The sequence below is a fragment of the Bubalus kerabau genome, chromosome 6 (genome assembly GCF_029407905.1).
Source record: "Bubalus kerabau isolate K-KA32 ecotype Philippines breed swamp buffalo chromosome 6, PCC_UOA_SB_1v2, whole genome shotgun sequence".
Lineage (NCBI taxonomy): Eukaryota > Metazoa > Chordata > Mammalia > Artiodactyla > Bovidae > Bubalus > Bubalus kerabau.
The window spans coordinates 106,860,896-107,098,834 of NC_073629.1; the positions used below are offsets into that span (position 1 = coordinate 106,860,896).

The 237,939-nt window shown below is 48.2% G+C and overlaps 6 protein-coding genes and 1 non-coding gene across 17 annotated transcripts; 6 read left to right on the forward strand and 1 right to left on the reverse strand.

The window, feature by feature from the left end:
* The first annotated feature begins 39,436 nt into the window (after nt 1-39,436).
* On the forward strand, nt 39,437-67,592 carry LOC129655637 (bone morphogenetic protein 8A). The gene is made up of 7 exons (XM_055586296.1): nt 39,437-39,773; nt 55,151-55,340; nt 55,767-55,915; nt 63,783-63,983; nt 64,700-64,779; nt 65,274-65,384; nt 67,327-67,592. Exons 1-7 carry the CDS (start codon nt 39,437-39,439, stop codon nt 67,474-67,476), a joined length of 1,218 nt encoding a protein of 405 aa, XP_055442271.1. The 3' UTR covers nt 67,477-67,592.
* On the forward strand, nt 57,897-60,065 carry LOC129655636 (succinyl-CoA:3-ketoacid coenzyme A transferase 2, mitochondrial-like). The gene is given in 1 exon segment (XM_055586295.1): nt 57,897-60,065. A coding segment is annotated over 1 exon segment (1,554 nt). The 3' UTR covers nt 59,451-60,065.
* A 5,095-nt stretch (nt 67,593-72,687) lies between the features above and the next one.
* On the reverse strand, nt 72,688-184,480 carry PPIE (peptidylprolyl isomerase E). 6 transcript variants are annotated; one of them, XM_055586300.1, is made up of 11 exons: nt 184,477-184,480; nt 87,176-87,215; nt 86,065-86,163; nt 83,805-83,848; nt 83,094-83,120; nt 81,407-81,488; nt 80,655-80,755; nt 79,263-79,386; nt 74,371-74,556; nt 73,234-73,376; nt 72,688-73,086 (listed from the first exon to the last, which is right to left on the reverse strand). In XM_055586300.1, the coding sequence occupies exons 2-11, from the start codon at nt 87,204-87,206 to the stop codon at nt 72,976-72,978; spliced, it is 948 nt and encodes a 315-aa protein (XP_055442275.1). In that variant the 5' UTR covers nt 87,207-87,215; nt 184,477-184,480; the 3' UTR covers nt 72,688-72,975. The 6 variants fall into 6 exon arrangements, with proteins under 6 accessions (XP_055442275.1, XP_055442276.1, XP_055442277.1 ...); XM_055586301.1 differs by lacking the exon at nt 184,477-184,480 and having other exon boundaries at nt 72,688-73,044; nt 87,176-87,302; XM_055586302.1 differs by lacking the exons at nt 87,176-87,215; nt 184,477-184,480 and adding an exon at nt 87,051-87,083.
* Nucleotides 132,873-144,274, forward strand: HPCAL4 (hippocalcin like 4). The gene is made up of 4 exons (XM_055586304.1): nt 132,873-133,002; nt 138,800-138,969; nt 139,113-139,328; nt 140,892-144,274. Exons 2-4 carry the CDS (start codon nt 138,808-138,810, stop codon nt 141,087-141,089), a joined length of 576 nt encoding a protein of 191 aa, XP_055442279.1. The 5' UTR covers nt 132,873-133,002; nt 138,800-138,807; the 3' UTR covers nt 141,090-144,274.
* On the forward strand, nt 150,454-175,458 carry NT5C1A (5'-nucleotidase, cytosolic IA). Its single transcript, XM_055586297.1, has 6 exons — nt 150,454-150,713; nt 158,384-158,551; nt 159,583-159,712; nt 161,162-161,284; nt 163,672-163,856; nt 165,407-175,458. The coding sequence occupies exons 1-6, from the start codon at nt 150,588-150,590 to the stop codon at nt 165,770-165,772; spliced, it is 1,098 nt and encodes a 365-aa protein (XP_055442272.1). The 5' UTR covers nt 150,454-150,587; the 3' UTR covers nt 165,773-175,458.
* Nucleotides 184,481-187,213: 2,733 nt separating the features above from the next.
* TRNAG-CCC (transfer RNA glycine (anticodon CCC)) lies at nt 187,214-187,286 on the forward strand. Its single transcript has one exon. It is a non-coding gene; the product is annotated as a tRNA-Gly (tRNA).
* Nucleotides 187,287-189,087: 1,801 nt separating this feature from the next.
* Nucleotides 189,088-204,750, forward strand: HEYL (hes related family bHLH transcription factor with YRPW motif like). 6 transcript variants are annotated; one of them, XM_055586314.1, is made up of 8 exons: nt 189,088-189,292; nt 196,764-196,830; nt 197,850-197,933; nt 199,148-199,229; nt 201,792-201,867; nt 202,507-202,565; nt 202,998-203,103; nt 203,192-204,750. In XM_055586314.1, the coding sequence occupies exons 1-8, from the start codon at nt 189,210-189,212 to the stop codon at nt 203,592-203,594; spliced, it is 960 nt and encodes a 319-aa protein (XP_055442289.1). In that variant the 5' UTR covers nt 189,088-189,209; the 3' UTR covers nt 203,595-204,750. The 6 variants fall into 6 exon arrangements, 5 of the variants coding, with proteins under 5 accessions (XP_055442289.1, XP_055442288.1, XP_055442290.1 ...); XR_008716068.1 differs by lacking the exon at nt 203,192-204,750 and having other exon boundaries at nt 189,106-189,292; nt 201,792-202,565; nt 202,998-203,086; XM_055586315.1 differs by lacking the exons at nt 202,998-203,103; nt 203,192-204,750 and adding an exon at nt 190,916-191,045 and having other exon boundaries at nt 189,202-189,292; nt 196,768-196,830; nt 201,792-202,640.
* The last annotated feature ends 33,189 nt before the right edge of the window (nt 204,751-237,939 follow it).

Sequence of the window (237,939 nt, forward strand, 5' to 3'; positions counted from 1 at the left end):
TCCCCTTCTCCTCTTATAGATAATCACTTATTCATTTTTTTATGTGTATCTCATGAGTCTTTTTAAGTAAATAAGAACAAATGCAAATGTGTATTCTTGTTCCTTCCCCTTACCCAAAAGATAACAAGTAGTGCACACTGGCTTCATTTGCTTCCTTCCTTGTTGGCAATACCTGAGCGTGCGTGGCTTTCTCCTGCCTCCTCAGGCAGGTCTCCTGTTTCTTTTCTTTACCACCCTCCTGAAGGTCACCAGTTGACACCAGGCGTTAAGCAGGGTTCACTCATGTTTGCTAAACTTCATTCAGATGCCAGGGTGAGGCCAAAACTAGCCTCTGAGGAATTCTCAGGCTGTGGCCAGCTTTTTCATTCAGCCAGCACATATTTTAGAACTGAGCCAGGTGCTGTGCTAGACTCGGGGGGTTCAGTGATTAAAAAAGCCCACATCAGTCAAATAGTTACAGAATTACAGCTGTGATAAGGGCTGTAAAGAAGGGACCCTAGCCGTGAGTACAGGTAATCCGCAGCCCTGCCCCTCCTTGGTGTGTGTGTGTGTGTGTGTTGGTGTGTATGTGTGTGTGTGTTGGTGTGTGTGTGCGTGCGTGCGTGTGTGTGTGTGCGCGCGCATGCATAGGTGTGTATTGAGGTGCATGTGGCACAGCACGAGTCTGGAGCAAAGACTGCACACAGTAGCACGTGATCTGGAAGCCAGATTTCACAACTTCACTGCCTTCCCCCGACCCCTCACCCCCAGTCTGTGGGGTGTCCTGGGTCCCTTGAGTTTTATTGATCCTTACCCACATTACCTGATTTGAATCTCAAGAATAAGTGTATTTTTTGGTCAAAGAAGAAATTGTCATTGAATCCACATCATCTTATTTTCTATATTAGATGTGGTGTAATTTTCCCAATCCGTGTATTAACTGCTTCAGGAGCTGATGGGGTGGGAGGTGGCACCTTCCCTCTGGAAGTGGAGATGAATCCTTGCTGTGAGCCAGGCAGCACCACCAGCGTATATACATTAGCTTCTCATACAGCCCTGGGAGAGAGAGACTGCTTTTGTGTATGTTTCCCAGTGGGGAGACGGGCTCAGCAAAGGTACCTAAGCCAGTACATGGCAAAGCTGGAATTGAAGCGAGGCCACAGAACTCAGGGTTCAAGCTGCTGAGCCCTGTGTTAAGCTGGCAGAATTTAAAGAGGAACCTTAGTCTCTGAAATGCTCTTCACTCAAGTTGCTAAGTATGTTTTAAACCTTAAAAAAATTTAAATGGAGAAGCAGGAAAAACTAGTTTTAATAATCCTTCCTTAAAAAGCCTTTAATGCATTCATCTGAAATACCTGGAGCTACAATTTCTCGTTGAACTAACCATCCCAATTATCTCTGTGGCAGCTGGCAATCAGGGATTTCTTGAAAGACAAGAATTCAAGCACCCAGTACTTACGAAACACTTCAGTCTGAAGCACTGTGGTTGTGCCCACTGTCCCTATTCTTGTTTGGTCGTTTCAGTCGTGTCCGACTCTGTATGACCCCATCGTCTGTGGCCCACCAGACTCCTCTGTCCATGGGATTCTCCAGGCAAGAATACTGGAGTGGGTTGCCATTTCCTTCTCCAAGGGATCTTCCCAACCCAGGGATTGAACCTGCATCTCTTGCGTCAGCAGGCAGATTCTTTGCCGGGTTCTTAGAAACTGTCAATTCAGCAAGATAACATTTCCTGTACCCGCAGCAGAGGGCCTTGGGGAAGGCAGAATCCTCACTAGCTAGTCTCTCCTCACTAGGATTCCACGTGGTGTCCTGGTCTGAGGCCCTGCCTTGAGGTCGATTGCCCCTTTCGGCCTGCTGCCCCGTGAATGACTTTGCTGCTGTGTGTAGGGAAGGAATTGGAGAAGGAAATGGCAACCCACTCCAGTATTCTTGCCTGGAGAATCCCAGGGACGGGGAGCCTGGTGGGCTGCCGTCTGTGGGGTCGCACAGAGTCGGACATGACTGAAGCGACTTAGCAGCAGCAGCAGTAGGGAAGGAAACAGTTCTGCCTAGTGACTGTCATAAATGTAGAGGTGAGAGGGTCTTTAGCACCTTCTTGTACAGGTGGGGAAACTGAGGCCCCAAACACGGATGTTTCATAGTTACAGAGCAAGTTGTGACAAAGCCAGCACAAAGCTCAGGTCTCCTCACTCAGCTGCCAGCCTCATACCAGATCTCATTTGAGAGCAGGAGAGGACCCCCTGTGCGCATTTTGTTCCGCCTAGAGTGAGGACAAGAAGTGCCCCGGTTAATCCCTAGACAAGCAGAGCCTTTCAGCGCAGGTACCTAGAGTCTCTAGTCTGTGGCAGTGCTGTCTAAATGGCTTTGGGAGCTCCAACTCTCAGCAAGCTATTTAGGGCATCTACCCCTGTTAGTAAAAACCTTTCCCCTCAGGTTATTCTTAATTTTTGGAGGATAATTGCTTGACAGTATTGTGGTGGCCTCTGCCATACATCAACATGAATTGGCCTCCCCTCAGTTTCGAGAGAGAATTGACAGATAAAGTAGAAATCTTGATGAGGCTTTAGACACTTCTTGTAGTTCAGACAATGCTGTTTGAAGTAGACAGGAAATATTTTGACTCTGGAAAGAGGTGGATTTTTAGTCTTGAAAATATTTTGAGTTTAGCAAGAGAGCATTTCATCTATAGCCTAGGTTTGTGGTTTGAACCTTTGTATTGACAATTCTCAGTAATTATTTATAGTCTTAGCCTCAGTTCCACATTCTACAAAGATTTTTCTGCTTAAAACACTTAGCATGACATTTAAAAAAGAAAAAACTAGAAAGAAGGCTTTTACAAATTCAGCAACCTGTCTGTATATCCCCAGCATCTAGGAAGTTCAGTGTTTGTTGAATTAATTGTGTGAAAGCCTCGAAGTTGGTAGGTTTCTACATAAGTAATCTGTTTTTTAATTGTTAAATAGCCTTTAAGTGGGATGAAGAAATCTTGGGATAGTAGGCACAGAAAGGAATTTCATTATTTGATTATCACCTACTTGGGTGGTTAGGACTGTTTTCTGAAAAGCTGGCTAACAGGTCATTTGTAAAGCTGTTTTGAATACATACAAAGGCCTCTGCATGGTTGTATTAGTTAGGGTAAAAGGCTAAGCTGCTGTGACAAAGAGACTCAACAATGCAGTGGCTTAAAGAACAAAGAAGTTTGTTTCCTTCTCACGTAACAACTCTGAGGGGAGTTAGCATTTCCGAAGTGAGCGGTCCAGGTCAGTGGGGCAGCTCCGCTGAGCTGTCATCCAGGGACACTGATTCCATCCATATCACGTTGCCTCTCCATCGTCTGGGGGGCGTTGTCAGCACTGCCTGGTTAAAGCTGGGTCATCTCTGGTTCCAGTCAGTGGGAAGGGGACAAAGCGTAGAGGAAGGCTGGGACCCTGCAACGGCACACATAATTTTGCTCACTTTGCCTTGGCAAGAACTTAGTCATGTGGCCATATCTACCTGCAAAGAAGGCTGAGAAATGAGTCAAGCCATGTGCCAAAAAAGAATGGGAGAACAGATTTTGGTGGGCAACTTGCAGTCTACACTAAATTAGTCTCGTGGAAAGAGTGCTGGCTTATCTAATTAGCTCTGATAGCTTGCTAGGGGCACGTCTCTTATCCCCATCTGTGAAATCAGCGAGTGATAGGAGCTGACCTTTGAAACATTTCGAAAAGTAAAGCTTGAGAAGTTCTTGGCTGCTGAGATTTTTAAATGAGTATTAAAGTGTTACAGTTAACATGAAACTGAGTGAGCCTTAGGGCCAATGGCTAATGCCCTAAAGGTGGTGGAGAGGGAAGTCAGAAGGCATTTTGATAGCACTGTCAGGGCTGTAACCATCTACCTCCAGACTGATGTGAAAAAAAAAAAAGAAACTGCTATTTGTACCTGCAGCTGAAGGCCCGCCTGTCTAATATGCTGTTGGTGTGACCCAGGGAAAGCTCTGCTCAAGTAGCCTGAGTTGCCTTGTTTATAAAATCGTGTTACTACCTCCATTGCAAGGGACATTGTAAGAATTAAATGAGGTCCTTTTGAAAGCAGCATAGTGTTTGGTGCTGCAATGCCCAGTAAGTGGTAGGCATAACTTGGATTTATTTGCTTTGTTGGGGAAAAAATAGTTAGTGCTACTTAAGTGGTGATTTATGGTATGTTGTCAGTTTCCAGAAGTTATCAGGGCAAGATTATATTTGAAACTGACTGGCTTGATGTTCCATTGTACTAATGGCCAGGAACGGTGCCTCAGGCTTTATCTGTCACCCAACTAGGCTTCAGCTGTTAGTCGTTGTTGTTGCTGTTTTTAAAGCATATGATTTCTTCATATGCTTTATGCTTGCATGAGCAGTCTCATTTACCTGAAATGCCGTTTCCCCTGCTCTTCACTTTGTAAACTGCACATACTTCCAGGCCCAGATGTGATGCCCTCTCCTTAGACAAAGCTTCCTTGGCTCCTCAAGGGAGGCTTAGTTTTCCCTTCCTTCATGTTCCCATAGCAGTTTATACATGATATTAGCATGTGCTTTTATACAGTACTACACAGCAGCCATGTTCTAAGTAGTTTGCACATAATAACTCATTAAGTCCTTCAACAGCCCTCTGAGGTGGTATCATCATTGTTGTTATTAGCTCTGTTTTTCAGTTGAGGAAACCAAGTAGAAAAGTAATTTTCTGGAGGCCAAACTGGGATGTGAAACCAGGCGGGTGGCTCCAAAGTCTTGTGTTCTCCACCATGTTCTTTGACCTCCTCATTATTCTGCTACCGCACTTGTCGCCTATAACTGTCTGTTGCTCTCATTGGAGAGTAAGTCCTGCCACGGTGTGAGTCCTGTCTTAAGGCGAATGTGAGAGACACAGTGGGTCAGTGGGAACCCAATAGATATAAGGCTGGTTTAGACAAGACACAACTGCATATCTAAATGTAAACATGGCTACTCTTTTTTTTTTTTTTTTTAATTGTACTGGGTCTTCGTTGCTGCGCAAAGGGGCTACTCTTTAGTTTCGGTGCAAGAGCTGCTCATTGCGGTGACTTGTCTTGTTGCTGAGCATGGGCTCTAGGGTGCACAGACTCAATAACTAACAGCTCATGAGCTTAGTTGCCCCTTGATAGCTTAGTTCCTAGACCAGGGATCAAACCTGTGTACACTGCATTGCAAGGCGGATTCTTAATCACTGGACCACCAGGGAAGTCCCTAAACATGGCTACTCTTCCTTAAGTGCTTCGCCATGTGCCAGGTTTTTGTGTTAAGTACGTGTATACTTTGGGGCTTCCTAGGTGGCTCAGCAGGTAAAGAATCCACTTGCAATACAGAAAACATAGGAGATGTGGGTTTGATCCTTGGGTTGGGAACCTACTCCAATATTCTTGCCTGGAGGATCCCATGGATGGAGGAGACCCACAGGCTACGGTCCACAGGGCCTCAAAGAGTTGGACACCACTGAAGTGGCTAAGCACCCACGCAAGTGCATACCTCATAATGATTTCTTTAAACAAATGAACAGGGTAGTGTATTATTCCCATTTTATAACCAGGCATACATGTACAGAGAGCTTCATGATGGCCAGCAGAGTAGACATGCAAATACTTGCTGAGGACTAGAGAGAAAGTTCTGTGAGGATGGGGATTTTTGTCCACTGTTAACTGCTTCATCCCTGGCACCTACAAGGGGCCTGCTCCTTGAAAGGCACTCAGTAAACGTTTCTTGAGCTAGGATATGAAATCAGTTTGGGCTGACTTAAAACTTATGCTCTAGCCATTGTGTTGTACTTCTTCAAAGACATTCCTTTAGGGCTTTATAAATGTACAAATTATTTATATTCCATCTATATAAATAAGTAAGGTGATGGAGGTGGATGGAATTCCAGCTGAGCTATTTCAAATCCTAAAAGATGATGCTGTGAAAGTGCTGCACTCAATATGCCAGTAAATTTGGAAAACTCAGCAGTGGTCACAGGACTGGAAAAGGTCAGCTTTTATTCCAATCCCAAAGAAAGGCAATGCCAAAGAATGTTCAAACTACCACACAATTGCAGTCATCTCACATGCTAGCAAAGTAATGCTCAAAATTCTCCTTGTGAGGCTTCAACTGTACATGAACCCAGAACTTCCAGGTGTTCAAGCTGGATTTAGAAAAGGCAGAAAAACCAGAGATCAAATTGCCAACATCTGTTGAATCATAGAAAAAGTGAGAGAGTTCCAGAAAAACATCTGTTTCATTGACTACACTAAATCCTTTGTGTGGATCACAACAAACTGTGGAAGATTCTTTAAAGAGATGGGAATACCAGACCACCTGACCTGCCTCCTGAGAAATCTGAATGCATGACAAGAAGCAACAGCTAGTACTGGACATGGAACAATGGACTAGTTCTAAATTGGGAAAGGAGTACGTCAAGGCTGTATATTTTCACCCTGCTATTTTAACTTATATGCAGAGTATTTTATGCAAAATGCTGGACTGGATGAAGCACAAGCTGGAATCAAGATTGCTGGGAGAAATATCAACAACTTCAGATATGCAGATGACACTACCCTTATGGCAGAAAGTGAAGAGGAACTGAAGAGCCTCTTGATGGAAGCGAAAGAGGAGAGTGAAAAAGTTGGCTTAAAACTCAAGATACAAAATACGAAGATCATGGCATCTGGTGCCATCATTTCATGACAAACAGATGGAGAAACAATGGAAACAGTGAGAGACTTTATTTTCTTGGGCTCCAAAATCACTGCAGATGGTGACTGCAGCCATGAAATTAAAAGATGCTTGCTCCTTGGAAGAAAAGCTATGACCAACCTAGATAGCATATTAAAAACCAGAGACATTACTTTGCCAACGAAGGTCCGTCTAGTCAAGGCTGTGGTTTTTCCAGTAGTCATGTATGGATGTGAGAGTTGGACCATAAAGAAAGCTGAACGCTGAAGAATTGATGCTTTTGAACTGTGGTGTTGGAGGAGATTCTTGAGAGTCCCTTGGACAGCAAGGAGATCAACCAGTCCATCCTAAAGGAAATCAGTCCTGCATATTCATTGAAGTACTAATGCTGAAGTTGAAGTTCCAATACTTTGTCCACGTGATGCGAAGAACTGACTCCTTGGAAAAAACCCTGAGATTGAAGATTGAGAAAGATTGAAGGTTGGAGGAGAAGGGGATGACAGAGAATGGGATAGTTGGGTGGCATCACTGACTCCATGGACATAAGTTTGAGCAAGCTCCAGGAGTTGGTGATGGACAGGGAAGCCTGGCGTGCTGCAGTCCATGGGATCTCAAAGAGTCAGACATGACTGAATTGAACTGAACTGATACATATGAAGGAATCAAGACAAGAAAAGGCAAAAAAAAAAAAAAAAAAAAAAAAGATTCCTGAAGAAGTAACCCTTCTACTAAGATGTTTGTGTTAGTTAAGACTTAACAGTTACAAATGAAACAGGCCAGACTCAAACTACCTTTAGCAAGAAAGTGAGTTTTAGGATAGAATTACTGAGGTGTTTCATCAAATTCAAGCACAGATAAGCATCAAGGCCCCAGGTACCACCAGCGCCGCTGCTCTGGTGCTGCGAGTTCCCCTTGCTTCAGTCACTGCAAACAGGCTTTCTCTGTGGAGGGAGACAGGACTGCCATCGCAGCTAAACTTTCCATCTTGCAGCTTTTACATCTGAGAGACTCTGCTGATGCTTTCTCTGGTTCTAAGTTCAAAAGTGCTGAAACATCTACACTCATCAGGATGGATTCTATTAAAAAAAGGAAATCGTTTTAAGTGTTGAGGAGGATGTAGAGGATTGAAACCCTTGTGCGCTGTTTGTGGGAATATCAGATGGTACAGCTGCTATAGATAACAATTTGGTGTTCCTAAAAATTTAAAAAGAGAATTGCCATCTGATCCAGTAATTTCATTTCTGGATATATACCCAAAAGAACTAAAAGGAGGATCTTGAGGTTTTTGTACACTCGTGCTCATAGCATTATTCACAGTAGCCAAAAGGTTGAAATAATCCCTACTGTTCATCAATAGATGAACAGATAACCAAAATGTGGTATATACATACAGTGGAATATTATTGAGCCTTAAGGAAGGGAATTCTGACACATTCTGCAGCCTGGATGAACCTTAAGGATATTATGGTAAATGAAATAAACCAGTCAAAAAAAAACTTGTACAACTCCACTTACATGAGGTATCTGAAGTAGTCAAATTCATAGAGACAAAATAAAAAGGAAGTTGCCAGGGCCTGGGGCAAGGAGGAAATGGGGAGTTGCTTAATGGGTATAGTTTCAATTCTGCAAGATGGAAAAAAGCTTTGGAGATTGGCTGCACAAAACTATGAAATGCTTAATAGTACTGAACTGTACACTTAAAATGGTTAAGATTGTAAATTTTATGTTATGTATATTTTACCACAATTAAAAAAAAAAAAAAGGTCCCAGGAAAGGGGTTCATTAACTCAGCTTGGATCTGGTGCTTACCTTGCGGCCCATCAGCCAGGGTAGGATGGAATCTTGAAAGAACAGGGCAGTTCCCATGGAAACTAAGTAGGTAGAAGTGGAGTGATTTTCAGAGGTAGGAGCATGGGGATTGCTGTGAGGGAGGGTAATTGGACGTGCGAGCAGTGAATGCACTGGAGAAACTGCCCCCTAGTCAGCAAGATGCTTGTTTTTCTAAGCAGCAGGGGTGATTATGCAATGTCCAAACCACTGGGGTATCATTTGCATTTATCTTCACCATCAGTCATCCGTCACAGTCACTCCTTACAGAGATATATAGCTCACTATGGTTTAACAGAGTTCAGTTCAGTCGCTCAGTTGTGTCCGACTCTGCGACCCCATGAATCGCAGCACGCCAGGCCTCCCTGTCCATCACCAACTCCCGGAGTTCACTCAGACTCACGTCCATCAAGTCAGTGATGCCCTCTGGCCATCTCATCCTCTGTCATCCCCTTCTCCTCCTGCCCACAATCCCTCCCAGCATCAGAGTCTTTTCCAATGAGTCAACTCTTCACATGAGGTGGCCAAAGTACTGGAGTTTCAGCTTTAGCATCATTTCTTCCAAAGAAATCCCAGGGCTGATCTCCTTCAGAATGGACTGGTTGGATCTCCTTGCAGTCCGAGGGACTCTCAAGAGTCTTCTCCAACACCACAGTTCAAAAGCATCAATTCTTCGGTGCTCATTCTTCTTCACAGTCCAACTCTCACATCCATACATGACCACAGGAAAAACCATAGCCTTGACTAGACAAACCTTTGTTGGCAAAGTAATGTCTCTGCTTTTCAATATGCTATCTAGGTTGGTCATAACTTTCCTTCCAAGGAGTAAGTGTCCTTTAATTTCATGGCTGCAGTCACCATCTGTAGTGATTTTGGAGCCCCCAAAAATAAAGTCAGCCACTGTTTCCACTGTTTCCCCATCTATTTCCCATGAAGTGATGGGACCAGATGCCATGATCTTCGTTTTCTGAACGTTGAGCTTTAAACCAACTTTTTCACTCTCCACTTTCACTTTCATCAAGAGGCTTTTGAGTTCCTCTTCACTTTCTGCCATAAGGGTGGTGTCATCTGCATATCTGAGGTTATTGATATTTCTCCCAGCAATCTTGATTCCAGCTTGTGCTTCTTCCAGTCCAGTGTTTCTCATAATGTACTCTGCATATAAGTTAAATAAGCAGGGTGACAATATACAGCCTTGATGAACTCCTTTTCCTATTTGGAACCAGTTTGTTGTTCCATGTCCAGTTCTAACTGTTGCTTTCTGACCTGCATACAAATTTCTCAAGAGGCAGATCAGGTGGTCTGGTATTCCCATCCCTTTCAGAATTTTCCACAGTTTGTTGTGATCCACATGGTCAAAGGCTTTGGCATAGTCAATAAAGCAGAAATAGATGTTTTCTGAAACTCTCTTGCGGATGTTGGCAATTTGATCTCTGGTTCCTCTGCCTTTTCTAAAACCAGCTTGAACATCAGGAAGTTCACGGTTCACATATTGCTGAAGCCTGGCTTGGAGAATTTTGAGCATTACTTTACTAGCATGTGAGATGAGAGCAATTGTGCGGTAGTTTGAGCATTCTTTGGCATTGCCTTTCTTTGGGATTGGAATGAAAACTGATCTTTTCCAGGCCTGTGGCCACTGCTGAGTTTTCCAAATCTGCTGGCATATTGAGTGCAGCACTTTCACAGCATCATCTTTCAGGATTTGAAATAGCTCCACTGGAATTCCATCACCTCCACTAGCTTTGTTCGTAGTGATGCTTTCTTAGGCCCACTTGAGTTCACATTCCAGGATGTCTGGCTCTAGGTGAGTGATCACACCATCATGATTATCTTGGTCGTGAAGATCTTTTTTGTACAGTTCTTCTGTGTATTCTTGCCATCTCTTCTTAATATCTTCTGCTTCTGTTCGGTCCATACCATTTCTGTCCTTTATCGAGCCCATCTTTGCATGAAATGTTCCCTTGGTATCTCTAATTTTCTTAAAGAGATCCCTAGTCTTTCCCATTCTGTTGTTTTCCTCTATTTCTTTGCATTGATCGCTGAAAAAGGCTTTCTTATCTCTTCTTGCTATTCTTTGGAACTCTGCATTCAGATGCTTATATCTTTCCTTTTCTCCTTTGCTTTTCGCTTCTCTTCTTTTCACAGCTATTTGTAAGGCCTCCCCAGACAGCCATTTTGCTTTTTTCCCTTTCTTTTCCATGGGGATGGTCTTGATCCCTGTCTCCTGTACAATGTCATGAACCTCATTCCATAGTTCATCAGGCACTCTATCTATCATATCTAGTCCCTTAAATCTATTTCTCACTTCTACTGTATAATCATAAGGGATTTGATTTAGATCTGCATAATGAGGTAGCTGCTGCTGCTGCTGCTGCTAAGTTGCTTCAGTCGTGTCCGACTCTGTGTGACCCCATGGTCAGCAGCCCACCAGGCTCCCCCGTCCCTGGGATTCTCCAGGCAAGAACACTGGAGTGGGTTGCCATTTCCTTCTCCAATGCATGAAAGTGAAAAGTGAAAGTGAAGTTGCTCAGTCGTGTCCGACTCCTAGCGACCCCATGGACTGCAGCCTACCAGGCTCCTCTGTCCATGGGATTTTCCAGGCAAGAGTACTGGAGTGGGGTTGCGTGCAAACCGCTGGGTTCTTGATGGCAGATAGTAGTGCCAGTCCACCTCCTCAGACGTTCACAATCAGAACCCTCACGTGCTTCTTAGACACTGCCTTCTTGATAATGACACTTGTGCCTTTCAGGTGTTCTAACTGTGAGCGCATAAAGACAGCAGAGAATTTCGTGAGCATCTGGTTCAGTTTTCAAACTTGCTTTGAATGTGAATCCTTTTTTTTTTTCCTTTCTCTAAAGAAAACATCACCTGAACTCCAATCTATGTAATATAGATAGGAGCAGAGTGACTGGAAGCCTGGTCTCCCGGCTTCAGAGTTGTGTTCTTTCTACTATTTGATGCTGCTTCTAGCTATTTGGAATGAGCACTCCAGCAAAGTAGTTGTATTTTCCTTCAGGCACACGATAACTTGAATTGGACTAACATGAAGGCAAGTAGAGAACTTTGGGAGCCTAATCCAATAAACAGATAAAAGCTTTATGGTTAGCAACATATGTTTAAATTGTCCGACCGACTTAATGGATGCTTACTATTCCCCATTTAGGTGCTATAGATGTATCAGTGAACAGGACAATTCCTGTCTTCAAAGAAGTTCAAGTCTTGCAGGCTGTTTCAGTGAATGTGATAAATGCTGTCTGTAATAGAGATGACTGTACCTGACCCAGATCAGAGGAGCCTGGGGAGACTTTCTGAAGAAATGACATCTAAGCAAACACCAGAAAAAGTGTCAGGACTGAGTCAGGGGAATGTTAGGAGAAAGGCTGGCGAGGTCTGTAGGCTTTAGTTCATAGAGGGCCCTGTAAACCATTAACCCCAAGATAACCTCAATGGGTTTACCGGAGAAATCACTCTGAATTGGTTGGAGGCAGCTAGAGGCAATAGAGGTGGGGGGATGGTTCTAGCGTCAGTATTTACCAGGTAGAATTGACAGGACTTGATGACTGGTTACATGCTGGTGGTGAGGCAGTAAAAAGGGGCCTTTGGCCAATATGGAGAGCACTGGAGGGGGAGAATGCCTGAGGATTGGCTGCAGGCATCGGACGAGTTCCCTTTGGAGCTTGTTGAGATTGACCTGTCTGCAGAGAATCCTAATGGGAGGTACAGTATGAAACTGGACATTCAGGTTGGGCCTGGAGAGAATTTGTGTTGAGGCAGGTGTGACTAGCTCAGGTGGGACAGTCAGGGAAGACCCTCTGAGGGGTGACAACACCTGAGTGCGGAATGCTGCGGGCCATGCCTAATTCTAATTGCCACTGGAAAGGGTTGAAGAGGACTTTGTGGTTTGTCTTTTGTTGTTTCGTCTGTTTGATTTTAGCAGTGGAAGAATATAATCTGATTTGCAAGTTAAAAGATCAATTTGGCTGCTGTGTGGAACATGGACTCTAAGGATAGGGAATGTGGAAGCAGGAAGAAGATGTTCTGGCTGGAAGCCTGCAGTTCAGAAGTTCTGGGTGGGTTGATGGTTAATGTTACCTGCTTCCCTGCCTTGGGACATCCCCTCTCCAGTTTATCTAATCCCATTCATGATTAGATGTGATCATGTAAATTAGAGATCACTTTTACATAGACATCTTTCTGTGGAAAAAGGAATCAGAGAGTCCAGCCCACTGTGAGATAAGAAACCCTGCCTAGCTGATTGCACAAGTGTAGGACCCAAGGCTGAGCCAATCAGACTCCTCCTCCCGAGGATTTCAAATTACAACTCAATCTTTGCTGAGTATATCAAACACGGAAATGTAATGTTTGAGCACATACCCAAAATAAATATTGGTTGTATGAATGGGTGCATGGCAAAAAAGATCTGCAGAGAAAGAGGGAAAAAAGCAGATGTGCCAGGGAGGCCCAGAGGGGAGAGAGCTTATTGCAGGCTTCCCACCCACTTCCTGGTTTCTGACCCTCCCCAGGGCCTCAGGCGCTTCCTGGGGTTCCTGGACACCTCCATTTCCTTTTGAAAACTCCCAGTTTTGCTTATGTGAATTTCTTTAAAGTGCAGTTTAAGGAGCCCTGCTCCAGGATGTGCACCCTATTGCTGCTGTCCAGATGGCCATGATGCTCTTCTCACCTGCAGCTCATGGGGCCCTTGTTCCCCACGGCCTCACCAACTTCGTGCTTCCTTACCTCTTTTTTTCCCCCCTAGTTTTATAGTCCTATAATGTTGTCTTAAGGCAATTGAATTTGCACTCACTTCATTCACTAGTGAAAGTAAGTGAAAGTGTCACTCGCTCAGTCATGTCCGAATCTTTGTGACCCCATGGACTGTAGTCCGCCAGGCTCCTCTGTCCATGGGATTCTCCAGGTAAGAATACTGGAGTGGGTTGCCATGCCCTCCTCCAGGGATCTTCCCGACCCAGGGATCAAACCTGGGTCTCCTGCAGCACAGGCAAATTCTTTACAGTCTGGCATTATTCTGAGATAACTTTGTATTCATCTTGTTTACAGTTTAACCCCTCTCTGAGTGAAATCCAGTTTCACAAATACTTTATTTAGTTATCTGAAAAATAAGTATGTATTTGGTTTCATGTTGTTTTTTTTATTGGTACATGTATTTCCCCACATGCTCTTTTTATATTCTACAGAAGATAAAACACAAATCAAGCCAGTCATCAAGCATCTGTGGACTTCCCACTGATGTCAGCCCTGGGGATATAAGCTGAGGCTGTCAGGGCTCCCCCGCCCCCCCCCCCCCGCTTTTGCACCCCCTGTGGAAGCTGGTTTCGAGGGCCCTCCTTTCTTCCAGGGCCACAAGCCCTCCCTGAATGATCTCAATGATCTCATCAGCTCCCAGGCCTCGGCTCCCACTTGTTTCGCAGGAAGAGCAGGCTTTGGTGTTTGCTGTGTTTTTATGACGTGACTTTCACCCTATTCACTTTGTATTCAGAGTTTGAGTGTTTGGTTTAACTCATGGGAAACTCTATCGAGTTATTTTTGTCCCTGTCAGAAACACTTTGGTTCTGTCCCCAGGTGCCCCAAGGTGAACCGGCTCGGGCATCACACTGCGTCTTCAATGGGCCAGTGCATCCGACGGAGCTCACGCAGGTGTGGCGCCACGGAGCTCACCTACTTGGACTTTTGCCCTGTGGGCTGCCCTGCAAGGCCCTGGCAGCTGTGAGGCTGCCTGTGCCACCAGAGCTGACACACTGGGCACCTCTTGGGAGGAGTCAAGTTTGCCTCTGCCATCTGGACTAAGTCTGCCACCCAGTCCAAAGAGGGATATGAGGAGTTTGGGGGAAAATGGATACATGTATATGCATGGCTGAGTCCCTTGGCTGTCCACCTGAAACCATCACAACGTTGTTAATCGGCAGGTGTTGTTGTTTAGTCACTGAACTCTTTGGCAGCCCCTTGGAGAGGAGCACAGTCAGTGTCAAGAGACTGCCCAGCGGCTGGGTCAGGCTGTGCTAGGACAGTCAAGCCAGCGCCAGTCACCATCCATGGCGCTCTGCATCCGCGCTGCCATCACCGTGCTGAGGAACACGATCCCCGTTCTGCTCCTCACTTGCTGGTGAAGTCCTTCTCTTAACAGCTGCCTGCTGTTGCCCTGGAATCAGTCACGCAGCAGGAGGTTGGGGCCCACCCATGCCATGCCCCCACCGAGCCATTTCCTGTGGACACTCATTTTCCACAACCGCTTGGGAACCTTATAAGCCTCATAAAATGAAAAGGGTGGGATCCTGTCACTGAGTATCAGAGGTGCAGGACAGTCTTCAGAACAGACACTGAGGCTGTGACCTATTTCCCATGGCTACACCCCAAGCCAGACTGAGCCCCTGGGAAGGAGCGAGCACTGAGCTGGAGTCATCACTGTACTCCTAACACACGGGTGGTGCTTGGCAGACATTTATTATGTTGAAAGAATGAATGAAAATCACAGCTTAGCGAGGAAGGCAGATCCACAAGCACATCATTATAATACAACCCAAGCGCTGAGATAAAAGACGATGGAAGAGGAAAGGGGTCCAGAGACATGGTGATTTCCCGAGGCTGTACCAGGACTGGTGCCCAGGTTTCTCATGCTCCGTGCTCCGGAGCACCAGGGGGGCAGGTGGATGCTCTGGGGGACGTCAGCCTGCTTGTGCTGCCGTCTCTGGGCACTAGCTGCAGCTGATGGGCTCTGGGTGCATGACCCAGACTAGGGAATGGGTTCTCCCTGCCCTGCTTTTGCTGTTGGGCTTCAGATACGCCAGTCCATTTCTGAGCTCATCTGCCCCGAGAACCGAGAGCTGGTCACGTTTGGCCATGTGTTTAAGGAAGTAGAAAGTGAGGCCCAGAGAGGGAGACAAGCTTGCTCACCTGTCCTCTCCATGTTTTCCCCACCACACACACACACCAGTATTTATTTATTTATTTGGCTCCATTGGGTCTTAATTGTGGCACGCGGGATCTTCGTTCAGTCATGCAGGATCTTTCACGGAAGTGCACAGACTCAGTAGTTGTGACGTGCGGGATTAGTTGCCCCACTGCATGTGAGATCTTAGTTCCTCAACCAGGGATCAAACCCACATCACCTGCATTGCAAGGTGATTCCTAACCACTGGACCACTAGGGAAGTCCCCTGCCCCATGGCTTTAAAGATCCTGACCTTGTTCCCTTGAGGCCTGGCTGCCCCCTACCCTTGGGGTAGACTTGTATTAAATTCTTCTCTTTTATTCAGCTTGGCTGAGCGGTTTTTGTTCCGTGCAGCCAAGAGTCTGGGCTGACATTTACCTCATTGATGTCACCATCACGCTCTCAGTAAACACTTCCACGCCTCGCACCCTGCCCCACACTTTGGCCTGAGAGCTTTACATGTAATAACTTGTTAAATCCTCATAACATTTCTCTGAGGTAGAGCACTGTCATCTCTCATTCTCAGATGTGGAGACTGAGGCACAGAGGGGAAGTAACTTGCCATGCTCACACAGCTAGGAGGTGGTGGAGCTGGGATTCACTCACATCCAGACAGAGCCCACGCTCAACACTGCACTTTTACCATATTTTGTTGAGCTGAAGTTTGTATTTTTAGACATCTTTAACGCATTCTCTTGGAAGAATTTCGTTCTAAATGCTAAACACCACCAGGAGCCCTGAGCGAGTCCTCAATGAAACTGGGTGGGCCCGAGAGCCCAGACCGCTCTGTCTGCCCCCCAGGTCCTGCCTCTCCCTTTGCCGGGCCTGGCAGAGGAAGCGCGGGAAGGAGCTGCCAGGCCAGGGCTTGGCGGCAAAGCTGCTTGTGCGCGGGAGGCCAGAGCCGCGCCCTGGCACCTGGCAGGCAGCCCGGCCCCACCGTTGAGAAAATACCTGGAACAAAAGAGTCCTCCCGCCACGACCGGCCGCCTCTCCTGTGCCTGCAGCGCCCAGGCTGAGGAATCTGACCTCCGGGCAAGCCCAGGCCAGGTCCTTACGTGGCCTCAGGAGGCCCGGCCGGGCACACCACCTGGCTCTCTGCGGTGGGCATCCCAGGGGGAGCTCTTCTTCTCACCCCATTTCCACCCAGGGACTCTTTGGGGCTGCCTGGACTTCCGGTTACTGCCACTCTCCCCCCAGATGTCTTCACAGGGGCCCAGGAGAGTGAAAGGTAGAAGACTCTGGACACCCCCCTCAGGGCAGTGGCGTGGCTCTTGGTGGACATGTCTTGAGCAAAGCTGGAAGCTCCTCAGAGGGGAGGTCCAGCCTCCTGAGGGGATAGCCCGCCGATGGCCCATTCCTTCTCCTTTCTCCCCTCCTTCCTGTGAAAAGATTTCAGGAGCATGAATCTGGGCACGAGACCACCTCACCACAGCTCTTTCATTCAAAAAACCCCAGAGCCCCAGGTCCAACTCCCAGCCCCAGCCAGCAGCACACCTTTCCCCACCCCTGTGCCCTAGTGACCGCTATCATCCGGGGCACTTAACCCCAAGTGGTGCTTCTGATGGTTCAGAAAAGGAAGCTGCTTTCTCCAGGTGGACCCAGCCTTCCTCCAGGGCCCCTAGCTGTGCCAAGTGGAGCAGGGCATGGAACTGAACTTCAACCCCCACTTACTTCTCGTTTCTGTGTGTGCAGATCCAAGGTGAGGTGGCTTATGCAGAGCAACAAGGCCTGGGATGAAAATCCCTGACCATGACCCTTGGCCCCTGATTCCCAGGCCAAACCCTGTTCCCCTGACCTGGATATTCCCTGGGCTGGATGAAGGAAGGCCATTCCAGAGGCGGTCCCTCTTCACGGCCTGAACTAGCTCTAGACTGCAGAGCAAGAACTCAGGAGGGGTTCCCTAGAAAAAGCTCCCAACACCACTGAGAGAAGCCTTCTCCCCAGGCAGCGCCTGGTTCTCGTCCCCCTTGTGCTCCTAACTGGCTCTGCCACCTGGGTCGGTCACTATCCCTCCCTCACCCGGTTTATCCTATTGTAACATGAGAAACGGGGGTCAGATCCCTGATACCAAGATCTCTCACCAGAAAGAAAGGCTGGAAGTTCAGGCAAACATGGAGCCCGTGTCTGGACATCTGGCTTCTCTCTGCCCCCTGGTGGACACAAGTAGCCTAGCACCCAGGGGGAAACGCTACGTGCCAAATCACTTCAGTCCTGTTCCACTCTTTGCGACCCCATGAACAGGCATAACCTAAATCAAATGCCTTATGATTATATAGTGGAAGTGAAAAATAGATTCAAGGGATTAGATCTGATAGAGCGCCTGAAGAGCTATGGACGGAGGTTCGTGACATTGTACAGGAAACAGGGATCAAGACCATCCCCAAGGAAAAGAAATGCAAAAAAGCAAAATGGCTGTCTGAGGAGGCCTTACAAATAGCTGAGAAAAGAAGAGAAGCGAAAAGCAAAGGAGAAAAGGAAAGATAAACTCATTTGAATGCAGAGTTCCAAAGAATAGTAAGGAGATAAGAAAGCCTTCCTCAGCGATCAATGAACAAAGAAATGAACAAAATCAATGAACAAAGAGGAAAACAATAGAATGGGAAAGACTAGAGATCTCTTTAAGAAAATTAGAGATACCAAAGGAACATTTCCTGCAAAGATGGGCACAATAAAGGACAGAAATGGTATGGACCTAACAGAAGCAGAAGATATTAAGAAGAGGTGGCAATAACACACAGAAAATCTATACAAAAAAGATCTTCACGACCCAGCTAATCATGATGGTGTGATCACTCACCTAAAGCCAGACATCTTGGAATGTGAAGTCAAGTGGGCCTTAGAAAGCATCACTACGAACAAAGCTAGTGGAGGTGATGGAATTCCAGTGGAGCTATTTCAAATCCTGAAAGGTGATGCTGTGAAAGTGCTGCACTCAATATGCCAGCAAATTTGGAAAGCGCAGCAGTGGCCACAGAACTGGAAAAGGTCAGTTTTCATTCCAATCCCAAAGAAAGGCAATGCCAAAGAATGCTCAAACTACCGCACAATTGCACTCATCTCACACACTAGTAAAGCTCAAAATTCTCCAAGCGAGTCTTCAATAGTATGTGAACTGCGAACTTCCAGATGTTCAAGCTGGTTTTAGAAAAGGCAGAGGAACCAGAGATCAAATTGCCAACATTTTTTGGATCATCGGAAAAGCAAGAGAGTTCCAGAAAACATCTGTTTTTGCTTTATTGATTACACCAAAGCCTTTGTGTGGATCACAACAAACTGTGGAAAATTCTGAAAGAGATGGGAATACCAGACCACCTCACCTGTCTCCTGAGAAATCTCTATGCAGGTCAAGAAGCAATAGTTAGAACTGGACATGGAACAACAGACTGGTTCCAAATCGGGAAAGGAGTACATCAAGGCTGTATATTGTCACCCTGCTTATTTAACTTATATGCAGAGTACATCATGAGAAATGCTGGGCTGGATGAAGCACAAGTTGGAATCAAGATTGCCAGGAGAAATATCAATAACCTCAGATATGCAGATGACACCACCCTTATGGAAGAAAACGAAGAACTAAAGAGCCTCTTGATAAAAGTGAAAGAGGAGAGTGAAAAAGTTGGCTTAAAACTCAACATTTAGAAAACGAAGATCATGGCATCTGGTCCCATCACTTCATGGCAAATAGATGGGGAAACAGTGGAAACTGTGTCAGGCTTTATTTTGGGGGGCTCCAAAATCACTGCAGATAATGATTGCAGCCATGAAATTAAAAGACGCTTACTCCTTGGAAGAAAAGTTATGACCAACCTAGACAGCATATGCAGAGACATATGACTTTGTCAACAAAGGTCCGTCCAGTCAAAGCTATGGTTTTTCCAGTAGTCATATATGGATGTGAGAGCTGGATTGTAAAGAAAGCTGAGTGCCGAAGAGTTGATGTTTTTGAACTGTGGTGTTGGAGAAGACTCTTGAGAGTCCCTTGGATTGCAAGGAGATCCAACCTGTCAATCCTAAAGGAAATCAGTCTTAAATATTCATGGGAAGGACTGATGCTGAAGCTAAAACTCCAATACTGTGGCCACCTGATGTGAAGAACTGACTCATTGGAAACGACCCTGATGCTGGGAAAGATTGAAGGTGGGAGAAGGGGACGACAGAGGATGAGATGGTTGGATGGCATCACCGACTCGATGGACATGAGTTTGAGTAAACTCTGGGAGTTGGTGATGGACAGGGAGGCCTGGTGTGCTGCAGTCCATGGGGTTGCAAAGAGTCGGACATGACTGAGTGACTGAACTGAACTGAACTGAATGTAGGAGATGTAAGAGACGCCAGTTCTATCCTTTGGTTGGGAAGATCCCCTGGAGAAGGAAATGGCAACCCACTCCAGTATTCATGCCTGGAAAATCCCATGTACAGGGGAGCCTGACAGGCTACAGTCCATGGGGTCGCAAAGAGTCAGACACGACTGAAGTGTCTTAGCACATGCCCTACAAGTAATCCACTTTATTAGCTTTTTATGTATCCTTTTCAGGTGAGTAAATACAATCAAATATGGATATGCATTCTTATTCATTCACACCCCTCTTTTACTAAAAGAGGACATACTATACTCTGCATCTTACCTTTTTCACTTAAAAAAGTGTTTTGGGGACTTCTCTGGTGGCCCAGTGGCTAAGACTCTGTGCTCCCACTGCAGGGGCCCTGGGTTTGATCCCTGGTGAGGAAACTAGATTCTGCATGCTGCAACTAAGATCTGGTATGGCCAATAAATAAATAAATAATTTAAAAATATAGATTATATTTTAAAAGGTGCTCTGTCATTTAATCAGTCCATAGAGAGCTTTCTTCTGTGAGCTTTCTAGGACATGATGGGGTGTAGCAGAGTTCATCAGCCAGTCCCTTCCTTATTACACTTGGGCTGTTTCCAGACTCTGGCTATCACAAACAAGACTGTAATGAATGATCTTACCAACCCAGGGCTGATGATTAGGCAAGAATGTGAAGGGCACAGCAAGAGTGTCAAGAGCACAGCAAGGGCAGGGCTGAACCAATTGTTAGAATATTGAAATGCTTGTGTGCTGCTGCTGCTAAGTCGCTTCAGTCGTGTCCGACTCTGTGCGACCCCATAGACGGCAGCCCACCAGGCACCCCCGTCCCTGGGATTCTCCAGGCAAGAACACTGGAGTGGGTTGCCATTTCCTTCTCCAATGCATGAAAGTGAAAAGTGAAAGTGAAGTCGCTCAGTCGTGTCCGACCCTCAGCGACCCCGTGGACTGCAGCCTTCCAGGCTCCTCCGTCCATGGGATTTTCCAGGCAAGAGTACTGGAGTGGGGTGCCATTGCTTTCTCCGAAATGCTTGTGTGGTGCCTGGTAAATCTCGAATTCTTCCATTCAAGCTGTGGTTGTAGGCTGACAGGATCTCCTGGTTGATTAGCGATGTCAGGACCAGCTAGGAGGATGGCCCATGCTGCAGGGGGACTCTAGCTGCATTGAGCCTTCTTTACAGAACATTTTGTATTTTAGAACATTTGCCAGTTTATCATTCTCATCTAATTATCTAGCTTCTACTGCTTGTATATATTTTAGTTTCCACTGAGCTTTTATTGGTTCATTTTCATTCTTGTTCAGTCAGATGCATGCAGTGCTTTGATATCTGTAAATTTAAGACTTAGAGTAAAATGTTAAAAACAAACACCAAAATGAAGAAACAAGAAATGTTGGATGGTTCTGAACATTTCTTTTAAATAGTTTAAATGTGAATCTTCCTTTCCCGGGAGGAAGAAGAAACAACAACCATAATCCATCACAGCTTGGGGTAGCTTTTTATTACTGTGTCCAAATCTACCGAGACTGGAGAATTTATTGATATGCAAGAATCACTATAAAATCAGACAAATAACTTGCATTTCTAGAATAAAAATATTGATAGTTTTGTGCTTCAGATTATTATGGACTGGGTGCACGTGCTAAGTCGCTTCAGTCATGTCCAACTCTTTGCGACCCCATGGACTGTAGCCTACCAGGCTCCTCTGTCCATGGGATTCTCCAGGCATGAATACTGGAATGGGTTGACATTTCCTTCTCCAGGGCATCTTCCCATCCCAGGGATCCAACCAGCATCTCTTACATTTCCTGCATTGGCAGCCGGGTTCTTTACCACTAGCGCCACCTGGGAAGCCTGGGTAATTCAGATCAATCTTATTTTTGAGGAAAAGTTGGACATAATCACTTAAAAATCATTCTACCTAACACCTGAATGGGTTTAAATAAATCCATTGGGAATTCCATGGTGGTCTGATGATTAGAGATCCATACTACCATTGCAAAGGGCATGGGTTTGATCCCTGGTTTGGGAACTAAGATCCCACAAGCAGCTTGGCCACAAAAAAAAAAAGAAAAAGAAAAAGAAAGAAAGCACCTCAACTCCATACCATCACAATCCCTGAAATTGTACTAAGGGCATCCTAGATTGCAAATTTCTCCAGGTGTTTGGCAAAAGCAAAACAGTAAGTCCCTTCTGGACTTAGTCTCTGGAGGAAGATAAAACTACTCTCAGCCTGAAATTGTTTCTATAAGGAATGTTCCAAATACAGTGACAACCCAGTTCATGCACAATAGTAAACTCAAACACACAACAAGCACATGAGGAGTTAACATGAACAAAATCAGTAGAACAATAGATTAAAAAAAAACAGACTTCAAAGGTTTCAGATACTGGATCTATAGACATATCTTTATTGTATTTTTCAAGTGTTTTTCTTTTGGGTTATCTTTTTTTTGGCTGCACTGTGAGGCATGAAGGATTTTAGTTTCCCAACCTGGGACCGGGGCTTCCCAGGTGGCACCATGGTGAAGACCCCACTTTATCATGCAGAAGACTTAAGAGATGTGGGTTTGATCCCTGGGTCAGGATCCCCTGACCTGCAATTTCCAGGAGTAGGAAATTGCAATCCACTCCGGTATTCTTGCCTGGAGAATCCCACAGACGGAGGAGTCTGGTGGGCTCCAGTCCATTGGGTCACACAGAGTCAGACATGACTGAAGCGACTTAGCACACAGCATGCAACCAGGGATTGAATCCCTGCCCCCTGCAATGGAAGCACAGAGCCCTAACCACTGGACCGCCAGGGAAGTTGCCCAGTATTTGTCTTTCTCTGTGTGACTTATTTCACTTAGCATAATGCCCTCCAAATCCATCCATGTTGTTGCAAATGGCAAAATTTTGTTCTTTTTCATGCCCCAATAGTATTCCATTGTATATATGTACCACATCTTTATCCATTCATCTGTTGATGATCTTTTCAATTGCTTCCATACCTAAGCAATTATAAATAAAGCTATTATGAAAATTGGGCTGCATGTGTGTTTTCGAATTAGTGTTTTTGTTTTTTTTCAAATATGTACCCAGCATAGAACTGCTATTTTTAGTTTTTTGAGAAACCTCCATACTGTTTCCCACCCCGGCTGCAAGGGCCCAGCACTTTCTGAAACGAGCAGCAAGCCAGTCTCATCCCTTGGAGAATGAATGGGCGCATCAGCCTCCTGTGGTCTCCTTGACCTGCCCTGTCATCTTCGTGATAAGCTGCAGAGACTGCTCAGTTCCAGGTAGTTTGATTGAGTCCAGCAAGGATAGACAGGGGCTCTCAGGGCCCAGGGTGGCTGCCTTTCCCAACAATCCAACCCCTCAACGCTCCACATTTGTAAATGAATTTGAATTTTCACTTGAATAGACCATCCTATCAGAAACTCAGATTAGACCCCATCAGAAGCCCAATCAGCCATATGAGGCCAGGCTGCAGGAGTGACCTCATTCACGAACCCCAGGCTCCTGGACTCAGCCAAATGAGTAAGTCCCAGAGGGATAGATAGGGGTTGTTTCAGATAACCTGAGCTTCCTTCTTTGTGCTGTAGGTGGACTGTTCTGCTTAAAGAAAGAAAGTGAAGTCGCCTAGTCGTGTCCAACTCTTTGCGACCCCATGGACTATAATAGCCCTCCAGGCTCCTGCATCCATGGAATATTCCAGGCAAGAGTACTGGAGTGGGTTGCCATTTCACTTAGACTATGGCATTAATTCAAATTTACATGCATACAACCATACATCCATGAGAGAGTATAAAGCTAGATTCCTAGCCATTGTAACCACACAGGAGAGCTTAGACTGGCCTGTTGACCTCGGACTTGTGCCGTCTCTGTGGCTTGGTGGATAAAGTAAAAGGTGGGTCTCCGTTTTTTTTTTTTTTGGCCACACCATGCAGCTCATGGTATCCTAGTTCCCTGATCAGGGATCGTGCCCCTGCAGAGGAAGTGCAGAGTCCTAACCACTGGACCTTCAGGGAATTCTAGGTGGGTCACTGATTATGGTCTTGGGATCGTGGTCTCTGTTGACAAGGTATGACTCGTACTGCTATACAGAACCGGGGGTCAGTGTATGCTCCTGGTCCCTAGAACTACCCTTTATCTGGGAACCCAACAAAGAAAATGTGACCCAAGGGGCAGGGCAATTGTCACTAATTACAGAGGGTGATAGGTAAGTCAGAAAGCACCCCCATTCGAGTGGGGAAGCATTCATGCCTCACTCTCCCCCACATACAAACATGTGTCTCCAAGACTTTGGGAGTAACAGAGTGGGGCCAGGTTGGAAGCTATACATGCAGTGGGTTTCACCATTCCTGCTCCAGTACTCTTGCCTGGAAAATCCCATGGGCGGAGGAGCCTGGTAGGCTGCAGTCCATGGGGTTGCAAAGAGTTGGCGAGCGACTTCGCTTTCACTTTTCACTTTCATGCATTGGAGAAGGAAATGGCAACCTACTCCAGTATTCTTGCCTGGAGAATCCCAGGGACATGGGAGCCTGGTGGGCTGCCGTCTGTAGGGTCGCACAGAGTTGGACACAACTGAAGCGACTTAGCAGCAGCAGCAAGGGACTTAGGGCCAAGGACCAGCACATTTTGTTGGAGCAAGTCAAAGAGCTTATTTGAACAAAAACAAAACATATAATGGACTTCAACTTTGGGACTTCCCTGGTGGTCCAGTGGTTAAGGCTCTGAGCTTTCACTACCAAGGGCAAGGGTTCAATCCCTGGTTGGGAAACTAAGATCCCACATTCAGCATGGCCAAAAATAAAATAAAATAATAATAAAGGAAACAAACCCCCAGACTCAGCCTTCGATGTTTTCAGATGACAGAATAAACTCTTGTAAAAAATGCTATTAAAAAAAAATTCTTCTGGCTTATTGAATCCTGAAACTTGGTCAAAGGATGCTTACAAAGCTATGTGAGTTGAAGGCCAAAAAAAAAAAAAATCAATAACATTAAGCCAATTAATCAAATATGACATTTAAATGAATGCTCTTCATGACTTGGTTGATAATAGAGATATTCTATAATATATAAAAATCTCACACAGCTACTAAACTGGAGAATATCAGCGGTAAATTTTCTAAAGAAATACTCAATTTCATTCACTGCGTATTTTTTCTATTCAATTTAAATGATTTTATATAAAAATGTAGGACCTTTCTTGTTACTTAGTCCAATAAACAACCGAAATAATAAAAAAAACTTATACAGTATTATAAGGGTTAGAAGAACTTTGAATATAAACAGTTAGTTCAGAACAAACTAAGAAAAGTTTTAACACCATGAACAATATCACTGCTTTTGAGGAAAAATTCTCTATTGAGAGGACACAGCACCTAATAATGATCAATTTTTTTTAATGATGATCAATTTAATGGAGAAAGTATAAGAAGACTTTAATGTCAAATCATGGCTCAGTTGACAGTATCATTTAGCTAGTGACAGCTGCGTTATACAAGCAACATGCTTACATTTCTAAAAACCAATATATGATTTGGAAATTATTGGAATAATTTGATGAATAGGTTGCATACGTGCTCAGTCGTATCTGATTCTTTGTGACCCCACTGGGCTGTTGACCACCAGGCTCCTCTGTCCAAGGAAATTTTCCAGGCAAGAATACTGGCGTGGGTTGCCATTTCTTCCTCCAGGGAATCTTCCAGAGCCAGGGATAGAACTCGCATCTCCTGCATTGGCAGATGGATTCTTTACCACTGAGCCACCTTAGAAGCCCATAATGAATAGATTATCACCTACAATTTGTATCACTTGTTAGTCATAGAAGATATAGTGTAGATAAAAGGGAATATTTTAAAATTATTGCTATACAAGCATATAGACACATCACATACATTTTAAGGATCATATCCACTTGCTATAGAGTTTTAATATTTCCCTTTTATATATGTCATTTCTCAGTGCAGAGACATGTCTATACAGTAAATTCTCACAAGAAGGATTGCTGAATCTAAGTGCAAATGCATTTAAAATTTTGATAGATACTGTCAAATTGTGGGCTTCCCTTGTGGCTCAGACGGTAAAACGTCTCCCTACAATGCGGGAGACCCTGGTTCGATCCCTGGGTCGGGAAGTTCCCCTGGAGAAGGCAGTGGCAACCCACTCCAGTACTCTTGCCTGGAAAATCCCATGGACGGAGGAGTCCAGTAGGCTACAGTCCATGAGATCGAAAAGAATCGGACACGACTGAGCGACTTCACTTCACTTTACTGTCAAATTGCCCTTGGTAGAGATGGTACTATTTTTGTACTCCCATCAGGAATTTACCAGTACCTGTTCCCTCAGAGTCCCATCACAGCTGTATTGACAAAATTTTTGATTTTTTTTTGTTCTTTTGATAGGTGTGAAATTTTAGTTCAATGTAATTAAAATTTGTACTTTTCTTATTATGAATGAAGTTGGCATATTTTGATATATTTAAAGATTGCTTGCATCTCTTTTCTTGTGAACTGTATATTGATGAAGGTCATGTCAAGCATATTAAATTTTATTTATTTTATTTTTTTAATTCTAAGAGCAATAGGAAGGTGCTATAGGGTTACTTGTTGGGAATGAATATACCCAGATCTGCACTTTAAAAAAGCACCTCTTGGACTTCTCTAGCTATCCAGTGGTTAAGACTCCATGCTTCCAACGCAGGGGGTATGGGTTTCATCCCTGGTCAGGGAACTAAGATCCTGCATGTTGTATGGTGCGGCCAAATTAAATAAATAAATAAAATAGAGCAAGCACCTCTGCAGCTATATCCTAAATCTTCTCCCTTCCCAGTATCTTGTTTCCCTGCAAAGAACAGTGCAAAATTCCCAGAAGCCTGGAGAGATGGAATTCTGAGCACAGAAGAAGTGTCCTTGGATAGGAGGGAATTAAGGGAGGAGAAGGCAGTTGTGTGACAGCTTCTATTTTCTCTGTCAAGTAGAACATTCCATCATTTGCTGAGTGTGAACAGGCTGGAAGGGAAGATAGAAGTCTGAGAACAGTGTATCTAAACAAAACATAATACAAGTGAATAGCAGCTTGAAGTTGGTGACTATGAATTTATAGTGTCACATACCATATAGTTCATGTTCTTCAGCAACTGGGCAGCATGGATGTAGGCACAAAGGGGATGGGTAGTTGGGTTCACCTAGAGTTTGGAGTTTTGATATGTAAGTGGTGAAGGCGATGGAGTTCAGGATGTTTGCAGGAAGTGATGACCACAACGGAACAGGGACTTCCCTGCTAGTCCAGTGGTTGAAAATCCGCCTGCCAATGCAGGGAACATGGGTTTGGTCCCTGGTCTGGGAAGATCCCACATGCCACAGGGCAACTCGCGCTTCAGTAGCCACAAATACTGAAGCCTGAGAGCCCTAGAGCCAGTGCTCACCAGCAACAAGAGAAGCCACCGCAATGAGAAGACCATGCCCGGCTACAAAGTGTAGCCCCTGTGCAGCAATGAAGACCCAGCACAGCCCAAAACAAATAAATACATGAAATAAAACAATAGAACATGAAATTTAAGCTGGTTAAAGAGTAAAGCTAAAGCTGATGCTGAAGCTGAAACTCCAATACTTTGGCCATCTGATGCGAAGAGCTGACTCATTTGAAAAGACCCTGATGCTGGGAAAGACTGAAGGTGGGAGGAGAAGGGACGACAGAGGATGAGATGGTTGGATGGCATCACTGGCTCAGTGAACATGAATTTGAGTAAGCTCTGGGAGTTGGTGATGGACAGGGAGGTCTGGTGTGCTGCAGTCCATGGGGTCGCAAAGAGTCAGATATGACTGAGTGACTGAACTGAACTGAACTGAAAGAGCAAAATGAAGTCAGAAAAGAGTTGATGGATAGGGAGACATTGGATGGTTCATTGGACTGGATGTCTTGAGGAGGTTCAAGAAGAAAAGAGTGTGATAGGTTGAGAGAACAAGTTGGAAAGACACAAAACTGTGAGCTTACAGTGATTCTGCTCTTTGACAAGGTACAGGGGGGTTGTCACAGACCTTAGGGGTACAGGGAAGTTCAGAAGATAGTGAGAAGGTAAGGAATAAGGAGTCAGGGAGGGCAGAGTCATGGGCCACAGTCCTGTGCCTTTCTTTGCAGGTAGAAGCTTTTCAGAGGATCTTGGCCACACTTGTGTGGGGAGTGTGTGGAAGCACAAGAGTTTGCATTGTGTTTAGGTTAGAATTTATTTATTTATTTATTTTTGCCACACTACACAGCTGGTGGGATCTCAGTTCCCTGACCAGAGATTGAACTCAGGCCATAGCTGTGAAAGCCTGGAATCCTAACCATTAGGCTACCCATAGGGTTAGAATATTTTAGAGAAATCATTTACTTCAAGCAGTTTCCAACAAACGCAAATGGAGCAATCACAAAAATAAAGCATGTATGTTAAGAATTATAAAGAAAGCCTCAACAAATCCTAAAGCATTAACGTCATACAGTCTAAGTTCCCCAATCATGAGTCAGTAAAATTGTATATTATAATGGACTTACATGTTTGGGAACCATCCTATTGATAATTACATTTTGTTGAAAAAAGAAATAAAAAAGAAATTTGAAAAATGTTTAGTTCTGAATGGTAATGACAAAAGTACAGGTCAAAGTTTGTGGGACACAGCTAAAGCAGTACTAGAGGCAAATTTATATATAAAATTTATATATTAAAGTACATTTAGTGGAAACAGTGAATGTATAAAAATAAACAAGCCCTCAAGAGAATTGAAAACATACATTCACACAGACAAGTGTAAGCAGATGTTCAGAGCAGCAACTGTTTAAAATAGCCTCATAATAATGCAAATGTTTTATATATTATATGCCTATAGTACAAACAATACAGATGTCCATTAACTGCTGAATGGATAAACAAAATGTGGCATGTCCATACAATGGAATGTTTTCCACCATAAAATGGAATGAAGTACTGCTACATGCTACAACAAAGATGAACCTCAAAAACATATTAACTAAAAGAAGACACATATATTGCATGATTCCATTTTTGTGACATGTCCAGAAAAGGCAAATCTTTAAAGAAAGAAAGTAGATTGGTGGTTGCTTAGGGCTGGGGATGGGAATGGGAATAAACTGCAAGTGGGTATGTTTCTTTCTTTTGAGGGTAATGGAAAACAGTTTAAAATTATACTGTGGTGATGGTTGAACAACTCTGTAACTATACTAAGGATTGTTCAATTTTATACTTAAAACAGGTAAATTTTATGGTGTGTAAATTATGCCTCAATGAAATGTTGGAAGTAGATTAATGAGGCAAGCATTCTATTTAAGATGGTGAAGAAGAGCAATAAAACAAACCCCTACAACAGGAGCAAAGGAAATGATTTGAGCAAAAAAAGATGGAAAAATATTTTAAACGTATTTTCTTGAAAAAAATACATATAGTTGGTAATTGTCCAGAGATGGGGTAATTATCATAGAGACTGAATCCATTTGGAACTTAAGTAAACAGCTGCCAGTAACAAGCAGTCCTAAAGCTTGTAGTCATTACATTCTTCACTGATGATAGGATTTGCCATTTCAGTTGTAGGATCTGGCTTCTGTTGATTGACTAGTCTGTGCTCACTTCTAAAGTCCAAGCACTTCTCATGCATTTCTCATGTATTATCTCTTTGCATTCTCAATAATAGCCCCAAGAGGTAGGTATTATTATTATCCACATTTAATAGATGGGGATTGGATCTCAGAGAAGGGGAGCCTTGGCATAGCTCTGGAGTCTCTAGTCTATTTCCCCCAGGTGCTAGGCCGCTGGTGTCCACCAGGGGGCAAAGAGAAGTCAGACATCCAGACACAGGCTCCACGTTTGTCTGAACTTCCAGCCTTTCTTTGTGGTGAGAGATCTTGGTATCAGGGATCTGACCCCCGTTTCTCACGTTACAACAGGATAAACCTGGGGAGGGAGGTATAGTACCCACCCAGGAGGCAGAGCCAGTTCGAAGCACAAGTGGGACCAGAACCCAGGACTCCAGCCTCCTGGCAGCTTTGACGTTGGCCCTAGACTTAGGTGACCCTCAGCACCTGGGAGAGACAGGATGGGCATGGATTCTGGACCGTAGTGGGGGCCCCTTCCCCAGCTGTGAACTCGACAGACACCAGGGGCCCCACACAACCCACACTGCCCTGCACACAGAAGGGATTCAGCTGCATTTCATCACAGTCATTACTAAGTTCTTTATAAAATGGGGAGAGCAACTGCCTCATAGCACTATTGTGCAGATTCATGCAAAGCTCTAACACAGAGGAAGTACTTGAGAAGTAGTGGCTATATCATTGTGGTTGTTGCATGCTATGCTAAGTTGCTTCAGTTGTGTCCGACTCTGTGCAACCCTATGGACAGCAGCACCCAGGCTCCTCTGTCCACAGGATTCTCTAGGCAAGAATACTGGAGTGGGTTGCCATTTCTTTCTCCAAAAGAAAAGGATGAGCAGTATCTTATTAAAGATGGTATTCTTATACAAATCAAGTTCCCAAATGTGTTTCATACCAGTGTCATGAATACTGGGGGAATAAAAGAAAGACCTCACATGTAGATGAAAACAAATGATCTGGAATTGGTTGCTAGCATGTTACCAAACAAAAACTAGTTACCTCATTAGAATTATTCTCTAACAAGAGAACCAAAGGCAGAGAAAATATGCTAACATTGCAAAGAATCCTGAATTTAGGTTAAATATGAGGATGATGGAGGAGCCTGGTAGGCTACAGTCCACGGGATCGCAGAGTCGTACATGACTGAGCGACTTCACTTTCACTTTTCACTTTCACTATGAGGATAAGTGGCTTGAATGAGAAGGTTGATTAATTTGGGATTAGATGTTGTGAGATCTTTCTATCTGACATCTCTAGACATAGGCTGGATTATAAACTGTATATTTTGCTGTGAACAGGGATGAGACAAGATTACTGAAGATCCTGTCAAGCCTGATGCTGTTTGAAAATGAAAGCCTAATTAAGGGCCTCCCTAGAGAGGAAGCCTCCCTAGGGGGCTTCCCTGGTGGCTCAGAGGTTAAAGCGTCTGCCTCCAGTGAGAAAGACCGGGGTTTGATCCCTGGGTTGGGAAGATCCCCTAGAGAAGGAAATGGTAATCCACTCCAGTATTCTTGCCTGGAGAATCCCATGGACGGAGAAGCCTGGTAGGCTGCAGTCCATGGTCTCGCAAAGAGTCGGACACAACTGAGCGACTTCACTTTCACTTTCACTTTCAGGGAGAGGTCAAAGGCTCTTTTTAAGTTCCTATTGCTCTTAATCCCAGTTTCTTGGTGCCTTATTCCTTTGCTTTCATTCAGACTACTCTAAAACTGAAGAATACACTTTGTGCAAGTTTCCACCTCTGCTTCTTCTAAAGCCATTAGATTACTAGAACATTAAATCCTTCCTCCCTTATCTCTAAACTGACAATGTTTATTGTTCAAGTGTTTATGAACAGATTTTAATACTAAAAACTTTCTAAACATTTTTATTCAATTGCATAGGACAGACTTTTCAATGTTAGACTCTGTAATACTACAAACTAAGCATCTTTTAACAAAGTTATCTGATAAGTAATATTTTGTCAATTTTCAGTTCGGATTTGTATATTCTTATTTCAGAGATTGTGTTGCATGCGATTGCTCACTCGGATTAAATTCCTGTTGGGATCATCTTGACAGTGTTTCCCTTTATTGAAACAGTTTTAGGATGAGAGTCTCTATCCTATTACCCAGAGAAAAACAACTGATTCATCAGTTTTAAAACTTGACAGAATTATTTTGCTGATCTAATAACATTCCCTTGATAGTAAATGAGGCATAAACATTTTTTGTTTTATATCTTCTTCCTCTAGTGAAAAATTAGTGATGTTAATTTGAATATGGGTGAAAATATTCTATCCAGTTATGACAAATCTGTGTGGAAAAGTTCTCAATATTTACAAACAAGCGTTGGCAGTACTGCTTCCCTGATGAACGATCTTTCTCCAGACCACTCGACAGGGCTGTACTAAAATTTTAACTTTTAATATGGGACTAAATCACTAACATTTAACTATAAGTTTTCTCTAGCAGTACTCATCACTAACATCTGAGTCAAGGTAGACTTCATGAAGCTTACCCTCTTTGGATACCGATTCCAATCTCCAGTGGAAATACTGTGGCCAGCAACAATTGTGGTTGTTACTATTTTTATTATTACTAAATTTTATTATTAACAACACCAAGCAAGGGAGGCAGGTGCCACTTATGCCATTCTGTAGAAGAGGAGGTGAGGCCCAGGAAGTCCTGTGGTAGAGAGGGGTAGGGCTGAGATCCTGGGGCCCCAGCCTTGGGCTGGGGTGAATGAACAGCTGTTCTGCTGTTATCATAGCAATCTAGGTGCATACAATTATGATCCCATCTCACACATGAGGAGTAAGAGGCTCACAGAGGTTGGGGACATGTGTCACACCTGGCATGGACCTTTGATAGGAATTCCTGCCTGTCTGACTCCAAAGCCTGTGCTCTTGACCATTACCTTACCCTCAACCATTGCCCTCTGCTGCAGAGTTTCAGTCATTAGGGTGTGTTCACATGCATAGCTGTTGGATGATAAGATGTCTGAGGTACTCTATACCGGACCCCTGCACTCTGCTTAAACCATCTAGAGTGTGGTTTGAGTAAAAATGTCTAGGTGTTACTCTTGGTAAGTTTTTTTCTTATGGTGGTAAAATGCACATAGTGTGAAAGATACCATTTTAACTGCTTTTGGGTATACAGTTCAGTGACATTAAATGTATTGACATTGTTTTCCAGCCATCACTGCCAACCATCTTCAGAACTTTTTCAGCATCCCACACTGATTTCCATACCCATTAAAAACAAAATAACTCCTCTCTCCCCTTATCCCCTGGAAACTACCATTTACTTTCTGTCTCTACGATTCCTATGACTCTAGACATCTCATGTAAGCGGAATCATAACATCTGTCCTTTTAGGTCTACCTTTAGTCAAGCATAACGTCTTCAAGTTTTGTCCATGTTGTTCGGTTCAGTTCAGTCGCACAGTCGTGTCTGATTCTTTGCGAATCCTGCAGTACGCCAGGCTTCCCTGTCTGTTACCAACTCCCAGAGCTTGCTCAAACTCACGTCTATCGAGTCAGTGATGCCATCCAACCATCTCATCTTCTGTCATCCCCTTCTCCTTCTGCCTTCAATCTTTCCTAGCATCAGGGTCTTTTCCAATGACTTGGCTCTTAACATCAAGTGGCCAAAGTATTGGAGCTTCAGCTTCAGCATCAGTCCTTCCACTGAACACCCAGGACTGATCTCCTTTAGGAATGACTGGTTTTATCTCCCTGCAGTCCAAGGGACTCTCAACGGTCTTCTCCAACACCACAGCTCAAAAGCATCAGTTCTTCAGTGCTCAGCCTTCTTTATGGTCCAACTCTCACATCCACACATTACTACTGGAAAAACCATAGCCTTGACTAGATGGACCTTTGTTGGCAAAGGTCTGTGCTTTTTAATATGCTGTCTAGGTTTGTCATAGCTTTTCTTCCAAGGAGCAAGAGTCTTTTAATTTCTTGGCTGCAATCACCATCTGCAGTGATTTTGGAGCCCAGGAAAATAAAATCTGTCACTGTTTCCTTTGTTTCCCCATCTATTTGCCATGAAGTGATGGGATGGATGCCATGATCTTAGATTTTTTGAATGTTGAGTTTTAAGCCAGTTTTTTCACTCTTCTCTTTCACTTTCATCAAGAGGCTCTTTAGTTCCTCTTTGCTTTCTGCCATAAGAGTGGTGTATATCTGAGGTTATTGATATTTCTCCCAAAAATCTTGATTCCAGCTTGGACTTCATCCAGCCCGGCATTTTGCGTGATGTATTCTGCATATAAGTTAAATAAGCAGGGTACATTTTCCTAATGACTAATAAATCTAAACATCTCACATGCTAATGGCCATCTATACATCTTCTTTGGAGAAATGTCTATTTAAGTCCCTTGCCCATTTCTAAATTGGTTGTTTGCTTTATTGTTATTTAGTTTTATGAGTTTTTTATTTATTCTGGATATTAATTTATCATATACATGATTTGCAAGTATTTTCTTCCATTTTGTGGGTTACCTTTTACTCTATTGACAATGTCCTTTGATAAACAGTTTTTAATTTTGATGATATCTAAAAGTCCATTTGATTTGTTTTTTCTTTTGTTGTCTATAGTTTTATTGTCAGCTTGATAACTTTTTTTGTTATCAAGCCATCCCACATGGCTTGTGGGATCTCAGTTCCCCTGAGCAGGGATGGAACCTGGGCCACGGCAGTGAATGTACCGACAAGTCTTAACCACTGGACTACCAGGGAATTCCCATCATCTTGATAACTTTTAACTATATTTCTAACCATTCCAATATGGAGGTCCTTCTCTGTATAGATTTCAAGCGATATTCCTCTTCAGTTGGGCCATTCATAAAAGAGATTGCTCGCGTGTGCTCAGTTGCTCAGTCATGTCCAACTCTTCATGACCCTATGGACCGTAGCCTGCCAGGCTCCCCTGTCCATGGGATTTTCCCGGCATGAATACTGGAGCAGGCTGGCATTTCCTACTCCAGGGGATCTTCCTGACCTGGAGATTGAACCCCTGTGTCCTGCATTGACAGGTGGATTCTTTACCACTGTGTCACCAGGGAAGCCCCATAAAAGAGATATCCGCTTGCCAAGTGGTGAGATGTGTGTGCTTGCCTCAGGCAGCACAAGTTGGGGGAGGCCCTGCTGATTTCAGGCCAGTTCATGGACACTCTGCAGGCCTTGGTCCACTGGTAGTCCAAGATGAAGCCAAAGCTGACTGAGGACCAGCCAGTGCATGGGGATCTCAATCTCATCACGAACCTCGTGGATGCCCAAGGTCAGGGATGAGATCTGGGCTGCGTGGAGGGCGAAGCCATTGGGTCCTCCACCCCTGTGTGCCTGCTGCTTGTGCTGCCCTTCTAGTGGAGAAAGAAAGTTTCAAAGAGTCTCTGCTTTTTGGAGAGGGGTCTCCTTGCTCTGTGTGTTAAACAAAACTCCTGCCGGGATTTTGCATCAGTTACAAAGAATTGACCAAAGTTGGTTTGATTCAGATTTGGCAACGTGTGAACTTCATTTTGAGAGGTTCCTCCCACCTCCACCCCGATCCCTGGTCCAACCATCCACTGGTATCATGAGTCACAAAATGGATTTAATTTCAAGTGGACAGATGCCCTTTTCCATTGACTCCCAAGATAAATGTGAGGACCTTTTAACCACTTTGGAACCATAAGCATCAATATTTAGAATAGCATGAGTCTGTCATATTCAGCTGCACAAGGCCCTTCTGTTTCAGTAGGATGGACTCACATGAAATGACACTTTTATCATTATCTCTGATTAACATTTTGCATCCTGAAGTCTAATGTCTACCTGATATTAATACAGCCCCTCCAGCCTTCTTACTTTTTTATTTGCATGATATATTTTTTTCCATCCATTTACTTCCAACTTGTGTTTTATATTTACAGTGAATCTTTTAAATGATATGATTTTGAAAAGATTATGAAAGTGAAAGTTGCTCAGTGGTATCCGACTCTTTGAGACCCAGTGGACTATACAGTCCATGGAATTCTCCAGTCCAGAATACTGGAGTGGCTAGCCTTTCCCTTCTCCAGGGATCTTCCCAACCCAGGGATTGAACCCAGATCCCCTGCATTGTAGACACATTCTTTACCAGGTGAGCCACTAGGGAAGACCAAAAATACTGGAGCGGGTGGCCTATTCGTTCTCCAGGGGATCTTCCTGACCCAGGAATAGAACCGGGGTCTAGTTTATCATTTGTTCTTGCTTTCCCCCCACCCCTAAATCATCTGACAATCTCTGATTTTTAATTGGCGTATTAACAGGAAGTAACCTGACCCACTGGCCGGACATTCCCCATGAAGACAGGACTGTCTCATCGAGCTAGTTTTTTCTTGCCATGTAATCATACCTTGAGACCATGATGGACTGAATTTTCCCAGAATCCTGGATGCATCCAGGAAGGTAAGTGAGGCATTTAGAGGCCCCTGAGTGGTTATTTAATGAGGCATTATGGTACACCTCCCCCAAGGCAGCATCTAGACCTGACATGGTCATGACACAGGACCTCAGGACAGGATCTTGTGACAGTATTCATATCTGTGATGGTTCCTCAGATCATAAAATGCGACGATTACATGTATGAGTGATAACACTGAATAATCTCCACTTCTGTGGTACCTCTTATAGGAAACTGTTTTCTCTTTTATTTATTTAGGCCATGTGGCACACCTTACGGGTTCTTAGTTCCTCAACCAGGGGTTGAAACCAAGCCACAGCAGTGAAAGCCAGGAATCCTAATCACCAGGCCACCAGGGAACTCCTTCGTCTCTTTAAAATTGCTGTCTCTTTTTCATATTCTGTACAGAGTAGGTCTTGGCAATCATAAATTTAACTTTGTGGTTTCGGTCATGGAAATTCATGGGTTTGCATTTGTGTTTGTTGTGCAAGAGAGCCAGGCACACAGCTGGCGAGGGAAGCTTGCTGGCCACCGACCCCCACACTCCAATACAGCTTTGGTCTGTCGTTGGTTGCTCCCATGCAATAGTGAACAGTTCTTAATGGAAAGATTCATGAAGCTGGAGGTTACTCTTTTCTCAGAGACTAGTAAATTCACAGATGTTTATTAAAACCCCAAATATGAGCCTGGCACTGGGATCTGAAGGTAAACTGACATGACAACTTCTGTCTTGAGAAATTCATAGTGGAGGACTTCCCTGGTAGTCGAGTGGTTAGGAGTCCACTTGCCAATGCAAGTAAGACGGGTTCAATCCCTGGTCTAGGAAGATTCCACATGCCAAGGGGCAACTAAGGCTGTGTGCCACAACTGCTGAGCCCACGTGCAGCATCTACTAAAGCCTGCACGCTCTAGAGCCTGTGCTCTGCCAGAAGAGAAGCCACAACCACGAGAAGCCCACGTACCACAAGAGAGTAGCCCCTGCTTGCTGCAGCAAGAGAAAGCCTTCGCGCAGCAATGACAACCCAGTACAGCCAAAAATAAACAAATGCAAAAAAAAAAGTCCACGGTGGAGGAATGGATTCAGGGGAGGAAATGTGTGCAAATAAATGCCCTTCAGTTTGATAAAATGAATGAGCTGGTGGCAGGAAGATATATCTACCCATGAAGGTGGACAGGACATCAGGTAGATGTGTTGCTTCAGCTGTAGCTTAAAGAGAGCTCATACTTGACCAGACAGGCGAAGGGGATCTACATTCTTGGTAAATGAAAACAAAGTTCAGATGAACAGAAATGTCAAGAGCAGGGCTGGTGAGGGGACCACAGGCAGTCCCCTGTGACTAGAGCAAAATGTACACTATTAATAGCTGGACATGATTGTGGAGAGGGGTCCAGCCATAGGGACCAGGTGATGGAGGCCAGACCACTGACTGCCTGGCACTTGATCACATAGTGCCCTCCTAGTCCCTTAGATGTGGTCCTCAAAACACCCCAGAATCATCATCAAATGCATTTGGAAGACGCTGAACTAAAGCTAAGTAAATTTCTTTATTGCAGGACTTCCCAGAGCCTCACACCAATGACATTAGGGCTTGCCCAAGGAGGGAATGTGTAGTGTTTTCTAAACTCCTTTTTGTAGGAAACCCCTCAAAAACCTGTTTGAGAAATTCTGCTATAAGCAATGAAAGACCGTGAAAGATTTGGAGCTGTTTAGAGAGTTCAGGTTTTTATTTAGAAATTCAGTCTGGGGAATGAGGAGTGAGAGAGGGATGTGGTTGAGATGAGAAACAAGGAGACCATTTGGAAGCCTGTTACAGTGGTTCAGGGAGGGGGAGATGCTCCATAAACCAGGTAAGTGTGGTGTGGGATTCAAGAGGCATTAGAAGGTAGAGTCAGTGGTAGACTGAACTGCCATCAGGAGGGAGGGCCTAGGTCAACAACAGGGTTTCTGGCTTCAGTCACCTCTTGTCAGGCATCCAGGAGAAGGTCTGTGCTGGGGATGTATTTGAGAGTCCGGCAGGACCGAATGATGGCACCAGTCTCAGATGGATGAGCTCATCACCAGGTAGAAAGTCTAAGGAGAGCTGCTGCTGCTGCTAAGTCACTTCCGTCGTGTCCAACTCTGTGCGACCCCATAGACGGCAGCCCACCAGGCTCCCCCGTCCCTGGGATTCTCCAGGCAAGAACACTGGAGTGGGTTGCTATTTCCTTCTCCAATGCATGAAAGTGAAAAGTGAAAGTGAAGTCGCTCAGTCCTGTCCGACTCTTAGTGACCCCATGGACTGCAGCCTACCAGGCTCTTCCGTCCATGGGATTTTCCAGGCAAGAGTACTGGAGTGGGGGGGCCATTGCCTTCTCCGAAGAAGGAGAGCAGGACTGAATAAACGCGGTGAGAAAGCACCTAGGGAAGAGCAGGCTATGCAGAAGGGGATAGTCAATCAAGGAGTTTCCGCGACGATCCTTCTCTCAAAAACCGCTGAGGGCCGTGATAATTAAGACGGGCAAAAAATCAGGAAGGGCGCCAGAGCTCCTTGACCGGAGGCATATCTCGCGCACGGCTGGACCCGTACCGGGGTCCGAAGGGCACACAGCAAACCTGGCGGTGATAGCGCGGCTGCTGGAGCTGCTGGGACGGCCGGCCAGAGGCGCTAATCTAGAGCGCGCCGGAGCCAGGTGGGTGGGCGCGCCGGGAGCAGTGACCCGACAGGTGTCAGATGTCCCGGAAGGAGCCCCCCAAAAGCGCAGAGCCCAGCCAGGAGCTGCGGTGGCGAGGAACTCCTGCCCGGATGCTACTGGCGAAAGGATGAGCTCCACTCTCTAGACTTGGCTGGTACCCGCGAACCCCTCCACCTCTAGACTAGCCTGAGGCGTTTCGGGCCCTGGGGCGACACCCCATGCACCAGGCAGGGCTTTCGGGTCACTCCACGGCGGGACAGAGAGTTGGGATCTCGCCCCGGCAGGGCGATCAAGAACATGCTCCGTGGGAGCGCAGGGTCTGATCTCAGATCGCGCCTGTACCCTGGGTCGCCAGACCCAGTCCCCGCGCCCTCCGGACAGCGCACCCAGAATGGGCAGCGGAACCCAGGACGACAGCTAGGCCCCTGACGGCGGGGCTGCGAACTCCTCATCCCGCCAGCCACCTACAGGCGGGTCTCACCTTGGGGGCGTCACGACCCGCCACCCAGCGCCCCTTCCTGGGGCACAGGTTCCGAGCCTTGTCCCCGCCCCTGCGCCCCCATTGGTCGGGTCCGGGGGGGAGGGACCCGACGGCTCCCAGCTGGACAGAGAGAGGCGGCCGCGGCCCCTCGGAGCGGTACGGACTCGGTCCGCACCTCCCCGAACCCGACGGCAGCTCTCCTTGTGCCTCTAAGCTGAGCGGCCTCGGTGGCAGCTGGACTCTCGGGCGCAGCGGAACGGACAGACTAGCCGACCGTCCCTGGTTCCCAGAGGAGCTCCTGCCCGAGGCGGTGCGGCAGCAGCCGACGGTCCGGGAGCTCTAGGGACCGCGCAGCGTTCGCGGGCGACCCACGCCCCGTCCCGCCGGCCCCAAGCCAGGCCCGCCGCGCGCCGTCGGGGCGGCCCAGATCCGGGCCCCGCTGGGAGCGGATGCGCGCGCGGTGAGGACGCCGGGTCCCGCCATGGCCGCGCGCCCCGGGCCGCTCTGGCTGCTGGGCCTGGCGCTGTGCGCGCTGAGCGGCGGCGGCGTCCCCGGCTCGCGCCCCCCGCTTGGCTGTCCGCAGCGCCGCCTGGGCCCGCGCGAGCGCCGCGACTTGCAGCGCGAGATCCTGGCGGTGCTCGGGCTGCCCGGGCGGCCCCGGCCTCGCGCGCCCCCCGCCGCCGCCCTGCTGCCGGCGTCCGCGCCGCTCTTCATGCTCGACCTGTACCGCGCCGTGGCCGGCGACGACGACGAGGACGGCGGGGCCCCCGAGCGGCGCCTGGGCCGCGCAGACCTGGTCATGAGCTTCGTCAACATGGGTGAGCGCGGGCCCCAGGCGGGCGGCGGCGACCCCGAGAGAAGGCGGCGGGCTGAACGGCCCTACCGGGGCTGAGCGCGAGCGGCAGGGGCGTGTGCGCCACCCCGCGCAGAGGGAGCGCCTGCTGGGGGCGGGGAATCACCTTGTCGTGGACAAGGACCTGCGGGAGGAAAACCTGCCCGGCTCCGGGCAGCGAAGTCTTAGGGATGTGGGGGTCGGTGAGCTGCTGGACCGACAGGGACGGACGAGGAATGTGAGTCCCCGAGGCGTGTGCCTTCACCCGCCCCCGAACACCCCCGACGGTAAGATCCTGTAGTGTTAGGTGGACGCGGGTAGTGCCAGGAAGACAGTCTGGTCCTGGCGAGACAGATGAGTAAACAGAGGCTGTGATGTTGTCCCTGTGATAAGGGCGGTATGAATAGCAGTACAAAGTTCAGCGTGGAAAACCCTGTCACGTCATCTAAGCACCAGAGTTGAGGCGAGGACCCAGATGTCCTGAGCCCACATTGAGCAGCCTCTTGCCTGGGTCACCTAGGGGTGGGGGCAGGGGAGGGGAAGGCATAGACTCTGAGTTCAGTGGGGCAGGGACTGTGGTCTTGTCACCCTGGGCTCACATCTGGGACTTGGCTTGTCATGGAATGAGTGTCCAGCCCCAGTGGATGACCCGATGGGCAGTTTGGACCCCCTTTGTTCTCCCAGGCAAAGCCCAGCTTTTCTTCTCTGCAGAAATTATACTCCAAATCATGGAGCCATTTACCCTTGAAGCTCTCAAAGATCATCTTTTCCATAACTAAACTCTCTTTAATCTACATTCATGAACATAGGTCTCCCATCCACTTTGCTTCCTGCCTGAGGCCAGTGAGGGGCATGGATCTAGGCTGCGGTAGACAACAGGCTAGACCTGGGGACCAAGGACATAGCTCAGGCCCAGGTGGGGAGAGCTGTGGGACCCAGAGCAGGGAGAGGCCCCTGGCCAGGGCCACCAGCCTCCCTTCACCTTGTAACTCCCCAGCAACCCTGTTGGCAGACATGGTATTTATCCCCATCTCCCAGATGAGGACAGTGAGGCTCAGAGAGGCGGTGTCTTGCTCAGGACAACGTGACCTCTGTGTGGCTGAGCCGGGACAGGCCCAGGTTGTTTGGCCCTCCATCCTGGGCTCAAGGAGGTGACAGTTCTGTGTCAAGGGGGCAGGCTTTCATGGTGGAAAGAGCTGTCAGAGGGGTTTCAGCAGAGGGACCCAGGGGTCAGAGTGACAGCAGGTTTTATGCATCTTCAGCCATTTGCTTCTTACGGTAGGGCAAGAAGAGGGGACTGTCAGGGAAGCCTGTTCCCCCCAAACAGCTGGTGATGGGCTCAGGTGGAAGAGTGAGCAGCAGGAGGCAGCTGTTAACCTCTGCTGAGATTCCAGTGCCAGCTCAGGACTTGGGCTGGTGGGTTCTAGATGCCGCCTCCCTGGTTAGAGGTGGGGTGGGGACAGAGCCATCCATATGTGGAACTGAGGCTGGAGCTCTGTGCTGGGGACAAGCTGACTCCGGGCACAGGACCAAGAAGAGCTGTGGATACAGCCCCCCTGAGAATGCCCCCACGGGAGCCCTCCATGTGTGAGTCACCACCTAGCCCAGGTCCCTCTCTCCCCAGCACCCCCCGGGGCAAGGGGTACACGGCCCTGGTGGGAGCTGCTGCTGTGAGTTAGCAGCACCCTGAGCTCAGGACCTGGTTCCCCTCCTGCCTCTGCTCTGTGGTCCCGGGGAAGTCCCTGCTCTGTCTGAGCCTCAGGGCTCTCCTTGTAAAATGGGGCTCCTCACAGTCTGTCCTCAGAGTTGTTGTGAGATAGGTTGATAGAGCAGAAAGTCAGCTCCTTTTTAGGGGGAACCCAGCCCTGGTCAGTGCTGACCCCAGCCTCTCGCAGCTGCTGCTCAGCCTTGGTGTGGATGTGTGGAAATGTCCCACCTGTCTTATAGACACATGAAACCCAGAAACAGATTTTTAAAGCCATCCAAAGGTGTCTGTCTCTCTGTTTTTGAATAAAAATTAACATTTGAAGTTCCATAGTCCTTTCAATACTCATTTCATCCATGTAGCAACTTGTGAAGCTGTTTTACCAGCCATGGGCTCAGAGAGGTTAAATAAGCAACCCAGGGCTACACAGCACATCCGCGGTATCATCCAGACCATGGACTCCAAATTCCAGTTTCTTCCCACGCCACCTCTGCATGTTTCACGGAGATCTAAGGCCTGTGACGCTGTGGATTAACAAGCTGATCTTTGTTCAGGGGAGGCCTGGTCTGTGGGCAGGTCCAGCCAGCTGTCAGAGGGCCTTCTTTCTTTATTCTGATGTACTAATTGCACTAGTAAAACTTCTTCAGTTGGAGCAGTTTAACTGGTAATTATGTGGGCTGATGTGGGCATTAGGCAGCTACCAGCGTTGTTTCCTCCTTTGGAGGCCCCGGCCCCGGGCCCCTGAAGGTCGGCGGGCCCTGAACCACCCTGGAGTCTAACAGCAGAGTCGCTGTGGCGTCAGCGCCCACACTGAGGCTCCCACACCTGTGGTCTCCAGCTCCCCTCTGCTGCTGGCCTCACTGGCTCCTGAGAGGCCAGGCCTGGGGCTTGCTGGGCCTTGACCATCAGCAGCACCTGTAGGACCTAGAGGCCTGGGCCTCTTAAAGGCTCGCATCCAGGGGTCGGGCCTCTGTCCGAGCAGACACTTCAGGGGCCTACTGGAGGTGTGACTGCTGGAGCCTGTACTGGGGGCCAGGGCTGCGGTCAGAGCCGGGCCCTGCATGGCCTGCCTGTCAGTCTCTCCCTGTGGACTCTTGGCTCCCATTGGCCAGAATGTAGTGATGGGGCTGGAGGAGTGGACAGAACTGGTCCCTAGTGTCGCCTGAGCTCTGGGGAGGAGATCCTGAGGTGGGAGGCAACACCCAGGGTCTTGGCCCTCCTGGGCCCGCTGTGGATTCCTGCACGTCCCTCCCTTATCTGGTCTCTTCTCAGCACACTGCTCACCCCTCTGCCCAGCTCAGGTGTGACTGGCTGCACCCCAAGTGTCTCAGGCTGGCCCGGCCCCTCCGGAGAGAGGCAGGAGAGACACCTCTGGCATTTCTCCTGAATCCTTCCCCACCTCCTGTCTGCGGAGCGGGGGTGCCCATGCTCCAGACTGAGAAACTGAGGCACAAACAGCACTGCAGGCTGACGTGTCGTCAGAACTGAACGGGACCGTCTTCTCCTTTGTCCTGACCTTCCCTGAGCTGGGCTCACTCATTCCCGCGGTCCCGGGCAGCTGAGGAGAGGGGTGTGAAGGAGCTGAGCTCTGGGGTTCAGGAGAGGCAGGGCTCCGTGGGAGTGAGGGGCCTGCCCGGGTCCTGTTCAGCCCCTGACCTTGAAGGAGTGACCCCTCACCTCCATGAGCCCCGGGGTCACTTACTTTGCTTCCTTACTACAGAGTTCTTTCATATTTTCCTGAATTCACTCCACAAACGGTCATGGGGCGCTTGCTCTGTGCCGGGCTCCATTCTGGCCCCTGGAACGCAAGAGGGAACGAAACAGAGACCCTCCTTGTGGAGCTGACCTTCTGGTGGGAGACACATACCTGCACCTCAGCCGCAAGGTGACTGTCACCTGGTCCCCACAGTGGCGCCCTCCCTGGGCATCAGGAGGGGGTGGACAGTGTGAGGACGGGCAGGACGGGCTGGTTCTGACCCAGACTCAGAACTTGCTTCTTGACTCCACCTCCTACTCTCAGTGTGATCTGGACTCTCCAGTCCACCTCTCAGAACCTCCGTCTCCTCCTCTATAAATGTTGATACTCATGGTACCCACCCTAGGACGTGATTTTTAAAATATCTTTGTTTTGGGATTTACAGAACTAATGCATGTTCACTAAAAAATTTATGCCATATAGATTCATTATAGGATTTCATTATAGAAAATTCAGACCATGTGTCTAGAAATATATCATATGGAAGCCTCTAGTAATCTTCTGTGTACCTCAGAGAGAACCAGTGTCTTAATCCTTTAGCATAACCCTCCCCACAACCAGCCCTGATTTTTAAAAATTAATTTGGCTGCATTGGGGCTTAATTGCATCATGCAGTATCTTTTGTCACAGTGCACGGATTCTCTAGTTGTGGCATAAGGGCTCAGTATTTATGGCACACAGGCTTAGTTGCTCCACAGCATGTGGGATCTTTCCAGACCAGGGATCAAGCCTGTGTCTCCTGCAAGGTGTATTCTTAGCCACGACCACCAGGGAAGTCCTTAGCTCTGATTTTTTTTTTTTAATCAATTTGTGTTAATCTTTTCTAAGATCTTAAGTGGGATCTAAGTGCCTGCTGGTTGGCCATTTTGTCTTTCACTTAATAAATCCTCTATCCATCTTGAAAGTCGAATATTGGAATGACCACATTATTTCTCTTTTTATCTATCTACGTTTCATTTATTTATTTTCATTTCAACTTTGTTGTTGTTCGGTTGCTAGGTCATGTCAGACTCTTTGCAATCCCATGGACTTCAGCATGCCAGGCTTGCTTGTCCTTCACCATCTCCTGGAGTTTGCTCAAAGTCATGTCCTTGGAGTCAGTGATGCCATCCAACCTCCTCATCCTCTGTCGCCCCCTTCTCTTGCCCTCACCCTTTCCCAACATCAGGGCCTTTTCTAATGAGTCGGTCATCACATCTGGTGGCCAAAGTATTGGAGCTTCAGCATCAGTCCTTCCAATGAGTACTCAGGGTTTATTTCCTTTAGGATATTTCAACTTTATTGAAGCATAATTGACATATAAAATTCTAAGTTATTTAAAGTGTACATCAGGATGGTAAAACATCCCCCCATCCAGTTAACACATCTCATCACTTCACATATGTGTCCTTTTTTTGCATATGTGAGAATATTTAATTTCTACTCTTTTAGCAAATTTCAGTTATACAACACAGTATTATCAATTGTAGTCACCAAATTTTACACTAGATCCTCAGACCTTATTCAATTTATGACTAAAAGTTTGTACTGTCTTACCAACCTCTCCCTATTTCTCCCATCCCCAGAGCCTGGCACACACTTTTTCTACGCTTTTGACTTTTTTTAAAAACCCGCATGTAAGTGATACCATGTCATATATGTCTTTCTCTGGCTTATTTCACTTAGCATAATACTCTCAAGTTTCAATCCATGTTGTTGAAAATGACAGGATTTCCTTTTCTCTCATAGCTGAATAACATTCATATATATATGTATATATAAACACACATAGATATTATATTTATATATATGCTGTATCTTTTAAAAAATATTTCTCTTTTTATTTGGCTGCCTCGGGTCTTAGCAGCAGCCTCTGGGATCTTTTGCTGCATCGTGTGTGCTTCTCCTTAGTGGCACATGAACTTAGTTGCCCCACTGCACGTGGGAACTTAGTTCCCTGCATTGGAAACGGATTCTTTGCCACTGAACTGACAAGTACGTCCCTGCAGTATCTTCTTTGTTCATCTGTAGATGGACCCTGAGGCTGTTTCCATGTCTTGCTATTGTGAATAGTGCTGCAATGAACATGAGAGTACAGATAGCTCTCTTTTTTCAAAAACTGAGCTGTAAGTGACATCATCCATCAGTTTCAGGTGTATAGCATCATAATGATTCAATATTTGTGTTGAATACATAGTTATACTTTTTTTACTCCTTGATGCTTTCTTTTTATTTCCTTTGGATATATATCCAGAAGTGGGATTGCTGGATCATATGGTAGTTCTATTTTTAATTTTTTTTAGGAACCTCTATACTATTTTCCATAATGGCGTCACCAATTTACATTCCCGCAAAGAGTGCATAAGGGTTCCCTTTTCCCTACATTCACTATCTCTTATCTTTTTGACAATAGCCATTCAAAGAGGTGTGAGGTTGTATCTCATTGTGGTTTTGGTCCTGTTGGCCATTTGCATATCTTCTTTGGGAAAAGGTCTATTCAGTTCCTCTGCTCATTTGGAAAACTGGATTGCTTGAGGTTTTTTGCAGTTGCATTGTAGGTGTTCTTTATATGTTTTGGATATTAACCCCTTATCAGATATGTGGTTTGCACATATTTTCTCCCATTTAGTAGATTGCCTTTTCATTTTGTTGATGGTTTCCAAGAGTTGGAAATGGGTCTCTTTTCTCCAAAGCCCTACCTGCCACCAGGGTGGTGTGCCCTGTGAATCCCTGATGACTGACTACTCCTGTCCAGTCCCCATCTTCTCAGTCTTTTCTCACTCTTCTGGGGTAAATGACTATTACTGCCCCTGGGCGACAGACGAGAAGTAGCGTGTCAGAGTCTAAGTGACTGACCCAGGGTCCTGGGTACCCAGATTCAAAGGAGCAGCTATGAGAGCTGGGTCACAGCAGCGAGGAGGGTTGGCCTTGGTAATGGGAGAGCAGAGCTTGGAAGACCAGGTTTTAATTCAAGGTCTGCTACTTGAGATCTGTGAAACTTTGAAGAGCTTACTTAAAGTCTTGGCATCTCAGTTTCATCATTTTTCTTTCTTTTTATTACTTTGGCTGGACCGGGTCTTTGTTGCAGCACATGCGATGGTCGACCTTCCTTGTAGCATGTGGCATCTTTAGTTGCAGCATGCGAACTCTCAGCTGTGGCACGTGGGACCTAGTTCCCTGACCAGGAATTGAACTCTGGCCCTCTGCATTGGGAGCAAGGAGTCTTAGCCACTGGACCTCCAGGGAAGTCCCTCCTCATTCTAAAAATCAGGATAAATGATATCTGTATCATAGTACAATGGGTAAATAAGTAGGTTAAGACACTGAAAAACTTAGCAAGTGCTTGAAAAGTGAAGTCAGCCGTGTCCACTCTTTGCGATCCCGTGGACTGTAGCCTGCCAGGCTTCTCCATCCATGGGATTTTCCAGACAAGAACACTGGAATGGGTTGCCACCTCCTTCTCCAAGCAAGTGCTTGGCACTGCTCAACAAACGGCAGCCAGAATGGTGAGGAAGAGCCTGCTGTGTTTATCTACCTTTCCGCCCCCATCATTCACTTGAGGACCTGGAGCTGAGTGGTAAGAGCACAGTGCCAGGATCAGATCCCCATTCCACTGTGTACTTTTTAGTGGATGCTATGGTGCTGCCCAGATCTTTTCTTTGGGGTTAAGTCACTCATTGCCCCAGCTGCCTAGAGAGTGGGTCTGTCCCTAGGCATCAATCCACTAGCTTCTTGCTCAAGGTTGGGTACCCTCCCTGGGGTCACCCCACATCCAGTGACAGGCTTATCAGAATATAAATGCCCAGCCTCATTGCCTCAAGGAGGGACAGTTCTGAAGGGCCATCAGCCCCAGAGCTCCCCATGCAGCTGGTTTCGCTTGGCCCTTTTGTGATTGCATCACCTGTGCCCGCTCCTGCTCCCTGCATTCCCTACAAGAGCCCTCTCCACTAAACCTTCCCACTCAGTCTGTTGCCCAAGGAAGTCTGACCTAGGATATATTTATTTGATTTTTAATACACATACTTGTTTATGGCTGCACTGGGTCTGCGTTGCTGTGCAGGCCTCCTCTAGGTGCGGTGAGCGGAGGTTAGTCTCTAGTTGCAGCATGCAGGCTTCTTACTGGGGTGGCTTCTTGTAGAACACGGGCTCTAGGTGCAAGGGCTCAATAGTTGTGGCATGTGGGCTTAGTTGCCCCTTGGCATGTGCGATCTTCCTAGACCAGGGTTCAAAACCGTGTCCCCTGCATGGGCAGGTGTATTCTTAACCACTGGACCACCAGGGAAGTCCCCTATTTATTTGATTTTTGTGTAAGTTATTTACTGCTCTGTGCCTCAGATTCCTCATCTGTAATACAGCCATCCTAGGATGGCTGTGAGCGTTAAATGACTTACTCTACATAAAGGGCTGAAACAGTGCCTGGTAAATGCTCAGTAAATGTGAGCTCAGTTTGTTTGTTTGGTTTTAGCCCCAGTAAATCCAGCTGGTAGTGACAAGACCTAAAGTAAAGCACAGTTATTTTCTTTGACTGCTGGCTCTGTCCCCTGAGCAGCAACCATTCCTTCAGAACAGTCTAGGGCTCCAAGTACAGGAAGAGTTCTAGGGAAGCCAAAGGCTGCAAGACCCAGGTATGGAGAAAGTTGGATCCCTCAGCCTGTGGTCATTCCCTCACAAACACTCCTGGGAACCCAGTGTGTGCTCTAGCTCTCCCTGGTTATCTTGGTGCCCACTGCAAAGCAGAGTTGAGCCCAAGGTCTGCTCATTACAGTGGGAAAGATAGGCCCACAGACAACCCAATATAAATGATCACCAAGTGGGAGAAATGGCCATTTCCCTGCTCAAATGTGAGCATGAAGGCTCCGTACTGCAGAAGAGAGACCAGATCCCTCTCTCATCAATGGGAGATGGACAAGACCAGAAGACAGGGAGGAATGACCTCTTGGCTGAGAGACAGGGAAGTCTTGGGAGGAGGTGGAGTTATGCTGAACCTTGAAAGAAGGGTAGAATTTAGTTAGAAGGGAGTGAGAGGAGAAGGTGAAGAAGCAGAGGGGAGGCATGGAGGTGAAGAAGCTCTTGGTCTGTTCTTGGAACTGCAGTTCCTCACGTGAAAACCCACTCCTGGCTCCTCTTGCTTGAGGTCCTTCTGTGTGTTTCTTCTTGCCAGCTTGGTACTCAACACTCAGCTCTAGTCCAGTGCCACCCCACGGTGTTCCCTTGACACGTCCCCGACCTGCTGAGGCCTTAGATGAGGAGAAGGGAAGTACACTTTGCAGACAGACACACCTAGATGTCATCCCACCTTGGGAGTCCTGGGTGTGGTCTTGTGCAGATCGGCCACCTTCTCTGATCTTCAGTGTTCTCAGCTTTAAAATGCAGTGAATAATGCTTCTTTCTCAGGGTTGCTGTGGTTGCCAGCCTCCAACATGGCTCTCAAAGAACCCTGCCTCCTGGTTTTCACATCCTCATGCCCCCCCACCCCCGCCATGGGACAGAACTGGTCTGTGTGACAATAGGGATGCTGTGTCACTTTCAAGGTTAGGTTATAAAAGACTGCAGCTTCCATCTTGGGCTCTGTGTGTGCCCTGCACCCCCCACCCCCAAGTGAGCTCATCCTGAGGGAAGATCCTGTCGTGAGAGATCCACAGTGGGAGGCTGCTACCCTCAGCCCCTAGCGTGAGCTGAGGATCTTTTCGTCCCAGTCAGGTCTCCAGGGACCTCAGCCCCACCCGACAGCTTGCCTGTCACCTCATGAGAGACCCTGAGCCAGCACCACCCAGTTAATCACCTGGATTCCTGACCTTCAGAAACCATGTGAAATAGTAAGTGCTGGTTGTTCTCAGCTGCTACGTTTGGGGTGATTTGTTACACAGCAATAGCTAACTAGCACAGTTAAGTAACAATGAACAAAAACACCCAGGATACCCCCACCTCTGCCACCCTGCCAAGAAACCATGAACAATCTGAAAACAGGGACCAAACTGGCTCTCATGCCTTCCCCCCTGCTGTCCCCCCACCCCTGTGTGACCAGCTCTCAGGGCAGACTGGCGACGCTGAGGGAAAGTGGAAGCGGTGGGAGGCAGGGAGCACCGAGAGCCAGGGGAAGGAGACAGAGCAGGGCCAGCCTCCCCGTCTGTGCGGATCACACTCCCCTCCCCTGGGACCCAAGTCCCCGCAGGGCCCTGCCTGGAGGACCATGGTCTCAGCAAGTCACTCTCAGGCAAGAAGAACCTTGTGAACAGGTGACCCCCCTCCCCATCCCAGTATCGCCACCAGAGCAAGTCCAAGTCCACTCATTTCACACAGGCTCCAAGTCTGCAATTCCACGTGAAAGACCTCTAACCTGACACATGACGCCCGGCGATCCCCTGCCCCCCTGGGCCTCAGTTTCCTCATCTATGCAGGGTGGCCCTGAAGGCCTTTCCAGCTCCCACCAAAGAACATGCCCCCCACCCTCCCCGCCTGCTGGTGGCCCCCCACCCCCAACCCCGGGGGTGAGGCGGGCTCAGGAGGGAGCACATGGCCAGTCCTCACAGGCACGCACTCCCCGCGGGACAGAGGGCGTGTGTCACCATGACCACGTCCTTCTGGAAAGCTCCACAGCTCAGGTCTTTCCCTGGTTGACCTGGAGGAGCCGCATCCTCCTTGCTCACATCTCCTGGGATCTATTTTTGGCCGTGGCAGGCTTGATGTGGTGCGGCAGGCGGGTGCCGCTTTTAATTTGGGCTCTGAAGCCGGCTGAGGTCTGGATGGTAATTATGAGCATGGACCCATTTATGGAAACAGGTCCTGAAAAAGTTAGTAATGAGAACTGACTAAAAATGCCCCAGGATGAAGCAGTGCTGAGATTCCTGGGTGGGAGGGAGCCCTTCAGGAGGCAGAACTGGGAGGTGATGGAGTCCGCAGCTCTCCCGGGACCTGGGGCCGCAGAGACTGGGTCTTGTCTTAGGTCTGAGGGGCCCCGTGGCATCGTTACCGGTGGAACCAGCCAGACAGGCCCAGCCTGTCTGCCTCCGGGGCCCCGAGGGAGCCTGTCCTCCTTGTCGGACTGTGAACAGAGGCGAGTCCCGCAGCAAATTGAGAACATGGGTCCTTCAGATGGAGGCCTGAGGTAACCTGCAAGCCACTCCCCAGACCAGCAGGACACCTCACTTCAAGGGCTCCACTGCTGAACGCTGAATCGCTGTCCTGGGGACCAGGGGCCCTTGGGAAGAGGGGCCAGACATCCCCTCTCTGGGCCCCGTAGACATGAGGGACTGGATGAGCAGAGCACTGAAGCCTCCCGTTTCCACCCAGTTGTTCAGTCTCTGCCTCCAAATTGGTCACCATCCAGAGGACAGATGAGCCAGGGATGGGGACCCTGGGACAGGGAAAGGGAGAGACTGGCAGGCTGATGTGTGGGGTCAGGGGAGGGCAAGGGGGCTGTTACAGCTGGACCGAGAAGAAAGTAATCTTCATACTTGGTGGGATGGGGCAACCCCTGGGAGAGGGCTTCAAGGAGGGTCTCCGGGGTAGTGTGTTTACACCAGAGGGTCCAGGAGACCATGAGGATGGACCAGGCCAGCTCGGGAGGCCTGGAAGCAGAGCCAAGCTTAAGACCCTCCCGTGGGCCCTGAGGGGCTGGGGAAGGGCTTCAGGAAGGACTGTCAGACAGGGCAGAAGATTCCAGGCTCTTAGCAGCCACAGCAAACTGGAGGAAGTTGGTGTGTTTTGAAGTCTTACTTTTTTGGTCAGAAAGAAGGTTCAGATTATCCGGGTGACTGTAAATTTTGTTGAGAGCACAAAAATAGCCAAAGCCTATGTAGGTTTTTGGGCGGTGGATGTAGGGTGTGGCATCTGGAGCTCTAGCCTGTGAGTGGTGGGTGCAGGGCCTCAGAAGTGGAAAGGCAGAATGAGGATCATGGACATGGTGGCAGCGGCCGCCTCCTGCCCACAGAGGGCCCTTCCCTCAGCCGGGGAACCTGCAGCTGGTTTATCAGAGGCTGGAGGACAAGGCTGAGGCTCCAATTAGCACTCACTGGTGAGTCATGTCCGCTCATTGTTCAGAGGGCCACATTAAGGTGATCCAGAAGGTGAATTCATGTGCTGCTGCTTCCCCAGACAGAAGGAAATGGCAACCCTCTCCAGTATTCTTGTCTGGAGAATTCCATGGACAGAGGAGCCTGGCGGGCTACAGTCCATGGGGTTCCACAGAGCCGGACATGACTGAGTAACTGAGCACACCCCCTAGACAGAAAAGCTGGATCAGTGATTAAACATTTTGGGCAGCTTTTATAATTTTTGAAAAACAAAAATGTGCCTGTGGAGCCAGACGTAGCTTAGTCTTCTCCCTGTGCCCAATGAAGAGCTTTGTGGCTGTCCTTTCATATTTTTGCCAGTGTGTCTTTAGAACTCTTGTGTCAAAGAATAAATTCAGGATATTGCAAAAGCATGTTGCCAAAGTCCTCTCCATGGTTCCTGTCAGCACCATAGATGGGAATATGCACAACAGCACTTACTTATTTCCTTCTCGCAGGTCATGCTAAGCACCCACGGACAAGCCCCCCAACCCCTTCCAATTCCTTGAGCCCAGGTCGCTCTGTAGTTCACTTAAAATAGAAACGACAGCCTCTAGTTTACTTGTCTTGTTTGTTTCCATTCTGTCTCCCCCATTAGACTGGAAACACTATGCATGCACCATTTTAAAAAAAATATTTAAATTTATTTACTTGGCTTCACTGGGTCTTAGCTACAGCATGGTGGTGGTTTATTCACTAAGTCATATCTGACCCTTGTGACCCCATGGACTGTAGCCTGCCAGGCTCCCCGTCCATGGGATTTCCCAGGCAAGAATACTGATATGTGGGTTGCCATTTCCTTCTCCAGGGGATCTTCCCGACCCAGGGATCGAACCCGTGTCTCCGACATTATAGGCGGGTTCTTTACTGCCGAGCCACAGGGGAAGCCCCAGGATCTTTAGTAATCACATGTGGGATCTAGGTCCCTGACCAGGGATGGCCCCTGGGCCCCCTGCATTGAGAGCATGGAGTCTTAGCCACTGGACCACCAGCAAAGTCCTTTGAGTGCACTGTCTAGTTCTGTCTTGTTCACTGCTGTGTTCCCAGTCCTCAGAACAGTATGCTTTCATGTACAGTAAGAACTTGATAAATTTGTTTATAAATTGCACTTGATAAATGAATGGATTAATAAATGAATGAGAGTGCATTTATTTAGATAACAATCACTCAAAATCTCCCCTTCCCCTCCACCCCTTGACCTTGGAACTGCTGACACAGCCTCTCACATCTTCGCTCAAAGTTAGGAGAATGCAAGTCAAACTCATCCCAAACTCCTACTGAACAGCCATTCCTCCCAGTCCATTGCCTGACTGTTTACAAAGTTCTTTCATGACCTCGTGAGGAAAGCTGGGCTGTCTCCTCATTCTCAGTTCACACAGGAGGAGACCAGGTCCAGAGGGGAATGTCCGTTCCTGGTTAGTTCAGGGACAGGCCTGCAAGGAAGGAAGCCCTGACCCTTGGCCAGAGCCCTCTGGGCTGCCTTAGGCTGCCTCCCTGGCCGAAGCAGGCTTGGTCTGCACAGTTAACAAGGGGGACAGAGGTGCCAAAAAATGTTTTCTTAGAACACCAACTTTTGGAAAAATCTCTCTCCTAACTCAAGGCCACAGGCACTGAAAATCCAAAGTGGCCTCTCCCTCCCTCCCCACTGACCCTAACCCTAACCAATTTCTAATGAAAATAATTTTCCTAAAAATGTCCCACCGCCAGCGCTTGCCTGGAACAGCTGGGGCAGGCAGTTTCCTGTCCGGGAACTATGGGATGGGGGTTGGGTGGGCATCGCTTTCACAAACCCACAGCACAGAAGCTGGGAGCTGAGGTCAGTCCAGGGGAGCAGGGCTCTCTGGACCCAGCACATGTGGGCCCCCAGGTCAGCAAGGGAGGGAGGCCACAGAGCTTGGTGCCCACGGAGCTGGCAGGTCCGTGGTTGTTCCCTCAGTCCTGGATCCAACGTGAGTCAGTGTTAGGCCTGCAGACAGGTTCCCAGGGACCCACCTATCAGCCCCCTCTGTGCCTTGGGGGCAGATACACCTAAGGATGCTTTGAGAGGGTTCCGGCACAGGGCAAGGCTGGGCGACCCCTTTTCATTATTGGGGTCACTCCCTGGAACAGCCAACAGCCTGGACCTATTTCACCCTGCAGATCAGGGCTGCTTCCATAGCCACGTAACAGAGGTGGTCTCTGCAGTTCCCTAATCCACGGAAATTGTCCCCAAAGCTGTGTATGTGTGTGTCTGTAGGGAGGAGGGGACTCGTGTGGTGATATTCATGGCGAGCATCACTCGGTGAAGGTCGGGAACCCTGCCCTCCACGCCCTGCCTGTGTGGGAGGACCTGGATCTGCCCGTGTCATGCTGCCCACGAAACAGCCTGGCTCTGGGTGGGCATTTGCTGCGGGTCCAGCCCCCGTCAGACGATGGGAGTTCTGTTCCCTCCTCCCTGGTCCAGGGATGAAAAGCCCATCTCCTTCCCAAATACGTGTGTCCACTGGCCCCGCCCAGCACAGCTGTTTGCCCATCCCTGGACCAGGTCCCCACCGCGAGGACAGGAAGTGCTCCCACATCCGCCTCCAGCACCAGCCTGGTGACTTGTGGTCGCTGAGTCCAGTAGCCAGAGAGAGAATTTTTAAAAAGACTCACAAACATGTAATTAAAATCTCAGTGTTGGTTTTAGGGGAAGGCTTGGGGTGGCTCCCACCCCTGCTTTGTGGAAACACAGATTTTTAGTGTTTGAAAGTGACAGGAGGCTAAGTGAGGCGCCCTAAATATACTGTCCTGGGCATTTCCGGCAGCTGGGGAAATGTGGGGTTTACTCCACTCCTGCGGTCTCTCGCCCAGACAGTGAGAGCAGCCCCGCCACCAGCCTGCCTCGGGTCCCTGCAGTCTGGGCTTTACCCTCGCCTCCACACACAGCTTCCACTCCACCCTCAGACCACGACCCCCTGCTGCCCAGAACCCTGGCCCTCCACTGGTCAGAGCAAAGCCCACGCTCCGAGGCCAGGATTCCAGCCCTTGCAGCTGGACCACAGCCAGACTCACACCGCAAGCCCCAGCTCCGCACACCTGTGCGTAGAGGTCCCCTCTGCCTAGAAAACCTGTCCTCCCAAGACTCCTTCCTGTCCTTCAAGGCCAGTCCAGGTGTCACCTCCTCCAGGAAGCCCCCTCAGATCACGCCATGGGACCCTCCAATTTCCCCCGCACTTGACACAGCATCTTTGGGAGCTGTCATCTTACCTCACCTCTTTCTGGTGCTTTCCACATCTCCCTCAGGTCCCCCTCCTCCTTCCCCTTGTTCCTGTCCCCCTTTGCTGGGTGTTATGACTGTTTCTCCCTGGTGGTGCCATTGTTCCTCAGCTCTAGACCTTTACTAACACTGGTCCCTGTCTCTGTGGTGTCTTCTCCCTTGACATCATGGCACATATACGCTCACCCCCAAGGCCCAGCTCCAAAGTCAGCTACATGCCCAATCTCCCCTTACCTGCCATCCAGACACCAGCAGGCTCTGGGAGCCCCCGTCCCACTTGAGTGCATTCAGCTATTTCTCTTTTCTGCCTTGGGTCTGAGTCTGTCTCCCCAGAGGAGGGACCTGTCCTGTACTCCATCTGTGGGTACAGTAGGATGCTGAGCGGGGCAGGCTGGGTTTGAGGCCCGGGGACCAGACGTGGACGCTGCCCTGCAGCACTGCCACATGCTGGGTGCTGAGCCAGCCATCTCACCACACAGCTCTCGGAGCCCTCTGAGCACCCAGGAGGCAGAGCTGGGACAAGCCTGTTCTTGAGGAGGGAGTCAGTCCCGCCCAGACTGCCCAGGCCCCTGGCTCCCTCCCTGGAGCCCGAGCCCGAACCTCGACTGACCGCCAGCCCTGCTCTGTCTTGCAGTGGAGCGCGATCCCGCCCTGGGCCACCAGGAGCCCCACTGGAAGGAGTTCCACTTTGACCTGACCCAGATCCCGGCCGGGGAGGCCGTCACAGCCGCGGAGTTCCGGATTTACAAGCTGCCCAGCACCCACCCGCTCAACCAGACGCTCCACATCAGCATGTTTGAGGTGGTCCCGGAGCAGTCCAACAGGTGCCTGTCCCACACCCCCCCACACACCTGCTCAAGCCTCTGTCTGAGTATCTGGTCCAGACCTGGGGCACATTTCCCAGAAGACAGAAGGGGAGCTTCCTGGGCAGCCCACCCTCAGATTAGAAAGTTTGGCCCAAGGCCTTGTCTCACCACGGGGACAGGCCAGCATCAGTCCTGGATTCAAGTCCCCGCCTTGCTGTCTTGGCTGTGGGACCATGGATGGGTCACTGAGCTCCTGAGCCTCAGTTTCCCCATCTGTACACAGGCTCTGTAACATCTTTGTAGAGCAGACAGTGAGATAAGGCCTGGAAGGCACCCAGGCCAGAGCCAGGCGGGTAGATGCCCCACTAACGGTCCCCCGGCGGGCACTGGAAACACAAAGGCAGCTGTGCCGGCCCTCGGTTAATTGTTCTTTCGTGTCCACAGGGAGTCTGACTTGTTCTTTTTGGATCTTCAGACGCTCCGATCTGGGGACGAGGGCTGGCTGGTGTTGGACGTGACAGCAGCCAGTGACCGCTGGCTCTTGAGCCGTAACAAGGATCTGGGACTCCGCCTCTATGTGGAAACAGATGATGGTAAGACAGGGCTCAGCATCGAACCTTCCCCTGGGGGCTCCTCCAAGGAAGCCAGCTGCTGGCAGCAGACACAGCTGGAGCCCCCTCATTTGGCCCCGGAGGGCTGGCCTTTCTCAGTCGAGGTGACTCAGTGGGTAGAGGGCGAGGGTTCCTCAGTGCAGGACAACAGTAGGGCAGGTTGCTTGCCTTTCCAGGCCTCAGTTTCCTCACTTGTAAAATGAGGATTCGTGCCTTCATTCATTCATTCAGCAGGTGTTTGGGGGAGAGCCTCTTTTATCCTGGCAGTGGGACTAGAAACCCTGCAGGTGGGCCGCGTTGGTGTGTCTGAGGTGCAGCAAGGGGCTGCCGTGGCTGGAGCACAGAGGGCCAGGGAGCAACTGTGAGGAGGTTGAGAGAAGTGGTCAAAATATAAAATATGAAATCAGTATTATTTTATTTAAGAGCAATGGAGGCAGGCAGGATCTCATTCAGCTTTTTATAAAACAACCCTCCGAGATACTCCCCCGCACGGGGGTGTAGCTTCTCCCCCTCCTTCAGTGTGGGCTACACTTAGTGACCTGCTTCCAAGGTGTGCACAGGCTGAGGCAGTAAATTTAATTTACAGGGGAACCTCAGCAGCACCCCCTCAGCCAGGCGCTCGGGCTCCCATGAACACCTCATGTAGCTCCCAGATGAGATGAGAACCCTTTACCTCCGTGGTCTTTTTCCCTGAAACCCAGAACCCCAGGCTGACCATGAGAAAAACAGACACCTCGAAACTGAAGAACATGCCACAGAATACAAATACAAATACAAAAACTGTCAAGGTCATCAAAAACCACAGGAAATCTGAGAAATTCACAGCCCATAGGTGCATAAGGAGTCGTGATGACTAAGTGCTATGTAGGACCCTGGGTGGGATCCTGGAAAAAGACACTAGAGAAACTAGTGAACTCGGGTCAGTCATGGTGTTTAGTAAATAAGACACCAATGCTGCTTCATTAGTTGTAACAAACATTGTTCAGTCACCAAGTCCTATCTGACTCTTTGCAACCCCATGGACTGAAGCCCACCAATCTCCTCTGTCCTCCAGTATCTCCAGAGTTTGCTCAAATTCTTGTCCATTGAGTGGGTAACAAATGTACTATAGTTGTTTAAATGTTAACACTTCCCAGGGGAAACCTGGTCTGGGTGTATAACTATCTCGGTGTATTTTCTATGAATCTCAACTATGGTTAAATGAAAAGTTCATTTGTCTTACTCATAAAATAAAGACCCCCTGACTTGAGTCAGGAGAGTAGACTCTGGGGGACAGAAGTGAAGTCAGAGAGGCCCCAGAGCCTCACAGGGTCGAGGTGGGAGCTGGGGTGGGGGAGCTTGTCCAGCGGCAGGGAACGGAGGAGGGTGCTTGGAGGAGGCGCTGGTGACAGGGCTGAGCCAGTGGCTCTTTTTAACAGGTTTGGTGGTGTTCTTGCCAGAGGTGGGGACAAACAGAGAAGGAGCAGGTTTGACGCAGGAAAGCAAGAGGTCTTCCGCGGGGCTGTCGTTGAGGCCCGGCTTGACGCCCGTGGAAATGTCGTTTCTGGACCGGGAGTGCTGGGGACACAGGTGTTGGAGCCCGTGCCCCAGAGGTGGAATTTTGGGGGGTGGGCTGCGACGGGAGTACCGTGGCTGGGAGGAAGGGTGGCGATGGAGAGGGCAGGAGGCCGGCGCCCAGGCTTCCCGGGAGGGACGTCGCCTCCGCGTCTCCGAGTCAGGCCCGGGATCCCTCTGGTCCTCCAGATGATCCAGGCGGTCCCGCCTCCCGCCTTCGCGGCCCGGGAAGCTCGGCCCCTCGGGCCCTCGGAGCGCGGAGACGGAGTGGAGCGGCGGGAACCAGCCGGGCGGGCGCATCACGGCTGGGCGCCCCCTGCTCTGTGACGCGCGGGCGGGGACGCGCGGTTGCCTCCTGTCCCCGCCTGTCCCCGCTGGGCCCGGAGCCCGAGCCGGAGCGGAGCGGACGATGGCGGCCCTGCGGCTCCTGGCGTCGGTGCTCGGGCGCCGGGTCCCCGCCGGCCGCTCGGGGCGCGCGCTGGCGAAGGGTGGCGCCTGCGGCTTCGCCTGCAGCGCCCGCGCGCGCGCCAGGTTCTACACGGACCCGGTGAAGGCCGTGGGAGACATCACTGATGGCTCGAGGATCATGATCGGGGGCTTTGGGCTCTGCGGCATCCCGGAGAACCTGATAGGGGCGCTGCTGAAGACCCGCGTGAAGGACTTGACAGTGGTCAGCAGCAACGTGGGGGTGGAGAGCTTCGGTCTCGGCCTTTTACTGGGGACCAAGCAGATCACCCGCATCGTCTGCTCCTACCTGGGGGAGAACTCGCTCTGTGAGCACCAGTACCTGGCGGGTGAGCTGGAGCTGGAGATCACGCCCCAGGGCACCCTGGCCGAGCGCATCCGCGCAGGGGGCGCCGGTGTGCCCGCCTTTTACACCCCCACGGCCTAAGGGACCTTGGTCCAGGAGGGAGGCGCACCCATCAGGTACTTACCAGACGGCCACATCGCCATCCTCAGCCAGCCCAGGGAGGTGAGGGAGTTCCATGGGCAGCACTACCTGCTGGAACACGCCATCACCGCTGATTTTGCTTTGGTGAAAGGGTGGAAGGCCGACCTGGCAGGAAATGTCATCTTCAGGGCCAGTGCCAGGAACTTCAACGTGCCCATGTGCAAAGCTGCCAGAACCTCCGTGGTGGAGGTTGAAGAAATTGTGGACGTGGGGTCCTTTGCCCCAGAAGACATCCATGTTCCTAGCATTTATGTAGATCGCATAATACAGGGGGAAAAATATGAGAAAAGAATTGAGCGTTTAACCGTCCGGAAAGAGGATGATGAAATTTGCACGTCTTCAGATAACATAAGGACACGGATCATCAAGCGGGCAGCTCTTGAATTTGAGGACGGCATGTATGCCAATCTGGGCATCGGCATCCCTCTCCTGGCCCCCAACTACATCAGCCCCAACATCACCGTGCACCTTCACAGTGAGAACGGGATCTTGGGCTTGGGTCCCTTTCCATTAAAAGAGGAGGTGGACGCAGACCTCATCAACGCGGGCAAGCAGACAGTCACCCTTCTTCCCGGGGGCTCTTTTTTCTCCAGTGATGAATCATTTGCCATGATTCGAGGAGGACACATCAACCTGACCTTGCTGGGAGCCATGCAAGTTTCCAAATATGGTGACCTGGCTAACTGGATGATACCCGGCAAGAAGGTGAAAGGCATGGGGGGTGCGATGGATCTGGTGTCCAGTTCCAAGACGCGAGTGGTAGTCACCATGGAGCACTGCAACAAGGCCAACGAACCCAAGATCGTGGAGAAGTGCACCATGCCATTGACTGGGAAGTATTGCGTGGACCGAATCATCACCGAGAAGGCCGTGTTTGATGTACACAAGAAGACAGGGCTGACCCTGATTGAGCTCTGGGACGGCCTAACAGTGGAGGACATCAAAAAGAGCACAGGGAGCCCCTTTGCCGTCTCCCCGAGCCTCAGACCCATGCAGCAGGTCAAAATGTAGCCCGAGAGTGAACCTCGGTCCCCGAGCGTGTGCTTCTGCCGTCACCTCCCAGGACTGCATTCCAAGGAGGCCACAGTCACATTTGTGCATTTCACCAGCATCTGGCGGGCTTTGTCCTGCCATCCCAGGCTGGCTGCCCCTGGATAGCCTAGGTTCTCTCAGGAGAGACGTGCCTTTAATTAAAAACCAGAGGAAAGCAAAGACGTTGACCTTGTATGTCCTGTGAATTCTGAGAAAGCTCTGCTCCCATCGCCCTCCTCACTGTCTGTGATATTTACATTAAATTCTATGCGGTTTGAGATGATCCCACAGAAGGGGTTTCATTGAAGTGCCTGTTGGCACGAATGAATCATGAACCATAGGGAAAGTGACGGGGGAGGAACAAATCCACCCAGAGTCTGCGTCTGGAGTTTCCTAGAACCATGAAAACATACACACGTAAATGTGAATTTGTGATCAGGAGAAATGCTGTCTTAAAGAATGACTTTTTTTTCCTTTGGCCCCTTTGACTTTCCTTCTGGACCTTTCATTTTGTCCCTAAGGTTTCTTTTCATTGTAGCCTCACCTTCTCTGCCCCCTATATTTCTCCTTCTTGTAGCTAAGCATATGTCTTTAGAAGGGAAGCAAGAACATCTCAGCAGCCAGTAAACTGGTCATAGGGGCAATTGAAGGGGGAAGAGACTGTGAGTGCCGATATTCTGCAGGGAGGTCTCCTCTGAATAAACAGTCCAGCCGTGTGCTTCCAAAGGCTTTGGCTTAGGATGGAAGGGATCTAGAAACCTGACAGATGGACTTCAGTGGGTTTTCTCATCTCAGATCATCCAGATCAGGCACTGGACCCTTCCTCTCTGTTAGAGGGCCTAAACTGGCCTTTTGTTCATACTCCCTTGAAATTCAACAGGGGCAGAGAGGTACTTCATCCTGTATCCACAGTCTCACAAGCTAGAGAGAAAAAAATGTGTGTGTGTGTTGGGGAGGGGGGTTCAAACTCAGGCCTGCCATGGAACTCAGGCTTTCTCAGTGTGGCCCTAGGGCTGCACAGGAGCTCGTGTTCGTGGGTAAGAACACGAAGCTCCAGCTGGTCCAGGAAGGCCTTTTGGAGAGGCCTCCCTGGAGCCTCACCCTGGCAGGAGGCCCAGATCCTGCAGTGGAGACAGTGCACCTGAAGGGGTGTCAGGGGACCGTCACCAGCGGGCAGGGGATGGGCGTCACTGGATAGACGTTGCAGCACCTTCTGGGGCTTCTGGAGATGAGGACCTGACTGCCCTGGGTGTCGGGAGAAGTCTTTCAGCAGCATCCAGGACAGGCAGAGGTTTCCAGAAGCAGAGCAGTGAGAGGGCTGTTCAACAGTAGGAAGAAGGAAAAGCTCTGAGTTCCTAGTTCTCCTGGTGAGGAAACAACCCGTGGGACAAAGGCAGGTCACAGCTGGCTTCCCTCCCAGGCCCCCAGGCGTGCCCGGTCACAGCTGGCTTCCTGCCCAGGGCCCCCAGGAGCCCAGACTGCCCTTCACCTTGGCACGAGGGTGCCATCCATGGCAGCAGGCTGAGGGTGGGCAGGGGCTGCAGGGAGGCTCATGTGGCACCCAGGGCAGAAAGAGGCCTTGGGGAGGGATGGGAGCAACCTTGGCCTGGCCCAGGGGCAGGGGGATGAGTCCCCGGGGATGGGATGGGCAGGGGAGCTACCATGACACCCAGGCCCTGATGGGGAGGACTCAAACATGGGGGAGGGTGGAAGTGTCCGGGGCCCGCCTGGCCCAGAAAAGCAGCATCTTCATCCAGGCCTGCAGTGGGGGAGGGAAGGCCACAGTGTGGCCCCCATCTCCAGGCGTGGCCACACATCCTCGTCCCTGCAAAGGGACAGCGTGCCTGCCGGCACCCTCACAGCTCAGGTCTAGAGCAGGGACTCTGGGCCCCAGAGGCTCCTGGAGTTCCTGCTCTGCTTTCTCGAAAGGGTCCTGCCAGAGCCAGACAGCCTGGGCACCACCACCTGGACAGTCCAGGACTGCCCTGTGACCCCCCCCCCCCCACTCTGCTCCCAGGAGACCCCAATACCAGACAGTTGCACAAAGAGAAGCCTACAATGGGCCCAGCCTTGGGTCACCCAAGGTCTCCCTGGCCCGTCTATGGACAGGGCTCTCCAGGGACTCACAGGACAGGGGGCTGCACACACAGGCCCGGAGGGTGACTGGGCCGAGGTTGCCTCAGGTGTCCACTGGGGAGCTCCACTCCAGTGCCACGTAGCCGAGAGCTGTCCACATGCCCACATCGCTCCATAGCCACCTCCTGGTGCCCTCAGGGCCTTTCCCTCTAGGGAGGGGCTGCTGTGTGTCTTGTGGCTTTGCCTCCTCACGGGCCGGCTCTTCCTGTGACCCTCACTTGTCGTGACTCAAACTCCCCGAATGGCTTCTCCCTGGGCCCCTTCAGTGTCAGCTCCTATCTCAGCAGAGTCATCTCTGCTGAGCCCTCTGATGGGCCCACTGCATGTTGTGGCAGGTGATGTCATAGGTCAAAGGTTAGTCTCTGGTCAGTTGGTTGTTGTCAACTCTGGCCCCTGGACTTGGGCGTAAAGCACAGCCATTATGTAAGGGCTGACCTTTGAGGCGAGCTGTGTGTGGGGCAGGCAATGTCCTTGCCATGTCATGTGCAGTGGAGATCATGAGACCGACCCGCTAACGTGTACACTTGCTTCATACCAACATGCCTGTGTGTGTGTGTGTGTGTGTGTGTGTGTGTGCACATACATTTATGTGCACGTGTGTACATGCCTGTGCATCAGTGTTACAACACTGGGGTGAAATGTACGTGGAAATGGGATGCTCCACCTTGTGCTTTAAGAAATGTGACAGTGAGCTTGTACTCACATCCCTGTTGTTTAGTCTGAGAAAATCCCGTCAGGAAAGGAAATGACATTTTCCCTTTATGGAAAAGGAAAAGACAGTCTCATCTTTATGATGACAGCCAGGAAATAAGCTAAATGTCTTAAGATGAACTAACATCTAAGTATTCAGATCTACTCAAAGGAATTTTATCTATGTGAAATGTTCGTAGTTGAGACTTAAGAACCAGGAAAATGTTTAGGTGGAAAAATTGGGGGGAAAATATGGACTTCTTTGTTATGCGGAAAATGTTTTAAAAAATTATTTTATTTTGGTCGTGTGGATCTCTGTTGCTGTGCGTGGGCTTCCTCCGGTTGCAGCTAGCGCGGCTGCTCTTTGTTGTGGTGCCTGAGTGTCTCGCTGCGGTGTCTTCTCTTGTCTCAGAGCACAGGCTCTAGGCACACGGGCTTCAGCAGTTGCAGCTCTATGCTCACAATTTAACATGAAAAACGAAAGCCGAGAAAGAAGGAAAATGGTGTACTGTAGTGCAGAAGGGGTTTTATATTTTTCCTAAGTTTCTTTACAGTTGTTTTTATATCATTTTGACAATTAAAAAACAAGAGGTCACTGGGAATATAAACAGGTACAGGAAGATAGTTTTATTGGTGGAGCTGACTTTTCCAGGGATAATCAGTGTGTTTTTCCTGCATCCTCAGGCTTTAAGCGGATGTGGGTAAAACTCCACTTTTACAAGCATCACTGCTTTGAGGCTAAAGCCCCAGTTGTGTCTCTGCCCGCAGGCTTTTCTCTTTCTTCCTTTTTAAACCACAAACCTGGTGGCTAAGAACATAAGTGGACAAGAACTTGGGCTCTGGGATTAGATGCTTGTGTTTGAACCCGACTCTGGGACTTGGGGTAAATGTCTCTGCCTGCTGAGCCTGGGCCTCCTTTGGGGGCTTCAGGGGATGTGAACAGCCTGCTCCTGGGTGGTGCCAGCAGAGCAAGCACTAAGTCCAGGTCACCTCCCAGCCGGGAGGTGTAAATCCTACACTGATCCCCAGAAAGGATGGGGTGGGAGCTAGAGCCCCACGATGGAGGTTTGACCCTGGTTATGTGATCCCCGGCAGTGGGGCTCTGGGCTGTCACTGAGCAGCTGTTTCTCGGTGAAACAGAGCTTCATGGTCCAGGGTCACCGTGAAGACCGGCTGAGATCGTCACGTGAACGGACTGAAAGTTTTCCACCTGCGCGCCCTCAAACATCACGAATCCTCACCCTGTGCTGGCAAGGCCCCTCCCTCACCCATAGAACCGCCTGCCCAGGCAGGAGGCAGGCTGAGGTGGGGAGTGTGAGGGGCTGGGGCTGGACTGGGAACTCGGGTCTTCAGAGGAGGAAACCCAGGCCCAGTGGGTCCCCCAAGGCCTCAGCCTCGAGCTCCTGGCCCGCCCAGAGAGGTCCCCGCTGTGTCCCCGCGCAGCACCCGCCCTCGAGTGACCCCTCTCTGTTCTCTCCATCTCAGGGCGCAGTGTGGATCCTGGCCTGGCCGGTCTGCTGGGGCGACAGGCTCCACGCTCCAAACAGCCTTTCGTGGTCACCTTTTTCAGAGCGAGCCCCGGCCCGGGCCCCGCCCGAGCCCCTCGGGCAGTGAGGCCCCTGAAGAGGAGGCCTCCGAAAAGGACCAATGAGCTGCCGCCCCCGAACAAACTGCCGGGGATCTTCGGTGAGCCTGGGGACGGAGGCGGGGACGGAGCCCCTCTGGCCTCAGCGCGGTCAGGCCGACGGTCACCCCACCGCCTTTCCTGACACCCTCTGCCCTGCCCCCTGCGGAGCGACCCCCCCACAGTCTCCAGGGCTCTGAGCATCCACCCTTGCTGTCCCCGCCACCCCAAAGTCCTTTCTCTTCCCTCGGGGGCTCAGCAGGCCTCGCCCTGGTCTCTGTCAGAACCAGGGGCCCCTGCAGGGTCCAGGCGTTTGTGTGAAGGTCACCCCATCAGGCCGAGCCCCGCAGGATCAAGGCCACTAGGGGCCCTTTCCTTCACGGGAACCAGCCTTTGCTTGACCTCAATGGGAGCACTTGTCCTGTGGAATGGGCATGGCAGGAGAGGTGGGGGAGGTCAGGGTGACTCCGGGGCGGGGAGGGGGAGGAGGAGGGGCCGCTGGATGGCTGAGGGCCCCCGGGGCTTTTACTGGATTATCAGGATCCCACAGGCTGAAAGTCAGGGGAGGCTGGGCTGAGTGTGGGGTGACTGCCACCAGAGGGAGCCATCTAAAGTTCTTGAACTGGGTCATGGCACCAGCAGAGCTGCAGACATGGGCTTTAGGAGACCAAATGGGTTAGTTTCCCAGCATTTACTATTGAACAGACGTGCGCCTCATGGCGCCCCCCACCCTGGGAACAGCAGCCCAGCAAAGCCCTTGCCCCTCGTGTCCCTGCAGACGACGTCCACGGCTCCCACGGCCGGCAGGTGTGCGGTCGGCACGAGCTGTACGTGAGCTTCCAGGACCTGGGCTGGCTGGTGAGTTCCGACTCTCCTTTCCAAAATGACTGTCCCCACCTGTGTCCCAGGGGAGGTAGACCCACAGAGAACTTTGTCTTTATTTTCCTCTGTTTTCCAAGTTCTCTAAAGGGAGAATGTGTTGCTTTGATAGTGAAAAGTGCTGTTTTGTAAAACCATGACTATGGAGACTGAGTCCTCAGCCATAAAATGTCCGAGCTGCAGCAGGGAAGCTGAGGCCAGGGTGGGCAGTGCCTCTGGCGGGGCTGTGACTGGGGGCGGCAGGGGAGAACACAGCTGCGCGCTAATGGCGCGTGGAGGGGACGGAGCTCGTGTCCAGCTCAGTCCACCAAGGGACTTCGGTGGATGTCTGACCTGGGGGGAGCACTCTGCCCCGGGAGGTATCCTGAGGCTGAGAGAGGGAGGGGGCAGCCCTGAGTCATGCTGTGACAGGTGCTGAATGAAGGGCTGGGAGGGCACGTGGATGGGACTCACCTTCTCCCACTACCCCTCAGGACTGGGTCATCGCGCCCCAAGGCTACTCAGCTTATTACTGTGAAGGGGAGTGCTCTTTCCCGCTGGACTCCTGCATGAACGCCACCAACCACGCCATCCTGCAGTCCCTGGTCAGTACCGCGCCCTCCTGCCCGGACACCTGGGGGAGGGGATCGCCCTGGGGAGGGGGCGTGCAGCCAGGAGGTGATGGTGGACTGCTGTGTCAGGGAGCCTTCTTCACTTGGAAACCTTCCTGCCTGCATGTGCAGTGAAATCCCACAGCCGTACAGAGACGGGTCCCTGTGTGGCCACTCTGTATGGAGACCCTGCGCCCAATGCACCTGAACAGCGTGCAGCAGGCTCTTGCTGACTGGTGTGCACACATACACACGTGTGCACTCCACGTGCACACGGGGGACATTCACATCCATGGGGTGGGCCTGCCTGCTGGTGGTAGGGTTGGCACAAGGCATGTGAAATTACATTTGTGTCGGAAGGGAGGAAAATACCATTATACCCATTTGGCAGAGGAGAAAACAGAGGCCCTCAGATGCAGGACTATTCCCCAACGATGCACAGCCAATAAGTTACAGAGCCTCTGATTTGGTCTCCCACATGGATCTAAAGTGAATTGAATGGAAAGGCAAATTAGGCTTCAGGTAAGTCTGTTTGGTGCAGATAGGGCAAAGACCGTCCTCTCTGTCGATCACGTGGTGAAGCCTGGTCCAGGATGGACTTTCAGAACAGCTGCGCCCTGGTGGTGCTGACTCCTGTCTTGAGGGTCCCAACCCAGGAAAGGCCCTCCCAGGTTTCCAGCCACTTAGAGCCCCATAGGCGGCTGGCACAGGTGGGCAGCATCGCCTGGTTTCTTTCACTTGGGCCTATGAAACTGGAGCCCAGCCACCCCAGGTGGAGGCTGGGAAGTTGGGGAGCAGTGCTACCACAGCCCAGTCTGGCCGGACATCCCCACAGGGGCCTCAGGTCCCCCTGGGGCCTCAGAGAGGCTCTGGGCCCCAAAGCAGCCTGGTGCCTGGCTGATGGTCCTGGCAGCTGGCTCCAAGCTGGGGATCCCAGGACAAGGCTGGGCTCTGGGGACCCCAGGCCAAGCTGCTGGACAGACCCCCCCTGAACCCACCCCCTTCATCACATGGCTTCATCCTGGTCCTGCTCATCGGCCTTGGTGAGGGCTGGGAGGTTCCGTGGATGGAAGCAGGTTCCCTTTTCTCTCAGGCCCCGACTGACTGAGGTTGCCTTCAGGGCCCATCCCTGTGGCGCCCTAATGAAGAGTCCAGTACGAACTGCAGCTCATCCTGCCCGAGTCTCTGCATAAATATTTGCATGGAGGCTGCAGTAGCTTCCTCAGATGGACTGTTTTTAGGGGTAGAGCTGTTTGCAGGAGGGTAGCAGGGACTCCCGGCCCCCTCCCCGAGTCGGGTCCCAGCCATGTGCAGGTGACTCGGCCCCTGTGCCCCCAGCGGTCATCCACCCAGAACAATCCCTGCCTGGAAATTGTTACAAGGGTGGAGGTGCTTCGAGAAACAATGGTGTTGGACACCCCAAGGGTGAGCCTCAAGTCTGGGCATTGCGAGGTGTAAAAGGGACCTCCATCGGCTCGCAGCCTGGAGGGGAGGATGGACCAGAAACAGCTCATGCGGCCAAGACACGAGGCGGGATGTTACAGAAGCGATCAGGGAAGAAGGAGGGGCAGAGAGGGGAGGGGAGGGGGAGGCAGTGTTGCAGCGGCGCCAGGCCGGCGCAGGCACAGGTGCGGGGGACCCGCAGGGTCAGGGTCCTCCCATCTAAGCGGAGGGGCTGTGGCAGGAGCCCCAGGAGCTCAGTCTGGGCCTGAGGGTAGTGGGCAGGGCGGACGTCAAGGGGGCGGGGCCGGGGCAGAGTGCAGGCCAGCACCTGCCCGGCGGGCTGCGGGGGGAGGGGTGCGGGGGGCAGGGAGGAGATGGAGCTGGGAAGGGGACAGCGGCGGAGCCCCAGGCGGCAGGAGCTGGGCGCTGGGACGGGGATCCCGGGAGGAGTCCGAGGTTCTCACGCCTCTGCCCGCCGCCCCCTCCCCGCCAGGTGCACCTGCTGAAGCCGCACGCGGTCCCCAAGGCGTGCTGCGCGCCCACCAAGCTGAGCGCCACCTCCGTGCTCTACTACGACAGCAGCAACAACGTCATCCTGCGCAAGCACCGCAACATGGTGGTCCGCGCCTGCGGCTGCCACTGAGGCCCCGCCCCCACCGGCCGGCCCTCCGCGGGGGCGGGGGCCCGGAGACCCCCAGCGCCGTCCCAGCTCAGGCAGAGACCTCCCCAGCGCCGTCCCAGCTCAGGCAGGGCGGCAGCGAGGCATCCCTCCTCTGCCCACATCCTGCCAGGGGCTGGTCCTCCCCAGGCCCTCTGCCCCATCGCGTGCCTGGTGGAACTCTGTATGGTGGTCTTCCAGCAGGGTTCTATCCCAGCTCCCTCCCCAGAGGCTCAGGCTGACTGTTCTTTGGGGTTGACAGAGTCCTGTCTGAGGACCTACTCTTGTCCATTGCTGGCGCAGCTGCGGGGGCTGTGGGGTGAACTGAGGCACCTTGAGCCCAGGATGGCCACATCTGGCCCTTCACCATCCAGGACTGGGTTTGGGGATGTGCAGACAGGTCCTGGTCCATCTCCAGTTGCCTGACCTTCCCAGGTGCAAAACTGGGCATTTCTGGGCACTCAGTGTGGAGTCATCCTGTTTTCTATATTTGTGGGTCTGAATGACCAAACTGTTGGCCACAAGATAGCATGTGGGTCACCTCCAGAAAAAGCTGAATGAATAGCATGATTTAGGGCCAAGGCCAGTGTCAATTGCCTTTCCTGTCTTCCTGCCTTGATTTGTCTCTGCTGTCGGGGGAAGACGTGCCTTGCATGGACACTTTGGTGAAAAAAATTCTTGGGGGCTTTATTGACCCCATCTATCAGTCACTGTGTTGAACCATCAGGAGTTCAGCTCTGTGAAAAAATTACCTTTTCGCTGAGCCCAGTATGGTGGATACATCGGGTGGCCCAGGATGATAATGCCCAGTAAGGGTGACAAAGTTTCTCTTAACTTTCTCCATGGCAGTCATCAATAATCAACCTTGATATTTTTTCATTAAACTCTGGAGAGAATTTCACAGTGATCAGCACCAAACTCAAGTGGCCACCACCAACAGATTAGAGTTGGCATGTAGAGTGAAAACTGTCTGCCTTCTCCTGCTAAGGAGCAATTCACTGCACCCAGGGACACTGGGTGGCCTGTGGCCAGGCGTGGGGCGAGGGCAGGGCTGGTTAGCACCTGCCTGTGTCCAGAAGTTGTCAAAAACAGACTGGTCACGCAAGTATGCGTCACCCTGTGTACCCTGGCATTCCGTCCTGTTCTTGGGGCCTGTGAGCCAAAGAAAAGGGCCCCGTCCCAGGGGAGTGACAGGTGGCAATTAGGCCGAGCTGGGTGGGGAGGTTCCCGGAAACCACTGTTCTCCTTGGAGCGGCCACCGGCAGCTGGAGTGTTTGATTTCTGACTTGGTAAGCCTATAATTTACCTGCTGGGGCAGACAGAACCCAGCTGCCCGAACCCCAAAATATCATTAAAAACAGATCCTGGGCCCGCCCCAACCCATGGGCACAGCCCAGGATGACACCCCTGGAGTTCACACTGTGCCCTGAGGGGCTCCAGGAGCACAGCAGGGGTGGAGGAGGGGGCCGGGCTGCGGGACAGCAGCCCCTCCACCTGGACCTGGGAAGGGCTCTGGGAGCCAGTGCACAGGAAGAGCCGCTCTCCATGGACACAGGAAAGTGGTGAGCTCCCCAACAGTGTAGGGATCTAGGCTCTAGCCTACATGTTAGGGATGTGACTTTGTGACTTCCTCCTCTGGGCCTCATTTCCCATCTGTAATATGAAGCTTTTTGATCTGCAAAGGGCTTTCAGCCTAGGAAACTGTGTCTGCCAAGCTTTCTCACACTGAGCCCAGAGGCAGCCTGGTAACCCTGAATGTGGAGCTCAGGTGGCCATCATGAATCAGAACTGGCACATAATGTGGAACCTATTTTTTATTCTAGTACTTACCTAAGAGTTGTCTCTTCCCAACAGCAAAGATTGTCTCTTGTGCATGTGCTTAGTCGTTCAGTCATGTTCAGCTCTTGTGACCCCACGGACTGTAGCCCGTCAGGTCCTCTGTCCATGGAATTCTCCCAGGCAAGGATACTGGAGTGGGCTGCCATTCCCTTCTCCAGGGAACCTTCCGACCCAGGGATAGAACCTAGGTCTCCTGCATTGCAGGTGGATTTTTTACCATCTGAACCACCAGGGAAAAATAAGTATAAACCTTAAATTAGCCAATTATTTTGATAATTTTATTTGAAAATTCTTGATAATTTTTTTAATTGCACATTAGGAAAGTCAAAACATGTTAGCTCACCAGCTACAAATTACCAAAGAAACTCTTATCAATGACTACCTTTAAAATGGAAGAACTGACAACTGATTTTTAATTTGGTATTTTTAGGCCCAGCCAGTGATTGGCTTAGTTAGGGGTACACCAGGAATGTCTGTCCGGTTACCCAAAGGTTGGCATATACTGAGTACACCTCACCTCCCAACCAAGCAGTGCTTAGCAGGAATAGAGCTGCAGTCTTGCTTTTTCATCAAGAACAACTGAAAAACAGTGTTATTGTTTATGTACCTGGTGTCAGACTTCCAGCGACTTCTGTCATCTGGTCACTAAGTGAAATCAATAGGAAAAAGCCTGAGTGGTGGAACAGTAATGAATGAACACAAGGCCCGTGTATTTTATCCCGAGTTATCTTTGCTCAGCCAAGCAGTGCAGTGGCAGGAGAGATGCCACCATTTCCCTTTCTCTTGCTCAGGGCCTGGCTTGTTTACCTGGCCAGACAAGATAAATAAAGGTGGTCAGTTCAGACCCACTGACAGCAATGAGAAGTCACTGACAGCTGATAGTTGAGGAGGATGTGGGGAAAAAAGCTAAAGGAGAAGCGCACAAGTTTTGCTCTCTGCAGTGCAATCCTGGCCTCTAGAGCACGCCATCACGCCAGGCTCACTGTTTCAAACCAAGGCAGGCTAGTAACATGTTCTGGAAAATTTCCTAAGAAACAGGAAAAGAGGCAGCAGGCAGAACAAAAGCACAGATTTTTGAAGCCAAATGGACTTGAATCCTGAGTATTCCTCCTCTGTAGAGCAGGATAGTGGCTCTCTCCTTCCAAGCTATTAAAAAGATTATCTGTGTACACAAACATTTAGTACCATTCTGGCATATAAATACTTAACAACTGGTGAAAGTCAATTGTGTTCAACTCTCTGCAACCCCATGGACAGTAGCCCGCCAGGCTCCTCTGTCCATGGAATTCTCCAGGCCAGAATACTAGGTAACCTATCCCTTCTCCAGGGAATTTTCCTGACCCAGGAATTGAACCCAGGTCTCCTGCACTGCAGGTGGATTCTTTACCAGCGGAGCCACCAGAGAAGCCCCTAAGAATACTGGGGTGAGTTGCATTCCCCTTTCCAGGGCATCTTCCTGACCTCGGGATTGAATCTGGATCTCCTGCATTCCAGGCAGACTCTACTTAACAACTGGTATCTGTCGGTATTATTACAAAAGAATTTGCTAGTTTTGAGCCCCTTCTGTGCTTGGTCACTAAAACTTTCTTCTTCTGAGAATGTATTTTGTGGGTGATGGTGTTTGTTCAGAGCTGTGCTTTTTCCTAAAACATTTACACACCACAATCCTTTGAAGACAGGACTTGTGTTCTCACCTGCTTTAAAGGCCTGGGCAAGTGGCCGGTTATGCGGCAGTGGCCAGGGTGGTGACACCGTGCTCTGTGCTCCCAGGAGCCCTGCCGAGGTGCCCTTTAGGCAATTTAAACAGGGCTTGTCCATCCTGAGTGTTACTCCTCATGGAGAGGCCTTTTATAAGCACTTGACCCACTTTTTTTTTTTAATGTGCTTTTATTACAGCAATAATACAATTTTGGAGGAAAGTTTGGAAAAGACAAAAAAATAAAATACAATTCAAATCACCATAATCCTACAAGTCAGATAAGAATATGCTAGTTAATATTTTGTTGAATTTATTTATAGGCTTTTTTCTTAGGAGATATATATATATATAAAAAATATAGATGTTTACATATTACAGATAGGTATTTGTTCAAAATAGGAATCATACTGTACTATATAAACTGCTTTCGATGTGCTTTCTCCACGTTATATGGTATAATTTCCCCTAATAAATACGTTTTGAAAATATAGCTCTCTGATTTTCCATCACCTGGAACTCTTTTTCACCACTAAAAAGTAGGTCCAACAGTCTGTTTTTGTGCCAGCAGCATGTGGAGCAGACACGCTGTGGGAAACTCCCAAGCCACCGAGTCCTGGGCCACAACCCTGGGTCTCTTCCTCTGTGCTGCCACCACCCCCAGCCAAGATGGGGCCTGGCCCTGGGGGAGCTAGTGAGGGATGGTCTTGGTTAATTTTCTGTTTATAGCTAGGCTGTGGTATCCACATTTCAGCCAAACACCAGTCCAGATGGTGCCGTGAAGGTATTTTTCAGATATGACTGACATTTAAATCAGTATGTCTGAAGTAAAGCAGATGACTCTCCCCCAGTGTTGGTGGGCCTCATGCAATCGGTTGAAGGCCTCAAGAAAGACAGACTAGGGTCCTGTGAGGGAAAGAATTCTGCCTTCAGAACAGTCTTTGGACTCAAGCTTCAACATGCCTCTCCCTGGGGCTCCAGGCTGCTGGCCTGTCCTGCAGCTATCAGACTTGTCAGCCCCCACAACCGTAGAGCCAGTTCTGTATAATGGATCTTTCTGTGTACACAGAGGCACACCCTATTGGTTCTGTTTGTCTGAAGACTCTAATACAGGGACCATACAGTATCTGTCACCAGTTACTCCACTGTCACTGCAGTGAGAATACGTAAACCAATGGCGGCAACTTTCCAGTAAAACTTTCCTCATAAAACCAGGTAGTGGGCTGGATTAGAACCAAGGGGTTTGCTAACCCCTTGTCTCCTGACAATTAGGTATAGTACCTAGCATGGAAAAGGCACTGTGAGTAATAAAGTATCATTTTTAAAAATCTGTAAAATGAAAGTGAGCAAATAAGCAAATGCATCACGGAGACTGAGCAATACACTCACTGGCTCTGAGGCCGGCAGTGTGATGCGGGAGTGGAGGCACTGAAGACAGGAATTTTTCTACGGTCTTTGATGCCCACGGTCTTGACAGTGGTCTGACAGGGGTATCTGACCTGAAGATATATCACCCAGCATCTCAGGGAATCATCCAAGGGAAGAAAAGAAAAACCGTGGGGAAGAGATTATGCCCTATTCATTCACCAATCCGTCTCAGGGGACAGTTTAGCTTTATAGGCGACATCTGACAACTCCCAGGAACTAGCTGGAGGCAGGAGTACCAAAACTAGAATTTATTTTACCACAAGAAAATGTCCAGGAGTCACACAGGTGGGCCCACGAGAAGCCCTGGTGCAAAGGCCTGGATAGGCCACGCACAGCTGTCCACAGTGGGGAGGGCAGCCCTGGGCCCAAGGCCACACCTGAGGAAGAGCCAGAGGAGGCGCAGGCTGTGCCTGCAGAGGAGCTGTCCCATGCTGACCCCGAGGAAGGGCCACGACACGAAGCCCTGCTCGCTGCCAACGGGACACCTCAGGTGCTGGTGCCCCGGGTTGACAGCGCCCCTCTCACACGTACTCCCCACAGTCGGAGATGATCACCTTCTGCTTGGGCTTCCCGTCCTTGCTGCCCTGGGCCTTTGCGGGCCGAACAGAAGAGGAGGAATCAGGGGAGGGAGGCTGGAGAGTAAGGGTGGCTCAGGGACACCCACCCCTCTGCCCGTCCCACCCCCCACCCCCCAACAGCAGCTTGTTGTCTCTCTCCAGGCCCCGATTCAGCTCTCCCACATTCATGGCTGTGCCCCAGGAGCCCTGGCAGCTACCCACCTCAATCTGCCGCAAGACGTCCAGGCCATCCGTGATCTCCCCAAACACTACATGCTTGCCGTCCAGCCAATCCGTCTTGTCACACGTCAGGAAGAACTGGGAGCCGTTGGTGTTTGGGCCGGAGTTGGCCATGGAGAGCAGGCCTGGGGGAGAGAAGCGCCCGTCAGCTCCCCCGACCCTGCTGGTGGTCCTGGGCGTGGAGGGAGGAGTGCAGATGCTGCCTCTGCACCTGCAGATGGGAGGGCGAACGGGATGAGGAGCAGGAGCCGACTGTGGGCCGGGTGGAGAAGAGTGCCTTCAGTGGGCCAGTGGCGCCTGAAATCTGTCTAGAGGGGGACCGAGAGAACCAAAGGCAGGGAGCCTAGATAACTTTGTCAAGAAGTTTCAGTTAAAAAGGGGACCAGAGGCATGGGTGATAGCTGAGGGGGGGACATGAGTCAAAGAAAAGATAGACACTGTGTGCTTTTGTGCTGATTGAGCAGAGCAGGGGACGGGCATTACAGGTGGTGGGGACGGGCATTACAGGGGGCAGCGGCAGGGCATGAGTGCAGAACCAGATTCCGAAGGGCAAGGGGTGGGGAGGGTCCGGGTCATGAGCAGAGGGGAGGTGGCTCAGCCCCTGCACTTGAAGGGAAGTTGGCGCAGGCAGGTGTGGACAGACGCGGAAGGCCATGCATCACCTGGGGCAGAGGGTGACGTGGAGGTTTGGGGAGTGAAGGCGGCAACTGCCGTCTCTGACCAGGACTGAGCATGAACTAGGGAGCTCTGTCTAGTGTGGCTGGCAAGGGCCCCCTAAAGAACTGCAATCTTAAATATCAGTATAGTTCTGTATTTTTTTCTAGTTGCTGGGGAACCAACCACTGCAATTTTTTACTAGAGAGTCTGACAGAGAGGCAGGCAGTGGGGTTGAGAGAAGAAGAGTGGGCTTACAGTGGCTGACCACAAAATTTAAGCTACGCCCACAGTTGTGGACACTGTGATGGAAACAGGCTCACTCCATTCCAGCCAGGCCGAACACCTCTCCTGTTTCCCTGGGTGGGGGTCTGGAGGAGACCAGAACCACAGCCTGTCAACCCCCTGCGCAGCCATCCTGCCCCAGCCCAGCCCAGCGACCATCACCCACCAGCCGGATCCCACCTGCTCCTGTGTGTTTGAGGATAAAGTTTTCATCATCAAACTTCTTCCCGTAGATGGACTTGCCCCCGGTGCCATTGTGGTTGGTGAAATCACCGCCCTGGCACATGAACTGGGGGATGATGCGGTGGAAACTGCTGCCCTTGAAGCCAAAGCCCTTCTCGTGGGTGCACAGGCAGCGGAAATTCTCTGGGGCCGAGAAAGGAAAAGGCGCCTGATTAAAACACAAACCAACAGGGGGACTTCCTTGGTGAGCCAGTGGTTAAGAGTCCATGCTTCCAAGGAAGGAGCACAGGTTCAATCCCTGGTTGGGGAACTAAGATGCCACATGCCTTGGGGGCATGGTCAAAAAAACCCAAACAACGAGATCTCTAACTAGACTCTGAAAAACTATATTTGTTTAATATTCGTATTTTCATTTCAAAATATGACATGTTCATTATAAACCTTTGAGATACTGATTATCTCGAAGGATTAGATGGAATTCTACTTAAAGAAGGCATGAAAACATGCATTCTAGATCTGCTCCACCCTAAACTGGTGGTAAAGCAATTTTTAAAAAGAAAGACCAAACAGGATCTTAGAGAAAAAGACAGGTCAAGTCTTTGTGACTTTGCACTTGGCAATGTCTTAACTGCAACACTGAAAGTATAAGTAACAAAAAATTGGCAAATGAGACTTCATCAAAATGAAAAACTTCTGGATATCAAAGGACACTCTCAATAAAATGAAAAGGCAACTTAGGGAATGGAAGAAAACATTTGCAAATCACATCTCTTAAGTGTTCATATACAATGAACTCCTACAAATCAACAACAAAAAACCAACCTAGTAAGTAAATACGCAAAAGACTTTCACAGACATTTCCTCAAAGAAGATACACAAATGGCCCCTACCCCTAAGCACGTGAAAAGATGCTTCACATCATTAGTGATTAGGGGAATACAAATCAAAACCACAATGAGATCCCACTTCCCACTAGGATGGCTATGATAAACAGAAAATAAGTGAGGATGTAAAGCAACTAGAATGCTTGTACATCACTTATGAGAATGGAAAGTGGTGCAGCCACTGTAGAGAGTAATTTGGTCGTTCCTCAGAAAGTCAAACTAGAATTACCACATGACCCAGCATTTCCAGTCTTAGGGAGGCACCCAAAGTAATTGAAAACAGGGATTTAAATCCTTATTTGTATACAAATGTTCACAGTATCATTATTCATAACTGGAAAGTGGAACCAGTGTTCAAGTGTCCATCAACAAATGAGTAGAGGAACAAACTGTGGACTATCCAGACAAGGGAATATCAGCCAGCCGTACTGATACCTAAATGAGCCCTGAAAACACAATGCTGAGTGAAATAAATCAGACATCAAAGGACAACTACTGTTATGACTCCATGTATATGAAATGTCTAGAACAGTAAATTCAGAGAGACAGAAAGTAGATTAACCATCACCAGAGGCTGGGAGTAGAGGAGAAAGGGGAGTGACTGTTAACGAGTTCTGAATTTCTATTCGGCTTCCCTGGTAGCTCAGCTGGTAAAGAATCCGCCTGCAAGACTCCAGTTCGATTTCTGGGTCAGGAAGATCCACAGGATTCCTGAGCTTCCCTAGTGGCTTAGACAGTAAAGAATCCACCTGCAATGTGGGAGACCTAGGTTCGATCCCTAGGTTCAGATCCCCTGAAGAAGAGAAAGGCTCCCCACTCCAGTATTCTGGTCTGGAGAATTCCATGGACTATACAGTTGCTATTAGGGGTGCTGCAAAAGTTTTGAGCATAGATAGTGGCGATGGTTGTACAACATTGTGAATGCAATTAACGCCAGTAAATCATACACTTAAAATATGGATAAAATGACTATCCCCTAAAAAAGAGCAAGAGAAGAGACAACAGCAACAAAAATCTTTGGAACCTAGAAGACAAACAGATGAGCCATAACTGATAGAGCAGACCTAACAAAGCTGAAGCTTAAGCTGATAAAGCCAAGAAGCAATTTGATTTCTGCTGCAGAAATTCCAAAACCTCAGTGACAAGGATGAAGATGGTTCTAAAAGCAGTAAGTCTGGTTGAAAGCTCCCTTAAAAAAGTAGCTAGCCCCCAGATCCTCTCTCTTCCCCAGCCCTGGCTGCTGGTGGGAGGTTTACCCCTCCAGCAGGTTAAAGCAGAGGGTCTCTGGTCTGGGATGCTTTATACATAACTGAGTGTTGAGGTACCATGATGACACGGAGATTTACTGAAGTTCATATACTGCTCCCACAACCTCCCACCCTCCATGACAAACACTCCCACCCTCCATGACAAACAACTGGACATAGGACCATTAGCAAGAGACTAGAGTCTTCTCTGTGGCCTCTGCTCTGTCCAAGAGACTATGCCTCAGGGATACTGATATCCGGGGTCCAACAGAAAGATAGAATCACCTCATAGAGGAAGCCTCAGTCAGCAAGCCTTACCAATGTCCAGGGAGTTTCCAAGCAGATTTTAAGGACCCTAGTCTTATATATGAGAAAGGCATCTAATGTGAAAAGCAAAGACTGAAACAAGCAAACAGATCAATAACAAACAAAGAAAAACAAAAAGAAAAAAAAAACTGAAAAAAATAATTTCAAACATAAGCTGTATAGGAAAAAGAAATTTTAGTATACTAATCTCCCAAGATGAAATGATAGTACATGCATGAAATAAGCACAGGATACTATGAAAAAGAACATTTAAAAATGTTCCAAAATATGAGTAGAGAAAAATCAGAAAGGATAAAAGTAAAGAAATAATTCAAGGAAAACCTTTCAAAAGATAGTACTGTCCTAACTGATGGGTGTGGTATGCAGGATAATGGCTCCCGAAAGATGTCCATGTCCCAATTCCTGGAACCTGAGAATATGCTGCTCACAGCAGAAGGTACTGTGCAGATGTGATTAAGGTTCCAGACACTGAGATGGGGAGAGTGGCCTAGATTACCCCGATGGGCCTAGTATAATCACAAGTTATAACCAGAGAACCTTTCCCAGCTAAAGGCAGAAAGAGAGAGTTAGAAGTGGATGGACTGTTGTACAGCTAAAACTAACAAAACACTGTAAAGCAATTATATTCCATCTCCCCGACAACCCACCCCCAAAAAAAGAAGTGGATGGGAAAGGAGGCAGGTGATTCAAAACGTGAGAGGGACTGGATCAATCACTGCTGGCTGTGATGATAAAGGAGGCGGGCCACAAGCCTCTGGAAGCTGGGACTAGCCCTCAGCTGGCAGCCAGCAAGGAAATGGGTACCTTCATCTACAGATGCAGGAAACTGAATTCTGTCAACAAAGTGACTGTCTCTGGAAACAGATCTACCCATAGAGCTTCCAGTAAGGAATATGGTAACCCAGCCACCATCTTTCTTTAGCCTGGTGAGTCCTGTGTTGGACTTCTGGCCCTCAGAACAGCTAAGACAACAAATTTATGTTCTTGTAAGCTGCTAAGTCTGTGATAATTTGTTACAGCAGCAAGAGAAACCAGTATAGTAGGGCCCACTGAGTATCTAGCAGGATGGATGGAAGGAGATCTACTCCAAGGGGACAGTATTTCAGAACACAGGACACAGAGACCCTTCAAGCATCTAGACCAGTGTTATCTAACAGCTGTTAAGCATCTGAATAACTGAAGAAGTGAAACTTAATTTTATATAACTTGAATTAATTTAAGTTTAAAGAGTCACATGTGGACAGTGACTACCATATTGGGATAGCTCAGCTCTAGACAGAAAAAAAAAAAAAGGTTTTGTATAAAGGACCAAGAATCAGAATGACATTAGACTTCTCTAGAATTCTACATCCGAACTATCAGGTGGGAAAGTAGAAATTTCCACACATCAGTCTCAAAAACCTGACCCTCCAAGTTCTTTTCTCCAGAAGCTACAGATAGCTTATATCCTCTACCAAAGTTGAGGGAATAGATCAAAAAAGACAACAGAGGTCCCAACACAGGAAGCGAAAGCAGGAGATCCCAAGACAAAGGCTATGAGATGGGCCTGGAAGGCAACTGGTCCAAGCTGGAGGAGGTCAGAGGGCTCCAGGGAGGAATAAGTGAAACTGACAAAATATCTGATGTGTTTGAACATGATGGAGATTTACACAAACAGGAAAATTTGGGAAAGCTCAGGAATATGTGTACAGAATACTAAGCAAATGTGAAAACAAGAGAATTATGAATTCCAGGGAAAACGAAGTGCTGTGTATGAAAAGAAGCTATCACAGTATGATGCTTACACAGAATGACCTGTGACCTAACTAAAATTATGGTAACAGCATAAAAGGATGAAGGAACTGGGAAGCTGATTTCAAAAGCTAATTCCTTATCTTCTCAAGTGGGAAGTCAATAGATATCTAAAATGAAAAGACATTAAAACAAAAAACAAAAAAAATCAGAAAGTAGCAACATACATCTGTTATCTACAAATATGGAGGTTAAAAATCAAAAGAATCAGCTAAGAGTTGAAACTGGCTGCCTCTGAGAAGCAGCAAATGGTGCTGGGGGATGGCAGTAGGGCAGGGGGGCACTGCTGTGTTTTTCAAAACAAACTGTGAAATTAACACTCCTAACTATATGTCTACATAATAAAATTCAGATTAAAAGAAGGATAAATAGAATTCAGTATTTAACAAATGAAAAAATATTCAAGAAGTTGTTAGTTATCAGTAGTTACTTCTGAAGAGTATGATTAGATATGGAGAAGGAACAAAGACTCAGGTTTTCAATTTATTGCCTTCAATACTGTTAGAGAGAGAGAGAGAGAGTGTGTGTGTGAGAGTGTGTGTGTGTGTGTGTGTGTGTGTGTGTGTGTGTGTACTTTAAAAGAAACAAACAAACCAACCATGAATACACATTCACTTGTATTAAAGAAAACACTGCTCACCTGCGGTCATGGGCACAACGTCTGAACGCAGGAGCATTTGGATGCGGCCAGCTGGCTTGTTCCCAATCTTGATGTCCATGTACACCTGAGGGTTTGACCGGGCCTTTTTTACAGCGGGCTCTCCCTAGATGCAGGAGAAATGGCCAGGTTAGAGAGAACGCCCTGACTCCCCAACTAGGAGAGCGAGTGTGAATGAACACACCTGAGAACCCAACTAGTGAGAAAGCTGAACAGGGTGACGCCAGGGAAGGCCCTGGGCTGCAGAAGGTGAAGGCCACGGCCATGGCCCCAGTTTGGCATCCAGTGACGGGAGACTTCAGCCCCGTCTACCTGGAGCCCCACCCGGCAGGCATGTCATCTCATCACACTCCCTCAGACACATGAGGTTGCCTCGCCTTCACCCTCCTGTGTGTTCACAAACAACATTTTTCTGGCCCCAAACAGACAACTCTCAACACCTTCACATGCCAGCTCAAGGTCACCCACCTTAATCCAGTTAAAAGGACCTATTTCTGTAACACCATCCCCTCCCTGTGCATAGCCCTGCGTGTGCACAGGCTGGCTGCAACGGAAGCAAGGAGTACTGAAGTGCTCACAATGGAGGTGGCGGGGACCTTGCTTTATATTCCACTTGTAGGCACTCTGCTTAGCCTATTTCCTGCTTGAGTCAATGTGGATGGAAAGTGGCAAGTTAGTGAGTTGGAGAACACAGGATGAACAAGATTAGAGGAGGGTGGGCAAGACTTGCATTAGAAATGTCTGAAGCTCAGGACTAGAAACAGAGGCCAGGAGAGTCCAAGAGCCTAGGAGAGGCTGTGGGAGATCAGAGTGACTGCTGCTGTTGCGGCCGAGAGGGGAAGGAGACCACGCGTCAAGAAAGAAACCCCGAATACCAGTTATAATGGGCAGGGGCAGCCGGAGAGGCAACGGGTAGAGAGGTGCACTGAGAATCAGAAGGAAGTGCCAAGGCAGATTCCCTGGAAGGGAGGACCTCACACCTGTGCCCAGACCGCAGGGAAGGTACCCTCACCCCGCTCTGCCTCCCTTGCGTCAGGAACAGAAGGACGGTGAGCTGGGAGCACAACACTTGTGTGAAGGAGGGGGACCAACCAGGAGGGTGCAGAGGCCCACCCACCGCCCTTCCTCACCTCATACTTCCTCCTAGTCAATAACAATCACAGAACAGAACCCAGCAGAGCTGAGAAGCTCCTCACGCAGAGCACAAGGTCGAGAGGCTTAGAGCTTCTCTTCAGTTCATTCATTACCAACCTCCACCAAAACACTGTGAGTTCACTTTTCATTCTCTCTACTTTTGTATATACATTTCCAGATTTCCATAAAAACCTAAAAAAAAACAGTCTTCTGGGGGGAAGTGCCAGCCTGCAATCTCACCTCCTGCGTTTCCACTTTGGGGGGCTCTGACCCCTCCTCCTCTTTGTTCTCCTCAAGCGTCTTCCCAGAAAACTTCTTCAACCAGTCATCATCAGACCAAACTGAAAGCAAAGAAGCGAGCAGATGAGAACCAATTCAAGCCATCAGCCAGCTGCTAAGTAGGTGCTCTGGTCAGCGAAGCAGAACATGTTTTGTGGCTCTCTCAGCCGGAGGTCTCCACTTTGGGAAGTCACATGTGTCAGGCAAGTTCCCATCTTTTAGAGACTGCCAACCCTCAAGTCCAGCTCTTGTGTGTGTTAGTCGCTTAGTCGTGTCTGACTCTTTGCAACCCCATGGACTATAGCCTCCCAGGCTCCTCTGTCCATGGGATTCTCTAGGCAAGAATACTGGAGTAGGTTGCTATTTCCTTCTCCAAGCTCTTAGCAGGGCTACATTAAAAGCCCCAGGGAAAGGTGCAGCCCTTGCCAGTCCCAGCCCCTGATAGAACCTGCCAGGAATGTTGAGAACACTGCGACAGATGAGAGATCAGGCATGGCTTCTCTCATAAAGGAAACAATTACCCTGGCGTGGCTGAGAAGCTACGCTCTTTATTTCCCCACAAAGGTGGCACATGTCCTTTGCCAATGTGAACCATCCTCTACTACTGTCCGCCAGAGAAGCGTTCAGTGCCTACTTTCAAGAAAACTGGGACAGGAAGGCAGGCAAGGCCAAACTGGAGGGTGTGCTGGGGCATCCGTATTGCTCCCACTCACCTGGTCTAGAAGAGCCTTCCTTAATCCTCATGGGTTTTGCCAAATTGACACGAATTGTCCGTCCAAAGAGCTCAGATTCATTCTGAAAAGTGTGCAAATCCATTTGCTTAAACTGTTAGGTTAAAAGAAAGTCAGACGCTTTCCATTTACTTCTGATACACCTGAGACAAGCTCATGATTTGTTCTCCCTTAATCCCTGATCCCCTAACAGCAAGTTATGCACCTGCCACAAAGCAGCCCATGGGCTGCAGAGAATTTCCTCCTGGGAGCCATCATACAGTTCCTTTCTCTTTTCTTCCTTTCAACTTTATTAGTTCCTTATTTGGCTGCATTGAGTCTTAGGTGCAGCACATGAGGTCTTTGTTGTGGCCCATGGACTCTCTAGCTGCAGTACAGGCTTAGTTGCTCCATGGAATGTGAGATCTTAATTCCTTGACCAGGGACTGAACCTGCATCCTCTGCATTACAAGGCAGATTCTTGGCCCCTGGGCCACCAAGGAAGTCCCTTTCTTTTTTAAAATTGAAGCATAGTTGATTTACAATGTTTTGGGTGTACAGTAAACTGATTCAGTTATACATTATATATATGTCAGAATCTTCTCCATTATAGGTTATTAGAAGGTATTAAATAACAGGTTCCCTGTGCTATACAGTAGGACCTTGTTGTATATCTAGTTCATATGCAGTAGTATCTGACCTCCTTTCTTTCAATACTAGTAATGACCTGCCTGAACAAAAGTGACGCTGTGTTCAGAGTACTCTGAAATTACAAGGATAAATGCAATTTCCAAGTACCTGAGTTCATTTTCAAAAGTCAAGGTCAGCCTTACGCAATGAGAAGTGATCTTGTTCTAAGAGCTGAGGAAAACATTTGATGAATGGGAAACAGAGAACAGGAATAAAGCAAAGCCTTATTACCCTCAGATAACTGGTACCAGGAAAGGTCACTCAATGTGAAATCACTTTAAAGACAGTAAGAAAATTTCATGGTAAAATGTAAAGGGGGAAAAAATTGGGAATGTACTGTGATGAAACTAAAATTAATGAAAATAAATTTCTTATAGTTAAAATTCAGCTTTTAAACTATGGCCTAATTTGAAGAACAGAGATATAATGGATGTTTATACATCTGCAGTATTTTTTCCAATAAAATCCTATCAACAGTATGATTATCTTTGCATTTCTTATCTGATGTGAAAATCCTAAGTATCCTGAAGAGGGAACACAGACTCAAGAGCTGCATCATCGCCCCAAGGAGCTCTCCAGGCTGTCCCAATCACTTGGATCAGCAGCACATCCTATCATTATCCTTATCAAATTTCTCTTCTCAATTGTTAACTGGTCTAACACTTCATGAAACCCTGCCTCTTTTGTAAAATATGCAGTTTCACTGTGCAATTACTTTGCATTGTTTACAATTTCCTATCCTAGACACAGGCAGCCAGTGAGAGACTGGTCAACAAGGATGATTAGCCTTTACATTATCATCAAATGGAGAAAGATATTTGAGAAAGGACAATTTCATAAGTGATCAATTCACAGTGAATATTTTCACACGATGACAATTTGTATGTACTTCCTCATGCAACCTTGTAACTTTGGAGGTTTAGCAAACCCAATGTAGAACTAAGTGCCCTCTGTACCACCAAAAAGCAACTTCTGTAAGAAGCAGGATTCCCAGCCTTACCATGTTGTCAATAGCTGCTGCAGCATCCTGCCAAAAAAAGACAAGGTACGAATTTACGTTTGCAGTCAAATGCTTCTTGTAGTGTCTAAACACATACTTGGTAAAATGACAACAAAAAAACAATCCAACAGAAAAAGGTCTCTTTTTCTTCCTCACTTAGGTTGCACGTGTCTAACAAAGTGCACTTCCTGGCTGACTGCAGCTATTTGCCATTTGAAAGTGAAAGTGAAGTCGCTCAGTCGTGTCCAACTCTTTGCGACCCCATGGACTGTAGCCCACCAGGCTCCTCCGTCCATGGGATTCTCCAGGCAAGAATACTGGAGTGGGTTGCCATTTCCTTCTCCAGGGGATCTTCCTGACCCAGGGATCAAACCCAGGTTTCCCGCATTGCAGGCAGACGCTTTAACCTCTGAGCCACATTTAGTGGAAGACAAAGAAAGTATCACCAGTGCTACCAGGCAAAGATGCTCAATGAGCAGGGCTGCAGGAGTTCTGCAGAGCAAGACAGGCAGGACCTAGCAGGTCTGTGATGTTCATCACAGCCCATGGTTTCATTAAGTGAAGGCAGCTTTCCTTCAAACAGTGTTTATCATCTCTCTGGAAGCATCACATGAGGCCCAAAAACCCAACCCCAAATGAAGAACAGCTCCTTTTGTAATCAGTAACAATAATAACAAGCCAAATACTTAACATAGATAACAATTTTCTCACCTCTGCCAACTCAAATTCAACAAAAGCAAATCCTCGGTGCTTTTCTGAAAAAAGGCAGACAATATCAAGCAATTATCATGTTGGGCAACAGGAAGAAGCAGGTGGTCACAAAGAAAGTGAAGTCAGTCACATGCCTTATCCATTTACTAGAAATTCTACACCATCACTATTTAGGAAAAAGGTATCTTACTCTGATTCTTTCTAGTTTAAATAACATTTCAAGCAACATTAAACTGTTTTGTAGTGAGTGAAAGTCACTCAGTCGTGTCCCCCTCTTTGTGAACCCATGGACTGTAGCCTGCCAGGCTCCTCTGTCCTTTGAATTCTCCAGGCCCGAATACTGGAGTGTGTAGCCTTTACTTTCTCCAGGGGATCTTCCCAACCCAAGGATCAAATCCAGGAAATTATCCCACATTGTAGGTGGATTCTTTACCATCTGAGCCACCACGGAAGCCCGTTTTGTAGTGAACATAACTAAATAATGAACTATACTTTTAATCTTTAAAGGCAGCATTCTTTACCAAAGCCAAATCAAATCTTAACCTTTGCACGCAAGGCAGCTAGAAAAATGAAGTCATTTAACCTATCAATCATTCATTCCAAACATACATTCTGAACATCAACTGTGCATAAGTCATGAATCCTAAAACCTGGGTAAGGATGCTCAGTCTTAATCCTCAGCAAAAGGCTAATCTAACCAACACCAACTAGAAAGGCCAAGTGTACAAAAGCATTTGTTTAAGTAACCAATTAACCTTACAGAGTCAACATAACCTTATTGTTTTTATACATATAAAGGTCCCAGGGAGGTTAAATCCATATACAATGTTGATGATAAGAGCTGAAGCCACACAACTCGTCTCAGGACTCAGCAGAGCATAGGTTGCTGAAACCACAAAACAATCTCAGGACTTAATGTAGCTGAGGTTCTTTTGTCTCCTTGCGAAAAGAATTCGCTGAGAGGCAAAGCGGCATGGAAAAAGTCATTTATTAGTATATGACGCTTATGAGAGATACAAGGAGGCAGGCAAGAGGGTGCTGTGACAAGAACTTAGTGGGGTACAATTTAATTTTTTTTACTTTTAAAATTCATTCATTTATTTGTTTTTGGCTGTGCTGGGTCTTTGTTGCTGCATGGAGGCTTTCTCTAGTTGTGGCGAGTCGGGGCTCCTCTCTAGTGTGTGGGCTTCTCATTGCAGTGGCTTCTCTTGTTGTGGAGCACCGCTCAGTAGTTATGGAGCACTACCTCAGCTGCCACAAGGCATGTGGAATTTTCCCTGCATTGGCAGGCAGATTCCCAACCACTGGATCACCAGCGAAGTCCTGGGCTATACTTTTATAATTAAAGGAAAAATGAGGAGGAGGATAAGACTACCCTCTTCCTCATTCTTTGAGTCTCCCATCACTAATTCTTCCTACATGCTGGGTAGGGGAGTTTTTGACCCTGCATGGCCCCACTAGGACTATCACGGTGCTATGGAAATGAGCAAGAAGGCAGTAACAGATATTAAAATATGGTAAATCATTTCGGGTTTCAGTATAATGTCACCTTTCCCCTATATTTTTGTTTTTAGTGTGTGCACAGGAGCATGGCCAAGGGATCATTAACTTACTGACCTCAACCAGCAGAATGCAGGTGTCACTGCTATATGGTGCTGTTGTTAAGCAGGGCTGCTTGGTTTTGTTGCTGAGTGAGCCTGCTTTCTTGAATGATCAATTAACTCACATGGGTCTCCCAAAATTCCCTCTCTATGATCCCCTAGTGGGATTTCTAAACTAGTTGTGTACTTTAGAGCTGGGCCTAAAACTCCAACGTTAAAAATGACAACAAAGGTTAAGACAGAAAACTGAACTGCAGCTGTGATACTAATTGAAGGAAAAGTTCAGGTGCAAAGAAGCTGAGGCCCCACTGTTGAAGCTGGGCTTTCCTGCTACCCTATTTAACAGCACAGCTGCCAAGAAGAGAGCAGGTGTAGGAGAGTGCCTGGCAGGCAGTTTGAAACAACAGCTCTCCATGTAGCTCGAAACCAATTTTCCTACTGGCTAACTGAAAAGCCTGTCTTACTTCAAATGCAATATATGGGATCTGAAAAGCATACTGCAGCTCACAACCCCAAGTCTCAGAGAAGTCCTTCTGCATAAAGATCACTGTCACACTGCCCAAAGCATATTTAGAACGTACTGTAATATGACTTACAAAAGTTTTAAGTTCTTTCCTAGCAGGAGGATTCTGGGCATGAGAAACACTAAGACGACTCACCTGTTTCATAATCCAGAGGAATCTGGATATCTGTGATGTCTCCAAAAGGGATAAAAGCAGCATGGAGAACTTTGTCATCCACCTCCTCTGCAAGTCCACCTGCAAAGACATCAAGTGCCTTCTGAACTTCTGTCCTCCATTCTCTTGAGAAGTCCCTGCTGTAAAATCAGCATGCCCTTGTCAGGGCAGGGATCTTTCCATTCAGTCCTTTGGGTTCATAAATATCCCTCTCATTTGCTCCTTCACACTTACTTACGAAGCACACTCTTCACTCTCCTTTCAGACCCTCATCTAGCCCGGAGATTCCCTCCACAGCTTCATAACTGCCTCCCTTCTGCTCCACAAAGCCAACCAGTACCATCCTGGGAACGTACAGACTTTAACTCATCACTTCCCTGCTTAAAGTACTTTATCCTCGGGATAAAGTACAAACTTAGCACTGTACACAAGGCTGTTCACAAGGCCCTGCCCACTTCTTCAGCCTCTTACCCTTTGCTTCCCCGCAAAACGACACATTTGCCTGCCAAGCGTTAGACTATTTCACACCTTTGGGCTTTTGCTCGTGCTGCTCCCTTGCAGTAAACACACTTGCTCCTACTTCGCTACCTGGCTAATTCCAGCTCATCTCCGGCGTCACCGCAACCTGAAAACTTGCTCTCACCTCTCCAGATGCAGGGGTCATTTCTCCCCACACCGAGCCCCAAGTCACCAGTGTCCGTCCCCACCAAAGCTCTCATCAAACTGCGCTATTGGGGTTATTCTCATTTTTAGCCGGCTAGCCTGGGAACTCTTTCCCTGAAGAGTAGGGGCTGAGCCATTGCTGCGGTGAATGTAAAATGAATGGACGCGAGGATTCAGAAGTCCCTAATATTCCTCCAACCATCGCCCCGGCCCCAGGTGATGAAGAGGTTGTTGTTAGAGGTTGGCGGGCTTCGAAGAGAGGTGCAATTATGTCTCAGGCTCACTCTCTGAGACCCAAGCAATACCGCCACAGATGCCACCTAGACAGCTGCTCGCCGCCTCCCGCGTCCGGAGACCTGTCCAGCTCCACGCCACGACCCACTCGCGGCCCGGTTCGCCCAGCCTCCGCCTAGCCCCCAAGCCTTCTCACCTACATACAACACTCGCTTCGTAGTGGCCATCTTGCTCTTGCGCTCTTCCGCCGGAAGCCTGCATTCGGCCCGCCCCTTCCCCAAGCTCCGCCCCCGCGTACGGCTATCGCAGACCCCCGCCCACTCTGGCATAAGCCGTGGCGGCCTCTGGGTGCCGTCGAGCTGCGAGTGCAGCGTAGGTGCATCTTGGTACCTGAACTGACAAGGCTTCGGCTCTGTAGGTGCTCTCTGCTGCGGAACACACTCCCTTGCGGAGTCAGAAGGAGTCAGCAAGTAATAAACAACCAATAAAGTATGGTTAGCGGGTCACCCCGCCCATCTATTTTTGGACAACCGGGAGCTATGAATGGTTTTTACATTTTTAAAGAGCTGGCGGGCGGGGAAAGAAGAAACAAGAATAATATTTCGTGACATGTGAAAATTATATTAGATTCAATTTTCATTAAAAAAATTTTATCAGAACGCAGTCTTGCTCATTCTTTTTAGTATTCATATGTGAGTGCTTTCAGGCTGCCGGGGCAAACCCACAGCCTACAAAGCTTGAAATATTTACCATCTGGATCTTTGGGAAAAACGTTGACCGACTCCTGGAATACATCAACTAGTAGCAATACATAAATTAGCCTAAGTGGTACAAAATAATGGGGCCACTTCTTTTAGGCAGAGCAGTTGGTTAAGACCTCTCTGAGGCCATATTTAAGCTGAAACCCTACGGAAGAGGAGCCAGAGAGAGGAGGGAGCAAGGGAAAAGGTTTCCGGGAGAGGAGACAGCTTCTGCACCTTCTTGTGGGCCTTGGGGAGGAGAGGGACGTGGAACATCAGACAGAACAGGTGGGTAGGGGTGGCAGGATGCATGACCCTGCAAACCATGTGGAGTACCTGGGGGCTTTGAGAAGCTACTGAAGGTTGTGATGGGTAGTTACATGGTCACATTTATACTTCAAAATAGTCTCTGACCATTGTGCCCAGAATGATTTGGGTGGAAGCCTAGAGACCAGGAGGTTAATGTAGTCGAGACTAAGGAAGAGTTGATGATGGTTCTGTCCCCCAAGTCTACCCTCTGCCTTGTTCCGAGGGTGATATTAAGGGGAAAAAAAAAACAAAAAACAAAAAACTTCAAGTCTCTAGAGCTCCCTTTTTTAAAATTTTATTTACTTATTTATTTTTGGTTGTGCTGGGTCTTTGCTGCACAGACTTTTTCTCTAGTTTCAGGGAGCAGGAGCTATTCTCTAGTTGCTGTGTGAGGTCTTCTCATTGCTGTGACTTCGCTCATTTCAGAGCACAGGCTCTAGGCATGCATGCTTTAGTAGTTGTAGCATGAGAGCTCGGTAGTTGTAGCTCCTGGGCTCTTGAGCGCAGTCTCAGTATTTGTGGTGCAATGGCACACCAGCTTAGTTGCCTTGCAGCATGTAGGATCTTTCCAGACCAGGGACTGAACCCCTGTCTCCTGCATTGGTAGGCAGATTCCCCACCACAGAGACCTCAGGGAAGCCCCTAAAGCTCCCTTCTTCAATCAGTGCTGCTGATGACAAGGCTCCTACAGCCCTTGATATGGGGACATGACATGGCCATGCCAAGTCAACCCCTGCCAACACTCCAGCTCTGGCTCTGACCATGTATTCAGTTCTCTTGCCTCTGCTCATTTAGCTCTCTCCTTTCTCCATCTGGAGGCGCCCACCAGTCCTTGTTGAAGTCCTGCTTACCCCACAGATGGGGGTCATGGCCTCCACATCCAACAATTGACTGGAACACATCCTGTGACTATAGCCAGGTGAGTGTCTCTCTTTTTCTTTGACAACAAGACCTGTGCCTACTGTGGTCCCAGAGCTAAGCAGTGGATACAAACACAAACCTCATTGTCCTCAGGACAAACCAGAGGGATACCACTCATAGAAATGAGGCTGTGAGATCTGATTACAAGATTCCCCCTGTGAACCTATCACTATTCCCTACTAACGAGGACACTCTCAAGGGAATCTGACAAGTTATCCTTTATGAAGATGTGGTATTATATATATTTATATATTTGGTCTTTGTCCCCACTACCTGGCACAGAGCCCTTAAAACCCTTAAACTTTTCTGAAAGAGGTTCTTTTTAAATTCATAATGAACCCTTTTGACCACACCTGAATTTACTCTGAGGTGACTCATGGTGGAGTTCTGTATTAGTTAGAGTTCTACAGAGAAAAAGAACCAATAGGAGAAATATATATGTATATATATTATATATAGTAGGAAAAAATATATATGTATATATAGATATATATACACACATTATATAGATACATATGGAGAGATTTATTATGAGAACCAGTAAAACCAATTGTATAAATCCTGGTTCAAGAGTAGGAAAACATTGCGATGTCCCAGCTCAGTCATTCAGGCAGATGAAGGTGCGAATTCTCCTCTCCTCTACCTTTTGTTCCATTCAGGCCCTCAGTGGACTGAGTGAGGCCCACCACCTTACAAAGGGCAATAGCATTACTGAGTCCACTTATTCAACTGCTAATCTCATCTAGAAACACCTTCCAAGACTTTAGAAATAATGTTTAGCCAACTATCTGGGAACCCTATGACCTAGTCTAGTAGATACATAAAATTATTCAACACAGGTCCCTAGATAGCTTCCAGATGGCGGCTGGTCACCAGAGGAACTAACTACATGATTTATAGGGTTGGAACTTTCAGCTCCACCCCTGACCTCCGGGCAGGGAAGAAGGGATGGAAATTGAGTTCAATCACCAATGGCCAGTGACTTAATCAATCATGTCTGGATAGTAAAACCACATTTAAAAACAGTAAATGTGGTTTTAAACTGGAGCAGGCATCAGAATCATCCGGAAGGCTTATTAGAACACAGGTTGCTGGGCTCCAGTCTCAGAGTTGTTGATTTTGTAGGTCCAGGGTGCCAAGATTGTTCATTAATAACACATGCGCAGGTGACCTTCAAGCTGCTGGCCTGGGAAGCATGGTTTGAGAAACATCTCTTTCAAGAAAAGAAGTGACATATCAAGAGCAAGGCATAGAACCAATCCCTTCTGACTGAAAACAAAAAGGAGTATATGGTGTATGAGAATTTTCAAACAGTAATAAAACAACTAGAAAGTCAGTCATTTTTTCTTTTGGGGGAGGGATGTGACAAGGGAAAATACTGTACTTGCTGGGCCTTTGGATCTTGAACAGAGAATAAGGACAAAAAAATTATCCATAAAGGAGAGATTGTATAAGTCTTTTCTTTTTTTTTTTGGCTGTGCCGCAAGACAGGATTGAACCTGGCCAGTGAGAGTGTAGAATCCTAACCATTGGACTGCCAGTGAATTACCAAAAGTCAGTCATTTTTTGTTATCATGTGCAGGCAACTCTGATCAAATTTTTTTAATTGTCTAAGTCAGGGGTCCCCAATCCCCAGGTCACAGACCAGACCATTCCAGAGCCTGTTAGGAACCAGACCACACAGCAGGAGATGAGCGGCAGGAGAGCAAATCTTCGCCTGCCATATTTGGGGACTGCTGGTATAAAACAATTACTGTGGCTACTCTTGAACCTGTTTCCTATTAGTACATTTGAGTACTTATCTTTAATAAATATTGTATTCTGTTTAAAAGCTAAAATGGGAATCTATATGGTCAGTCCCCAGGACACCTGGACTCAGTTACGTGCACTTATTTGGAGAGTAAATTCTTAGTGGTTCAGAATGGTTTGTGTTCCTTCAAGTTCACTTTGGGCGCAGTTTGTGTCTCTAACCCTTGTGTAACTATGGATTCCTGCATTTAAAAAGTATTCAAAGAGATAGTTGCATGTGATTTTTCTCTTTCAAGTTACCTTTTTTTCTGGAGTGAAAGTTTAGATGAGGTTAATAAGACAAAAATATTTGCAAACTATAGGGCTCAGCTTTGAAAAATGTACAATAAAATATTGTTTTAAAATTGTCCCTTGCACATGGCCCATGCTGCTGCTGCTGCTGCTAAGTCACTTCAGTTGTGTCCAACTCTGTGCGACCCCATAGATAGCAGCCCACCAGGCTCCCCCGTCCCTGGGATTCTCCAGGCAAGAACACTGGAGTGGGTTGCCATTTCCTTCTCCAATGCATGAAAGTGAAAAGTGAAAGTGAAGTCGCTCAGTCATGTCTGATTCTTAGCAATCCCATGGACATCAGCCTACCAGGCTCCTCCATCCATGGGATTTTCCAGGCAAGAGTACTGGAATGGGGTGCCATTGCCTTCTCCAAGATGGCCCATAGGCACATGTAAAGATACACAGCATCACTAATTTTCAGAGAAATACAAATCAAAACTACAGTGAGGTATCACCTCACACCAGTCAAAATGGCTCAAATAAATGCTGGAAAACGTGTGGTGAAAAGGGAACCCTCCTACACTTTTTGTGGGAATGTAAATCGGTGCACCCACCATAGAGGACAGTATGCTATGCTATGCTATGCTAAGTCACTTCAGTCGTGTCCGACTCTGTGTGACCCCATAGACGGTAGCCTACCAGGCTCCCCCATCCCTGGGATTCTCCAGGCAAGAACACTGGAATGGGTTGCCATTTCCTTCTCCAATGCATGAAAGTGAAAAGTGAAAGTGAAGTCGCTCAGTCATATCTGACTCTTAGCGACCCCATGGACTGCAGTCCACCAGGCTCCTCCATCCATGGGACTTTCCAGGCAAGAGTACTGGAGTGGGGTGCCATTGCCTTCTCCAGAGGACAGTATAGAAGTTCCTTAAAAAACTAAAAACAGAGTTACCATATGATCCAACAATCCCACTCCTGGGCATATATCTGGAGAAAATTCTAATTCAAAAAGATACATGTACCACAGTGCTCATAGTAGCACTATTTAAACAGCCAAGACATGGAAGCAACCTAAATGCCCATGAACAGACAAATAAATAAAGAAGATGTACTATATACATACCCATTGGAACACTACTTAGCCATAAAAAGAATGAAGTAATGCCATTTGCATTTGTAGCAACATGGATTGGCCTAGAGATGATCATACTAAGTGAAGTAAGCCAAACAGAGAAAGATAGGTATCATATGATACTTGTATGTGGAACCTAAAATACGATAGAAATGAATTTATTTATGAAACAGAAACAGATTCACAGATGTAGAAAACAAACTTATGGTTATCAAAGGGGAATGGAAGGGGATAAATTAGGAGTTTGGGATTAGCAGATACAAACTACTATATATAAAATAGATAAACAACAAACGTCTTACTGTATAGCACAGGGAACTATATTCAGTATCTTGTAATACTCTATCATGGAAAGAATATGAAAAAGAATATATGTATGTGTAATGGAATCACTTTGCTATACACCAGAAAATAATACAACATTGTAAATCAACTGTACTTCAATAAAAAAAACAAGCAACTGAGAGATACTGTCAAAAATGTCAACTATTGGCAATAGTTTCTTTAAGTTTCTTAGAAATGCTTTTCTCACCAAAAGCATAAGGAACAGAAGAAAAGTAGGTAAATTAGACTTCATCAAATTTAAAAATTATTATGCATTGAAGGACACTATCAGGAGAGTGAAATGATAAGCCAAAAAGTGAGAGAAAATGTTTGCAAATAATACATATGATGAATCTTCTATCCAGAATATGAAAAGAACTCTTACAACCCAACAGCAAAAAGGCAAATAACCCTATTAACAAATGGGCAAAGGACTTTTCTCCAAAGAGACAAAAATGATCAAAAGTGCATGATCAGATCAGCGTCATTATATCACTTATATGTAGAATCTCAAATAACTGAACTCAGAAACAAAGCGTAGATTGGTATTATTAGGGGATAAGGAGTTGAGGAATGGGAAGATATTGTCAAGGGGTGCATTTTAAGATGAATAAGTTCTGAGGATTCAATGTTAATAATACTTGAAGATTACCAAGAGAGTAGATCTTAAATGTTCTCACAACAGAAAAGAAATGGTAATTATGTGACATGATGGAAGTATTAGTTAACTATGGTGGTCTTCCCTGGTGACTCAGAGGGTAAAGCATCTGCCTGCAATGCAGGAGACCCGGGTTAGATCCCTGAGTCAGGAAGATCCCCTGGAAAAGGAAATGGAACCCACACCAGTATTCTTGCCTGGAGAACCCCATGGACAGAGGAGCTTGGTAGTCTTTAGTCCACGGGGTTGCAAAGAGTCGGACACGACTGAGGGACTTCACTTCACTTCACTTCATGGTGGTAATAATTTTGCCATTTATAAGTGTACTAAATCGAGACGTTGTAGACCTCAAACTTACACGATGTTATAAGTCAGTTATATCTCACTAAAGCTGAAAAAAAATCAATGTCATTATGTCATCAGTAATTCAGTTCAGTCGCTCAGTCATGTCGGACTCTTTGTGACCCCATGAATCACAGCACGGCAGGCCTCCCTGTCCATCACCAACTCCTGGAGTTCACTTAGACTCACATTCATCGAGTCAGTGATGCCATCCAGCCATCTCATCCTCTGTCATTCCCTTCTCCTCCTGTCCCCAATCCCTCCCAGCATCAGAGTCTTTTCCAATGAGTCAACTCTTCGCATGAGGTGGCCAAAGTACTGGAGTTTCAGCTTTAGCATCATTCCTTCCCAAGAAACCCCAGGGCTGATCTTCAGAATGGACTGTTGGATCTCCTTGCAGTCCAAGGGACTCTCAAGAGTCTTCTCCAACACCACAGTTCAAAAGCATCAATTCTTTGGTGCTCAGCTTTCTTCACAGTCCAACTCTCACATCCATACATGACCACTGGAAAAACCATAGCCTTGACTAGACGGACCTTTGTTGGCAAAGTAATGTCTCTGTTTTTGAATATGCTATCTTGGTTGGTCATAACTTTCCTTCCAAGGAGTAAGCGTCTTTTAATTTCATGGCTGCAGTCACCATCTGCAGTGATTTTGGAGCCCAAAAAAATAAAGTCTGACACTGTTTCCACTGTTTCCCCATCTATTTCCCATGAAGTGATGGGACCAGAAGCCATGATCTTCGTTTTCTGAATGTTGAGCTTTAAGCCAACTTTTTCACTCTCCTCTTTGACTTTCATCAAGAGGCTTCTTAGTTCCTCTTCACTTTCTGCCATAAGGGTGGTGTTATCTGCATATCTGAGGTTATTGATATTTCTCCCGGCAATCTTGATTCCAGCTTGTGCTTCTTCCAGCCCAGCATTTCTCATGATGTACTCTGCATATAAGTTAAACAAGCAGGGTGACAATATACAGCCTTGATGTACTCCTTTTCCTATTTGGAACAGTCTGTTGTTCCATGCCCAGTTCTAACTGTTGCTTCCTGACCTGCATATAGGTTTCTCAAGAGGCAGGTCAGGTGGTCTGGTATTCCCATCTCTTTCAGAATTTTCCACAGTTTATTGTGATCCACTCAGTCAAAGGCTTTGGCATAGTCAATAACACAGAAATAGATGTTTTTCTGGAACTCTCTTGCTTTTTCCATGATCCAGCGGATGTTGGCAATTTGATCTCTGGTTCCTCTGCCTTTTCTAAAACCAGCTTGAACATCAGGAAGTTCACGGTTCACATACTGCTTAAGCCTGGCTTGGATAATTTTGAGCATTACTTTACTAGCGTGTGAGGATAGCCGTATAATGCAATGCTATTCAGCAATATAAATGGATAAAATTTGCACGCTGCAACATGGGTGAACTTCAAAACAAAATGGTAACAACCATAAAAGACCGCATATTATATAAAAATACTTTTATAAAATGTCCATAAAAGGCAAACTTACAGACACTGAGAGCAGATCAGCTGAGTGCCTGGATCTGAGGCTGGCAGAAGAATGGACTAAAAATGGGCACAAGCAAACTTTTTGGGATGACGGAAATCTGCTCAAATCGGATTGTGATTTACAGAGTTGTCAGACTGTAAATTTACTAGAAATCATCAAGTTACATGTTTATAATGGGCATATTCCATGATATGTAAATTATATCTCAATAAAGTTGTTTTAAAATGAATCACATTCAACTGGTACACAAAAACTGTGGAGAAAGCCATTAAGTATGGAACAACAAAATGTGAGGAAATGGAAGTTTGCATAGAAAAATAGAATTTAATTTTGAATGCTCAAAGAAACAACAAAAGATGCTGGTCTTCACTCGGAAGAAATAAAAAAGATAATGCTTGAAGGACTAAATTGTTTTCACCAAGAACTAGACACTCATTCTAAACCAATGGATCACATAATTTTGTGTTTATTATTCAGCCAATTTCTCTGACTTTTGCAGAAGAAGACTAAGTATAACAGAAATGCCCAATAAATGTCCTTGGAGAAGGAAATGGCAACCCACTCGTGTTCTTGCCTGGAGAATCCCAGGGACGGGGGAGCCTGGTAGGCTGCTGTCTATGGGGTCGCACAGAGTCGGACACGACTGAAGCGACTTAGCAGTAGCAGACATATTTTAATGGAAAATTTTTGACTGTGGAGACATTTGAAAGTTACTAAATTCCAAATAAATCCATAGACAGTGTATTAGACATGGCTCTCCAGAGAAACAGAACTAACAGGATATATTTATCCCATTTTTATTATTTTTTATAAAGTGTAAATCATATATAAATTAACCCTAGGAATTGGCTCAAGTAATTGTAGAAGCCACAGCCTGCCATCTACAAGCTGGAGAGCTAGGAAAGCAGGTGGTATAAACCAGTTGTGCCCTAGGGCCAGAGAACCAGGAGAACTGATGGCCAAGGGCCAATAGAAGACAAATGTCCCAGCTCAAGCAAAGAGCAAATTTGCCTTCTTCCACCTTTTTTATTCTATTTAGGCCATCAGTGGATTTAGGACATAGTCTATCTTTGACATGGGAGGTAACGTGGTTAGATTTGTCTTTCAAAAAATCACCCAGGTTTTTGTAGAATGAAGAGGGAATGGGTGAGATGGGGGTGAGGGAATGATGTATATGGTCTCTGCCTCCCTCCTGTTTACAGGCTTTTACAGCCTGAAGGAAGCCAGAGGCTGCAGGGGGCAGGGAATGAGCCAGGAGGCAGGACAGAAGGGGCTGGGAGGTCCCTAGGATAACTCTCTGGCTTTTGCTTTCATGAATAGGAGGTTGGCAGTGCCATTTACTGTGGTAAAGGAACAGATGCACAGGAAAAAGGAACGGATGCTGTTTGGGGGGTGAGCTGAGTGTGAGATGAAGACAGGAATTTGGGAGTCTGTGAAGCTGACATCATGGAAGTGGATGAGCTCACTCAGGTGAGGGTGAGTGGAGTGAGAAGAGAAGGTGCAGGATGGAGCCCTGGGATGCCAGCATTTAATGGGGGAGCAGGAGGAGGGGGAGCAAGAACAAGAGCCTGCAGAAGGCCAGCAGGGGAGATGGAAGGCTTGGGACACAGGTGGCAAACCAGATGCTTGGGCAGGATTTTCTGATAGGTATCTGTAGTTAGTTGGGCCAATTCTGTTTTTTGTTCTCATTTCGTTTTGCTTGAAAGGTGCTTAACATGTTCTTCATTGAGACATAATTCACATACCATAAAAGTCACCATTTCAAAGTATACAATCAGTGTTTTCTGGTACACTTACAAAGTTGTACAACCGTCACCACAGTCTAATTCTAGGACATTTTCATCACACCTCCAAAGGTGCCCCATACCCATTAGCGGCCACTCCCTGTTTCCCCTGCCTTCAGCCCCTGGCAGCCACTAATTGACCTTCTGTCTCTGTGGGATTTGCCTATGTGGGATATTTCATATAAGTCAATCGCATAATATGTGCTCTTTTGTGAGACTGGCTTCTTTCACGTGCATAATTCTTCCAAAGCTCCTCCGTGTTGTAGCATGTGTCGGTACTTCATTTCCTTTTACTGCTGCATAATAATCTATCTGAGTATACCACTTCTGATCTATCCACTCATCAGTTGAACTATGAGCTATTATGGATTACACTTTTATGAACATTCATATATGAATTTTTGTGTGAACATATGTTTTCAATTCTCTTGGGCATATACCTGAGAATAGAATTGCTGGATTATATGGTAAATCTGGACTACCCTGGTGGCTCAGACAGTAAAGAAACTGCATACAACACAAAAGATCCCTGGGTCAGGAAGATCCCCTTGAGAAGAGAAAGGCTACCCGCTCCAGTATTCTTGCCTGGAGAAGTCCATGGACAGAGGAGCCTGGAAGCCTGCAGTCCATGGGGTTGCAAAGAGGCACACATGACTGAGTGACTAATATATGTACACATGGTTACTGTATGTTCAGCTTTTAGAAGAACTCTAAGTCTTGTTGTATCACTAACCAGATACAGGACTGTGGCTGAGGTCCCTCATCTGTAAAAATGAAACAATAAAGGACATTTTTGCCGTTTCCAAAGTAATTGCACTGTTTGACACTCCCACCAGCAATGTATGAGGAGTCCAGTTTCTCACATGCTTGCCAACACCTGTCGTATGTCTTTATTTTACGATAGCCAAGCTGGCTAGTGTGAAGCGGTATCTTAATGTGGCTTTGACTTGTGTTTATCTGAATATTAATGATTTTGAGGATGGCCATGGTGTTTTCCTTTGTTGAGATTTGCTTGTACATATCACTGGACTTTCCCCCCATTGATTTGCTTTTCTCTTGTTGATTTACAGAGATTTTCCAGCTGATTGTTCCTATACTATAGTTCCTATGCTATTTAATAACATGGTCCAATCCCCCCACTCCATCATCCTGTAGGATTGATTGTACCCTTGCAATCATATATTGTCTCCAATTTCTTTAGAATGATCCTGAATTAATTCTATCCTATTTAATTTCTATAGTTCAAAGAAAAATCTTTATATCTTGTATCTTGTTCTTTTTTTCTGAATTATCTTGGATATTCTTGGATGTTTAGTCTTTCACATGAGTTTTAGAATCTATCTATCTAGTTACATGAAAAATCCTCATACATTTTTATTGAAATAAATTGAATTTGTAGGTTTATTTTAAGGAAGAATTGACATCTTTACGACAGTGAGTACTCTTATGCATAAACATGTTATATTGCTCCATTTTAAAAATATTATTTTTATAACTCTAGAACTATTTTGTATTTTCCTCTGTAAATGTTTAGTGCATTTTTTTATAAGCTATATTCTCAGACACATGAGAGTTTTTACTGACATTGTGGACTGTATTATTTTGCTTATCACATCTCTAGCTTCTCATTCTTATTACAATCAATATGATAATCTATTGATTTTTGTATATAAATTTTGTATCTTGTATCCCTGCCAAACTCCTCTATTAGTTCAAATAGTTTTTCTCTAGATTTTCTAAATTGACAATAATGTAACCTGAAAACAAAAACTGTTGTCTCTTCCTAATTTTTTTTTTTTTTTTCTGACTGCTGGGTCTTCATTGCAACACACAGGTTCTGGGACCTTAATTCCCAGACCAGGGATCAAACCCATATCCACTGCAGTGTAAGGCAGATTCTCAAGCACTGGACTGCCAGAGAAGGCCCTATTTCTTCCTAATTCTTATCCCATGTTTTGCTCATTACATTAGCTAGAAAGTTGAGATGGTGATGAGTAGTAAGGTGACAGACAGCAGTCCTTTCTTGTTCTTGACTCAGTGGATATCCTTCCAAACTTTCATCTTAAGTATAAACTTTAGGTTTTGGGTTCAGTTCAGTTTAGTTCAGTCGCTCAGTCATGTCCGACTCTTTGCGACCCCATGAATCGCAGCATGCCAGGCCTCCCTGTCCATCACCAACTCCCAGAGTTCACTCAGACTCACGTCCATCGAGTCAGTGATGCCATCCAGCCATCTCATCCTTTGTCGTCCCCTTCTCCTCCTGCCCCCAATCCCTCCCAGCATCGAGTCTTTTCCAATGAGTCAACTCTTTGCATGAGGTGGCCAAAGTACTGGAGTTTCAGCTTTAGCATCATTCCTTCCAAAGAACACCCAGGACTGATCTCCTTTAGGATGGACTGGTTGGATCTCCTTGCAGTCCAAGGGACTCTCAAGAGTCTTCTCCAACACCACAGTTCAAAAGCATCAATTCTTCGGCACTCAGCTGTCTTCACAGTCCAACTCTCACATCCATACATGACTACTGGAAAAAACCATAGCCTTGACTAGATGGACCTTTGATGGCAAAGTAATGTCTCTGCTTTTGAATATGCCTTCTAGGTTGGTCATAATTCTCCTTTTGGGTAGACACCTTTTAAAATTTCCTTTCTATTCTTAATTTGCTAAGCATTTTTATAAGGAATCTATGTTTCATTTTGTTGAACGATGATTCTGAATTTTTGAAAGGATAAATGGATTTTCTCCTTTATCAGTTAGCAAATCACAGTGATAAATTTTCTAATGTTAAATTATCCTTTGGTGAGTAAACAGAATTAATATCTGTCCCAGGCTGATGCCAGCCTGCCTGACACTGACCTTGATCTTCCACAATAATGTTTCCTTGGAAACAGCAGAGTTTGAATAAAAAAGGGTTATAGAGAATACCTCCTTTGTTGTGTGCTTAAATTTAGGGGGGTTGTCAATGGGCTTACACAACCAGAATGATGTAAATTATTGATGGGAAATAGAGGCTGCAACTTCTATGAGTAGGTGACCCTCACATACCTTGGCTCTACTGTACGTGACCTGTGAGTAAGTGACAAAAGAACCTGTGTGCTTGGGTAGCTGCTGGGCCTCCCAGGAAGACGCCATACCTCCTGCTTTGTGTTCTAGACTAAAATTTATTGTGTCTCATGGGTCTGATTGCCGTGAGACTTGAACCCACAATCACAGTAATGGTACTGCACCTTCCACTCCAGTTGCCATGATATATGATTTTTTAAATATGCTGCCAGATTCAAATCACTAGCGTTTTATTTTAGGGTTTTTGCAAATATATTCTTTTCATGTACTAGCATCCAAGTTTGGTTTGGCACCAGTTATAGAAGTCAACAATTCTTATCTGCAATTCCAAAATTCGAAAAGTTCTGAAAACTAGCAATAAGTATAAGAAAGGGACACATTTTCAGCAAACTCACCTGGCCACTAAACCTGATCTGAACTAATGTGAGACTACTTATAGATTTTATTTTCCCCACTTAATATGTTTTATGGTAGAAACAGTAAACATATTTGATTGTAGGGAAGTGGTCCCAACTGTGCTAAGGGAGTTAAATACAAGTTACTTACTGCATCATCTTTCTAAACTTCCGAACCCTAAAAAGTTTAAGATGAAGGATATTTTATCATAATAAACTGGTCAGATTTCCTCTGGTTTGTGTGTGTTTTGTTTTGTTTTGTTTTTGGAGGGGATGGGTGTGTTTGAAGTAGTTTGCATAAGATGGGGATTATTTTTTTTTTAAGTGTGGAAATCTTGTGAAGCCAGTTGGGCTTAATGGTGTGTGTGTGTGTTATTGTTGGTGGTATGTAACTTATTTTTCATGGCAATTAATTCTTTGGTTCCATTTTGCCCTGCATTACCCAACTGGGCCAAGCCTTCCTGCTTCCCCTTATGAAAGGTTGATACTGAAGTTCAAAAATATTGGAAACACATTAAAACCTGTTGTTGTTGGGCAGTTTGATTTGCAGAAATTACTGCTTTGGGGCTGGATAGTTTGAGAAGAAAAAGACTTTTCAAGGATTTCGTTTAGCATGGTTATGGAGGCCAAGTTTTAGTTTTACCTCTAGAGGGCAGTCATAGATCATAAATTGGTAGGACTGTTTTAAAAGACCGTTGTGCGAGGTACGTCGTTTCAGCCGTGTTTGACTCTGTGCGATCCTATGGACTGTAGCCCACCAGGCTCCTCTGTCTATGGGATTCCATTCAAGCAAGAACATTGGAGTCGGTTGCAGTGCCCTCCTCCAGGGGAACTTCCCTATTGAAGGATCGAACCCAAGTCTCATGTCTCCTCATTGGCAGGTTCTTTACCACTAGTACCACCTGGGAAGCCCCAAAAGACCATTACCTAAAAACAGATTAAACGGAGTGCCCGATTTTGGTATGTATTATGTATTATTTGTATGTATTATTATTTCCTCCACTTGATAGATGAGGAAACTGAGCCTTAAAAAAACTAAGTAATTTGCTTATTTCATGGAAGGTGTAAGTCACATAAAGCAGATTTGGGATGTTAACCTACATCTATTAACCATTAAAATCCATGCTCTTACCCACACTATATTCTCAGGCTCTCTCTCATTCTCCCTGTCTCATTCTCCTCCTGCCCCCTTTCTCTTCTCAGTAGAAACAGTATACCAAACTGGTTAAATGTACCAACTCTTAACAATTCTAAACTCAATCTGCTGGACTAGAAAGGCGGCAGGGCAGAATGATGTCAGGGAAGTGAGTCTCATGAAGAGCAAGTCATCTACCAAACCTACCAAGCTCTGGCTCTATAGCTTGCCAGCTTTGTGACCAAGAGAAAGTTAACTGCTCTGTGGCTCAGGTTCACCATCAGTAAAAGTGATATGATAAAGGAAATTTTTGCTGAGTCTTGAGCATATGCAAGTACACTGTATGACTCTGAACCTGTATTGCTAATAAAATGCAAGAAAACAATCAGGTAGGGTCCCAGAAGAAGGAGCCAAAGCAACTCCCTCTTGGAGAACTGATCAGAATCAACATAAAACAAAACAACAACAACAAAAACCACCTGATGATGAACTTACCATGCTTGTGATTTGTGTCTTAGATGTACTACTTGGACTCGACCTAATGGACCTATTGGGTTAATAAAGTCTTAAAAAGCCACAAATGGAACTGGGGCTCTGCTTCATTACAAACCAAACAGTTCTGTGTGGACAAGCTAAAGACTTGCTTAAACCAGCCGATCACTTCTCTTTATTTGTTGTTGTTCAGTCACTCAGTCATGTCCATCTCTTTACAACCCCATGGACTGCAGTATGCCAGGCTTCCCTGTCCTTCACCATCCCCTGTAGCCTGCTCAAACTCATGTCCATTGAGTCGGTGATGCCATCCAGCCATCTCATCCTCTGTCGTCCTCTATCGTTCTCTGTCATCCTCTGTCATCCCCTTCTCCTCCTGCTTCAATCTTTCCCAGCATCAGGATCTTTCCCAATGAGTCAACTCTTCGAATCAGGTGACCAAAGTATTGGAGCTTCAGCTTCAGTACCAGTCCTTCCAATGAATATTCAGGACTGATTTCCTTTAGGATTGACTGGTTTGATCTCCTTGCAGTCCAAGGGACTCTCAAAAATCATCTCCAAAACCACAGTTCAAAAGCATCAATTCTTTGATGCTTAGCTTTCTTTATAGTCCAACTCACATCCATACATGACGACTGGAAAAACCATAGCTTTGACTATACAGACCTTTGTCGGCAAAGTAACATCTCTGCTTTTTGATATGCTGTCTAGGTTTGTCGTAACTTTTCTTCCAAGGAGCAAGAGTCTTTTAATTTCATGACTGCAGTCAGCATCCACAGAGATTTTGAAGCCCAAGAAAATAAAGTCTGTCACAGTTTCCATTGCTTCCCCATCCATTTGTCATGAAGTGATGGGACCAGATACCATGATCTTTGTTTTTTGAATGCTGAGTTTCAAGCCACTTTTTTCACTCTCCTCTTTCACTTTCATCAGGAGCCTCTTTCATTCTCCTTTGATTTCTGCCATAAGGCACTCCTTATAAACAGTGCCTTTTCTTCTTAGAAGCTCATCTTTGCTTTTGGACTGGGAGCCAGTCTTCGTGAGTCCTGTTCTTCCTTGTAGATTACCTTTGTGGCTGTTGTTTAGTTGCTGAGAGTAAACCCTCTGTGCTTTAGCTAATTGTCCTGAGTTGTTTGCTGACTTTTAATACGAAGACCCAATCTTACATGGCCTAACTTCTGTTCTAGATCAAATCTCCCTGCCTTACCTGGCAGTACAGTCTTTAACACTCACTACATATCAGTGTTTATTTTTCTTTTAGTAGGGATTAGGGTTACTATCGGAGAAGGCAATGGCACCCCACTCCAGTACTCTTGCCTGGAAAATCCCATGGATGGAGGAGCCTGGTAGGCTGCAGTCCATGGGATTGCTAAGAGTTGGACACGACTGAGTAACTTCACTTTCACTTTTCACTTTCATACATTGGAGAAGGAAATGGCAACCCACTCCAGTGTTCTTGCCTGGAGAATCCCAGGGACGGGGGAGCCTAGTGGGCTGCCGTCTACGGGGTTGCACAGAGTCGGATATGACTGAAGCGACTCAGCAGCAGCAGCAGCAGCAGCAGGGTTACTATCTCATGAGATTATTTTGATAATGAAACAAAATGATACATGTAGGGCACTTAGAACAAAGCCTGAGATGGTAAGAACTCACTGTTATTGTTATTTGTAAAACAAATATTTTTTTGAGTATCTATGACATCACTATTCTCCATTCAAAGGACACTTTGAAAGCTGTGTGTATAACAGGAAGAGTCTGATCAGGAGATAGAAACTACGTTGGTTATTTGAACACAGAGTTTAAAATATTGTTAACAGGGACTTCCCTGGTGGTCCAGTGGTCAAGACTCTATGCTTCCAATGCAGGGGGCTCGAGTTTGATCCCTGGTTGATGAACTAAGATCCCATATACTGCATAATGTGGCCTAAAAAAAAAAAGACTTGTTACCTAGGTATAAAGTTATTAACTGGATAACTGACAATTCTAGAAAAGGACAGTAAGGTATCTTGGAAGCAGCAATAAAGGAAGCATCTACCACCTCTTAGGCTGGGAGAACAAAGGGAGGTATGTATTTAAATTATTAAAACTCAGGTTTAGTGGAGTGGTCCTGCTGAACAGAAACTCAGATCTCTGAGGTGGGGGTACAGTCCAGCTGTTGCTGGATTTTCTGGGTGAAGCACAGTAAGGCTGTGGAAAAACTGCAAACTGAATTCAGCAACCTCCCCAGGAAGGAAGTACTGTGGCCAGGGTAAAGAAGCATTGCTGGGGGATGCTCACAAGTTCAGGAAGTCCAAGGAAAGAAACCAGTTCCTTCTTCCTCCTCCAGACTTGTAGACACCTCTCTCATATCACCTCTGCATAGAGTCTAAGAAGAACTTGCTTTTGGCAAAGCAGAGATACGGTTGCTCTGGTCCCTGCCCCAGCACCATAATGCAGAGTGTAGGAGGGTGGGTTGGAGCTAACAGACGACAGGTTAATTAATATACAATCCATTCCTCATCTCTTCAGCATCCCCACATACCTTCTTCACATATTTCAACTTCCATGAGACAATAAAAACAACTTGATCTTTCTTTCCAACAAGATACAGCTGTCCTTTATTCAAAGGAAGACATCTAATTCTCTCCTCCAAATAAGAAGATGCAAAGTTACAATAATCTTATGTCCATCTTTGAGAGACACTCATACCATCCATTTCTTTTTTAAAAAATATATGTATTTACTTGTGTCGGGTCTTAGTTGCAGCATGTGGGATCTTAGTTCCACGCCAGGGATTGAATCCCCATCCTCCTTCATTGGAAGGCAAATTCCTAACCACCTGACCGCCAGGGAAGTCCCTCATACCATCCATTTCTAAGATATGTTAATTAGTTCTTAAATGTAGCCTTAATCCCAAATGATTATTCACTTGAGCTTGTCATTTCCTTTCTATATGCACTCTAGGGCATTCAGAAGGATCCATCCCAGACCACAGTCCTTGTAGTCATCATTACTGCCCTAAGACCAAGTGAAACAGCCCCTCTGTCCCATGCGTTTCAATAGGCACTTCATCACAATCAACCACACGTGACAACTTAATCTGTTATGATGTCACTGCATGCCATGGATTGCTAGTACTTTCCATCATTAAGGAGCTCAGCACTGAGTTCAACTCTAAGAACACAACCAAGGCAATGTCAAAAAGTTCCTCTTCTGGTACCAATTTCTCAACCAGCTAGGGTTTGTTAGGAGACAGACCCCATCAGTTATTTGGACAGAGAGAACTGATCATAAATCATTGCAAAGTAGGTATAAACTTGTTGATGAAAGTAGGTAATAACTAAAAGAGCAGTAAAAAATACACCAACTCATCACAGATTGTAGTATTTGGAGGAAGCAGCTACTATCAGGGCTGAAGGACCTAAGAGAAGAGGTGTGAATAATCAGAACATTTAAGTGTAGAGAAGGGGCCCTAGCTGAAACTCAGACCCCTAAGAATGGGTCACTGCTTAGTGTCTCTGAACCTGGAAGAGGGTCCCATGGGGCTGAGACTCAGACCCTTAGAAACAGGCCACTGTCTGGCTGATGCTGGTATCTTAGAGACGAGCACAATTGGAGCTGTCTCTGCAAGTGATGGAGATTGTGATTGGATGTAGCTTCTGTTACCAGGGGATAGAAGCATCGCTGGGGTGATATTCAGAAAATGTAAGCCATCAGAGAGCCCAAAGGAAGCCAGAAGCAAGTTTATTCTTCTCCCTGTGTCCTTGCATGTTCTCTCTCCCCGTATATTAATCATGCCTTTTAATTTTCTGTTATTTGATGCTTGGGCATTCTGGGGCCTTATGGACCCTGGAGGGAGTGCTTCTTCTAGGGCTAGCTAAAATCCCCTTTAGAGACAGCAATATGCTTTTCATATGCAAACCAACTGATCCAGAGCCTGTGATCCCAGCCACCTTCGCTGTTGGGCTCCCACACTCTGGGTCACTGTCCACCCACCCAAATCACTGGAAGGCCAGGTTCAGTTCAGTTGCTCAGTCATGTCCGACTCTTTGTGACCCCATGGACTGCAGCACGCCAGGCCTCCCTGTCCATCACCAATTCCTGGAATTTACTCAAACTCATGTCCATTGAGTGGGTGATGCCATCCAACCATCCCATCCTCTGTTATCCCCTTCTCCTCCTACCCTCAATCTTTCCCAGCATCGGAGTCTTTTCCAATGAGTCAGCTCTTCACATCAAGTGGCCAAAGTACTGGAGTTTCAGCTTCAACATCAGTCCTTCCAATGAACACCCAGGACTGATCTCCTTTAGGATGGACTGGTTGGATCTCCTTGAAGCCCAAGGGACTCCAAGAGTCTTCTCCAACACCACAGTTCAAAAGCATCAGTTCTTTGGTGTTCAGCTTTCTTTATGGTCCAACTCTCACATCCATACGTGACTACTGGAAAAACCATAGCCTTGACTAGACAGACCTTTGTTGGCAAAGTGATGTCTCTGCTTTTTAATATGCTGTCTAGGAATGCCAGGTATTAGACAACTAAGGAGAGTCCCTATACACCAGAGCCCACTGAAATTATTCAAACTAGCCAGTCCTAAGCCTGCTTACCCTGCTTTGTCCATTCCTTCCAGTGAAAACCACAGTAAAGACTCTCCACATTTCCCCCTCACCCCTTCTGCCTCCTGGCCCATCCTGGTGCTTCCCCATGAGACCCTGAGTGGCAGCCATGCCTCCTGTTTCTAGGGAACTGTGAGCAAACTTCTTCTTTCATTATGATCCATTCCATTATCTGTGTGTCATGATTGAACAAGTTCCAGGTACCCTTAAAACATTCTGTAGCACCTCCTAATGACAGAGCCTAACAGGAAACCAGCTAGCAAAGCAGAAATGTGGGCTTCAGAGGCCCAGCTCCAGCCTCACAAAGGAGGGGTACATAAGGGATGGTCTGAAGCGGAGAGACCACAGTGGATCGTCTAGCCGGTGTGCGAGTTAAATAAGGTCCGTTTGTGAAGGAGCTTCTAGTCTAGGACAAGATTAATTTATGACTGTACTGTAATAGTGAAAACCACACCTTTGAGACATGCTTCGCCTGAGACCACCACACAGGGAAGTCCAGCAGGGAGGGCCTGGGAGAGCTGGGGCTGGCGGGGGGTTCGTAACTTGAGATGGGGCTGTCAGAGAAGGCTTCACTGAAGGGACAAGGAGCAAAATCTGCAGGAGGGGAGGGAGTGAGCTGTGCGGTTGTCTAGGAGCCATGTGGATATCTGAGAGCAGAACATTTGGGGAGTGAAAAGAGTAAGGGCAGGGACTTACTTCCCTGGTGGTCCAGTGGTTAAAACTCTGTGCTTCCTGCAGGGGCCCGGGGTTCCATTCCTGGTGGAGGAACTAGGTCACACACGCAGCAAATAAGAGTTCGTGTGCTGCAGTTAAGATCCACTGCAGGCAGATAATTAAAAAAAAAAAAAGAGTATATAGCACAGAAAATTTTTTAAAAATTAATAAGGGCAAGGCTCTGAAATAGGATGGCCCTGTCAGTATTCTTGGGCTTCCCTTGTGGCTCTTTTCCCCAGTAAAGAATTTGCCTGCAATGCAGGAGACCCTGGTTCAATTCCTGGGTGGGGAAGATCGGCTGGAGAAGGGAGAGACTACCCACTCCAGATTTCTTGGGCTTCCCTTGTGGTTCAGCTGGTTAAGAATCCGCCTGCAATGCGGGAGACCTGGATTCAATCCCTGGGTTGGGAAGATCCCCTGGAGAAGGGAATGGCTATCCACTCCAGTATTCTGGCCTGGAGAACTCCATGGACTGTATAGCCCACGTGGTCGCAAAGAGTGTCAGACACCACTGAGCAACTTTCACTTCATTTCACTTGTCTTCAAGAAATGACAGAGTGTGTGATGGTCATTTTCTGTGTCAGCTTGGCTAGGTTATGGTGCCTAGTTCTTTGGTCAAACACTAGTCTAGCTAGTGCTATGAAGGCATTTTTTGGTTGCGGTGAACACTTAAATCACTCAACTTTGAGGAGAGAAGATGACCCTCTATAACATGTATGTGTTTGTTGGGGTGGGGGGGCGGGGCTCATTCAGCCAGCTAAAGGCCATAAGAGCAAAAACTGAGGTCCCCCTGAAGAAGAAGAAATTCTGCTCCCAAACTACACAGAAATTCTGTTTGAGTTTTCAGCCCTCAGACCCAAGACCACAACATCAACTCTTGCCTGAATTTCCAGCCTGCCCTGTGGATTACAGGCTTGCCTGCCCCTACAATTGTGTGAGCCAATTCCTTAAAATAAATCTCTCTCTCCATAGTTATAATGTGCACCCTATTGGTTCTGTTTCTCTGAAGTCCTCTGACTAATACAGGCCAGGGTAGCAGAAGAGAGTGACTAATGGGCTAAGTACTGTGAGATGGAGCCAGAGATGAGGGGTGGGAGGGAGGAGCCATGGCGTAGGGCCTTGGAGCCAGCAGGAGGGCTTTGGCCTTCATGTGGGCTGGGAAGTCACTGGAGGGTTCTGAGCAGAAGGGTGACACCTTCTGACTCGTGTTTTCAAAGCTTCCCGGGCTGCCATGAGGAGAATGGGCAAAGGGCAAGGCAGAGGCAGGGAGCCCAGGAGGAGGCCACTGCAGGGAGGGACACGGGGTTGGGGGGGTCGGGGAATGGCAGTGCAGGTGCTCAGAAGTGAAGAGATGCCTCTTAGACACTTGGCTGTTGGGCTGCCAAATCTGGACTTCAGGGGCCTGGTCTGGAGATGTAACTTTGGTGGCTTTGGGCCGGCCCCGGCCATGACCACACAGGGATGCCGGCCAAGCTCTGCCCAGGACTGGGGCCTGGGTTCTCCACTCAGCACCTCGAGTGTGGGCTGTGTCCTAGGGAGCCTGCCGCAACCTCCACACCTCCCCCAGCCAGGTCTCCCAACAGAAGCACCGGCCTCTGTGTCCGAGGCTATCACCCAGGCCTCTCGGCCCCACTGTTCACGGCACGGGTCGTTCCACTGCAGGCCACAGTTATTCACAGAAAACAGGAACAAGCTTGGAAAACCCCAAACCCAGTTGTCTATTAACCCAGCCCTGGGGGAGGGCCAAGCAGACAGTCCTGATTTTCTCACCAGAACTGGTTTCTGTTAGTCCTGGCAAGGCAAACAGGTTTCATCTCATGTGCAAACCTAGATTAGTTAGGCTTGCATGTTGTTGTAAGTCGTGTCCAACTCTTTCGCGACCCCATGGTCTGTAGTCCGCCAGACCCCTCTGTCCATGGGGTTTTCCAGGCAAGAATCCTGGAGTGGGTTGCCGTTTCCTTCTCCAGGGGATCTTCCTGACCCAGGGATTGAACCTGTGTCTCCTGCATTGGCAGGTGGATTCTTTACCACTGAGCCACCTGAGAAGCCCCTTGGCTCTGGATAGAGCTATATTAACCAGAGGGAAGTGGCGTGGTCATCCTTCAGGAACGGAGACACGGAAAATGGACAGGGGCGGGAGAAAGGAGAGGCTGCTCTTCCAATACCTGTGACATGGCTGTAACATTTAGCTCTGTCCTTTCAAAGCAGCCCAGGTAGGGGATCTGCAGATTGGCGTGGGGGTGGCAGATAGCTAAAGCAGTGGGCCAAGTAGGGAGAAGTTTGTGTGGAGCCCATTCATTCATTCAGCAAATAATTACAGCCTACATGTAGCAGTCATTAAGCTCAGTGTGAGGGATGAAAAAGTAGCAACAAGCCGACTCTGTAAATCTGCTGTGCTGTCTTAGTCAGCTCCAGCTGCCATAACAAAGGAGCACAGACTGGTGGCTCAAGCAGCAGAACTGTATTTCTCACAGTTCTGGAGGTCAGAGGTCCAGGGTTAGGTGCCGCGGCCAATTCAGTTCCTGGTGGAAGCTCTCTTCCCGGCTTTTGAACAGCCATCTTCTCACTGTGTAGGTCGTCTTCTGGGTTCTTACATGCCTTTCCTCTGTGCGTACATTTTCTAGGGGAGAGGGGAGAGAGAACTCTCTTCTTTTTTTTCCTTTCCTTTTTGGTCATACAGCTTGGGAGATCTTAGTTCCCTGACCAGGGATTGAACCCAGGCCCCCTGTAGTGAAAGCACAGAGTCCTCACCACTGGACTGCCAGAGAATTCCCTCTCTCTTCCTAAGCTCAGCAGATCTATCGAGGGATTAGGGTCCCACTCTTGTGACTTTATTTAATCTTGTGTGCATGTGTGCTAAGTTGTGCCTGACTCTTTTGTGACCCCATGGACTATAGCCTGCCAGGCTCCTCTGTCTGTGGGATTCTCCAGGCAAGAATACTGGAGTGGGTTGCATGCCCTCCTCCAGCGGATCTTCCTGACCCAGGAATCGAACCCACATCTCTTCTGTCTCCTGCATTTGCAGGCAGGTTCTTTATCACTAGCACCACCTGGGAAGTCCTTATTTAATCTTAATTGCCTTCAAAAACCCTATCTTCAAATAGTCACGTTGGGTATTAGGATTTCAACATGAATTTTGTGGGGATAAAATTCAGTCCACAGCACCTGCCCTCACGGAGACGATAGTCTCATGAAGACTGACAATTTAACAGTATAAGAAAGTAAACAAAGATATAATTACAAGTCCTCTTAAAAAAGTAAACAGAGTGGGGGACTTCCTTGATGATTAAGAATGCAGAGGATGCAGGTTTGGTCCCTGGTCTGGAAACTAAGATGCCACAAGCTGCGGGGCAACTAAGCTGGTGAGGACAATTACTATAGCCCATGCACCACAGCTAGAGAGAAGCCTGCACACTGCAACGAGGAACCCATGGGCCACAATGAAGGTTCCATGCAGCCAAATTAACTAATTAACTAAAAACAATAAACAGGGCACTGTGATCGAGAACAGTAGAGGGAATCTAATTTCTACAGGGAAGTAAATGCTCTGTGAGGATGTGACATTTAGGTCTGGACCTCAAGGATTAGAACTACCCATTCAACAAGCAGGAAAAGGATGTTCCTGGAAAAGACACCCACAAGTGCAAAGGCCCTGGGGCAGGAAAGAACTTATATGTTAGGGGAACTGTAAGCACAATGTTGGCTTTTAAAAGATCGCTCTCCTTTCTGTGCAGAAAATAGACCATATAGGAACAAGAGTAGAGGAAGGCAAACCAATTCCAAGGCTATTGCAGTCATCCATATAAAAGACGATGCTGGCTGGAACTAGAGTCTTAAAAGAAGAGATGGAAAGAATTGACTGATTCTAATATCTCTCAGTTGAAGCTAGACTTGATAGGATTTGATGATTGATTAGAGTTTGGAGATGTGAGCGCAAAGTGAAGAGAATGCTTCCTAGATGGCTGGCCTGAGCCACCAGATAAATTGTGGTGCCATGTACAGGTGTGGGGATGTCTGTGGGAGGCATGCATGTGGCAGGGTTATTCACGAGTTCTAATGGGGATGTGTTTGACTGGAGATTACTAATAAATACCTACCGAAGAGCCTGCAAAAGAGTCCAAGGTGAGGCCAGTGAGTTACAGGAAAGGTGTGTTGCAGAAGTCGATGAGGAAAGTATTTCAAGGAGGAATCTGTTCAATTGCATTGAAAGCTGTTGAAGGGATTAAGAGGGACAAGAATGTAAAATTGATATTGGATTTGGTAGAGTGGTGGACTTTTGTACTCTGGACTGCCTTTAGGTAGGAAATGAACACTTTTCATTTGCTTAGGGACAGAAGAGATAAATCCAGACAGGAGCAGTTTGTAAACTTGGTGATAGAAAGAGAACAGAGTTCCTCTTTTTTCCTAACAAAATGTCAATAAAATGACCTCATGAGTTGTGGCCATGAGTCAAAAAAGGCATATGAGATCATAAAAATGCCATCAAACACATTTTAGGTAACATGACCTATGAGACCAACCCGTGACTATAAAAAGGGCTTATGTAACAGTTGTGATGGTGAGAAAAACCACCATGGACGTTCCCAATGCCAGGTCTCACCATCTGAACATCTCCAGGCATTCATAACTTCAATAAACGACTGGAGATGGTTATTAGTTAGGATGAGTAATGTTCACTGTTGCAACAAACATCCCCAAATGTAAGCAGCCGAACTTAATAGATATTTCTCATGCATGTCACCTGCCAATGCAGAATGGTGAGGGCTTTGCTCTATAGTCATTCAGAGACCCAGACTTCTCCCACTTTAGGAGTCTACCTTCCAGGTTCCTGAAGTCCTCTCCATTCAGCTGATAGATGGAGAAGACAAAGGGTCATGCTTGGAGGTCTGTGTGAGGAAGTGAGGCACATCACTTCCACTCACATTCTGTCAGTTCTCAGGCACATGCCTACACCCCAACAGCCCCAGGGGGGGTTCCCACCAAGACCAGCATCAAGCACCCAGTGTGTGTGTGAGGGTGTCTCCAGATGACTTCAGCCCTCAGCTGTTGAATTTTCCCAATTGAGGACCCAGACACCAAGGAACTGAAACCCACTGCTTCCCACTCTGCCCTGAACAAAATCCTACAACTGTATACATTTTAATCCTTAATAAATTCCTTTTCCTATACTATTCTCATATTTCTGTTTATATGATCCAAATTCTAACCAACTATGGACTTGAGCTGAACATAATTGTCATTCCGAGTGGTAAGAGTGCTGCACTCGTGGGTTCTATATCTTTTAAGAAAACAAAATCCTACTGACTTACTACTTATACAAGTGTTAGAACACACCCACAATAAAACCAAAGTAAAGGGTAAATCATTTAGGAGCACTAACAAGTGAGTAATTGGAGGATAAAGATAACCTGATGATTCCTCTGAAGCACAGAGCAGAGTTCTCCCTAAAGAATGAGCAATGTGGCGTGTGCCGTGGGCAGGGTCGTGGGCGAAGCAGCAGAATGCCATCAATTTTTCTCAGAAGTGGCTATTTTAGGAGGCCCGTTTATCAATGTTCATGGTGATATACCATCAACAGATGAACTTATATTTATAAATAATTGATTGTACTATTTATTGCAGTTGCTACTTACCATTTCCCAACTAATATCTTCGTATTTCAACATTTCATCCACCGTCACAGGCTTCACAAGGCACACCCACCCAGCAGCCCTGTTAGAGCCTGCTATTTTGGGGGGCAGGGGCGGGATGAACTGGTGATTTAGTTAGATGTCTCCCCACCTGCAAATCCTCCTTTCAGAATTCAAATTGTAGAAACATTTTGCTTGATCTTTTCAAACAAGAAAAACATTTCCCAGATGCAGGCCATTCCCATGTCCTTACCCCATGCACATCTGGTTTATTCTGGGGCCCTTTCTTTCCCATCCAATGCTCTTCACCCGAGGGCACAGACTACCCTGCTTTTATTTCTCCTCCCTGGGTCTCCAGTTTTCCTGAATGTAAAATAAATAAGATGGACAGGTCAGCAGTTTTCAAACTTTATCACAGTAGATAGACTACAGTGCTCTGTGCTAGTAGGACTTTGCTGCTATCCGTTCTGTATATAATGGCTTGCATCTGCTATCCCAAACTCCAGTCCATCCCTCCCCCAGCCCCTTGGCAAGCACAAGTCTGTTCGCTATGTCTATGAATCTGTTTCTGTTTCATAAATGAGTTCATTTGTGTCCTATTTCAGATTCCACATATAAGTGATATCACATGGTATTTGTCTTTTCCTGTCTGTCTTATTTCATTTAGTAAAATAATGTCTAGGTCCATCCATGTTGTGGCAAATGGCATTATTTTATTCTTCTTTATGGCTGAATAGTATTCCATTATATACACACATATTGTGGCAAATGGCATTATTTCCTTCTTCTTTATGGCTGAATAGTATTCATTACACACACACACACACACACACACATCTGTATATATGCCACATCTTAACATCTTCTTTATCCAGTCCTCTGCCAATGGAAGTTTAGGTTGTTTCCATGTCTTGGCCTTTGTAAACAGTGCTGCTGCGAACATAATAGGGGTGCATGTATCTTTCTGAATTATAGCTTTGTCTGGGTATATGCCCAAGAGTGGTATTGCAGGATCATATGGCAACTCTAGTTTTCTGAGGCGCCTCCATACTGTTTTCCATAGTAACTACAATGATCCACATTCCTACCAACAGTGTAGGTGGGTCCTGGGACCATGATTAATCCTACTTCTGAAAGGAGGACACCAAACATCAGTGAAGCCCAAGTAGGGAATGTAGGGCAGAGTCGGGACTCCATTCAGACCTGTCCTGAAACCTGCTCTTTTCTTTCCTACGTGCTCACCCAAGAGCAGGAGCTGGAACTGGGATCCAGAAGGGACCCTGGAACTCACTCTAGCTCCCTGTTGTCCATCAGGAAGAGGGGGATGAGCTTAGCACTTCCCTCTCCATGGCGATGACTCCCCCGCAGGCTTCCCCACTCACCCCCAGCCTCCTAATGCACAGACACCCCCCTGCACTCACAACCCAGCGAGTCCCCAGTATCAGGAATGGGGAGCCAGGCTCCTGATCACCTTCTGTATTCTGGATGTGGCAGGTCTGCAGACTCCCCTCCCAGCAGCGCTCACGTGCTCACCCCTCTCCACCATGTGGCGGCACTTCCGGTCCAGGCCCCCACCCCCTGAACCACTCCAGCTCTCGGGCCCCCAGCTCACTCTACACCTAGAAGCCTGAGAAATCCTGAAAAGCGTGATTCAGGTTGTTCACGTTACCCACCCCCAGCCACAAAACAGCCTGGTGGCACTGGATACAAAACTCGACCCCTCAGCCGAAGCCTTCTCTCAGGGAACTCACCTCTCTCCAGCTGCAAGAGTCTCCTCTGAGCTCACGTGAGAAGTCAGTCTTGCCCCACCTCGGGGTCTCTGCCCACGCAGTCCCTCTGCCTGGCACCCTCTTCCTCGTCTCTCACCAAGCTGGCCACTCACAGACCTTTAGATGCTATCTTCATTGAGGAGCTTCCACACACCTCCCGTCTGGCTCCAAATGCCACACCGGCTTACTCCTTCAAGCACTCTGTTGTTTCCCTCAAGGCCTATTATAACAATGCGTAATTATACAGTTATTGGCTTACTTTATGTCTATTGTTCCTGTTTGACTGTAAACTGTGAGAGGGGTTGCCATGTTGGTCTTTATGATGGTTAATGTCATGTATCAACTCTACTGGGCCATAGAGTATGCCTGGGAGAGTGTTTCTGGATGAGGTTAGCATATGACTCAGTGGACTCAGTAAAGCACCTGGGCTTCCCAGGTGGCGCTAGTGGTAAAGAACCTGCCTGCCAATGCAGGAGACATTGGTTTGCTGGTTTGACCCCTGAGTCGGGAAGATCCCCTGGAGGAGGGCATGGCGACCCACTCCAGTATTCTTGCCTGGGGTGTCCAGAATCCCATGGAGAGAGGAGCCTGGTGGGCTACAGTCCATGAGGTCGCAAAGAGTGGGACACGGCTGAAGTGACTTAGCACGCATGCACGCAATCAGCAAAGCAGTGGGCCTCAATCCCCAGTTTGGTGGGCCTCATCCAATCCACAAAGGCTCAAATAGAATTAAAAGCTGAGGGAGAATTTGCTCTCTCTCCTGACTGTCTCTGAGCTGGGACATTGGTCTTCTTCTGCCACAAACTAGGACTGGGACTCACACCACTGGCTCTTTTGGGGCCCCGGCTTGCTAGTTGCAGACGTGGAAGATGCTCCTTCTCTCCTTCTCTCAACAGATAGACAGATAAACGCTTTTAGTTCTGTTTCTCTCAAGAACCCTGACTAATACGGTCTGCTTCACATTTGTATCCCCGGAGTGTAGTACTTAGTACTACATTTAATCCAAAACTGTGTATTAAATGAATGAATGATGCAAGTTAAGAGAAGAATGATGGAAGAATGATGCAGGATTCGCATAAAAAAGGAGGCTCGGGGTTGTGAGGGTGGAGGAGCTGAGCCTTTCTCATCAGACCCTCACTGAGCCAGTGGCCAGCTTCACAAAGACGAGAGGCCTGTGTGAGGGGAGGAAGTCTCTCAGCTTACACGCCTATCCTCAGTTTTCCAGTATTTGTCCTAGCTTCCCTTCTGATCACTTCAAAGGAGAATGTGTACCCATTTCCCTTTCGCAGATGGTTCTTCCAACCTTTGCCGTCAGAATCTTCCTTTTACCCCTTCTCCTCTGCACCAAGGACCCTTCCCCTCATCTCAATAACATCCCTGTCCTCTAGAAGCATCTGAAGTCAGTGACCACTGTCCAGGGGCCCTCTTTTGTTGTCACTTATCATTTTCTGGCTCTGTCTCTGGCCTTTTCCTAAGCACTTAAGATGCATTGTTGCAGACTCACAGACAGAGAAAACAAACTTACAGTTTCCAAAGGGGAAAGAGGGTGGGGAGTAAATTAGGAGTATGGGATTAACAGGTATACATCACTATATATAAAATAAACAACAAAGATATACTGTATAGCACAGGGAATCATATGCAATATCTTATAATAATCTATAATGGAAAAAAACTGAAAAATTACATATAATGTATAACTGAATTGCTTTGCTATTTACCTAAAACTAACATGGCACCCCACTCCAGTACTCTTGCCTGGAAAATCCCATGGACAGAGGAGCCTGGTAGGCTGCAGTCCATGGGGTCGCTGAGGGTCGGACACGACTGAGCGACTTCACTTTCACTTCTCACTTTCATGCATTGGAGAAGGAAATGGCAACCCACTCCAGTGTTCTTGCCTGGAGAATCCCAGGGACGGGGGCGCCTGGTGGGCTGCCGTCTATGGGGTCGCACAGGGTTGGGCATGACTGAAGCGAGTTAACAGCAGCAGCAGCAGCAACACAATATTGTAAATCAAGTATACTTAAATTTTTTTAATGCATTTTTACATTTACTCTTCATAACAACTTTGTAAGGTCAGTTCTAATTTTATCTCATTTTCACAAATGAGATAACCAGAGAGGTAAGGTGACCTGCCCAAGGTCACACAGTGAGTGAAGTTAACGATGCAACCATGGCTGGAAAAGAGGCCTCAACTTTCCGTCTCACCATCTGCTCATGCACCCTCCCTGCCCTTGCTAGAATAACTACTTGAAGGAAGAGCCACCCATCTCTGCTTTAAAGGCCTCAGAACCTTTATGAAAGTGTAAGTCTCTCAGTTGTCTCTGCCTCTTTTCAACACCATGGACTGTTGCAAAGAGTACCTTTGCGTGGAATTCTCCAGGGAAGAATACTGGAGTGGTTTACCATTTCCTTCTCCAGGGGATCTTCCCAACCTAGGGATCAAACCTAGGTCTCCTGCATTGCAGGCAGATTCTTTACCATCTGAGCCAAACCACTGGGGCCACTAAAAGGCCCCCTTTCAAAGTGAGCCCAGAGTGCCCTCTGCTGACACTGCTTCTTATTGCGCCTCCTGTCTCTGACCTTATGTGGCCTACATTAACTGAGAGTGGTTTGGCTGCAAGCCCTAGAAACCAGCTCTGGCTAACTTAAGGTGAAGAGGGCAGGAGGTAGGTGGGGCCAGCAGGGGATGAACATTAGAAGGGTCAAGGGATAGCTCATGGATTCCAAGACAGGGTTGAACAGCCAAGAAATTGCCACAGAAGGGCAGACCTGGAGACCTCCCAGCAAGAGATTACAGGGCTTTTTTCCTAGAGCACTGCCATCAATGGGCTTCTTGTCCACTGACACTGAGATTTCTATGCCTCTCCATTCAAAATTCCAAATTCCCAGCATTTGATCAGTTATTGCCACAAGCCGTGGGGCCGCATGACAGCTCTCTCCTCTAATGGCCAGGCTGGCCCCTGTATGCTTTGATCTGTTCCAGTATCCCCAAAGGCCCTTGGAAGTGTTAAGAGGCAGCCAGGCATGCTAGGATGTGTGTGTGTGTGGCCAAAGGACAGGGCTTGTCATGGGTTCAGTGGCTGAGCATCCCAGGGCCAGGGAGAAAGAGGAGATGTGCCAGAGATGCACAGTGGCAGACAGGAGAAGATCAGCAACTGGATCAAGGAGCAAATTCCTTGCACCTGCCCAAACCACTCTTCAGTCCACCATTTCCATCACTTTTAAAGATTGAAATTCAATTAAAGTTACAGTTTCCCAGCTCTACTCCAAGAAGGGCAGACTTAAAGCTCCAGCTCCTGGGGGTAGGGAGGGAGCTCTTACGCACCCACCCCCTTCCTTGTGATTGCTTCTCTGCTGTGTTTCAGGGAGGAGGGAGAAAGGAAAAACAGGTTTCTCATGTGACTGCCCATGGTGAGTTTGGGCAGGCCTCTTTGGGCAGGTAGGGTCATAACCGCCCTTCCCCTGCACAAGTAACCACAGAGCAATTGCTGCGCTTTCAGTGTACTAAACCAGGGGTGATGCTCCAAACATCTAACAACCTCAGTGGCACAGGCACCAGCCCACTGGAACAGTTGCTGGCGAGTTGCCAGTCCTGAAAGCCCCTTTCTGTGTCAGGCCAGAGGCAGATGGGCAGGGCTGATTGCACATGGTGGTTCAAAAGTCCAGGGAGTCCTACTGGGGTTGGGGCAGGGTGGTAGGTGGCACTTGAGAAAATGGCTATTTACCAACTGATGTGGAAATGTCTCAATATTTTAATGATTGGTATATTGTTCTGGTAAATTTCAGCCTTTCCACCACTAACCCAACTCATTGACTATAGCCTCAGAGTCCATAGTGACATCCCTACAGACTGCTGTGAGAGATTTGACCCTAAACCATTCTCTTGGATATGGATGGACTCTTTTTTTTTAATTTATTTTAATTGGAGGCTAATTACTTTACAATATTGTATTGGTTTTGCCATACATCAACATGAATCTGTCACGGGTGTACACATGTTCCCCATCCTGAACCCCCCTCCCACCTCCCTCCTCGTACCATCCCTCTGGGTCATCCCAGTGCACCAGCCCCAAGCATCCTGTATCCTGCATCGAACCTGGACTGGTGATTCGTTTCTTAAATGATGTTATACATGTTTCAATGCCATTCTCCCAAATCATCCCACCCTCTCCCTCTCATACAGAGTCCAAAAGACTGTTCTATACATCTGTGTCTCTTTTGTTCTCTTGCATACAGGGTTATCGTTACCGTTTTTCTAAATTCCATATATATGCGTTAATATACTGTATTGGTGTTTTTCTTTCTGGCCTACTTCACTCTGTATAATAGGCTCCAGTTTCATCCCCCTCATTAGAGCTGATTCAAATGTATTCTTTTTAATGGCTGAGTAATACTCCATTGTGTATATGTACCACAGCTTTCTTATCCATTCATCTGCTGATGGACATCTAGGTTGCTTCCATGTCCTGGCTATTATAAACAGTGCAGCAATGAACATGGGGGTACACGTGTCTCTTTCAATTCTGGTTTCCTCAGTGTGTATGCCCAGCAGTGGGATTGCTGGATCCTAAGGCAGTTCTATTTCCAGTTTTTTAAGGAATCTCCACACTGTTCTCCATAGTGGCTGTACTAGTTTTCATTCCCACCAACAGTGTAAGAGGGTTCCTTTTTCTCCATACCCTCTCCAGCATTCATTGCTTGTAGACTTTTGGATCGCAGCCATTCTGACTGGCGTGAAATGGTACCTCATTGTGGTTTTGATTTGCATTTCTCTGATAATGAGTGATGTTGAGCATCTTTTCATGTGTTTGTTAGCCGTCTGTATGGCTTCTTGAATGGACTCTTGAAACATAGTCACATTTTTCTGTTGACCTTCAGCTGGCAGCACACCAGGTTCCTCTGCAATAGTCCCAGCAAGCCTACAGCTCCCAATCTTAGGTAGCCTTTTTATCTTGAACTTCAAGTTCTGCAGCAGGTGCTGTCCAATCTAATAACCACAATTTTTATGTGATTGTGAGGCTTCCCTCATGGTTCAGCAGTAAAGAATCTGTCTCCAATGCAAGAGATGTGAGTTCCATCCCTGGGTCAGGAAGATCCCCTGGAGAAGGAAATGGCAACCTGCTCCAGTATTCTTACCTGGGAAATCCCATGGACAGAGGAGCCTGGCGGGCAACAGGCCATGGGGGTCACAAAAGAGTCGGACATGACTTAGTGAGTAAACAACAAATGACAATATGCGATTATTTAAATTAAAATTAAATAAAAATGTTAAATTTATTTCTTATTAGCACTAAACACATTTCAAGTACTCAACAGTCATGAGTGTCTAGAAGCTACCATACTGGATAAGCATGGAGGTATAACATGCTCATTGTCACGAAAAGTTCAGTGGATCAGTGCTGGACCACAGGATCTGTTTTCTGTAATTCTCGGGAATTGACCACTCTAGGGCACACTGTTTTCTCTCTCCAACTGGCACTATCACTATATCATTTCTCCACAATGCTTTTTCCTATATTGTCCTACCCCAGCCATGGCAGTAGTGACAGATGATATGTTAATTTTATTAATACCTTATGGGTCAGCTGAGACAGAACTGAGAAATGAGTTGACTCCCCTTCCTGATTGTATGAATTATAAGTATGTATATTTTGTCTTTGGTGTCCTCCCCACAGTCTCCAAAACCCTTGGAATTTCCTAAATGGATAGAGAATGGTGTCTTTCATCACGTTAATGAGGTGACTTTTAGCATGCACTTGGGTTACCTAAGGATGGAGCTGGTTGCCAGGGGAACCAACTTTTTGTTTGTAAGGTTGGAACTTTCTGTCCCTCCCTGGAAGGGGAGAGGGCTGGAGATTGAACTGATCAGCAATTACAAAGTTGTTGTCCAGTTGCCAAGTTGTGTCCAACTCTTTGCAACCCCACGGACACCCAGCTTCCCTGTCTCTCACTATCTCCCGGAGCTTGCCCGAGTTCACGTCCACTGAATCGGTGATGCCATCCAACCATCTCATCCTCTTCTCTTTCTGCCTTCAATCTTTCCCAGCATCAGGGTCTTTTCCAATGAGTCAGCTGTTCACATCAAGTGACCAAAGTATTTACAGCATCAGTCCTTCCAAAGAGTATTCAGGGTTGATTTCCTTTAGGACTGACTGATTTGATCTCCTTGCTGTCCAAGGGACTCTAAAGAGCCTTGTCCAACACCACAGTTTGAAAGCAACAATTTTTTGGTGCTCTACCTTCGTTATTGTCCAGCTCTCACATCTGTATATGGCCACTGGAAAGACTATAGCCTTGACTATACAGACCTTTGTCAGCCAAGTGATGTCTTTGTTTTTTAATACAAAGTTTAACACATATCTTCCCTGCCGAGAAGCAATTGTCTTCTAATTTCATGGCTGCAGTCACCAACCGCAGTGCTTTTAGAGCCCAGGGAGAGGAAATCTGTTACTGCTTCCACCTTTTCCCCTTCTATTTGCCATGAAATGATGGGACTGGATGCCATGATCTTGGTTTTTTTAATATTGAGCTTTAAGTTGGCTTTAAAAAAATTAATTTGTTTATTTTAATTGGAGGCTACTTACTTTACACCATTGTGGTGGTTTTTGCCATACACTGACATGAATCAGTGTACACGTGTCCCCCATCCCAAACCCCCCTCCCGCCTCCCTCCCCATCCCATCCCCCTGGGTTGCCCCAGTGCACCGAATTTGAGTGCCCTGTTTCATGCATCGAACTTGGACTGGTGATCTATTTCACATAATACACAAGTTGCAATGCTGTTCTCTCAGATCATTCACTGTCCTCCTTCACCTTCATCAAGAGGCTCTTTAGCTCCTCTTTGCTTTCTGCCATTAGAGTGGTATCATTCGTGTATCTGAGGTTGTCGATATTTCTCCCAGTAATCTTGATTCCAGCTTGTAACTCATCCAGCCTGGCACGTCACCTGATGTGCTCTGTGTATAAGTTAAATAAACAGGGTGACAGAAACAGCCTTGTCGTACTCCTTTCTCAATCCTCTTCCATATGGGGTTCTAACTGTTGCTTCTTGACCCGCACACAGGTTTCTTACATAGCCAATCATGCCTAAATAATGAAGCCTCCATAAAAACCCTAAAAGGAGAGGGTTTGGAGTGCTTCTGGGTCGGTGAACACCTTGAGGTGCTGGGAGAGCGAGGCACCTGGACAGGACGTGGAAGTTCTGAGCCCTTCCCGCATACCTTGCCCTGTGCATCTCTTCACCTGGCTGTTCATCTGTATCCTTTACCATATCTTTTAATAAATGGGTAAACCTAAGGATTACTATTTTCCTGAGTTCTGTGTGGCACTAGCAGGTTAATCAATCCCAAGGCACTGATTTGTAGCCAACTGGGCTAGAAATGCCCATTATGTCTACTACTGCGGGCAGGAATCCCTCAGAAGAAATGGAGTGGCCATCATGGTCAACAAGAGAGTCCGAAATGCAGTACTTGGATGCAATCTCAAAAACGATCAGATGACCATTATATCTATATCATTATATCTATATCTATATCAGATGACCATTATATCTACTACTGTGGGCAGGAATCCCTCAGAAGAAGTGGAGTGGCCATAATGGTCAACAAAAGAGTCCGAAATGCACTACTTGGATGCAATCTCAAAAACGACAGAATAATCTCTGTTTGTTTCTAAGGCAAACCATCCAATATCACAGTAATCCAAGTCTATGCCCCAACCAGTAATGCTGAAGAAGCTGAAGTAGAATGGTTCTATGAAGACTTACAAGACCTTTTAGAACTAACACCCAAAAAAGATGTCCTTTTCATTATAGGGGACTGGAATGCAAAAGTAGGAAGTCAAGAAACACCTGGAGTAACAGGCAAATTTGGCCTTGGAATACGGAATGAAGCAGGGCAAAGACTGATAGAGTTTTGCCAAGAAAATGCACTGGTCATAGCAAACACACTCTTCCAACAACACAAGAGAAGGCTCTATACATGGACATCACCAGATGGTCAACACTGAAATCAGATTGATTATATTCTTTGCAGCCAAAGATGGAGAAGCTCTATACAGTCAGCAAAAACAAGACCAGGAGCTGACTGTGGCTCAGATCATGAACTCTTTATTGCCAAATTCAGACTTAAATTGAAGAAAGTAGGGAAAACCACTAGACCATTCAGGTATGACCTAAATCAAATCCCTTATGATTATACAGTGGAAGTGAGAAATAGATTTAAGGGCCTAGATCTGATAGATAGAGTGCCTGATGAACTATGGAATGAGGTTCGTGACATTGTACAGGAGACAGGGATCAAGACCATTCCCATAGAAAAGAAATGCAAAAAAGCAAAATGGCTGTCTGGGGAGGCCTTACAAATAGCTGTGAAAAGAAGAGAAGCGAAAAGCAAAGGAGAAAAGGAAAGATATAAACATCTGAATGCAGAGTTCCAAAGAATAGCAAGAAGAGATAAGAAAGCCTTCTTCAGCAATCAATGCAAAGAAATAGAGGAAAACAACAGAATGGGAAAGACTAGGGATCTCTTCAAGAAAATCAGAGATACCAAAGGAACATTTCATGCAAAGATGAGCTCGATAAGGACAGAAATGGTATGGACCTAACAGAAGCAGAAGATATTAAGAAGAGATGGCAAGAATACACAGAAGAACTGTACAAAAAAGATCTTCACGACCCAGATAATAACAATGGTGTGATCACTGACCTAGAGCCAGACATCCTGGAATGTGAAGTCAAGTGGGCCTTAGAAAGCATCACTACGAACAAAGCTAGTGGAGGTGATGGAATTCCAGTTGAACTATTCCAAATCCTGAAAGATGATGCTGTGAAAGTGCTGCTCTCAATATGCCAGCAAATTTGGAAAACTCAGCAGTGGCCACAAGACTAGAAAAGGTCAGTTTTCATTCCAATCCCAAAGAAAGGCAATTTCAAAGAATGCTCAAACTACCGCACAATTGCGCTCATCTCACACGCTAGTAAAGTAATGCTCAAAATTCCCCAAGCCAGGCTTCAGCAATATGTGAACCGTGAACTTCCTGATGTTCAAGCTGGTTTTAGAAAAGGCAGAGGAACCAGAGATTAAATTGCCAACATCTGCTGGATCATGGAAAAAGATGTTCCAGAAAAACATCTATTTCTGCTTTATTGACTATGCCAAAGCCTTTGACTGTGTGGATCACAATAAACTGTGGAAAATTCTGAAAGAGATGGGAATACCAGACCACCTGACCTGCCTCTTGAGAAATTTGTATGCAGGTCAGGAAGCAACAGTTAGAACTGGACATGGAACAACAGACTGGTTCCAAATAGGAAAAGGAGTTCATCAAGGCTGTATATTGTCACCCTGCTTATTTAACTTCTATGCAGAGTACATCATAAGAAACGCTGGACTGGAAGAAACACAAGCTGGAATCAAGTTTGCCGGGAGAAATATCAATAACCTCAGATATGCAGATGACACCACCCTCATGGCAGAAAGTGAAGAGGAACTCAAAAGCCTCTTGATGAAAGTGAAAGTGGAGAGTGAAAAAGTTGGCTTAAAGCTCAACATTCAGAAAACGAAGATCATGGCATCCGGTCCCACCACTTCATGGGAAATAGATGGGGAAACAGTGGAAACAGTGTCAGACTTAATTTTTCTGGGCTCCAAATTCACTGCAGATGGTGACTGCAGCCATGAAATTAAAAGACACTTACTCCTTGGAAGGAAAGTTATGACCAACCTAGATAGCATATTCAAAAGCAGAGACATTACTTTGCCAACAAAGATTCGTCTAGTCAAGGCTACGGTTTTTCCTGTGGTCATGTATGGATGTGAGAGTTGGACTGTGAAGAAGGCTGAGTGCCGAAGAATTGATGCTTTTGAACTGTGGTGTTGGAGAAGACTCTTGAGAGTCCCTTGGCCTGCAAGGAGATCCAACCAGTCCATTCTGAAGGAGATCAGCCCTGGGATTTCTTTGGAAGGAATGATGCTAAAGCTGAAACTCCTGTACTTGGGCCACCTCATGTGAAGAGTTGACTCATTGGAAAAGACTCTGATGCTGGGAGGGATTGGGGGCAGGAGGAGAAGGGGACAACAGAGGATGAGATGGCTGGATGGCATCACTGACTTGATGGACGTGAGTCTGAGTGAACTCTGGGAGTTGGTGATGGACAGGGAGGCCTGGCGTGCTGCAATTCATGGGGTCGCAAAGAGTCGGACACGACTGAGCGACTGATCTGATCTGATCTCTGATCTGATCTGGGCTAGAAATTGTGAGTGATCTGGGAATCTACTACTTGTGAGTGGCATCTGAAGTAGGATGGGAGAAGTTGGTAAGACTGAGCCCTTAACCATAAAATCTTCCAGCTTGTATGTCCAGGTAGACAGCATCAGAACTGAGTTAAATTTTAAGACACCCTGCTGGTGTCACAGAGAATTGCTTCAGTGTGGGGACCAGAGGGTCAAAAGTGAAGTCTTCTGGGTGAGTGTGTAATGTGAATGTAAAGGAGACACACAGTGGGGCTTCCCTAGTAGTCTGTTGGTTGAGATTCCACACTTCCACTGCCAGGGATGTGGGTTCAATCCCTTGTTGGGGAACTAAGATCCTGCATATTGTGCAGTACAGCCCCCCCACAATTTTTTTAATTCTAAAAAAAGGAGACACACAAGAAAAAAAGATGCAGGAGGCAGAAAACTGAGGTTCTTCCTTTATACTGAGGATACTCCAAAACTTCATGAGCTAATTTTGGGGATTCCCCCTCCAAGAACTATCAGAAAGGAACCATATGAATAGACTCAAAAGGAATGAGGGGCGAGGGCAATTTGTCTCCATCTTCATAATCATAGTCTGTTCAGGTCTCAGTCTTCTTTATAGAAACTACTGGGAGAGTAGAGAGGTTCTCTGGCTAGTTTTGAAGTTGGGCATCTCTCAGCAAACACTGAGGAAGGTGGCTGAAACTAAGTACTAAGTCTTAGTACTTTGAATTTACAATACCAGCCACTTACCTGCTTGCTCTCTCTTTTCTCATCTTACTATGCCCTCCTCTGTATAGCCAGGGGCTAGAAGCCTATAAATGACATTTCTCAGACTTCTTTATCAACTGGCTTCCCGTACAATTCCGTTTAGTTAAGTTGCTCCATTGTGTCCAACTATTTGCGACCCCATGGACTGCAATACCAGAGAAGGCAATGGCACCCCACTCCAGTATTTTGCCTGGAAAATCCCATGGACGGAGGAGCCAGGTAGGCTGCAGTCCATGGGGTAGCCAAGAGTCGGACACGACTGAGCGACTTCACTTTCACTTTTCACTTTCACGCATTGGAGAAGGAAATGGCAACCCACTCCAGTGTTCTTGCCTGGAGAATCCCAGGGACAGGGGAGCCTGATTGGCTGCCGTCTATGGGGTCGCACAGAGTCGGACACGACTGAAGTGACTTAGCAGCAGCAGCAGCAGGACTGCAATACACCAGGTTTCCCATTACCAATTCCTGGAGCTTGCTCAAACTCAAGTCCATCGAGTTGGTGATGCCATCCACCCATCTCATCCTCTGTTGTCCCCTTCTCCTCCTGCCTTCAATCTTTCCCAGCATCAGGGTCTTTTCTAATGAGTCAGTTCTTCGCATTAGGTGGCCAAAGTATTGGAGCTTCAGCTTCAGCATCAGTCCTTCCAATGAATATTCAGGACTGATTTCCTTTAGGATTGACTGGTTTGATCTCCTTGCAGTCCAAGGGACTCTCAAGAGTCTTCTCCAACACCACAGTTCAAAAGCATCAGTTCTTTAGCTCTCAGCTTCCTTTATGGTCCAACTCTCACATCCATATATGACCACTGGAAAAACCATAGCTTTGAATAGATGGACCTTTGTTGGCAAAGTAATGTCTCTGCTTGCAGCAGCAGGTTGGTCATAGCTTTTCTTGCAAGGAGCAAATGTCTTTTCATTTCATGGCTGCAGTCACCATCTGCAGTGATTTTGTAGCCCAAGAAAATAAAGTCTGTCACTGTTTCCATTGTTTCCCCATCTATTTGCCATGAAGTGATGGGACCGGATCCCATGATATTTTTGAATGTTGAGTTTTAAGCCAGATTTTTCACTCTCCTCTTTCATCAAGAGGCTCTTTAGTTCCTCTTCACCCTCTGCCATAAGGGTGGTGTCATCTGCATATCTGAGGTTATTGATATTTCTCCCTGCAATCTTTATTCTAGCTTGTGCTTCATTCTAGCTTGTGCTTCCAACCCATCATTTCGCATGATGTACTCTGCATAGAAGTTGAATAAGCAGGGTGACAATATACAGCCTTGACGTACTCCTTTCCCATTTTGGAACCAGTCCATTGTTCCATGTCCAGTTCTAACTGTTGCTTCCTGACCTGCATACACATTTTTCAAGAGGCAGGTAAGGTGGTCTGGTATTCCCATCTCTTGAAAAATTGTCCACAGTTTGCTGTGATCCACACAATCAAAGGCTTTAGCGTTGTCAATGAAGCAGAAGTAGATGTTTTTCTGGAACTCTCTTGCTTTTTCTATGAGCCAATGGATGTTGGCAATTTGATCTCTGGTTCCTCTGCCTTTTCTAAATCCAGCTTGAACATCTGGAAGTTCTCAGTTTACATACCGTGGAAGCCCAGCCTGGAGAATTTTGAACATTACTTTGCCAGCGTGTGAGATGAGTACAATTGTGAGGTAGTTTGAACATTCTTTGGCATTGCCTTTCTTTGGGATTGGAATGAAAACTGACCTAGCTGTGTGTGTTTTTATAATTTAGGAACTTCTGTTGTCCTTGGTAGGAACACCCTCCTTCCCTACTCTGGATACACATGCTTTAGGAGGAATTGAACTTACCTCCCAGTTCTAGGGGTGGATAACTCAGCCCTAGCCAAGGAAAGCACTGGATCCCCCTGTTTTCAAAAACTGATTCTGAGTTTAGCCTGGATCCCAAATCAGGCCAATGAGAACCAACCCAGGTGTTGACTGGCTGCTCTGCAAAAGAGAAAGTCTTCTTTTCTGTAGGACTCCCCTGGAAAGGATGGTGGCTGGCGATGATAGCAGATATCTTGCCTTTATATGGATCCCAAGAACCAAAATTGACACTGACACAGGAGAGCAAAGCCACACCCTAGAAAGAGGTCAGATATTAATCACATTGCTTAGGCCTCTGAATCAAGTCACCCCCTGAAGTCCAATCTACTTGTGGAGTTTTCCCTTGCTAGAGCCACTTTATCCTATTTTTGCTTAGCCCATTGTGAGTTGGATTTTCTGTCTCTTGCAACCAAGAGTCATAACTGATAGAGAAATATGACAAACTCACGTGTACTTCCTGCAAGCAAACAAAAGTCACCTCTGGAGAGCTTAAGTTAAAAAAAAAGAAAGAAAATAAATTTGAGGGAGGGGATGTGGAATGGCTCACAGAACCAAAGGAAAAGCAGAAGTAAGTCTTTGGAAGAAATGTGTACCAAAGTGGTTCTGAGGATTCAGATAGCAGGAATGAATTATAGCATCATCAGGGAACTGCTCTGGAGTAAACCAGAGCTAATCATTTATTACCCTTGAGTCACTTACTCAAGATTCAGATTAGCTTGAGAGGGACAGCGAGACAGACTATTTAGCCTTATTTGAGTCTTATGACCAATCCTTGTCCATAGGAAGGCAGGACACTTAGATTGATAGTCCCACCAAGACTGTATACAATGCGGAAGGAGTGATTCCCCAAAGTAAAATCTGTTCTAAGCACTTGGCATGTATTAACTCATTTTAATTCTTAGAGTAGCCCTTGGTATAGGTACTGTTACTATTATCCTTGTTTTACAGATGAGGAGATTGAGACGCAGATAAAGTAACCTGCCTGTGGTCACCCTGCTGCAAAGTGATAGATGCAAACCCAGGCAGCCCGGCCCCAGGATCTATGCATTTGACCCACTACACCGCAGGGCCTCTCCAGCAGAAAATAAATGAGAGCAGAGCCATCAAAACACAAGGTCCCCTGTAGGTAATGCTCAAGGGAGAGAGTATGGGGAATTTTTTAGCCACTGTGTATTAACTAGAAAAAAAAATAATAGATTTCTATTTTGAAAATTAAAAAAAAAAAAATCCTGCTTAGCCAATAGAGAAAAGGAAAGAGCCTAAAGCTGGTGATCTCACTCTCTCCCAGCCACTAAGAAGACTACGAAATACCTAGAACCCAGGGGAATTCCAGCTGTCACCAGGCTGCACTGAGAAGGCTGAGGAAACCCAGGGAGTCAGGAAGCGTTATTCATCATAAAGGCACCGTTTGGGACCAGCAGGGGAGGAATGCTAGCATTTCGGCAGAGCAAACTGAAGCGCCGGCCACTGCCAGCAAATGTCTGCCCTCACCGAAACCCTGCTGGGCTCAGTTCTTCTGTGTCCCCTTTTGGGGGTCTCCTACACAACCATACTGTTCTTTTTTCCCTTCAGGCTGCTCCACCCTCCTCATTCTGCCGAGCCCCTTCCTTCAACATACCTCACAGGTGCTGCCAAGCCTGAGAACAGATGGGTCACAGCGAAACTCCAGAACTTAAACTTCACTCCTCTGGCTCAGCCTTTAGCTGCAGAACAGTGGAAACAACAGCTCTGTTCTGAACACTCTCCTTTCCCAGGAACACAGGTCAGTTAGTGGTCAAGAGCATGCACTTTGGGGACTTCCCTGGTGATCCAGTGGCTAAGATTCCAAGCCCACAGTGCAGGGGGCCTAGGTGCAGTGCCTGGTCAGGGAACTAGATCCGCATGCTGCAACTAAAAGATACTGCCTGACCCCACTCCAGTACTCTTGCCTGGAAAATCCCATGGATGGAGGAGCCTGGAAGGCTGCAGTCCATGGGGTCGCTGAGGGTCGGACACGACTGAGCGACTTCATTTTCACTTTTCACTTTCACACATTGGAGAAGGAAATGGCAACCCACTCCAGTGTTCTTGCCTGGAGAATCCCAGGGACGGGGGAGCCTGGTGGGCTGCCATCTATGGGGTCGCACAGAGTGGACATGACTGAATCGATTTAGCAGCAGCAGCAGCTGCAACAAAGATCAAAGATCCCACATGCCACAGCCAAGACCCAGTGCAGTCAAATAAATAAATATTTTCATTTAAAAAAGAGTTCGTACTCTAGAGTGGACAGAGGTTGGAATCCCAGCTCTGTCACTGATGGGCTGTGTTACAATGGGCAAGTTCTCTAACATTTCTGAGCTGCCATTCACTGTCAAGAAATAAAATAATGATGCAATGATGCTATGCTATGCTAAGTCACTTCAGTCGTGTCCGACTCTGTGTGACCCCATAGATGGCAGCCCACCAGGCTTCCCTGTCCCTGGGATTCTCCAGGCAAGAACACTGGAGTGGGTTGCCATTTCCTTCTCCAATGCGTGAAAGTGAAAAGAGAAAGTGAAGTCGCTCAGTCGTGTCCGACTCTTAGCGACCCCAAGGACTGCAGCCTACCAGGCTCCTCTGTCCATGGGATTTTCCAGGCAAGAGTACTGGAGTGGGGTGCCATTGCCTTCTCCGAAAATAATGATACCAGGACTGAAATTTAGCCTGTACACGCTGGTATAGCAGGTTGTTAAAACATCAAAATATTTCTAAATTGATTGGTAAATGGTTAGCCATAGCCTTGGGCCCCTATCTTCCTAGCTTCTCTTCTGCCTGCTCCCCTTGATCCAGTAACTAAAGTGTTCATTTTTGGAAGAACAGAGTCCTTGATCTAAAACTAAGGCCAGCATCCATTCTGACTGGTAATGCTTGTGCCTGAACTGGTTGTTAGATATTTTAAATGTTACCCTTGGCAGAAGTCGTATTTGGGATGATACAGATAAAGGACTTGGCAGAGTATCTGGTACATAGTGAAGCAACTCAGTCAATGTCAGTTGCTATTGCTTTAAACATTGAATCTAAAGGGCAGAGGCAGGATCAAGATCAAGTCTCAAGTGTCATAAGCTGGTGAAGATGGGTTATGACTGGCAGTTCAGGAACAGTCACAGGGCCTGTGATGATTCATGGGCAAGGTTGGCTAGATGTCCTGCCTGGTTTAAAGAGCCAGAGCAGGACCAATATATTCCACTGGGCTTTGCCTTTCTAATGCCTTGGGGGATCAGAAAAGAATATTTCAATCCAAAGCCCTTCCCATTGAGGATTTGAAGGATCTTAAAGAGAGACAATACTGTGTACTGGCTACAAGTGTGGACTCTGGAGCCAGACTGCTTGAATTTAAATCCCAGCTCTGCAGCTTACCAACTATGAGAACTTGAGCTAGTTATTTAACTGTTAAATGCCTCAATCTATTAAATGGGAGTGATAGAAGTACCTGCTCTGGGGTACTTTCCTGGCAGTCTAGTGGTTAAAACCGCCTTCCAATGCAGGGGTTGCAGGTTCCATCCCTAATCAGGGAGCTAAGATCTCACATGTCTCAGGGCCAAAAAACCAAAACATAAAATAGAAGCAATACTGTTAACAAATTCAATAAAGACCCAAAATAGTCCACATTAAAAAAAAATCTTTAAAAAAATGTACCTGCTTCAGAGTTCTTATGAGAAAAAAAAAATAGGCAATACATATAAAGTGTTAGAATAGTATTGGACACAAAGTAAGCTCTCTATATGTCACCTATTGTTAAGAAGCTCATAAGTGTAGCAGAGAGCAGTCGGATTCATGTCCACAAAATTCTGTCCAGAATGACAGTCTTTCTTCACCCTCCTAATTGAAATTCTTCCCCTGCCTCCTGTGTCCCTGGGCCTCCTGTGTCAGCTCCCAATTTTACAGACTGAGGAAGGCACAGAGAGGGAAGGGTCTTGCCCATGCTCATCTGTGGGCTCCCTGGCAGAGATGGGATTCCACCTGAGTTCCAGAGTCCGTTTCCAGCATCTCACGCTGCTTCTCCCCACTTGCTCATGCCTTGGGTTATGATACCTGTGAGCAGGAATGAGTTTTTGTTCTTCTCTGGGTTCCCAGGGCCAGGTGCTCAGGACGTGACAGAGTCAGGGTTTTCAAACACCTGTCTTGGGATGTCACCCAACTAAGGGGCCAGGGACGTGCCAGGTATGCTGTCATTCTGCTAGTACCCCAAAGAGAAGACAAAGCCTGCAGCTGGGAGGATGGGACGGCAAAACAGATTCAAGGGGGAACGGACGCTTCCTAAGGAAAAAGAGAGAACTCCACTGGCTCCTCCCCAGGGAGTTTGGCTCTGAAGTTTCTGGGATCAAGCCTCCACTCTTGGCAAGCTGATCCTCATCCCCTATCGCCCCTCCCACCTCAACGCCCTCAAAATTGGCAAAAAGCCCCGCCTCCCTTTCAGCCCCCTGTCCCCCAACAGCCTCTCTCCGATTTAACCAATCCCCAGAAGCCCCGCCCTACTTTTGACAGACCCCTAGACGTCCCTCCCCCGCACGTGGCCCAACCCGAAGCTATCTGCTCCCCTTTGGCCCCCGATTTCGAGTAAAAGGGTTCCTTATTATCGCCTTGGGTTGGAAGCTCTCAGCTGCCAGTGCAGCTGGGGCGGGCGGCTGGGCCCGGCATTGGGGAGACCCCCAAATGCGGGGAGGAGGTGTTCCCAGGGCCCTGAAACCTTCCAGACCCGCTCAGTGTAAACCGCCTCTAGCTTGTGTCAACATCCGAGGCCAGAGACTGGCGGGGGCTGGGGACAAGCTCCGTCTACAGGACGGGAAGACGGGAGGATGGGAAATGGAGGGGTTCATGGGGCAGGCAGAGAGATACCTCTCGGGGAGATCCCGTGAGGCCTCCTAGGACTCCGTGAGAAGTAATGAAGGCCTGTGTGGGGGAAGGATCGAAATTCTAGCGTGGGGTTAGGTAAAGGCTGGGTACTTCGCCATCCTCGCCCACCTGCCATGGCTTGGGGGCAGTGGGTGTGTTGGGGGAGGCGATGAATGATGTGAAGGCGTGGGCTGCTGACCACCTCATCTCTTCCCTCCCCACTCAGTTCCTCGTGGCCCTTCTCCGATTTGGGGTGGGATGTGCGGGGGAGGGGGGGATCACATCTTGTGACTCATCCCCTTTTCCATCCCCACCCTCGCTGGGCCCAAGAAGGAAAGGCTTAGAGCCTCTGCTGTGGTTCTTCCGTTCCCATAGCAACCGTGCGGTTGTTTTTGCGAATCTACTTCAATCGTGGACACTTTTAACCTCAGACGATGGCCTGGGGTCTGAGTCTCGGGGCGGGATACAGGCGAAGGTACAGCCCTCCCCTTTTCCTCGCGACTCTGGGAAGGTCAGGGCGGGCGGGCGAGGCGCGCTCCTGTAGCGGGGCCTCACTGGCCACCGGGTCCCCACCTGAAACCCCGCCTGCCACTCCGCCTCAGCCGACCCAATCAACGCCCAACATGCCCGGGGTGAGGCGGGGCTTATGCAAATCGTGTCGCCTCCGAGAGACTGAGTGATCCAAGAGCTGGGAGGCGGCTTCGGCGCGGACCTTGGAGAACCTGGAGGCCGGCCCGCGAGCCCGTCTCGGTCCCCGCGACCCGCGGAGGCTCAGAGTCATCCAGCGACCCGGCGAGCGGCCTCAGGTAACGCGGGTAGGGCCGGGCGGAGGCACGTATCCCCTCCCCCTCCACCCTCCATTCCCTCGTCTTCTGCTCCCTCGGATTCATCTCCCTGACCCCTGATTCCACCATAGGCGGCGGCTTATGGGGGTCCCGCCCCTGGCCAGGGGACCACCCACTCCAGTCCTGGCCCCGCAGGTCCCAGGGAAGCAGGCAAAGAAGCCTCCTTAACCCCAAAGTAACAACTGCTCTGGTCCCCAACACACACACACACACCCCTGGGGATGTGGTGGCTGATGCTAGAGGAACCCCTCCCCCTCCCCCATGGGTAGTCAGCTCAGCCCCATGAACACCTCCCACCTCCACAGACAGCCCCTAGCCACACCACCCAGCCCCAAGAGCAGCTCACTGCACTTCACACCACAGTGTCCCTGTCCCGAAAGACAGCCTCCACCTCCACAGAGAGCCCACTCCCACTTCACACAGCCCCTCAGACCGTCTCCACCTCCACCTCTCAAGCTGACAGAGCTCACAGCATACCTGGGGGCCACCCAGTTCTCCTCCTCATGACTCTCTCTCAGCAGGCCCCCCTCCCCATGGTCTCAGTGAGAGACAGAGGCCCATCTTCCGCCTCTTTCACCTGGCTTCAAGATAAACACTACCCCTCAGCAGACCACCCAGACCTGTCAGTCACTGCTGCCAAGGTCCCAGCCTCCTCCGTTCCCCTCACCCCTCACGGCCAAAGCACCAAGTTTTCTCATTCCACCTCTCAAACATCGTTCTAATTCATACCTTCTCTGGCCTTCTTGCACCCAGCCAGCCGCTCCCTCTCCCGTCCTCCTGCTCAGTGGGGATCGTGCCAAAGCTCCATGGACTGTTTGGCTCTTTCCCTAAGGCAGCCTGAGTCTGGAGGGCAGAAGAACTTGCCTTTGCTGTTTGACCAAGTCAAACTTCCCTCTCTGATCCTTCATGAGATAGGAGACAGAGGGTGGGTGGGCAGGACAGAGAGTCGATCTGATGAGACGATCTTAGATAACCTTCTAACTCTGACACACTCTGATTCTATGGCTGATTATGAGAAAACAGGACCCTTTTTTTTTCTTTTCCTGAACATTTAGGACATTTCAGAACGGAGGTCTGAGGGGCTTTAGTCCTCACCAAAAGGACATTGCTTCTTACCCAGGCCTGGGTATGGGCCTCCCCCTTCCTACACACTCTCCAGGCTCAGGCTCCTCCTTAGCAATTAGGAGTCTCTTCTTGACCAAGAGCCCACATGACATGGGCAGCTCCAAGGTGGAGGTAGTCAACAAGCCCACCTTTGGTTTATCATCCCCTGCCACTCACTAATAAGAAGAAGGAGAAGACCTAGCTATTGCCGCCATGGCTGCTGCTTGGAGAAGAGCAAAGGGAGGAGAAGAAAAAAATCTCCTGACCAGGGAGCTATTGTCACCATGGCAACAGTCTCAGCACCAGCTCCTCTGAAGCTTGGTGAGGGTGTGGGATTATTGCCTCCCTCAGTCCCTCCCACCCTCTCTGCCACCTTTCCATTTGGGGCCCACAACTCTGAGTTCTGCCCTCTGAAAGAAACCTCTGAGCCCAGAGGCACAGTGTCTTCACGCATGGGGAAGAGCCAGCTTCTTCAGAGCTGGAGGCAGCCCTCAAGAGGAGCCTGCCTACGTTCAGCCAGGCCACAGCTCCAACAGAACATGCCCCCGTGGGTTCTGGCCTTCTTCCTGCTGATGGACTCCACTTGACCTTGGGTGAACTCTTCCTTTCCTCAGATCTAGGTTCTGTTGTCTCTAAGAGGGTGCAACGGCAGGAGAACACAGATAAACAGCCTGATGCTGTTCCAAGGAGAAAGAAGGGGGTTCTGCCCCTTGAATATAATCCACAAAGGGACATTCATTGAACATCTCTGGGTTCCAGAGTAGGTCTCTCCAGGGCACTTCTGTCCTGCCACAGAGGGCAGAGTGGGAACCTGTGTGGGCAGCTACAAGAGGGAAAATGGGAATAAGGGATGATGACTTTTCTCACTGTCCGAGCTGCTCCCAAGCAGACAGGGTTATATTGGGAGAGGATAAGCTCTTTACCATTGAGCAAAATGTCTGGAGAAATGTTTCTGGCCCAGACAAGAGTGTAATGCAAAACTCTTCCCCAAATCAGGCTCCATTCTGGAATTCTAGAACACCAGGTGAGAGTCAGAGAGCTCTGGAGTCTACACACCTGTTAGGATCAACTCTGTGGCCTCACAGGGTCTACTCATGCCCAGAGTGCCAAGTCCAGGCTGCTGACTGTCTGCTCTCCAGTCTGGGAGAAGCTGATCATAAGGAAGTGGGCTTTAGTCAGCCCTGAAGGCTGATTGTAGCTGCATCAGCCCAGAAGAGAAGGAAGGATTATGAACAACAATTGAAGTAGGTTCTGACTGAAGTATGTAGTTGTGAGGGGAGTAGTGGGAGGTAAGGGTAGACAGTTGACTTGAGACATGAGATTTTAGAGGGCTCTGGAGTTTAAGGGGACCCATGGGTATGGCAACCCTTAGCCTATATTGTACCTCTGGGCAAAACTAGAAAAGACATTCTGTTGAACAGAGGAATCACAAGGAAAGCCCTCCTTCTGAGGCAGCTGAGTCCACAGGATGGCTTGGCAAACAGTGCCTCAGCTGGGTCTCAGCCCCTTTGGCTGTGCCCCTGGCCCTGACTATGCAGTGGCGGGGGCGGGGAGGAGGGGCATGGGGAGAAGATGTGGTGTACATTCCAGGAGCACTTCAAAAGAAGGAACAATAGGCCTTAGTAGCAAGTGGGATCTAGGGAAAAGGAAGAGGGGAAACTAAATGTAATTATGATTGTATTCCCTCCCTGATCCCAGGGAGGGAAGGAAGGGCCATGGAGAGAGAAGGACCATCACAGGTTGAGGGTGAATCTGGCTGTAGGTGTGCTGAGTCAGAGGCCCTGGTGGTCCACCCCAAGGATGGATATTTCCTAGGTATCAGATAGTGTGACCTGGAGCCAGCAAAATGGTCCCATCTATGCCAAGAGGCAGAGCAGAGCCATAGTTTTCCTGGAAGGCAGGTAGGAGTCTGTAGTGGACAAGAGGTGATTCAGAGAGGGCAGTCCAGGCAGGTGGCATAGATTCAGCCTGGGTGTAACTCTGAGCCAGTTTTCTCCTCTCTCTGGGTTCCAGTTTTTCACTAACATAAGGGGATGATCTTAAAGGGGATGATCTTAAAAGCTTTGGCCTGCTGACCTAAGAGTGGTAGAAGGAATGAAGAGAGATGAAGCCTCCTTCATAGTCCCTGGTGGGCCAGGAATCAAATGGGGACTGAGAACAGGTATGGCCAGGAGACAGAAAATGGTGGGAAGGCAGCACAGAGTGGGGGAGAGAAAAGGGGCAGAAGGTAAGAGCCACATAGACTCCATCACACACACACACACACACACACACGTGTGTGTGTGTGCATTCTGGCAGATTTGCAGTCTTATACACTGACGTGCTCCCACCCACTCCTACTGCTTACGCAGACACTTGGGTACGTCTCACAGGAGACAGAGGGAGAGGCTCTGCCTCCCCCACCAGACACCACTACCTCTGCATTCTCGAACTTTCTTGACAGTACCTGAGCCTTCAGTGTGCTTTGGAGGAGGGGGCAGCTAAGGATGGAGCCCGCCTCCTTCTGCCCATGTGTGTTTCAGTTGTGCTTTTGATTCCGGTCCCAGGACAGCTGTGTGGGACCCCCTGGTTCCAGGTTCCTGAAGATGGCATGCCACCCCGTCCCTGGCTTTCCCTGGGAGTGTATAGGATTCATCATCCTCTGGGGGTGGGAGGCAGGCAAGGATGTTGCTGCCTCCACTGCTTCTTGATCTTCTTGATGGCCCTGTGGAGGGTCTGAGATCCAGAGGTATTCTATAACTCAGGAGTCCCCAACCTCTGGGATCTAATGCCTGATGGTCTGAGGTGAAGCTGATGTAATAATGATAGAAATGAAGTGCACAATAAATGCTATGCACTTGAATCATCCTGAAACCATCCCCCCACCCTGGTCTGTGGAAAAATTGTCTTCCATGGAACAGGTCCTAGATGCCAAAAAGGCTGGAGAACGTTGCTTGAAGTTATGAAGCGAGGAGAGAGGGCATGGAACTGACCAAATTCAGACCTGGCTGTCTAGGGTACTCCCAGCAGTAAGGATTAGAAGCCACACAGGCATGCACTGGGCTGTGGAAGTGGAATTCCTTCTGCAAGCCTGCGGGTGTCCTTTTCCAGAGTGTCTTCATGACAGGCTACCCTGCAGCTGGGGTCTGGCACTCTTCCAAAGAGACTCAGAGTGGGTCAAATTCACCTCCCAGGTCATGTCCTGGGGAAGTCAGGCTCTAGCAGGACGTTCCCCCCATGGAGGCCTGACAAGAATGTCAACTCAGCCTTCAGGGCCTGCCAGGGCCCTCACTCCAGCCAGGCTTCCTGGGGAGGGTTTGTACCTCCCTCTGCAAGAACTTCCTCAGGCACAAGATACTTGAGGGGCTCATGGTCCCACTGGGGCCTGACTCTTCACCCTCCCCAAACTTGCTTCTCAGAAATACCACCTCTATCCATTCAGCCCCGGTTCTGAGCATTGGCAGCAGTCCTCTGTCACTCTCAGCCCCACATCCATTCAGTCCCCAGGTCCTGCCAGTGCCTCCTCCTAGCATCTCTCAGTCCATCCACATCTCTCTACCACCCCACCCTATTGTCATCGCCTCCCACCTGAACTCTGCAGCAGAGCTACCCCTCCTCTCCCGACCCAGGTCATCTCGTACACTGTAGCCAGGGAAAAATCTGAAAAACGCATTCCTTCTCTCTGGGTTCCCAGCACCATACTATAAACAATCTATAAGTATTTGTGTAAACCACAGGAGCTTCTGTGCCCCACGCCAGACTCCCTGGCGTGGATTTAAGGTGCTTTACAATCAGCCTCTTTGATCCAATTATGAGTTAGTGAAGTCTGGCTCATGTTGACTTTATCCCCATCATCAGCACAGGGCCTGGCACATGGTCAGCCTCAATAAATGCTCAGGGAATGAATGAACTAATGAAAAGGAGAAGACAGTCAGGGTCATCAGGGCTACCAGCTAGGATTTCTGTTTGTACAAAGGAAGGAGGGAGAGAAGCTTCTTGCTCAGGTGGCCTGGAAGGTCTTGAGGAAGGACTTGGGAGACAGCGCCAGGGGAACACATGAGGAACCTGTCAGGTAGGAGAGGAGCTTGTAGTGGTGGGTAGAAGCTGAGTGCAGAGAGCTCTGAAGAGCAAGGAGAGGATTACGAATATTCTATGGGTGTAGGGAGCTATGGAAGGTGTAAAGAGGAGAGGAGAGAATGAAGACTGTGATTTGCAAACCGGTCAGTGAGAAAGAGGAGAGCTGAGCCCTGGGAGGCTAGAGACCCTGGTTGCCAGGGGAGGAAAACTGCTGTGAGGAGAGGGGAGGGGCCTGCTTGGAGAGGAGGCCCTGTAATCGGGATGTAATAAGGGGAAAGCCCCCACTTTGTGTGCGGGGAAAGAGGGGAGCAGAGGAGAGGCAGGAGCTTCTATGGGAAGGAGTGTGGTGGAATGACAGAACCCATCTGTAGGAGGCGGGGGTGTCCACCGTGTAAGTGAGAATAAGACCCCTCCCCCCTGCCCCCCGCTGTGGAAGGATTGGGGGGGGTGGGGGCGTCCTGGCTGTGGGAATGTGCAGTTGGTTAGAGGAAGGGGCTGTTGTGGAGAAAGGGAACCCCGTCCTAGAGAGACTTGGCAGAAGGCTGCTGAGGTGACGGTCTTGCCCTGGACCAAACTGAGGGAGCCCCCTCTCCGCCAGGCCCTGCCATGGGGAAGACCAACAGCAAGCTGGCCCCAGAGGTGCTGGAAGACCTGGTTCAAAACACCGAGTTCAGTGAGCAGGAGCTGAAGCAGTGGTACAAGGGGTTCCTGAAGGACTGCCCCAGCGGCATCCTCAACCTGGAGGAGTTCCAGCAGCTCTACATCAAGGTAGGCGGAGCCCAGCACTCCGGGGGCGGGGCGGACGGGCGGGGGCGGAACCAGGCAGCCAGGGGGCGGGGCCCGGCAGCCAGGGGGCGGGCCGCGAGCGCGGGGCTGTCGCTGGGCTCCAGCCCCTCGTGTCCTCGCCTCAGTTCTTCCCCTACGGCGACGCCTCCAAGTTCGCGCAGCACGCTTTCCGCACCTTCGACAAGAACGGCGACGGCACCATCGACTTCCGGGAGTTCATTTGCGCCCTTTCGGTCACCTCCCGCGGCAGCTTTGAGCAGAAACTCAACTGGGCCTTTGAAATGTACGACCTGGACGGTGACGGGCGTATCACGCGTCTCGAGATGCTGGAGATCATTGAGGTGGGTTGGGAAGACACGCTTCCTGTCTTCGCTGCGAGGGCCGTTCTCCAGCCACCCTCCACTCAGGCCTCGGGAGCCCACCACTCCCTCCTCCCTCTTCCCTCCTCCCAGGATCCAGCGGCTAGCCTTGGTTGGGTGTTCAGAGTAGGACCGGTCTTGTGCTAAGTACTTTACCCAACAAGTCTAGAGGGTAGGTACTGTTAGAAACCCCATTTTACGGTTGAAGAAATGTATCAGGTGATGGTTCTTGATCCCAAATCTAAAAGGAGTCTGACTCCAGAGTCCCAAGTTCTTAACTCAGTGTTCTTTCAACAAATATATATTCTTTCAACAAGAGTCCAAGTTCTTTTTTTTTTTTTAAGACTTTTTGATGTAGATCATTTTATTTATTTATTTATTTTATTTCATTTTTTAAAGTGTTTATTGACTCTGTTACATCTGTTTTATGTTTTGGTTTTTTTGGCCCCAAGGCATGTGGGATGTTAGCTCCCTGACCAGGGATCGAACTCGTACCTCCTGCCTTGGAAGGCAAAGTCCTAACCACTGGACCGCGAGGGAAGTCCCAGAGTCCAAGTTCTTAACTCATATTCTTTCAACAGAGACTGCCACATGCCAGTCTCTGTTCAAAGTTCTTGCTTTCACAGGGCATTCCTTCTACCAAGAAAATTTAACAAAACAAAGCCTATGCTATGTCAGGCAGTAAGTATTACAAACAAGATAAGCAAAGCAAAATAAGGGGAGAGGGCAATGAAGGAAAAGTGATTTTGTGTGAGGTGAGATTCGAGGAGTAACCTGGATAAAGTGAGGGAGCTAACTGCATAGGTGTCAGGGGGTGGAGTGATCTGTGCATGGGGAAGAATAAATGCAAAGACCCCACTAGACTGTGTTTCCAGTGTTCAAGGAGTGGCTGGGAGCCCAAGGTGGTGGGAGAGAAGCGAGCTAGGGGAGAGTGGTAGGAAGAGGTCAGATAGGTAGTCAGGAGGCCGTTTCTTAGCATCATCATCTGGGGTAGAGACTTGACTTTCTTCGAAGTGAGATGTGAAGCCCTTAAGGGCTCTCCCTATTCTCCGTGTGGAGAACACACTGAGCAGGTGGGAGGGCAGCAAAAGTAGGGAGAGACCAGTTTGCGAGCTTCCAACAGCAGTCCGGTCACAGGGGGATGGAAGCGACAGCCACGGAGCAGTGGAAGTAGCAGGCAGTGGCTCATTATTGGACCTATTCAGAATTAGGGCTGACAAGATTTGCTATAAGATTAGACATGGGTGTGAGAAAAGGAGAGTCAAGAATGGTGTCGAGGCTTTTGGTCTGAACATCTAGAAGAATGCATTTGCTGTTCACTGAGACAGGGCCCGCTGGGGCAGAAGCAGGTTGGAGGTGAAGAGTTGGGTAGTAGACATGTTTGGTGTGAGATGCTGATTAAATAGCCAGTTTTAGTGACTATACATCACCTTCCAGTATCCTCACACGGCCCCTTGTTCTCCATGCCACCCCTGGGTCCCTTCATACATCTCCAATCTCCTGTCCCCATTGTGAGTGTTCACATCTCCCTCCTTGCCCCACCAGGCTATTTACAAGATGGTGGGCACTGTGATCATGATGCGCATGAACCAGGATGGGCTCACGCCCCAGCAGCGTGTGGACAAGATCTTCAAGAAGATGGATCAAGATAAGGACGACCAGATTACACTAGAGGAGTTCAAGGAGGCGGCCAAGAGTGACCCGTCTATTGTGCTGCTGCTGCAGTGTGATATGCAGAAGTAGAGGCTGGTGAGGGGCAGGGCCCCTGGCCAGGAGGGGCGTGGCCACCTCCCAACCCAGTGACCTCTCTGGCTGGCCCTTCCTTAGGGGGAGGGGGACTCCAGCCTCACTCTCTGGCCCACCCACCCCTCTGCCCAAGCCCTTGCTCTCCTCAGTCAAGATCCTTAAGGGACCACCTCACCCTGGAATAGAGAAGATCCTCAGGTATTTAATGGCCTAGCCCCAGCCCCAGTCTTGGCCCAGAACCAACATCTGCTGGGCAGAGGGGAACTGGTTTTTGCCCCAAGGTTCAGGGTAAAGGGAGGGGGGCTGGGTTCTGCTTTGAAATTCTGTTCTTCTGGGATTGTGCTTTATAGGATGTGGTCCTACAGACCCCAGTTAAAGGGCCAAATTGGGTCTGTCCTTCACTGAGGACCCAGAACCCTTAAGGATGGTCTGTGCCCTGTCCCCACAACTCTACCTGGCCCCTCCGGCCCCAGCCTTTGGAGTGTTCACTCAGTCCTTTCTTCAACTAATGTTTATTGAGCACCTATTCAAGGCCAGGCACCCCTAGGTGCTAAGGCTATGGTAGTTTACAAGACACATTCTGGCCCTCTGGCAGCTCATAGGGTAGTGGTCAGGGACTCAGACGGACACTGAGCTCAGGTGAGGAGAGGGTACAGCTGGTTAGTTTGAGAGGAACAGTTAAATCTTTCTGTTCAGCTCCACACAGAGCTGCAGAAGGATGAAAGGGAAAGTATTTGGAAATCTAGGAACCACGTCAGTGGGGATTTTAAGAAAAATTGAAATTGATGTAATACTTATTTTTTAATACCCTTTAAAAGAGCTAAACTCATTTTATTAGTTGAGGATGTTAAAACATACTTTATATTACTTGGTTTCTTGTAAAATGATTAAATGAATATAGAAAGTGCTAATTTTCAGGGGGTAAAAAAGAGCTGAGAAAAAAAGAGGAAAATATCACCCAGCTTACCAGATGACACATTTTCTTATCAGGCTGTATCCTGAACTGTCACTGTCAGCAGCTTCCGCTGCTTCCTTTTAAATGATCTTTTTTTCAATTCAGTGAGCAACTCTCTACTGTGCATTTAATGCTGGTTAGGTGCTGACTTCAGTAACGGAGAACACAAGGCTTGCCAAGAGTGAGACAAGTGTAGTTCCCACATCTGGATTTGGTCTAGTTTAAGGATGGGCTTTGTTCTTTCACTGCTCCAGAAGCAGAAGGAGCTAGAAGAAGAGGACCAGCCGGCCACTGTTTAGGCTGCCAGGCTGCATTTATGGATTAAATGCCTAAAAATGTGCCGGGCATGCTCCACTTGAAAGGCTTTTTCTAACTCCCAATCCTGAATCTGCCAGGTAATTTGTCATCTTCCAAGTACACTGGCTTTGCTTTTTAATGTCTGCTTTCCAATTTTGAATCAGTGAGCTCTACAGCTGCATGCTTTGACTGCTGGAAGATTAATCTTGCTTCTTCATCAAGTCTTTCACTTTACTTTCTCCTGTACTTATAATCAGAAATTAGCTTTGATGTGCAGTGACAGTGGATTTCCTCTTGAACTGCTGGTGAAAACAGTCTAGTTCACAGGTGCTGTCAACCCAGTGTGGGAGCAGGGAATGATTGCTGGGTTGGGGAGTACAAGAGTATACCTTCAGGAAAGGGATGCAGCATACCTCTTACTTCCAAGTCCTCCCTCTCTGCAGATAGAGACTCTTGGGGAAGCTGACTCTTTTCCTCAAAGTCTCCTAGACCTTCCTTCTTGCTGCCCTTGGAGATGGCAAGCCCACTGAGTTGTCACCCTCTTTTCATCCTTCTGCCTATGACCAGCCACATGGTCAGGCTGGGGAATTCACATCCTTGGGCCATAACCAGCAAGTGTTTATCCAGTAATGCCTCAAGGGATGTTCCATTACTCTCAGGAGCTGGCTGTTAAGTCTGTTTTATGCTGCCAGTCAGCACCAGAGATACACAGGACTCTACAGCCCAGCTCAGCTTCGACTTCCAGTGGGAGACTTTTTACAAAGTGGGGTTCCTATCCCCCAAATGTTGACTCTAACCTAATTCACAATCACACAGAACTTCATGCTTTAGATCTTGCCATTGACCCCATCTCATTCTATCCTCACAGCCTAGGGAAATAGGATTCTTCATTCCATTTCTCCACGCTAGGAAACTGAGGCACAGAGTGGAGTTCCTAGTGCATGAGCACAGCCAGGAGATGGCACAGTGCCCACACTTGAGCCCGGGGCTCTATGAGGGCCTCTTCCCTGATCATTCCTCTGACTCTGAGTGGTACAGAGGTTGACTGTAAAGAAAGCTAAGTTGGTTTTGATCCTTTACAAGCTTCCTTCTAAGAAGTATCTGAGGCTCTGGTCTTCCAAAAAGAAATAGGAGCTTGACTGAAGCCCCCACATTTTCAAACATCTTATTTTCTATTTCTGGGCAGCTCTGCTAATAGGTCAGTGCTGTCTTAGGAGGCATCTGACTCAACCTTGGAAGCATCTTGCAGTGTCTTTACTATTTTCCTCCCTAAGGGAACTTTTTTTTTCCCTCTCTCTTTCTTTCTTTCTAACTGGTGGGAAAATCCTACTCATGAAAGCATGTTTGATCACTCCAGGCTTCTGGACACATACCATGGGTGATACGTGCTGTTCAGGTCGAAGGTTCTCAGCCATCCCAGCAGGGTGAACACATAATGTCAGGCTGGGAACTGAGACCCCCATCTTGTTCATGGGAGGAGCCACAGGCAGGCCAGGCTTTGCTCCCACATGCTCCTGGATGTCCTGGGGACTGTGCACTTGGGAATTCCTGTGGTAGGGCAACAACCCTGCCTTGAGAAGAGAGGCAGTCCTCCTATCCCTGCCCCAGCAAAGAAGGACTTGCCACAGAGTTAGCAGAGTATGAAGTATGACTTGCATAGACACGAAAATATATGGACAGTTAAAATGTTGATATATCCAAACTCTCCCTTGAAGTTCTGTATCTTTTTGCAGCACCTCTGTGAATTGCAAGGTCCCTAATCTGCCTTCTAACTGTATTTTGCCCTCATTTATCCTTTTGGGCTAACTGATGAGCCCTTTATTTCTTCTCTCTAAAAATCATCACTGGGACTTCATGGCGATCCAGTGCTTACAATTCCATGCTCTGACTGCCAAGGATCCGAGTTCAATCCCTGGTTGGGGAAATAAAATCCCACAAACCAAGTGACTCAGCCAATATATATATATATATATATATATATATATATCATTATGAAGGGGAACTTCAGATGTCCACTCTAGTCTTTTGAGTTGTAGTCAAGATTATATGACTTACCTTTAAATCAAAAGTTAAGAAAAAGGAAGCCCATAAGCAAAGGCACTGAAGTGTTTCCTGACAATAGCACAGTCCCTCGAGGAAGAAATTCTTCCTACAGCAGAGCAAGAGAGGAGGAGAGAGGAGAGAAAGGAAAGAGAGAAGAGGCTGGGCAGGGGAGTAAGCTGACCCTGTAAATACTTTTACACAAAAATTTACTAAAACAACAAGTATTTCCTGAAGATCCACCCTGGGTGAGGCTTTGTGCTGACTTTGGAGATCACTGTGGGGGCAAGAATACATTGCTTACATATTTTATTCATCAGTTTTGAAAAAATGTCATTCGAAGCTGCAATTGAAAAGTCTCAGAAAAATGTGGAATTTTCTTTCCAAAACTTTCAGGGTTTTCTTTTACTTTTTCCAGAGGGTGGAACAGGACTGGGCCTCCCAGGGCATCTGGCCCTGCTTGCTTTGGTGGAGGCCTGGAGAAGTAGGGGGCGCTGGGTGGCAGAAGGGGGGCCTCCCAACCCATTCTCCAGCGTGGCCCCCTCTCTCCTGATGTGCTGCTCCTGGTTGTGCCTGCAGCGACTGTCCTCACTGTTCAACCCTGTGCTGTGTCGTGTTTTGTTTTTTTTTTCACTGACATTGAATAAAAAGTGTGACCGTGCTGGGGGCCTCTTCTCTTCCCCCATTGGAGACAGGGCTGGGGTGAGGAGAAAAGGGGAGAAGAGACCTGAGGAAGCTCACACAATGGGGGAACCTCGGCATCCTCCTTGGGGCAGAGGTCCTTGTTCCAAGTTACAGGGAACAGAGACCCACTCAAGCTAGTTCACAGCAAGGGGTGAGCAGATTACAAGGGACCCTAAAGATGGAAATTCAAGAATGGCTGGGCCTCAAGAGAACAGGCACTGTCAGTAGGACCTCTGCCCTCTCATCTCTGGGCCTTGAGGGTTCTCATCCCTTTGGCAATGTTCGCGTCTATACTCTTTTCTTTAGTTTCTCTTAAGACCCTCTTGGTTTCCCTGCACAAAGCGGCTGCTTCTTCAACTCTGTATCCAGACTCACCAGTGACTGACAGCTCCCTTCCGTGTCTCTTAATTCAGTTTTCAAGCAAGAGAATCTGATTGGTTCAGCTTAGCTTTTCCTGGGAGCCCTTGGTCCATTCATTAGCACCAGACCAGATGCTGATCAGGGGCCTGGGGGCAAGAATACTCTCCCTAAAAGGGAGCTAGTGGCGGCAGGCCTTGGACTCAGTTTCTCCCTCTGTCAAATGGAAGACATGGTCAGAGCCCACATGAGTTAGTGAGCAGTTAGTGGATAGAGGGCAGCGGGGAGAAAGGCCGAGAGTCAGGATTACAATTAGTCCACCTGGTACTGCTTGTACACGTTAGGAAAAGGTGCCCCCTTGAATGTAGTGATCCCATAAGCATGCAGCTAGGCCAGTAGATGGCACATTTGAGCTAATGAGAACAATATACCCCTTTTTGAACAATCAGCCTTGTCGTGCCCCAGTTCACAGCTTGGCAAGGAGCACACAGCCTGGATCTCAGCCCCTGCTTGCCCCCTGGTCAGGGGTGTTGTGTAGTGCAGACACTGTTCCACTAGCCACAGGAGCCCAGAGCCCTGAGACCCGCTTACACTGACCCAAAGGTGGTGGGGTGGGGATGGGAGTTGGTGGCAAAGTGTTTTTCTCAGAACATGCCCCCCTCAATAGCCAGAGAAGCACTGTTCCCTGCAGGGAGTGGGAGCCAGTGAGGGGGGAGCAGTCAGCTGCAGGTGTCTGCTTCCTCCTGAAACGCTCAATTACTTTTACAAGGGTTTTCTCAAGGACGCTTGGAGGGGGCCAGCTCCCTTGACAGGAAGCAATTAGGACAGAGGAGGGAGGCTGACCTGGCCTCAGGGCAACCAAACCTAAGGAGGTGACTCAGAGGCCTGAGAACTGGCGGTGGGGGGTGGGGGGGGCTGCTGTTTCCAGCTGAAGCCACACTGGAGGGAGGGAGAGCCTTGTTCCTGCCTGGTTTGAGGGCACAGGTCAGTCCACCTCCTGCTTTCACATTTGCCTTCTGCGCCATCTGGCCCTGAAGATCCAGAATGTGCCTCCTAAAGCGTGGATCTCACCATGTCAGCTCTCCAAGCCCTGCTTCTTCCTCCAGTGTAATAAGCTTCTTCAAAGTCCCTCTCCGCCCTGTCACCTGCTGACATCAGAAGCCATCTCTGCCCCTACCATGCCTCCTGCACAGGAATCACTGTGAATTGCCCTCCGTTTCCCTAAGGGATCTCTTAGGCTTCTGTGCTTCTGCGCAAGCCACTGCCCCTCCCTGGGCCAGCCATGCCCCCATCTCAGTGATCTCCTCTGTGAAGCCCTCCCAGATCTCAAGCAACTGGCGCCTTGCGTCCACACAGTCCATCATAGTCACCAAACAGCTTCCCATGCAATTCCCTGCCAGCTGGGCTGAACGCACACTTATGTCTCTGTTTTTAAAAACATTTTTTAAGGAAATGAAGGCTCAGAGAATGAATGGTAAGGCCAGGACTTGAACTCAGATCTCTTAACTTCAAAGCTGCTATTTATCATGCATTCTCATCCATGGGGAGTGAATCCAAATCTGAATGTGAAAACGGAGGTAACAGACCTCAAGTTCTGTGCTTCAGAGGAGGGAGAGTCTTCCCTGGCAGGCCAGGGGGTAGAGGAGCGGTAGGGGAGGAGGACAGGTGAAGGATGAAGCTCTTGTTCATCAAGAGAGCAGGAGGTGGTGTCCACCCCTGGTCTTGCTAAGGACCAGCCCACAGGGGAGCAGTTCAGGTAGAATCCTGAGTCCTCCCTAGATGGGCTTTTCCTGTGCTTTCACCTGCCACAGGGAAAGATGGGTTCTCAGCTCATGTTGTCCCAAATTAATAACCCTGGAGAAGACAAAGGCAAATCTCCCAGCACCTGTATATAAGAGTATAGGAGAGTGAGTGATGCAGCTGAGGTCATGTGCCCATCCTGGCTCAATCACTGTGTCCAGGGAAATAGGGTTCTCCCATTGGGCAGGTCTATGTCACATGCCTATTCCTGTGACCAGGGAGGCAGGGCCTGTTACTAGAAGAAGAGAGTGGGAAAGGATGCTAGTCAGCAAATCCAATAGCCACCAACTTCTGAGGAGCATTTGTAGAAGTGATGTGGAGAATCTCATGGAAATTTAGAGGTGGGCACTATAGCCAGGCTTCAAGCTAGGACTTGGGAAACTGTCAGGACCAGAAGTAGCTCCCTCTCAGAGCAGCATGGTTTCTCTTTCGTGGAGTCTCTGCTGCCTTCTGCACATTGCTTCCATCTTTATATCCTGGTGGGCTCAATCTGCTCACAGAGTTTTTGCCTCTTCGCTTTATGTTGCACATAACTACAGCTTGCTAAGGCCCATCTAGGTCTCTTAGAAGCCAACTATATTTTGTAGTATTCCTAGCTTCTTTTCCTATGGTTGACTATCCAGCCTCTGTTTCCCAGTTCCCAGTTCCTGAGGAAGAGAAATCTGATTGGCCCAGATCTTTCCTTTCAACTCAGGCTACACAGGTCAAAGGTCACTAGACAGCAAGGGGACGGTTCACCTTTGCATCAGGTACTCGCTGCCAGCCAAATAATGACTACACATTCTCCTCCTCAATGAGGCATCTGAGAATAATGGACCCCTTCCTAGAATTTCATTATTTATTGTTGTGTAGCAAGACACCTCAAAACTTAATGCTGGAAACAACAAAAATGTATCATTTTTCATGATTCTGTGTGTTGGCTGGGCTCACCTGGGAGGTTTTGTTGCTTCACACGCTGTTGGCTGGGGTCACTCATCCCACATCACCCCACTAAGAGATGGGCTGCGACTGGAACTGTTAAGATGGTCTCATTCATATGTCTGCAGCTGACAGCTGCCTGAGAAATCACTGGCTTTTGATCCTCCAGGGCCTCACTGCTTCTTCATGTGACCTTTCCAGATTTCTTCACACTGTAACTGGCTCCCAAGAGGACATAAAAAAGATCTGCAAGTCCTCTTAAAGCTTAAGCTTGGAAACCGCACATCACTTCCACAGCACTCTATCAGTCAAAGCAAGACACTGGGTCGATCCAGTGCCACCTCTGGAAGGGAGGAATGTTCAAGTCACACCGCCAAAGGGCAAGCAGGATGGGAGAGAGTTTGGGGCCATTTATGGAAACAATCTACTATGAGTGGAGAAAGACAACTCTAAACATACTTCCCTCAATCTTAATATGTCTTATGATTACAGTAAGTCCCCTACATACAAACCTTCAAGTTATGAACAGAGATGTGAACGTACAATCACCTGGCCAATTGTGTCAGTTCATGTGTCTGGTGTATATTGTCACACGGGTGCCTCCTGTATAAGTGGTTGTGCTTTTGTGTACTTTATAGCACTGTATAGAGCACAATAGTACAGTATTTCTCTATTTCAAGCCCAGAATGGCCAGAAGCAAGCATAAAAACAGTGGTGATGTAGCTGGTACTGCTGTACTTTTCAAAGTACTCTACTGTAAGATTAAAAATATTTCTTTCATTTTTTGTGTTTGTTTTATATGTATTATTTATGTGAAATATATTATAAACATATTATCAGTTCAGTTCAGTTCAGTCGCTCAGTCATGTCCGACTCTTTGCAACCCCATGAATCGCAGCACGCCAGGCCTCCCTGTCCATCACCAACTCCCGGAGTTCACTCAGACTCACCTCCATTGAGTCGGTGATGCCATCCAGCCAACTCATCCTCTGTCGTCCCCTTCTCCTCCTGCCCCCAATCCCTCCCAGCATCAGAGTCTTTTCCAATGAGTCAACTCTTCGCATGAGGTGGCCAAAGTACTGGAGTTTCAGCTTCAGCATCATTCCCTCCAAAGAAATCCCAGGGCTGATCTCCTTCAGAATGGACTGGTACAGTGCTATATAGCCGATTGTGTTAGTTGGGTACCTAGGCTAACTTTGTTGGACTTACAAACAGATTGAACTTACAAATGTATTCCTGGAACGGAATTTGTTTGTATGCAGGGGACTTACTGTATTTCTCCCTTCCTCCCATGCAGTTTGGTTGGTTACTCCCAGGTCATGATGGAGGGTGGGCAGACCCCTGCATTTTTTACCCCATCCCAGTCATACTTCCTCCAAGCTAAGCCAGTATTTTTCTCCTGCTGCCCCCATCCACCTTTGCACTCTTTTAGACACACACAGAGATGTCCCTTGTTCGCTTCCTAACCCGTGCCTTGGAATGAGTGGCATCAGTGTCTGCACCTCGGGCTCTGCACCAAGGAGGACAATGCTCTAGAAATCCAGGACGGTGGTCCAAGACTCTTGGTTTCCTAGGCTTTTCCATCGTCCTTCCATCTCACCACTTTAAGGCCTGTAACTAACCAAGCTCAGCCGGTGGGACCTGGGAGGGTGCGCCCCCTGCTGGCCATTGATGTCTAGTCTGGGTTCCCAGCCCCGCCAAGGGGAGCCTTTTGTTGCCACCGACTTGAAGGGTCCCTCCGTCTTGTTGGGGAGGAGCTGACGGGCTGGGCCCTCCAATGTGGCCCCCGCTAGAAGCAGGTTCCTGCTCTAGCAGGAGCTGTCCATCCTGCTGGATGGAGCTGTCCATCCACCACCTCCTCTCCCTCCGCGAAGTTGACTAGGATCCCAGGAGACATCGCTCAGGGTCCCAGGGTCCTGGCATCAGAGAGGAAAGACGGTGGGGGCGGGGCGGGGGAGGAGGGAATAGCTTTTTAATTTTTTTTGGAGGGGGGCTAGAATTTCATTTTCTCCTTTGTGGATCACCACCCTGGGTTTTAAAAAAAATAGTAGTCAGGCTTCCCCTTCTTTCGGTGCCGTTGACCGCCTGCGAAGAACAGGATCCCCGCAATCCCGAAACCTCAGCAGCCCGAAGGCCTGGTTTCAGGCTCAGTCCTGCGAGCCGAAGGATCTAAACCCTCATTAGGCGTGGGGAGGTCGGGGAAGGAGAGCTCAGTGTCCCGAAATACAACTCCACCAGCAACAGCAGCTACACACCGACTGCGACTGGTCGGGTTGAGCACCCAGCGCACTGCCCTCCCTCCTGCCGGCCCGCACGCGCACTCTCCCGCGGCTGCCTGCCCCCTTCTCACGCCCGGGACGCGCCTCCCTCCCTCCCGCAGCCCAGTCCCGCCGGCTCCGCTCTCCGCAGCTGCCTGCTTCGGCCAGGCCGGGTCAGAGCCGAGCATGGAACCCGGGGAGCCCCGGGAGCCCCGCGAGCCCGGGCCGGGAGCAGAGACCGGCGCGGCCCCGCACTGGGAGGAAGCCAAGACTTTCTATGACAACCTCGCGCCCCAGAAGAAACCCAAATCGGTAAGACCAGAGCATGGGTATGGGGCAGGGCAGGGTGAGGGTCACTCTAGGAGGGGTCGTCAGCCCTTCGGAGAGGGACCCGTGGTGCCCCTCCGAGAAGGGACGCAGATCCTCATCACCAGCATATGCCAGGCCGTTGGCACAGGCTCCGTTTTATTTTGAGAGCTCTGGTCGGGTGTTTTTTTTATCTCGGGACTCCGGTTCCACGCCAGGATCCTCCTCCCCCATGCTGTCATCAGGGCCCAGCTCCGAGCCGCGGCCCAGCCGGGGGCACGGGGGCAGCACTTGTTGGCAAAGCCGGTCCGCGGCGCCTGCTGAAGCGCGGGGGCTCAGGTAACCGGACTCTGTAAACCCGGCTCCTTGCTGTGCGCTCCGGTTTCTGCCATCCTGCGCACAGGGCTCCGGCTCGGGGTGCCGGGGTCCCTGGGTTTTAAGAGAAGGGAGCTGCACTGAAATCTGCGCTCTGAGCTTAGGGCTCTGCGTCCCTGGCTCTGGGGTCCCAGCGCTGGACTGTGCCCCAGCTCCGGGCTCTCCTCCCCTCACAGGGTAGCCCTCACTGGCATCAGCGTTTCTGCAACTAGGTGGTCGCCTCAGCACCCAGGACTCACACAGAGGAGGACTCTCGTCTCCCCTTGGTTCCTGGGCCTTGCTCACTCCAACTTCCCCGATCTCAGAGCTTGGGAAGGGGATGGAGGATGGAAGCTAGCTCAGAGCATCCTCCAAAGAGCTCCAAACTGACCGTAAAGCACCCTGCTGCTTCCCTCCAAAGACCCCTCCCATGGGGCCCACCTTGTCAACAGTCATTCCCTGGTGCACCTCCAGTCCTGCTCAGCAGTGCGGATTGAGAGATGAATTAGGCTGAGTCCCTGCCCCAGGAGCTCACAGAGACCCTAGATACGGTGAATGCCCAGGTGAAAACCTTAGCAGTGGGAGCATAAGGCAGTGACCGCCAACTCAGTAAGTCTTGTAGAGGTGGATTGGTTTGAGCTGATCTTAAAGCCTGAGTAGGTGGACCTTCCCGGACAGGGAAACAGGATGAGCAAAAGACACACGGTCGATGTCTTTGAAACTGAGTGAGAAAGTAAAATGCAGGATCTTTAGGAGAGGAGTTGGGAGATGCCAGAGACCCACAGAGGGCCTTGAGTGCCACATTAAAAAGTCCAGATCTTATTCAGTAGGGTTGCTGCTGCTGCTAAGTCCGACTCTGTGCAACCCCATAGACAGCAGCCCACCAGGCTCCCGCGTCCCTGGGATTCTCCAGGCAAGAGCACTGGAGCGGGTTGTCATTTCCTCCTCCAATGCATGAAAGTGAAAATTGAAACTGAAGTCGTTCAGTAGTGCCCGACTCCTAGCGACCCCATGGACTGCAGCCTACTAGGCTCCTCCATCCATGGGATTTTCCAGGCAAGAGTACTGGAGTGGGGTGCCATTGCCTTCTCCAGTGGGGTTAGAGGTCTTAAAATTAGGCTCCATGAAGACCCATGTTTCAGGGTGTCTGCTTACAGATGAAGTCAATTCATTTTCTTTCTTCCTCAAACTATGTTTTACAAAAGTAAAAATACGTGATAAAACTCAGCTCACTCAAATGTGTTGGTGGACATGTTAGCACCTTGGAGACCACCAGTGTGTTACCTTATGCTACAGGTCGATGATCTCTTTTAGCAAACCTCAGAATGAAGTTTTTATGGTGATCTGTTTTAACAGAAGAGTATCGTGAGATTGCTGACAACTGTGGTTGAGTTTCCTGAGGCTTGTAGTTTAAAATAGAACAAAACAAAAAAGCCTTTTTGCCATTCGCAGCCACTTATTGGTATGAATCAGGACTTTCTCAATGCTGTGCAAAACCCAGCAAATTGAAACAAACAAACTGACTAGATGGTGAAGTTTAAATTCTCACTGGCCTCCTGTATTCATTGGTGGACATTAAATATAAATATACCATGAACATCTGAATACATAATACATTTGAATTCATGTGTGTGAAAGTGAAAGTCGCTCAGTCGCGTCTGACTCTTTGGGACCCCATGGACTGCACCATGATATTCTCCAGGCCAGAATACTGGAGTGGGTAGCCTTTCTCTCATCCAGGGGATCTTCCAAACCCAAGTCTCCCACATTGCAGGTGGATTCTTTACCAGCTGAGCCACCAGGGAAGCCCAAGAACACTGGAGTGGGTAGCCTATCCCTTCTCTAGGGGATCTTCCTGACCCAGGAATTGAACCGGGGCGTCCTGCATTGCAGGCAGATTCTTTACCAACTGAGCTATCAGGGAAGCCCTATTGAATTCATGGTATGAATTTATACCAATAAAATATGGTACTATATGGTTTACATATTGGGGCTCTCCCAAAAAGTTTATTTGCATCAATGTCAACCTACTTAAACAAGTATGAAAACCATTATGAGCTACCACAGGATTTTTCAACAAGGGATTAACTTGGTTCGTTTTAGCAAGGTCACTTTGCTAAAGTGAGTCTGTGTTTGTGGATGGCTTGGAGAGGGTGTGCCTGGTAACAGGCAGAGCAGTGAAGAGGCTGGTTCCTGCCTGGGGAGGAAGCTGGACTAATGTTACAGCCTCAGGGATGGAAAGAAGGGGATGGAGACTAGGATGGTGAGTGGAGCTCACCAGTCCATTTCCTCCGGGATCTCAGGCCCCGTCGTCAGTTATGACCTCTCGGTCAGTCCCTGGGCCTTGCTGTTCTCTGGGAGGCAAGAAGACTGGTGGCTTACTGGTCCCTACTCTTTGCTGTGGGAACCCCTCCCCCCACTGGCTATTTTGGGGGCTTTGGGCCTCCTGGGCCCCATGCTGGTCTGGCCTAGACTTATTCTCATCCCCTGGCTCCTGAGTAAAATAGTTAACCCTGAAGGTCTATATGAGGCCCTCACCTCAAGAGGTCAGAGGACTTCCTCAGTCCATACCTATCTTGTTCCCCTCTCCTCCAGCAGTTCTTCTGCCTCTAAGTCCTTCTAGAAACAGCAGTTCATGGCCATGTTCCTATCTTGGGCCCAACAGGCAAAATCCCAGGGCCTCAATGCGAGCTCCTCGGGCAGGCAGGTGGGGCCAGGTTGCCCTGCATGATGCCTCAATCTTGTCCCTGAAGCAGGAGTAACCAGCCGGTCCCCCTACACCACTCCAGTGAAAGACAGAGAGAGCTGGAGGGACCTGGCTTCTTGGAGTCCAGAGCTCCTAAACTGAGACCTTGGTCTGGCGTAGAGGGTCTTTCTGATCCATGGTTCAGTCCGGTGTCTGGACTTCTTCCTGATTTCTGGAGGAACTGCCCCGAGGTACACCTGATGGCATTTGACAGGGTGGCCTCCCTCTGCAGCGAGGTCCAAGGACATCTCTGGGTGCTTGGCTTCTCCCCAGCTCTGAGCAGCCCCTTTCCCCTGTTCTTTCAGCTCTGCCTGGAGCCTGGACAGGCTGTTCCTCTCTCCCAGCTGGGATCTGAATTTTTCACAGCAGCTAAGGCCCTCTAGGCCCTTAGACTCCTCCTCACTTGTACAGAGTCAGAGCAGGCTAAGCAGGAGAGCAGGGTCCCATCCTGGGACTCTCCATTTTGGGGGTAGAGAGTCTTACCCTTTGAAACCTCCATCTGAAGGCATGGTGCCCCTCACCAGTTCCCCCAGATCTGGAAAGGGAGGGCAGGAGGGTAGGGAAGCATCCAGGACAGTGGATGTAGCAGGGGTTGGGGTCTTCCAGGAGTGATTGAGGAGGGGAGTAGAGGTGGGTGGTGCTGCTGTGTGGACAGAGGCCAGAGGCTTAAGATCTTATCCTGGCTCTGCCGTGGCTTTGCTGGATGACCTCAAGTAATACTCTGCCCGTCTCTGGGCCTCTTTCCCCATCTGTCAAAGAAGGAAGTGGAGACTCCTGGGACTGAGGCAGCTGGGATCTTTTTCGTGCAATGGCCAGAGGTGGGATGTGATGGGATCTGTGCAGGTCAGCCGGACACAGCAGTCTGGCAGGGACTGTGGGACAGAAAGTGAGGAGCGAGACCTTGGATGGCTGCCTGGGCTGGAGCGGTGGTTTGGGAACCTGCCTGAAGGGGCTGGGAGGGCAGCTGGCTCTCTGTCCTTGAAGGGGTGATGGGCTGTCCCTGGGGCAGTAAGTCCAGGGGGCGAGGCAAGCTCAGCTCCTGCCTTGAAGGCCAGCAGACCTCCTGGGTTTATGAGAGCAGGTCTCCCCACCCCCCTCGCAACTGTACTCTTACCGTCCCAGGCCATCCCTCTATTACCCCTTTTCTTTAATTTTTACCTTCCTTCCTTGAAGGCTCACAGTGGCTAAGGGGGTTGGGAGGTACCCAGCCCAAGGACACACAGGCACTGCAGGCGGCTGGCGGCTGACAGAGTTACTGGGCTGAGCCCCAGACGATGGTCACCTGTCCTGCCAACACCTTAGACTCGCCCTACTGGCCCCACACACTGTCTTGACTGGGGTAAAAGTCAAATGCAAACTGAGGTCTGCCTCATGAGTCTGGGGACTCTAGTCTTCTGTTCCTACTTTGAGGTTCTAAAGCTTCATTAGCCACTATGGCTACTTAAGTTTAAACTGATTAAAATTATATGCAATTAAAAATTCAGTTCCTCCTTCTCACTGGCTGCATTTCAAGTGGCTCTCTAGCCACATACAGCCACACGGACGGTGCTGGACATTTCCATTTTCACAGAGAGGTCTATTGGACACTGTTCCTCTAGAGGAGGCATGGACCTCTGCCTTGGGGATAGATCATAAGCTCCCTGGGGGCGGGGATCACATCTGTATGGTCCCCCACACAGTGCCTGTCACATGGTCATCACTCTGTTGTGAACTGATTGGGACCCAGGCTTGACTCCAGAGAGAAAAACTGGGATTGACTGCGTGGCTGCCAGGGCTGCTAGGAGCAGGCCACAATGCAAGGTCCATTTATGAGCCTTGCCCCCAACTTGAGTCCCTGCTTCCTCATCTGCCAAATGGGAACCATGGTCCCAAGATTGCTCAAGTCACAGAGATGTGGTGGGACTCTCTAGACAACTGTGAGTCCCTTGGGGACCTGCATTCTCATCCTCCGCAGGGATTATGCAGGGTCCGGCTGCTGCCTGTGGCGGCATTCCCCTCTCCCTATTCCACAGGAGGTGCTGAAGGAGTTCTGAGACCCTCGTGGGCCCCTGAAAGAAGGCCTTCTGGCATCTGGCACCTGCCTACTCTTCTGGGCTCAGCTACACTCTGCCCCCATGCACAGGGCTCTGCTCACCTTTGTGAAGGCACGGCATGTGTTCACAGCTCCTCATGCCTTCCTTCACCCCACTTCTCCTTCAAGGCTCTGCTGAGACGCCACCTCTCCCATAGCAGCTTCCTCTGAACTTTGCTTTCGCCTGGTTCTAGCATTCATTTCAGGCCCTTTTGCACTTCTGTTTACCCATCTTTCTCCCCCACCAGCTTCTGACTCTCAGGGCAGGAGCCGAGTCTCTACCAGGACCATCCTCAGGCAGAGCCCAGGTGCTTGGCACAAAGAAACAATAATAAATGTTTGTCAAATCTGCATCAACTCAAACAGTATTCTCTTAGCGTCTACTATATTTCAAGCAATTTGAACAGTTAAGGGCACTGCAGTGGAGTTTCTGGTTCATGTTAAATTTGTTATGGTAAATACTGTCTTTCATTAAAATAAATTGCTAATAAGTTCAGAGACATTAAATATTTACTGAGCACCTACTATATGCTAAGCACAGTTTGGAGGACTAGAGATACAATACATGAACAAGATAACTCTGGTTCCTGCTCCCTCATAACTTAAGCATGGTTCCTGCTTCTAGAACTCTGCCTAGAAACGGAAATAGTTAAATAAGCAATTGCGCTTCCCTGGTGGCTCCGTGGTAAAGAATCCACCTGCCAATGCAAGAGACTCGGGTTTGGTCCCTGGGGTCAGGAAGAGCCCCTCGAGTAGGAAATGGTAACCCACTCCAGTATTCTTGCCTGGGAAATCCCATGGATGCAGGAGTCTTGTGGATTACAGTCCTTGGGGTCGCAAAAGAGTCAGACACGACCTAAGGACTAAACAACAACAACAAATAAGCAATTATGTATATTAACATTTATGCATATATAGTTGTTGTCAGAGGTTTATTGAAAATATTACAGCAGAGCAGAAAGATTCAAACGGCTCCACATGGTATTTTGAAATTCATCCCAACTGTATGCTGAGTGACCGGCAGATTGGACAGACTACCAAAGTCCAAGAGATTCAGCATTTCCTTAGTGTCAAGCATCTACATCAACGAATTATACTAAAAGGAAAAAATTTACTAAATTTATTAAAATTTTACTAAAAAGGAAATCGGTAGGAAATGTAGCAAGCCCATTACTAGGGATAAGGGACAATTTTGTAAAGATGACATGTAGTTTGAGAGCTTAGGGTTGACTGGATGGGGAGTCAGGGAAAGAGCAAATCAGGCAGAAGAAACATCCAGTGTAAAAGTTCAGAGAAGGTGGGTGGAGATGTGCTCAGACATGAGAAAGGTCAGATAGAGCAAAGCAGGGTAATGAGAAGGTAAGAGAGGAGACAGAGGTAGGAGTCTCATGAAGGTCTTCCTACTCCATCCTCAAGGCTGCTGATCAGAGTGTGAGAAGAATTTGATGACAGTGGGTGCATGTGTGCTAAGTCACTTCACTTGTGTCTGACTCTTTGCGACTCTATGGACTGTAGCCCACCAGGCTCCTCTGTCCATGGGGTTCTCCAGGCAAGAATATTGGAGTGGATTTCCATGCCCTCCTCCAGGGGATCTTCCCAACCCAGGGATTGAACCTGTGTCAGTTATGTCTTCTGCATTGGCAGGCAGGTTCTTTACCACACAGAGGGCACTACTGAAGGGGGTGGGCATGATCAGATCTGAATTTGAGAAAAATCCCCTGACGACAATATGGACCACAAATTGGAGGGAATAAGAGATGGTGATAGCTGGCCCATGGTAGGGAAGACAGGAAGAAGTGGATGGATTCTAGTAGAGTGGATAGGTTTTGGTGACTGATTGAAGGGGAAGGGAGCAGAGGAAGAGGGAAGACTTGAGGTTGACTTCTGGGCTCTGGGCTGGGGGATGAGTGGTTGGTGGTGCGGAGCACTGAGATGAGGAAGAGTGGAATGGGGTGAGGCTTGAGGGTGGACAGATTGCTGTCCTCGGGAACTCAGCCTTGGGCATGATGAGTTTGAGTGTTTGTTAGTCAACTGGGCAGTTAGAAATAACAGTCTGGAGCTCAAGAGAAAGATCTAGGCTGGAGACAGATTTTCTTCTTTAATTGTCATGCTACTGGGCACCATTTCTTCCCAGGGTCATGTAGCTCCCATTTTATAATGGACACCTTCTGAAGACCATCTCGAGCATCAGTCATACTTCGGCTGCTTACACTGTATTCATTTTTCTGTCATGTCAAGCTGGGCAGCTAGACTGCAAATTCCCTGAGGACATGTGCCTCCCACCAGATTGTCCTCCTCCTTGGGGAGCCATCATCTCCCCCCAGTCCCCAGCTGGGTCCTTCACAGAGGGGATCCTGATCTAGGTCTGTCCCTGCCCAAGACTGGACTCCTTAGGGCAGAGGCCAGGCCTGGGCTCTCTCCCTGCCCCAGTTCCCAGTAAGGCTGGTACATGAGACCTGCCTCAGGCAAGTCTGAGGGTCAACCCCTTCTCCTGCATCCCTGCAGCCCAAGCCCCAGAATGCCGTCACCATTGCCGTGTCCTCCCGAGCCCTGTTCCGCATGGACGAGGAGCAGCGGATCTACACGGAGCAGGGCGTGGAGGAATACGTGCGCTACCAGCTGGAACACGAGAACGAGCCCTTCAGTCCTGGACCAGCCTTCCCTTTCGTGAAGGTGAGAGGCAGTCCCACCACTGGCCATACAAAGCCTTCATGGGCATTAGCTAAAAGCCCTCCCATGGGAGTTGGGGTTGGTAGATTACATTTAGGATGGATAAACAAGGTCCTACTATATAACACGGGGAACTATATTCAGTATCCTGTGATAAACCATAACAGAAAAAATATGAAAAAAGAAGTGTATAAAAAAGTATATTCTGCTGCAAATCTTGTTATAATTTCAGACATAGTATTCATCCAAGGAACACTGTTGTTGTTTTAATCTTTATTTATTTGGCTGCACCAGGTCTTAACTGTAGCATGCGAACTCTTACTTGTCACATGTGGGATCTAGTTTCCTGTCCAGGGATCAAATCTGGGCCCCCTGCATTGGGAGCCCAGAGTCTTAGCCACTGGACCACCAGGGAAGTCCCCCCAAAGAACACTGTCTTTTATTACAGATTAACTAGAGAGGAACATAATAATGTAACTGAAAAATACCTTGATCTAATACATTGAACTATTTATATTTTGTATTTACGATTATCTACTGAATTTGCTTTCACTTATTTAAAGAAATCTTAATTACTTCTTATTTTTTAAAAAATAAAAGCACTCCCATAGGGGTTTGAGTAAAGGAAAAGGGTCCCCTATGGGTAGTGCTACCCCACAGGATCATGACTTGGCAAGGGGACAGCCATTGTGGGAAGAAGAGTCCTCCCCATCCCCTGAACGAATACAGCCCCACTTCAGATACCCAGCTTAGTTCGTGGAACCTGAGCTGAATTTTGACTTCCATTCACCCTTTTAGTGAGGTGTCAAAATCTAATAATTTACATTATTGAATGGGCAATAACCAACCCATACAAGGACAGAGATTAGGGGGTGATAGTCCATGTCCACTGATCTGACCTCGAGCCCAGCCCCTGACTTCCCCTCCCCTCCAAGCATTGGATCCCAGCCCACCGCTCATCCCCACCCCTGGCTACTAACACCAGGCATCAGTCCGTGGGGAGTCTGAGCCCTAGGACCCACTTTCCCATCCAGGCTCTGGAGGCTGTGAACAGGCGGCTGCGGGAGCTGTACCCTGAGAGCGAGGACCTCTTCGACATCGTCCTGGTGACCAACAACCACGCTCAAGTGGGTGTCCGTCTCATCAACAGCATCAACCACTATGGTAAGCATGACAGCTTTGGCCATGACATGATCCCTAGAGGACACCCAGGGTTGGCATCACAGCTCTGCAGGCTGCAGGTATGCCCACTGGAATCTTAAGCCCAGCGGGGTTCTGGTAAATAGGCTCTTTCAAAAAACAAAACCACCCCTCCCCAAATTCTGATCATAGCGTTGCCATTTTTAGGGTGTTAATACTCCCATTGTGGCTGATGTCCAGCTATCAATAACTGAACAATCTAACTGGCTCCAAAAGTCCCTGAATGTTTGACATTTGGCCCTTGTAAGCTGGTACAAGCCAGGTCCAGCACATCCTTGCACAGGCCCCACTCCCTTCACGATCCAATTGGGTATTTGCTGCCTCTGTGTCTCAGTTTCTCTTTGCAGTGGGGCTGACAGGTCTTACAGGGCTGTTGGGAGAGGCAGGTGCCGTCGTCAGAGTGAAGGGACCTTGTGTCTTAGTCCAAACTCTTGACTGAAAGTAATGGACCCTCTAGAGCCAGCCTTAGCTCAAGAGAATGATTTCTCACTAGGTTATTGGAGTGCCTCTTGGAACCACAGGGAAGGAAGTAAAACTGAGCCCAAAGGGCCTGAATCCAAGTACTGGTAATCTCTCCAGGGCTCTTTTTCTCTCTGGACCACAAGAGCCCTGATTTCTGCTTCTCTCAGCAAATCCATTCTTATTTTCCTTTGTTGTCTCTTTTTCTCTTTCTCCAAACTGTGTTTCTTTGCTTTTCTTGAATATGGCCCAATTTTACAAGTTTGCAAGTCCTTGTTTTCAGCAATCAAGAGAACCAGTTGGCATTGTTTTAATCCTAATTTCAAACTGTTGGAAGCAGGGGTGATATTAAAAATATTTACCCACTTTGTGACACAAGCTCTGAGGAATCAGGAAGGACACCACCTATGGTACTGAGGCAGGGTCCTGAAGGACCCCTGCTGTGCCCTTCCATGGTGGACCGTCCTGTGTGAGGGGCTGGGGCAATGATGCAGTAACTCCGTGGGTTCAGAGCCGCAGCTGTTGACAGACAAGCAAAGTTTTACAACCTGCACAGACATGGGTACCAGGTGACTATCAGCCTAGGCCGGAAGAGAATCTGACTGGCCCAGCTTGAGGCAGGTGCCTACCCCGATATAATCAACTACGATCAGGAAGGATTGACCGTGAATCACATGGCCGGGGACCTGCCTTTGTAGTACTGTGGTTCCCTGACAAGGGGATGTTACTGTGAGCCAGGCAGCCCCTTCAGAGATGTGGTCATCTCCATTTCGTGGATGAAGGATGGGGGGAGCTCAAAGAGGGGGAACGCTGGCCTAAAATCGTTCAGAGAATCACTCTGCTGCCCCACCACCACTCAGAACCAAGATGGCATCCACTGGACACGGAGGGACCACTCTGAGGTGCTGAGGGTTGACCCAGACATCACCTGGCTCCTCTCTACCTCCTCCCCAGACCTGTTCATCGAGAGGTTCTGCATGACAGGCGGCAACAGCCCCATCTGCTACCTCAAGGCCTATCACACCAACCTCTACCTGTCGGCTGATGCAGAAAAAGTGCAGGAGGCCATTGATGAAGGTGAGTCAAGCTGGAGAAGGAGAGTGTGGGGGATCTGGCAAAGAGGAGTGTGGGGAGCCAGTGTCAGAGATGGGCAGCCTGGTCCTAAAGCTCTGAGCAGGCGCTAGGGGTTGCCATGGTAACTGGAAGGGCAGTACCTCCCTTAATTCCTACGGCCTGTCCTGTAAACCCTGAGAACAAAGTCCCAACTGTTTCACTCATTGCCCATCTAGTTCCCTCTCCCACCTCCTGCCCTACCATGTTAAGGATGCTTTTACTCATCCACATCACCCATCCATCAGTTTCTGTGGGAACCCTCTTTGCAGCCCAGAAAGCTATTCCCTTCTAAAAAAATCCTCCAGATCAGTAGGAGTTCTGATTCCCGTGTGACCATGGGCAGCCTCTGTCCCTCTCTGGGCCAGTGAGGAAGGAGATCAGTACTTTTCCAGCAAAGTGTAGAGCAAAGTGAGTCAGTTATACATATATTCATTCTTTTTTTACATTCTTTTCTCATATACTTGTCACAGAATATTGAATAGAGTTCCTGTGCTATACAGTAGGTTCTTGTTGGTGCTCTGTCTTATATATAGTACCGTGTGTATGTTCATCCCAAGCTTCTGATTTACCTCTGCCACCAATATTTCCCCTTTGGAAATATTGTTTCCAAATAAGTTTGCTTTGCAGCCAACAATGTGTTCACTTACCTCTTCCTCTCTCATACTATCTCCTGCCTAGAAGCCTGGCCTCTCTCCCTGCTGAGGCCTACTCACCTGAGCTGCTTGGGGCTCCAAGAGGCTTTCTTTAAGCCCAAAGCAGAACTCATTTTCCTAGACAGATTCATACCCACTGGTTGGGACCTTGGCACTGTCCTGCCTGAGTCCCTCTGTATGTCTTTATGTTAAGCCCAGGCTGGGGAGCAGGGCATAGTCAGGAGGGAGGCCCTGCTCAAGATCAGATGATTCTGGTTCATCCTGGCTCTAGCACTGGTAAAGCTGAGAAGGAAGCTCGTCTGATGTCCAGGGCCTGAGCTTGCTTATAGCATCCTCAGGCTAAGTGAAGGTGAGGTGAAGCCGGCATTGCTCACTCCTCCCAAAGCTCTGCCTCTGCCCAGGCCTAAGGACCCTAGATCCCCAGAGAGCAGGGCTTACGTGGCCTTTGGAGAGGTAAACAATCAAGGGTGGGCTGAGCACATTGGCCAGGTCTCCAGCCTCCTGAAACTGCTGTCTGTCATCCAGTGAGCTCTAGTCTGGAGCTAGGGTTCGCAACAGGCATACTGGACCCCATGGAGAAGTCCAGAGTCTGTACTGAGTCACATGTCAATAGTGCGGCCTCCCATGGCCAGCCAAGTTACCCCAGGGAAACTTTAAAGACCAGCAGCCCTAAGGAGGGCATGTAGGGGTGGTTTACCTGCCAAGTCGTGTCCTATTCTTGCAACCCCATGGATTGTAGCCTGCCAGGCTCCTCTGTCCATGGGATTTCCAAGCAAGAATATTGGAGTGGGTTGCCATTTGCTTTTCCAAGGGGTCTTCCCGACCCAGGGATCAAACCAAGGTCTCTTGTATTGCAGGCAGATTGTTTACCATACCAGGGAGTAAGACATGCCTGGCTGCAGACTAGGGGCTGCCCACATTGCCCCCACCTCAGACTGAAGCCTGGGATCCCTGGACAGAGCTGAAGCATCCTTAATTTTATCTAGGTCTAGAGAGGGTGAGGGACTTGCAGGAACCAATAGTAAGAGAGTAACTGAGGCCCAGCCAGGTTCAGGAGTCCTTCCTGTAGATCTACATCAGGGGCCTGTGAGGAGCCCCAGGAAGGACAGTGGTGGCCTGGGGGGCCCTGCCTTCTACTCAGGACTGATGTTCAACTGTCCATACCAGTCTGCCCTTGCTAGAGTATCGAAAGGCCCCCATACTGATGGATAAAGATAAATAGCTCCTGCCCTGTGCCTTCCAAGTGCCCTCCTGTTCACTGGGAGCCCCTCCCCCCAGACCTTCCCTCAAAGCAGCAACTAAAGAGGAAACCCTGGCTTAGGCTGGGGTCCTCAGAGCCCTACTCAGAGATAAAGCCACTTTCCATTCTTTTTTTTTTTTTTTTTTTTGGCCTCATTTCATGTAGCATGTGGGATCTTAGTTCCTCAACTGAGGATCAAACCTGCATCCCTTACATTGGAAGCCCAGAGTCTTAACCACTGGACTGATAGGAAACTCCCTCCACTGTCCACTCTTACTGGCCTATTTTGTAATATTTTGAACGTTGGCCCTCCTTTGCTGGGCCCTGAGTCCTGGGCGAGGCAGGTGGGGCAAGGATAGGGTGAGATAGCCCTCTCCTGGCCCCCCAGGCAGCTGAGGTGGGTGTCGGGGTGCCTATTACCCAGACAAGGGGGGACAGTCTTGCCTCTCTCCATGCAGGGATCGCAGCGGCCACCATCTTCAGCCCCAGCAGGGACGTGGCTGTGTCCCAGAGTCAGCTGCGCGTGGCCTTCGACGGGGACGCCGTGCTTTTCTCGGATGAGTCAGAGCGCATCGTGAAGGCCCATGGGCTGGAGAGGTTCTTTGAGCATGAGAAGGCCCACGAGAACAAGCCTTTGGCCCAGGTGCTCCACACACTCCTTGGAACCCCTGGGTGGAGGAAGGAAGCTCCCCAGAACCTGGCCTTGGCTAGAACCTCCAGTCCAGAGCCAAACCCCAAGCTCAGCCCAGAATCCAGCCAGGGCCCCTCCCCAGGCCTCCAGAGCTCCTTTCTCTCACCTTGACCCCTGGCCCCCCTCAGTAAGCTTCTACCTCTTCTCTGAGCCCCCACCGCTCTCATGACATTCCTACCCCCTCTTTGAAGCCCCCATTCTCTCTTGAAGCTGCTCTCTGAAGCCCCTGCCTCTTTGCAGCTCCTTTATGAAGTCTCTGTCCATTTCCTGGAGCCCCTATCCTCCTGCTAAATTCCCATCCCCTCTCTGAAGGCCTCTATCTTCTTTCTGGGTCTCCATCCCTTCTCTGAAGTCCCCATTCCTCGCTGAATGCCTCACCCTCTCTCTCTGAAGCTGCCCTTCCCTCTCTGAGATTCCCCCACCCCTCTGAGCAGGGTCCTGTCCTCTCAAGAAGCCCCCGATTCCCTCACTGGAGGAAAGGAAGAGCCGGACGAGTGTCCCTCCTTGGGGCAAGGAGATCCAGCTGGTGTGGGGTCTGGGGCAGCCCGTCTGCTCTGGGCCAAACCAGCCCTTCTCACTTTCTGTCTTCCATCCATTGGCCAGGGGCTTGGGGATCCTCACTTACCCTCAAACTACTCAGAGTCTCCCTGAGAGCAGAACACGACCTAGAGCTGGTGGAAATCCCCTGGGGTTGGAACTACTGGGATTCTCCAGCCCTTGGGGAGCTCCTGTCTATGCTTTTAACAAGAATCTGGGTGCTCAGTAACCCCAAAGTCCCTCTCTCCAAGAGCTCAGCTGGCTTTAGCTATGACCCCTGAGTGTTCATTTCACTTCCTTTCTTGTTGGTCCTTCCTAAATCCTTGGGAATCCAGAGCAGGACAGTTTTTTGTTTTTTGTTTTTTTACATTAAGTGAGAGGCAGAGCCCCAGAAGACCTCTGCTTTCCCCAGGTCACCCAGCAAGTGAGGGGTCTCCAAGATTAGAAGCATACCTTTCCTGATCCTTTCCCTGATCCTATGAAACTGGAGCATGACACTCTGAGCCACCCATGCGCCCCAGGAGCAGGGTCGATACTGGGCAGTGACATACTGGTCTGTCTGTCCCAGTAGTCTGCAACCAGAATCCATTCTGTTTGAAGGGTGCCCATGCCATAGTTACTAAATATTTTTAATCTCCTCCCTGCTGATGAGCACAAAAGCCACACTTACAGAGCTGTAGGACAGACACCCATATACCTGGTGGGCTGCTATAGTAGCAGGGGCCCAGGTGTGTTTTTTCAGTCACAGCAGTGTGGACACCTAGAATGCGGTGGGTACCTACAATCCAACTGATGCGTGCAGTGGCCCGAGCAGGCAGAGCAGAACTGAGAGATTAATAGGGATCCTGCAAAACACTCCAACCACAAACAGCAAGATCTTAGTGCTGTAGGGAGGAGCCCAGCTGGTGAGGGGGCAAGTGTTTGGGAGATGGGTAAGCTCATAGCGTTTCTTTGCCTTCTTGTAGGGCCCCTTAAAGGGCTTCCTGGAGGCACTGGGGAGACTGCAGAAGAAGTTCTACTCCAAGGGCCTGCGACTGGAGTGTCCGATTCGCACCTATTTGGTGACAGCACGCAGTGCAGCCAGCTCGGGGGCCCGGGCTCTCAAGACCCTGCGCAGCTGGGGCCTGGAGACGGATGAGGCCCTGTTCCTTGCAGGAGCACCCAAGGGCCCCCTTCTGGAGAAGATCCGCCCGCATATCTTCTTTGACGACCAGATGTTCCACGTGGCTGGGGCTCAGGAGATGGGCACGGTGGCTGCGCATGTGCCTTACGGCGTGGCTCAGACATCCCGGCGGACCTCACCTACGAAGCAGGCTGCCCCTGCGCAGTAGCTGAGCCACCAGCGCCACCCGATGGACCTTTCTGGTTCCCCACCTCTCTGCCCTTCTGCATGTCTGCCCTCATCCCTGGGAGTGAGGTACCTGTAGAAAACTGCAGACGGGGCCAGCATCCTCGCCAGCCCTCCTTTTAGGCAAACACTGTGCCATGGTCCTGGCTCAGAAAGTAAGACTGTGCAGAGTAGCTGGGTTTCAGGGGGAAGTTGATGAGACTGAGGGTGGGAGAGTCAGAGCAGCCAGGATGCCTCAAGCGGGGCTGCTGAAACTAGCTCAGTGTAGTACAAAGAGATGGGATCTGGCTTCTAAGCTCTGTCTTGGCAAATTAAGTGTATGACTTTAAGTTCCCTTGCAAGGGACTCTAGGATGAGGTGGCCTGCCCCTGAGGTGCTCTGGTGAACACTCCGTCCTTGCAGGAGCCCCTGCAGCCCCTTCGTCACCATTTCCGGGGAGAACGCTCACTGCTTGATGAGTCAGTTTCCCCATCTTCTAGGTGGTCTTCAAACTCTCCTTTAGCTAAAGAAGCTTGGGTTTTATGAGATTGCCCTCTTTGAATCAAGCATTGTGTGCCGGGGCTGCTCCTGATATATATGGCGCTTTTGTACAAGTTATAGAAGGACGAGGTTTTTGGAATGAATTTTGAAAAGAGAACCATTCCTGTGAACTGACCCAGACCATACTGGGGTACACAGCTTGGTTAGCAGGATATAGGCTGGATTTCAGCACCTGCTGGCTCCTCAGCCCAGAGGGCTTTGTCAAATGGGCAAGATGCACAATCAACCACAGCCACTTCCCTACAGTTTTACACATTTGGGAACCACTGGACTAGATGACCTGTCTGCTTCCTGCGATCCCCTGAGTTATCAAGGGTCAGCAGACAGGTGCAGGAGTTTGTGGAAGGAGTGGAGTGAATTTAACCTGCATGCAAACTCTCCTATGGCCAGCAGGGAGCACTGCCTGATCAATGATTCCTTTGCTTTTGTGTGTTTTTTAGCCAAATTTAATTTGTTCCTCCCTGCCAACTCTCTCATCTCAGCCCTTACTCCCTCAGTGATTGTATCCTGCTCTGCTGCCAAGCAGCCCAGTTGGTGGAGGAAGCAGTGGAGAATTGGTGTTTACCATGGCAATCCAGTCCAGCACTCTTGCCTGGAAAATCCCATGGACGGAGGAGCCCCATAGGCTACAGTCCATGGAGTCACAAAAAGTTGGACATAGGCTACAGTCCATGGGGTCGCAAAGAGTTGGACATGACTGAGCGACTTCACTTTCACCTTTCATTGTGAGCTCAAATGCAGGGAAGAAAGCTCAGTGACTGAAGTGGGACGTCATCCAGGATTAGCCTGAGGGAAGGCCTGCCTGGGGTAATGTAGGAAGTGGGAAGAGGTCTGGTTTGGGCTGTGACTGATTAGTGAGGAAGGAGCTGAAATGTCCACCAGCAAGATTCTCCAGCGATGGGATTCTGAGTGGAGGTGGTGAGCTCTTTGTCTCTAAAGATGCTGTGCAAGGGACTCCAGGATGAGGCGACTGGTGAACTTGAGCCCCTGCAGCACCTCTGTCACCACTTGCAGGGGAGAACTCTCATTGCTTGATGAATCAGCCTCTTCCTTTGCTGACAAGCCTGGCTCTCTCTGGAGAGAAGGTGGGAGCTCCAATGATTAATCCCACAGGAAGACCCAGAGGGATAAGCAGACATCAGTGGTGGGGACTGATTGTCTAGCTCCGCAGGGGGAATCCCAGCTGTGAGCAACCACTTTATGAGGCAAGCCAAAGGTGTTATTGGAGGTGTGTGCAGGGGAGCTGGAATGCTTCTGGGGGCAGGGAAAGGAGTGATGGGCAATGTGGAGCCTGTCCTTTGTCCTTTTGAGGACTCAGCCCAGGGTCCAAATGGCCCAGGTTCTGGGCAGTGTAGGGCACAGTAGCAGAGTCAGACAAATAACCCAGGAAGGAGAACAAAGTGAGAAGACTGAGCTGGCTCTGGAAATGAGCGCCAGTTTGTGTGAGAAGAGTCCTGGGCTCGCTGTCCCTCTCAGTGCTGGAGCAGCCAGGAGTCTGACTGTGGGGAGGAAGGGTAAGGCTGTGCCGTGGGTGGGGAGTGGAAGGGTGCTGAGGCAGCTCTGCTGACGCCTTATCAGGGAATGAGCAAGTGATAAAGGTGTCCTTGCACAAGGTCATTCCCAGCCACAGCCAGGATCCTCCCAGGCCTCCAGTCAGAGGCCCTGGTTGGGAGCTCTTTCCCCTGCAGAAGCTCTTGGCCCAGCCAGAGATACTGCGAGGCCTGAGGACGACCTCGAGGAGATGAAAAGGAAGTGAGGGAAGGAGCTCAGCCCCAGTCACGCTTGCTCTTGGCCGAACCACCCCAAGGCCTTCTGCCTCGCCTCCCTCTGGGGTCAGAATCACCACTTGGATGAGCCTCCGGGGCTCTCAGAGCCAGCCGGTAGCCATAAGAAGCCTGAGAGTCTGGGCACAACCGAGGCTCACTGCTTGGACTAGGCTGAGTGACCAGGGTGGACACGTGCACTCCGAGGGCAGCACCAGATGTCACCTAATTAAGATACACCCCAGGGACTCTGAGACCAAGAGGTCCTGCCTCTAGGGCCTCATGATTACAGGGCTGATTCTTCCAGGGCTCTCGGGAAGCAGGAAGATATGATGTGGAAAGCAGCAAGATAAGGTGCGCTAAAAGCTATCTATTTCACTGGAGCACTGTTAATAGACTTGGACAGCCCTGGGCAATGAGAGACACGAGGGTCCAAATTCTATAATTGAAACCATAAATGAGCATTTCAGGCCTGGAAGAGCTTTCAGTGGCTGCCATAAAAGGCCAGAAGTCCTGGGGGCAGGCTGAGGCAGCTGCCAGACACACCTTCTGATCGTTTCAAGTGGTGAGGAGGTGTGCTGGGGAGAAGATTGTTTATTGTGTCAGCAGGCAAATTAAAAGTGAACCTGAAAGAGGAGAGTGAAAAAAGCTGGCTTAAAACTCAAGATTCAACAAATGAAAATCCAGTCCCATTCCAAAACCGGTGTCCGGTCCCATCACGTTATGGCAAATAAACAGAGAAACAATGGAAACAGTGACAGACTTTATTTTCTTGGGCTCCAAAATCACTGCAGATGGTGACTGCAGCCATGAAATTAAAAGACGTTTGCTCCTTGGAAGAAAAGCTATGACCAACATAGACAGCATATTAAAAAGCAGAGACATTACTTTGCCAACAACGGTCCATCTAGCCAAAGCTATGGTTTTTCCAGTAGTCATGTATGGATGTGAGAGTTGGACCATAAAGAAAGCTGAGCGCCTAAGAATCGATGCTTTTGAACTGTGGTGTTGGAGAAGACTCTTGAGAGTCCCTTGGACTGCAAGGAGATCAAAGCAGTCAATCCTAAAGGAAATCAACCCTGAATATTCATTGGAAGGACTGATACTGAAGCTGAAACCCCAATACTTTGGCCACCTGATGCAAAGAGCTGACTCATTGAAAAAGACCCTGATGCTGGGCAAAATTGAAGGCAGGAGTAGAAGGGGACAAAAGAGGATGAGATGGTTGGATGGCATCACTGACTCGATGGACATGTATTTGAGCAAGTTCTGGGAGTTGGTGATGGACAGGGAAGCCTGGTGTGCTGCAGCCCATAGGGTCGCAAAGAGTCAGACACGACTGAGCAACTGAACTGAATGAACTAAGGCAAATTAAAAAGCCATACAAGCACCAGAGCCCCTGGCCCAGCCAGGGACTGCAGCAATGGAGCAGAGAGGACACAGCTTCTAGCCAAAAGCATGGCACTCCTGCAGAACATGTCCCAGGAAATACTTAACTGCCACTTAGTTAAAACAGAAGCCCTGTTACTACGCACTGAGACTTCCAAGGTCACTGCAAAACAGTCCTCTCCGCTTTCTGAGAACCCAGTCAGAGCGATGGGGATGTAGCAGAAGATGCCAAAGGAAATTGAAATCAGAAAGAAGTCTAAATCCAAGGTGGATTCAGCATTATAATGATATTCAACTGGTGTGCACCAGTCCAGCCAAACTGGTGCTTATAATACTGAAATGCCTCCATAACAGTTATAAATAGCATTGTCCTGAGCTCCTGAGTGCCCCCTCCCTGTTGCCCTGGCCTCTCTATCTTCTCACGTTTCAGCAAAAAGGGGCTGTGGGAGCCTGTGCCAGCATGATGGATGGCCGGTGTCCACTCTGGTGGTCTCCCGGCTCTGCTGGCTTAGAGAGGTAAAGTGAGTTGTCCAAAGTCACACAGCTGGGAAATGGCAGCAGGAAAACTCGAGCTCATGTCTGTCTGATGCTGAGAATCAGGCTCTTAACTCTTCTGCCAAATGGCCCATCCACGTGCATAGATGTGACGCTTCTTAACACTGGACAGTCTGTTGAACATATTGACTCCCTGCCTGGCAAAATGCCACAATAGACTTGAGTGGGTACATCTTTGTTGCAGCTTCCTAAACAGTGAAGAAGAATTTAAGCTAGAATCAAACATTTGCACTTTCTGAAGCACCTCCAGACACCCCCATGTTCTGTGGAACTCCATATGTTTGGGCTGATGCTGGGTTTGGCAAACTGTGGCAACTTGGGCCAAATCTAGCCCACCCGTTTTTCTTTGTAATGATTTTCTTTCTGTCTGGCTGCACAGGGTCTTGGCTGCTGCGTGGGCTTTTCTCTAGTTGCGGCAAGCAGGGGCTACTTTTTAGTTGTGGTGTGAGGACTTCTCCTTGTGGTGGCTTCTCTTGTTGCGGAGCAGAGGCTCCAGGGTGCATGCAGGCTTCAGTAGCTGCAGCACATGGGCTTAGCAGTTGCAGCTCCAGGCTCTAGGGGGGCCTTTGGCAAGTGCCTCAACTTTCCTGGGATTATTTTCTCCCCTCAGTCGCGTCTGACTCTTTTTTGTCACCCTATGGACTGTAACTCGCTAAGATCCTCTGTCCATGAGATTTCCCAGGCAAGAACAGTGGAGTGGATTGCCATTTCTTTCTCCACCTACCACCTATTTTTGTAAAGAAATTTTATTGGAATATAGCCATGCCCATTTGTTTACATATGTCTTCAGCATTTGAACTATAGCAAGAGAGTTGAATTGCTTCAACAGAAATCGAGGAGCTGAAAATTTTCCTCTGGATCTTTGTGGGAAGAGTTTGCTGACCCCTGGGTTAAGGCAAACATCCCCGGCCTACTCCTCAATGGGAGAGACCAGCTTACATCCACCTAAGCATTCGGAGGTAGAGGCTGGCTAGGTTGCAGAGGGGGTCAGCAGGAGTGGATTCTGTGCCCATCTGCAGGCATCATCAGGGGTTGTAGGCATTGGGAATCTTGATGCTAAACACAGTAGGCCCTTAGCATCCGAGGACTGAAGATTTCAAGGTCTGTTTTCAAGTGCCATGGCACATAGTAATTTGGAATTTCGATGCACACGTATGACTTGAGTGCTGGGTGTGGGGCAGGCAACAGGACCCCTGGCTAAAGCTGAGCCCAGCTGGCTAGCTAGTATCTGCTCAGCTCAGCCGTGTGGTTCTCAGCTCATGAGTGCCCCTGAGGAGTTTCTTGAGAAGTGATAAGTGCTGGTAGATACATGGGCCTTAGGTAAATATTAGTTTGGGATAAAGTGAAGTGCCCCCTGTTGACTTAAGGACCTCGATCTAACGAGTCATCCACATGCTGTCTGTGGAAGCAAGAAGTAGCTCTTCACAAAGAAGATTCCAGGGAGAATTTCAGCTGGCTCAGAAGTTACTGATCAAGTAAGATAACACTCGGGTGAAAGCTGGAATGTCAGTTTTCTTGTGGTTGTGAGAGAGTCACAGACATACACACCCTCATGCTGGAATTGTGGGTCAGGGGAAATCTGGAGATTTAGGGAATGGCAAGTGTAGAAGTGGTGCTTACTGCCATGATTGCTGGTGCTGTTCCACAGTAGAAGGATACCCTTCAGTGCTAAGCGCAGACCTGGCTTCAGAAGCCTTCTCAACCCAGCATTCTAGGCAGCCACCACTGGTGAGCTGGAGTTGACACGAAAGATGAAAAACCTGTTTTGCCATCCCTGTTGGTGGTGGATATTGCTCTCCAGGGTGGTGTGCAAGGCCCTGAATGTTCGTTCTCTGATGCTCTGCTGCAGCTCTGAGGATGCCAGGGTCTCACCTGGCTAGGTGAGAGGAGGGAGGGGGACGACGGAGAATGGCATCCTGGGTTGGCGGCTTCCTTAGAAGGGGTGCCTGAGGACTTCCCTGGTGGTCCAGTGGTTAAGAATCTGCCTGCCAATGAAGGGGACACAGTTTCGATCCTTGGTCTGGAAAGATTCCACATGCTGTGGGTCACCTAGGCTCATGTGCCGGAACTGTTGAGCCTGTGCTCTAAAGCCTGCGGGCTGCAGCTGCTGAGCTTGCACGCCCTAGAGCCTGTGCTCTGCGACAAGAGAAGCCACCGCGATAAGAAGCCGGCGCATCACGACTAAGTATCCCCCACTCTCCACAACTAGAGAAGACCTGGTGCGGCCCAAATTGAAATAAAATAATTTTTAAAAAATAAAAGAAGAGGTGCCTGAGAAGCAGTGTCTCAGGTTTCCCTGTCTTCAAGCAAAGTACAAATGCCCCTCCTACCAGTAGGGGGCACTGCAGGCCAACACTCTGCTGCTGGCCGCAGTTTCTGGTTTTCTTCGCTGATAACTTTTCTCTTCCATGTTACTTGGTGCTGTGCTGGACTCCTGCAAGTAGCTCAGTCAAAAAGGACTTTGGGTGCTTTGAAGATGTTCATTAAACATACCTTTGTGATGAGCTGCTCTTACTAACAACCACTGTGATGGTGTATATGGACACACTTATATGAATATGTGCAACAGGAAAAAAACCACACATGCATGCTTTTTGTACATGTTGTGGTTTTGTGGGTTTGTATAATGTTTTGTGGGTGTGTATAATGGGGCAGATAACTCTGCTAATGACTGAATATGTGTGTGTGTGTGTGTGTGTGTGTGTGTGTGTGTGTACAGGATGGTTATCTCTGTTAACCAAGGGGTCCTGGGTATACTGATGGCCAGCCCTGCTTCCTGGAACTAGTCCTGGCTCTTCCTGTCATCTCATGGGCCTTTGCACATGTGCAGTGTGGGGCCAGGCCCCTTATCTATTTCTCCAGCTTCTATCCTCTGGCAAACAAGGTTTTGGCTCCTCACCCTCTGCCTCCCACCCTTCATCCCTGCAGCCTTAAAGACAAAGCGGTAGAATCACTTCTGAATGCACCTGCCTCACCATCTACATTTATTTCTTGCCTTCTCTTGACAGTCCCGAGGCCAACATGTACAGTCGGGCAGATTGTGTACTGCACAAATGCAGATGAGCCATTTACACTGTGAGTGATACCTCCTAGGCATTTATAAAAGCTGCTAACAGTACCCAGCTTCCCTGGTCATCTCATGGCCATAGCTAGGAAAGCTGCTTTCTTCCCTGCCCTCCTGGTCCAGCCTGGCCTAGACTGGGACTGTCCTCCACTTGGGTGTTCTGGACTGATCCAGAAGGGACTTACCCTTGGCCTTGATCAGGAAGTATCTGATGGGTCATCCCCCAAGAGGGCTTTGGATTCCGTTTATGAAATTGAAATATGGCTGGCAACTTTCGGTCACAAACCAAAACTCTGCAGACAGGAACCCTGAGTTCCACACTCCTGGCCTGCAGGTGAATACATCTTCATGAGCCAACTGTTAAAATGGGTCTGCTCTGGAATTAGGGTAGAAGCCTCAAGGCTGGGCATGTAGCTGCATCAGATAGAAAATGATGAGGTCACTATAGACTGGACGTCTGGGCCAGGCCACAGACTCTGATGCCTCCAAGGCCAGGCAGGAGACATGAATGAGCAAGAGGATTAGGCAAGGACTGTAGCAAAATGGGGAACACAGATACTGTCATCTGACATGGTTGCTGCTGTGTGGGAATGTGGGCTGCTGTTGCCAAATATTCCTCCCCATTTTCCAAGAGAAGCTAGAAATTTGGACTTTTAAATGTTGGCTGCTATTATGGATTTAGAAAACACTGTGCGTGCCAAATAAAACACATCTTACAGGCCAAATCCGGCCTCTGAGTTTCCAGTTTGCACCCTCTGACCCAGGCTTGGTGAATTGGGTTTTTCAGAAACGAGTAATTAACAGTATGAAGATATAATACTCAGACTCACAGAGCTTTGGATCCTAAGAGACCCTGGAGATAACCCGGTTCATACCTTTTTGTGTTTTAAACTGTGTACTTATAAACTCCTTTATTAACAGTACACATGTCTCTGGGCTTCCCAGGTGGCGCTAGTGGAAAGGAACCCACCTGCCTAATGCAGGAGACTTAAAAGATAGGTTTGATTCTGGGTCAGGAAGATCCCGTGGAGGAGGGCATGGCAAACCACTCCACTATTCTTGCTTGGAGAATCCCATGGACGGAGGAACCTGGCAGGCTCCACTCCATAGGGTCACACAGAGTCGGACACAACTGAAGCAACTTAGCTTGTGCACACACGTATCCTTACGTTCTACTGGAAGTGTTAGTTGTCCAGTCGTGTCCAACTCTGTGACCCTGTGGACTGTAGCCTGCTCGGCTCCTCTGTCCATGGAATTTACCAGGCAAGCATACTGGAATGGGTTGCTATTTCCTACTCCAGGGGATCTTCCCCACACAAGGATCAAACCCAGGTCTCCTGCATTGCAGGCAAGTTCTTTACCATTCAACCCACTAGGGAAGCCCATATCCTTAAGTTCTAATTTCTACTTACAAACATCTTGGTACCCCCAATTTAGAAGAAGATTTAAAATGAAACCTCTACACACAGTGGGCTTGTGTCTACCTGTCAGAAGCCCTATTTTATACCATTTGTTTTATGGTAGGTCTACTTCAGTCTTTTGCAAACATGGGCTGCCCTGGCCTTCCTTATAACCTAGCTTCTCTCGGTTACTTCCCGTGGTAGACCAGTAAGTGCCTCCTTAAACAGGTGGAACCTGTGTTTCTTCATCTGTGGGACTTCCCTGGCCTGGGGGTGGGACCGCTCCCACTTTTCTCAGCATGACCCCTCCGTGGTCTGCCCTCAGCCCCCCGCAGGCCCCAGCCCTGTCTGGCTCTGTAGCATTTACCCAGTCACGCAAGAAAGGGTGCTATGTGCTTGCTGACGTGGGTTCCTCTCACTGCTCATGCTTGTCCTACTCCTAGTGTTACAATCTGGCCTTCTGCTTCTTAAAAGCCATTCAAATAAATAGAGGACTTTTAAAATAAACTTACATTGCCTTCTTGTCGCCCCCTCACAATTGTACTCACCAGCTGTCTCAGGGTCTCTTCAAGGAATGCCAGTAGAGGGACTCCCCTGGTGATCCAGTGGTAAAGAATCTGCCTTCCAATGTAGGGGACGCAGGTTCGATCCCTGATCAGGAACTAAGATTCCACATGCTGTTCGGAGCAATGAAGCCCACACACCACAGCTAGAGAGCCTGCGCTCTGCAAGGAAGACCCAGTGCAGCCAACGTTTTTAAAAGATTAAACAAAGAAATGCCAGTGAGGACCCATGGAGTGAGCAGGCCTGGTATCTGTCCCATCCTTGAGTATCAGTCCCTTTCCATGGTCTCTCCCCATCCACTTGAATGCCAACTTGAGGGGAGATGGTGTGAGCCCATGAGAAGGCCAGCTTCCTCCAGAAGTGCTCTCGGCGTGGACTCAGTATCCCCATCTGAAACTACGAGGGGGCGGGGAGGGGGATGGAGTGGGAGGAAGAAGAGGAGCTAAGAGAGCATGTGAGCTGCAGAAGGAAGGGAGGGACTCAGATTCCAGCCTCGGCCCCCAAGTCATCTGTCCTCCAGCACCTCCGCCCCCGCCCACAGCCCACCCAACCTAGGGTACCTCTCTTCTGTTCCATCCACCACCTTCATTTCTCCTGCACTGTCCTTTACCTCTGTCAGTTGAGGCCCTGTCCAGGCTCATCTCAAATACAACTTTCTCAGCTAGGCTCCCTCAAAACTCTGTGTATCGAGGGACAGATCACTTCCTCCCTTGAGCAGTATTTAGGTCCACGCTTCTTTCCCCCATAGCCCAACAGGGCATCTTCAGCTTCGGTTTTGGTGTCCTCCAGCCTGAGTAGCTGTCAATCAACATGCCCATCATCGAATGGCTGAACTCAGGGCTGATGGGACTGAGCCAGCTGTTTGCAGCCGAGGTTGTTTCTGAACTGGTTGTAAAGTATTTTAATTATCTCTTCTCAAAAGGAAACCAAAGGCATGAGAATCTTATGGTGGATTAGTTTATCTGTTGCTATGTAACAAATTACCCCAGTACTTAGCTGCTTAACACAACAAACATTTGTTATCTCACAGTCTCCATGCCGCAGGAATTCAGCAGCAGCTCAGCTGCGTGGTTCTTGCTCAGTGTCTCGTGGGGTTGTTACTGATCCATCAGCCGGGCTGCTATCATCTGAAGGCTTGACTGGGGATGGAGGAAATGCTCACAAGATGATGCGCTTGTATGGCTATTGGCAGGTGCTCTCAGTTCCTTGTCACAGGGTGGCCTGAGCGTTCTCACAACATAGCTGTTTGCTTCCCCTAGAGTAATCCAAGAGAGAGTAAAGCAAATTTGCTCTTAAAAACTGCCTTTTGGGACTTCTCTGATGGTCCAGTGGTTAAGAATCTGGCTTCCAAAGTAGGGAGTATGGGTTCAATCCCTGATCGGGGAACTAAGATCCCACATGCCACAGGCAACTGAGCCCATAAGCCCTCGTGCCCATGTTCCACAAGTCAGCACACTGCAATGAAGACCAGGCACAGCCCCCAATTTTAAAAACTGTCTTTAATGACCTCGCCTCAGAGGTGACGTAGTATCACTTCTACTATCGTCTACTGATCACAAAGACCGACTTGATCCAGTGGGAGAAAGGACCATACAATGGTGTGAAACACTCGGGAGTGGAGATAATCAGGGGCTGTCTGAAGTCGAGTCCCTTGTATTATTATACCCACTTCAGCCTAGAATAACTAGGGGCCTCTGTGTTTATCACAGCTAGTTTCTTGCCTCTGGCTAAAACTATACCCAAATTTTTAAAAAAATAATAAATTAAAAAAAGGAAACTTAAAAAAAAAAAAAGACTAGACCCAAATGTGCTTCCTCAATTCTCCAACCTGAAGTCCCCACTTCCCACCCAGTCACCAGGGATAAGGGCCTTCTTTATAACTCCTGCCCAGCAGACTCATTTAGGAGCCCTGGGGTAACCTACTTAGGAACGTCATGGAAACTTTGTGTTCTGAGATGTCTTGGTCTCACTGTGAAGTTTTTACAGTGTCCATGAGGCTAGTGGTACTGGAGCTGCTTACACTGGTTTGTACCCAATGGACCATATCTAAGGTGAGTGGAAGGGCAGGGGTGGGGAAGGGCTGGCCCTTGCTTGCTAGGACCTTGGATGAACAGATTCAACTCTCTGGTGCCAGAACTGAATCTTCTATTTTCTGACATGATCTTAGACTAGATTTGGGAGCAAAAACCCCACAACATGGTTGAGATGGAACTGTGGCTTAGAACAGAGAAGGAGCAATGGGACAGAGAAATCAGGGACACGCTTCGTTCTCCTCCTCTATTCTTTCCCTTTTCCACTTGCAAAGCTCTCCTAAGACCTGAGAGCTATGTGTTTTCTTTTTTCGTCTTTTTTTCTTATTGGTGGTCGGTTTCACTTGCTCATAAATTATTTTTTAAAAACTTTATAAACAGATCAGTCAAGAAATAAAATCACAAATTCACATCTTAACAGTGAACAGAATAGACTCTGTTCTAAACACTTAATCCAGGGATGTCCCTGGTGGCCCAGCGTTAAGACTCTGTGCTTCCACTGCAGGGGACACAGGTTCGATCCCTGGTCAGGGAACTAAGATTTCACATGCTGTGTGGTGTGAGTGAAAAATTAAACAAACACTTAATCCAAATCAATCCATTTCATCCTCACAATAATCATATGAAGCGGTTACTATTTTTATCCTCATTTCGCAGATGAGGAAAACTAGGGCTCAGAGAAGTAAGTTAAGTCACTAGAGGTCCATATCTAGTCAGTTGCAGAGTTTGATTTAAATTCAAGTTGTCTGGCTCCAAACTGCATATCTTAAGTGCTATACTATACTGATTCTCATGTACATCTTAAGATTAAACACACGTAAAAACCTTTGAGTTTACACTGTTAGTTTGAGATATGCCGCAGAGGTAATACAAATAATTTTTGGCCATTTGGATTACTCTAGGAGAAACGTTTGAGGAGTGATCTTTCACAGGCACCTCTGTAAGAAGCTGAGCCATCTTTCCAAAGACAAAGCTACTGGTTCCCCTTGCCCCATCGTTTTTGGATCTGGCAGGAGAGGCATGGCTGAGCTATTCCATCCACATCTTGAAAAAAGTGAAAACTCCGTCTTAGAGACAGAAAGCAAGTTGTCTGAGGACACATGTCTGTAATGCCAGGATGTTGCTCCAAATTCAATGTTTTTCTCTTTGAAACCCTGTAATTTCACCTGAATTTTCATTCATCTGTCAAAATCCCCCTTAGAAGCCTTGTGAAGATCCAAGTGGTTTAAAGCTCACCCCTGTGCTATGGTAGCAAAGCCATTGCCCAGGCTGCGAACTTGTCACCTGCTTGTTGGGCTGGGTGACCTTGCAAAGCACATAGACTCTGCAGCTGCCAGGAGGGTACACAACTCATAGGTACCTTCAGGAGAACTGGCTGGGAATGCAAACTGCTACAGCCACTAAGGAGAACAGTGTGGAGATTCCTTAAAAAACTGGAAATAGAACTGCCATACGACCCAGCAATCCCACTGCTGGGCATACACACCGAGGAAACCAGAATCGAAAGAGACACGTGTACTCCAATGTTCATCACAGCACTGTTTACAGTAGCCAGGACCTGGAAGCAGCCTAGATGTCCATCAGCAGATGAATGGATAAGAAAGCTGTGGCACATATATACAATGGAATACTACTCAGCTATTAAAAAGAATGCATTTGAATCAGTTCTAATGAGGTGGATAAAACTGGAGCTTATTATACAGAGTTAAGTAAGTCAGAAAGAAAAACACCAATACAATGTATTAACGCATATATATGGAATTTAGAAAGATGGTAACGATGACCCTATATGCGAGACAGCGAAAGAGACACAGATGTAAAGAGTAGACTTTTGGACTCTGTGGAAGAAGGCGAGGGTGGGATGATTTGAGAGAGTAGCATTGAAACATGTATATTATCATATGTGAAACAGATCACCAGTCCAGGTTCGATGCATGAGACAGGATGCTCAGGGCTGGTGCACTGGGATGACCCAGAGGGATGGGATGGGGAGGGAGGTGGGTGGGGGGTTCAGGATGGGGAACACATATACACCCATGGCTGATTCATGTCAATGTATGGCAAAAACCACCACAATATTGTAAAGTAATTAGCCTCCAATTAAAATAAATAAATTGATTTTAAAAAAGAGAGAGAGAACTGGCTGCAAGGAGTGTCTTTAACTCCTTCAGCTACTGTCTCTGTAGATCTGCCTAGAGGGTGTGTTTCCCAGGCCGCTCTCTGTCAGTTACTGGGCCCAGTGGGAAGACCACAGCCAGGCTACATGGGGCTCCTCTAATGGACGGTTTTTGCCCTAGGCCTGACCAAGACTTTCTCAAAGCTGCATTGCAGCCTAGGGCTCTTCCTCCCGAATCCTCCTTCTTGCTCCCTCCCCTTCACAGGTGTCAGACCTCCATTATGGTCAGAAGGCTCTTCCTGCTTCCTCATGCTCACTCCCTCTTTCCTTAAGAGTGATTTCCTCAAAAAGTCTCCTGCACCGCCAATTCATCTTAGTGTGTGTTTCTTAGGTTCTAGGACCTAGAAGACTTGAATGATATACCCTCTCTAGGCCATAGGCCCTACAACCTATCTGCCCCTCAACATAGCTCGTGTCTGATGGCCTTACAATTCTCCATCATTGCTGAGTGGTGGAATAGAAGTGTGACTTCCCTGTCACCACCAGGGGACATAGTGGAATCAGTGGTAGCATAGCCAAAGGCGAGAAACAGCTGCTTTCCACATCTGGGGTTCCCACCCTACCCATACTCTGTCTCGACCCCACCCACTTCCTAGCCTCCAGACCCTCTGCCTGGAGGAAATTTCAGGGTAGAGAAAAAGGACCTCAGGGCTTTGGACTAGGGTAGGAGCCCTGAGTTCCTTTTTAAAAAAATTTACTTACTTTTTTTGGTGTTGCTGCACGGCATGTGGGATCTTAGTTCCCCAACCAGGATTTGAATCCTTGTTCCCTGCAGTGGAAGCACAGATTCCTAACCACTGAACCACCAGGGAAAGTGAAAGTCACTCAGTCATGTCTGACTCTTTGTGACCCCATGAACTATACAGTCCATGGAATTTTCCAAGCCAGAATACTGGAGTGGGTAGCCATTCTCTTCTCCAGGGAATCTTCCAATCCAGAGATCGAACCCAGGTCTCCCACCCTGCAGGAGGATTCTTTACTAGCTTAGACACCAGGGAATCCCTAGAATACTGGAATAGGTAGCCCATTCCTTCTCCAGCGGATCTTCCTGACCCAGAAATTGAATGGAGGTCTCCTGCCTTGCAAGCGCATTCTTTATCAGTTGAGATACCAGGGAAGCCCGAACCACCAGGGAAGTCCTTCTTTTTTTTAAAAAAAATTGATTTTTATTACAGTACAGTTGCTTTGAGCGTCCCAGGTGGTGCTAGTGGTAAAGAACCCTGCCTGCCAGTGCAGAAGACCTAAGAGACATGAATTGATCCCTGGGTCAGGAAGATTTCCTAGAGGAGGGCATGGCAATCCACTCCAATGTTTTTGCCTGGAGAATCCCATGAACAAAAGAGCCTTGCAGGCTATAGTCCATGGGGTCGCAAAGAGCGGGACGTGACTGAGGTGACAAAGCACGCAGAGACAGTTGCTTTACAATGTGGTGTTAGTTTCTGCTGCACGGCAAGGAGCCCTGAGCTTTAATCCTGTCCCTATTGCTAAGTTCCCTTCTCTGGGCTTCAGTTTTCCCCATCTGTACAGTGTGACTTTGGCTTGACTGGCCTGTGTAGGGGAAGGGGGATATAAGGGGGTCTGGGTTTAAGAAATGCCTTGGCAGCTAGTGATGACTAAGCTAATTCTTCCACTTGTTAGGACTTCCCAGGTGGCCCAAGTGGTAAAGAATCCACCTGCCAATGCAGGAGATGCAAGAGATGTGGGTTCGATCCCTGGATTGGAAAGATCCCCTGGAGAAGGGCATGGCAACCCACTCTGGTATTCTTGCCTGGAAAATCCATGGACAGAAGAGCCTGGTAGGCCACAGCCTGTGGGCTCACAGAGTCAGACATGACTGTGAGCATGCACACACACTCGCTTCTGCTCTTGAGACCAGACCAGACGGTACAGGTTGGAAGCTCTACCTGACGGCATCAAGGGAGGCCAGGCCTAGAACCATGCCTGACTATGGTCTGATCCCACAGGTTGCCGAGTGCTGTGCCTGGACTCCTGGGGGTGGCCATCTACCCCCGGAAGGACAGCTCCCTGAGGAGCCACGGTCAGGGGAGGTAAGCAGACAGTAGTGATGCGAGGAGGTCAGGCTGCTGTAGAGGGAACCATGGAAGTATAAGGAGGCAGTACCAGCGCCCGAAGGAGGATGGACAGGCCTCCGAGAGAAGGGCTTTTGTGCTGGGCTTTAGAGGCAGAGGACTTCCCTAGTGGCTCAGATGGTAAAGAATCTCTCTGTAATGCAGGAGACCCAGGTTCTATCCCTGAGTCAGGGAGATCCTCTAGAGTAGGAAATGGCAATCCACTCCAGTATTCTTGCCTGGAGGATTCCATGGACAGAGGAGCCTGGTGGGCTATAGTCTATGGGATTTCACAGAGTCGGACACAACTGACTGACTAACACAGTTACATTTGAAGGCGGAATAGAATTGCGCAGATAGAAAAGGGAAAACCTTTCAAAATGGCCAGAATACAAAGACTCAGAGGCATGAACCTACATTATTTGTGTGTCCTAAAGCATAAGAGAAACGGCAGGGCGGGGGTGGAGGTCAGGGAAGCGCTGAAAGAGTGAGCTGTGCCCATAAAGGACCTGCAGTAAGGTTGAGGATTTTACAGCCTTTATATTGCCCTTAGACGGCTTAGCTCCATTTTACAGATGAGGAAACTGAGGCCTCCCCAGAGATGGTGAGGGGCTTTGACAGGAATGCTCTGGGCAGTATCAAGACCAGATCAGGCTCGGGAGCCAGGGGCCAAGTGGCCCTCTCCTTGTTGGGTGGGCAGTACCAGGGACCAGGCTCTCCCCCACCCCTCATGGCCATCTGACTTCAGGGAGCAGGGTGTCCTCAGCCCCTCCCCTTCCCCCACTCCCCATGTCCTTGTCCCGCTGACGTCATGTACACATGGAAGAGAAATCCGTGGAGATTCCAGAAAGGCCAGAGCGTGGGAACCCGGACAGACGCTGCTGGCGCCGCCCCAGCAGCAGAGCGTCTGGATGCTGCCTATGGGGCTCTGGGATGCGTCCAGGGCCTCCAGGTTCCTCTGTTACAGGCCAACCCCTAGGGCTTGAGAAATCTAGGAGAGCCCTGATCACCTGGCCCCCGGTGGCCTATGTGGGGCTTTGCGCTGCCTGCACACAGGTGTGGCAGCGTGTGGGCATCAAGACAGCGGGCCAGGCTAGTTGCTCTCAGGGGTCCCAGGCTGAGCCTACTATAGATGAAAAAGACCCCTTTGAATTCTGCAGCCCAGGGATTGGGAAGGGAACCAAAGCAGTATTGTCCATCACTCCCCTGGACAGGGAGCTGGGAGTGTGTGTGTGTGTGTGTGTGTGTGTGTGTGTGTTGTAGGCAGACAAACAGACATAGACAGATGGCCCCAGCCCCCACCCTGCCGGCCCCAGGGGTGGCTGTGCACCGCCTGTTCCGCACATGTGGCTCCCAGCAGCTGCACATTCCATCAGTGACCAGCTGTGGCGGCAGCTGGGGAGGTGGGGAGTGAGCACTGATGGGTCCCAGGGGAGCAGGGGAGGAGGGCAAAAGGAGGACAGGAAGGGCCTGGGAGGAGCAGGAGTCAGGGAGGCGGTGAGGCAGGGAGGCGGTGAGGCAAGGAGGCTCAGTTTGTTCTCAGGATGGAATACCGAGTAGAAAAGCAGTGATGGGGAATGCTCGACATCTGGGCAGGAGGCCTTGGCAGTATGTACCTTGGCAAAGAGAGCCTGGGGGAGTTCCAGGGTAGGCTAGGTTCTACGTGTTGGCACACAGGTGGACCAACGCAAGTGTAAGGAGAAAGACTGTGCATTTGGATACATAGGTCTGGCTCAGAAAAAAGGTCTGCATTAGAGATTAAAAATTAGGGAACAGGGACTTCCCTGGTGGTCCAGTGGCTAAGACTCCAAGCTCCCAATGCAGGGGGTCAGGGTTTGATTCCTGGTTAGGGAACTAGATGCCACATGCTGGAACTAAAAGATTCAGCATGCCTCCACTAATACCAGGTGGAGCCCAACAGAAAGAATTGGGGAATGATTGGCTTATAAGAGGTAAAGGCATGGAGGAGATGAATCACCTAGAGAGAAAATACATGGAGACAGAGGCTGAGCCCAAATGCTAACATTACCAAGTACTCCTTCTAAACAACAGGCATGGTGCTATGCATCTCACTTCATCTAATTCTTACAACAAGACTATGGAGTGAGTAGCTTTGTTTTCATCCCATTTTACAGATGAGAAAACCAAGGCACGGGAAATTCTTTCTTATCCCAGCTCACCTCTTGCCTCACTGTGTGGCCGCTAGGGATGTTCTGTCCCTCTTTGGGTCTCAGTGTCCACAGACACATGGAGAGGGGCAAGGGCCTGCAGAGAGAGTGCTGAGTGGCACCCAGGTGCTCCAGCCACTCCTCCCAGACCCTGGACCATCACTTGTCATTCACTAATATTTACCAAACACTTATTATGTGCCAAACACTGCTTTGTTAGGAGAGGATGAGGAGCAAACAGTTTGGTTTTTGCCTTTATGTCCCAGAGACAGATATAAGTTATCACATGATTAACTACCAACGGCTGCCCAGGGGCTTCCCGGGTGGCGCTGGTGTTAAGGAACCACCTGACAATGCAGGAGACGCGGGTTGGATCCCTGGGTCGGGAAGATCTCCTGGAGGAGGGCATAGCAACCCATTCCAGTACTGTTGCCTGGAGAATCCCATAGACAGAAGAGCCTGGCTACAGTCCATAAGGTTGCAAAGAGTCAGACACGACTGAAGCGACTCAGCACCCCCACACAATGGCTGTCCAGAGCATCTCTATGACAACCACCCTCTCCTCTAGGACTCCCAACACCTCTATCACTCTGCAGTTAGGCGCTCAGTGTCTGGCCCAGCAGAGGGCTCTGAAACCCCGTTCCAACATATGGCCCATGTGCAGTCTAACCACTGGCACCAAGCCATGTCTGTCTAGTTATTTGACTACCAGCCCTAGGAGAAGAAGGGGGCTGACCTAATGTGGGCTCAGGGATTAAGAAAGTATCATTTTGTGTTTGCACGTGTCTTTCCCTTAGAGCCCCTGGACTGGCTGCCGAACCCGTGTTCCCGACCCTCTCTGACCTTGGCCCCAGGTGCTCTATTCTTGTTCAATTTTCCTCTTCCACCCCCAGAGTTTCTCTGGGTATAGTTCACAGGGATCTAGGCTAAGTTCTCCTCCTCCTTGCTCTGCACTAGCTCTTTGAGACACCCCATGTACCCTAGAGCTTCAGCTGAGAGTCCCCAAATCTCTATTCCAGCCCAGACATCTCCCCGAGTTCTCCTCCTGGGTGTTCTCCATGGGTCACACAAGCAGTAAGGTCACAGTGCATTTACCTTCTCGTGTGTTTCTCTTTGGTGCCTGTCACCTTCACCCACTCAGTCATCCAGACAGGAGCCCTGCATCATGCGGATTTGTTTCATCTTTTTTCCCTTCTAAACCAGAACCTATTGCCTGGACTATTGTACGAGGCTTCTGATTGGTCCACCACACTCCAGGGCATGAGTCTGGTGCCAGCCTACCTGGGTGGAGTCCCAACTTTACCATTTACTAGCTGTGTGATCTTGGATTAATTACTCAGCTTCCCTATGTCTCAGTACAATGGGATTAAAATAGAGTAAAAATAGTAACTTCTATTATAGGGTTGTTGTGAAGTTTAAATGGGCTTCCCTGGCCTCAGTAGGTAAAGAATCTGCCTGCAATGCAGGAGACATAGGAGAGGTGGGTTCGATCCCTGGGTCAGGAAGATACCCTGGAGGAGGACATGGCGTCCCACTCCTTGCCTGAAAAATCCCGTGGACAGAGGAGCTTGGTGGTTCCAGAGGGTTGCAAAGAGTTGGACACAACTGAGCAACTAAGAACACCTGTGAGGTTGAAACGAGTTAATACATGTCAAATAGTACAGTGCTTGATACATGATGCAGTAAAAGCACAATAAAAATTTATTTTGGCGTAGGTATTATGATCATTTATTTATTTTACAAGTTTATTTTTAATATGTATTTATTTGACTGCATCAGAGCTTTATTTGGCTGCATCAAAGCTCAGCTGTGGCATGCAAGATCTTCACTGTGGCCTGCGGGATCTTTTTTTTTTTTAGTTGCTGCATTCAAACTCTTAGTTGCAGCATGTAGGATTTAGTTCCCTGAGCTGTGCTCCGCTAAGTCGATTTTGTCGTCTCTGACTCTTTGTGACCCTGTGAACTGTAGCCCGCCAGGCTCCTCTGTCCACAGGATTCCCCAGGCAAGAATACTGGAGTGGGTTGCGGCGCTCTCCTCCAGGGGATCTTCCCGATCCAGGGATCCAACCCGCATCTCTTGTGTCTCCTGCATTGGCAGGCAGGTTCTTTATCACTAGCACCAGGGATCAAACACGGGCCCCTTGCATTGGGAGTGTGGAGTCTGAGCTATCAGACCACTGGGGATGTCCCTCACAACAATTTTAAATGCTTACTATGCACGAGACACTTTACTAGGCACTAAGGGACATAATAATGAAAAACACAAATGACTTCTACCCCCAAGAACTTCACAGTCAAGGTGGAAGCGCCTTCATAGAATCCACAGAGGGATAGTTTCCTGCTGCTCGATCCATTCCCTATTCACTTCCATCTTAAAATAAAAGAAAAGCAAAAAATAAACAAACCCAGATTCCACGTCTGCCTCCAGTTATTATCCTAGCTTACATTCCCATTGTAGTCAAGCATCTCAAATGAGTTTATTCTGCTCTCAAATATTTACTGCACATCTACCTAACGCCTGGCATTGTACTAGGTGCTGGAGAATCAGCAGGGAACAGGAGAGACAAGTGTCTACCCTCAATGAGTTTATGGTGGAGGACACAGATGATAAATATCTCAACCTATCAGTGGTAAAGAATCCACCTGCCAATGTAGGAGATGGCAGATTTGATTCCTGAGTCAGGAAAATCCCCTGGAGAAGGAAATGGCAACTCACTCCAGTATTCTTGCCTGGGAAATTTCACGGGCAAAGAGCCTGGCAGGCTACAGTCCGTGAGATCGCAAAGAGACGGACACAACCGACTAACCAACAACCATGAGCTTAATAGATGTTGTAAAGTAAAATGGTGTGAGGCAGGGGGCACAAAGTGATCCGAGGATGTGTGGCCGTTTTAGACAGGCGGTCAAGAAAGTCTTCTCTAAGGACGTAACATATGAACAAAGACCCGAATAAAGTGAGATGATGAGTCCGAGACAATTGGGGGAAGAGGATTCTGGGAAAATGGAACAACCAATTTGAAGTCCTGCAGCAACCACAGGCAGGAAATGTCAGCGGAAGGGCACAAAGGCTCTAGTGCCTGGGTGAACAGGAAAGGGGCAGAACCCAGGGCTTGGGATGGCCTCACACCCAGTAACGTCCTGGTGGTCTTGAGAGTTATTAGGGTTGCTTTCTTTCACTCTCAGAGGTGCCCCAGTCTCACATGTCACCCTGTGTATAGGCCACGGTAAGCAGTTGGCATTTTATTCTGAATGTCATGGGAAGCTTATGGATGGTTATGAGCAGGAAGTGATGTGATCTGACTGACGTTTTAAATGATCATGACCGAGTCCTTGAAACACCCTCTGGCTCCTGTAACCCCCACCCTTGGCTCTCCTCCACCTCCCGGCTGTTTCTTGTCAGCTTCCTCTGGCAGCTCTTTTTCTTCTACTCAGCCTCTAAATCTTGGGGGTTTCTCTAGGCCAGTGGTTTTCAGTGGGTGGGGGGTGGGGTAGGGTGCAGGATTTCTCGCCCAGGAGACATTTGGTATTATTATCTAAAGACATTTTTAATTGTTATGACCTGGGCAGGTACTGCTGGTATGGAGTGAGTAGAAACCAGGGATTCTACTAAACATTCTAAAGTGCACGGAACAGCCCCAGGCAATAAAGAATTTTCCAGCCCAAAATGTCAAGTGGGACTGAGGTCAAGAAACCCTGTCCTAGGGACTTCCTTGGTGGCCCAGTGGCTAAGACTCTGCACTCCCAATGCAGGGGGCCTGGGTTCAATCCCTGGTCAGGGAACTAGATTCCCATATGCCATAACTGAGTTTGCATGCCTGTACGAAAGATCCCACGTGCTGCACAAAGACAGAAGATCCTGAGTGCCACAGCTGAGATACAGCGCAGCCAAAAGAATAAATATTTTTTAAAAAGAAAGAAAACCTGTACTAGATTAGCACTGTCCAACGGAAATAGAACGGGGAGCAGCATACACAATTAAAATTTTTCCAGCAGCCACAAAAAAGAACTAAAAAGACAAGTTAACTTTTAATGTTTTATTAATCCAATATGTTTAAAAGATTATAAAATCTCAACATGTTATGGCTGCAAGCCTCTTTGGTTGAAGTTTCCATTCCACTAATGGGTGCCCAAGGAAGCTGTGTGAGTGCAGAGGACATCTGGAAGAAGAGAGCCCACAGGTGTGGCTGGTGTGACCATCAGGGTCTCCCGAGGAAGCCCAGGCTGTCAGTTCTGCCTGTGCACGCCAGCTGTGTTATCTGTGTGTCTGCAGGTTTGGGTCTGTGTACTTGTGCTTAGCCGCTCAGTCACGTGCAACTCTTCGCAACCCTTTGGACTGTAGCCCACCAGGCTACTCTGGCCATGGGATTTTTCAGGCAAGAATACTGGAGTGGGTTGCCATTTCCTCCTCCAGGGGATCTTCCTGACCCAGGGATCCAACCCACGTCTCCTGTGTCTCCTGCACTGCGGGTGGATTCTTTACCCATTGAGCCATCAAGGAAACCTGTGTGTGTGTACCTGGCCACGAGATACTGTCTGTGGTCATGTGTGGAAGGGGGCATGGGATGGTTTCCTCTGGGACCATAATCAAGTGCCCCCAGGCAGGTCTTGCTGAGGGAGTGAAAGTGCAGTTATTCTCAGATGACCAATCCCACTCTCCCAAGTGGGGCTGGGGTGGGAGTGGCTTTCTCCGTGTCCTGGTGGGTGAGTCAAAGGAAAAGACTTCGCTGGTGTCTGACCCACCACCACATGGAGATGGCCTTCCCGTCTCCTCCTCCTCCCTGCTCATGAAGTCCACCTTCCAGGATGCCCCATTCGGTTTCCTTCTGAGCCCTGGGGGTCAATCCTCTGGTGCATGAGGATGGCAGATGAATCTCTGAGACTCTTCCTTGAGTCTCCCTTCCTAGGAGCAGAGCAGTAGGAGCCCCTGCCTAGTGAACAGTTTGGTCTGTTGTAGGGGAGTCCCAGGAAGGGAGGCTGGAGACTGCCACCCACTCCTTTTTGAGGCATCGCTTCAGGAATGGGCCTTCTCCGAGACTTCTTGGCCTCTCAGGACAGCTTGGCCTCTAGTGAACTGATTCCCAGGGACACCCAGCACCCCCACCACCAAAACAGGTTCTCAGGCACCTTGGCCAGAGCCGGTCCTGCTCAGGTGGTGCAGCCTAAACTTCGGCCATCCCTTTTGGGATGACAGCCGCCCCCCCGCCCCACATTGCACTTGTTCTCCACCCTTTCGAGAGAAGCTGCTGGAGGATTCTGGTCGAGGATCAGGCCACCGCCACCCCCACCAACCTTCCCAAACCGGACGTGTCTGCCGCCCCCAGGACCCCAGCACGACTAGACCTCGGCAGTCTGGGGCATCGCGGAGTCAGCAGCGCCCCGGGGCGAGCCAGGGCCAGACGGGGACCCCCTGGACTCCCCGGGGGCCTCCAAGGGCACCTGCCCAAGGCCACCCAGCTCGAGGCGGCCGAGGCGGCGGAGCGGAGCCGGACCTCCCAGCCGTCGGCGGGGGCGGCAACCGCCGGGGGCCTTCCCACGGCTCGGCCAGCGCGTCACGGCGGGGGCGAGGGGGCGCCCGGGGCTGCGGCGCAGGAAAGGGCCCTGGGAAAGGGCGGCGGCGGCGCCCCCGGGGCGGGGCCGGGGCGGGGCCCGACTTCCCGGCTCGCCGCCCGCGCCGCCCGGCGGAGACCCGTGCAGCCCGCGTTCATGATGAAGCGGCCCCGGGAGCCGAGCGGCTCCGACAGCGAGTCCGACGGACCCATCGACGTGGGCCGCGAAGGCGAGCTGAGGTAAGGCGGGCTGGGGTTTGCGGGGCGCGCGGGGGCGAGCCGGCTGCGAGGCCGTCCGACGGGCTGGCGAGCGCTGGGCGAATCCTGGGGCGACGCAGGTGTGGCGCCACTGTTACGCACACGAATATCCAGGATCCCGCGCGTCTCCGCCGTTTAGGGCTGGGGATGCTTCATGGAGGGAGAGTTCAGCTCGGGGTCTGAGGTCCGGTTGGCGATGTCTTTCTAAGTGCCCGGGCGAGGCTACTGGCAAGGACTTTCCCTGAAGGAACCCTCCCGGGCTGTTGGTATCACACCCCCGGTTCAGAATGCAGTGGCTATGAAGAGTAACCACACCTTCTTAATTCTACTCTAGCTTGGGTGCACTTTTCATATACTGCTGCTGCTGCTGCTAAGTCGCTTCAGTCGTGTCTGACTCTGTGCGACCCCATAGACGGCAGCCCACCAGGCTCCCCCGTCCCTGGGATTCTCCAGGCAAGAACATTGGAGTGGGTTTTCATATACTACACACAGAAAAATTAGCAGGGGAAGAAAATCCCCCTTAAGCAAACTGGACTTTGGAATTAAGGTTTTAATATTGAAAAAAATAATCGCTGACTTGCCCATGGTCAATGCAAGGGCCTCGACTCCAGTCACTTCTAGTGCCCTTTCTACCACATGAGCCTGTTGCCAATGTCTTTCAACTCTTGGTACATTTTCAGACCTGGTGTCAAACCTGTAGAACAAACTAGACTTGTAAAAGCTCTGCTACGTCCCAGTTTTGTGAACAAGCTAAGTTTCGGTTTCTTCATCCGTAAAATGGGTATAAATAATAGATCTGACCTCATAGGATTATTAGGAAAATCAAATGAGATAACCTATGTCAAAAGCTTCACACAGAGCCTAGTACATAGCAAATGCTTAATTAGTATCAGGCACTCCATATGTGATACCCAGGACTTGAAAGAGCAGTGGGGACTGACTGTGAGCCTGCAGGCCTGGGTCCTAGCCTCAAATCTGCCATCAACTCACCGTTTGACCTTGGGCCATTGCTTTCTCTTTGTGAGCCTGTTTCCTCATCAGGAAATAAAGGAGAACAGGGAGTAGAAAAGGGAGGCCTCCTGGCTCATCTAAACCTGAATCTCTAGACTAGATTTGCAAAGGGAATTCCGTTCATTCTTAGGGATGTTTCTGAGAGTATGTCATAATTTCAGTGAGCTCCAGTTTTCTGAGACCAGGGGATCCTTTTCAATCACAAGTCCAATAAAGGGCCACCATCTTCCAATTATTTCTAGCTTATAATAGGAGGTAATTTCCTGTCCATGAAGTTTGGGGGTATATAATACAATTCCCTATGCAACTTACTAGCCTTTAAAAATTGTTTAGCAGAAACTGCTATTTAAAGAATCAGTTCTCTGAGTCTGTGCCTGCTGGGAGCAGAGGAAGGGACCAACGCCATGTGGTGGTGGGGCGGGGTGGGATGGGGGGGTTGGGGGAGGTGTCTCAAGCTCAGTGTCATTGGGTCTTCATGAATCAGAGGCGTGAAATTGGTGTCAGAGAGCTAGGCCAATGGGAGCTGGCTTCTGTCCTCCCAAGAATTTGCAGCCTGGTCAGTGACCTGCCAGGTCACACAAAGTCCATGGGCAGGATGGAAGATGGAAGGAGAGACAGACTGTGAGCTGTGAGGGCACCTGAACGGGGAGAGGTCACGCACAACCAAATGTGCAAGGAGGACTTCCTGAAGGCAGTGGCATTTGGACTATGGCATAAAGGATCGGTACGTAGTTGTTTTTTTTCCTATACAACATTTTGTCCTTTCAACCAGAGCCCATTTTTTGAGACTGTCTAGATTCTCTGGCGAGCAGACCCCCTCAGAGGAGAGAAAGCAGTTGGACATCTGGCAGAGGCGGACTTATAGACCCCTCTTTGTAGCACTCACCAAAAGGCCCTCCCCCAAGCAGACATCAATGCTTTAATTCAGGGAGCGCTGAACGATGCCTGCTGTGGCCCAGACCCTGGGCTGGGTGTGGGTGGGAGGGGGGTGCCCAGATGTATCCTGCTCAGCCTCTGCCCTCAGGGAACTCTCTGAGAAGAAGAGCTTCATGGACAAAGAAAGCCAGATAAACAGTGTCGAGGGCCAGGGGACTGAAGCAGCCAGCCTCTCCCCAGGGTCAGAGGCAGGGCTCAAACCCCTCCCCACTCAGAGTAAAGAGCAGGGCGTGTTCTGTTGTCACTGTGGGCATCTGCCTGGTGGCCGTGTCCTGCCCCACATGTGAGAATCACCCTCAGAGCTCCTATCTGAACCCAGCCCCCTGACACACGTGGGTCCAAACTGGGAATATACCTCTCCCCTTCCCCTCTGCAAAAATTTAATGAGCACCATGCCACATGTCAGGCACTGGTTCAGGGTCTGTGGGCTGCTTCTACATGATTTGAGGCACATGGTGGCCTTTGAAGTCAGACAGACTTGTGTGTGACTCTCACCACCATTAACTTAGGCAAATGACTACCCCTTTCTGAATCCCAGTTTTCTTCCTTTACAATATGGGGATGCTAATACCTTACCTCACAGGATGAGGCTTTGATAGGGTAATGGACTTAAGGCATATCCAAATAAAGCTGCTCTCTAGGGATTTCCCTGATGGTTCAGTGGTTAAGAATCCCCTTTGCAATGCATGAGACACGAGTTCCATCCATGGGCAGGGAACTAAGATCCCACATGCCGTGGAGCCACTAAGCCCATGGGCCACAATGAGAGAGTCCTTGCACCTCAAGGAAAGATGCCCTGTGAGTCAATGAAGAGCCAATGCAGCCTAATTAATTTTTAAAAAACTGCTCTCTAAGGGGTCACTGTTTAGTTGGAAGGTGCCATGTTCATGAGGCAGCATGGTCTAATGAACAGCCTGGATGTCTGTAGACTGGACTTTGTGTCTTTGTCCCTCCAGCTATCAAATGATTATTTTTCCTTAGGGTGAAATGGCCCCAATACTTAACCCACAGAGTTATTGTATGATAAATGAAACAAGCAAATGTGGAAGTGCTGTCTAGAACAGAAAGTACTGGCTATGAAGTATACACGGTGGGATGAAGACTACATGGGGAGCCGTGGATGAAAAACCAGTAGACTTGGCTTCAGCTCTGGAATTTTGTTTAATTTGCTGTGTGACCTGGAGCAGATCCCTTCCCCTCTCTGAGTTTCCACATTTTACAGATGGGCTGAATGCTCTGTGAGAGCCTTTCACTGGAGACATTGTGAGTCTGCCTCTGGCTGATGGAAAATGAACGGGGTCACCTGCAAAGGCTCCTCAGGGTATTTCCCTAAAAGGAACTGAGGCTGACCGCTGACGGTGGTCATGACTGGTGGCCAGACCACCTGGAACGCTGCCTCTCCCTCAAGAGACCACCCCAGAATTCTGGCTAGGGATCCCTTGATGCCCATGGAACCGATCTTGGGACTCAATGTATTTTCTCTGAGTCCCTGAAAATCTGCTTTATTTTCAGGCTCTCAGTCAAGAAGCTCTCACACCCTCTCCCGGTGTCAGGGCCAGATCACAGCCTGGAAAAGAGCTCGCTCTGGCTGGGCTCTTGGGAGCTGTATGGCTAAGGGGACTGGAGGGCTATTCAGACAGACAGGAAGTAGGAATTAGGAGGGAAAACAATGCTGAATTTGGAGCCAGAAGACATGGATTCCCACGTGGGCTTTGCTTCTCAGCAGCTGCATAGGCTGGGCAAGCTGCTGTAGCTCCCCATGCTCAGCATCCTCATCCGTGAGATGGGGCTCTCCCTCAAAGGAGTGAAGTATTAATACCTGGGGTGATGCCCGGGTGAAATGGGGCTCTCCCTCAAAGGAGTGAAGTATTAATACCTGGGGTGATGCCCGGGTGAAATGGGGCTCTCCCTCAAAGGAGTGAAGTATTAATACCTGGGGTGATGCCCGGGTGAAATGGGGCTCTCCCTCAAAGGAGTGAAGTATTAATACCTGGGGTGATGCCCGGGTGAAATGGGGCTCTCCCTCAAAGGAGTGAAGTATTAATACCTGGGGTGATGCCCGGGTGAAATGGGGCTCTCCCTCAAAGGAGTGAAGTATTAATACCTGGGGTGATGCCCAGGTGAAATGGGGCTGTCCCTCAGAGGAGAGAAGTATTAATACCTGTAGTGATGCCTGGAAAGCTGTGATGTGAGGCATGCCTGTGGGATACAAGAGTGGAGGGAGAGGGATAACACTGCAGAGAATCAGGAGGGTGGGAAAAGGGATGGCTGAGCTCCCCTGAAAGGTGGGTGTCAGCCTCCAACAGATGGTCCCTGAGGAGGGATCAGGCTGAGAGGCAGTGACGCGCACAGTGCTAACCCAATACCCCTGGAGACACCTTACCCACCCTGGAGGGACAAAGGCCGTGTTTCTTAGTAGACCTTGGCTCTTGTGGCTTGTCCGGAGTGAAGCTTTGTAAACAAGCTGCCCTACAGATCTCAGGATTTGGCCCCTTGAGCCCTGGGCCTAGCTTGCTGAGCCATCCCTCCCAGGAGTTTTCACCGGCCTTACATTCTTGTCCAGATGTTTGGATGGAAATAGCCTTTTCCAGATGTAGCTGGACAAAGCCAGGGCCTTAGCAGTAGGTTTGGCAAATGTTGATCTGGTCTCCCTTGCAACCTTCTCTCTTTGAGCAGTGATGAAAACAATCCAACCTCTAATGCCAAGAGGGTTGTCAAGTGGGCTAGAACCCTCCGGGTGAGCCACATATGCCGTTTCATGAAGGCCTAAGACGTCGATTTTATGGTATCACCTCTGTGTCCTTCAGTGATGCCAAAGGCAAGGGCAGGAGACAGAGCTCAACCATGAGCTCTGTCATGTTCTAGGCTTTGCTGAGTACCGGGTACAACTGTGAATGAGACAGACATGGTTCATGGCTTCGTGGAACTTATGGACTTCATGGAGAGATAGACAATCAAATATTGGGTGGGAGGGGTAAGACTGCCCCAGGAAGTTGGCATTTGAGTTGAGATCTGAAAGGTGGTAGAAGTTACTAGGCAAAGGGGCTGGAGTTGGGGTGAGGAGACGGGGTGGACCAGGGAAACAGTACGTAACACCACAAGAAGGGATTAGTCCATTCACAAGCTGAGCACACAGAGCCGAAAAGAGTTGCGTCTAGGAGGTGACGGGCCAGCTGGGCTACCTGAAAGATGGTGGCCTTGATCTTTGGGAAGTCCTGAGGAGTTTAAGAGGGAGACATGATCTGATTTTTTTTTTTAAGATTAAAAAAAATTATTTATTTTTGTCTGTGCTCTGCCTTCGAAGCTGCACATGGGCTCTTCTAGTTGCAGTGAGCAGGGGCCACTCTCTGGTTGCAGGACTCGGGCTTCTTATTGTGGTGGCTTCTCTTGTTACTGTCTTCTCAGGTGGCACCGTGGTAAAGAATCTGCCTGCCAATGCAGGAGATGCAAGAGATGTGGGTTCGATCCCTGTGTTAGGAAGATCCCCTGGAACAGGAAACAGCAACTCATTCCAGTGTTCTTGCCTGAAAAATTCCAGGGACAGAGGAGCCTGGTGGACTACAGTCCGTAGGGTCTCAAAGAGTTGGACACGACTGAGCACAACACAACCACGATAACCTCTGTGGTTACAGAGCGTGGGCTGCAGTGCTCGGGCTCAGTAGTTGTGGTGCAGGGAATCTTCTCCAAGCAGGGATCGAACCCGTGTCATGTGCATTGGCAGGTGGATTCTTAACCACTGGATCACCAGGGAAATACCAAAGACTTTTTTTTTTAACTTCTTTATTGAATTTGTTACAGTATTGTTTCTGGGATTTTTTGTTGTTAATTTATTTGGAAGATAGATGCTTTACAATTTTGTGTTGGCTTCTGCCATAAAACAGCACTAATCAGCTGTTAAGTATACATATTTCCTCTCCCTCTTGAACCTAATCCCACCCCAGCCCTACCCAATCCTACCCTGTAGGTTGTCACAGGTTGAGTTCCCTGTGGTATACACCAACTTCCCATTAGGTATCTATTTCACATATGGTAATGTATATGTCATTCCTTCTGTTTTATATTTTGGTTTTTTGGCCACGAGTCATGTGGGATCTTAGCTTCCCCGACCAGGGATCAAACCTGCACCCCCTACATAAGAAAGCAAAGTCTTCACCACTGGACCACCAAGGAGGTCCCAGCATTTGCATTTAGGTGATCACTCTGCCTGCTTGTAGGGGGTAGTGGGATACAATAGACTCCTGCAGACTAGAAAGGTCATAGAGGCTTGGTCCTAAGATTGGCAATGGAGATATGGGGGACAGATGTAAAATATATTTTAGACATGAGTGGGCAGGTTTTGATGGGATAGGTGAGGACAGAAAAGGAATCAGAGATGGTGGTCAAGTGCTCACCTTGCAGAAATGGGAGATGGGTGCCTTTGCTGAGATGAGAACCCGGGCGGGGGTGGGGGGGTGCAGGGAGGTTTTAGGTGGAGAGGAGCTCTTGGGTTCCTGTTCAGATGTGTGTCTGAAAAAGCAGGAGGAGTCCCCTTGTCTGCAGTTATTTGTGGCTGTGATATCTTCAATGGGAGCTGGGCTCTGGGGGTCTGGGGCCTGGCCGAGGGCATCCAGTCCAGTCCTAGGTCTGAGTGGGGCCCCTGGCATGTTGGCCAAATGAATGATCCTAAGTGCAGCCCAGCAAATCCCCTTCACTCCAGGAGAGCCTCTGAAGCAGGAGACCCTTAAGACGGCAAGCAGTTGGGCTGAGAATATCAGACGGGCACAGAAAGCCCCAGAGGGCTGAGCCTCCTCCACGTGATGGGAACTCCTGGGGTGTGAGCAAACATCCATCCTTCAGCCAAGCGCGGCGGACTGGAGGCCCGAAGCGATGCGAGGCTAGGGCTTTCTGGGGAGGCCGGGGCCGCGTCCCCAGAGTCCGAGAGGGGCCTGTGACCCAGATGCTGCCTCCCCCTCGGCCTGGCCGCGCAGCGTGGGAGGAGGCGGCAGCTGCAAGCGGGCGGAGGGCGGGCGGCCGGCGCGCCCGGCCCGTGGGAAGCGGCGGCATCTGTTCTTTCCACGCTCGTTCCCAGCGGCTCCCTCTGAAACCCAACCCGCCGGCCCGGCCTTGCCGCCGCCGCCGCCCGTGCCCTCGCCCGCCCCGCCCGGGGGATCGGGTTGCAGGAGCCGGTTGGCCGGGTGCGGTTCTCCCGAGGGCGAGGAGCAGGGGCCGAGGCCCAGTGGGTCAGGTCCGGGCGAGAGTCAAGCGCCCCCATCCCATGGCCCCAGCCGCCGGCCACTCTGGGGCAGGAAACTCGGTGCAGGGGAGGACTTGGCCCAAGGAGAAAAGAGCCCCCGGGGAGAAGGGGAGAGAAAGCGTCCCCACCCACGCCTGCCAAGTGCCTCCTCCCCCCGGGCCTGGGAGACCTCGGGCGCTGGGAGGGGGCTGTGCCCGCCTACAGCCGGCTCCGAGGTCAGCCCAGGCCAGGGAGATGGTCCTCTAAAAAATCAGCCTTTCTCTTCCTCTCCAGCCAGATGGCCCGGCCGTTGTCCACCCCCAGCCCTTCACAAATGCAAGCCAGGAAGAAACGCAGAGGGGTGAGTGTCTTTTCTCAGCAGATTTGCGGACCAGAGGTTTGCCCTGAGTTCCCAGGGGCGTGGCCCAGAAAACTCTGGTCAGAAACACCCCTCGGGGCGTGGGGGGGCGGGGAGCGGGGAAGTGATGCTGCCTGGGTTCAAGTCCCAGTTCTGCCGATAGCGAGCTGAGTGACCTTGAGCAGGCACTTAAGCTCTCTGTGCCTCATTGTCTCATCTGTGTAACTGAAATCAGGATGGTACCTTCCTCAAAGGGCTGTTTTGAAGTGAATTAATGTAATGTGCTCAGAACAAAAGGTGACACGCAGCTAGCCGTTATTAATTATCCCAGTCTTCCCCACTTCTCTCTGAGCCTGGAACTTTCACTCCCTCCCAGTGTGCTGAGGGGTGAGTTAGGAGGACAGAAGAAGGATGTAGCCATGCTTCTGTCCTGGAAGTCCAGAGACCCAGAATCCGGCAGAGACCAGCCCCACCACTCACTAAACAAAAAACCTCCTCCATCCAGCCTCATTCTCTTTGTCAGTAAAATGGGCGTCATAATTTCCATCCTGAGATAAGCATTCCAGTGTCATGAGCTGAGAATGAGCTCTTGGGAATGAAAGGCCTTCCCAGCTGCAGAGAACCATGCCTAGGACTCCTTGACTTCATGACCCAGCAACTGAAGGGGGTCTCCCTGGCCCAGCAGAGGTCTCCAGGGTCTGCTCTGGGGCTGTGGCTGGTGTTTGTATTCTAATTGATTGGTGCCCTGTTGTATCAATGGTTAAATGTGTTGAATACCACTCCTCAGATCAAGACAAGAGATCTGAGTCCTATTCCCAGCCTTGAACTTCCTTGCTGTGTGACCTTAAGCAGATTGTTGCCCCTCTCTGAGCCTTATTTTCTTCCTCCATAATGTAAGAATGGATTTATTGCCCTCGCAGGAATATTGTGAAGGAAGATATGAGTCAGTGCCCATCAAAACATGTTGGAAACTGTGATGAAGTGCCTACTTGGTTTTTGTTTCTTTCCTCATTGCTTTTTAGATCATAGAGAAACGGCGCCGGGACCGCATCAACAGCAGCCTTTCTGAACTGCGGCGCCTGGTCCCCACTGCCTTTGAGAAGCAGGTATGTGACACTGCTGAACGTGCTCGAGGAAATACAGCGTGAGTTGCAGATAGGATTCACTTCTCACGGCATGTCTTATTGATTGGTGGCAGCTGCCTGAAGTGCCGTGAAGTGCCTGTCGATGGCCAGGAATAAGGGTGATGGAAATTCAAATTGACCGAGGTGTCTTAGGGGCTGTGGCTTTATGTCCATCATCGGGTTGAATTCAATCCTCAGAACAATCCCGAAGGATTGGGACTATGATGCCCAATGCACAGGTGAGGAAACTGAAACACAGAGAGGTGAGGTAACTTACTCCATACTCCAGATCACACAGCTAGTAAATAGCAGAGTGGAACTGGAACAGACTGTGTGATCCTAAAGTGCCCTGTCCCTCGGCACTACTGACATTTCCAGAGCTATGTGAAAGTAGAACAGGCTGCTTGGGGAGTAAGGCTCTGAACATGCTGGGGTGGAGGGACTCCAGTCGGGAGTCAGACAGTTGAATCAATCAGACAGCCTCAAAGACTCTCACTGTGTGCACCACGGCACCATCATAGGTCCTGTGACTTCCTTTTGCTGGAGAGGAACAAGTCAGTCGTTCCACCGACCTTTACTAAAACCTTCACAAGCCCAGCCATGAACTAGACTCAGTACCTACCTTCAAGGGACTCGCATGGAGAGTCCAGCCCTTAGGTTTCACCTGGGAGACCAGGTGATGCTGGAGTCTCCAGAAACATTTCCCAAGAGAGAATGAAGGATGAGCAGGTGCTTTGGGGTAAGACTATGAGCCAGATGTTGGGTATGTGTGTAATGAGTATGAAGTTGGATTTCTGGAAAAGCTGATCTAGGAGGCAGGTGGGTATGCAGGAGTGACATTCTGGTGATGGTGCCTGAAGCCACGGAGGTAGAAGGGACCCTCTGAGGAGATTGCACAGAGCAAGAAAAGTGGGCCATCACCCACTGGGAACACCACCGTTTTAAGGGTCAGTTAGAGCAAGAAGACAGGGGAGGAGGGCGTTTAGGAACTGATGGTAGAGCAGGCTAAAATGAGAACCGAAGAGAATCTATTAGCTTTGGAAAGCTTGGCCAAAACAGAAGCCCAGTTTCAGGCACTGGTGGAACTGCAGGAAGAGGAGAAAATTGAGGCAATGAGTGTTGATTACCCTGTGCAGGGGAGGTGAGTGACAGAGGTCAGCTAAAGACCATCGCTCTTCTGTCTTCTGTACACACAGGGCTCCTCCAAGCTGGAGAAAGCTGAGGTCCTGCAGATGACGGTAGATCACTTGAAAATGCTCCACGCCACTGGAGGCACAGGTACTGATCCTAAACTCTCCCGGAGTCATTCCTACAGCCAGTATTTGGGGGCTGGGCCCTGGGGATACAGTGGTGAGCAAAGCAGACACGGTCCCTGCCCTCGTGGAGCTCACCGTTCACAGAGGGGCTGAAGCAAAGCTTGTCTCTCTTCTTCCTTTGACATCACCCTCTCTGCTTTCATTGTCTCCCTGTGTCCTGGCCTTTCTTCAGCTCCACTCCTGCCAACCTTGAACCTTGGAGGAACTCTTGTTTAACAGACTACTGGTCCCTCCCTTCCTCCAGGGCCTTGTTAAGCATCAGCCTGAATGAGCGCATTCTCATTGCAATCCCAGTGGGAGATTTTTAGCCATGGCGGTTCATTGGTGTCCCAACCCACTGATCTAGACTTCTGGACTCTTGTGATCTTGGTGGTGTTGGGGGGAACTTGTCACACTCATAGTTAAAGACCAGTTGTGGGATGGTAGTAAGATGCAAATGTAATTCATTCTGTGATTTTGAGCTAGTCCACTACAAAAAAGTCACGGAACTGCAGTTTTTAAAAGACTCCTGGGCAAATGGAAATTTTGAAGCTGCTCTGTGTGTTTTCGTAATTTCACCGTTGGGAAACTGTGAAAGCTCCACAGACCTTGGCTGTGAAGACTTAAGCCCGATACCGTAACTTGCTACCCGTCAAGGAGACAGTTGCATTTGAAGTGAGCCAGCCTGGTGCCTCTCAAGCCTTGGTGTGCAGCGGTGTCATGTGGGCACAGGCAGAGTTGTGGGTCACACCCCAGCCATCCCAAGGCAGCAGGTCTGGATTGGAGTTTAGGAATCTGCCAGTTTAGCAAGCATGCCTGATGACCCTGCTGCAAGTAGTGACTTGGAAAACTTCCACTAAAGGAATGCATGGCTGACAGTGGAAACTGTCTCTGATCAACCAAGGGAGGAGACAGTTCAAGCTACATTTATATTTATCCAATTTAAAGAAAAATAGTGACTAATATTTTGGCATCCTTTTACAGTTTCCAAAATGCTTTCTCTAATGTTATCTCATTTGATTCTCATAAGACTCTCGAGGGTGGGTGGTGGTGTCCTCACTGTTTTCTGGCTAAGGGCTGATGGAAAGACAGAGAATTGTGGCTTAGAGCACTGGCTTTGGATCTGAACCCTGACTTTATTGCTTACTAGTTTAGGACCTTAGATGAATGATTTAAGCCCTTTATTCCTCAGTTTCCTCATCTCTGAAATGGGACTAATGATAGGTTTTTATGAGGTTCGAATTAGCTAGTGCAAATTAAGTACTTAGGAAGAACCCAGCAAATGTTAGTGAAAAAAGAACAGTCTACAGAGAGAGGTGATTTAATTTGCTCAAAGTTGCACAACTAAGTAGACACCAGGGCCAGGTCTTGCCTCCAGGGAGGCCTGGCTCCAAACATAGTCTCCTGCCAAGCTGTCCCTCTGTGGGGGCCTCAGCCATGAACAAGGGGGCTGATCTTTGTTGCCATGATCATGAGGCCAGTCCTCACTGGGGCTGTTCCATCCTTGCTCAGAAGGTGACTGAGAGAGGGGCAGGAGTGGAGAGGCAGTGAGAATGTGAATACTCTTGTTGGCAGTCCCCCTGGTCACCCCAAATTGATTAACAGGTCCCCAAAACAGGGTCTCTGGCTTGAGGGCAGCAGCTGAGGTCCAGGGTTGGATCCTGCTTTCTAGACTGCACTTTGTGCTGGGAAACAAACTCGAATACCTATGGGGGCCCAAGCAGTCATATAAATGATAGTTCACTTTTCATTTGTTAGGTATTTCTGTGTACCATTTCATTTTGTCCTCCTTTCCGTATGTAGCAAGTACTGTTACATGCCCATTTCACAGCTCGGGAAATTGAGGCATGGAAAGATTAAGAATCTTGTCCATAGTCAGAGTGCTGGTTAAGTCCATGGTCAATCAGCTGGCCTCCGAAGACCTCACACTTCATTGCTACTCTCCGCTCCCCTCTCCAAGGACTCTCCCAGCTCTGATGGCTCTCACACCACTGCCCAGCATCCACCCCATCCTCAGAGCTGTTCCACACCTCCGTGTACACCTGGCAAGCGTCTGCTTAAATGAAGTTATCTTGGCCACAGAGTTTCTTCTTTGGGTTAATCATGAGTTATGATGAAAACAATATATTTTATAATGCTTTGTGGTTAGTGAATTTATTTGGTCCTCAGACCTCACCTCCTCAACCCCAGGTGTGTGTGCGTGTGCTCATTTGTATCCAACTCTTACAAGCCCATGGATTGTACTCCACCAGGCACATCTGTCCATGGAATTTTTCAGGCAAGATACTGGGATGGGTTGCCATTTCCTCCTCCAGGGGATCTTCCTGACCCAGGGATCAAACCTGTGTCTCCTGCATTGGCAGGCGGGTTCTTTACCACTCCCACTTTACAGATGGGGAGACTGGGTCTCAGAAAGGTGAGGTGACATGCCCAAGGTCACAAAGGGGGTGAGTGAGGAAAGCAGGTTCAGAACTCAGGACAGTCTGATCTCAGGCTCTGTGCTTGTCCCCTGCCTGGCATGCCCTCATCGTGCCTCACTTTTCAGGATTCTTTGATGCTCGAGCCCTGGCGGTCGACTTCCGGAGCATCGGTTTTCGGGAGTGCCTCACTGAGGTCATCAGGTACCTGGGGGTCCTGGAAGGACCCAGCAGCCGTGCAGACCCCGTGCGGATCCGCCTTCTCTCCCACCTCAACAGCTATGCAGCCGAGATGGAGCCTTCACCCACATCTCCCGGCCCCCTGGCCTTCCCTGCCTGGCCCTGGTCCTTCTTCCACAGCTGTCCAGGGCTCTCTGCCCCGAGCAACCAGCTCGCCATCCTAGGAAGAGTGCCTGGTCCCATGCTTCCTAATGCCTCCTCTCTGGCTTACCCCATCCCGGCCCTCCGAGCAGCCCCCTTGCGCAGAGCTGCTGGCACCATCCTGCCAGCCCGGAGGAATTTGCTGCCCAGTCGAGGGGCATCTTCTACCCGGAGGGCGCGCCCCCTGGAAAGGCCAGCTGCCCCCCTGCCTGCGGCCCCCAGTGGCAGGGCCACCAGGGGCAGCCACATGGCACCCCTCCTTCGGTCTCCTTCCCCTGTCTCCCCTGGCATGGTGGGGTCTCCTGCTTATGTGGCTGTTCCTGCCCCCAGGCCCTCTTCCCCGGGGCTAGTTGGGAGGCCAGCAGGAGCTATGCTTTGCCGCTCCTGGGTCTCCGAGATCACTGAAGTTGGGGCTTTCTGAGCTGGCTTTGCCCCGAGGAAGGAGGAGAGTTCTTTTTCTAGGAGTTCTAAAAACGGCGTTGCCTCTTCTGCTCTGCTTCCTGGACTGGTTATGTATGAAGGTATCTTCACCCATCCAAGGAACCCTCCTCCTTTGGCCCATCTCCCCTCCTCACTGCTTGTCCCAGCTTCTCCTGGAGCTGTTCTGATCTCAGAGTCTGGGTCTCATTTCCTTCCTGGACAGAGGAGTCCCAGGAGAGTCCCCCAAGAACTGTGCCCGGACCCCCTTTCTGCCTGAGAACACATGGGGCAGTAGGCATTAATCTCAGGTCTGGGAACAACGCTTTAAAAGGCCCAATGACCTAAGGCGTGCTGCTTCCCCAGAGATCAGACCCCAGCCAGGCACAGTGACTGCCTGGCTGCAGCCTTCCCAGGCCCCTGGGCTGGAACATAGTGTCTGTTTCACTTCCTGAGATAGAAACCGCACAGGGGCCACTAAGAGGTCTCCTGGGAACCTTGTCTGCCCCAGCCCACCTATCTCCTCCCCATCCCAGTGAACCCCAGAACAGACCTTCTGTCCACCACGGCCAAGAATGGGGACTGGGAGCCCAGCAGGGCCGGCGCCTACGCTCTTCCCAGCTGTGAACACCCACCCTTCAGGTGACCACAGCTCTCTGCACATAGCTGGGAGGTCTCTGGGCTCCGTGACTGGGTGTCCTCACCCCCAGGCCTCGGACGGTGTCCCCAGACAGGAGCCAGGCTTGTGCAGCAGAGAACCCGGCTCCCTGCCTCCCGGATGGTCACCTCCTCCGGGCCTGTGGCCCCGTCGGATACACAGCACAGAAGCCGCGTTCCCATGTGACGGCGCCCAGAGAGGAATCCTCTTGGGAATCAGCACCAGACGTTTGTGCTGCCTGGTTTGCATCCGGCTCATGGAGCCCAGACGGCTAGGATCGCCAAGGGCTGTCAGGCTGGACAAAAATAGCTGTGAGGAGGGGCGAGAGGAAGGACAGTCAGAGGCGGCTCAGCCCTTCAAGGTCACACAGTGGGTCGAGGGCCTGGGATCCTCTTCACCTGGGATTCCATGTGCTGGCCGGCTTTGCCCAAAGGCCCTTGGGTTCCCCAGTTCCCGCCTGCCACTTTCCCTCTAACAGGACAAACGGCCCAGAGACCCCCTCAGTGGGACAGAAACTGAACAAGATGGGGAGGGCCAGAGCTGACGCACCGCCCGCCCAGCACTGCCAGATGGCTGTTAAAATGAAGAAGCACTTCTGTGCCTATTGACAAGTATCTGCTTTCCCCGACTGCCTCCGGGTGCCCCCATCACGTGGCTTTTGCCCAGGACCCTGGGCTGGTTAACGCCTGGCTGCCCCAAGGCCTCGGGGCCCTCCCGCTGGCAAGTCATTGGTGCTGACTGCGTGGTTATCAAATGCTTCTACCCCTGGAGGAGTCTCCCACCCCTACCCTGTGATGGAACTACCATCCCCAGAGGCTGAGTTTGAGGAGACTGCAAGGGCTTAAAAAGTAGAGTTTGCAAAAGCCCTGGGGAGAAAGGGCCCTTTCAGACACGTGGGTAGGAGAGCAGAGATCATTTAAATGACCCAGAAAGCTCTTTTGAGAAGGCGAATTCCTCAAGGAGGGATAAAGAATTAAAGGCATTCTTTTACGCCTCAGTGTGAGGTGGTTGGATCAGATTCTGCTGTCTTCCACCTTTTTCTGTGTGGAGAGAGAGAGACGTCATTTCAGGGAGCAGGTCCCTGGCCAGGGTTGCTGCTGAGGGACACAGAGATGGAGGGGGGCTGCCAGCAGGTTCCCAGGAGTTGGGAGGGGCTACAGAGGGTGGTGGTGGAAGGCAAAGACCGACTTCACCTTTCTTACAAGGGGCAGGCCCCTCCCCTGCCTCCTCTCTTCCCTGGCACCCTCCTCCTCCCCAGCCACTGCTCCCCGGACATCAGGTCAGTGCTCCAGTCCTGCAGTTTGACCACCTCCTAGCCCAAGAATCCAACATCTCATGGCAGGATAGTGGGAAACGTTTTTCACGTTTCAAATACCCTGTTTCAAAAGAATCAGTTGACACCGTTGAATGAGGTAGGAATGACCCAGAACCTTCAGCGTCTTAGTTGCTCTTGGGTTCATTCTCCCTGAGAGATTGTGGGGGAAACGGTGACTCTGTGTATTGGTTTCCATGGCTGAGGGCACGTGTATCTTTGTTTATGTTCCCAAACCTTTCTGGTGCCGCTGACTCCCACCCCATCGTTGGGGTTGTCACACATATTCAATAAAGTTTTTTTTTAGCTTTTCTGAAAACCTCAGCAAAGTTCTATTTCTTGCATATGTCTGGAGTCCATCCACTTCTCTCTGAGCCCACAGCCCCGACCCTGGTCTGGCCACAGCACCTCTCCCTAGATCTTTGCCCTCCGAAAGGTCACTCTGCTTCCTTCTTGCTTTGCCAGTCAGTTCTCAGCACAGCCAGAGAGAGCTCTAAACATGCAAACCATCGGATATCAACCCTGGTTTCACGTCCTTATTCCGCTTCCCTATTATTTTAAGGATAAAAGCCAAGCTCTTCTTTTTCTGCTCCCAAATTCACTTTCAGCCTTTTTCTTGCCAATCTCAAGCTTGTTGCCTGTGCTTCTCCCACCCTGGCCTTCCTTCATTTCTTCCTTACTCCAGCCTCATTCCCATTTCTAGGACTTCGCATCTGCTGTTCCCTTTGCCAAGGATGCTCTTCCTCTACCCTTTGCAGGCTGAAAGCTCTTCATACCCTCAGGCTTTGGCTGAAATGTCACCTCCTCAGAGAGTCCCACCCTGACTACTGGGCTTGACTCTGTCTCAGAGTCCTCTATTCTTTTTTTCTCATATGGAATTTACCATTGCACATCCATTTCTGTGTTTACTTGCTGGTGAACTGTCTCCCCCACCGGCACATAAGCTCCATGAGGCCAGGGACCATGCCTGGTTTGCACTCCACCCTGTATCTAGTGCTAAGCATGGTGTTGGGCTCAAAGTCAGGGTTCAATCAATATTTGTTGAAAAAATGAACTGGGGGAGGTGAGGAATCTTCTAGACTCGTGTTATTGGATGATTCGGGCTCCTCTGGGCTGAACCCCATGCTGGTCAACTTCAGGGGGTGGCTGGAGAGCACATTGAGAGCCAGGACCAGGGGACTGGAAGTTCTGGCCAATGGTGAGGGGACTCTGGCCAAATAAAAGCACGAGCATGCTTGCTCTGGAGTGCACTCTGACAGCTGGGAACAGGCAGGCTGTTTCTGCCAGAAGGTCTTGTTCTCCACTCTTGGCCTGGTTCTCGCAATGGATTTGGCTTGTGGTGAATCCAGGCAAACATTTACAGAGGTCTGCTCCATGCCAGGCCAGGCATGGCAGAGCCAGAGGTGATGAGAACAATGTCCCCCTGAGGTGGTACACCCTCTAAGTGGCAGTTGGGTGGGATGAGAGTGGAGAGGGAGTTCTGTTGAGAAGGCTAAGGGGTATCAGCCTCTGCTTAGCGGGGGTCGTGAGGGAAGGAAGTGCAGGAAGGATGCCTTCCTGGAGGAGGACGAAGGGAGGTGTTCTAACCATGAAGGGAACATCCTCTGGGGCAGCTCTGGAAGATGGCCTGAAACAAGCGCTGTTTTCAGTGGCAGAGTGAAAGACAGGTAGTCTGGGCACTGAAGCCAGACTTCTCAGGTTCAGGCCCCATTTCTGTTCACTTATCAGGACTGTGGTCTTAGGCAAGTTACTTAACACCCCTGAACCTTCTCATCTTTAGAACAGGGACGATAGCTGTCATAGCTACTGTTAACTGAGCAGTAGACTACATACCACTGTGCTAAATGCTTTTCTTGGAACGTCCCCATCTTATTACAGTATAGAAGCTGGGCAAGACATAGGCTACTACGGTTAGGCAACAGGTGAATGGATAACACACAGAAAGTCTTTGGTACAATGCCAAGGGGTATGTATGAAACATATGAAATGCCTGGTCCAAGCCATTAGTATTATTAATGGAAAGAGGCTGGATCCAAATTGTGAATGTCATGCAGAGTTTGGACTTCAGCCTGTAGGCAGTGGAAGCCATGGAAGGTTTTTCCAGATGAATGCCAAGCTCAGACCTTGTCTAAGAAACTTCTGTTTGGTGTGGTGTGGACACGTGGGAGGAGCAGTATTCAGACTCAGTACCACCTGTTCACTGGAGACACCTCAATGCTTTTGAAACATCAGTGTCCAGGCTCTAGAGATGATGGTTTAACTTACCTGCAGTGGGATTTGGGCATCCCATAAGGCAATGTGAAGAATCAGGATTTCTTTCTTGGTCAAGGTAAATTTCACTCAATAGGTGATCTGGACTCCAGTTTATGAGCCTGAAAAGGCTGCTGCCTTTTGAAAAGTAGAGAAAAATTAATTTCCACAAGGGCATCTCTGTTCTCCAGCACCATCCTAGTCTGTGGCCCATAGTAGATACTTAAGAAACTTTATGTGTTGAAAACTTTAGGGACTTATACAGTTGCCCTCTGTATCTGTGGCTTCCACATCCACAGATTCAACCAACCACAAGTCAAAAAAAATTTTTTTTTAATTCCAGAGGGACTTCCCTGATGGTCCAGTGGTTAAGACTTCACACTCCCATTGCAGCAAGCCCAGGGTTCAATCCCTGGTCAGGGAACTACATCCTACAAGCCACAACTAAAAGGTCCCACATGCTGCAACTAAGACCCAGAGCAGCCAAATAATAAAAGAAAAATAAATAAATATTTTTAAAAAGACATTAGCTTCCTTCCCTCCTTCCTAGAGAATGAGGGTGGGAAAAATCACATCTGGATATCATCTGATCCCATTAATAGCAGCAAACATTTTCAAGCCCTTGAGCTATATTATCTCATATAATCATATGGATGATATTTCATATAGTAGTAGGTTCTATTATCCTCATTTTACAGAAGAAATTGACACCTAATTTGTTAGTGAAAGTATCCAAGGTTCAAAACACTAATGAATGTCCTAACCAAAATTAGACTTCCCTGGTGGCTCAGATGGTAAAGCATCTGCCTACAATGCAGGAGACCTGGGTTCAATCCCTGGGTCAGGAAGATCTGGAGTAAGAAATGGCAACTCACTCCAGTATTCTTGCCTGGAAAATGCCATAGATGGAGGAGCCTGGCAGGCTACAGTCCATGGGATCACACAGAGTAGGACACGACTGAGCGACTGAGCATGCATGTAGGAGGTAAGAGAAGCTAGGCTGTTGTTCAGTCTGTGAATCTCAGGAAGCTGGTGACCCTCAGCCCAAGGGCCATTTTTTAAAATTGGAGGACAATTGCTTCACAATGTTGTGTTGGTTTCTGCTATACGTTGATATGAATCAGTTATAAGTATACGTGTGTCCCTCCCTCTGGAACCTCCCTCCCATCCCACCTCTCTAGGTTGGCACAGGGCATTGAGCTGAGCTCCCTGTGCTACACAGCTACTTCCCGCTAGCTGTTTTACACATGGTGATGTATGGGTGCCAGCGCTGCTCTCAGGCTGTCCCACCCTCTCCTTCCCCTGCTGTGTGCACAAGTCTGTTCTCTATTTCTGCAGTTAGTCCCTCAATCATGTCTGATTCTGAGACTCCATGGACAGAGGAGCCTGGAAGGCTACAGTCCATGGGATTCGCCAGGCAAGAATACTAGAGTGGGTAGCCATTCCCTTCTCCAGGGGATCTTCCTGACTCAGGGATAGAACCTGGGTCTCCCACATTGTAGGCAGATTCTTTACCATCCTAGCCACCAGGGAAGCCCTGAGACTACTCAAGTGGGTTGCCATGCCCTCCTCCAGGGGATCTTCTCGACCCAGGATCAAATCTGAGTCGTCTCTTGTGTGTCCTTTATTGGCAGGTGGATTCTTTACCACTAGCTCTTTTTTTTTTTTTCTTTTTACCACTAGCTCTTGTCTGGGAAGCCCAAGGGCCATTTAAATTCATTCCTGCCAAGCTCAGCTCAGGTGGTAAAGAATCTGCCTACAATGCAGGAGACCTGGGCTCGATTCTTCTGTCGGGAAGATCCCCTGGAGAAGGACATGGAAACCTACTCCAGTATTCTTGCCTGGAGAATTCCATGGACAGAGGAGCCTAGTGGACTCCAGTCCATGAGGTCACAAAGAATCGGACACGACTGAGCAACTAACAGACACACACACACACACACACATGGGCCATTTAAATTCAGGCTTTGGGCAAAATCTGGATTCCATTCCTCTGCTCAAGGAAGCTCACTGTGGCAACACCCTGTCCCGGGCACCCCAGGTATTCTGTTGGAGCTTCTGAAAATTAACCAACCACTCATTGCCTACAACTCCAGCAACCCTGAAGGGAACCAGTCAGCAAGCATGAAAAGCAGTGATCCTTTATGTCACACATCAACAAAACATTTCAAAGTGCTTTCCTATGCATCACCTCACTTACAGCTTTCAACAGTTTGGTCCAGGGAGTCAGGGAAGGAATTATTATCCATGATGCAAACAAGAAACTGAATCTCATTTCAGGTAAAATGATCTGCCCAGATTGGAATAATAGTAAATGGCAAAGCTTGTTTGGACAGCAGAGGAAAGTCTCAGATTTTAAGCAGGCACAGAGAAGTAATATAACATTATCCAGTTACTACCAAGTATGTACCATATGCAGGCCCTGAACCAAGTACCTTCCATGCAGAGTGTGTGTTTATCTGCATAACTCCATGATTTAGACTTTGGTTCTATCATTATCTCCATTTTATATACGAGGAAACAAAGGCTCAGAGATATTAAATAACTTTCTCAGGTAACACAGCTATTAAGTGGCAGAGCTCTTAACTGCCAAGTTCCACAGTCTCTCAAGTGCTGTAACTTCTGTGTTCACCCCCTTCAAGATATCAGAGGTGGTGCTCAGGCCTCCAAAACAGCTCCTGGTTTACACCTCAATGCTCTGGCTTCAAACCCATTGGTATAAACTCAGCCACCCCTCAGGACACCCCTCAGCTCTGTCTGCCTTCATAATAACAACACTCCATGTGCCAGGCATCCATCTAGGTTCTGGGATTCAGCAGTGAGTAAAACAAACCCCTAGATTCCTGGAGCTGACATTCTTGTTAAGACAGACGGACAATAAACACCTGGACAAAGACATACATGCGGAACTTCCCTGGTGGCCCAGTGGCTGGGACTCTGCGCTTCCAGTGCAGGGGGTCCAGGATCGAGCCCTAGTCGGGGAACTAGATCCTGAGTGCCACAACAAAGATTTCATGTGCCACAACTAAGACCCAGGGCAGCAAATAAATAACTAAAAATATCTTTTAAAAAAAGAAGACATACATGAAATGCTTGATAGGAAAGAAGGATAAGGTGGCTAAGGGGGCAGAGAGTGATTGGGAAGAGGTGCTGTTATATACAGGCTGGACAGGCAAGTCCAGAGTAGCTGTTTGAACAGACACTTAGAGGGAGGGAGGAAGCCACGAGGCCATCAGTGAGTACAGCATTCCAGGCCAGGAACATCAAGGGCTAGTCCCAGAGGCCAGTGTAGCTAGGGTGTAGATAGTGAGGGGAGGAGGGTAGCTGAGGATGGTGGGAGGCAGGTCATGGAAGAGTGTTAGATTTTACTCTGAATGAGGCAGGAAGGCCTGGCAGGGTTAAGTGCAGAGAAGACTCATGATCTGACGAGCATATCAGGAGTCATGCAGTTAGGAACAGACTTAGAGGGGGCCAGGGTAGGAGCAGGGAGGCCATCTGAACCTCCCCAATTCCATGACCTCCTTCACATTACCTAACTGCCTGCCTTTCCCCCAAAATGGCTCCTTTGGGAAATCCTGACTTCACACAAGCCCTTCTCCAGCCACTGCATCTCACATCAAGCTTCCTCTGCTCAACCTTCCTGTGATGAAAACTTTCAAACTTAAGAAGGTCTTCAGGAATTCCCTGGCAGTCCATGGGTTACGACATGGGCTTTCACTGCCAAGGACCCAGGTTTGACCCTGCTGGGGGAACTCGGATCCTGCAAGTCACTCAGTGTGGCCAAAATAAATAAATAAGTAAAACTTTTTAAACAGTCTTCAAATCACTGACCCCACCACCCCCTCTCCAGTCTTTGGTCACGACTGAGCGACTTCACTTTCACTTTTCACTTTCATGCATTGGAGAAGGAAATGGCAACCCACTCTAGTACTCTTACCTGGAGAATCCCAGGGATGGGGGAGCCTGGTGAGCTGCCGTCTATGGGGTCGCACAGAGTTGGACATGACTGAAGCGACTTAGCAGTAGCAGCAGCATACACACATCACATCTTCTCTATCTATTCATTTGTGTTTTATGTGAAAATCAGTGAAGACTCTATAGGCCCAGCAAGTAGAAGGCACTCACTATTATTACTGGTATTTTTTCCCTATGTTGGCTGATATTCCAGAAAATGGGAGAATATTGATCAATATTAAGGAAAATATTATGTTCAAATATTATGAATAGTGTGTATTGACTGATTGCCATTCTCATTTAAACAATGAAGCAAATATAGGAAGTAACTTGGTCTGGTTAAAAAGATGCCTGGACTAGGAATCAATTAATTTAAATTCTAATTTCATTTTTGCTACCCACAGTTAAATCTGTTAAGTTTTGTGGACCTCAATTTCCTTGAGCTTAAACTGGATGATTACTGCAGGGCTTTCCAGCTGTAAAGTGATGCTCACAACTTATTGAAAAAAAAAAGGGGGGGGTCTGTCTTAACCAACTAGAGAGAGAGGCTCTCCTTGCAAGTTTGATGAAGTAAGTGGCCACTTTGGAGCTGTAAGTGGTCTCTAGGGCCTCGGGGGTGGCCTTCAGCCAACTGCCAGCAAACAGCTAGGGCTCCATCATCCATCACACGAATTCTGCCAACAACCTGAATGAGGTTGAAAGTGCATTTTCCCCCAGGAGAGGCTCCAGATGAGCCTGGCCAACATCATGATTTCAGCTTCCTAAGACACTGAACAGAGGACCCAGCTAAGTCATGCCGGGACTTCCCACTTACAGAACCTTGAGATAAGTGTGTATTGTTTAATGCACTAAGTTTGTGGTCACTGTTACACAACAATAGATAATTAATACACCAGGCAAGACCTGAATCTTGGTTACAACCAACGTCCTGCCTGTTTTACACTTGCTAAAAAAGAGTCATTCGACCAAATAGAAAAGCCATTGGTTTGATTTGTTTCATAATCAGAAACCTCAGTTTGTTTTATAATCAGCTCTTCCACCAGGCTTTTCAAGATAACTACAGTATTACTTGGTCTCTCTCCTCACAACCTCATTGCCCTACCTGAGCCATCATCAGAAGATGATCTCCTCAAAACAAAAGAAAAAGAACCAAAAAAAGATATGATGGTCCTGCTTCATCCCTCACGTTGAATATGGAGCTTTTAGGTGACCTTGAGAACCACATTATTTTCTAAAGTCAACAGTATGGAGGTATAATTTACACCTGTTAAAATTCAAAATGTACAGTTCAGTAAGTCTTGAGAGTGTATACCTGCAGGTAATCACCACTATTGCAGCATGGAACATTTCTGTCACCCAGAAAGTTCCCTTCTACTTACTGCTGTGAAGTCAATCACCTCCTCCTACTCTAGCTCCTGCCCATCACTGATCTGCTTTCCATCACTACATTTGTGCCTTTTAAAGAATTTTCATATAAATGGAATTGTACAGTGTATAACCTTTTGAGTCTGGCTTCCTTCTCTTCACATCATGCTTTAGAGATTCATCAAGTTCTGTCAATCAGCTGTTCCTTCCTCTTTAGGGCTGTAGTATTCCACTGCAGGTATGCACCACAGTTTATTGATTCATTCACCTGTTGATGATCATTTGGGTTGTTCTCTGAGAATACAAAAAAGTTATCTAGAAGTTTATTTTGGGAGTACACAATATGTTTCTATTCATTAACGTTACTAATTCAAAACACTGCTGCTGCTGTTGCTGCTAAGTCGCTTCAGTCATGTCCGACTCTGTGTGACCCCATAGACGGCAGCCCACCAGGCTCCCCCGTCCCTGGGATTCTCCAAGCAAGAGCACTGGAGCGGGTTGCCATTTCCTTCTCCAATGCATGAAAGTGAAAAGTGAAAGGGAAGTTGCTCAGTCGTGTCCGACTCTTCGTGACCCCATGGACTGCAGCCTACCAGGCTCCGCTGTCCATGGGATTTTCCAGGCAAGAGTACTGGAGTGGGGTGCCATCACCTTCTCCACTAGTTCTTTCTTAACCTTTAAAACTCAGCCTACAAATCATGTTTGAGAATCTAGCAGATTTTAGCAAGTGTTATTAAAGAACTTCTTACAAACTTGCCTCTTCAAACATTTACAGTACATTTATAAATGAATAGCTTTGATTTCCTTTTTCAGTATCTCATTTGCCTGATATAAACAAAACCTTCCTAAAGTTTCATTCTTATAAATCTAATAAATCCAACTTATAAATATGATGAGCCTTAAGTTCTCTTAAAAATCTATTTACATATGAAGCTAAATGTATGGAGATTTCTTTTATAAACAGAAATGTTATTAATAATACTCAAGTTTTAATTCTTGTTTAGCATGCTGTACTTAGTTAATCCTAAGGGGCTTCCCAGGCGGCACTAGTGGTAAAGAACCCGCCTGCCGACGCAAGAGACTTAGGAGACGCAGCTTCAAACTCTGGGTCGGGAAGATCCCCTGGAGAAGGGCATGACAACCCACTCCAGTATTCTTGCTTGGAGAATCCAATGGACAGAGAAGCCTGATGGGCTACAGTCCATAGGGTTGCAAAGAGTCGGACAGGACTGAATGACTTAGCACACACACATGCACTTAATCCTAAATCTTCCTTAGCTAAGTTGTACACCCACATCAGGTACTCTCTAAAAGAGAAAGTTCCATCCAGGTAGCAGAACTTAATTCTTAACCTTCCTAGGGTTGAAAGATGTGTTTCTGCTTAAGAAAAAAAAAAAAACAAAAAAACCCACAGCCCTCTCATCCATTGAGGTCACTGGTCCACTAAGAAAGACAGCTGTGAGGCTGTGGTCTCCAGCCACATCCTCACCAGGACCTCAAATTCTGTTTGTGAAGGTGAATCTCTGATTCAGTTCAAAGAGCTACGAAGAGGCCCTCATTACATAGCTGGTGGGGTGAGTGAAACTGTGACAGGTATTGGCTTTGGGGGCTCTTTCTGTTTGATTCAAGAAGGACTGAAAGCTTCTCACTCAATCTGAGAAGCTGGCTGGCTGACCACACTACATAGTGGTCCAACAGGTCCTTTCAAGCAAAAACCTGTGCGTATATGCAGATAGATCAGGAATAACAAATATCTGGTACATGAGAAACCACTCTCTGATCCTGTCTGCGTGGCAGACATTGCTAATCAATCACCACATGCCTTCCCCTTGTTAAGACAGTGCTGCTGCTGCTGCTAAGTCGCTTCAGTCGTGTCCGACTCTGTGCGACCCCATAGACGGCAGCCCACCAGGCTCCCTTGTCCCTGGGATTCTCCAGGCAAGAACACTGGAGTGGGTTGCCATTTCCTTCTCCAATGCATGAAAGTGAAAAGTGAAAGTGAAGTCGCTCAGTCGTATCCGACTCTTAGCGACCCCATGGACTGCAGCCTACCAGGTTCCTCTGTCCATAGGGTTTTCCAGGCAAGAGTACTGGAGTGGGGTGCCATTGCCTTCTCCTAAGACAGTGCTACCCTGGGCCAAACCCAGTTAACTGAGGTTGGCATATGAGATGCCTTCCCTGGACTAACCAACTTTGGTGAGAAAATGAGGCCTGTCCACTTGGCTCTTACTCGGGGCTGGGTTAATGGGTAACTGGGCTTGGGGCTTGTCCTGTCTTCTGTGAACAACTGTGACCTGCAGTACAATGACCCCGTGCAGTGAACAGTGGGGAGGAGGCCTGGGTGTCACCCACGCTTAGGGAGTGGGTGCTTCTGCTGAAGACCCCTTGTTGGGAGGTAGGGGGGCTGCAGCAGGCTCCCTAGGACACAACCCAGGCTCGAGTTTCTGAGTGGAGAACCCAGGCCCCAGTCCCAGGCAGAGCTCCACCGGCCTCCCTGGGTGGTCGTGGGCGGAGCCGGCTCAAAGCTGCCAGAACCACATCCCCAGCCCAGGCCCTTAAAGTCCAGATTCAGATGCCCAACAGCCAAGTGTCTAAGAAGCGTCCAAACTAACAGGCGCAAAACCAAACTCCTGATTCCCACCCTGCCCCCGTCCCTGACACTGTCCTCCCTGAATCCTCAAGGTCCCAGGATATGATAGTTCTGTCCTGCTAGTTGTTCAGGCTAAAGTCCCTGGAGTTGTCCTTGACACCTCTTTCTCTCACAGCCCACATCGGATCTGTCAGCAAATCCTATCAGCTCTGTCATCAAAACAGACCCAGAATCTGGCCACGTCTCACCACCAGCACCTCCAGCACCTTTATCCCCTAGTCCAAGCCTTCGGTGCCTCTCCATTTCTCCCCCAGATCTCTGCGGTGGCCTGCTCCCTGGGCTCCCTGCCTCCATTTGCCCTGCAGTCCATTCCCCTAACTGCAGGGGCTTGGAACACAGAAATCAGATGAGGCCCCCCCGTTTGCTCAGAACCTGCCAACGTCTTATCAGCCCACGTAAAGTCCAAAGCGCTTGCCAGGCTTCAAGGCCCTACAAGATTGTCTCCCTATTTCCCTGCCTCACCTCTGGTCCCATGTCATAGTATTTGCCCCATCGCCCTCCGTCTTTTGCTACCCTGGCCTCTTTGCCACTCCTGGAAGACATTCTCTCTGCCCAAATGCTTGACTTCCAGACATCCACATGGCTCCTAGACATCCAGAAGTTGGCCTACTTTCTTCTTCTGGTTTTTGCTGTATATCACTTCGATGCAGCCTTCTCTGACAATCCCATTTTATTTATTTATCAAAGTTTTTTTTGATGTGGACCACTTTGTGGTTGTCCTGAGTCTTCTTTGCTGTGAGAAGGCTTTCTCTGGTTGTGGCGAGCAGAGGCTACTGTTCACTGTGGGGCACGGGCTTCTCACTACGGTGGCTTCTCTCGTTGCAGAGCACAGCCTCTAGGTGCTTGGGCTTCTGTGGTTGCAGCACGCAGGCTCAGTAGTATGGTGCATGGGCTTAGATGCTCTGCAACGTGTGGGATCTTCCTGGACCAGGGATCAAACCCATGTCCCCTGCATTGACAGGTGGATTCTTATCCACTATACCACCAGGGAAATCCCTGACAGCCCCGTTTTCAACTGCAAGTCCGACTCAAGCCCCGTGCTCTGTCCCCTTCCGTGCTCTATTTTTGGCCATCTTCATTACTTATGCTAAGACAAATACAAACTTTTTCTTATTTTGTTTATTATTCATCTCCCTTCCTTGAATGTAAGCTTCAGGAGGCAGGGAGGTCTGTGTGTGCATGTGAGTGGTTGCTCCATCCTTGGTACCTACAATGGTGGTAGTATTAGAATGCAGGAGCCACTTAATAAATATTTGCTGAGTTAATAATAACAGTAGCTAAAGTATTTACTGAGTGCCAGACGCTGTTTCAAAAATACTTTTCACATATCATCTCAATTCATTTTTGCCATAGTTTCATGAGCAAATCCTAATATCCCCATAGACAGATATGGAAACTGAAGCACAGAGCTATTATGGTGCTTGCTAGTATGTGTTGAGGCCAGAATTTTAATCCAGATAGCTAACTCCAGATATTGACATCTTAGCCACTCTGCTATATTGCTCTCAAATGAATGAATTAATAAATGAAAAAAAAATGAATGAGTTATTATTGCAACCACAGCAGAAACAATGAAGTTTAGAATCAGACAGAAGTAGGGTAAAATGCCAGATTTTCTGTGTACTAGAATACAAGAGTTGGATAAGTTTCTTATCTTCTCTAAATCTCAGGGTCTTATGGGCCCAAATGGGAAAATCTACCAAGCGTTTGCTGTTTCAGCCGTTTTATTATACTGGACCTGTTTTTCACGTCGACTCAATGGTCATAAATTTGAGCAAACTCCAGGAGACAGTGGAAGACAAAGGAGCCTGGTGTGCTCCAGTCCACAGGGTCCAAAAGAGTCCTGACCCCAGGCGGAACACCCGTTTTCAGTCAATCACTGCCCTCTAGTGGTCAGTCAAAATAACTCATACCTTCTATGTGAAACACAGTCCCTAAATAGTGTAGACCCAAAGCCAGTAGTTTCTGCAGGTAAAATAGTCCAGGGTTCTTGATTCCTTTGGTGTCCTAGATCCTATTAGTCTTCAGGGGCTAAGTGAGGATCAGGCTTCCCCAAAGGGAAGCAGAAAGGACTAGCCCAGATGGGTCCCTGAATGGCAGATTGACTCCAAGGACATGATCCTCATGAAAAATAAGTCACCCTGGGGACTTCCCTGGTGGTCCAGCGCCTAAGACACCACTTCCCAAAACAGGGGGGCCAAGTTCAGTCCCAGATCAGGGAACTAGATCCTACTTGTCACAACTAAGAGTTAGCATCCTAAACTAAAACATCCCACATGCCACGACTAAAAATCCTGCATGCCACGACAAAGATGGAAGATCCTGCAGGCTGCAGCTGAGACCCAGTGCAGCCAAATTAATAAAAATACATATTTTAAAACAGATAAAGAAAATAAGTTATCCAAGCTCTCCATCCAAACGTGAGTGTGCTCCGTAGCTCAGTCGTAATCCACTCTTTGTGACCCCATGGACTGCAGCCTGCCAGGCTCCTCGGTCCGTGGAATTTTCCAGGCAAGAATATTTGAATGGGTTGTCACTTCCTATTCCAGGGAATCTTCCCCACCCAGGGATCAAACCCACATCTCTTGTGTCTCCTGCTTTGGCAGGTGTATTCTTTACCACTGCATCCCCTGGGAAGCCCCATTCAAACAAACACACACAAAATTGTGGCAGGTTTTACAGTTGAGTTTCTCAGACCTTCCAAGAACATATTCTCCATAAATGACAGTTAATTTTATGTTAACATGGCTGGGCCACAGGATATCCAGACATTTGGTCAGATATTATTCTGGGTGTGTCTGTGAGAGTATTTTGGGATGAGATTATCATTGGAATTGGTAGATCGAGTCAGCAAATTGCTCTGCATAGTGCAGGTGGGCCTCATCCAATCAGCTGAAGGCTTGACCTGAGCAAAAGTTCTGAGTAAGAGGGAACTTGGCCTGTCTGACGGTTGGGCTGGGCCATAGGCCTTTTTCAGCCTCCAGAGTCAAACTAAAATGTCAGATCTTTCTGGGTCTCAAGCCTGCTCCTTTTAGACGGGAACTTTTACTATTGATTGTTCTGGTTCTCAGGCCTTCAGACTCAGAGCGAAGCCACCAGCAGCTCTCCTCGGCCTCCTGCTTCTCAACTGCAGGTCTTAGGACTTCTCAGTCTCCATAATCATGTGAGCCAATTACTAATAATAAATCTCTTCCTCTCCTTAAAGATAGATAGATGCAGATAGATAGTTAGGTACAGACACACACACTCTCATACATACTATCGGTTCTCTTTCTCTTTCTCTAGAGAACCCTGATTATTTTATACAAACTGTTTTAGGAGATGGAATAAAAGGAAAACTACCTAACTCATTTTCTAGTGTTAGTGTGACCTCGACAGCAGACCAAGGCAAGGTACGTAGGGGCAAGCACGCCAGAGAATAAGCGTTAGAGAGAATTAATATTTTCTTAATGTAAATGTAATTATAAGATGCAAAAATCCTATATAATAAAACAGAAAGCAGAATCCATATTGTACAAACATATAGAAACATATAGTAGGGTTTAGCCAAAAAAGTGAGGGTAGTTTAACACCAGAAAAAAATTCCTATATTCTGAACCTTAATATACTAAGAGATAAAAAGCATGTTGAAAAAGCCCCTGATGCTGGGAAAGATTAAAGGTGGGAAGAGAAGGGGACGACAGAGGATGAGATGGTTGGATGGCATCACCAACTCAATGGACATGAATTTGAGCACGCTCTAGGAGTTGGTGATGGACAGGGAAGCCTGGCATTCTGCAGTCTATGGGATTGCAAAGAGTCAAACGTGACTGAGTGACTGAATTGACTGAAAAAGCATATGATCACTTTAATAAATGTGTAAAAATCATTTGATGAAATCATTCATTTTTTAAAAATCTTAGGAAATTAGGATTAATATGGTAATAAGTCAACCTGATAAGATATTCAACAAACATGTAGACATTTTACTTAAGGATGAAACTCTAGCATTCTAGAATAAAGATAAAAAATGAGATAAGAATGCTCTTTACTCTCAACTTTACTGAAACTTTTAGCTAAATGTAGTAAAAGAAAAGAAGAGGTTTAGAAAATAGAAAGGAAGAATTAACTCCATCCTTATATGCATACGGTTTATTCTCTTCCCAGTAAATAAAGGAATCTGCATGTAAAGTATTAGAACGAATGAGTATTTAGCAGAATTGCTGAATACTAGATGGCACCCCACTCCAGTGCTCTTGCCTGGAAAATCCCATGGACAGAGGAGCCTGGTAGGCTGCAGTCCATGGGGTCGCTGAGGGTCAGACACGACTGAGCGACTTCACTTTCACTTTTCACTTTCACGCATTGGAGAAGGAAATGGCAACCCACTCCAGTGTTCTTGCCTGGAGAATCCCAGGGACGGGGAAGCCTGGTGGGCTGCCGTCTATGGGGTCGCACAGAGTCGGACATGACGGACTCGACTTAGCAGCAGCAGCAGCAGAGCATCCTACATAAATCAATGACATTTTATTGAATGCTTACTGGATTACCAACAGGAAACAAGAACATGTAATTAAAAGGATACCATTTCCTATAGCAACAAAAATTACAAGGCATCTAAGAATATATATACAAAAATTTCTAGATTTTTTTTTCAGAAAACTGTAAAACTTTTCTTAATGTAAAGAAATATGAAACTAAATGTACTCTTACGTTTAGTTTAATAATAATCTAATAATTTAACAATTGTTCTCCTGGACATTTACTCAACTGAGCTGAAAAGACGTCCATACAAAAACCTGCACACAGGTGTTTATAGCAGTTTATTCATAATTGCCAAAACTTGCAAATAACCAATTTGTCCTTTAGCAGGTGAATGGATAAAGTGTGGTACATCCAGCCAATAGAATATTATTCAACTCTAAAAAGAAATGAGCTGTCAAGTTATGAAAAGACATTGAGAAAACTTAAATGTGTAGCATTGCTAAGTGGAAGTTAATTTGAAAAGGCTACAAACCATATGACTTTCTGGAAAAGGTAAAACTATGAAGACACTAAAAATCAATGGTTGTAAGGTGTCGGGCAGAAGCAGGTGGGGAGAGGCAGAGACCAGAGGGTTTTTAGCACAGTGTAACTGCAATCTATGGGGTCGCAAAGAGTCGGACACGACTGAGCGACTGAACTGACTGAACTGACTGACTGACTGAACTGAACTGAACTGCTCTGTATGATCACGGTGGATATATATCATGCATGTGTCAAAGTCCATAAAATGTACAAGGCCAAGGGCGAACGGCTTAGGCTTCCCTGATTGCTCAGTGGTCAAAAATCCGCCTGCCAATGCAGGAGGTACGGGTTCGATCACTAATCCTGGAGGATCCCACATGCCATGGAGCACCTGAGCCCATGCACCACAACTGCTGAGTCTGTGCTCTAGAGCCTTGGAGCCACAGCTACTGAAGCCCTCCAACCCTAGAGCCTGTGCTCCACAACAAGAGAAGTGTTTGGATTAGTACGGTAATAAGTCAACCTGATAAGAAGCCTAAACACAGTAACTAGAGAGTAGCCCAACTAGAGAAAAGCCCTCACAGCAATGATGACCAGCACAATCAAAAATAAATGAATAAACAAACACTTTTTTAAAAGAGTGAACCCTCATGTAAACTATGGATTTCGGATGATAGTAATGTGTCAATGTAGGTCCACTGATTGTTACAAATGGACCCCTCTGGTGGGGAATGTGCAGATGGGCAGGATGTTGATACTGGAGGAAGCTGTGCATGCAGGGAGGCAAAGAATGTTTGCGAACTCTCTGTACTTTCCATTCAATTTTGCAGTGAACCTAAGTTACTTTTTAAAAAATAAAGTCTATTTTAAAACATAAAGGGAGGGACTTCCCTGGTAGTCCAGTGGCTAAGACTCCCAATGCAGGAGGCCCAGGGTTCCATCTCTGGTCAGGGAAATAGGTCCCATGTTCTGCAACTGAAAAAAATAAAAAAGGTCCTGCATGCCACAGTGAAGATCAAAGATCCCACGTGCCACACTAAGCCCTGGTGCAGCCAAATAAATAATATTTTTTAAAGTAAAGGAAGATCTATATAAATGGAAATATATTATTTGTTCATGGATGGGATTTGCTCATAGAGTAAAGATGCCAGGTAACTTGCAAGTAAATCTATGATTTCATATCTGTTCCAGTCAAAAATCTAACAGGTTTTTCATGGATCTAGACAAAGTGATTCCAAATCCATATGGAGGATAAAGATTCAAGAATAGTCAAGAAAATACCAAAAAGGAAAGGAAAGAAGGAATAAAGAGAGAAGGGGGGGAACAAAAGAAATAATAGCTAGAAATAAAGGAAATACTAACTGGTACCCCACTCCAGTACTCTTGCCTGGAAAATCCCATGGACAGAGGAGCCTGGTGGGCTGCAGTCCATGGGATCGCTAAGAGTCGGACCCGACTAAGCGACTTCACTTTCACTTTTCACTTTCATGCATTGGAGAAGGAAATGGCAACCCACTCCAGTGTTCTTGCCTGGAGAATCCCAGGGACGGGGGAGCCTGGTGGGCGGTCGTCTATGGGGTTGCATAGAGTCGGACACGACTGAAGCGACTTAGCAGCCGTAGCAGCAGCAACGCAAATTAAAATGGCACAACCATCAGATAGGTAAAAATCAAAGCTGGAAAATAACAAGGGCTTGGAATACTCCCAAGCTGCCAATGGGAGTGTAACTGATACCACTGACTATATTGTGAAAAGTTTTACTTCCTACGACCCAGCAAAGGTATACCTTAGAGAAATTCTCCCCAAATGGGCCCCAGGAAACTGTCAAGGCTGTTCCTGGAGCACTGCTTGAGTGAGAAAAAAAGAGAAACATTTTATCACCAATAATGCCCACCAGTAGAAAAATAAATTATAGTATGTTCCTCCAATAAAAGATAACCGAGGAGCTAAAAATAAATGAACCAGATCTATATGTATCAATATCATGCTGAGCAAGTAAACAAGGTGCAGAAATATACCTGCAGTGTGAAATCACTTAGGAAAATATTTTAAAATCACGTTTCTTTATTTTTTTACTGAGATAAAAGTCACACAACAAAATTTACCATATTAACCATTTTAAAGTGAACATTCGGTGATTTTTATTCTATTTACAGAGTTATGCAACCATCATCACCATCTCAGTCATGTCCAAATCTTCGCGACCCCATGGACTGCAGCCTACCAGGCTCCTCTGTCCATGGGATTTTCCAGGCAAGAGTACCAGGGACGGGGGAGCCTATTGGGCTGCCATCTATGGGGTCACACAGAGTTGGACACCACTGAAGCGACTTAGCAGCAGCAGCAGCAGCAACAGCATCACCATCTACTTCCAGAACATTTTTATAACCCCAAAAAGAAACTCCATACCCATTGAAAAGTTACTTGGCCCTCCTCCTTCCTCCCCACCCGGTCTCTGGCGACAGATCAGTTCAGTTCAGTTCAGTCGCTCAGTCGTGTCTGACTCTTTGTGACCCCATGGACTGCAGCACATCAGGCTTCCCGGTCCATCACTAACTCTCACAGCTTGCTCAAACTCATGTTCATTGAGTCAGTGATGCCATCCAACCATCTCATCCTCTGTCGTCCCCTTCTCCTCCTGCTCTTAATCTTTCCCTGCATCAGAGTCTTGTCCAGTGAGTCAGTTCTTCACATCAGGTGGCCAAAGTACTAGAGCTTCAGCTTCAGCATCAGTCTTTCCAGTGAATATTCAGGGCTGATTTCCTTTAGGATGGACTGGTTTGATCCACAGTTCATCTCTTTTCTGCATCTGTGGACTTACCTGTAGATAAGAAATCATACAATATGTGGCCCTTTCTGTCTGGCCTCTTCACTGATAATGTTTTCAAGGCTGGTCCGTGTTAGCATGGTAGCAGTGCTTTTTTTCTTATTGTTTAATAATATTCCATCATATGGACATACCACACTAGTTTATTTGTTCATCAGTTGATACACATTTGGGTTGTTTTCCACTTTGGGGCTGTTGTGAACAGTCCTGCTATCAACATTCTGTTTTGTGCATTGAAACAGCTTAGGAGGATACACATTAGATTAATAATAACAACTGTGCCTGGGAATGAAAGGGAGGAAGGCAAATTGCACAGGGGAGGGGAACAGACTGACCTTCAGCTTTATCTGTGATGTTCTACTTATTTTATACAAAAAAATCTATCTGAAGCAAAAATGTTAATAGTTGGTTATGAGCACAGGGGTTTTCAGTACTTTATTCTCTGGGCTTTTCTGAAATATTCTTAAATGTTTCAAAGTAAAAGAACTTCTGGCATCAGGGGGCTGTGGGGGAGGCCAGGAAAAGCAAACACTGAGGGGTGGAGAGAGGCCAGGAGGAGGCCCAGCCTAAGGTCAGGAAGAAGTGACTGGAGGCCCACAGAAGCCTGGGGCAGAAGCCCCTCACCCCTCCTGCAGGTCTCTCCTGGGCCCTCCAGGGAAAGAGCTCAGATCTGGTCTCTAAGACCCCTGGAGAGAGAGGATGAGATGCCCCCTCTTCCTTCCTTCTTAGCCACACTTCTGGAAGGAATCTCCATACTGGAATCCCACTCCCTTGTCCCCCAAATTCCTCAAGCTCCCACTTGGGACTTCCCTATGGCTTCCCTGGTAGCTCAGGTGGTAAAGAATCTGTCTGCCATGCAAGAGACCTGGGTTTGATCCCTGGTTGGGAAGATCCCCTGGAGAAGGGAATGTCTACCCACTCCAGTGTTCTTGCCAGGAGAATCCCATGGACATACAAGCCTGGTGGGCTACAGTCCATGGAGTCACAAAGAGTTGGACGCGACTGAGCGACTCACACTTTCACTTTCAACTCGGCACCAGCTAATTATGAGGCCCAGTGCACAGTGGGAATGTGGGGTGCTTTGTTAAAAGACTGGTGAACTGGTGAGGAGCAATTCCTAACTCCACAAAGGCAGCCCCAGCTGGGCAATATCAGCATACAAGAGCCTCTATCACCGAGTTCCTTCATGCTCTTCTGCATCTTTAATTCAGATGAGTGCTTAGTACGAGCCTGGTGCTGTTAGCTGCTGGGCTTTCAGTGGTGAGCAAGGCACATTCAGCTTCAAGAAGCCTACCTTCTAGCAGGAGCCTCGGATTTAATCCCAGACGCAAAATGGGAAATGCTATGAAGGCCAAATAGGGGGCCCTGAGAAATAATCACTGCGGGCCCCTGACCACAAGATGCCCCCCACAAGAGAATGGCACTAGAGTGGAGGTCTGAGGGATGTTGCTGGTGTTGTTCACTTGTTCAGCTGTGTCTGACTCTTTGCAGCTCCATGGACTACAGCACACCAGGCTTCCCTGTCCATCATCAACTCCCACAGTTTGCTCAAACTCATGTCCATCGAGCTGGTGATGCCTTCCAACTTCTCATCCTCTGTCGTTCCCTTCTTCTGCCCTTGATAGTGGGTGTTATCTTAGCCAAAGAGGGGTGGGGGCAGTGGCGTGGGGGTGAGGCACAGGCCTAGTAGATAAGTGGGTGACGTCTTCAAGGACCTGCAGGCCAGCCCAGCTAGAGCCAGGGAGGGAGGGACAAGAGGCCAGATGAGACTGGAGAAGGGCCTTCATGGGCCTCCACCTGTACTCTCTGCCTTACATTTTTTCTTTTGTCGGCTCCCTTTGTATCCTAACCCTAGGCAAAAATATTCATGACATCAAAGGATTGGCATACCACGTATTTTTCCTAATACACAGTAGAAAATTTTAAAAAATGTTCCTCCCTGTCCCACCTATAATCACCCCCTTTCCCATCTGAGTTTGGAAAATACCATTTTATCAACAGCTCTATCTTAAGAGCCATGGGAAAACTTTAACAGTATTTTGACTGGGTGAGGCCAATAACATGGTCTCATTTACATATTTTTAAACAGATTCTGGCTGCCAAGTGCAGGGTATATGGCAGGGCCTCCTGAAGGAGAAGGAGGAGGAGGCAGGCCTCCAGGGAAGAGCCATGGGGGCCTGAGGGGAGAGGGAGCTGGCCCTGCCCACCAGCGCCCACATGAGCCTCTCCCTCCACCCAAACCAAAAATCTCTTTTCTTTTATCTCTCTGTGCTGATTCAAGGTTTTCCCAGATAAGTAGACTCTTCTGTGATCCTCCCATTTCATATCAGCCCCAGAATTCTGGACTACTTGCTCATGAGAGCCCAGCTTACTGGACTGGTTCAGGCTGATCACAGTTAGGACTCTGGGGTCACGTCTAATCAGGCCCTATGGTCTCCAGTTCAAAAACAAGAGACTGATCACTCTGCATGTTCAGGAACTAAGGTTCCATGGTTTCTATCACCTATATCTTGATGGCAAAAGGAGAAGAGGGAGACAGAGGATGAGATGGTTGGATGGCATCACCAACTCAATGGACATGAGTTTGAGCAAACTCCAGGAGATAGTGGAGGACAGAGGAGCCTGGCGTGTTGCAATCCATGGGGTCACAAAGAGCCAGACACAACTTAGCAACTGAATAACAACAATATCTTGATGACTCAGGCCCTGCCCTTAACCACTGGACCACATTGCTTCATTCATCCTCATGCCCTACCCTCCATCACCTGATGGCCTCACTCAAAAACCTTCTACCTTCTGGAAGACTTGACTCTCTCTGCCATTGCCTCCCTGAGGGGCTGTCTGCTCATCCTCCCACTCCTTCTAGAAGTGGCCCATCCCCATTGCTGATGAAAAACCATGGCTCCTCAAGTCTCCTTTAAAACAAAACCGCCGTCCATGCCTCCAGTTCGTTAACTATTGGATTGGGAAGGGAGGAGCTTCTCCGATGGCTCAGCAGGTAAAGCATCTGCCTGCAACACAGGAGATGCAGGAGACTCGGGTTCGATCCCTGACTCAGGAAGATCCCCTGGAGTAGAAAATGACAACCCGCTCCAATATTCTTACCTGAAAAATTCCATGGACAGAGGAGCCTGGCAGGCCATAGTCCATGGAGTCACCCGAGAGTCACGCGAGTCAGACATGATTGGAACAACTGAGCACAGCACACAGAGAAGGAGGATGCTCCATAACACCTGTTAAAAACTGGAAATCAGGTGGTGAGCAAGACTGACAACCTGGCATTCCTGGGCAGTGGGGGAGGAGGCCTTTCCAGTATAGCCGCAGGAAGAAGGGAAGGGAGAGAGTTCTGAGCTGAAGATTTCAAAAAGTTGGAACTATAATGGAAGGTGAAATTAAAAGATGCTTCCTCCTTGGAAGAAAAGCTATGACAAACCTAGACGGTGTATTAAAAAGCAGAGATATCACTTTGCCGACAAAGGTCCGTATTGTCAAAGCTATGGTTTTTCCAGTAGTCATGTACGAATGTGAGAGTTGGACCATGAAGAAGGCTGAGTGCAAAAGAATGGTTGCTTTCGAATTGTGGTGCTGGAGAAAACTCTTGAGAATCCCTTGATAGCAAGGAGATCAAACCAGTCAGTCTTAAAGGAAATCAACCCTGAATATTCACTGGAAGGACTGATGCTGAAACTGAAGCTCTAATATTTTGGCCATCTGAAGCAAAGAGCTGACTCATTGGAAAAGACCTTGATGCTGGGTATGGCATGAAGTCACTTTAAGATCTGGCCCTCTCTTGGACTTCCCTGATGGTCCAGTGGTTAAGAATCCACCTTGCAATGCAAAAAATAAGGGTTCGATCCCTGGTCAGGGAACCAAGATCCTGCATGCTGGGGAGCAACTAAACCCACACACTGAAACTATTAAGCCAGGGCACTACAGCCAGAGACAGTTTGAAAGATCCCTCATGACCCATGAAGACCCTATGTACTGCAACTGCAAGAATACTGGAGTGGATTGCCATTTCCTACTCTGGAGGATCTTCCCAACCCAGGGATGGAGCTAGAGTCTTGTTTGGCAGGCAGATTCTTTCCCACTGTGACACCTATCGACACTGTGACACTGGGAAGCCCTATCCAGTTTTTTTAAGGTCTGTCCATTTTCATTTCCTCTCAATTGTTTTTTTTTCTTTTTTCTCCATACCTTTCACCTTGTGGGATTTTAGTTCCCTGACCAGGGATCGAACCCACATCCCTTGCAGTGGAAACTCAGAGTGTTGACCACTGGACCCCCAGGGAAGCCCCACATATACCCTGCCATTTTATTGTTTTATTTCCTGCCATTCTCATCATCCTGAAAAGTTTTCGACATTAAACCACTCATAATTCTCTCAACAGATTTCCTCCGCAGCTCTTTGTATAGACCCTCTGCATGGAATGTCTTCTGCTAAGGATCCCATTTGCTTTCTAAATGCCATTTACTTAGTTCAAAGCCAGGCTCAGTCACCTCCCAAATAAAGACAAGGAAATGTCAATAACCATATGAAAAGGCAGTAACCCTAGTAGCATCAACAGCACAACAAAGAGATACCATTTTGCCTATCAGCTTGTGGAAAATGTTTTAAATTGATAACATTCAGAACTGGCACAGATGCAGAGAACTGGGCCTTTTCATACATTTCTCTTGGGAGACTGAATTAAAGAAAGCTTTTAGAAAACCCTGGTAGTGCCTCTTAAAACTTAAAATACATGTACTCGTTGACCCTTGTAATCCTTTTGAGACTCTGTTCAGTCAAATTAAAAGCCCTGCTAATTAAGGTCAAGATGTTCATGCAATATTTTATCATGGCTCCAACCTGGAACGGAGAAGGCAATGGCACCCCACTCCAGTACTCTTGCCTGGAAAATCCGATGGACGGAGGAGCCTGGTGGGCTGCTGTCTATGGGGTTGCACAGAGTCGGACATGACTGAGCGACTTCACTTTCACGTTGACTTTTCACTTTCATGCATTGGAGAAGGAAATGGCAACCCACTCCAGTGTTCTTGCCTGGAGAATCCCAGGGACGGGGGAGCCTGGTGGGCTGTCGTCTATGGGGTCCCACAGAGTCGGACACGACTGAAGCGACTTAGCAGCAGCAGCAGCAGCAGGAGATCATGTGGAGAAGGAAATGGCAACCCACTCCAATGTTCTTGCCTGGAGAATCCCAGGGACGGGGGAGCCTGGTGGGCTGCCGACTATGGGGTCGCACAGTGTCGGACACAACTGAAGCGACTTGGCAGCAGCAGCCAACCTGGAAACACTGTGTGTTTGTGGGTAGAGAATGTTTGAGGAATTATGGTTCACTCTTATTGACAAGGAGTAAGTTAGATCTACCTGGGTTGATCTGTGTATGACAGGTCACACATGACACAGTGCTAAGTAGATACACATTTGTGTGACCACAGAGAGAAAGTATAGAAGGAATTCACAAAACCATGATTCCACTGGGGAGAGGGAAATTTGCCTTCATCTTTATTCTGTTCCTTACAGTTTGGCTTATTTCAATAAGCAAGCATTGCTCTTTAGTTTGAAATGATAAGTAGGTATAGCAGAAACAAAGAGAAGGGCCCAGCTGTCCGCTTTTGGAGAGAATGTTTCTCTTTTTAGTTAGTCAGTTACACCCATCTTGGACTTACACTATGTCTTCTCCAAGGCGTCTACCATACTGTGATGGGATGTATATGTTTGCGTGCCTACTTATACTATTCATCTCTGCTCCCCATATCCAGCTTATAATAGGTGTCAAGCAATTACTGGGTGGATGCATGCATGGATGGATGGGTGGAAGGATGAATAGGCAAGTTACTTCTGTCTTATGATCTGCCCAACATGGTATGTGTACCTAATTTAGAGATCATTGTCCATTCATTTCTAGATTTTTTATTTCTTATGCCTTTATCATTTCTTTCACTAGACTATGAGCTACTCAAAGACAGGGTCTGTGTTTCCTCCACAGTAGCTACTCTTGCAGAACCAAAGCTCTACGCACGTGAGTGTGCTATTGAGTTCTCATAACAGTTCTTTGAGGCCAGACCCTCTTACATATATCCCAGCTTCACTGAGCTATAATTCACAACTCATGCAATTCACCCATTTAAAGTGTGCAATTTAATTGTTTTGAGTATAGAGTTGTGCAGCCATCATCACAATCAAGTCTAGAATATTTTTCGTCACCCCAAAATGAAACCCCTTATCCCTTAGCAGTCATCCCCCATTTGCTCCCACCCACCTCCGTCTCCTAGCCCTAGGTACCACCAATGCACTTTCTGTCTCTATGGATTTGCTTCTTCTGGACACTTCATGTAAATGAAATCCTACAATATGGTGTCTTTTGTGACTGGTTCTTTCACTTAGCATGATGTTTTCAAGGTTCTTTCATGTTGTAGCATGTAACAGTACATTATTACTATTTTTTTATTATTATCTGAATAATATTGAATTGTATGGATATCCCAAGGGCCTGGGCCCTGAGCAGAGCAGAGTGGTGGTGGGTAGGCACAACAGTATATAGCTTCTCAAATTTTAATGGCGATCTTGATAAAATGCAGATTCTAGTACTCTTGCCTGGAAAATCCCATGGGCGGAAGAGCCTGGTAGGCTGCAGTCCATGGGGTCTCGAAGAGTCGGAAACGACTGAGCAACTTCACTTTCACTTTTCACTTCCATGCATTGGAGAAGGAAATGGCAACCCACTCCAGTGTTCTTGCCTAGAGAATCCCAGGGACAGAGGAGCCTAGTGGGATGCCGTCTATGGGGTCACACAGAGTCGGACACAACTGAAGCTACTTAGCAGCAGCAGCAGCAGCAGTTCAGTAGGCAGGGAGTGGGGCTTGAGGTGCTACATTGCTAGGAAGCTCTCAGGTGTTATTGAGAGATACAGAGGATTTCTACCCATTGGGCAGGGAAATTGGGTTCTTTCTCATACAAGGCATCCACATGCCTTTAATCCCGTTAGCCACCAAGATCACCTCTTTTTGTGGGTGAGTGGTGGGTGGGTGAGTTCTTTCCAAAATCAGAGATATCAAATGAGGAGTCAGCATGTATATGTGTCCTTGGTTGCTCAGTCATGTCCGACTCCTTGCAGCGCTATGGACTGTAGCCTACCAGGCTCCTCTGTCCATGGGATTCTCCAGGCGAGAATACTGGAGTGGGTTACCATGCCCTCCTCTGGGGAATCTTCCGTATCCAGGGATCAAACTCATGTCTCCGGCTTTGCAGGTGGATTCTTTACCACTGAGCCACCAGAGAAACCCATTGCTGGACATGTTTCTTGTCAACACAAAATAATCAGTGTGTGTGAACTGCTTTGTCAACCTCAGGGGTCATCCACAAGAGAAAGGATTGTTGAGAATCTATAACATAACATGTGTTCTGTCTGTTAGTCCTTCAAGAAGCAGACACTAAGATGGGGTTAATCATGCAAGAGATTTATCAGGAAAATGTCAATGAGGGATAAAGGAGATGGGTGTGGAAGCAAGCAGGGAGAGCCTTCAGGCCAGGATGTAGATCTGATACCTGCTGGGAGAGCAGGAAGGAAGGACTGGGTAGGAAGAGCTTCATACTACAGCTTTGAGAGAATCTTGGCTAGATAGATGGTGAGTCCTCAAGCCAAGGACACCCAGTAGAAGAGTCTCATACCAGGCAGCAATAGGCAGGCACTCATACCTCCACCACGTTTGTCATTGGCTGTGGCCCCTCGTGAACACCATGGTGGAGCCAAAGGGACAGCAGCTGTCAATCAAGTGCACCCCACAGCAGGCTCTCCAGAAGGAATTCGGTTGGCACATTTCCATGGCTCCCAGTGTCCCACCAGCTACCAGTGATGCACGAACAGGTCACTCATTCTCCCAAGCCTCAGTTCCCTCATCTGCATATTGATGGATGAGAGCACTGACTTTCTATGACTGTTGTGAACATTAAGTGAAATAATGTGTGTAAGCCTCAATACACGTTAGTGACCGTGATTAGTATAGGCAGATTTTGGAGATGACGGTGGGTTCTGTTCCAGACCACTGCAATAAAGCAAGTCTCACGATAAAGCCAGTCACGTGAATTTTTTTGATTTCTCAGTACATACAAAATATTTATTTTTACACTATACTGTAGTCAAATGTGCAATAGCATTATGTCTAAAAGAACAGTGCGAGGAGTTCCCTGATGGCCTAGTGGTTAGGATGCCAGGTGTTCACTGCCGTGGCCCAGGTTCAATTCCTGGCTGGGGAACTGAGATCCACCAAGCCCCACAGCGTGGCCAAAAATTCAAAAAAAGAAAGAAAAGAACAATATACCTACCTTTAATCAAAAAGTACATTATTGCTAAGAAAAAAAGTACTTTATTGCTAAAAAATTGCTAACCATCAGCACATCATATAATCTTTTGGCCATAATGATATCAAAGATCACTGTTCACAGACCACCTTAACAAATACAATAATGATGGAAAAATGTGAAATATTGTGAGAATGGCCAACGTGTGAAAGAGAGACGAAGTGAGCAAAGGCCATTGGAAAAATGGCACTGATAGGCTCGCTTGATGTAGAAGGGCCTCGAACCTTCAGTTTGTAAAAAACACAGTGTCTGCGAAAGCAAAGTGCAGTAAAATGAGATCTGCCTGTGCTATGTTAGATAGCACGAGATTTAGAGCAAGAAAAAACTTAGGCCTCAACCCACTCTTGTCAGTGTTTTGATCTTGGCCAGCTACTCTACAGAGTGTAGAGTAGTGCCTAGGGTGTAGAAAATACCACGTGGCATTAGCTATTAATGTCATTATTTCCAAATAATAGTCTTTATTGGATCAATTACTCCTGGGAAATGCTACACTCTAGAATGGTACTCAAAACTTCTGAAAGATTTCAACTTTATTTTGCAGTTCCCTTCCCTACCACACACACACGCGCGCGCGCACACACACACACACACACACACTCCAAGTTCTAGCCTCACTGGGCCACTCATAGCAACCTTGAAAATATCATGTTGTAATAATACAGTATTGTATTATCCACTGTCTACCAAATGCTCTTTGTATGCCTGGTACTGTGTACAAAGTTTACGTATATTATCTCATACCATTCTATTCTATCAGTGAGGAAACTGAGGCCCAAACTTCATTACTAAACAAGTAAATGTTTTACCCATCACTGGACTTTTGTCTGTAGAATGATTTCCTGGTCTCCATTCCATTTCTACCTTACAAAACACCACCTTCTGTTAAAGGTTCAGCTCCACTGTTACCTCCTCCAGGAAGTTTTCCCTGGAAGGACAGAAAGGAAAGAACATCCTCCCTTTATTGGCAGATTCTACGTCCCTCTTCCTTAAAGGGCCAGCTGAGCCCATCACACGATGTAGGAGGCCCACAGATGGGACAATGGTCTGAAGTTGTGCGTTTCGTCTTTTGCCTGAACCAAACCTCCATGATCTCAGAGACCCTGTCTGTGGATGAGGAAGGGTCTTCCTTCCTGAGAGGCAGAGCCTTTGTTGCTTATAGGAAATGGAGCTTTTGTAGGTGGAATGATCTCCTGCTGGGAGGATGGGGCTGGGTTTCCCCTGCTCTTACCCTCAAAAAGTTTCTAGATTCAAAGCACTTTTCACAAGTTCCATACACACACATATTTGGTTGCTTTTTTATCTCTCTCCTTCGTATGGGCAGGACATTCTGTGAATGTTTAGCTCACAGGTTGTCCCCAGCACCAGGAACAGAGCAAGCCTGACTCTTAGAAATGCCACATGACCTTGATTAAATGACAAATGAATGACTCCAGAAAGCAAAGCTCTGACATTCTGCTGTACTACAGAATCCTCAGTTGCAGAGACCTCCCCTGCAGCCATGTCGTCACCATGAAGTTTTTTTTTCCCTTCCTCTTCCCACCCTGGACTCATTCTTTCTCTTGACACATCATACCATCTATCAAGTATAGACCCGCTGAGAGTAAGTTCTGCCCCAGTAAAAAAAAATTGCACCCCTTCCCATTCCAGCAAAGGTAGATTTGCACTGATGTGCTCAGGCCTCCTTCTTGATCACCAGTCTGGTCATTTGTGCAGCCTCTACCCATCTGACCAGACCCTGACCCAGTCCTGTTTGGATTTTGCAGGCCTGGAATCCAAGAGTCTCCTCTGGTGGCTTTGCATCCCTCTAAGACTTATTATTAAGTGATATCCTTGTATTGACATGTGGGGAATCTGAATTTTTTTTTCCCATTTTCCCAGAATTTTTTTAAATTTTCTTTGACTTTTATTCTCTCAGTTATCACATCTGACTAGTCACAGATTAGACTGACTAAATTTTTTTTTAATCAAGTCACTTTCTCCATTGCCACGGCCACCACCTTAGTGGCCCTCACCTCCCAAGTCTCTTCCTTGCAATCACCCTCTAATCCTTTTATATTCTGTAGCCCAAAAGGGTTTTTTTTTTAATTAGTTAATTTATTTGGCTGTATCACATCTTAGCTGCAGACTTGGGATCTTCATTGCGCCATGCAAGATATTGCTTAGCGGCACAGACTGATTACGGTACGTGGGCTTAGTTGCTCCATGGCATGTGGGATCTTAGCTCCCACATCAGGGATCCAACTTGTGTCCCCTGCATTGCAAGGTGGATTCTTAACCATGGGACCACCAGGGAAGTCCCCAAAAGGTTTTTTAAGAAATGTAATTTGAACCAAGGCAGCTCTCTCTTAAAATCCTTTAGCTCTGCCCTTTGATCTCAGGATAAAGTCCAAAACAGTTCAAATCTCCTAGAGCAGGCTGTCTTGTCCACCTCTCACAGCACCAGTCTGTCCTTCAGACTCCACTCCAGTCCATTCTTTCTCAGGGCCTTTGCACAAGCTGTTCTTCCTGTCTTCACTTAGGTAACTCTCCTCTCTTCTCAGTACAAATGTAGCTTGATAATAATAATTATCATTCACACGAGCGATTCATGTGTATTTATGTGTATTGTCATGAAAACCTTACTAAGTAAGCACTTTATTAGTGTACTTTGCTGTTCAGTCACTAAGTCGTGTCCAGCTGTTTGCAACCCCATGGAATGCAGCACGCCAGGTCTTCTTATTCTTCACTCTCTCCCGGAGCTTCCTCAAACTCATGTCTATCAAGTCAGTGATGCCATCCAACCATCTCATCCTCTCTCATCCCCTTCTCCTCCTGCCTGCAATCTTTCTCAGCATCAGGGTCTTTTGATATCAGGCTGACAAAGTATTGGAGCTTCAGCTTCAGCATCAGTCCTTCCAAAGAACATTCAGAACTGATTTCCTTTAGGATTGACTGGTTTGATCTCCTTGCCGTCCAAGAGACTCTCAAGAGTCTTCTCCAGCACCACAGTTCAAAAGCATCAATTCTTTGGTGTTCAGCCTTCTTCATGGTCCAACTCTCACGTCCATACATGACTACTGGAAAAACCATAGCTTTGACTACAGACAAAGCATAGACAGACCTTTGTCAGCAAAGTGATGTCTCTGCTTTTTAATATGCTGTCTAGGTTGGTCATCACTTCTCTTTCAAGGAGCAAGTGTCTTTTAATTTCATGGCTGCAGTCACCACCCACAGTGATTCTGGAGCCCGAGAAAATAAAGTCTGTCACTGTTTCCATTGTTTCCTCATCTATTTGCCATGAAGTGATGGGACCAATGCCATGATCTTAGTTTCTTGAATGTTGAGTCTTTTCATTCTCCTCTTTCACCTTCATCAAGAGGCTCTTTAGTTCTTCACTTTCTGCCATTAGGATGGTATCATCTGCATATCTGAGGTTATTGATATTTCTTCCAGCAATCTTGATTCCAGCTTGAACTTCATCCAGCCTGGCATTTCTCATGATGTACTATGCATGTAAATTAAATAAGCAGGGTAACAATATACAGCTTTGACGTATTCCTTTCCCAATTTTGAACCAGTCCAGCGTTCCATGTCCGATTCTAACTGTTGCTTCTCGACTTGCATACAGGTTTTCTCAGGAGACAGGTGAGGTGGTCCAGTATTCCCAGATCTAAGAATTTTCCACAGTTTGTTGTGATCCACACAGTCAAAGGCTTTCTCATAGTCAACAAAGCAGGAGTAGATGTTTTTCTGGAATTCCTCTGCTTTTTCTATGATCCAGTGGATGTTGGAAATTTGATCTCTGGGTCCTCTGTCTTTTCTAAATCCAGCTGGTACATCTGGAAGTTCTCAGTTCACACACTTTTGAAGCCTGGCTTGAAGGATTTTGAACATTACTTTGCTAGCACGTGAAATGAGTGCAGTTGTGTGGTAATTTGAACATTTTTTGACATTGCTCTTCTTTGGGATTGGAATGAAAACTGACCTTTTCCAGTCTTGTGTCTACTGTTGAGTTTTCCAAATTTGCTGACATATTGAGTGCAGCACTTCAACCACATCATCTTTTAGGATTTGAAATAGTTCAGCTGGAATTCCATCACCTCCACTAGCTTTGTTCCTAAGGCCCACTGGACTTCACACTCTAGGATGTCTGGCTCTAGGTGAGTGATCACACCATCATGGTTATCATTAAGACATTTGTTTGTATAGTTCTTCTGTGTATTCTTGCCACCTCTTCTTAATATTTTTTTCTTCTGTTAGGTCCTTGCTATTTCTGTCCTTTATTGAGCCCATCTTTGCATGAAATGTTCCCTTGGTATCTCTAATTTTCTTGAAGAGCTCTCCAGTCTTTCCCATTCTGTTGTTTTCCTCTATTTCTCTTCGTTGTTCACTTAGGGAGGCTTTATGTATCTTTGCTATTTTTTGGAACTCTGTATTCAGGTGGGTATATCTTTCCTTTTCTCCTTTGCCTTTCACCTCTTTTCTTTTCTCAGCTATTTGTAAGGCCTCCTCAGACAACCATTTTGCCTTTTTGCATTTCTTTTTCTTGGGGATAATTTTGATCACTGCCTCCTGTACCATGTTATGAACCTTCATCCATAGTTCTTCAGGCACTCTATCAGATTTAATCCCTTGAATCTATTTGTCACTTCCACTGTATTATCATAAGAGATTTGATTTAGGTCATGCCTGAACAGCATAGTGGTTTTCCCTACTTTCTTCAATTTAAGTCTGAATTTTGCAAGAAGGAGTTCATGATCTGAGCCACAGTCAGCTCCCAGTCTTGTTTTTGCTGACTGTATAGCTCTATATCTCCTTCTTCAGCTACAAAGAATATAATTACTCTGATTTTGGTGATGTCCATGTGTAGAGTCATCTCTTGTGTTGTTGGAAGAGGTTGTTTTCTATGACCAGTGTGTTCTCTTGGCAAAACTCTGTTAGCCTTTGCCCTGCTCCATTTTGTACTCCAAGGCCAAACTTGCCTTTATTCCAGGTATCCCTTGACTTCCTACTTTTGCATTCCAATCCCCTATGATGAAAAGGACTTTTTGGTATTAGCTCTAGAAGTTCTTATAGATCTTCATAGAACTGTTCAACTTCAGTTTCTTTGGCATTAGTGGTGGGAGCATAGCCTTGGATTGCTGTGATGTTGAATGGTTTGCCTTTTCATTTTGGAGACTGCACCCAAGTACTACATTTCAGATTCTTCTGTTGACTGTGAGGGCTACTCCGTTTCTGCTAAGAGATTCTTTCCCACAGTAGTAGATATAATGGTCATCTGAATTAAATTCGTCCATATCTGTCCATTTTAGTTCACTGATTCCTAAAATGTCAATGTTCACTCTTGCTGTCTCCTTTCACCACTTCCAATTTACTTTGATTCACGGACCTAACATTCCATGTTCCTGTATCATCAGACTTTACTTTCACCACCAGACAAATCCACAACTGGGGATCGTTTCCACTTTAGCTCAGCCTCTTCATTCCTTCTGGAGCCATTTCTCTGCTCTTCTCCAGTAGCATATTGGACATCTACTGACCTGGGGGGTTCATCTTTCAGTGTCGTATCTTTTTGCCTTTTCATACTGTTCATGGAGTTCTCAAGGCAAGAATGCTGAAGTGGTTTGCCATTCCCTTCTTCAGGGGACCATGTTTTGTCAGAACTCTCCACCATGACCGGTCCATCTTGGGTGGCCCTACGTGGCATGGCTCATAGTTTTACTAAGTTATACAAAGCTGTGATCTATGTGATCATTTTGGTTAGTTTTTTGTGTTTGTGGTTTTTATTCTGTCTGCCCTCTGATGGAGGAGGATAAAAGGCTTGTGCAAGCTTCCTGATGGGAGGAACTGGCTGTGCAGAAAACTGGGTCTTGTTCTGGTGGGCAAGGCCATGCTCAGTAAATATTTAATCCAATTTTCTGCTGATGGATGGGGCTGTGTTCCCACCCTGAATTGCTCAGTCATATCTGACTCTGTGACCTTGTGGAGTATAGCCCACCAGGCTCCTCTGTCTATGGAATTCTCCAGGCATGAATACTGGAATGGGTTGCCATTCCCTTCCCCAGGGGATCTTCCCAACCTAGAGATTGAACACAGGTCTCCTGCATTGCAAGTGGATTCTTTACCATCTGAGGCACTGTGAAAGCCCATTAGTTTGCTTACAGATTGGAAATCTGAGTCAGAGATGTAAACTAGCTTGCTCAAGGTCACACAGGTAGTAAGTTCCCCACTAGATAGCTACACAAGGTTAGGGACTATGCAAGCTTTGCTTATGGTATTCATTTGTTTAACAGATATTTATTATTTAGTATGTGCTATGTAGGTACTGGTCCATGTTTCTGCTCTCATGAAGCATTCTTATAGTGGGAAACAAACCAAACAGGCAAACATATATGTGATTGACATGATTCCAGATAGTGAGCCTTGAAGATAAGAAGACAGAATGGTGTGCTGAGATGTACAGTGCGGGTAAGCTACTTTAAACCACTTGGTGGTCTAGGAAGGCATCCCTCAGGAGGGGATCTATCTATAGATGGAGTGCTCCATAAATGTTTCTTGATTTAATACACTACCTAGAGTATAAATGTCAAGAGGGAGAGAGGGACTTCATCTGCCTTGTCCGCCACAGTATCCGCTAGCACCTTTATCTGGTGTTGACATAGAGTAAGCCCATTTCTTTGAGTAAATATATAAATACTATTATCTCTTCATTCATTTAATCAAATCAATGGTTTTCAATGGGAGCATCTGTGTGCCTTTTAGTAATATCCAGTTTTCAGTGATCACAGTGACGGTGAGGGTGGTTCCTGGTATTAATGGAAGAAGGGATTATATCTTACAACACCATGTCCACAGGGACAGTCCCACATGGAGTAGATTTGTCCCATGTACTGCATGACTTTCAAAGAACCTGCTGGATCCTCATACAGAGGAAAAATCTTTTTATAACGATTAGATCTTAGACTGTGACTCCCTTTTACACGGGAACAGAACAGATTCTGTGTCCTTAAATATCAACTAAATTTCCAGGAAGACCACAACCTTGTAAATAGAGGGATGACTGTATCTTGTTTTATTGAAGCTTTTCCAAAATTTGTTCATCTTTCCAGAGCATCTCATCACCCACGGGTACTAC

Excerpts from the sequence above, each read along its gene's own strand:
- LOC129655637 (XM_055586296.1), top strand. The coding sequence starts at position 39,437 with ATGGCCGCGCGCCCCGGGCCGCTCTGGCTGCTGGGCCTGGCGCTGTGC. Across the intron at positions 39,774-55,150 it reads CATGAGCTTCGTCAACATGG|TGGAGCGCGATCCCGCCCTG; the intron begins GTGAGCGCGGGC and ends TCTGTCTTGCAG. Across the intron at positions 63,984-64,699 it reads CAAACTGCCGGGGATCTTCG|ACGACGTCCACGGCTCCCAC; the intron begins GTGAGCCTGGGG and ends GTGTCCCTGCAG.
- PPIE (XM_055586298.1), bottom strand. The coding sequence starts at position 86,801 with ATGAGAGCTTTGGTGGGGACGGACACTGGTGACTTGGGGCTCGGTGTG. Across the intron at positions 86,164-86,725 it reads TGACCCCTGCATCTGGAGAG|GTGGACTTGCAGAGGAGGTG; the intron begins GTGAGAGCAAGT and ends ATGTCTTTGCAG. Across the intron at positions 79,387-80,654 it reads CCAAAGTGGAAACGCAGGAG|GGAGAGCCCGCTGTAAAAAA; the intron begins GTGAGATTGCAG and ends TCCTGCATCTAG.
- HPCAL4 (XM_055586304.1), top strand. The coding sequence starts at position 138,808 with ATGGGGAAGACCAACAGCAAGCTGGCCCCAGAGGTGCTGGAAGACCTG. Across the intron at positions 138,970-139,112 it reads TCCAGCAGCTCTACATCAAG|TTCTTCCCCTACGGCGACGC; the intron begins GTAGGCGGAGCC and ends TCCTCGCCTCAG. Across the intron at positions 139,329-140,891 it reads AGATGCTGGAGATCATTGAG|GCTATTTACAAGATGGTGGG; the intron begins GTGGGTTGGGAA and ends TTGCCCCACCAG.
- NT5C1A (XM_055586297.1), top strand. The coding sequence starts at position 150,588 with ATGGAACCCGGGGAGCCCCGGGAGCCCCGCGAGCCCGGGCCGGGAGCA. Across the intron at positions 161,285-163,671 it reads GCAGGAGGCCATTGATGAAG|GGATCGCAGCGGCCACCATC; the intron begins GTGAGTCAAGCT and ends CTCTCCATGCAG. Across the intron at positions 163,857-165,406 it reads AGAACAAGCCTTTGGCCCAG|GGCCCCTTAAAGGGCTTCCT; the intron begins GTGCTCCACACA and ends GCCTTCTTGTAG.
- HEYL (XM_055586313.1), top strand. The coding sequence starts at position 189,210 with ATGATGAAGCGGCCCCGGGAGCCGAGCGGCTCCGACAGCGAGTCCGAC. Across the intron at positions 196,831-197,849 it reads CCAGGAAGAAACGCAGAGGG|ATCATAGAGAAACGGCGCCG; the intron begins GTGAGTGTCTTT and ends ATTGCTTTTTAG. Across the intron at positions 199,230-201,791 it reads CCACGCCACTGGAGGCACAG|GATTCTTTGATGCTCGAGCC; the intron begins GTACTGATCCTA and ends CTCACTTTTCAG.